The sequence below is a fragment of the Dermacentor silvarum genome, chromosome 1 (assembly GCF_013339745.2).
Source record: "Dermacentor silvarum isolate Dsil-2018 chromosome 1, BIME_Dsil_1.4, whole genome shotgun sequence".
NCBI classification, from domain to species: Eukaryota; Metazoa; Arthropoda; class Arachnida; order Ixodida; family Ixodidae; genus Dermacentor; species Dermacentor silvarum.
In genome coordinates this window covers 238,661,972-238,931,791 of record NC_051154.1, presented here as the reverse complement: position 1 = coordinate 238,931,791, position 269,820 = coordinate 238,661,972, and the positions used below count along the sequence as shown (strand labels likewise).

General features: G+C 45.3%; 4 protein-coding genes across 5 annotated transcripts in view; 2 read left to right on the top strand and 2 right to left on the bottom strand.

Annotated features, from left to right (window-relative positions):
- The window catches only part of LOC119438084 (histone-lysine N-methyltransferase SMYD3), a 58,625-nt gene extending 47,818 nt beyond the window's left edge, over nt 1–10,807 (bottom strand). Inside the window, exons 1-2 of the mRNA XM_037704762.2 lie at nt 10,606–10,807; nt 2,133–2,310 (exon numbers count right to left, since the gene is read on the bottom strand). Of these exons, the coding sequence (XP_037560690.1) occupies nt 2,133–2,310; nt 10,606–10,807 (380 nt within the window). The remainder of the gene's footprint in view (nt 1–2,132; nt 2,311–10,605) is intronic.
- Nucleotides 10,808–49,519: 38,712 nt separating this feature from the next.
- Nucleotides 49,520–165,240, top strand: LOC119436979 (guanine nucleotide-releasing factor 2). 2 transcript variants are annotated; one of them, XM_037704030.2, is made up of 21 exons: nt 49,520–49,741; nt 61,179–61,381; nt 64,082–64,254; nt 65,404–65,548; nt 68,635–68,735; nt 73,593–73,817; nt 95,563–95,815; nt 97,119–97,238; nt 100,362–100,520; nt 104,544–104,724; nt 113,849–114,078; nt 117,890–117,972; nt 122,236–122,341; nt 126,729–126,807; nt 136,100–136,277; nt 140,915–141,224; nt 144,594–144,688; nt 148,277–148,457; nt 148,562–148,659; nt 157,235–157,366; nt 157,920–165,240. In XM_037704030.2, exons 1-21 carry the CDS (start codon nt 49,717–49,719, stop codon nt 158,056–158,058), a joined length of 3,216 nt encoding a protein of 1,071 aa, XP_037559958.1. In that variant the 5' UTR covers nt 49,520–49,716; the 3' UTR covers nt 158,059–165,240. The 2 variants fall into 2 exon arrangements, with proteins under 2 accessions (XP_037559958.1, XP_037559959.1); XM_037704031.2 differs by lacking the exon at nt 73,593–73,817.
- Nucleotides 165,241–174,677: 9,437 nt separating this feature from the next.
- LOC119436980 (dolichyldiphosphatase 1-like) lies at nt 174,678–200,889 on the bottom strand. The gene is made up of 8 exons (XM_037704032.2): nt 200,737–200,889; nt 199,950–200,050; nt 194,625–194,709; nt 194,434–194,527; nt 194,243–194,341; nt 188,487–188,615; nt 184,424–184,513; nt 174,678–175,129 (listed from the first exon to the last, which is right to left on the bottom strand). Exons 1-8 carry the CDS (start codon nt 200,879–200,881, stop codon nt 175,090–175,092), a joined length of 783 nt encoding a protein of 260 aa, XP_037559960.1. The 5' UTR covers nt 200,882–200,889; the 3' UTR covers nt 174,678–175,089.
- A 256-nt stretch (nt 200,890–201,145) lies between these two features.
- Nucleotides 201,146–239,200, top strand: LOC119436978 (queuine tRNA-ribosyltransferase catalytic subunit 1-like). The gene is made up of 8 exons (XM_037704029.2): nt 201,146–201,381; nt 201,536–201,604; nt 201,717–201,934; nt 219,565–219,680; nt 219,788–219,926; nt 222,333–222,408; nt 235,936–236,130; nt 238,945–239,200. Exons 1-8 carry the CDS (start codon nt 201,157–201,159, stop codon nt 239,095–239,097), a joined length of 1,191 nt encoding a protein of 396 aa, XP_037559957.1. The 5' UTR covers nt 201,146–201,156; the 3' UTR covers nt 239,098–239,200.
- The last annotated feature ends 30,620 nt before the right edge of the window (nt 239,201–269,820 follow it).

The following is a 269,820-nucleotide window of genomic DNA, read 5'->3' as shown; positions in this document are numbered from 1 at the left end:
CGTGGGTCTGGGTGGGGGTAAGGTCCAGGGCTATCATCTTGGTAATGTCGTCGTGCGCTGGAGGCGACGTTGCGGAATGACAATTGCAGGCTGCGGAAGAGTTGGAGGAAGACGGGTGAGGCGAGAGGGAAGAAAGGTCGTACTCGTGCGACGGCGACAGTGTGGCGAGAGAGATCCCTTTGGGTAGTACCTGAGGGCAGAAACCGAAATTCAGGAGCGGAAGGTCAGTTTCGTTAGTCGATATGGTCACTACGGTGTGAGGAAACGACACGCCGTGCGAAAGTAAGGCACTAACACAGGGAGTGACTACATAGTCACCATCCGGTACACAGGGGTTTGGCACAGCAGTGATACAGGTCAGTGCCTGCGGAGATATATATATATATATATATATAAACTTTATTTGGTTGGAAAATATTTGAAGTATAGCGGTGGTCGGAGCCCCTCAGTCCAGGGCCCCACTGGCCTCTGCCGCCTGCCTGACCTGGCTAATTAAGGACTTTTGTCCTGCCAAGTCGGAACGGGCGAGCTGTGCCTCCCACTGCTCCATTGAGATATTATTAGTGGGCCTATGAGGGTGCTTACTACACTCCCAGGTCACATGTATTAGTGTAGGTATGCCACCGCACCAAGGGCATGTGGCCCTATAGCGGGTGGGATACATGGCATTTAGCAGTTTTAGATGGGGGAATACCCCGGTCTGTATTTTGCACCGATCGGCGGCCTCTTCCCCGCTAAGTTGTGGGTGAGGCGGCGGGTATTTTCTGCGGACTCCGCGCTGATGAGCAAGGATGTCTTTTGCATTTAAATTTATGGGATTTTGTGAGGGATAGTGTGAGGGGTTGGGGTTCGAAGAGGACGCCATCGCTCGGTTAGTAGACGCTCGAGCTAAAGCGTTAGCCTGTTCGTTCCCCTGTACCCCCGAATGTCCCGGGCACCAGAGTAGGCGATGGCGGTGGTTGAACGATTTGGGGATTATCGCGAGGCTAGCCGCAGTCACGTGCCCCTTAAGAAACATGCAACATGTCTCCCGGGAGTCAGTGACCACGACTGAGTCCCTTTCCGAACGCTCCGCGTGAGCGAGCGCGATCGCCACTGCTAACATTTCGGCTGAGGTGGGGGAGCCCGCCGTGGTCGACGCGGTAATTTGCTGCTGGCTGATCGCGTTCACGACTGCCAGGGCGTACCTCCTTTGGTAGCGCTGCCCGGTAGCCTCTGCATACGCAGCTGCGTCCGTGTAGTACGTATTGTACCTAGCGTTATTGGAGTACATCGATTGAATATGTTGTGCGCGTGCTTTGCGCCTTTCCTTGTTGTACTCGGGATGCATATTCTTGGGAATTGGAGCTACTGTAATTTTGGATCTCACCGAAGGAGGGAGAGGTACGGCCTCTTCGGTGAGATGAATCGGGTATGCTGGGATATTAAGTCCTACCAGTTTTTGTGAAGCTGAGGCGCTCCCTCTGTCGCATCAGAGTGGCCTGCCTCAGTTCGTCGAAAGTATTGTGTACTCCCAAAGCTAGCATGCGCTCCGTGGAGGTAGATTTAGGCAGGCCCAGAGCCGCCTTGAAAGCTGTTCGAATTATCGTGTTGGCCTGCCTCTCCTCTTCCCTGTTCAGGATTTGGTAGGGCAAGCCATATGTGATTCGACTAATCACTAAGGCCTGTACGAGCCTTAGGGTATCGATTTCTCGCATTCCCGCCTTTCTATACGTCACTCGACGTATCATTTGGGCTATGTTGTGGGTTGCGGATTTGATGGTTTTGAGCGTCTGTGCTGCTCTCCCGTCGCTCTGAAGCCACAAACCCAGGACTCGCATCGTAGGTACCTCTCGGACCTTTTGGCCCTCAACCACAATGTTAATCGACCCTCTGGATTTGTAGCCTTTCGCGTGTATCCGGATGACGGAGATAGACGAACAAAGTCGGTGCAACAGAGCTGGTTCGACACGGTGCCGGTAAGGTTGGTAACATCAACGAAATCAAGTTTGACTGCACCAGCCGAGCAGGCAATTATAGCCGAGTGGGCAGACAAAAAATCAAGGCCAACGATCACGTCGTGAGGGAAATGGTCAAGTACAAGGAACAATACAGATGTGTGACGACCGACGACGCTGACACGAGCGGCACACATTCCCAGCACAGCAGGAGTTCCCCCATCTGCGACTCGTACGACGCGGGACTCGGCAGGAGTGAGCACTTTCTTTAGCCGCTTCCGGATATCAGCATTCATGACCGAGCTGTGTGCGCCGGTATCGATCAGGGCAGTGACAGGTAGGGCATCAACTTCCACGGCGATTAGGTTCTGATCTGTCGGCAATGTAAGGAGAGGATTTGCAGTCCGAGAGTCCAATGCAGCGTCACCTCCGGGAGCTGCATCCGTCAGTTTTCCGGGGATGAGCGTACAGAAGGGTGCGGCGATGAAAAACGACGGGGCAGGGGCGAGCGGGACCGACGATCCTGCGGCGACGGCGAATGGCTCGAGCGTCTAGTGGACGCAGAAGGGCCGCGGTCACGGTATGTGGGGTCATTTGGCTGGCGCTGGTTGTCACTGTGGCGGTAGAAAAACGGGGAGCGTGAAAACGAGGGCTGACGATAACGGCAATAGCGAGAAATGTGCCCCACGTACGCCGCTACAGTGGAAGCACATGGGCTTGTCGTCAGGTGTTCGCCATTGGGCCGGATCTCGATAGCGTCGAAACGTCGGTGGAGGTCGATGAAGAGGGGCAGGGCTAACCGGAGGGCGTGTTATGGAGCACACGAGTTGAATTCCTGCGTTTGCCAGTTCTTCGCGGACAACTGCCTGGATGAGGGAGATCGTCGATTGAGTATCCTCAGAAGGGCGCGTGAAAGAAGATGGCGACGCAGCCTCGATTTCGCGCCGCACAATTCGGACAACGCTATCCGTAGTGGACGACTGAAGGGCCGAATGAGCGTCTTCGCACGACGACGTAGCGGCGGTGTTGGGAAGCCGCACGAACTGACCAGCGATGCGCCGGCTCTTTGCGTCTTCGAAACATCTGCACTCACGGATAATTTCGTCTACCGTCGAGCAGTCTTTAAAAACGAGTAAGCTAAACGCATAATCAGCGATGCCTTTCAGAATGTACATCACTTTGTCAGCCTCGGGCATACTGGAATCCACGCGGCGGCAAAGATCTAGGGCGTCAAGTATGTACGCAACGTACTACTCGGTAGCTGTCTGAGCACGACAGGATATATAGGTCTTTCGCAGCGGCGCACTTGCGACCAGCGAACTTGCCGAAGAGGTCGCTAAGTTTTTGCTTGCATACGTCCCAGTTAACTCTTCCTCATGTTCCCAGTTAGCTCTTCCTCATGTGTGTCATACCAAGTGCGTGCTGGTCCCTGGAGGTAGAAGAGAAGATTTGCGAGCATCACTGTCGGGTCCCATCGGTTGTGTGCAGCGACGCGTTCGTAAATGCCAAGTCATTCTTCGATGTCGACTTTCTCGGTGCCGTTACCAGAGAAGGTGCCGGGGTCGCGTGGATGCGTCAAGACGACTGACGGTTGCGGCGCCGCGGATGCTGACGGCCCGGGTGCACCGCGTGCTGACGCCGTGCTTGACTCAGCGGCCTGGTCGTCTGTCAGCATGGCAAAACGGCCGAGGAAAAGCCCGCTGCGGAGTTCCGTCTTGTGCAATACCCAGCGGCTCCACCAAAAATGAAACGCGCAAAGATATTGACCCTTTTCGCGGCGATCCCGTGGGCGCTGCCATGTTTGATCACGTGGTGACGCGTCCACTGCTTGCCTCAACTGCCTCCGTTGCCTTCGTGGTTACAATGGATGTGTTTGACGCCGGTGCGGCTTAGCAAACCTCTGTTTCGGAAGATATTGTAGACTGTGACTGGGTGGACGACATGAAGCTTAGGCCACAGCTTCAGAGAACATGCAAAAGCGCTTTCGCAGCTGATTAAGCTGCGTCCAAACGGCACGGGAAGCGTATATATATGGTGCTTAATTGTTCTAAAAGCAGGGCTAAATACGTATTCCAAGCTATCCAAACTTTCCGCTCATGAATTTAATCAGGATTAGTGTGTTTTGCTCATCGTCTTTTTTTTTTATTTGGCAAATATTTTGAAGCAGCGGCTTGTCCCGTTTCTGACTCAATATAGTTCCTCGGTGCGGTCAATATCTGATTATTTTCTGCCTAATCGCTCGCGGGTGTGCTTAGTTCCGTTATATTTGTTCTTGGTGCGCACAAGGCTTGAAACGTAGCTGTTCTGTGCATTGTAATACCTTGTAGCAAAGACGTATTATCGCTAGTAACTCGCTAACTCTTGTGGACCGTCACGAAACATTCAGCTTCGACCATTCGTGCGCTATGGGAGTAGTACCGTCATTTATTGTGCGTATATAGTGCGCATATATTCAAGTGTATTCCCATTCACTTATTCTTGACACTTTGGCGAAAGAATGGGCGTAAGTTTCCGTGTCAGTTGGGGTAGCTGTGTGTAGATACTGTGCGCGAAACCTACTATGACAGGAAGCGGCGCTACTCCCTTTATAATTGTTTAACGAGCGGTACTTCACTTTTGCCGACGTATGCCGGGGCTGAAGCCCTTCTTTTGAAGGTTAACGATACAACGCTGGCGGATGAGCAAATTTCTGTATCCTCGAGGAAAGCCGTACATCTCGAAGTGCCGGAAACACGTTCGGACCGTTGCAGCAGCGGTCCGCGATCTAGGCCACACATTCATTACATTCCTTAATATGCCAGTCACTATTTTTGCAGCCAACTGCTGCACACGTCTTCAATCCACATGATTCAATCCAGCATGATTGGAACACAATGCGTTAGCGAAAACTCAGTTGCATTTCCTGCAGCTGATCGCACAGAATCAAGGTAGAAGCGGCAATGGTTTCGCATTCGTGCTCGGTCGCTGAGGCAACGTATGGCGCGCCGCCGAAAGCGCTATCTCGTTTCTCTAGAACAAACTGCTTCGCGAAAAGGGTCAATACCCTGCCCATATGTACTTCAACCCGTAGTCACTGCGGAGTTTCTTATCTAATGTCCCCACGTATGGGGTGTCGACCATCGGCGAGCACGTGAGTCTTTTAAGGACGCTCTTAATGTCGTCAATGTCAACTAGGGGAGGGATGCATTCTGTGGTGCTCCTGCGAATTTTGTGTATCGCGGCGAAACTGCGCACCGCTCGAGTTTGTCGAAGCTGGGTGTGTATAGCTGTAACCATGAGGTGCGTTATTTTTCTCTTGCCGTACGGCGTCACCACTGCCAGCCTGGCTCGTCTTGTGGTCGAGTCCCAGGCAGCATCCGTACATACCGCGTTCTTGACGCGGTCCGCACGTGAGGCCAACGCCCTGGGCTCATCCATGTGGCCTTGTATGGGATCCTTGCATTGTAGCACGATAATATACCTTGCAATAGCTGCAGCAAAGAGTAACCTGGGAAGCCGAAAACAGTTTCTACACGCGTTCAAAAACAGTGACAAACCACGGGGAATTGTTTTTCTTCTGATATCGTCTAACAGCTCGTTCTCTTGCACGTGAACTCGAAATATCTGGGGCTATTCGAACAAGTTTCCTATTTACGATCCTCCAACGGTCATGTATTGTTTTCGAACCAGTGAGAGAGAGCAAGCGAGAGAGGAAATTGGCAGGGAGGTTAACCAGAAGTCAGTTTCCGGTTTGCTACCCTACACTGGGGTGGGGGATAAAGGGGTTGGAGAGAGTGCAAAGAGAGAGAGAGAGAGCGAAAAAAAACACACACAAAAAGACACAGGCATAGGTAACAAAGGAGGCGTCCCAATCACAGACGTTCACATAGGCCAGTGGACTTCAGGAACCGCAAGAGCGCTTGCACGGCCTTCTGATGCGATGTTGAGTCGCGTCGATGTTGCAGAATTCTTTCTTCCGATAACGGCTGGTCGTCCAACTGGTTCAGCACGACGGAGAGCGATTGTCTCTGCACACTGTATTGTGGGCACTGACAAAGAACATGGCGAATCGTTTCCGCGTCTCCACAATTGTCACATGCTGCACTGTCGGCCATCCCTATGCGGAACGCGTAGGCATTGGTGAACGTGACGCCCAACCATAGCCTACACATAAGGGTCGCATCTCTTCGGGGAAGTCTTGTTGGAAGTCGAAGGCTTAAGGTTGGATCAAAGGTGTATAATCGCGGGCGTGCATAAAATGTGGTTTATTCCAGTCTGATGAAGTGCATTGGCGTGAAAGTAGGCGGAACATCCTTGCAGCATCTGTCCTAGACAGCGGGATCGATAGGCGGTTGTCTTGTTCATAAGCTGAACGAGCAGCTTGATCGGCACGTTCATTGCCAATAATTCCACAGTGACTTGGCAGCCACTGAAAGATTATTTCATGTCCTTTCTCAGTCAGGTGGCGTATGGCCTCTGTGATTTCGAAAACCATTTGTTCCTGTGGACCGCGCCGTAAGGCTGACAGTAAACTCTGCAGTGCCGTCTTCGAGTCTCAGAAAACGGTCCATTTGTGTGCTGGTTCATCATTAATAAAATGTTCTGCGACTCGAAGCGCTGCCAGTTCTGCTGCCGTCGACGTTGTCAAGTGAGATGTTTTCATCTTGATAGTGGTGGCTTTTTCTGGAATAATGACAGCGGCGGTAGAGCTGTTCTGCAAGACGGAACCGTCGGTGTATATGTGGGTGTAATTCCGGCACTTTTCATATAACAGGAGTAAGGTAAGCTGTTTAAGAGCCGGTGATGACATATCTCCTTTTTTCCGGACGCCAGGTACTGTCAGGTTGATCGTTGGCTGAATGAGGCACCAAGGAGGAGTGGAAGGTCTCGCGGCAGGTGTGAAGCAAGATGGTATAGCCTCCCGATGTGCGGATACCATTCGGCAGAACGAGGCGTGTGGTCTCTCCGCAGGTAGAGAGGCTAGATGGTGGCAAGGAGTCCGTGCAAGGTGCCTTACGTGCATTCTTATTGCTTCAACTGCGATGTGGGTCGTTATGAGCTGGTGTCTGGCTGATTGCAATAGTTGCCGCCGTTGACGCACTTCGATGAAGACCTAGACAAATCCGGAGCGCCTGGGCCTGCACACTTTGTATAGTACGCAGGCTTGTTGTACTTGCGTTAGTCAATGCTGGAAAGCTGTATACCGCAAGAAGCCGAGAAAAAGTACTCTATATAGTCGAAGCATCGCGCTTGTCGACATTCCCCAGGTCTTTCCAGCGAAGAATTTCAAAAGGTGACAGATGCCTGTTAACCGTTTTTTCATGTACAATTATGGGGGCTCCATGAAACGTCTCTGTCATGTTATGACACCCAGGAATTTATATGACCGTACAAATGGTATCATCTGCCCATTGATTAATACACTGTAGTGCGTCATAGGCTTACGCGTAAATGCCACAAGTGCACATTTGTCAGATGAAATCTCCAGGCCTTGATTTTGGAGATAGTGTGCAGTCTGAGTGGCAGCTTTTTGAAGCCTGGCGCGCAGCTGTAGGCGTGTCACTCCGGACGCCCAAATGCATATGTCGTCCGCGTACATTGATAATTTAACTATGTTTGGAAGGTGATGAAGGAGACCAATCAGCATCAGATTAAACAACCTAGGGCTCAGTACGCCACCTTGGGGGGCGCCACAGTAGGTGTAATGCAAAGTGCGGCCGTCCTCGGTGCTCACAAAGAAAGATCGCATAGAGAGATAGCTATGAATCCATCGGAACATCCGACCACCGAGGCCTATCTCTTCGAGAGCGGCGAGGATGGATTCATGTGTAACGTTGTCATACGCCCCTTTGACGTCGAGGAACAAAGAAGCGCACAGACGTTTACACCCTTTTTGGTGCTGAACATAGGTAACCAGGTCGACGACATTATCAATCGACGAGCGGCCGCGTCGGAATCCTGCCAGGGCATCTGGGTAGACGTTGTGGTATTCCAAGTACCACTCTAGGCGTCCGAGGATCATCCGCTCCGTCACTTTTCCCACGCAGCTCGCCAATGCAATCGGGCGATACGATGAAAGCCCCAACGGAGACTTTCCAGCCTTCAGTAGCGGAACTATGCGACTAGTCTTTCAGCTTGTAGGAAGTGTGCCAGCTCGCCAGGATTCATTATAGATTTCAAGAAGAACACTCCTCGCCCGCTCTGTGCAGAGCTCTGCAAGAAATTCCGTCAGGTCCGGGTGACGACGTGTGTCTGCACAAAGCTAGCGCCGCCTTGAGTTCATGGATTGAAAATGGAAGATCCATGCGGGGGTCACGTGGTGGCGGGAAGCTGATGAAACGTGATAAGTTGTTGGAAGCTGTGCGTTGCCCGGATAATCTGGCACAGAAGTCTTCTGCGACATCAATATCTGGTCGTTGTTGGAAGAGGGCCAGAGCCTTGAATGGAGACCGTTGTACGGGTGGCGTCCTGAGCCCTCGCACCGTCCTCCAGAAGTGTGATAGGGGCTTGCGAGGGTCCAACGATTCACAGAAAGCAGTCCAGCGTTGTGACTCTAGCTTATTTAACCGGCGCTGGATCTTCTTTTGTAGGCGTCTAGCGGTCCGTAGATCGTCCATTGACTTCGTGCCTCGGTATCTACGGTAGGCACGTCGCCGTATAGCTCGAAGTCGCTCTAATTCTACGTCAAATTCAGTGAATTTCGAAGAGCGCATTATAGAGTACATGTAATATCTTGCACTGTGGTTTTTATTATGTCTTCTAAATTATGTAATAAATTACCTTGACATTGGTCTTCTATAACAGCCTGGAATTTGGGCCAGTCCACTCTTCGGATGGTATCACTTGATTTAGACGACGACAGTCCTCTGATCTTGACATATGTGGAGATATGGTCACTCCCGTGCGTTTCAATGTCCGTAAACCATCCTGTACGCCTGACGAGACTTCGTGATACGAAGGCCAAGTCAAGACAGCTGCTGTATGTGGAGCCGCGTAAAAAAGTAGGACTGCCGTCATTTAAAACCCAGAGCTCGCTGTCGGAGGCGAATGATACCAAGGCTCTGCCTTTCGCGTTGATTTTCGTACTTCCCCAGATTGTATGATGTGCGTTGAAGTCCGCGATGATAATCCATGGATCAGGAGATGTTGACAGGATATCTCGTAATCTTTTGGAGTCAAATATACTTGATGGTGATAGGTACGCACCGACAACAGTGACGGTAAGTCTTTTCTTCTTTACTGTTAAGCATACGCATTGGTTATCGTCATGAGGTGGCACAGGTTGAAGAATGTAAGTGGGTCATGGCGAATAAACACCATAACCTTGCTTTTTTCACCACGTTGATGACATAAATGATTCATAGTCGGATAGCCTGATTGAGTTCGATAAGTTCGGCTCACAGATGATGATGATGGGAAACCTGTTGGCGTACACGAACCGTCGGAAATCGGCGATGCGCGATCGGAGTCCCCGGGCATTCCACTGGAAGATTGCTGCTTTTCGGACCTCCTCTCGAAAAGACAGCTGCTGGTGAGCCATGATTTATTCAAGGGCTGCCAGCACCGGACTTAGTGTGACCAGTACTTGCAGTGCACTTTTGGCTGACGTTGTGTGCATGTTGTTCAGCAACACGCGAATGGCATTCATTAAGGATCGCAGTAGCGATACCACTTGCTGATCTGTATGTCGCACCTCATCCGATGGAGCAGCTTGCAGTACTGGATGAGGCACTTGCTGCTGTTTATCAATAGGCCGTATTGATAAACAGCAATAGGGAAGCGGGGGCCATTCATCTGTAGAGTGACGTCTCGTAGTTTTCTGTCGTCCCGTGTCAGCGTTTGCTGCGCTGGTAACTGCAGGTGACTTTGTTACTTGAAGAGGTAACGCATTTTTCGAAGCTGGCGAGGGCCTACGTGAGGACCGGCGGCGGCGGTGGCGTCTACGTCGCACTGTTTCAGCGGCCTCCTTGTGGGTGTAACTGTCCCTAACCATTTGTTTGAGCACAGAACATTCCTTCCTAATCTTGGGGCGGTCTTTGGAAGAAGCACTGTGAGCGCCTTGACAGTTAGGGCACTTCAAAACAGTCGCATTACAGTTTTGTTCTGAGTGTGGCTCGGCGCATCGGGGACATGTGGCTGAATTCGTGCAAACGCCCTTCACATGGCCGATCCTCTGGCAGTTATAACATTGCAGCGGTTTTGGAACAAATGGTCGAACCGGGTGGCGGAAGTGGCCAACCTTCAGGTAGGAAGGAAGGCAATCACCCTTGAACGTTAATTTCACACAACGTGTCTTACCAAGACGTCCAACGTGCACAATAACGTTGCTCTCACTTGCTGGTTTTATAAGCACTGGAAGGTCTGTGTCAGGGATCTCAATGTCAATGTCATAAATGACTCCTGCAATGATGGTACCATCCGCTGGGACAATGGATCGAACCCTTATGTTGCCCAGCTGCGTTATACGCTGCAGAGGGCTCAGCGCACTCGTGGTCATCACGTCGACGGCTAAGATGTTTTTCCGTGTGTTTTTCTCACATCCTTGATCTCGTTTGCTACAGTGTTCTCAAGAAACAAGGACAGCTAGTGCTTGCCTGTTGAGGACGCGCAGATTGTCTGTCGAGTTCTCTAGCACAAACAGGGACGGTATGAGGCCATCGTTGAGGTGCAGTTTTTACGGTGAACGAACTTGACACCGAAGAGGCATTGACGATCCTTCGCTTGGCTTTACGGTGCAAGACAGGTTCAAAGCCGTCTTGCGATGACTCGTTAGCAGATGCGGAGTACAGTTCAGTGTCCTCGCAGTCGCTAGATGTATTTCCGCGCTTCTTCGAAGCGATTCTCGTTGATGAACCGGAACCGGGCGGGGCCTTGGGAGGTTGCACAGCCATCACCGCGAGATGTGGGGCGGCAGGCCCCACAAAACCAGTGAAAAGTCCAGAAAAGCAGAGAGACGGGCCGGTTGTTTGGTTTGGTTTGGTTTGGTTTGGTTTGGTTTGGTTTGGTGCCTATAGAAATAGCACAACACACTACGGGGGATTGGCCATGAATCGGGCGGCAGTAGGAAGAAAAATGAAGGATACTTATATGGGATTTTCTTACTTAAGAATGAGATAATAAATGAATTCTAATCGTTAATATTAATTTTCATGCTATAGCATCTTAAAATTTGAAGCAAATATTTTTGTTTTGCGAAAAAAATTTGCATGGCAGTCTCCTTGTTTCCATTACAAAATTAAATATGGCATCACATACGTTCCTATTACAGTGTCCTAGTGCCGACGCCCCCAGAGATAGAATGATAGGTAGCGTAATGGGCAATCCAAGTTGGCGGAGGGGACCTGCTAGAAGTCGTTTTCTATGCATGGTGAACCTACGACACTCTATAAAGAAATGATCCATAGTTTCTGGTTCATTGCAATAAAAGCACTGAGGGGAAGGCGCCAAACCAGACCTATGGGAATAGAAATTAAGCCTTGGTATTCGGCAACGCATTCTAGTAAACGACACTTCAAATTTTCTTGTTGAACACCATCTGCTGTGCCAAGGAAACCTAAGGTGCTTAAAATCGGTGTTATTGAGTACACATGATTTGGCATGTTCTTCTTGGACAGAAATTTTTTTTTTAATCTCGCAGAAGTGACGTATGCCGAAGGTCTTAGGATCCTCAGTACCGGGCCGTTAAGAGATGCCGCTGCTAGTGCGTCTGCAGATTCGTTTAAAGTGAGCCCCACGTGCCCTGGCACCCTTACCAGATGGATAAGGCGTAAATGTTGGGGGATGGATGAATGAAATTCTCGGAGAATGATAGATGAATTGGGCACTGATAAAGCGGAGCAAACAGACAAGGAGTCGGTTAAGATTACGGCTGAAGTAATAGATGTGGGATGTTTTCGTAGAGCTAGGATAATCGCTAATAACTCCGCCTGAAATATTGGCGTAAAGTCTGGTAGTCGAAGGGAGAAAGATCAATTTAATGATGCCGAAAAAATACCCACTCCTGCCTTCTCTTCACTTACAGAAGCATATGTGGCTATTACTGCATTTATTTGGAGGTTCTCGAGGTAGTCATCTAACAAACTTTTTAGGTATCGAATAGGCAGGAGTTTAGCGTTATTAGGAAATATATAATCGAATTCAACGCTTACTGTCACAGTAGGGAAATTTTGAAAATCCACATCACGGATTGATATTTGTAATGGCTCTAATAGTTTCTGCACAAAAACTACCTGGAGACAATGCAGTCTGGACCATTGATTCTCAAAGAATGCGGTCGGTTCTCTAATAAACATATAGAAGGAGCGTCTCTGGGGAGAAGCATATATGTTCAGTAACGTTTGGACTGTCAGTATACGAAAACGAGTTTGAAGAGAAGGCAGGGCCGGTATTTTGTAGCGATGCCTTTAAATTAATAATGCCTTTTCGCGCTTATCGCGCTTTGTCAGTGGTCGGAGCGACGGTCCGCTCGTCTTATCAACGGGATCAGCCGGCCGTGAGCGGTGGATGATAAGACTTGAGTAGAATAAGTCATAATGCCTCGCTACAAAATCGCGGCCCAGGTGAGTTTCATGATAAAGAGTATTATTCGCTACATATTTTGGAAGGCCGAGACATAGACGTAGTGATTCGCGTTCTAAAAGAACCAGAGGGCGTAATTTATAAGTAGGACCTCCAGAAAATAACACGCATCCAAACTCTAGAATGGGGCGGACATACATACAACAAATCATCAGCAAGGTCTCCCTGCGCATTCCAAAACGATTGCTGCTGACTCTTCGTAATAAACCAACTGAGCGTGCTCCTTTAGATGCGATGTATTCTATGTGTGTCTTCCAATTAAGCTTTTCTGTGTAAATCATTCCCAGATATTTTAAAGATTGCACCTTCGGAATAATCTCCTGGCCATACGACAGTGTTATTCGGATAGGAAAAGTTAAGGGAAAAACAATTATTGCACTTTTGCTGACATTTAGCGACATTTGTATTCCTTTTAGCCAAATTTCAATCTGATTCAAATACAATTGCAAACTTTTATATAAGCTATGAATATCATTTGATACCGAGAAAAGTGCGATATCATCAGCGTATACGTATACCTGTACGTCATGATGTGTCGGGATGTGATTTAGTAAAATATTAAATAATACGGGGGAAAGTACTGCACCTTGAGGAACGCCCCTTGTCTGTTTGTAAATGTGAGAAGACACACCGTTTTGATAGCAATAAAATGTGCGTCCGCTTAGAAAATTTTGAACCCATGCAATTATATACTGTGGGAGACTCACACTTTCGAGTCTGTTGATTAAGGTACTGTGATCGACACTGTCATACGCCTTCGCAATGTCTAATGTGACTAAGGCCGCGTACTGGTTGTTGCGGCGAGCGAGTTGAATTCGACTCTCCAAGTCAACATGAGCACACCAAATTGAGCAGCCAGGCCTGAATCCTATTTGAGAATCACTTAATATTTGGTTCTCGCCTATCCACCTATCGATACAGAACTCTCTCGATTAACTTTACGAGATTTGAGGTCAGAGAAATAGGTCTAATGTTATCTATTGCATACCCATCACCCGGCTTTTTGAGTAGCGGAATTATTTTGGCAACCTTCCAATCTGGATGAATCCATGCATTTTTAATTGAAAAATTTATAAAATTAAGCAAATCCTGGGGAGATAATTCCAATAATAGTTTTATCATTGCTGTAGTTATGCCATCAGGACCTGGGGCTGAAGCTGGCAGCATCTTTACCACTCTCATTAATTCTTCTAATGTGACTGCTATGTAATCATTAGCTGTTTCAGGCGCCGGTATATGATAGGGGCGAAGTGATGTGAATCGACGCTCTAAGCCTTTTGAAGTCTCCTCCAGTGACTATATCAATTCAGTGGAAGTTAAGCTAACAGACTCTACATTTATCGGGGCTGAAACAATCTTTATAGACCGTAGAAACCTAAATAGGGCTTTTTTATTACTAGACTGCGATAGGTAACTGTAATGTTTAGTGTTATAATTTTCTTTCGCTTTGTCAACTGTTTGCCTGAATGTAGCTGAAACAAATTTATAGTCATTCCAATTACGTGGACATTGATTATACAGTAACTTTCTCCAGACTGCCTTTCTTCTTCTATATTCGCGTTCACAGTCCGGATTCCACCATGGTGAAGTGCCCCCTTTAGTTGACTGCATACTGAAGCTGGATTTTTTGTAACTGTCACTTATCACTTGACACAAATTAACTGCCTTAACTTCATCATTTAGGCCAACCTGTTTATTTAAAGCTGATCGCAGTGAATCTTGAAATTTATTATAGTTAACATAGGTGCGGACATGCTTTTCGACCAAATTAATTGGTCGCATGACTTCAAAAATTATTGGAAGATGGTCGCTATTTGTGGCCGAGGTGATAGCAGACCAGGAGAAAATTGCACAACCCGACAATTGAACAACCCGGCAGGTTGTGTTCCACAAAAGAAGCACTTCGTCGTCATTTTAGAACCAGTGCGTGTGAACCACTGGTTCGTTTCGAACCAGTGGGTGTGAATGAGGCCTGCGACCTGCGTATAATATTCGTGGAAACACACGTACCAACACGTACACACGTACTAACACGTATGTGCGTATAGTATAGATCCAAAACTTCGTCCATACGCACTGAATATTGATTAAGTTAAGAACTTAGCCTATGTACGAGTAGATCAGAAAGCCAACTAAGTATAACTACGTCGTGGGATGCACGCTCGCGCATGTTCGCTTCGGTGGGTTAAGAAAACTTATTTTTTTCTGATCGCAGAGTGCGAATTTTCTACTTGAAAGGTACTCAAAAGCTATCCGAAAAAATTATTCGCGTTTTAGAACATATCATCGCGTTTCGAGATAAGGCAACTTTTGTGACACTGCAGTAATATATATATATATATATATATATATATATATATATATATATATATATATATATATATATATTCGTGCAATCAAACATAAAAAAAGAAATAATTAAATTCCATAATTTAAACAACACAGCACCTGTGTCTTGCCGTTCCTATAGGTTTCCTTGCTGCGCTGTTTTTCTAGGAATGCTGCTCAATTAAACGCACAAAAATCGTTTAATTGAGTCCGAGGATTCTGCCCATAAAAATATTTCCACAGTTTATCAAATTCATCGGTCTGAGGCAGGGAGATTTAGGCACGCTTTTAATGTTTTTACAAGTCTTGGGGCCATGGGCCCGTATTCACACAAGAAGCACTTACGCTAAATTGTTCGTATAAGAGAAGCTGCCACCCAATCGCGATGCTGGGCATATTATTAGCGAAGTTGGCCGGCCATTGGCAAATATCACTTACGAACAAAAGGCCTTGTAAATTCTGTCCATTTTTCCCATCTTCCCTCCATATTACAATAATATTATCGACGCAGCGATTTCACAAAAAACCGGGTAATTTAGGTTACGCACAATTACGTGTCTAGTTGCTCGTCTACGGTCATGCTATTTGACATCGTGGATTCGCGTCCGACTAAACGGCGTCCGCCTTTCGAAGAAGATGGGGAAAAAAAAAACTTCCCCTTGGCCTGAGATATATAGTGGCATGTTAGGAGACCGTATATGCTAATTGGCATATATCTTGTGCCATCAGCTGCAGCGGCCCTCAAAACCATGAAAATCAGTGATTCAACCAACCAATCGCTTGACAAGGATGCGGCTGATCAAGTGCCTTGCGTGCGTACCGTATAGACCGACGTGTACACTTGCCTACATATGGCTCTTATTATACTGCGCGACCTAAGCATTGCAATTTTCTTTCTGCCCTTCAGAGTGGAGCCTATGTTCCCCCCCCCCCCCACCCCCCTTGCATTCCTGCATTCCGTAACTTTTTTTTTTTTTTTTTTTTTTTGGGGGGGGGGGGGGACGTGCGCGCGTGCATGCCGTGATAGGCAGCGTAATAGCGAAGAGGATTTTCCAAGAATCACTGCCGGTGCACGAATTCGTTTCGTTAGCGAAAAACGGCGTGTTTTCTGCAAACACGAGCCGTCCCATACCACGTACACGTCAATTTCCGGCCCCCTGCGTATCCGCTACACAATACTGATCGCTGGCTCAAATTAGCCAGTGATTGGAACCGTTCAAGTGCGAGAATTCCGGGAGTGCCGCAAATCTGCATTACCTATGATATACGCGTCACGGCACGCTCAGCCTAAATAGAGCCGAGAAAAACTTTGCATATGCAAGCGCTCTATAAACGTGGAGAGCGTTTTCGCTTATTCGACTCTAAGTCCAAGCAGTCGCGGATTGTTTTGCTGCCCGTTTCTCATCCTTTATATAAAACGTCAGGTTTAAATGCTGGTCTCAGTCAGCAGCACATGATGGTTTCTACTTCTAGTGCTGTGCTGTTTGATAAAAAGCTCATCAGCGAATCCCTTAAGCACTTGAAGCCTTCCCTATCCTGGGGCCCTGATGGCGTCCCCTCCGCAATTCTATAAGCTTACGGCAGTATATTTGCCCCAGTATTGACATCTATATTTAATATCTCTTTGAATACTTCCACTTTCCCACACACGTGTGAAACTGCTCGTGGTTTTGCTGTATTTAAGTATAGCTGTAAATCCGATGTCTCGAATTATCGCGCGATTTCTCTTTGTGCCACATCTATGATTTTCAGGCTTGCTCTTCACAACCTATTGTTTGTTTGTTTTCTGTGAAGAACTCATTGATTCCGAATCAGCATGGATTTCTTTAAAATCTTACCGGCCGCTCCACTATCATAAATCTCGCAAGTTTCACGACACAGCTGATCTCCGCGCCGGTACTTCAAAGGGGGCAAGTAGACACCATTTACTGTGACCACAGAAAAGCTTTTGATGTAATTAGCCACTCACTGCTTCTGATAAAGCTTGCACACTTTGGTGTTGAATCATCAATTCTAAATCTATTGCGGAGTTATCTTATTGATAGATCATAATATGTTAACGTCAATGGCCAAACGCCTTCTTTTTACGTGGCAACTAGCGGCGTCCCTCAAGAATCAGTATTATGACCCCTCCTTTCTTTCATTTTTATTAATGACGTTTATTCCGCTATTCGGAATTCTTCATTCCTTCTATATGCCGATGACATCAAGATTTTAAAGGAAATTCATACGTTTGATGACTGTCGCATCCTGCAGTCTTGCCTGTTTGCTTTCTATAAATGGTGCAAATATAATAACCTCACCTTGAATGCTGCTAAGACTAAAGCCATGACTTTCATACCATCACAGCTAGCATTTCTTTTTTTTTTTATTCGGTAGATTCTGTACCACTGTGCAAGATCTGTGAGATCAATGATCGCGGTGTACTTTCTGATACAGCGTTACACTTTTCAGCTCACACTAAACGCGTTGCAATGCGGTGTATGAGCTCTCTTGGCTCTGTTTGCAGATTACCGAGATAATTCAATTCTCCTACACCGTTCCACAAGTTGTACACAACAACCTGTCTTTCTCAACTCGAATATGCGTCGGTCGTCTGGAATGGCATTTCTAGATCCAACAGTGACATTATAGATCGGGTCCAGCAAAACGTTTCTAAGCATATATCATCACCACTTTGCTAACACGGACACCGGACCTTGTCCTAGCACTGTTGGATTATTGGCATTGCCCTTACTTCGCTGCTGACGTAATCGCGCTGACCTTCTGTTTCTTTTCAAACTCCTTCACGGTATCCTCACCTGCCCCGAAACACCTCAGTTGTATCATGTTTCGTATTCCGCGCAAGATCGCCAGAGAACAAAGGCATTTCAATGTTCCTGCCTGTCATCGCCAACACTCAACTTTCCACAGAACAGAGTCTATATAATGCTTATCTTCATGATCTCGATATTTTTCATAACTCGCTCTTATTGTTCTTTTCCGAGATTTGCGTTGTTGTGTCAATGTTTCACACATTGTTCAATTAACTGCCCTTCTCATCCTTTTTCTTTTGTATTCACCTAGCGCTTCATTGTATGTACAGGGGCGCTATAACGTAAAATGATTCCAAACTGTTTTGATTCCAATTTCTGCAATCAGCTTCCACGATTGGTCAAAACATTTTCGGGCCAGTCCCAACTTCGCCTGTCTGTCACGTGACGTTACGAAAACCGCGATAGCTCCACATTTGATATAACGTGTACACACTGATTATGCATGATTAACCACACAAAAGAAAAATAATCAAAATAATCATTCTTGATTCGACGCCTTTTCACCATTAGCCCTCTGCTATTGGTCCAATGTTTTCTGGCTACGCCCACTTAGCCTGTCTGTCACGCGACCTCAAAAAACCGCGAAAACTCACCACGTCAAAGTGACGTGTACGCGGAAAGAATGCATTAATATGCCGAACAAAACTGAAAATTTTTCTGACTAGCCACAGACTGCCCCGTTCCGAAAGGAATATAAGATGGCTGCCCGCCGATCGCTCAGGCCCTCGCTACTCGCACCTGCCGGTGAGCATGTATTTATTTGCGCATGATAACCTTTTTTTTTTTTTTTTTTTTTTTGCGTGGCAGTAAAAACGTTATCGAGCCCTTTCGTGTGTATACGACATCGCTCTGCCAACTCTTCCTTGCTGAGGATCCGTTTGAGCGGCATTCTTATCTTCCATTGCACGCCGCCGCGATTTTCGACCAGCCACCGCAAGCTAAGTAAGGCGAAGCGGACCAATCGGAGAAGCCGGCACCACCCTCTTCATGCGGTTATCTATTTTCACTGTGCTGGCTCGGCCTCATCGAAACCCTCTCCACTAGAGCGTGCTCTTCGCCTCTTGTCAGCCAATTAGATAAGAAGTATGTTTTATTGCACTAAAAAGATATACAAAAATGATTGTGACAGCATCTGGATCCATAGCCGATATGGCTAGTTAGGATCCATTACAAAAATGTTGTGTAAGTACAGAATCAATTAGCGAGTACAATGTTAACATGAAAATTACAGCATCAATGCGGCATGTATACAATATCAGCAGCAGTTTGCGAGTACAATATTAATATGGTGACTGGTAGCTCCCGGATAGAAAGAGCCTCTTGAGCGACGGCGCAATATTTGGCAGACATTTTATCAAGCTAGGTCATTCCAAATTTTTGCGCCAAAATAGGATATTGTTCGACGGCCGTAAAAATTGTGGTCTACCGGCAGATTAAGATTTTTTAGTTCCGCCTGTCGAGTGTTACACCTGGGTTTTACTAAAGCTGATGAATGATAGGGTATGTTCTAGTAAATTATTGTGTGTACTAATGTAGCACTTTTATATTGCCTAACGACATTAAATGGCATTATGTTGAGGTTTCTGAAAAGCTTTGTGGAAGGTGCGTTCTTGAGCGCTGATGCGATGGTTCGTACAACTCTTTTTTGCAGGATGCTAACCACCGAACAATACGAAGCATACGTGTAGCCCCATGATTCTATGCAGTGTGTTAGGTGAGAGTGAAATACGTTAAAATATAATATACGGAGTGTCTGTAAATTGAAATATTTTCGAGCCTTAAATAACGTGAAGCATCCAAAGCTTAATGTTTTGCAAAGATGATCAATATGAGTTGCCCAATGGAATGATGAGTCGAGAGTCACGCCAAGCTAAGTATGTGCGTTTAGCTTCTCAATAGCATTTCCTCCAATGTACAGCCTACATGTTTCAGGTACCACTTTTCGGTTAGAGGCGAAAACAACATACTTAGTTTTCTTTGTGTTTAGCAGTAATTTGTTTCGTTTAAACTATTGAGAGGTTACTTCTAATTCATTGTTAGCGAGTAATTCTGCTTCCTGAAGAGAGCGGTGTGCTATAAGTAGGGCAGTGTCATCTGCATACAGAGCTGCTTGCGTGTGGGTCAAGGAGAGAGGATAATAATTTATAAAGAGGGAAAACAAGATCGGCCCAAGTACTGAACCTTGTGGTACTCCCGTTTCAACTAGTTTACAGTCTGATTTGTTGCCAACTGAGTCCGCTGAGTCAAATAGCTGCGAAAAAATTTTGAAGCTATCCCTCTAAATCCATAGCGTTCGTACAACAAAATATTGTGGTTCACTGAATCAAATGCCTTTTTTATATCTAGGAAGATACCTATGATGATCTGGTTATTGTTTAAAGCACGGTTTACTGTTTCTGCCACAAAATTTACTGCAGTAGCCGTGCAGTATTCCTTTCTAAAGCCATGTTGATTCGGAGTTAGGATACTGTATTTTGTAATAAAGTCAATCATTCTTTTGGCTACCAGTTTCTCAAAAAGTGTGTTCACGCATGATAAAATTGTTATGGGACGGTAATTCGCTATGATGTCGGCACATTCTTCTTTGTGTAGTGGTGTCACCCTCCCTATCTTAAGCTGTTCGGGGTACACACCTGTAACGAATGATGGGATGAAAATTACTGCAAGAGGTTTGCATAAGGTTTCAATGTTGTCCTTCAGTATCTTAACTGGTATTCCATCATGACCCATGGCCTTGTTGGATGACATCTGACGTGCTACTGCAATGATTTCAGCTTCTGTAATTTCTCGAAAAACGAAAGTATTATTGTGAATAGTAGGGATCGGTGAGTCATATTCTTAGTTTGTAAAGGTTGCCAACTGTTTTCCTATGGTTACGAAATAATCATTGAATAGTTCTGCAAGTTCCCTTTCATTACAACCGATAACATTTAAGTCAGGTAAAAGAAGTTGTTGCAGTTCCGGTTTGGTGACTGTCTTTATTATACGCCAAATTTCCTTTGTATTACCATTAGCTTTCAAGATAAGGTTACTGTAATTTTCTTTTTTCCGTTTTCTCATCATCGATAACGATAGATTGCGTGTGCTTCTGTACAGTTCCTTATAATAGCCGTCATCTTTATTTTGCTTCAGATAAGAAAAACCGCTGAGCGTAGACAATGTTATTGGTTTTGAAAGTGAACAAAGGGGACCTCCTATAAACGAGGAGAGTGTTTGATTGGGTTTAGACAACGCTGCGGATCACCGCCCGATGCTTGGGTCGGTGGTTATGTAAATTTGACGTCAGGAGTTTGGAATCAAAACAGTTTGGAATCATTTTACGTTATAGCGCCCCAGTTTTCTTTTCAAACTTGTTCTTTTTACCCAGTCTTTTTTTTTTTACTTTTATTCCCCTGCAGTTTTTTTTATGTATGCGTGCACCAGCACTCAGACCTTAGGGTTGATCCTGGTCATGATAAATAAATTGATTGATGATTGATTGATTGATTGATTGATTGATTGATTGATTGATTGATTGATTGATTGATTGATTGATTGATTGATTGATTGATTGATTGATTGATACTTGCGGAAGGGGTAGTGGGCTAGTGGAAGGGGCATCTCTTTTTTTGACGTCTAACTGGTACGGTGAAGGCCCTTTGACATTGCCAAGCGTAGCTCAGTGAATTTAGGAGGGGCTCATTGAAACTAAACCAATGAAGTTATCAGCAATCTAAATGCAAAGCTTATCGTTACGAAATGACTGGTCAACTCACGCTTTTTTTATTACTTCTATTCTGATGTCTCCATTGAAGCCTCTGAACTAAGAAATGCCTTTTTAATCCACGAATCCATCGGGTAATGTTACAGTCACGGACGTATTTTGTCGAGAAGTTATAAAAAAGAAGAAAAGGAAGAAGAAAGAAAAACGAGTGAGAGTGGCCTTATCGCGAACATTACCAAGGCGTACGTGCATGAATTTATGTGAATTCCTAAGAACCTGACCATAGGCCTGTGGAGCAGGAGTCAAACGTATCAACAGTTATCGAACTCTCACGATGGTATTTCCTTCTCATGGAATCCGAGCTCATAAGGAAATCTCCAGACGAATAAAAATACCCGTTTTAGTGCATATGGCCGGCACTAGCGAGGTATTACCGACAGATTACCGACATCCTTCAAAAGTGTATAAGCGCACTTTACCAGCCCCCGTAAGTAGTAACCGATGGGGATGAAACTTAAAGTATAACTTTTTTTTTTCAATTACATATCCCCTGCTTGGGCAGATAAGATCGTCTTTCGGGCCTGGCCGCGACGTGCTGTTGCAGATGACGCTCGGCCGGCCGCGCTAAGCAGTTGAGGTTTGCAGTTCTCCGCAGTGCAGCCGCCGACGGGACGCGCCTTGCACGGCTGCATTGCAGAGGAGGCTGTCACCAGGCGGTCCAAAACAAGTTTCACCTTCTACCGCTTGCATCATCCCGTGTTTCTTGCGGCCGTATAAACTAACCATCTTAGAAAACACAAAATCAGTGTTGCATTTTTAAATTTACCAGTCTGTAATCAATGTTCCCATTTTAGCGCTTTTCTTGTCTGTTTAGCGACAAAGTGTTCTATTTAGCAATCGTCGATTTTTTCAGCGACTTGAATTAACATTTGGCGACATTTTAGCGACTTCGAAGTTGGAAAAGATGCATCAAAGGTGGCCTTCTATAACGCAGTTTATTTTTCAAAAGCCACTTGTAAGCAGCCGAAACTCGCTGTACGGCACTCTAGCTGTATACTCGTTGTATACAAAGGCGTACTTATCGGAGCGGCTGAGCTCGTTCACACGAATCTGAACAAATGGCTTCTGTTTGTCATGGCTTTCGGAACAATCAGTACTTCACGACGGCTTTAAGACCAAGGGCGGAAGCGTCGTATTTAAATTGTACGAAGCTCGGGTAATTGTCATCGCCATTTTAACAAGCGGCCAAGCGCATTCCGCAGAATTTAGTTCTGCTATCACGAATGTCGACAGCCAGAAAAATTGAGGGATAATGCATGTAGACTTAGTGCCTTTTTTGTGCTAGGAAAGCTAGCTTATTTGTGCTCTTTTGAATTGTTCTGTATTTATAACCTTACCTTACAATCTGAAGGTAAGCGCAGAGCTTAAGCTATCATCATCCGTTATGTATATATATATATATATATATATATATATATAATATTATATATATATATATATATATATATCATAAGGGCGAAATGTGACAGCGCATGAGTTTGCACTGCGCAGGCAAGAAACGATTACTAGCGCCGATAAATGTCTCTTTTTGTGTTTGCTTTTCGGTTTCAATGCTTGCTTTTTGGTTTCGTAGGTGACTATTTGGGCGCGACATGAATAGTATAGATATTGAATCTTGTGGATATCTTCTGTGAAGACGAATTTCTGATAAGACAAACCAATTTGCGTGGTCCCTTCGAGGTCGTCCTAACGGGAGACTACTTACAACGCTTCTTTCTCTTATACAAGGACAGTGTTACACCAGTCAGCGCTGCCGTTGACCAGCTTAGGCCACGTCGCCGTCACAGTCCGCGGCTATACATATGGCCTCTTCCTGAGAGATGACGTGATGGTGTGCAGTATAGCGTCGCATATGTCGCAGGAAACCTCACGGCCGTCATTTTGGAGTCCAGCACGCGGTGAAAAGCTGAGCTTCCGTTATGACCTCCTGCTTACGTCTGCTTATCTCTGGCCGCGCCGCGGAAGTTGCATGTGGGCGCGTCCGTGTCGTTTCACTGACGGTTTCAGACAACGTCGACTCTCCAGGTAGCGATGTTGTATTCATCTTTGCCCGTGGTACCATGCGACACGTGGGAGACTGCCCATCATGCGGCCTATTCATTCGTGTTCATTAAATACGAGCAGTGCTAATTAATTCTGATTTTCTCAGAGCCAATTGATATGAAGAATTATATATATATATATATATATATATATATATATATATATATATATATATATATATATATATATATATATATATATATATATATTACATTCCAACTGCACCTACACCTAATTTCCCCGATGCTTTCCTTGGCTTTATTGTTTGTTGGCTGTAAGTGGTTATGATTAACAAAATCGATTTTCTTACAGCCAATTGATATGAAGAATTATATATATATATATATATATATATATATATATATATATATAGTTGTAAAACATAAATACCCCAGAAAGTGGATGGGAAAACGGTTCCGCGGTAGCTCAATGGTGAGAGCATCGCACGCGTAATGCGAAGACGTGGGTTCGTTCCCCACTTGCGGACAGTTGTTTTTTCATCCATTTTCATTTTCATTAATTTATCATTTCTTTAATTCAATTATTAAGCACAAGTAATTTCCCCCTATGTTGTCCTTGGTGTTATTGTTTGTTGGCTCATTATGATATGCTTATTAAAAATCGGGCCCCTCAGTTCCCTTTCTTCTCGTTCACACACACACATATATATATATATATATATATATATATATAAGAAGGGGTACCGAGGGGCTCGATTTTGTTAATCATAATAACCACTTACAAACAATAAAGCCAAGGAAAGCATCGGGGAAATTAGGTGTAGGTGCAGTTGGAATGTAATATATATATATATATATTGTATATATATACATATATATATATATATATATATATATATATATATATATATATATATACAGGGTGTACGTTTCATCGAACTCGAAAAATTTTAAAGGTTGCCTGTGGCAGATAGCACAATTCTAGTTCATGAGCTGGTCTACTCGAAGAAGCGGACATTACTTGCACAAGAAATTGAAATGCATAATCTAGAATAATTAACAAAAATTCACTATTACGTTTCTAACTAATTACCTGATGGCCCATATTGCAATTTACAAACTGTAGCCCTGGAGTTCGCAAGGCGGATCCCCTTGGAACGAATTCTCGGGATCACACCAGTTTCGAGATATTAATTCCCGAACTTTGCGGATAAATGCACTGGCGTTCCAGTTAGTTTCTTAACAAAACGTCGCTTTAGGCATTCAAGCACAAAATTAACTGGAACGCCAATGCATTTCTCCGCAAAGTTCGGGAATTAATATCTCGAAACTGGTGTCATCCTGAAAATTAATTCCAAGTGAATCCGCCTTGCGAACTCCGCGGCTAGAATTTGTAAATTGCAATATGGGCCATCAGGTAATTAGTTAAAAACTTAATTAGTGATTTTTTGTTAATTGGTCGATTATGCATTTCAATTTCTTGTGCAAGTAATGTCGGCCGCTTCGAGTAGACCAGTTCATTAACTAGAATTGCGCTATCCAACCTTAAATAAATTTTAAAAGTGTTCACTGAAACACCCTATATATATATATATATATATATATATATATATATATATATATATATATATATTACATTCCAACTGCACCTACACCTAATTTCCCCGATGCTTTCCTTGGCTTTATTGTTTGTTGGCTGTAAGTGGTTATGATTAACAAAATCGATTTTCTTACAGCCAATTGATATGAAGAATTATATATATATATATATATATATATATATATATATATATATATATATAGTTGTAAAACATAAATACCCCAGAAAGTGGATGGGAAAACGGTTCCGCGGTAGCTCAATGGTGAGAGCATCGCACGCGTAATGCGAAGACGTGGGTTCGTTCCCCACTTGCGGACAGTTGTTTTTTCATCCATTTTCATTTTCATTAATTTATCATTTCTTTAATTCAATTATTAAGCACAAGTAATTTCCCCCTATGTTGTCCTTGGTGTTATTGTTTGTTGGCTCATTATGATATGCTTATTAAAAATCGGGCCCCTCAGTTCCCTTTCTTCTCGTTCACACACACACATATATATATATATATATATATATATATATATATATATATATATATATATATATATATATATATATATAAGAAGGGGTACCGAGGGGCTCGATTTTGTTAATCATAATAACCACTTACAAACAATAAAGCCAAGGAAAGCATCGGGGAAATTAGGTGTAGGTGCAGTTGGAATGTAATATATATATATATATTGTATATATATATACATATATATATATATATATATATATATATATATATATACAGGGTGTACGTTTCATCGAACTCGAAAAATTTTAAAGGTTGCCTGTGGCAGATAGCACAATTCTAGTTCATGAGCTGGTCTACTCGAAGAAGCGGACATTACTTGCACAAGAAATTGAAATGCATAATCGAATAATTAACAAAAATTCACTATTACGTTTCTAACTAATTACCTGATGGCCCATATTGCAATTTACAAACTGTAGCCCTGGAGTTCGCAAGGCGGATCCCCTTGGAACGAATTCTCGGGATCACACCAGTTTCGAGATATTAATTCCCGAACTTTGCGGATAAATGCACTGGCGTTCCAGTTAGTTTCTTAACAAAACGTCGCTTTAGGCATTCAAGCACAAAATTAACTGGAACGCCAATGCATTTCTCCGCAAAGTTCGGGAATTAATATCTCGAAACTGGTGTCATCCTGAAAATTAATTCCAAGTGAATCCGCCTTGCGAACTCCGCGGCTAGAATTTGTAAATTGCAATATGGGCCATCAGGTAATTAGTTAAAAACTTAATTAGTGATTTTTTGTTAATTGGTCGATTATGCATTTCAATTTCTTGTGCAAGTAATGTCGGCCGCTTCGAGTAGACCAGTTCATTAACTAGAATTGCGCTATCCAACCTTAAATAAATTTTAAAAGTGTTCACTGAAACACCCTATATATATATATATATATATATATATATATATATATATATATATATATATATATATATATATTATTGAAAAGGTAATGTTCTTTCCTTTCTTCTGCTTTCTTTTTAAGTTTTAGGGCCCGTATTCACAAACGTTCTATGCTAGAACTGTTCGTAAGAGCAGATGCTGCAGCCATTTGCGATGTCGCACATATTATTAGCGGTGGTGGCCGGCCAAAGGGAAACAGCACCGTATACGAAAGAAGCGCTTTGTTAGTTCGCCCCCTGGTACCTCAAGGTTGCAGCCAAGTTGATGGTCGTATATAGGCTATCACTTGAAAATACGATTCACCGCGCAGTTAAACAAACAGCGTTCCCATGTTTGCTGCCGGCATCGACGTTCGAAGTTCAGGCGACGTAAACGCGGCTTCCTTGTACAGCGCTGGAGTAACGAGTCATATCTCGCCCTTCCAGCGCTTACTGCATGCTGTCTTTTTAGCTTGTACGCTCTTCTCCTCCCAATCATGGCCCATTCGCACACTGGAACGTTTCACAAGACCGAGCACCGTCCATATAACCATTCATGTTTCATAGACGTCCTTAGAACATGATGTTTTAAACATTGCACAAATCCTATAGATATCTAGATAGTTCAAACAAGATTACAAATTATGTACCATTGATAATCTAAGCCACATCCAGACAACGTGGATGTAACGTTGTAAGGATATCATAGCTGGACATATGTGACCGCTAATAGATGTCCAGGGAAAACACAGGTATAAGGAGTGAGATGGAAATTCAAGACGATGAGCAAAACGAGAACAAGGTTAAAGCAGGAATCTCGTTCTCATTTTGCTCATCCTCTAATAGATGCTCACTCTAGGCATGCAGGGGTCTATAGAACATGTAGTGGACATTTTCCAGAGCTGGCAGGTGCCACAACAAATGTACCATAAAGGACAATTTGAATATAATGTTCGCAGCAGACGCTAATGCGGCAGAACGCCCACACAGAAAGATCAGATACATCGTGTGCGCACATTAGCACACACACATCCGAGACGAGGAAGCGCAGCGTACTCATTAATATTCTCCTGGGCCTGCCGCCTGGCACACTGAGCATATTAAATTAACGATGGTTTTAAAAGTAAATTGTATCAGAAAACAGAGTAGATGTATAGACATGAGATGGAGACGTGATAGTTTCGAACTATAATTTGAACAAATGAGAATACATAGTTCTGTCGTATAGTAACTGGGGGGGGGGGGGGGGGGGGAGGCTCACAGGGGAGAGGGGGGGAGGGGCGGGCAACTATTAATGTGTGGTCCGAAAAAAGTATTTTATAATTACATGGACACTCCAGGCGCATTTCTGCCGTCGGCGTTGCCATCGCCGTGATGTTCCGTGTAATGACCAAGGGCGATAACATCGTCGCCGCTCGCCGTATGCTGTATGTGCCAGTGAAAGCGTGCGAGGGTGAGCCTACGATGGCGTCTAAATCTCGCGCGCGCATGGGAGGAAATCGGGAAGGAACCGCGCCGTCTTCCGTCGCGCGAAATGCACCGGGGGGAGGGGAGGGAGGGGGAGTTCTACTCCGGCGGCTGCTTCGTACAGCGCTGCTGCCGCGCGCGCGGCCCTATCTTGAAAGCGATCTGCGATGAGTACAGGGTGCACCGCGAAGGCTCGCCGAGGGCTCACGTTGTTCGAGCGGCAGCACGAAGCTCAATTCACGCGCTGCTGCTGCCTCGCTTCCTCACTCCGGCGTTTTGACAGCGAGTTTCCGTGGTCAACGAGGGAGATGTGTTCATGTTTGTGCGCGCGTTACACCATGCTTGTTAATTTAGTTAGTACGCGAGTGTTTACAAGTTTATACGGCCGATAAAACTATACTATCCTTACTTCGTATAGCTGTCTACAAATGTGCTATCCAGACCCGCCGTGGTTGCTCAGTGGCTATGGTGTTGGGCTGCTAAGCACGAGGTCGCGGGATCGAATCGCGGCCACGGCGGCCGCATTTCGGTGGGGGCGAAATGCGCAAACACCCGTGTACTTAGATTTAGGCGCACGTTAAAGAACCTCAGGTGGTCCAAATTTCCGGAGTCCCCCACTACGGCGTGCCTCGTAATCAGATCGTGGTTTTGGCACGTAAAACCCCATAATTCAATTCAATTCAAATGTGCTATCCAGAGCTTAAAGTCAGCCCCCCCCCCCCTCCATTCCCTAAGGAGGGGCTCGGCCCCCCTCGGTAGGTATATATACTACAGCACTGCGGCACCGATTCGACAAGCGCCCTAAGTGATTTTATTACCAATAGTGTCTTGTGTGGGGCAATTCTAACTCTCCAACTTTTCGATTGATGATGTAATCGCGATTAATCGGTTAATGTGGCATGAGCAAAAACAGGAAAGCAGGTACTGTCGTACGGCTGCATACGTTTTCGCGGGGCACTGCACATGACGGTAAGATTCTTGGCACAGCATACTGTTTCATGAGCGACGTGAGCGTGAAGCATGACCGCTCGTGGAATAGCGAATATTCACCTTGGTTTCTTTAAGTTACCAGTTAATTTTAATTCGTTTAGTTATGCATCATGAGTGCTGTGTTATACCAAAGACGTATGCATTTTGTCCCCTTTTGTAGATAAGTAGGTGTGAAACCATAAAATATATATTGCCTGAGGTTGTCAGCGAAGCACTGGCAACTAATGTTCTGTGTTGCAGCTAGACTTATTTGCTTTGAGTTCACATACCTTTAACCCTTTACCTCCCGAGTTATCTGTGATAAATATTTTCCGAAAGTCCAATTCTTTCTAAGTGCTTGATTGAATCGGCAAATGAAATAAATGCCCGGAATACACTCAGAATAATGTATTTATATGCAGAACACCTATAAAAATCTGTTTAATTCTAAAGAAAGTTGACTTTCCTACACTGCTTGAAGTTGGCTTTTTCAGCGCCAGTAATGTAAACAAAAAGTAAACGTCACAAACACAACTTCTGTGGCCCGTGAGAGTTGTGACGAAACCGACTGTCACGTAGAATCACATTTAGCTATCTAGCAGGGCCCTATAGTACGGCACACATCAAACCCAATATCGCAAATAAGGAGTGCCATCCCGCTTCAACACATCGCTGATTATATATGAGCCCCCCCCCCCCCCTCCACTGACGACCTTAAAGGGCCCCTAAACCACCCAGAGGTCGAAATTTAGTTGTGGTGTTGCAGTTGTGCACGAGTCTACAACGAACACGTAGCCGCGAGAATTTTTCGAAATGGTGCCGTAATAGCGGAGTTACACGCGTTTGATGATCGAAAAACGGCCCTCGCTCGTTTCGCTCTTTCCTTCGCTACTCTCCTCATCGGCTGGTCTCCCCTCCTCGCCGAGTGCTTCTCGAAATGTCACGTGACATACGTCATCGCCAACGCGCTTCTCAAAACACTGCCTATTTCCGGTTAAGGCACGATGGCGAACCGGCCGCCAGTGCCGTAGAACGTCTTCCGCGCGAGAGGTGTCCAAAGTAGACGGCAGTTCGGCCGGCGCCCCGCCCACTGCACGATCAAGGGGCCAGTCGACGACCGTGAAGCTGCGCGCCTCCGCCACCGGCAACGAAAACATCGGCTGCAGCTCAGCTGCAGTGCACGGCTACCGCCGGGAGACGACGGGCTCGGCTGTGCTCGCATCGCAGCCGACGGCGCCGCTAATATCAGCGTATTTTTCTTCTTTGTGTACAATTATTGCGAAGAGCGATAGCAACGATAAGAAAATATTGCGGCTTGTGAGCGTCAGTATTTCATTTCGAAGCGCCGTCCGTTTTAGCTTTGAAGGGAACCAGAAAAGGCCTAGTGACGATATCGGCGCCGTCGAGCGATCAGCGGCGGTGAGGCTGCAGCACAAATGAGTGCCGGGTACGGAAGGAAATCTCGCCGTTCGCGAGCAAACACCGCTGTCGAACGGCGGCCCGCGAATGGCAAACGGCGTGCGACGAGTTACCGTGCCGGTGACGTGGACGCGTGGACTTAGCGCTTCTCAGCTACCCGCTGTTGCTGCGGTGCCAGCCCGTGTAGCGTACCGCTATAGAACCTGTGTTGCGCGCACGTCCGGAAAGGCCAACACTGTCGCACTCTGTTCGCGCAGCTAATCAGACCGCTAAGCACGACTGTGTTGGAACGCGAGCGATTTGGCACTTGCGTTGCGATTCGCAAGGGCGCACAAACGAGCAACACGACGAGGAAGAGCAGAAAGCGCGCGTACCTGCTAGCAGACTAACCGGAAGTCGCGGGTTCCTTGTTCGACAAATGGACATCGTTTCCGCAGTTGACATCACCTGATTCCCACTGCTGACATCGTGACGCCGCTGGGGATACGGGAAAGGCGAGGGGAGGAGGACGGCATTGTTTTTTTTTTCTTTCTTTTTTTTTTTTTTTTGTTTATGGCGCTCCCGCGGAGCGTAGCGCTGCAGCGTTTGGCATATCGTTGATCGTGACGGCATTCTGAACTCGATGCGCGTGTTTATACTTGAAATGTTCAAAAAATATCTGAGGTGGTTTAGAGGCCCTTTAAGCCCTGGTGCTATCGCGATCTATGCTTCGCCTTTCGGGCGAAACTGCGACGTTCTTGTCATGTTGTTACAACACCCATTATATACGTCATGTAAAGTACCTATATAAGAGAAGTACCGCCATCATTTGATCAACGCCGCTTCGCTCTCTCCTGTATCTCCGATTGGACGATGATATGCGCGCTTTGAATTCTTTATATATATATATATATATATATATATATATATATATATATATATATATATATATTGTAAAGGGGCGTACTGAACAGTTCAGATGGTAGCGTCTGTTCACAATCGAAAAGGCAGGTGACGCAGAGCAGGAACAGCTGGTTGCACGAACGGCTCCCACTCGTGCTAAGCACTGGCGATCCGGCTGGCCTACTGGTTGCACTGCAGGCATTGAACAGTCGATCTGGCTGGCCTTGTCCGTGTGCTCTTCTTCTTCATTACAATTACCCCCGGTGCAAAAGCGGAGCCATCCTGGCGACTTACGACGTGGAGACGAGCGGTTCATAAAATGGTTTCAGGCGGTGAACGTGGACAATATCCCGTCCACGGCGGCGCTTGTCGGATGTCGGTGTAAGCGGCTCTATGACATAATTGACCGGAGAGGTGCGTTCGACGATGCGGTATGGTCCATCATACTTCGAGAGAAGTTTTGTCGAAAGTCCAGGCGTGGTATAAGGCACGGACAACAAGACAAGTGTGCCGGGAGCGAAGTTCGGATTCGTAGCGTCGCCATCGCGGTTGTCTTTTTGTCGTTGTTGGTCGTCGGAGGTGAAATGACGGGCTAATTGACGGCATTCCTCGGTGTATCGGGCGACGGCTGATACGGGAGCACACTCTGACGCGTCTGGTGTATAAGGCAAAACCGTATCGATGGTATGGGAAGGATCGCGACCGTAGAGGAGGAAGTACGGGGAAAATCCCGTAGTACTTTGGGTAGCCGTATTGTATGCGTACGTGACAAATGGGAGGATGATGTCCCAGTTTGTATGCTCCGATGAAACGTACATGGCGAGCATATCACCAAGGGTTCGATTGAAGCGCTCCGTAAGCCCGTTAGTTTGAGGATGGTACGCCGTAGTGGTCCGGTGAACTATGCGGCATTGAGCAAGCAGAGCTTCAACCACCTGCGATAAAAACACGCGGCCTCTGTCGCTTAGCAATTCCCGAGGCGGGCCATGACGAAGAATGAAACGATGGAGCAGAAAGGATGCAACGTCACTGGCGGTTGCTGCAGGTAGAGCGGCGGTTTCGGCATAGCGTGTAAGGTGATCAACCGCTACAATAATCCATCGTTTGCCAGCAGGTGTGAGCGGTAGCGGCCCGTACAGGTCAATTCCCACACGGTCGAAGGCACGAGCAGGGCACGGAAGCGGCTGTAATAAACCGTGGGCCGGATGAGGCGGAGATTTGCGGCGTTGGCATTGCGGGCACGAGCGGACAAACTTTTGGACAAAAGTAAACATTCCTCGCCAGTAGTAATTAACGTTGCCGCAAGCGCTCATACGTCTTCAAAACGCCGGCGTGTGCACATTGTGGGTCATTATGGAAAGACGCGCACATGTCGGAACGCAAAGACCTGGGGATAACTAGGAGTCACTTGCGACCATCGGGCTGGTAGTTGCGTCGATACAAGAGGTTATCCCGGACAGCAAAATGGGCAGCCTGGCGACGCAGGGAGCGGGAGATGGGAGATGCTGGCGAGCCAGAAAGGAGATCCAAAAGAGAGGCCACCCAAGGATCCTTGCGCTGTTCTGATGCGAAGGTGTCGATGTCGACCGACGACACCGTCTCAGAGGTGGAGTGGGAGGCAGTGTCGGCTGGCAGCGGAGAGCGGGACAGAGCGTCAGCGTCAGTGTGCTTGCGGCCTGAGCGGTAGATGACGTGTATGTCGTATTCTTGAATGCGAAGAGCCCAGCGGGCAAGGCGTCCAGACGGGTCTTTTAAAGAGGATAACCAACAAAGGTCGAGATGGTCAGTAACCACATTGAATGGTCTGCCGTATAAATAAGGGCGAAACTTCCCGAGTGCCCAAACGATGGCCAGGCATTCTTTTTCTGTGACGCTGTAATTGCGTTCCGCTTTGGTCAGCGCACGACTGGCGTAAGCAACGACGTACTCGGAGTAGCCAGGCTTGCGCTGCGCAAGGACAGCACCAAGGCCAATACCACTGGCATCGGTGTGCACTTCAGTTGGGGCGGTGGGGTCGTAGTGTCGCAGTATAGGCGGAGACGTCAGGAGACGGCGTAAGGTCACGAACGCGGTGTCGCATGCAGGAGACCAGGAGGATAGGTCGTTGGCGCCACTTAAGAGTTGTGTCAGAGGTGATATAATCGAGGCAAAATTGCGAACAAAGCGTCGGAAGTGAGAACAGAGGCCGATGAAGGCGCGGAGTTCTTTGAGTGTCTTAGGTTTAGGAAACTCTGCCACAGCGCGAAGTTTTGATGGGTCGGGGCAAATGCCGTCTTGGGATACGACGTGACCTAGAATCATGAGCTTCCGCGCGGCGAACTGGCACTTTTTCAAGTTCAGTTGCAGGCCTGCGTTGGTCAAGGACATCAACACTTGCCTAAGGCGGAGAAGATGCGTGCTGAAATCAGGGGCGAACACAACGATGTCGTCGAGGTAGCATAAACACGTGCTCCATTTTAGGCCGCGCAATATATGGTCCATCATTCGCTCAAACGTAGCAGGCGCATTGCATAGGTCAAATGGCATCACATTAAATTCGTATAAACCATCTGGAGTAATGAATGCGGTTTTAGGGCGATCAACTGCTGACATCGGGACCTGCCAGTAGCCCGAGCGTAAATCCAACGAAGAGAAGAATTCAGCGCCTTGCAGGCTGTCCAGAGCGTCGTCAATGCGCGGTAGAGGGTACACGTCTTTTCGCGTTATCTTATTAAGACGGCGATAATCGGCGCAGAGCCGAATGGAACCGTCTTTTTTTGTGACGAGAACCACCGGTGATGCCCACGCGCTATGGGAAGGTCGAATGACGCCGCGCTGAAGCATGTCGTCGACGTGCTCACTGATGACCTGACGCTCCTTGGCGGAGACGCGGTACGGGCGCTGCCGCAAAGGCGCGTTGGAGCCAGTGTCGATGTGGTGGCTGACGGTTGACGTGCGGCCCAGAGTAGGCTGAGCGACATCAAAAGAAGAACGGAACTGGGCAAGCAGGTGAAGAAGCTGGAAGCGCTGCTCGGAAGTAAGGTCGTCGGCAATGAAAGGTGTGAATAAGTCAGGTGATGGCGGAGCAGAAGTGGAAAGTGCACAGAAGTCAGTGAGCTGTGCATGCGAAGCATCCGGCACGTCGGTAATAAACATGTCATCAAGAGGCTGAACATGGCCAAGTGCTTCGCCTCAAAGAGCCTTCAGGGCTGTAGGAAGGGGATTGCAGACAACGATGGAGCTGAAACCGGCTGAAATGTCAAGCGTGGCGAAAGGGAGGGGAACATCTTTGCGGGTTATGAAGAGTTCCGAAGGAGTGAAGAGGACAGCGCCTTCAGAGACAGCGCCACAAAAGACGGGAACAACGGCAGACGAGTACGGCGGTATGGCGATGTCTTCCCGAAGGACTAGCTTAGCGGGAAGAGAAGTAGCGTCGACGAGGGGCACGTCACACAGAGGCGATAATTCGACTTCAGCACGCGCACAGTTGATGACAGCGTTATTTCGTGAAAGAAAGTCCCACCCGAGTATCACGTCGTGAGAGCATGACTGCAGAACCACAAACTCCACAATATAGAGAACGCCCTGAATAATAACTCTAGCTGTGCATGCTGCTGAAGGCCGAACTGGCTGGGCGCTTGCTGTGCGAAGAGAAAGCCCAGAAAGTGGCGTCGTAACTTTTCGTAAAGCGCGAGAGAGGCGTTCGTTTAGGACAGACACGGCTGCTCCAGTATCAATTAGCGCAACGGTAGAGACGCCGTCAACAGTAAGGTCGACAACGTTCGCAGGCGACAATGGAGGACTTGTACAGATCGATGGCGACGCAGTTCCTGCCTCCTGAACTGCGGCGCTTAGTTTTCCTCTTGCGTGGGTGAAGGGCGCCGACGCATCGGGGACAACGAGCGGCGACGCGGGGAAGGTGAACGACGTGTAAGGACCGGGCGCTCGGCTGGTGGCCTGTTCGACTGCCGACTAAAAGAAGTGTCGTGGAAGGGTTGCACGTCGGCATAGGGAGGCGACTGCGCAAAGCCATCAGAGTGCAGCATGCGGTGGCGGCAGAGTCGTACAACATGGCCGGGAATACCGCAGGCATAACATATGGGCCTGTTGTCTTGCGTACGCCAAGGATTAGCAAAGGCAGGAGGAGGTCGATGAACGGGATGATGAACGGGTGGTAGCGGCCGTGGATGTAGCGCAACGAGTGGTTGACGAGGAGGCTGCGCGGCGACGGATGCGTAAGTAAGTGGCGCTGCGACAGGGGACTGCTGATGCTGCATTGGTAGAGCCTCAGCAACTTGCTCTTCAATAACCCGCCGGAGCGTCGGAGCGAGCTGTGTAGGAGGCTGTTGCGGCAGCGGCTGTTGTTGGGGTAGCTCAGCGAAGGGTAGTAGAGAAAGCTGTCGTGCAACTTCCTCCCGCACGAAAGCTTGGATTTGTGTGAGCAGGGGGGAGCGATCAGAGAATACAGCCATGGAAGAGAGGGTCTCGTCAGCCACTGAGGGGCGCCTGGTCAAATCGCGCTGCCTCCTCAACTCGTCGTAGCTTTGGCACAAGTTTATGAGCTCTGCTACGGTACGCGGACTCTTGGCGATCAACATTTGGAAGATGTCATCGGCGATGCCCTTCAAAATGTGTTTCAATTTGTCATTTTCGGGCATAGAAGCATCCACACGTTTGCATAGGTCGAGAACCTCTTCGATATAACAGGTGAATGTTTCACCGGGTTGTTGAGCTCGTTCTCGTAACCGCTGCTCGGCGCGCAACTTGTGGACGGCGGGGCGACCGAACACTTCAGCGAAACTGGTCTTGAACGCGGACCAGGACTGAAAATCGCCTTCGTGATTTTTAAACCACAGGTGAGCCACTCCCGCGAGGTAGAAGATGACGGCATTTAACTTGGCGGTATCGTCCCAACGATTGTGCAAGCTCACCCGTTCGTAGGTAGACAGCCAGTCATTGACGTCTTGCTCATCCGTACCGCTGAAAACCGCGGGATGGCGGAGCGGGAGAGCGCCAGAGCAGGCAATGGAGGGTGGCGGCGACGTCGGCTGGGGAGAGTCAGGCATGACGGAAGGCAGAGTCCGAGACCGGAGTTCCAGGGTGTAAATGTTCTTGAAAACCCAGCACCTTCCACCAATTGTAAAGGGGCGTACTGAACAGTTCAGATGGTAGCGTCTGTTCACAATCGAATAGGCAGGTGACGCAGAGCAGGAACAGCTGGTTGCACGAACGGCTCCCACTCGTGCTAAGCACTGGCGATCCGGCTGGCCTACTGGTTGCACTGCAGGCATTGAACAGTCGATCTGGCTGGCCTTGTCCGTGTGCTCTTCTTCTTCATTACAATATATATATATTTATCCGCCTCAGAGCGATGTTGAAAGTCCTCTGCGCAGCCGCAGTTGCCGGCGGCAGCGATGGCGCGCGCCCGGCCTGAAAGATTCAACGTGGACAACGTGGACTTTCTAGGGCCGCCACCGTCGACTTGCTTTCGCAAGCAAAAAATAAAGAAAAAATCACGCGCTTTAGGAGAGGAGATGTCGGGGGAAAGAGTAGATGGCGGTACTTTTCTTATATAGGGACTTTAACGTCATGTGGTCAGCAGCGCCACGCCATAGCCACGGACTAACGCATTTCGCAATAAGAATTCTAAGAACATTTTCTACGAGCCATTGCTGTCTAACCTGAGCCTATGATTCCGCCGTTTACTCCTGGGCCGCGATTTTGTAGCGAGGCATTATGACTTATTCTACTCTATCATCCACCGCTCACGGCCGGCTGATCCCGTTGATAACGCGAGCGGACCATCATCGCTCCGACCACTGACAAAGCGCGATAAGCGCGAAAAGGCATTATTACAGGAAATGCATCGTTACAAAATACCGGCCCTGCAAAATTTAAGTATCGAATTCAATGTGGGTGGCATTTCAGGCGCAATAAAGCTCGGGGAATTTAGCACTTTCAAAGATCTAGTCGCATAAGAATTTAACTACAAATATTTAATTACACCCCCCGGCCAACCGATACGGCATCTTAAATAAATCTTCAACGGACAGACAAAGAACTTGATTAAATAGGTCCTCAGAAGCCCTGCCCTAGGGCAGAGCTGCGGGCCGCTCCCACGTGGGGACGGGTAGGCCGAGCCTAACCGCCGCATCGTGGGCTCTCTCGACAGCCCAAGTTTGGCGTGAAAGTTCCGAGCTCTGGATGGCAGAGCTCCATTCTTCTTCCGTGATGCGATTGGGCCCCTGTAACGAGGGGCATTGCCAGAGCATGTGTTCTAGATTGCTAACGCTGCACAGTCGGGGCAAGTAGAGCTAAAAGCCTCTGGAGTGATCGAATGAAAAAGGGCCAGGTTGGGATAGGACTTAGTCTGAAGCATGCGTAAAGTGGACGACAGAGGTCTAGCCAGTTTTCTATGAGGTGGAGGATAAGTCCGCCTACCCAGGTGATAGTGCTTAGTGATTTCGTTGAAAGTAGTGAGAGTGTCCCGAAACTCGAGAACCTTGGCCTCTGAGCTCGCCCCTGTTCCCGCGCGGTGGGTTAGTGCGCGCGCTTGGGAGTGGGCGATGTCATTGAGATTGGGCAAGGAGTCAAGCTGGGGGCCGAGGTGCGCCGGAAACCACGTGATGGTGTGCGTAGAGATGATCTTGTTCTTGAGAATCTTGTGAGCCTCCTCAGCAATGGACCCTGAAGCGAAAGCCCTGACTGCCGATCTCGAATCAGTGAAGATTTGTGTATTGCTGCTGTAGGAGTGCCCTAGCAATTGCGACCTGCTCCGCTCTGGATGGAGTTCAGCACTTCAGGGAAGCTGCATTCACTATCTGTTCGTTGTGATCAACGATGGCAGTGGCGAAGTTAGACGACTGTCCATATTGGGCTGCGTCGACAAAACATGCCGAGTGGGGATCGTCTTGGATACTCTAAGGAGAGCGAGGGCTCTTGCCCTGCATCTGCCTACGTTGTGTTGAGGATGAACGTTACGGGGAAACGGTGCGACTCGTATATTATTCCTTTGATCTTCTGAGATTTGATATTTCCGTTCTTCCATGAGTATAGGGTTGATCCCAAGAACCGCCAGGATCTTCTTTCCAGCCGGGGTGCAGGATAGACGGGCCAGTTGGGCCGACTCCTGGGCCTCAATAAATCTTCAAGGAAATTTAAAATGTAGCCAACCGATATGACGCAGCGCGTACATCTCTACGACGTCAGTATGTAATACCCATAAAGAGTTTAATTCTAAAGTAGAATGAACGTCAGTAGCACATCGGCTACATGATATTTGCAAAATGCATGTCAGTAGGACGTTCTTTAGATGTTATGACGAGACGTGGGCGAATGTATCATACCTTGTTGATAGGATATCACCGTATGGGTGGTATACTGGGCGATCAATCGTGACAATAAATGAGACGAAAGCGAACGCGCCAGCGAACGAAATGGTATTAAATAATAATAATAATAATAATAATAATAATAATAATAATAATAATAATAATAATAATAATAATAATAATCATTATCAAATGTTCAAAGTAATATACGCAAGACAAAACCTACAGAAAGACAAATGTGGTCGACAAAACAATGTGACGTTTTGTTAAGAAAGTAATTAACTGGAGCGTCAATGCATTTCTCCGCAAAGTTTGGGAATTAATATCTCGAAACTGCTGTCATCCTGAGAATTCATTCCAAGTGGATCCGCCTTGCGAACTCCATGGCTAAAATTTGTAAATTGCAATATGGGTCCTTAGGTAATTAGTTAAAAACTTAATTAGTGAAATTTTGTTAATTTGTCAATTATGCATTTCAATTTTTTGTGCAAATAATGTGCACCTCTTTGAGTAGGCCAGCTCATGAACAAGAATTGTGCTATCTGCCACAGGCAACCTTTAAAGCATTTTGAAAGTATTAGCTGAAACACACTGTATATACTCGTGCTACCTTACAAGCGCTAGAAAACGTACTAGACTTTAGGGGATTGTTGAAGATGCTTGTGAGAACAGGGGCAAGTTTGAACAGGGACAAGAAAGGGAAGGTTTGGGGCGCTTTATACACTTCAAAACAAGGTATTGATTGACTGATAGCGTACACACCGCACCAGACTGAGAATGAAGGTTACTTGAGGTAGTAACATCTTTTGCACCAAATACAGAACAGAAATTTTCTGCAAAAGCATCAGCAGAGCCCGAGATAACATCGCCATGAATTTTCATCAACAAGACATACATTTCAGCACTCTTTTTAGAAGAGTGGGAGCGCACGTACGTAGCTCCCGAAATAATTTGAATTACGTGTCACGTACGCTGGCTTCAACACGTTCAATGTGGTCGTAGTGATCATTGTTATAATAATGACACGTATACATGCTTATCTTTCGCCGATGGCCGCTTTCCACCGGCTAACAAATGTTAAACGTTATCGCTCGGCGCAGGACGCGCCTGTATCGGAAGTTTCTAGAACGTTATCGATGCTTCTTTCCGTTGCCTGTTTTCACCGACGCTTATGTTATCTGATTGTATGACCGACACGAATTGTCTAGAACTTTCTGGAAGACACGCGGGCATCAGGGATTAATCTGGAACCTTGCATGACTCAGGTATAAAAGCCGACGCGTCTCGCCGCTGATCAGATTTTCGACGATCGCCGACTGTGTTCTCCGCTATCGTTGTGCTTTGAGTGTAGCTTGCTTTTGTGGGCACAGGTTCGCCCAATAAACAACCAGTTTCGTCATACACAGTTTTGCGACTGTTTTGTTTACCGTCACTACTACGTGACATCTGGTGGAGGTGCCAGTTCGTTCATGCACCGAACGCCCCCGCAAAGCCGCGACCCAAGCCCCAAACCGGAGGACGAGACCAACGTCGCCAAGGACCAGCGAGCTAGCCGTAGGCAGCAAGGACTTGTGCCGGAGTTCGGACTTCTTCCCGAAAAGACCACCGCAATCAAGGCCAAGTCAACGACCAGAATGGTAGCACCAGCGTCCCCCATCCTGCTGCAGCAACCTCGGGAGCCACCGACTTTTCGTGGATCATCGGCTGAAGACCCTGAAACCTGGCTGGAGACATACGAGAGGACCGCGACGTTCAACAAATGGAGCGACGACGACAAGCTGCGCCATGTTTATTTTTCATTGGATGATGCTGCTCGGACCTGGTTTGAGAACAGAGAGACCACCCTAGTGACGTGGGACCTATTTCGTGAGAACTTCGTGAGGACCTTCACGAATGTCGTGCGAAAAGAAAGGGCCGAAGTTTTATTAGAAACCAGAGTGCATTGCCCAACGAGAACATCGCGATCTTCACGGAGGAGATGACTCGCCTCTTCCGCCACGCCGACCCCGATATGTCTGAGGAAAAGAAAGTTCGGTTCTTGATGCGGGGTGTCAAAGAGCAAATATTCGCCGGATTGATGCGCAACCCACCCAAGAGTGTCGCCGAATTTCTTTCCGAGGCCACAACGATCGAGAAGACGCTTGAAATGCGCGCCAGGCAATACAACCGCCGTGCCCTGACCAACTACGCCGATGCTCAAGCACTAGGCGCCGACGACCTGCGCGAGACCATCCGAGCAGTCGTTCGCGAGGAGCTGTAGAAGCTCTTTCCCGGGTCGCAGCCTCAAGTGGCATCTATCGCCAACGTCGTCAAAGAAGAAGTTCAGCGCTCATTTGGAGATCCCGATGTGCAGCCGCAATCGCCACAACCCCAGCCGGAAGCGCTGACCTACGCCGCCGTTGCCCGTCGTCAAGGCCCCTCTTCACGCTCGCACCAGGGCGCCGTAACGCCGCAGTTCCGTCGTCCACCGCCGCCGCCGCCACCAGCATGCATGCCCGCCCGTCGCCCAGCGTAGCTACCCAAGAAAGACAGACATTTGGCGCGCCCCCGACCACCGCCCGCTCTGCTATCACTGCGGGGAAGCCGGCCATGTCTACCGCCGATGCCCATACCGCGAGATGGGCCTACGAGGGTTCGCCGTCAACGCCCCGCGTCCACAGCTTGGCGAGCGACCACGTGACATCGCCGACTACCACGCCGGAGCCCAGTGGCAACCACGACGACCCTCACGCTCGCCGTCACCGGGCCGCTACATCTCGGCGCATCGCCGTCAGTACACCGGTCCCACCCGGGGCAGATCTCCGAGCCCTTACCCGGGAAACTAAAGGCAGCAACCGATGGAGGTGCGGTTGCTGTACGACGCAATGCCGAAGATCCTCCGCCGCCGCCGCCGACGACGACGATTCGCGAATCATCACGACGAGACATCAGCATGCCGCCTAGCAACAGCCTTGACAGCACTTCGCCGCAGAAAGAAGACATTCCGACGCAACGTAGCAGCAGCAGAGCAAGCCGACGCAGCCGTGATCCGACGCCACGAATTAACCGCAACGCCAGACGCCGGTCTACCGATCTAGACGTGCTCATCGATGGCCATAACGTCACCGCTCTCGTCGACACTGGAGCCGACTATTCCGTCTTCAGTGGCGCGTTCGCCGCCAAGTTGAAGAAGGTGAAAACAGCCTGGCAAGGACCCGATATCCGGACAGCGGGAGGCCACCTAATAACGCCGACTGGAATCTGCACAGCGCGAGTCACGGTAAACAACCGCACTTACCCGGCGAGCTTCGTAATCCTGCAGCACTGCTCCAGGGATGTCATCCTAGGCATGGACTTTCTAAATCAACACGGTGCAGTCATCGACTTAAGGTCCAAGTCAATAACGCTTTCAACGCACAGCGCGATACCACCGGTTACAAGCATCAGTTACCATGCCTTGAATGTGCTTGAACAAATCACCGTTCCGCCTCGCTCCAGCGTAATGATTTCCGTCGGTACCGAAGTGCCTGCAGACATGGAGGGCGTCATCGAGGGCGATCATCACTTACTGCTCTACCGTGAAATTTGCGTCGCCAGAGGCATAGCTCAGCTACGTGCAGGGAAAGCAACGGTGATGCTCACGAACTTGAGCCCCGAATACAAGCACATTAACAAAGGCACCACGGTCGCCTACATCGACGAAATAGTACAAGCCAGCAGTGCTTTCGCCTTCACGGATTCCAGTGCACCCGCAACGACGACTATAATACCTGAACCAACTTTCGACGTCAATCAGAACCTTCCAAGGCATAAGAAAGAACAACTAAAAGCTCTGCTCCTGCAATACAAGGATTGCTTCTCGTCGTCGTCAAAAGTTCGACAAACCCCTGTCGCCAAGCACCGCATCATGACCGACGAAAATGTCCGCCCACTGCGTCAGAGCCTGTACCGAGTTTCGGCGCGCGAACGCGAGGCCATAAGGCAACAAGTCGACGAAATGCTACGCGACGACATCATCCAGCCGTCCAAGAGTCCATGGGCGTCCCCCGTGGTGTTAGTGAAGAAGAAGGATGGAACCCTACGTTTCTGCGTCGATTATCGTCGCCTCAACAAGATCACGAAGAAGGACGTATACCCCCTCCCACGGATTGACGACGCCTTGGATCGACTATACAACGCAAAGTATTTTTCGTCGATGGACCTCAAAACCGGCTACTGGCAAATCGAAGTCGACGAGAGGGACCGCGAGAAGACGGCCTTTATAGCACCAGACGGACTGTTCGAGTTCAAGGTCATGCCGTTTGGTCTTTGCTCGGCACCTGCGACTTTCCAACGCGTCATGGATACAGTACTGGCAGGCTTGAAGTGGCAGACTTGCCTCGTCTATTTGGACGACGTCGTTGTGTTTGCCTCAAGCTTCGAAGCACACCTGCGGCGCCTTGAAACAGTTCTTCAAGCAATCAAAACCTCCGGACTCACGTTAAAGCCAGAAAAGTGCCACTTCGCATATGAGGAGCTCTTGTTTTTGGGCCACGTCATCAACAAGTCTGGAGTGCGCCCCGACCCTCAGAAAACTGCGGCCATCTCCAACTTTCCTCTGCCCGCTGACAAGAAGGCAGTGCGTAGATTTTTTGGACTGTGCGCCTATTACAGGCGCTTCGTCAAGGATTTTTCACGGATCGCAGAGCCACTGACGTATCTCACGAAGGCTGACGTCGAGTTCAAGTGGGAGACGCCGCAACTCGAAGCATTTGAAGAACTGAAGCGACGCCTGCAATCGCCGCCAATACTTGCGCATTTCGACGAAAACGCCGATACCGAGGTCCACACCGACGCTAGCAGCGTAGGACTCGGCGCCGTGCTTGTGCAGAGGACTGATGGACTAGAAAGGGTTGTAAGTTACGCTAGCCGGTCGCTATCTAAGGCGGAAGCAAATTATTCCACAACAGAAAAGGAGTGCCTCGCCATCATCTGGGCTACATCAAAGTTTCGCCCCTGTATACCTCTATGGCAGGGCCTTTAAAGTTGTGAGCGACCACCACGCCTTGTGTTGGCTAGCTAACTTGAAGGATCCTTCAGGTCGCCTCGCACGATGGAGTCTGAGACTTCAAGAATTCGACATCACCGTCGTTTACAAGTGCGGGCGAAAGCACTCTGACGCCGACTGCTTGTCTCGCGCCCCCGTCAAACCGCCGCCACAGGACGACCAGGATGACGATACTTTCTTGGGACCAATCAGTGCCGACGAATTCGCCGAACAACAGCGAGCCGACCCGGAACTAAGGAGCCTTGTAGACTACCTGGAAGGCAAGACCGTCATTGTGCCGAAGGTGTTCAGGCGAGGATTGGCGTCGTTTTTCTTGCAAAACGACATTCTCCTAAAGAAGAACTTCTCGCCTCTCCGAGCCAACTACCTCCTCGTGGTACCCTCAGCATTGCGTCCAGAGGTTCTGCAAGCTCTCCATGACGACCCAACGGCTGGACATCTCGGTTTTTCACGCACTCTCGCGAGGATACAAGAAAAATACTACTGGCCTCGCCTCTCTGCCGACGTCGCCCATTACGTAAGGACATGCCGAGAGTGTCAGCGACGCAAAACACCGCCGACAAGGCCAGCCGGACTTCTACAGCCAATCGAGCCACCTCGCCGACCGTTCCAGCAGATCGGGATGGACTTACTGGGGCCTTTTCCGACGTCGACGTCCGGGAATAAATGGATCGTCGTCGCTACGGACTACCTCACCCGCTACGCCGAAACAAAAGCCTTGCCCAAAGGCAGTGCCGCCGAGGTAGCCCGATTCTTCGTTGAGAACATCCTCCTGCGTCACGGTGCCCCAGAAGTCCTCATCACCGACAGAGGCACGGCCTTTACGGCAGAACTAACTCAAGCCATCCTGCGGTACAGCCAGACAAGCCATCGCCGCACCACCGCCTACCACCCGCAGACGAATGGCCTCACCGAGCGCCTAAATAAGACCATCGCCGACATGCTGGCAATGTACGTACGTCGACGTCGAACACAAGACGTGGGATGCCATCCTTCCGTACGTGACCTTCGCATACAACACGGCTGTGCAAGAAAGGACGCACATGGCGCCGTTCAACCTGGTCTACGGAAGGAACCCGGCAACGACGCTTGACGCCATGCTACCAGACGTCGCTGACGAAGAAAATCTCGACGTTGCCACTTATTTGCAGCGTGCCGAAGAAGGTCGACAGCTCGCCCGCCTGCGCATCAAGAACCAGCAGAGGACCGACAGCCGACACTACAATCTACGACGACGCTACGTCGAGTACCAGCCCGGCGACCGTGTTTGGGTCTGGACTCCGATACGCCGACGAGGACTTAGCGAGAAACTGTTGCGTCGCTATTTCGGACCATATAAGATAATCCGACGTATTGGCGCACTGGACTATGAGGTCGTGCCAGACGGCATTTCGCAATCACAGCGGCGCCGGGCACGACCTGAAGTCATCCACGTGGTGCGTCTTAAGCCTTTCTACGCCCGCTGACGAGCTTATAGGTACTTTGTTACTTTGTTATTTTCTTTCTTTATTACGCGTCGTTTTGTTTTCAGCTTTCGCGTTTGTTTGTAGCATCGGGACGATGCTTTTTTAAGGGGAGGGTATTGACACGTATACATGTTTATCTTTCGCCGATGGCCGCTTTCCATCGGCTAACAAATGTTAAACGTTATCGCTCGGCGCAGGACGCGCCTGTATCGGAAGTTTCTAGAACGTTATCGATGCTTCTTTCCGTTGCCTGTTTTCACCGACGCTTATGTTATCTGATTGTATGACCGACGCGAATTGTCTAGAACTTTCTGGAAGACACGCGGGCATCGGGGATTAATCTGGAACCTTGCATGACTCAGGTATAAAAGCCGACGCGTCTCGCCGCTGATCAGATTTTCGACGATCGCCGACTGTGTTCGCCGCTATCGTTGTGCTTTGAGTGTAGCTTGCTTTTGTGGGCACAGGTTCGCCCAATAAACAACCAGTTTCGTCATACACAGTTTTGCGACTGTTTTATTTACCGTCACTACTACGTGACAATAAAATTAACAAGCATGGTGTCACGCGCGCCCAAGAAAACATGAGCACATCTCACTCGATGACCGCGTAAATTCGCTGTCAAAAGTGCTGGCGCGAGGAAGCGCGGCCGCAGCAGTGAGCGAATTGGCCTTCGTGCGGCCTCTCGCTTCAACAGGAACTTTTCGGCGAGAACACAGCGTACACTAATGCTATCGGCACTCGTCGCACTATGTCCCCATCGCAGATCTTTTTCAAGATAGGGCCCGTGCGGCCGCGTGCGGTCGCGCTACACGCAGCCGCCGCCGGAGTAGAACGCCCCTCCCCCCCAGTCCCCGGTGCCTTGTGCGCGATGGAACACGGCGCGCTTCTTCCCGCCTTCCCCCCTTGCGCGCGCGAGATTGAGCCACAATCCTCGGTGCGCCGTCGCATGTTTCCACTCGCACCCACCGCATACGGCGCGCGGCCACGATATTATCGCACTTGGACTTTATACGGAACATCACGGCGACGCCGACACCGACGGCGGAAATGCACCTAGAATGTCCATCTAACTGCTATCGCAATAATAAAATTTGCAAAGACAACGACAGCGCCTAAATTCAAGTTTACACTGATCTAGGCCTGTTTGCCCCGCTTTTCTGTGTTCGCGGCCTTTCAGTATTATTGCCGTTTTTAGTTCTTTGAAAAATCAATGAGGGAACTTCGATTGTTTGAGCGTTATTGGAGGTGCGAATATGCGCATGCCATCTTCAATGATTTCAAATTAACATGTTCATCAACATCAACTGTCCCATCTACGAACGACCATGCAGTCAGCGTTCTCAAGATAATGGTCCAAGCCGACGTCGTCTCCAAGGGAAAAGTCAAAGTTGTGCTTCGTACTGCGTTTCTGTGCTGCCAGAGTTAAAGAAACAATTAAAGGAGGGTGGAACTTGCCTCGTGCAACCTGATGAACGTTGCTACGCATGACGGAAACAGTATCAAGATTCGTAAGACAAAGATCTAGAACGTTGCCACAGCGGTTCTCAGTGACGCTTAGATAATAATAATAATAATAATAATAATAATAATAATAATAATAATAATAATAATAATAATAATAATAATAATAATAATAATAATAAACCAAATTCAAGGCCATTCCGCCCTGCGAAGGTGGATGACCAGCGGAGCTGTAAACGTCGTGGTAAGAAAACTTGGGGTAAATACTTTATTGCATCACTCATTGTCACTTGGTAACGGAGTAACAATGGCTTTGTGGTCGCTAAGATATACACTGCATGATCGGCATACTCGCAACTGCAGACAAATTCTTTGATAATGTCAAATCAATGCGCGTATGCCGCTGGGTGGTCGGTTGGGCCGGATCGGTGTTGCATCGCAAGCGAAATGTCTCCAACACGCAACGCATAAACCACCCCCTTTTCGGACAGGACTAACTATAACCCACTCAAAGTGAGTAGCCATTGTTGCGAAGTCGAGGGGTTCATGCGGCCACGAAGGTTCCATGGATGGTGACGTGCCAGGTACCGGGAGAAGGAGAGGTCCAGAGAGATCAGAAAATGGTTTTATATACAAATGTACATGGTATTTTACAAGAAGGGCTCCATATGATATTGGAGCCGTCTACATGTTAACGTATTTGCATGTCCCAGCGTTTACATCTCGGAGCGTCCCCACAACACTCAAGCCCCGCTTTTTTATCGCTTTCGTCTCCCTCTTTCACTCGACGAGGGAATGCACTTTAGTTCTTCTTAGCCAATGACAATGTTCGACCAGTTCGCAATATCCCGCCCATGATGTGTCCCCGTTCCGCAGGGCTCCGCCTCCAACGTTGCCTGAATGCCCCGGCACACCAGGCAATGGGTGGCACCTTGGGAACCAAACGTCGACGTGGTTTCCACGGGAAGGCTCGACGCTGGCCCCTTGCAAGAATTAGTCACCTCTCCGTGACGGTCAGTTTGACAGGGTCCGGAGACTGGCCTTCGCGGAAGCCACCCGTTTCCAGGGAGGGCGGCGGCTGTTGTCTCGAAAGGGGGCTCCTGGTTCGCGCGTCACCGTCGGCGACGGGCCCTGTCGCAGTTCGGACGGGCGCTGGTGCTTCACAGAAACACACCAAGAGCGATGTTGCCGTTTTAGCGACGCACGAGGCCGATGACCCATTGCAGCCTGGGGACTAATTGCTCGTCCATCAGTCCCAGGTGACGGTGACACTTCCCGGCCGCGAGAAACGACAAGCGTGAACAGCACTCCACAGCTGCACGTCTGTCGGTGAGGCCTCCTTTGTCCCGAACGACCGCCAGGCACAACACCATGAACCCTTCGACATCGCATTTCGACATGAAAGAGACTTTTGTGTCTCTTCGCCGCATTCTCCGATTCGCGACACGCGTCGTCCCATCTGGCCTGCCGCTTACGGTCGGCCACTCGGGCACGATCTTCGGTGGTACACTGTTCGCTGCACTTTGATGAGTGCTTGTAACCTCTGAGCCATTGCTTACACGTGTATGATCCATTGATGATCACAGTTTTCTACGTGCTGTTCTGTATGTTGTACGCGTGACTCCAAAGAATGTAAGCACTGTTCGCTTCACCTTGCTGAGTGTTAATTGTAGCCTCTGTCTCACGGGACTATGAGCCATTGCATTTTTGCTTGCTTACGGAAATATTAGTGCTTACGTGGGTATGAGCCATTGATGATGATAGTTTTTGTGTGCGGACACAAAACTTCTATGGTACCCTAGCCATTTACAGCTTCGCTGTAAACTTCTTATAGTTTTCGTTGGCTATCGTGATTGGCCAGCGCACGCATGAACCAGTCAATTGCAACCATTATTACGCGTCCGACGGTGGAACAGCACGATCATTCATCATCATTGGCTCTCATACTGCGTTACAGCTGGTTCATTCAACGCGACAAACGATAAGCACAAAGAAAAAAATCGTTGAGTTATCTGGTCCCGGTTATATTAGTTCGGCTCCAGGGATGATATTCACCGAGCAGTTTGTACGCTAGAGCGGTTCGTAAGTACAGGCGCTGACCAATTGTGGCAGAGAACACTAGCGATCAAAGCCGGTCGGCCCAGATCTTTTCCTTAGGAAGGAAAAGATCTGGGAAGTTGATTTGTGAATTCGGCCTCGGGCTCTCGCTATATACAACGCTTTGAAGCAAATTTACAAGCGAATCAGAAGTCGAATAAAAAAAAATGAAAAAAGCTTTTTGTCCGTAGGTGACCTTGACCATTGGCCGGCCGCCTTCGCTAGTAATATGTCCAGCATCAGGATTGGCTGGAATTTGCTCTTACGAACAATTCTAGCGTAAGAGCTTTTTGTGAATACGGCCGGGTCCAGTTCTATGATTGCCGCACTCATTCACGGAGCTGCACATGTAACGGCTCATCATTTCCGCTCGATTTAACAATCGCTGCTTAATTGTACCAGCGCGTAGAACAGACTTCAGCTATTGCTCTTTGAACTTATTTACTGCAACAAGTTACTCCCTCGACTCCCTTTAAGTCTGTGAAAAAATCCTGCAATTTAGTGCCAACGCTTGCAACTGTATGCAACGGCGAGACAACACGTCGCGGCATCACGGCACGGATAGACGGACGGATAGAGCAAACTCTTAATTCAAGCTCTTACCTGTTGTCACAGTAAGCTATTGCCTGTGGTGTCGTATCATACACAAAATAAATAAATTAATATTGACGTATACTAAGAAAATAAGGCATATCAAAAATTCGAGAACACCTGAAAGGAATGACACTTGAAATAAACCTTTTTGAATTGCGCGCGAAATGCCTTTCTGGGCATTGCTTCCTGCACATGAGATCATCTCGCTCGTTTCGACGCTGATGAATTTTAAAAGAGAGAGATATACCAAATAATTCTAAATTTATCGCCTACTGATCCACCTCTCGTATCGGTTTGCTGAGAAAGAAAGAGAAAATGAACTTTCGGCGGCTCACGCGCCAGCAGCTCCCTCGCGTTAGCCGCCGCTCGCTTATTGAGCTTCGCAACAATGATATCGTTCGCCGTGGGAGCAGGAGCGGCAGGAGGCGCTGCTGCTGGTGTGAGCTGAAGAAGCGCTGAAGCCTCGAGTGTTGGAGCGGTGAGGGTCGATGGTCGAAGGCGGAAAGCATGCTTATATATTTTAGCACGATGGAAATTTTTGTTAGAATAGGTTTCATCAAAACTCTCAAGAGACTTCCATCATGTTAAAATGCCGGCGAGGATTGGACTGGTGAACCATGTCAAAGAAGCCAGACAAGCATGGTAAGTACCTCTGCTCGCGATATTCATGTGAAAGTGAAAATAAGAAAAAAAAAAAAAAAAGGTAGTTTATACTTTCCTTACTTTCAATTGCCGCGGTGCTGCTTAGTTGCATCTTCAAATTGTCCACGCGCGCACAGGTGGTATCATTGCCCTAGGCGAAAGCTCGCGTGAACTCGGCATAAGAAGACTCGATCGGATGCCTGTTACACCTTGTGTTTACATATTCGATCGCACTGCGCGTTTCGCGATCATTTGCTGTGCGTGTTCTTTATTCGTTTTTTTGTCGTACTTTCACGTGTTAGTCCCGTTGGATCGCTTATGGACCGTCTCAGCGGCTCCGCCCGTCAGTCGTGCAACTGGAGATGAGCGTTCCTGAGCGGATCTAACCCACGCAAAATTCACGTTCTACAGGAAGGTGAATCACAGCGAGAATGTTACAGATGCGTCTCTGCTATTCATCTTGATGCTGCCGACGGACGCCAGCGTCCGGTTTCCACTACACGAGTAGCAGAATAAACGGTCTCAGCAATATCGTTTGCGGACATGCCCTCATTTTTCCACATCTCGGTGCTTTCGAGCTCAGTGACTGGTGAAAGCGGAAACTCTACCAAGCTCTTGACACGAATTACTCATATTCGTGACAAGAACTTGCCGATATTGTCAACGCCTATCGAAGTCATTTCTGTTCTTATTTTGTGCATGTTTTAACTGTACACACGCGAAACACCACAGCGCACTTGCGACCTGATTAAATTAATTAAGCTGCCGAGTCAGCGGCGTACCGACCACTTGTTTCTCGGCGATTCTTTTCCTTTTATGTTTCGCTTAGACGCGAAGCATTATATTGGACTCGTAGAAACGTCAGAAACATGAGCGGAATAGTTGTTTCATATTCTCGCGGTTCAGTCTCAGGAATGTGATTATTCATGTGCGGAGACTTTCACCCGAGAGTGCGAGTGCCCTCTTGCATAAAAGAAAAATAGTTTTTAAATTGAACATAATTTAGTGTTTCCTTTTTGTACGTGTTGCGAATGATATTACAATGGAGGACATTGTTGGATGTCTAGAAATTTGGCACATGAATTCTTTCTTGGTAATGAAACTGTAAAGCCCACTTAAAATGGTTCGATTTTCACTGTGTCTGCAGGTTCTTGGCAGCGACTGCTACTGTGAACTTATCCCAAATGTTCATTTGTTGCGGTAAACCTGATTATTCTCATTTTTAAGTTTGCTTTCCATTTGCCAGTATTAGGCATGCTGCAAGTTTCGAAAAAACTAGAAAGTATTGTGCTGCTGCTGAGGTGCTGCCAGCACTTGTATGCATTTACAGCAGTTTTGGTGGAGTATGTTACAATAGCTATCTCTGTTAAGGTGAGTGTACCACGACAGCCATCTTGCGAGTAGTTCAGATTCCATCACCAGGCGATGCCACTCGCTCATGGCAGAAAAAAATGCTCTTACAGGCGTGGTGACGGGGGAACTGCTTTGGTTGAGAAAAGGGTCTCCCCCACCCACCCCTTAGGTTTTGTGGGCGAGGAGTGCACCATCGTAGTTTTGTTGCTGCGCATAGTGTTGACAGGAATGCAACGTACTGAACAATGGTACAACCAGTTCCTTCTCACTGGGAAGCGCACTGCTTGTCGCTTGTGTTGATTATTGTCTATTTTGTAGTAAAAGTAGCATGAGGGAATAGCATACAAAGAAAAGTACTTTAGTCCATCCTCCCCGAGTGCATCCACAACAATCAGAAATGCCCAAAGCAGACCACTTTGTTCGTCTCCTCCTATTCCCACCTTTTAGGTCACATTCATGACTGTCGCGACGCACCTGGCGCGAGCAACGGACCAGCAATCGATATTATTTGTGGTTGTGACAACAAAAATGACAATGTTCTGCTGACTGGATCGTAACCCCCTTAGTGACAGTTAACCGCTGAACATCAGCCAGCAGGGGGATAGGGTAAACAGCTGTGGATAGCCTAGGAGAGAGTAGAAAGAACAACAAAGAGAAAAGAAAAGGGGCTATTCACAGTGTTTTTAATATTTATAAATGTTATGGAAAGCTCTGCATTGGCAGCACTGTCTGCCCCGAGAGACATAGGTACAGCTGGGTATCAAGCAGTGACTGCTCCAGAAAGTTGTACAGGCTTTAATGAGGGTATCAAGCAGTGACTGCTCCAAAAAGTTGTACAGGCTTTAATGAGTTGCGCAGACACAGTAGACGGTTCAGCGCTATCAGCAGGCGGCACGTTCTTGTGGTATAATAGCAGTAACTCATACTCTCACGTCGCATGACCAGATCTGTCTTGTTCCCTGAGACGTACAGTCTCATTGTCTATGCAGGCCATGGAAAAAAGCTCGCATGTGCATTTCACCCAGTGTCTACGAGCCATGTTGTTCTAGTATATGATGAGGAGGAAGAGGAATAAACTTTTATTGTGGAACCAGCACTTTATGATAACCGGACCTAAGCCTCCCATGAGGGGACGTTGAGGGCTTGCCTCGCCGCCACCTCACGGGCGTGCTGGGTTGCCCAGATTTCGTCGAGGGTGGAGCTCCGCAGAGCCTTACGCAACCTCGACGAGAGGGTTGTGATGTTAATTTGTGTGTACTGTGCTGGGCACTCCCACAGCATATGCGGAAGCGTAGCCTGGTGAGTGCCACAGCACCGGCAGTTGGGGGTACTGTAAACTTTAGGGAATATAAGGTGGAGGCGGGCGGGTGAAGGGTACGTATTTGTTTGTAGCAGACGCAGGGTGGTAGCCTGCGCCCGGCTGAACTTGGGGTGAGGTGGGGGGAAGGTTCGGCGACTAAGGTAATATGCCTTAACGAGATCGTTAAGTACATGATGAAAATACCAAAGTATTAGGTCAAAAAGCACTACAGTTACTGTAGACGCCCCCCCCTTCCCTAGGGAAGCATATACAGTAAGTCTAAAAGCACACCCATTGTAGTACTCCCTGTGCAAGCGGCGAAGTTGCACGTCAGCCTTGAACAGCCTGCCCGGAAGCTCAGAATAGTAAAAATAAAATCTGCTAGAACTGAATAATATCTGGGAGAATCTGTACGATAAATAAAAGGCTATAAAGATTATTATTATCAATGTACCTACCGTACATGTGTATAACGGGGTCATCATTTTTAAGTGTGACTGAATTTTTAAAAATGGCCTGTTGCAGATAACATAATTCTAGTCCTTGAGCTGGATTATTCAGAGAGGTGGACATTACTTACAAGAGAAATCCAAACACATATTCAACTAATTAACAAAAAATCACTAATTAACTGCTTAATAAATTACTTTATTATGGCACATATTGCCATTTACGAATTGTAGCTGCTCAGTTTGCAAGGTGTATTTAATTGTCATAAATTTCCAGAATGACACCAGTTTAGAGATATGCGCCATCAAACTCACCATTAAAATGCACTGTTCTGCTTACTTCTTTAACGAAACACTCTTTTATGCATTGAAGCACAAAAGTAACTGGAATGCCCATGTATTTCATACCACTCTTTGGGAAATAATATCTCGAAACTGGTGTCATCATTAAAATTAATTTCAAGTGGGTACATCTTGCAAGCTCACCAGCTACAATTCTTAAATTGCAATATTTGTTTTGAAATACTGTCAATCCCTCACTGGGATTATTACAGAGGTGGGAGTGAATGCATAAATAAAATGCACAGAAATATGATGCTTACTATCTGCCGTAAAAAAAGGAATTAAGAAGTTAATCAGTGAATTTTCATTAATAAGTAGAATATGCGTTTCAATTTCTCGTACTAGTAATGTCCGCCTCTTCAAATAATCCAGCTCAAGGATAAGAACTATGCTATTTTCCACAGGCGATTATTAAAAATTCTGTAAAACTTAGAAATGATCACCTTATAGAAAGCCGTTGCAAGTATGTGCGCGCACATGCAAGAAAGTGTGATGAGGGCTATCACTTTTGGCAGATAGCGCACATATTCCAGCAAAAAAAAAAAAGTCAGTTTAATGTTATCTCAAAATGAATCGCAGGCTGTATGTGATCTCCGCTCCAGCAGCAGATTAGTGCATTCTTGAAGATGTACTGTGACGCTGTCAATGCAGCTGTTTTGTATTCGCACAGGATCAATTGGGCAGTGCAAGGGAAGTTGCCTCATAGTACAAGCAGGACCCTCCCCCCCCCCCCCCCCTTTTGTATCTGAAAGATGGCACATATAAAAGACTGAGTACGAGGGTCGATCCAGAAAGAAGGTTGCCATCAATGTTACAAATAGACAACATTGTTTATTCTCATAGCAATGTACATCCGGCCACAAAAGTTTACGGACCACGGGATCTCAGGAAACGTTCAATTCCCGAGCAGCCTGTAGCAGTAGCTAGTAAAACTGTATACGACAATGTCGTTAGCAGATTATAGTTGAGACCTGAAATGCAAACATCAGGCTGCGGAGGTATTCAGCTTTTTCTCAGATTTCATGGTCCATAATATTTTGTGGCCGGGTGTATATCGTTGGAAAGAAGGCACTTTGCTCTATTTTTGACATAATCTCCATCTTTTTCTACGCATTTTTGTAGACGGTGCTCCTATTTCAGAATCCCAATGTCGTAGAACTCTGCCGCCAACCTGTTGAGGAAGCGTTTCACCTCTTCTTTGGCTTCATCGTCGCTTCGGAAGCGTTGGCCACTCAAGTGTTCCTTTAACTTGGGGAACAAGTGATAATCGCTAGGTGCGAGTTCCGGAGTGTACGGTGGGTGGGGCATGACAGTCCACTCAAAGTTTGTCAAAAGGTCCTGGGTTTGATGGGAGACGTGAGGTCAGGCGTTGTCGTGAAGCAGCGTTACACCGGCTGTCAATCATCCTCGCCGGCGATTCTGGATAGCTCGCCTGAGTTTTCTTAGTGTTGCACAATAACTGTCTTGATTGTTGTCCCAGGTTCTATGAAATTGATAAGCAGTATCCCCTTACGATCCCAAAACACACTAGCCATGACTTTGCCAGCAGAAGGAGTTTGTTTGAACATCTTTGCGACTGGTGACCCTGAGTGACGCCATTGTTTGGACTTTTGTTTCATTTCGGGAAGTGAGATGAAACACTCACGTTTCGTCTCCCGTAACAATGGAGTCCAACAATCCTTCCATATCTTGCAAGGCCGTAGAGGTTTGGGCTAGTCGGTGCATACTTGAATGGGAAAACGGCGCGAAAAAACACGACAAGAAGACAAGAAGGGGGACACACACCAGCATTGACTGACGACTGAATTCTTTATTCAGAAAGGAACACATATATACCGAAAAAGAAAAAAGAAAGAAAAGAAGGGTATATCACTGCACATGAACAAAAAATAGACACTGATTAGATTTGGATTTCACGCGAATTATGACGGTTCCGGAGATATGTTAGTTCTGCCTCAGACAAGGCCACAGATGGAGTGCTGACGCAAGACGCACCATTCCTTGCAATGGCAGCAGCCTCAAAGATTTCTCGGGCACACGCGTCATGGTAGCGTCTGCGGATCATGCACTGCGAAAAGTCAAGTCCCGGATTACGGCACAGATCTCAAACACTGTAGTGCAAGGCCAAGTTGCTGCCAGTACCGGAGCGAAGACTGTAGGCATGCTCTCTTACGCGATCGTTTAGGCAACGGCCAGTCTGTCCAATGTAGGAGCGACCACAGGGGAGAGGCGCCTCGTACACCACGCCTGCTTTGCACTGCACGAATGGTGTGGCATGGTTCTTTATACACGCAGGTTGTCTGGGTTTCTCCTGGTTGACCTGGCGGCAAAGTCGACCTAGCTTGTTAGGCACGGACAAAACTACACGGAACACCTGCCTGCTGCGCGATTCTCTTTATGCTGTGGGAGACGCCATGAATGTAGGGTATGAGGGCATACCTGCTTCTGCCGCCGTCTGGCTGCTTCACGGGCGACAGTTTTGCACACTTTTCAAAGAAGTTTTTTCGCGACGCCGGTGAGGAGTGGACCCGGGTATCCTGCACTGAGCAGCCTCTCCGCTTGGGAGCAGAAGCTGGTGTGCACCTGGTGATAGCAGGAGCGGAGAGCGTTTCCCAGCGCGGCTGAGGCAACACCTCTCTTGATGAGCTTGCTGTCGGCCGAGCTGAACGGGAGAAGGCCCATCTTTGAGCGAGGAGCATACTCCCAACAAACGTAATCCTGCTTGCACGTTAGCTTGAGGTCTAGGAAACGAAGGCTGTCATTCTCGGGATACTCCTTAGTCAGTGTGAAGACATTGAGGACTTCACAGAACTTGGCGTAAACTTCCTGGAATTGAGTAGGGGCGTCGTGATGGCCTTGTTCAAGAACAATTAGAAAATCGTCCACATAACGAAAAACCTTCTGAACAGACACCTGCAGAGATGATAGCGATGCGTTCAAATGCCGGTCAAAATTAGCCAGGACCAGATCACTTAGTAAGGGTGCAATACAGGAGCCTATGCAAACTCCCTTTTTCTGAATGTGCGGTTCGTCCATGAAGTTGATCACCGTCGAACGTAAGTATAGTTTCAGGGCTTCGAGGAAGTCAGTTGAAGAAATGGCACATTCGTTTTGAAATCTCAGGACACCATACGTGTCGATGGCGTCTTCAACGACCTGGCAGATCATGTCCTGGGGCAATGAAAAATATAGGTCCTTGACGTCGATCGAGAAGAAATTCAGAGAACCAGCGTGCTGCTTAGCCAAGTAATCAGAGACGGTCAATGAGTGCCTTATCAGAAAAGGATCATCAACAGGAAGTACACCTAGGTGCTTCTGCAGAAAGTTTCCCAGCAACCGCTGCCAGGTGCCTCGCTCGAAGAGGATAGCGCGAAAAGGGCAACCTTCCTTGTGAGTTTTTGCAGAAAAAAAGATGTTCAACGTGAGGCGTTCGCTTTTCTTCAAAGAAGCTGCGAGCTTAGTCAACCCCACCCTGCTGCACAACGCTACACCTTCCTTCTTGAGCACATCCGGTTTCTTTCCCTTGAATCGACAAAAGTTCTCTGTTACGGCTTCTTGGGATTTTCTTTGGTAGTCAGCGGCATTGAACACGGCGAAGCCACCTTCCTTGTCGGACAGAAGTAGTCGCAATCCAGCAGACTTTATAAACTGAACAACAGGAGCTACACGCCTGCTTGCCACAGTGTTGGTTGTCGGCAAAACGAGACGCAGTCGGAAATGCACCGTTCACGATCCTCATCTTTAGCCCAAGCAGCGACAGATCTCACCATGGACAATGTTTCCGGGCCATCAAGTTTTGTGGGAAGGCAAAACTTGGGTCCAAGGCGTGGGTGTCGAAAACATTCGGGGGAAGTGTTGAGTCCGAGAACAGGTGTACACGCTGCCCGGAAGGGCAGCTACGAACCTTTTTTGGGAGTCCTGCGAGAACCTTTTGCCATAGGAACTCGGAGACTTGCGCCGCAACCCGAAGCTCGAGGTGGAGTCTGCTGCTTCCTTCATCACAGGAACCACCAGAAGCACAACACACCCGGAGGCACTCACGAAAGTAACGGATTTGCCTCCAAGCTGCGGACCGCAGGACGCGACACAAGCGCAAACTGTGTCCCAAGGACGGTAGCAACGGGCCGACGATGATGGCAAGGCCAGGTGGGGTGAACTGATTCCTGATGGTGTAGGTGAGCACTCGGGCACGGCAAGTGGCGGATACTAGTTGAGTGACACAAAAAGGAGGATTGGAAAGGTTAAAGGGTTGAAAAGAGCCCGATGTAGAAGAAATAAATTGCAAGACCGTAGAGGCTTGGGCTAGTCGGTGCATACTCGAAAGGGAAAACAGCGCGAAAAAACACGACAAGAAGACAAGAAGGTGGACACACACCAGCGCTGACTGACAACTGAATTCTTTATTCAGAAAGGAACACATATATACCAAAAAAGAAAAAAGAAAAGAAGGGTATATCACTGCGCATGGGCAAAAAATAGACACTGATTAGATTTGGATTTCCCGCGAATTATGACGGTTCCGGAGATATGTTAGTTCTGCCTCAGACAAGGCCACAGACGGAGTGCTGACGCAAGACGCACCATTCCTTGCAATGGCAGCAGCCTCAAAGATTTCTCGGGCACACACGTCATGGTAGCGTCTGCGGATCATGCACTGCGAAAAGTCAAGTCTCGGATTACGGCACAGATCACAAACACTGTAGTGCAAGGCCAAGTTGCTGCCAGTACCGGAGCGAAGACTGTAGGCATGCTCTCTTAAGCGATCGTTTAGGCAACGGCCAGTCTGTCCAATGTAGGAGCGACCACAGGGGAGAGGCACCTCATACACCACGCCTGCTTTGCATTGGATGAATGGTGTGGCATGGTTCTTTATACACGCAGGTTGTCTGGGTTTCTCCTGGTTGACCTGGCGGCAAAGTCGACCTAGCTTGTTAGGCGTGGACAAAACTACACGAACACCTGCCCGCTTTATGCTTTATGCATATCCTGATTTGTGCAATGTTAGTGTTGCGTGAAGCTCACCGTGCTTGTATCACTCACATTGCGCAGGTTTGATGCCTTGTCTGCGGGACGTAAACTGCAATTTTTTGTCTTACGTTTGTATACAACAAACCACATTTACCATGTGCTTAGTTCCTTGTACCACTGTTGTCATTGTTATGGTTGCTCAAATACTATTGATAAACTGGTCAATGGTGCTCGGTTACATGCTGCTCACTAGAGTGCACTTTCATCTCCTGCCAATGATACATGGGTCTATGTATCTTAAGTGAGGACTTAAGGGAGGAAATAATGTTTGGTGCTTGATTCAGTATACAAAGGCCACCTTTAACTTTTTATTATTATATATTTTTTTTCATATATGTAGTATTCTACTAAGTTGTTAGATTTTTTATAAACCCTTTTTGAAGAAGTGCTGCAGGGCCTATTCAATATTTGCACTGGCCAGTATACTTAAGTCAACCTCTCTTACCTAGTCCTGAGTTACAATTGATTTCAGTTTTGCTGCGAATATGCACAGTAAGCCATGTATGCAATTCACAGTAAAATTACTGTGTTACCGCCATTACCTTTGCACTTGTTGGTTGTGGCAAATGTCAGGCCACCATCAGAACATATATGTTGTCATGACAAAATGTTGGCCTGACTTGTCTCCCGTGTTTTGTGAACGTAAATTGCTCCTGAGTGTGTTCGTTTGTCTAGACGTGTTCATTTTCTTGTGCAGGTTGCTTTAATTCCTAAGCTTCTGTTACGTATTCTTTGTCTTTGCCACACCAGTGCAATGGCTTCATTACATGGACAGCTAGAATTGACAACTACAGTTGTGTGGTGTTACTTCTGCCTACCATCTCTGTAGAACAGCCTTTCCTGCTCTTTTGGTTTAGTATAACCTGTCAGACATGGTCATTGTCCATGTGAAATGGCATTGTTCACCTAGGCCACCATCTAACATGCACTTGAAGGAGGAGTACTGACACGAAAATTTTGTGCAACTTATTTTGCTTTTTTAGGTAGCTGTCGACTCTAAATTACAGTACAAAGCCTAACTTCCTTGAGAGTGCCACAAATAATTGATTTATGGCACCTTTTATGCGACCTGCTCAAAATGTGTGTCATGCGCAGCATGTTTTTGGTTGGAAGAGGGAGACTCGTCACGTCACCGAAAGCAGAGGTGGCGATCACGTGTATTATGAAAAACTTAAGAGACCACCGGGTCAGTCTGTTGTCTACGTTCAAGACCATACAGTGACTGTGTCACTGAAAGGTGCCAAGTTGGCTTTTCCTGTTGTGCACATATCTTGTAAACACAGGGGGAAGGGAGGCATGCTCTCCCCTCTTGTCATGTCAAGCGCTGAATGGTCTCTGCTTTTAGCAGCCTTACCGAAAAGTGTGTGTGATCAGTGGGGTCTGGTACCATGAGACTGTCGCAATAGGTTTCGCTGATGTCACAAGTCTCTTTTTTTCATGTCCGAAGCCACACTGCTCTAGTGCGCATTTTTAATCTGGTTTTATTAAAAGATAACATAATTAATTATTTGTTGTGCTCTCGGGGTATAGAAGCTCCATAATGTAATTACTGGCTTGATGGCTATCTAATATGGCAATAAAAATGAGACGAACATTTTCTGTCAATACCCCTTTAACTCTTTCCTACCATGGGGAAAATGATTGCTTCTTCTAGGTTATAGTAGATTTTTTTTTTTGAAGGGGCTATTACACTCCAAATTTTATGTGATACACGAAAAGGAAGCAGAATAAATGTGCTTTTCAGGCATAGAAGCTTTATTAACAAGGTCTATGTGGTAATACAAAATTTTAATTTCCAGAAAACAAGACTAAACAAGACAAGACTAACTAAAAATTTAAGAAACCTTGTTAAGTGTTATGCTTGTACCTAAGAAAGAAAAAAAATATGTTGAGAAGATTGTGAAATATCCAAAATGTTTCACCATCCAATAGCCACTATCTCTGAAGCAATCAAAATTTTATCTTTTAACAGTATTCCTGCTATAAAAAGTTAACTGGAAGCTCTATAGTTATGGGGGTCATGTGGCAAAGCAGTTCCTTGATGTAAAAAACAGGGAAACTTTGCAAGCCCTAAAATAAATTGTTTTTTGCAGGGTTTCGCTCATGTTGCATTTATAGAAATTCCCATGTATATCCATTTTAGCTGGATAGTGCTGAATGGCTTGGGATGGTGAAGGAGCCCAAACTTGTAGTGCATCCATCGTCATCGCTTTCTGAATTAAATTCAGACTAAAAGGCAGTATCCTGCATGGGCTGTCAAAAAAGTCAACTGAAGACAAAGCAGGTTTGCAATGTTTTGGAGCCCGCGCAATGCTTGCAGAGGTGGCCATTTTTGCATTCAAGCTCAGTCATCTTCCAAGCCGATTTGAAAATTGCCACCGTGCCACAGTTTCATAGAAAATGAAACTGTCGTTCTTCTACTATAAGTTTAATGGCACAGTGTGCTCAAAAGTGCCGCAGAAAGCCTCAAAAACGGCACTCAAAACCATTGTTAGCAGGCTAACGGTGCCCAATGGGCGTGGTTGGGTAAGAGTTAATGTGTGCACTTTACTGTGCTTGTGTACGAGGGCCTTTGCCTGTAATTCACATGACTGAAGTTGTTGGGAGGCACTTTCTGTTGTGTGTATTAATTGTGACAACAGTTTTGTCAATTGTGACAAAATCCCACATGTTACAAAGTTTAAGTAGGCCACGAATCCAGTCCCAATTTGCTACTTGTTGAGGGCTTTTTATCACTGCAACTGCACTGAGTAGGTCCCAAGATTGCTGTGTATTTGACTCATACAGCTTAGCATATTTGGACTGGATTCCCGACCTGTCAACACTGTAACAGCAATTGCTGCGGCATTGTGCAATGTTTAGTTTGGTGTCCTTCCTGCTGGTGACATTTGTGCAGATGTGTGTGGCTTTGTTGTCTTGCTGTGGAGGCTCAAAGATTAAGCTGTGGGCTGGCTTTTGTGTGCAGAAGTGGGCCGTGCCAAAGGGAGCCGGCTGGCACGCCGGGCACGCTCCTTCAAGGAAGACATTCTGGGAAAAATACACCAGATGAGAACGCCCAGTCGGGCTGCCTCTCCACAGCAGCCACACAAGGCCAGGCCTCGGGCCCGGGACAACGAGCTGGACGCACCCACTACCAACCCAGCAAGTCCAGCCGGCAGCCCAAGCAAGGTAAGCCGTTATATAAAATACACTGGACTTGTTTTCTTCTACTGACGTTACAATACTGGATCTTCTTGTACATCCTAGTCAAGAGACTCGAGCATTTGCCAGTTTGAGTATATTTACTATACTTCTTTTCATACATAGCAGGCAATGCTATGAAGGCTAAAGAGATTTCACTTATTGTTTTCATCCGCAACCAAAAAATAGCGCGTTATATATGAAAGAAAGATGTAGGTATGTGTCATGTAATTAAATCTAAAATTAAGTCCCATACTTTTATGTTGTAAAATATAATGTATTTAGTACATGAAAGGCATCAAAGATATGAAACTATTTACCACTAAACGAGCAGTGTGGCACAATTCTGTGGCCAGCGGCCACAGCGCATCACTTGCTCTCGCAACCAAAACATAGTTCACCACATACTGAAAGCAGAAAGGTGCACGCATAATACGACATTTGACATAAACTTGCGTCCACAAGTTGTAAAATACAAAGTAGTTATTTCGTCGAAAGCGTCGCAGATCAAAAACAACTGCAATGCAAAGTGTTTAGAGTGAGACCTCTATGACTGCACTATTTGTATAGCTTCTACTGTGTTGCTTGCTTAGTGTAAAATGGAATATAAGAAGGCACAGTGAAGTCATGGGGATATCACACAACACTTTCTGTACATGTAGTACAAGTAGGTCCTAGGGTATAGCTAAACTCCCTGGTAGCACTGTGCGTCTGTTTAGTGGCAGTCCATTTGAAATATATGCTGTAACAGCCAAATCCACACTTGCTCATTTTTTCTTTCATATATGTTTGCTGTTACATAGAAGAAACACGTCTAAAGCAATTGCTGGTCATGCCTGCCTAGTCATCCAGCCTATGCTTTGCAATATGAGAAAGGATTCTATTTCATGCCATTCGTTGATGAGCCAGTGAACCTTCCACTCAATCTTAAGGCTTTCTTCTTTGTTGAAGCAAAGGTTTCATGTGACTCCACTTATAGTAAAGCTTCCAATACAATCTAACCTCAATATAATGAAGTCATGCTTGCAACACAAAACTTCATTAGCTTGCAAGTTTTGTTGAGATTTCTGTTTAAACAGTAAAAATCTGCAGTTTAATGGTGGAAAGCATCTTATCATTAAGCATTTATGAACAGTATCCCGCAAGGAACTTGAGCAACAATGAAGGGATAAAAATCACTCACATATGCTGTATAGATTCTGTGAAGAGTAATGTCTGGTGTGAGCTTCACCTAATGGTAATAGCCACCATCAAATGGTGCCATGCATACACGTGTGTCATCGTAATCATGGCCTGCCAACATGAGGGTGCAATTTTCTTTGTTACTACGCTGTAGGGATTCATGAGGCCAAGATCTGTGCAACATCGTTTACTATATTCATTTTTGATAACGATGAGTACAATAACAAGGTGAGATGACACCAAGACAATGGGTGTTCCTTTCGTCATTTCTAGGGCGCCCACGTTTTTTTTTTTTTTCTTCTGGCTGGCCTGTCTCCGGAAACTCATATTGTTTTTAGCTTCTCAATTGTAACTAGCTGCTCTATTCAGCCTGTTCCTTTTTTTTTTTTATATAAAACCCCTTTAAAAGTGATGAGGCCACCCGGTCTGCCAATATAGGAGCCCGAACAGTTCCGATCCTCTTATCTAGAACTGACGCTGCAAGAAAACTTCACTTTATGGCTAAAGCAATGATGCACAAATATTGCCCCATCCTCCCGAAATGTCATCTTCATACACTTGATTCATCCCTAAAGTACAAGTGCCATCAAAAGTCTTTCCCGCTCTGAGGCGACATTGTTGCACCACCTCTGGCTTGGGTGGCGTTTACAAAGGCCTACTCGTTCGGCATTGAAAGAGGGATACACCCATGTGTGACTCTTATGGAACAACAGAAACTATTGAACACATTTTGTGTCTCTGTCTCCGGTACGATGTGAAGCCTCTCTAGGCAGCATTGAACCGGCTGGACTGTAGACAATTTTCAGAAAGTAAGATTCATGGACCATGGCCGTGCGCGATGGTGGCACAGGAAGCCATGAAACATTATTGCAGTATCTAAATTTGACAGGTTTTGGTCACTGTTTATAGACTCGGTGCGCACCTTCAAATGTGCATAGAACTGTGCACTTTCTCCTCTCTCTTTTCATCCCTATGTCCCCTTTCTCTGGTGTAGGGTAGCCAACCGGACATGTGTCGGGTTAACCTCCCTGCCTTTCCTCTCTTCTTTGTCTCTCTGTTAAAAATGGATAAGCAATGCTTAATTTTGTGGCCTTCACAGGAAACCTTAATCACAAATAAGTGCGAACTTTACAGCTGTTTGTAGTAACATCACATCAGCATGCTGCTTGCTTGTTTCTATGTTGTTAGTCATATTTGTTAAAAGTCCATGACAAATTGTGACACAAAGCATGCACAGAAGACCAGATAAAAGTGGTTCTTGAAATGTGTGTGGCTAACAAGTAACACCATTGATTATCAACAGACAGTCTCATAAATGTCAAAGACCACACACTAGGGTGTTGTTGCTAATAATATCTGTGTGGTCTTTGCATTAAGAACTCCTGTAATATAAATGCCTGCAATGCTTTCTGGAACTTCTAAGTAAAGTAATATTCAGTTTAAAAATACTTTGCATTAAGTGTCACCCAATTTTAGGCATCAGCAAGCAATATTTTACTTTGACAGGGTGATTCACAAGTGAACAATGACATGAAGCAGATCTCCAACGCCTTGCGATATTTTCAAGACTCAGTTGAAAAAGACACCTTGGGCCACCTGCCTGGCTCTGCAAGCATTGTGCTGGAATATGTGTTGCACCTTATCTCGCTTCTCAAGAAAGACCTCATCAATGACCAGAGGTGAGTTCTGCAGAATTCAGCGAAGTGTCTGTTTACGTGCAAGTTAAATTGAACCTCTCTTTTCGATGCTGAACTTGAGTTTGCGGGATTAATCCCGGCCACAGCGGCCGCATTTCGATTGAGACGGGAGTGCAAAAATGCTTGTGTACTTATAAATTTAGGTGGAGGGTAAAGAACCCCAAGTGGTCAAAATTTGGAGTCCCCCACTATGGTGTGCCTCATAATCAGATTGCAATATTGGCATGAAAAATCCCAGAATTTAATTTTAATTTTAACCCCTCTGTGTCAGTTTTGAAGTACTGCAAATGAATTCATTTATGCAAGGGCTTATGCATTGTTCTTACAAATTGCCTGCATTCCACAAAAATTGGTCCTACAAACAATTCAAACTTGTCCTAATACACCCCCAGTTCTTGAAATTTGTAGAATTTAGTACCTAGGAGTTATTCCAATTTAACACTTTTAAGTGCTGGTTGAAAATGGGGGTAAATTCAAGTAATGCTAATACTAGAAAACTTATTGTCCTGTGCAAACATGCATGACATGTATGCACCAAATTAGTAACTTCTGTTTGGGGGAAAAAAATGCCATTAGTGTCTTCGTATCACAACCATAAATTAAATACCTTTTGATACTCTTATCCAGCACCATATGCGGAGTAATGTTATGGTAATTGTGGCAAATAGAAAGAATGAACTTCCCGCCTTGCTGCTATTCAAAATGAGTGAAGGGACATGCAGACAAGTCATGCAGTTTCTGTGAAAATTTTTCTGGACATATAAAGCTCATTCTTGGCACTTACAGGGTTAAAGATAAGCTGAGAATGTAAAATGATGAACTCACAAATAAAAAGCAAAGTAAAAATTCACTTTTATTGAGTGTATATAAGCAAGCTTGTAGAATAAATGCTTTTCTACTAATGTCAGAAATTTAAAACTGTCCTGTTGAATTGGGACATCTTTTAGTTCCCTTCCATGAATACTAACATTCATTCATTGCATAACCAAAATGATTGGTGATTGGCTAGTTGTAGAAAAACAAACATTCTGAATGTGTGTGCTTTATCAGCGAGTTATTCTCATGGTTATTGCTTTGTCTAAACCTCACAATGTATCTGTTCCTCACTGTTTTGATATTGGCTTGTTTTAGTTCGGTGCTCATGTCTACAACCAATCAAGTCTACCAGAGCTTATCAAGGTTCATTGAATGGGCAGACGATGTAATGCTGAACAGAGAGCGGGCAACCATGGAAGGTGTTAACCAGGTTGTCCAATCTCTTCAAGATTCTCTTAAGGTCAGTCTTTGTTCCTCTCTTTTTATTGCGATGACAATTTATATGGACACTTCAACCGGATTTCTGCCGTCGGCGTCGCCGTTGCCGTGAGGTTCCGTATAAAGTCCAAGGGCGATAAAATCCTCACCGTATACGTGAGCGAAAGGGCGCGGGGCACGCGTGCTATCACGGAGAGCGAACGCACGGCGGAGAGCAAACGCGACCGTCGCACGAAAGGCCGTGGGAGTATGGGAGGGAGGGAAGCAGGGCGACACTGTGCTCCGGCACCAAAGGCGTATCTTGCAACCGGGCATAAGGGGAACTTGCCACTCAATCTCCCACGCGAAAGCAAGAAAGCGGGAAGGCAGCGCGGGAGGGAGGGGGGGGGGGGGGGCGCTGCTTCTACTCTGCCAACAACTTCGCTCGTACTTTGCCCGCGGCTGTGGCAGTCGCCCGCACCGTCTGTTATCTCCACACGACTCTGACCTTTGTATGCGCTGTGCATTTGCCGCTCAGTTTCCATTGAAGCGATAGACTGCACGAACCTTCGCCCGCTGCGGTGGCTGCGCTTGCTGCCAGCGTTTTGACAGTCGTCTGCGATCATTCAATGTGATCTATACATGTTTGCTTGTGCGCGCAGACACCACGCTTGTTAATTCAGTTAGTAAGCGAATGTGTCTAAGTTTATGCAGCCAATAAAACTACTATCCCTACTCCGAATAGCTCTCTACTAATTTGCTATCGCAATTGATGATGCGCCTTTCGGGCGAAACTGTGACACTTTTTTTGTCACATTCATCCTTAATATTTTATACTTTGTGCTTTTATATTCCGGTGAGGACTGCAAAATTCAGCTATGTGGTAGCTTACCCAGTTGTTTTTAATCGAGTATTCAAGATCAATGTTTAAGAAACTGCCTACAATGCTAGAAGTGTACCTATACTCGCGGACAACTTTCTGTGGCAAGGAACGGAAAGCTGCAAAGGCTAAGTGCACACAAGTGAGAGCTCTTCTGAAAAAAGTCCCGCACTTTCATCTGCATTAATTTAAGCTGGGGAAAAGAAAACAGAGACCTTATTTGCAACAGCAAAATAAGACAGAACACACTATTGAGTGTTTAGTGGCTTTTCCTTTCCACGTCTGAGCCAACACTGTTGCACGTGGAAGCTGCGTCGATTCAGTGTGTTCTGAAATACGAAAAGCGCTGCCAAATGCTGCTGGGCTACTTAATGCAGTTACACATGTGCAGAAGTTCCGCCCTTGTAGCTTTGAGTAAAGTACGCTAGGATGCCAGAGATATGCCAGAAGTGTGTATATTATTTCTTATGATAATGATTTAATATTGATGTAACTTTAATTGAATTGATAATATCTTGTGTTTTGTTTGAATTTAGCAGGTCTTCATACCATTGATTGTGAAAAGAGGCAAACCTTGAAAATCTGAGTGCATGCTCCAGAACTTATTTGAAAACATAATTAAAATAATTTTAGATGCAAATTGTTTACTGCACTATTATGTTTAACCGTTTGAGGGTAAAGACGTAAATATATGGCGTCGTGAACAAGTCCTAAATGGTTGATGCTGAATATTTACGATGCCGTTTGTATGTTTGAAAAACACCAATTTTTCAACTCTCTGTTGCCCAGCAAGTGCTGCCACCCTGTGTGGATACAAGGCATTTCTTTTTTAAAATCTTTTTTTGCTTCGTAGCCTCTTGGTTTTAATGTCATGGCTTGTTTACGCCAGTGCGTTGGTGACCTCTTGCACAACTGCGCATGTGCAGGCGCATGACGGCTAGTGTTCGTTTCATCGTGCAGGCTGTTTCTGTTTGCCGCACTCACAAAAACTAATGTCTATCTGGTTTCTAATCTCTCAAAGGGTCACCGTTAGACGCCCGCTCGTTTATTGCTCACAGAGATGCGATCGCATCTGTTCACAGGCCGGTACTGGTATTAAAAACAATGCCGCCGTATACATATGATGCTGTCATGCCTGCGGTTCTTTTCTTGATACTCGTGAGAACTGATTGCCCCTCGTTACTGATTACTGCAAGTTTCTGACTCGTTTCATTTTTCTGATGGGCGCATAACCATAGAGTTTTCTTCTGTGCGCTTACATACACGCTCTGATTATGCTATGGGCGTGCATGCCAGTTGCTCTTCTGCGAGTGGAGCGGCAATTCCTTTGATGCGGACTACTGCCCAAGTGCCCGAATCGAAGTACATCTATTTCAGTGTATCTACTCTTTTATTTCTTATTATGCGTATTTATGCAAGCCCATAAATATTCATGAATAAACAATGCATGTTTACCTACGGAAAATATTTTTTGTCACATTAAGGTCACCCTAAAAAAATGCGGTAAAGTTTTTTTGAAATAGGTCACTCTGAAGATTTTAAATCTGCAATTAAAAAAAAAATGGATCATAAGGGGCCGCATTTGGTGAAACAGATTGACCCTCAAAGGGTTAAGATGTCATGTTGACCACTCTGTAAAAATGAATGTACAGAATTACAGCAAACAGAGTGCTGCCCTTGATAATAGATTGACAGTTTGATTGCGATAAGATACAGTGTGATCTGACAATGTACATAATTATTATTATTTTTTTTTTTATGTTGCCACCTGCTTTATCATAAGGTAAGGCATCACATCACATACATATTTGTTTGCAGTCAGTCACACAGTCATATTTTTATTGTGCTTGTCATCAGTCTGATTATTTTTGTTGTGTCTTGACATTTTCTCAATAACTGTGAGTTTTGATGTTTCGCACACCTGACATTAACAAACAGGTACTTCCTGGTCAGGAAACAGGCTTCTTAATGGATGATAGCTACTTGGGCTAATCTGTTCTGCTGCTGCTGATCTTGCTCACTTTAAGAGTGGCTAATGTTATTAAATTTGCCCTGTCACTCTGCATGTGCTCCTAATTGCATGTAGCATGCATGATAGCTCGAAAAGAAACCATCATAGTAATAAACTTGGTAATTGTAACATATCATGGGAAAATGGAAAATGAATATGTTTATGTACTATGCCCGTTTTCAAGACACTTGACTGTGTCTGTTAAGCAACGAGTGTATTAATGGCTTTTCCTTTGTAGGCCTTGATTGAAGTCAGCCAAAAGCAGTCCCAAAACAAGGACAAAAACAAGCACATGGGTACCACTACTCCCAATGGCATCTACAGTTCTAAAGGAGACAGGTATGTTTTATTTCTTCCCTGCATAGAATTCATGTGTTACTAAGGGGCTTTATAGATCGATTTGAATGATATGATTTTACTTTGTGTGTTTTTCTAGGCAATTTTTCACTTCTTGGCTAAGCCACAAGGTAGTTATTGAATGTTGACTTCAATGACTCTATAGGTGTGTTCACACAAACGATTGACCTAAGTCGTGTGACTAGTGCAATTGTCAACTAAGCAAACTCCAGCCATTATCAATGTTCACACCGAAAAGTGTGACTTGTGAATCACTGTTCCAAAGTACTATCTCATTCGTAATGAAAATTTGGGAGATATGTGCCATTTGTGCATCTACTACACTAAAGTAAAACATTAAATTTGTGTATACGGATGAAGCAGTCTTTGAAAACTGTGTTGTCATTAATTTCTAAATAATAGGTTGATTAGTAGAAAAGGAAATGAAGGTCAAAGTTCCGGTTTCCGAATGCCGTGTCGAATCCCCAACGTCAGTACATCACGGTGACGTCACGGATTTCAAAGTATTTTTTCGTATTTAAGCCGCATTGGCTCAACAAATGTTCTTGAAACTCACCATGTTCATTCTTTGGCTCCTTTTGAACACAGTGTAGTCTACCTTTACCGCTAAAGAAATTAACTAGGCCCTACAAGATGCTGTCAAAATTCATGACGTCACAGTGAGCTGGTGTGGGAATTTCAAGGAGGTGTTGCCACTCGTCTTTTGTTATTCCACTTTTTCTGGCTTACGAAGCATCTTATCGTGCTAAGAGTAGTGTTTTTGATTAGAAAGGTAATCTACTGATATAGAAGAAATAACTTTTCTCTTTAGTGTCCCTTTAAGGGGGGACGCGGCTTTCGCATCGCGAAAAATGGCAAAAAAATCGATTTTTTGAAAATCACATTTTCAGTTTCTGTAACTCTTTTTCTATCTGATTCCGAAATATCATCACTGAAAACCAAGTAGAAGTGCTCTAAAAAAATTGTTGTATCAGCCAAGGTGCCGCAAAATTGCGCGGAAATCGCGAAAAAACGGCGTTTTTCAAGCCACGATATCTTCGGAACGGCGCAGCCAAGCGCCGCCATCTTGGTCTCGTTGGAAAGCGCATTTCTCCGTCTTCAAATCTGCCGCTTCAGCTATCTCCTCCATACAGAAACAAGCACACAAAAAGCAAATGATTGAAGGTCGTGCCGGAGCCACCGATTGGCCGCGCCCGCCACGTGACTCCAGCGCGGTTCGCCATTGGTCCGGTGTTCGCTCCGTGATGGCGTCGTCTGCTCCGCTTGTTGCGGTGTCCTCGCGAGCTCCGGACAGTTTCCGTAATTTCGACGAGTGTTAAAGCGGGCGCTACGTGGACATAGCAGTAGTGTGGCCGATCCCGCTTTTTGTGGACGTCTCAGACCCGCGGCTAAGCATTCCGAGCATCGGTGACGCGGACTTCGCGATCGAGCTTCGGGCACGAAATGCTCGGACACGCGGCTAAGCCTCTCGCGCGTAGGCGTCTCCGACTCGGCGATAAAGCACATCGCGCGCCTACTTCTCGGATCCTTGCCTAAGCATTTCGTGCGTTGGCGCCTCCGACTGCGCGACTAAGCAAATCGAGCGTCGACTCCTCGAGCCCGCGGCTACGCATTTCGCGCGTCGGCACATCACTCAACAAGTGTGGACTCCTCGGACCCGCGGTTACGCACTTCGCGCGTCGGCACCGCGAGCGTCGACTCCTCGAGGCCGCGGCTAGGCATTTCGCGCGTCGGCACCTCGGACTGTGCGACTAAGCTAATCGAGGATCGACTCCTCGAGCCCGCGGCTAGGCATTTCGCGCGTCTTCACATCGCTCATCGAGTGGCGACTCGGACCCGCGACTAGGCACTTCGCGCGTCGGCACCTCGAGCGTCGACTCCTCGAGCCCGTGGCTAGGCATTTCGCGTGTCGGCACATCGCTCATGGAGTGTCGACACCTCGAGGGTCTATTCCTCGGACCCGCGGCTAGGCATTTCGCGCGTCGGCACCTCGGACTGCGCAATTGAGCTTACCGAGCGTTTGGACCCGCGACCAGGCATTTCGCACATCGGCACCTCGGATCGACCCGCGACTTAGCACATCGCGCGCCGACTCTGTTATCGTAATGTCACGATATCTAGTAATAATACCTATCATACCACCCCTTCATAGAGAGAACCTCATCATGAGCTCTGTTCACTAGGCCACTTGGGCTGGCACAGACACCTGGCTGTAGAAGTGAGGCATGATACAAAAGTACAGGCTGGAAAGCACCTAGCAGCTGCATTGCTGCCTATCTATCAGTGGCTCTCCTAATCTCCATAGCCATTTTCAATGGAAGATGATTCAGGAGGCTGCTGAGAGCCTTCATTCAGTAACATGGTCGATTCTACCAAAAGAAAACAATGCCTCACTGACTGCACAAGAGGCTGCTATCAATGAGGCAGTCTGCAGATACAACGCTAGAACTACTGTATATTTATGCCCAAATAGTTCTGCACCTCACTTGGTTTGAAACCCAGGCACCATGCTCTTTGTAGAGCAGCAGTAAAGAATGCCATACAAACATGAAAAAGGCAGAACGAAGGCTCAGCAGACCAGAGGCCACATGTCCAAGAAGCCCCACGTCACAAAACACATCAAAGATTACAACTTTGGTGCGTTTTAGAGAACTGAAGAGAAGGTGCAACTTTGAGAGCCGTTTTCTCAAAACTGTTTTTTCGCCTTTCTGCTCAGTTTCTGGAGCTGATTACTTCGTTACCGTTTAGCCTATTTTGATTCTGTTTTTTTTGTCACGTTCCTTGGACTACAGTGCAGGTCGAGACAGTCTCGCATTTTTATCTTGACATTTTATAAATTTATGGTGTGGCTATTCGTTCACCCTGAAAGTGTGCTTGGTGCGAAGGTAACTTGAAAAATGACTATCTAAAAAATTTGTGTTGCGAAAAAAAAAAAGTAAGACTGTCACGACCTTCAGCACGCATTGAGCTATGCAGTCAATACTCAACGAGCCTTCCATCATGTTTTTTAAGCTCCCCAGGCCCTCCAGAAAGTTCAAGAGAGAAAAATTCTGCTCAATAAAATGTTCTCAAGGTATCACTCTGAAACTTTTATGGAAGTATCAGGGAGACATTCTAAACATTTGTGCCAATTTTCATCAAAATCCATGAAGAAATCAGGAAGTTGGTTTTCAAAGCCACGTCCCCCCTTAACACAGAGTGAGTTTGAGTTTCCATGATTAATCACCAAAATAACAAACGTGAGGACATCAACTTGTGTACTTGTTGGTTGGTTGCTTGTGCACCAACATCCTAGCATGTTTTCAAGGAACAGCAGGAGCAGTGCACCACCAGCATCATTGCTACCAGCACACCGCACTGGGACAGCAAGAGCTGGAAGTGTTGGCCAAGGTTTATGCCATTGGGGGGGCTTGAATGCATGCCTGATGTTCTCATTGGGTGTGCATATCCGATACATGTTTAAATATCTAAAAATGAAACCACACAGTTGGTCTCTGTTTGCATGTTATTCAAAACAGACAAAAAGTTCAAGTAGACAGTAATTTCTACCATACAGATTGACTAGCCACATACACAAGTTGGTGTCTCTTATCTCACAAGTGCTTTACCTTTTACTGGTCTTCACTTCAGGTAATGTCTGGCTCTCATCAGGTATTTTGATGATTATAACTGTCTTGAAAGTACTGGTGTGTTGTCAACTTTGACAGCATAATCCCTGCCTTAGAAAAAGCGGCTGCGGTAGTGCACTTCTGTTCATGGGAAGCTGCACATAAAATAAGCACCCGCTTATTCTGACATGCTGGCCTGGTGTGTTGCTAATTGGGTCAGCAGCTTTGCGACTACAGTTGCAGAGCTTAAAAAATCAAGCAGCAAGTGACTTAGCGAAAACAGTTGCTTTTGGTCAAAGTGAACATCTTCAACTAAGGCAGTCGCATGATCTCGGTTACTTGCCACCTTATGGCTACAGGGCATCATGTTAACAGTGACAAACTAGCTTTGTTAGTTGTGCTTTCCTATTTGGAAATATTACTGAGAACTTTCGGTGTTCACATTTGAGCCTTGCATCTTTGAAGCCTTGCATAATAATTCACATGAGAGTCGACATTGGCTGTTTGGAAAAGCACTTATAGTAATTGCTTTCTAAAATGGCTATAAGTTAATTCATTGATGCAGAACGAAGGGATCTATAATATTTGCATTATGTGCTATTGGTTGTTGCTTGTGTACCAACATCCTAGCATGTTTTCAAGGAACAGCAGGAGCAGTGCACCACCAGCATCATTGCTACCAGCACACCGCACTGGGACAGCAAGAGCTGGAAGTGTTGGCCAAGGTTTATGCCATTGGGGGCTTGAATGCATGCCTGATGTTCTCATTGGGTGTGCATATCCGATACATGTTTAAATATCTAAAAATGAAACCACATTTGCTACAGGTCACTTGGAGCTTTTGTACAAATGTCTCAAAATATACATTTACACCATGAAACATCACTATTTTTTTAATACATTTTTAAAATTGATATATCGGACTGGGGCCACTGAGCCAGTGCATGGAACAGATTCACCGTTTATAGTTTGCAAGCTTTGTAGTAAGTTATCTAAACAGAAAAATTAGCTACAGTCATTAGCTCTAGTTGAAAATTACCTGCGTATTATTTACAAAAGCAGTGCATTCACTTTTTTTCTTCGCCTTTTGTTAGTTGGACAAAGGTTAAAAACAGGTAGAGACGAGTGTGATCAAAGCTGCGCTTGTGCTCTGCCCAAGGGTATTGTGGGAGGGTGAGTACTAAGGATTCACTCAACAACATGAGTGCGTGTGCCATGTGCTGGTTGACAGCAACAGCCATCGCAACTCTCTGCCGGAGCTGCCCCTGACCCCTCGTGAGCGGCAGATCCTGGAGTCTACACGAATTCCAGACAACGGGGCCACAGTGGTGGCTACAGCGGTGCCCCCCAAGGGCCCTCTCTGCCATTCGGCCTCCTCCGACAGCATTCTCAGCTCGGCCCTGCGGCCAGACTTTCCACCTCCCAAGCCGCCCCTCCCGCACTTAACACCACCCAGGTAGGCGGGCCCGCATGCCTGGCTTGCCTTCTTGCGCCTCTGTTCTTTTGCTTGGGATCAAGCAATAGGCTTTTTGTTCTTTTTCTGCCTGGCTCATGTGCACTGACTTTGCTGATTATGGTATGTAGTATCTTTTATGTAAATCTATCTATCTAGTTGAAAGAAGAACAAAAAGACATTTTTAGTTTTTGGGAAGTAAACTTGCCAACATGTTTCTGTGGTAATGAAGGTAAAGCTATGGTGGCAAAGCACATGCTTGACAAGGCTCCTGAATATAGTCCCACAGTCTCATTCGGGTTTGTTTAATCTGAAGAGCTGAACACATAAACATCTTATACTGAGCACTCATATTAATACATAAAATATACCTCTCAGTGTCACGTTTGAGTGCTATTTTTTCACTTTACTTTTCCATGTTTTGGCAAACAGGAAGCCGTCGCATATAGTAAGCTATGCTGATTCAGTATAACAGAAAATGCTGTCATGGTTTGCTGGTCTACATGGCGCAGTAACACATGTACAGAAGCTTCGCCCCTGTAGCTTTCCGTTCATTGCCACAGAAAGTTGTCTGCGAGTATAAAAGGTCCTTCTGCAGTGTATTGACCGGGGAGATGGAGAGTTGTAGAGAGGCAGCCATCAGCTCATCTGTTCCTGAACCTCTGAATGTGTATGTCTGCATAGATTGCTCTTGGTTGAGGTGGCAAACAAATGGAGATTTGGTTATTTTAATGTTGGTTTGCGTTGATAAGTACTATCGTGCTCAGTATGTGCTACAACGCTCGAGTGTGTGGCCAAGCGCTTTCCCAGGCTGAATAGTGGTGCCGAAAGGCACCATGTTCCTGACTTAAAAGGGAGAGGGTTCCACTGTTCTTGTTTCAAACATGGCCCCTTAATGCCTGCTTTTGCTCTCTCTCTTTGTCTTTGTCTCAAGAAAATAATCAGAACAGACTGGTTGCCACGTTTTGTGCAATCTGCGTATCATTTATGCTTCTGGAAATGAAAACTGCCGTCACTTCCAAATTTAATGCTTGATTTATCGCCCTTTGGTGCGTCATCACACAGGTTTTTGCATTACCGCTTGATGCCTGCATTTTCCCTTTCTGTCTTTCTGCGTGCAATCACAATACAAGTGATCAGGACAGGTGGCCACCGTCTGTCCTGATATTTTCATAAGGCCAAGATTTGACACGGTAAAACGCTGGGAGAGGGCGAGAGCGGGGAGCAATTTTCGAAGCAACAGCATAACCCTCTCCTTTTAAGTCGCCAACACAGCTCCACTATCCAACTTGGGGGAGCACTTGGCCATGCACTCGCGCGTCGTAGCTCAGTGATTCACGATAATACATAAGTGAAGAAAATATTTTTTTGTTAATTTGGGGATTCTTTGTCCTTCACTTTGTTACCTGCAGCCTAGTGGTAAAGGCAAATCCTCTGGAAAGGAAGCCTGAGGCCATCAGTGTCAAGATATCCATCCCCAAACTTTCAGCAAACTATAGTGTCGTTTGAAGGATAATTTTCCCGCAATGCTTTTCTTGTGAAATGCAAGTCAGAATGACATTGGAACACTTGGGTATATCATAGTGCATTTCGTTGATGATTTGCTTGAGGCTGACATTTTTACATGAATCCTACTGAGTAAACATACTGTGGCCAGTGACCAGCTTCAGTTCAACATTTGCAGCATGTGCCCTGTAGTAATAATGTAAAATTAGCAAATATATTAGATAATTAGCGGTTTGTAACACAATTATTTTGGTCTACCAGAGTAACTAATGTTGCCACAAAAATAACCACTTTATATCTGCTACACTGTATTTAATAATAGAATTATTTAGTCTTTGCAGAGCACCTGGTATTTTTAATGGTATCTTGACTTTTTCCTTGACATTAGAGAATAGGCTGAAATTATTGAAGGGAGGCTTAGTAAGAGCCAAGTGCGAGAAAATTGGCTTACATATTGGCAGAATACTTATTCCTTGTCTTTTAACAGGCAACTACAGTGTAAAGGTTCCAAAAGGCAATTTGGCTTCTGGATCTCAATCAGCATGTTAAAAAGCATCAGGAAGTCAATCAATTTGTAGCATTGACATCTGATCTTATTTTTTCAGTTTTCTGTTGTTATATTTATCTTTGAAACATTTTATGATCAAGTAGCCATACTAATATTCAACATCAAATGTGCACTAAAGCCAGAGCATGTAATTCACATTTATGTGTGTAATCATGGTGTTTGGTAATTGTGCATGAATGCTCGTATCCAGCCTTCTTCTACAGTCTGCATCTTCTTGCAGTGACCTTAGTGCGCTGTATGCATGCCTGGCAGAATGTGGTTCTGTTTAAATAACCTGAAGGTGTATTGTCATTTAATCACTTTTGAGGATATGTTTACTTTGCGTGGCATCCTGTAAGCGCACTCAAGAATTGAAAATACGATGCATGAGAGGGTGTGCCACTTAATGTATAAAGTCCACATCCACTTATTGTGTAACAGCCAGAGTGATAGCCCCAAAAATGGTCAATGAATAATATAGCTGCTGTATTTGCTATTTTGTGTGTGAATGTCGGAAGCATGGCTTGGCTTTATCAGCTGTATGGAATGAGAGAATTGAACTTCAAGAGCTTTTTCATCTGCTTTGTTTTGTGCCTCTAAGTAGAGCCTGCTTGCTTCTTCACTAACTGTGTTCCCTACTAAAACTTCCTCAGGCTTGTTGGGCCTATTGTGGTTATAATAATGTAGTCATTGAAACTGAATATAGTGTTTAAACAATGCTGGCAATCTTAACCAGTTTAAAGAATACAGAAGTTTGAGACTGTCATAAAGGCTGTAGGCTACATGCATGTACTTATGAGGCATTAAAGGAAAACATGAATTCGAGCCAACAATACTGATAGAGTTTTAACAGGTCACTTTTACTGAGAACAGAGTTTTCATAGGCGAGAAAATTTGTAACATAACAAAGGATTGGCACCACCACTGTGAAAGTAAAGTATGGCTCCCATTATGTATACCCCCTTCAGGCACTGCATTTACGATTGCACGCACCAAGGTTGTACACACCAAGGTGATACCTCAGAACTGCAAGCCTTAATGATGGTAACCACGTTTAAAACCTGTTGCATGCATCCAAGACCTGTCTGATTGGCCTTATGCTGCGAAAATTTAATATGCTTGATGTGTGTTCAAAAAACATACTTGGAAGCTGTGTTGTACATGTTCCTCTAAAACAGGAACGAAAGCTCATTTCTCGTTCCTTCCCAATCTTGGAACGAGTTCCCGTTACAAGTTCCTTTAATGCGAAAGGAACGCAAACTCACATCGAACTACGTATATTATACGAATTTGAACATTGCCAGCGGCAGATTACCTGGAGATAAAAAGAATCCAAAGAAACGCTCCTAGACGATTTTTTTCAGGGAGCATCGGACATACTCCAGACATGTCTAACTGCAACTTTGGTGCTTGTCTATTACAAGTGCAACGCATATGGCACTTTACATTTCGGTCTTCAAATGCGCAGTCAGGATACTGTGCTTCAGATCTGCAAATAGAAAGTTACTCACATGCACCAGTATCCTCCCGAGACCCGAACACAACAACGGAACATAATCGCTCTTCGAGGTGGTTTTTATTGTCTCCTGTTATGTCTTGAACTTGAAAAACAATTTTTAAAATTTGAATACCACAGATAGATGTCAAAAGCTCCATCTCCATGTGCGTGAAAAAAAGAAAATGACTATCTCCATCATCTCCTCATGTTAGCTGTGGTAAAAACTGCATTTCATTCTTTAAACGCTGAGATGAAGATGGAACTACGTGTAATACATTGTCATGTTGCTGCCACGCCCGGTATTTTCACGCAATCTCGGTGACTTCGAAACAAGCCTCGAGGTTGCTTTCGGCCGTCTGCGACGACACAGAGGTCTAGATCAATTTGTTGTCAAATTTCTCGAAAGCGGAAGACAAGAATATCAGTAAACCACTTCTTTACAGTTACACATGCACCGTACTCCATAACCAGAGTGAATATTTTGCGTAACCACTTCCAAGTGAATTTCGAAAAAAAGTTGAAGGCAGTGTGCAATGTATAGTACAATGGGTCTTGGGAGGATATAGTTCAATTTCTTGCACAAGAAACCCCATCTAAAGGAACAATACATAGGCATTTAATGAATGCTAATTCAATATCGCAGTACGAGGGGGGAAAACATGTCCAGGATACATATTTCCAATGTAGTAAAGGCCCTTGCTTGAATTCAACAAGAGTTATATCTCGATGTTGGCGTCCGACAGGCCAGCATGGAGGAAAGAAACTATACGAGGGAGCGTCACGTGACAATCTTGAAGCCTAGTCGTATGTAACGGCAGAACTCACGAAAGAAAATGCATCATAGTCATGTGACAGGCAAGCGGTAGTTCTTCGCGCCTCACGGCGGTCGCCCATCTGCCCTGCATGATGTGCTCCCTACGTGCTTGGATCTGTTCAATGCCGTGGAACATTTTCAGAAGGAATGCTGTTACCTCTGCCATTCCTTCATAAACGTAACGAGCTACCGTTACAGTTCCACCAACCCTTAAAGGAATGGTGGCGTTCCTCCGTTCCTCCCAAAAGGAACTAGTTCCGGGAACGCTGTTCCGTACGACACTGCTTGGAAGTTAAACATCTGTGTGCCTGGTGGCTGCGCCTGTACTACATCATGTTTATTCTTTCGTTGTTTTCAACAGTTACGTATAAATTTGAGTAAATTTGTCAGCTGACTTAGTGTTCTTCAAGTACACTGCACTAAAATGATTTTGTTCTTATGCATGAAATATTTTTTGGAGCTCAGGTGTGGAATGCACATCTGTGGACTCTATGAAACTCCTTAAAATGTGGGAGAATGGAGCAGGTCATTCAATTGTGACATTCCATGCAACTAAGTCATATTCAGGCATAAAACCAGTGCTGAGAGCTTTCTAAAAGGGTAATATAGCAGTATGGATGGACTCGTTTCTCGCCTTTAGTGTTTCTTGTGTCTGGTATCTTACAACATCATGACTAAAGGGATAGCTTGGGCATTACATCTGCTTAAAGGAGCAAGAGCCAATTTTCTTGATCGCAGTGCAGTGGAAATGGCGTCGGTGGTGGCAGACATCAGTGGTGGCAGACATCAGTAAGGTTGTGGTAATCACTGATGAACAAATTTTTTTCATTCATCCTCTTAAGGCCCAACTATACGGGGCTAATCGTACCTGCTTGGCTACGCGTCATACGTTTCCGAGGCCGCACATGCTTGTCCTTGTCTAGAGAGGGGAGATGCGCAAGCCACGCATGCGTTACACTCCTTCATTTTGAGCGTCATTTTGAGCATACGCGATGGAAGTGGCAGCCTGTGCATCAATGTCTTGTAGCCGGCATGCGAACTTCCGGCGCAGGTTTGGAAACAGGTTGTTATGGTTTCGGAATCGTACCAAGATGCTGGGAGTTGCCGCTGGATTTGTGTCGCACAAACGCGATGGAGGCCATCGATAATGAAACACTGTTCGCCTGGGTTGAGGCTCGGCGTGCACTTTGGCAGGCGAAACACAAGCACCAGCAAAATAAGCATGTGACGAGGTGCTTGTGGATCGAGGTGGCAATAGTTGTGATGCCGAACACTGCTGTAACAGGCAAGTGCTCAAAATTTTATACAGGTGTCATACGCGGGGCACTTTCAATCACAATCGAGTCTGATCGAGATCAGATTTCTCGATCACAATTGCCTCTTTTGTGCAAATTAGGAGTAAACTTACCTCAAACCCAGATGTTTTCCTTGAAGGTGATCTAGCAGCACTGTGCTACGTGCAATGAAGCGTTCACTTGTGTACATATCGTGTGACTGCTTGCCCTTCTCTTTGTCACACGCGTACGGACACAGAGACACATACGCTCCCGCTTAGTGAGACACGTGTCCTGTGCTCCGTGTGGTTGGGCCTTTAGGCTGCATTTTGAAATTGTAGAATTGAGGCTGGTCAGTTCTTGAGGCTAATATATGTACTTAGTAGGAACCCTGAGGCCAACACCTCCTCCCCAAACTTGCAGAAAAATGCATTGGTGTTCTGCTCATTATATTTCACGAAGCCATGCACACTGTGGGGCAAAACCGCAGGGAATACTCGTGTATTTTAGGGGATGAGCATCTTGAAAGTACTGCTAATCTTGGGATTCCTAGTAATTGGACACGCCCTGAGCATTGACTGGCTTCAGCTCCACAATTGTGCTAGCTGCCCTGAATAAATAAGCAGTTGATTTTAAATCTTATATAATTTAGTTAATTCATTTTTATCACCTATCTACTGATGACTGGTGCTACTTGCAACGTGTTGCCATTAATCATTATTCCCAGCACTGCACTGTTTTGAAATATTTTGGCTTTTTCTTTTTGAGGCAGGGGGTGTATGTTGCTTTTAATGCTTGTGGGAGTCTTGTATCTCATAGGAGTACTGATCATTGCGGGTTTGAGCTTAGCAAGCCACCGGGCCGTGTCAGCCGTCGCCTTTCGTAGTCTAGTACACCACTGCGCGTGGCGCGCTCAGGCCGCAAAAGCGGGTGCACCGAGCACTATGCTAGCAAGAAAACACAGTATTGCCCTAAGTTATCGGAAACCATTTATTTGTCTCCGGCGACACCCAACACTGCACAAACGCCCTGTCCCGGGCCAGGGCAGGAATCAGAGGGCTCCCACGCCAAGGCCGAAAAGTACAGATGGGGGCGCCGCTAGCATGTCGCTGTGAGAAGAAGACTCCCTGCAACACGCCGTTAGAAAAAGTCCCCACAGCTATGCTGATTGCTCTCGCGATAACCAATGGACCCACTCGCGAGAACTTGGGCAATCTCCACCAGCTCGGGCCTCCGATAAGTGCGGCTTGGCAGAATAGGACCATGCATGAGCACTAGGCACCACTCTTCGGCTTGGCGTTAAGAAAAGGAGCAACACCAAGTACGCGCTTCGCCGTAGGTGCAAAAACACCATAGGTGAGCTCAAGTCCGAAACCCTAACAAAGGGGTCGGTGGGCGAGAGGAAAATGTGTACAAACCAAGGGCTGTCCCAAGGAGGTCTCCCTCGCACTCGCTCTGCCTACTGCGACAGCGGCGGCCGGCAGTGTGAGCGCCACCGCCACAAACCGGTCCGTGGACAAGGCCACTCCGATAATCGTCGCGTGTGGAGAGGGAAAGGCATAGGGACGACAGAACAGGTTGTTGCATACGGACCCTTTCCCGGAATCGCTCAAGTTTCCCCACCACCTCAAAAGGCCGTCGCATTCCAATTATGGTGCACCGAAGTGCATCAACCACGCTACCGGACCCGTCAGACAAGTTGGCGACACGCCCCCTCACGCGCCTCACATCAAGCTGTTGCCTCTCATCCTGCTTGACTCTTCCTGAAAGTGCAACGGGAGATGGGCACGGTTCCAGGTAGGAGGCCTTGGTCGAGAGCAAAGTGGTTTTGCAGCACTGGAGGGCCGTTCCGAGAACATCCCGTCTCCTTCAGCTGAGTGCTTTCAGGCGAGGAGGCAACGCCGGAGGCAAATCAACCATCGGCAATGGAGCTCTCGGGAGCGTCTCCATTGGCGAATATGACGGCACTTGCACGGGCCAATACCAGGGAAGGAAAATGATGGGACCCCAAGGGACCTCAATGGACTTCAAGGAATTCCGAGAGAGCGAAGGGGTTAAAAGAGCGACAAATCGAGGAGAGGGAGATTCCTCTTCTTGCCACGGGCCGCAGCGTCCGATTTGCTGCCGGCCGTCGATCACTGTATGACTGTTCAGTACTTTGTATATTAGAACTGTAAATAATGTAAATAAACCTCCATTTCCCAAAGTCCGTCCTCGACGTCCCCCGACTCCCGCACTCAACGGCAAGATCTAATAAGGTGAACGCTTGCAGAAAGGCACCGGGGCACACCGCAATCGCTACATGCTTAAAGTGCTTGCACAGCGTAGCTTGCGAGCAGAAGTTGAGCACTTAACTCCGGCATCAAAGAAATCAAATGTGGTTATTGCTGTAACTTGGACAATTAATGCTATTTCTGGTCTTGTCTTTGCAGTTCTATTGGAAAGGCACCAGCTTCTGACATGCCTGTAGCACGATGGAGGTTAAGGGTGTTGCATTTCCCTTAGTTTGAAAAAGGTAGCTTCTAGAGATACCTAATGTTTGTCTCACAGAATTGTTTTGTTTGCTATGACTGCAAACTCATTGCAATGGTATGCTTAATTATGTTGCGAGCAGTACAGTTGCTCTGAGATACCATGCATTCTTTCCAGCCGTTTTGGTCCTTTCCTGCAGAACAAGCCACTCCCTTTATAATAAAGGGGGTTGATGGCAAGATGTGATTGAAACAAACTTGTGCACTTGCATTTTTGTGATAGCATTACTCTTGTTAATTTGTTTCAGTGCTTGAGAAATTTGTTCACTGACAGCCTTGCTTGTGCACTTTTGTTTGGTGTGGCCTAATGGGATAGTAGCATGTGAGGGCTACACACCATGCTTGATGGCGCATTGTGCTGAAAAAGTTTCCTTTATCAATTATTATATGTGTTGTCCTTTGTTAGCTGCTTTAATACAGCATGACAGCATGACTGTGTGTGTGTGTGTGTGTGTGTGTGTGTGTGTGTGTGTGTGTGTGTGTGTGTGTGTGTGTGTGTGTGTGTGTGTGTGTGTGTGTGTGTGTGTGTGTGTGTGTGTGTGTGTGTGTGTGTGTGTGTGTGGGTGGTGGGTGGGTGGGTGGGTGGGTGGGTGGGTGTGTGAGGGAACTGAGGGGCCCGATTTTTATTAATCATATCATAAGAAGCCAACAGACATAGACACCTAGGACAACATAGGGGAAATTACTTGTACTTACCAATACAATTAAAGAAATGATAGATTAATTAAAATGAAAGTGGATGAGAAAACAACTTGCCGCAGGTGGGGAACGATCCCACATATTTGCATTACGCGTGCAATGCTCTTACCAATTGAGCTACCGCGGCGCAGTTATTTTTTCATCCTCTTTTATTTCAATTAATCTATCATTTCTTTAATTGTATTAGTAAGTACAAGTAACTTCTCCTATGTTGTCCATGGTGTCTATGTTTGTTGTCTTCTTATAATATGATGAATAAAAATTGGGCCCCTCGGTACCCTTTCTTCTCGTTCATTACATAATGAGGGTCTCGAATCCGGCTACATTGATGCCTTCAGGTAGCATGTGTCGGCTTATTGACCACTTGCCTTCACCCAAAAAGATCATGTACTCGTGACGCCTGCGGCAGAAAGGATGCTCCACATCCGTCGCCAAGGTTTGTGAGTGGTGGCACTGGCTAACACTTCCAGGGTTAGTTCTAGTGGTAAAACATAAGTACCCCAGAAAGGGGGTGAGAAAACGGCGCCGTGGTAGCTCAATTGGTAAGAGCATCGCACATGTAATGCGAAGACGGATCGTTCCCCACCTGCGGCAAGTTGTTTTTTCATCCACTTTCATTTCAATTAATCTATAATTTCTTTAATTGTTTATGATATATATATATATATATATATATATTGAGAAGAGGTTTATTAGCGGTGTCCTTCAAGGATGCTATGAGTTCCAAGAATGGCGAGGCAGCGTGGAGCACCTTCTCCAAAGACGCCAGTGACCAACAGGGCGAACAGAGATGGCCGAGCATTGGCAATGCCCCTGGACAGAGGCGCGTCTTCTTCTTCTTCACAATCGCCCCCGCAGAAAAAGAGCCATCCTGGCGACCTAAGAGGTTGTTGGCAGAGGGTCATGGTAGGGCTTGAAACGCGCCACGTGGACGAGGTCACGTCCACGCTGGTGCATGTCGTCAGATGGAGAAAGTGGCTCGATGAGAAAATTCAACGGGGACATTTGCTCCAAGATGCGGTAAGGCCCTTCGTACTTTGGAATGAGTTTTGAGGAAAGGCCTGGAGTTTGGCAAGGAACAGCCAGCCATACAAGAGACCCTGGGGCATACGTGGGACTGGGCAGCGAGTCGGCCCGGCCTTCCTTCTGGCGCTGTTCTTGTGACGTAAAGGTGCGCGCAAGCTGGCGGCATTCTTCGGCTTGTCGGGCAGCTTCGTACACAGGTGGGCACTCGGAAGCGTCAGGACAGTACGGAAGGATAGTGTCGGTGGTATGCAATGGCTCCCGTCCATATAGGAGGAAGAAAGGTGAAAATCCCGTAGTAGCTTGTATCGCAGTATTGTGTGCGAACGTTACAAAAGGAAGTAAGCGGTCCCAGTTCCCATGATCAGATGCCACGGAGATCGCGAGCATATTACCGAGGGTGCGGTTAAACCGTTCCGTGAGTCCGTTAGTTTGCGGATGGTAAGCCGTGCTCGTTCGATGAATATGTGGCAATCAAAAAGCAGAGCTTCGACGACCTCGGAGAGGAAGGCGCGACCTCTATCACTGAGGAGTTATCGAGGTGCGCCATGTCGAAGGATGAAGCAATGCAGGACGAAAGAGGCTATATCCCGCACTGTAGCATTCGGTAGAGCCGCAGTTTCGGCGTAGCGTTTCAAATGGTCCACAGCAACTATGATCCACCGATTGCCTCCGGTGTCATAGGAAGCGGGCCGTAGAGGTCAATGCCTACGCGATCGAAGGGTTTCGCAGGGCACGGAAGCGGCTGCAAGGCGCCAGATGCACGTAAAGGTGGTAATTTGCAACGTTGACAGTCAGGGCAGCACTGAACAAACTTTCGTACAAAAGTGTACATTCCCCGCCAGTACTAGCGATGGCTTGTACGTTCATAAGTCTTAAATACTCCGGCGTGGCCACATTGCGGATCGTCATGAAAAGAGGCACAGATTTGGGATCTTAAGCTGCGGGGAATGACTAGTAGCCATCTACGGCCTTCGGGAGCGTAGTTGCGTCAGTGGAGCAGCTGATCACGAATGGCGAAATGAACAGCTTGGCGTCGGAGGGATCGGGATACAGGGGTGGGCACTGAAAGATAGGCGAAAAGAGAAGCGATCCACGGGTCACGGCGTTGTTCGGTGCCAATCGAGTCAAGGTCAAGAGATGACAAGGGGTGAGCGCAAGTGTTTCCCCAGGCCGAGTCTGGAGGTAGAGGTGCACGGGACAGGGCGTCTGCGTCAGTGTGCTTGCGTCCACAGCGGTAGACGCGAATATCTTACTCCTGGATTCGGAGTGCCCAGTGTGCTAAGTGGCCAGATGGATCTTTCAACGTGGCGAGCCAGCAAAGCACGTGGTTATCCGTTACTAGATCAAATGGGTGGCCGTATAAGTATGGGCGGAACTTGCCAAGCGCCCATACTAGAGCCAAGCACTCTTTTTCAGTTACGCTGTAATTGGCCTCTGCTTTTGTCAATGTACGACTCGCATAGGCGACCACGTATTTGGAGTAGCCGGCCTTGCGTGTTGCGCAAGGACGGCGCCAAGACCAACCCCGCTGGCTTCTGTATGTACCTCAGTTGTAGCTGTCGGGTCGAAATGGCGAAGAATAGGTGGAGAGGTAAGAATATGACGCAGTGTAGCAAACGCGGCGTCGCATGCAGGGGACCAGGAGGAGAGGTCCGTGCCACCGCATAGGAGCTGGGTCAAGGGTGACATGATTGATGCGAAATTGCGGACAAAGCGCCAGAAATATGAGAACAGGCCCACAAAACTGCATAGTTCTTTGACGTTAGTAGGCTTCGGGAACTGAGCGACTGCACGAAGTTTCACAGGGTCCGGTAGAACGCTGTGCTTAGACACTGCGTGGCCTAAGATGGTCAGCTCCCGCGTGGTGTTGCGGCACTTCTTGAGGTTCAGTTGCAGGCCACGTCAAAACATGTCTAAGGCGAAGTAGGTGGGTCGGAAAGTCGGCCGAGAAAACCACGACATTGTCGAGGTAACAAAGACACATAGACCACTTGAGGCAACGCAGCGTGTTGTCCATGAGTCGTGCAAATGTTGCAGGCGCCGTTGCAAAGTCCAAAGGGCATCATTTTGAACTCGTATAGGCCGTCAGGTGTAATAAATGCTGTTTTCTGGTGATCGGCTTCAGCCATTGGAACCTGCCAGTAGCCAGAACACAAGTCTAGGGACGAAAAGAATTCTGCGCCCTGAAGGCTGTCAAGGGCGTCGTCTATGCACGGCAAAGGATAGACGTCCTTGCGCGTGACCTTATTTAATCGACGGTAGTCAACGCAAAAGCGAATAGACCCGTCCTTCTTGCGAACGAGAATGACAGGAGATGCCCAGGGACTGTGGGACGGTTGGATACCGCCACAGCATAGCATATCGTCAACGTGGTCGTTGATGACGCGACACTCGTCGGCGGAGACGCGGTACGGTCGTTGACGCAACAGCTGGTGTAAGCCGGTATCAATGAGTGCTGCACTTCCGACGTTCAGCCCAATTGTGGCTCAGAAACATCGAAGGAATTTCAGAAGTGGTGTAGAAGCTGTAGGAAGCTCGGAGTGTTTGGCAGGGGTTAGTGTAGTGGCGATGGAACTGGAAAACATATCACTCGACGACTCTTCAAGCGTTGAAAGGGTGAGGAGTTCGTTCGAGTCAAGATGGAAAGATTCCTCTGGCACAGTAACAAAGAACGAAGAGTCAAGGTGTTCCACGCGGCCGAGACATTCGTCGACAAGCAACATAACCGACGCAGCAAGTGGATTGTACTCAAAAATATTGCCGATGCCGGCGGCAATGTAAAGTGTTGTAAAAGGGGAACGGCTTTGCGACTCATAAAGATGTCAGATGGTGTAAAGGAGACCTTAGCATCGGTGACGGCATCGCAGACGACTGGGACATGGGCAAAAGAGCCAGGCGGAATGTCGGTGTCCTCACGCATGACCAGTTTAGGCGGCTGATCAAGAGCGTCGTGGTATGGTGCGTCACACAGCGGTGAAAATTCAACTTCAGCTCGTGCGCAGTCGATGACGGCATTATGACGGGACAAGAAGTCCCACCCAAGGATGACGTCATGTGAGCAGGCAGGAAGAACAATAAACTCGACAATGTAGAAAATGTATTGTAAAAGCACATGGGCAGTACAGGCTGCGAGAGGTGTCACGTGCTGCGCGCTTGCCGTGTGAAGCGACAGTCCAGACAGCGGCGTGGTCACCTTGCGCAACGGCAGAGTTTGGCGGCTAAAACAGAAACGGCGGCGCCGGTGTCCACATGCGCAAAAGTAGAAATACATTCGACAGATATTGCGACCATGTTAGCAGGAGAAGAGCGAGGACTTGGGCAGTGCGAAGATGGCGCAGTTCTTGCCTCGCAAACTGTGGCACTTAGTTTTCCTGGTCGGAGGATGTGGGTCTGCGACGCATTGGGGAGAGCGATCGTCGATGAGATGAGGGGGGCGGCGTGACGGAAATTCAGGGAGGTCAGAAGAAACGTACCACTGGGAGGGACCCGGGGCTGATTGGCGCATGGGCTGACTGCTATACTGGAACGGCTGGGCAGCGTCGTCGGGAGTTGGAAGGCGACGGCGGCAATAGCGAGCGACGTGTCCTGGCGTGCAGCAGGCGTAACAGATGGGACGATTGTCAGGTGTCCGCCATGGATTGCTGACTCTCGGCCCGGCCCAAGAAGCAGTAGGGGCGGCGGGTGGTGCAGACTGTTGCAGGATCGAGAAAGGCAGCTGGGGAGGCCTATGCACTACCTGCGCATAGGTAGGAGGCACGGCAACAGGCTGCACTGCCTGCGCATACGTAAGAGGCGCGGCGACAGGCTGCGCTGCCTGCACATACATAAGTGGCGCGGCGACAGGCTACACTGTCTGCGTATAGGGAAGAGGCACGGCCACAGGTGGCTGGTGGTGAGCAACGGGAACAGCTTCAGTGATTTCTTCAGCAATGACAGTGCGGACTGTTGAAGGCAGATGACAGGACGGCTCCTGAGTGAAGGGGACCAAGGAAAGTTGACGGGCAACCTCCTCGCGCATGAAGTCTTGAATCTGCCGAAGCAGTGGAGAGTGGTCGGAAACAGCAACCACACTCGCTAGCGAGTTGGCGGTCGACAGAGGCTGCCGAGGCAGGGTGCGTTGCTTCTTCAACTCTTCGTAGCTCTGGCATAATGTGACTACTTCAGAAACGGTGCGCGGATTCCTGGCCAAAAGCATCTGGAATGCGCTGTCATCGATGCCTTTGAGGATGTGCTGAACTTTATCCGCTTCGGGCATAGCGGAATTGACACGTTTATAAAGGTCAACGACTTCTTCAATGTAGCTAGTGAAATTTTCACCAGTCTGCTGTGCACGGGCTCGCAAGCGCTGTTCAGCGCGTAGTTTGCGGACAGCAGGTCGACCAAACACTTAAGTGAAAGATGTCTCAGTGTTATCATACCAAATTCACTTGCCTTAAGCATACCTGCCAACTCTTCCGAATTTTCCGTAAAATGTACGAATTTGGACCCGTCTTACGATTTTACGAATGTCGGCTCAATTTTTACGGAAAAGTGGTTATATTCATGTAATTATTTTTATAAATTCCCAATAAAGTCACACCGTTGCTGGTGGGCGGGGGCGCCACTTACATAGGGGCGCATAGAGATGGGGATGTGTGCCGGAACCTTTATTGTCAGCAGAGTAAGGAGATTTTTCGCTCTGTGATTTTGCCTTTGTCATCGGGTCGTTCGACGACCTGACGACGGCCGGACGTCACTGGTTGTCGTTACTCTCAACATAGACCCACCTGTACGTAACTGGTGCCCCCAGAGACGACGGCGATTCCAGGTCGATGCAGCAGGCACAGTTTCTGTATTAGAGGCTGTGGCTTTTTGTCTCGCCTGTCATCTTCGCTAGGCTTTTTTCGCGAGTATGACCTGTTGTGTGGGCCTCACTTTTATTTTGTGCGACGTGCTGCTGCATCGGGCACATTGCGACTCCAGCACTCCAGTGTTTCGTAGCCGTAGCGGCTGCGAAGTGTGATGGCGTGCTTGAAGCCTCGTCAGTACTAGACTCTATCAGTACTTCCAAGTGTGTTTGAAGGCGTACTCCTCGGCAGAATTCACATGCCCCCCCCCCAGTCGCGAGTTTACGAAGTTGAAGGTCTTGAGGTTGGCAGGTATGCCTTAAGGGGGGACGCGGCTTTCATATTGTGAAAAATGACCAAAAAATAAATTTTTTGAAAAGCACACATTTTGTTTCTAGAACTCTTTTTTTATCTGATTCCAAAATATGAACACTGAAAACCACGTAGAAGTGCTCAAAAACATTTTTGTAGCAGCCAACGTGGCGAAAAAAATTCCGCGGAAATTGCATAAAAAAAGGCGTTTTCAAGCCACGAAATCTCCGCAATGGCGCAACCGAGCGCCGCCATTTTGCCCGTGTTGGAAAGCACATTTCTCCATCTTTAAATTTGCTGCATCAGCCATATCCTCTCCTCCATTCAGAAGCAAGCGTACAAAAAGCAAATGATTCAAGGCTGTTCCAACGCCTCCGATTGGCCAAGTGGAGCTTCGCCATTGGTCTCGTTGGCGGTGCGCGTCTTCTGCTGCCGCGCCTCTCTGCTCACGGTGTTCGTCTGTATGTGCGGTGTATAGTTTGAGAAGCTTACATCTGATATTGCCCGTGACTCGCGTGTCTAACAATCGCCTCGCATTGTTCGTGAGCACGTACGGAGCGTAGTTTCGGCAGCAGACTCCACAAGTGACACGTGCCTCCTCGCATCTCAGCTCGCCAGGATCGCCAGTACTTGCGGAATGTAGCTGACTTGTGTTGTGATATGCGCCTCTGGACATATCGGCTTGCTGTAAGTGCGTGAGGAACATACTTTCGGAAGCTGGATACGTTACTCTGGGCATATTGGCTCGACGCATTGATCAGTGCTTGCGGTGCGTAGTTTCAGAAGTTTACTGGTGACCATGGATCAGCGACCGCTGATGTACAAGATGGCTCATGCTTACGGCACTCGTAAGCGAAAATCGCCGACGGTGAAAAAGACTGCTTTAAGGGCACGTGGCAGTACTGTGCAGCATAGCACAGAAGTAACAGACGCACAGCCGAGGACTCCACATGTGGACAGAGTGTGTACGTGTGCTGATGATGCCGTTCAGAAGCCGCCGCTGAGCACTTCACAAGCGGGCGGAATGCCTACTTCTGTCGATGATGTTGAAGAGTCGCTCTCTGGCACTTCTTACGCGGGCGAAACATCTCGTGTGAGCAGCAGTGGCACCGTTGAGCTTGTCATGCTGCGTTCCACATCGTCGGATGCATCCAGCGATTGCGCCTCGGATGTGTCCGATTCTCGTCTCAGCACTTCGTACGATGTTGCTATGCCATCTACAAGTACGGGCAGCACCATTCAGACGCACCTGGTGCCACGTTTTGTATCGGCCGAAGCATCCTGGGAGGTCGCCGCGAAAGTGCAAGCAAAACTAAGTTTGGTGTCGGCGACCGCACGGAAAATGGAACTGACAGGTTCCATTCCTGACAGGTTAAGATGAGGTGCTTGCCGGTACGGACAAGCGGAGGAGTTTCTCATCGTTCAAATGACTGCCCTGAACGCGCTATTTGGCAAGTCTAAGTGCCAGCATTGTTCCCTACCTGGACTTTCAGTTCAGCTGGGAACAAGACATGGATTAGCAGCGCAAATGATACTGACGTGTGCATTTCACGGCGATGTCGCGAAGGAGTGGTCATCGCCGCGAAAGGAAGGTTGCAAAATTTTTGATGTGAATATGAGAGCTGTACAGGCTATAAAATGTATTGGCAAAGGGGCAACAGCTTTGACCGATTTCTGGTCAATAATGAATGTCTCCCATAGAGGGTTGCATCATAAAACATTTCAGAAACATCTGAAGGTTGAGTTCAGACCTGCCAGTGAGACAGCTGCTGCCAATATTTTTCTGATGCTGTGATGGCAGTGCGCAATGTTTACAGGGAGATGGACCATACCTTTAATAACAACATAACAGTGGTTTATGATGGGGCATGGTTAACACGTGGCCATACATCCCACATAGGTGTCGGCACTGTAATAGAATTTTTCACGGGACTGCTGCTCGACTATGTGGTCCTATCAAACCGATGCCATGGTTGCACGCTTGGCCCCAAAGACGGGGATGAAGGCTATGATGATTGGAAAGCATCACACGTCTTCCAAAAAAACACGGACAGTAGCGCTCTGTCAGGACAACACTTATGGATTTATTCCATTTACAAAGGAGGACTGCATTAATAATGTCAAGAAAAGGATGGGGACGGCTCTGCGTGCTCTGATCACAAAAGGCAAGGGCAACTTGGAGGGAAAGGTGGCCTCACTCAAGATTCAATAAAGAAACTGACACATTACTATGGCATGGCTCTGCATGACAACGACAATGTCGAAGACATGCAAAAAGCCGTGATGGCAAAATGTTATCGTATAACATCTACCAATGGATCTACCAATGAAGACCTTCATCATGACCTTTGCTAGCAGGGGCCCCAAAGTTGGTGCCAACATCAGGCTGTAGAAGCAGAGAAGCCTCCACCTCCTCACAAGTACCGGCTTGGAAAGCATGTTGCCAATGCATTGCTGCCCGTGTACCAACACCATTCTGACCTGCAGCTCCTCAGCCGTTGCCTAGGGGAAAAAAACCAAAAAGCCTTCATTCGGTCATATGGTCACTGCTGCCAAAAGATAAAAACACATCATTGGTTGTGACACAGACAGCTGTCCATGAGGCAGTATGCAAATACAATGCTGGGGCCCGCCGTACCTACGCTGAGTATTGTGCACCACTTGGACTGCAACCGGGACAACATGCCCTTCGCAGAGCAGCGGAAAAGGATGTCTTGCGGGAAAAAAAAGTCAAGCAAGGCACATCGAACTAAAGGCAGGGCATTCAAGAAGCCGTGCACTGAAAAGGACACAAAAGACTACAACCCTGATGCCTTTTGATAATGTAAAATCTAAGGTACAACTTTAAGAGCCTTTTTCTCAAAATTACTTCTCTTGCTTTCTGCTTTGCTAGTACCACTGATTTCTTCATGACCACTAGGTCTATTTCGGTTCTGTTTTTTTCCCTGTATTCCTGGATGTACTGTCCAGGGCATGACACTCTTGCTTTTGCAGTTTGACTTTACTACAATTAACGATTTGGCTATTTGCTCACAGCCTAAATGCCTGTGGTACAGTCACCTCTTAAAAAATTGGACCTAAAAATATCATTGCAAATAAAAAAATCTAAGAATGTCACGACCTCAACCATTCATCTTGGAATGCACAGTGCTTTGCACAAGTGTTCTATCATATTTTTTAAGTGATTCAGGCTTGTAACAAGGCCAGAAGGAGAAAAGTATTGTGCATAAGAAAGTTCTAAAGATATGTTTATGAAATGTATACAGTAGTATCACAGAAACGTTGCTGATAAGTCTGCCAATTTTCATAAAAATCCACGAAGAAATAAAGTTATCGAACGTCACATCCCCCCTTAAGAATAAAAAAAGATAATTCGTAAAAATTGAAAAGCCAGGTGTACATATTATACAGTATAGACCACTTATAACGTAACCGCTTATAGTGCAGGACCGGATATAGTGCGGTCTTTTCAGACTCCAGTTAATTTTCCCATAGCACTCCATGTATACATGTATCGCTTATAGTGCAGTTGCGGGAAACGAAATACCGGTTATAGTGCGGCCGCCTGGGAGTACGGAAGTCAGCGGAGACGGCGAACGCTCCCCTCAAACGGGCGCCCCAAGAAGTGCTCGAGGAAGAAAGAGTGACGAAGTGGAGGAGAAGGGCATGTGGTGCGAACGAACAGCCAGTGAGGCTTAAACCATAATATTGAGTGCGAGTCGTGAATTATCACAGCGCGCATAGCGAGCGAGGGCCACGAAACTGCCAACGCCGGCCAACGCTTGCTTCACGATAATGGCAGTAAACGAAACTTCGGGGAGTGGGCGGCGCCGGCACGGCACGGCGAAGGGCGCACGCGGAGACCGTGGAATGTGAGGGAGGAGGGCGGCAGGGAAGCGGATTTCGCCTCGGCAACTCCGCCGCTTCGGTGGCTCCCCTCGCCCTCCCTCGTAACTCCTTCACTTTCGACTGTCACCGTGTGCGCTTGCCGCCGTGCAGGCGCCGCCGCTCTAGCCGGCCCGGCGCCAGCTCCCTGAATTTTCGTTTTCTGCCGTTATCGGGAAGCGGGCATTTGCCGGCATGGGCAGTTTCGTTGGCCGGCCTAGGACAGTGCCGCTGCTTCCCTCTGCGCCGTAGCCGCAGCGTGTAAGGTCAACACGTGACTAGAAAGTAGAGGAAGCATAAAGGAGAAAGAAGGGTTCACTGCCATTTTTACGCGTGGCTACGGTAGTGTGGCTGAGACGTCGGCACGTACACGAATGTTCCAGCGCAACGCAGAATCGGCAACCTTGCCATTTGAGAGAGGGTGAAATTTCTGCCGCGTTTTTTTTTATTTATTTTTTATTTTATTTTTTTTTGTTCGCGCGCGACATTGAGGGGTCTCTCCTAAGCTTTTACTCTATAGGCCGTTTCACATGCTGCGACTGGAGCGAAAAAAATTGGTGCAATCGCACGCGTCGCAATGCGATTTTTGGCGGTGCTGAAGCAATGCCGGTCGGAGGCTCCGCCGTGTGAATTATTTCGAATTAACGAGATTCGACTGTAAATTGAATGCAAACGTTCTGGCCACATTCCTCGACTGTCGCATACGCGGGGCGGCTCGGTGCACATGTTTTGCATATGTGCGGGCCTTGAAAATTGTTGCTTTGGTTATAGTGCGGTACCGCTTATAGTGCGGATATTCGCGGCTCCGGCGACTTACGTTATAAGCGGTCTACACTGTAATTGATTTATAAGTTAGAAAATATGCTAGAGTTTGCAGAGCAATGTATACGGTGCTTTTGGATTACCTGGAAAAGTTTCATAATGTGGGGATCAACAACCACCCAGAATGTGTCATGATGTTTTGGTGGAAATAAGAATGACTTATGGTGGTAGAATCGAACATGCTGTTTACGGTTTAAGTAGGAATTATTATTTTAAATTGGCACAGAAAGTTGCGAAAAACGGTATGTCACATCGATTTGTGGTGAAACTGTAGTAGTAGTGCTGGATTCGTATCACATAACCACAGTATGTAAGTCAGCTGTTATTAAGTGCACTGTATGGATTGTTTAAAATTCTATTATTTATATTTTATAGGTGTTTGCACTTTATTCTATGCATATTACGATCTAAGGAAAGATGCTTACAAGCGGAGTTGCCTACGCGACAACAAGGGGAATGACAAAACCTTGTCGTCCCCCTTGCATATTACACTGTCGTCCCCCGTGCATATTACACTGTTTCTCACACTAGTTCGTGTGGATGTAACCGAAGTTCTAATCGCACATTTTATAAAATTATTCGCTCGAGCTTGCTCAGGTTTTCAAAAGACGACATGCTTCCGAGTGGCAACACACTGAACTGCGCATCACGTGTAAAAGTACACCCCACTGTAGTAAAAGCATTGTTTTGCATTTGAAAACTTGACTTGGGTAAAAAGAAACCATGAAAGCATGTAGTTATTATTGCAGAAATAATTCAACAGTTCGGGAAGCCTAAGTGGCATGAACATCAGCTTGATAAATAAATGATTATTTCTTACGGCTGGGGCCGACCTTGTTGTCTCCTTCCCACCAATGCTGGTGTATAATCGCTATCACACTCACCTCTCACTGTTTCCAGCATAGGAATCTATAACCATGACCGCGTCTTCATATAGAAAAATTCTGATAAAACGTTCTTGGTGTTCTTTGCATTATCACTTTGGTATTGGACACTGTAACTGGTAAACTTTCCGTTGCATTTAAAAAAAAATGGGTACCATAAATATTGGTTGTTAGTACCTTTAAGTTACTGCTATCCTAAATGGTTCTTGTAGAAGTGAACTGTGTAAAAGAAAAGAAATTGGGGGTTTTAAAAGAGTCATGTGTGTTGTTCATACTCATTGTTTACAATACTGTTTGGCCAAAACACATTGAACTAGGCAGGAAAACGGTTCTCAGCATTCTGGCTTAGAGTTTGGTCCAATAACCTGCTTTATGTGGTACTTTGTGTGATATTTTCTAGTTCACATTGAGCTTTAAAAAAGCCGGAGAGGTCCTTATGATAATGTTTGGCAAGCATATTGAAGCATATCGAAGAAACTGGCATTAAGTGTTACAGTTGCTCTTGGCTCAAAGTTATTGAAGCTGTGGCTTTTGACAGGTCCAAGACCTCCACATTCATAGTGGCAATGTATATGGCCCAGGCTTGACTTACAGAAAGAATAGAAGCAAGCTTCATTTTGTCCAGAAAATAAGACTCAATTTGTTGTCACCGGGGATTTGATTGCAAAGTGCAACACATAAACCATCATGCCATCATTGTTTTTGTTTTCCTCATCGTGCCCTTGTTGTCAGACCAGCTATTGCTTTTTTGAGTGGCACTTTAGGCTTTCTTCCGAGTGTCCTTCTACAATATTTCTTGTGCAATAAATCATTTATAACTTCTACGAACTGAATAATTAAGCTTAACGCTTGCTTGGTGCCATTGCAAAAGAACAGTCAACCAGGCTAAACTGGTATGATCATTTTGCTCCAAGTAAATTTGTTGCATGAGAAGTGAAGGATGTAGTCCTCTTCTTTGCAGCCGACCTGTTGTGTTATTTAAGGCTAAGTCAGGCTCCACTGCATGTTTTAACTCGGGCGTAATTGCAGTTAGCAGTCATACTAAATGCTCCTAGGACATAAAAGATTTGACTAAGTGTAAGAGGAACGAGCACTGATTAGCTAGAGGTGCTGTGCAAATGCAGAAGCCAGCTTGGTGGTTCCAGCTTGGATGCAGTGGCCCCTCCCCTGCCGCCAAAAAAGAAGTCCGGGGCACTCAGCTCCAACTCTAACCTCCTGGAGCCTCTGTCAGCAGTGCTGCGTTCGCCACTGTTCGGGGACTGGCAAGGCAGCAGCACCCTTAGCGGTGCCAGCAGCTTCGAGTCCTGCCTGCATCATTCAGCTGACGATCTCCTGGGCATATCTTCACCAGCCGCCTGGACTGCCACCACCCACAAGGTCTCTCTCTTGACTGTTATTGGTTGATGAATAAAGGAACCTGCATCTGAAATTCAAACTCCGTTTCTGGAACAGCCCCAAAAATCCAATTGGCAAAACAACCTCACCACAACAAATATATTGGCGAAGGCTCTGTGAAAATTTTGCATCTTAATTTTTCTGTCAACAAGATCGCTTGTCTTCTATTGTTGGATACAATATATGGACGGATACTTTCCTTGTGTAGCTTGACACACTTGTTACACTTGGATACTGCCCTGTATAGCTGGGCACTGGAAATACTGAAACTGGAGAGCTGTAACAATTATCTGCCAACAAAAGAGGCTGTGCCTATTTCCTTGCCATCATTCATGAGGTGTAAAATGCTATTCAGGGCATCTCTGCCAAGCCACATGCAACTCGGAAATCATGGATCTGTCAAGTGATCGCAGTACCATATGCCTAGATAAAATGCTTTAGGGCAGACTGCATTTACAAAGTTACAATCGCACGTTTAAAAACGTTATTCATGAAGTTTTATGGACCAAACTATAATTCATTTGGCTTTAAATGCCCCCTGGTCCTTGTGATATGTGTGTGTGTGTGTGTGTGTTTGTTTCATGGGCATTCTGTGCACTGTTAAATGTTCCTGCAAGATCAAGCCACCAACTAGCCTGCCCGCCTTGTATTTTTGGTTCAGTTTATATGATTTAATATGAGACCAACCTATAAGTGCTGTGTCCTGCTTGATGCAGTATGTGTCCCTAGGTCAACAAGCACCATCCTCTTCATTTTCATTAGTTGGAACAAAGAATATATTAGCTAAATTTATATCTGCAGAACTACGCTGCATAGTAAAATGGCGCTATAATAATGCCGGTGTGGGATGCTAGGGTATTTTTTGCTGGGAGCTTTTGACAACAATACAGACGAAGTTGACATTGATTTGCACTCTAAGTGAAAATGACGACTGCATCATCTTTCGTATGTATACTTTGCTGAGTAAAACTAGTTCCTTTGGAGGGGCAAGTCTGTTGAGGTTTTGTCATTGCCTTCGTCAAGAGCAGAACAGCTTGTGTGTATTGGGCCTGATTCCTTTATGTAAATGGTTGGCTTGAGACTGTAATAGTATACAGTCAAACCTCGATATAACGAAGTTGTACTTACAGCGAAAAACTTAGTTATATCGAGAATTTCGTTATATCAATGTTTTCTTAATTCAATAGAACTAAGATGGGGAATTAAAAATTGTTTGTTACATCGTGCATTTCGTTAAATCGAGGTTCGTTATATTGAGGTTTGACTGTATGTTCTTGTTTTTCAGACAAGCTATCAAAGCTTCAGCTACAACACATGTACCGCTACCGTCAGCGGCCGAAGCGACAGTGTCGACCAGCTGCTTAGTCACTCATCATCATCAACACATATATCAGCCATGAAGCAGGTACACATAAGTATTTATGGTTTGCTAGCGACTTTATGTGTATACACTTAAGCCTAATATCTGATAAATTTGAAGTTCATGTTCTTACCATGGGGGTAACAAAAATACAAATATAATAAATATTTAAAATTTTCCTACTACAGTATAGACCACTTATAACGTAACCGCTTATAGTGCAGGACCGGATATAATACAGTCTTTTCAGACTCCTGTTAATTTTCCCATAGCACTCTATGTATACGCGTATCACTTATAGTGCAGTTGCGGGACACGAAATACCGGTTACAGTGCGGCTGCCTCGAAGTTCGGCAGTCAACCTAGATGGCAAACGCTCCCCTCAAGCCACAAATACCGTATTTACTTGAATCTAATGCGCACCTTTTTTTTTCAGATAAAACAGGTAAAAAAAATTGCGTGCACGTTAGAATCGAGTACAACCCTAAATCTGCGTTACCATATAACCCTGCAGTACACGTGCTTAGGCAATAGTCTACCGTCTGTCTTCACGTTTCCTGCGTCTGCTCTATCAGCATGAAGTACCGAGTTCATCATGATGCCACATTTAAAAGGAAAGTGATCATATGTACGGAGACGGACGGAAATCGGGCCGCATCATGGGCGTTCGGAGAATCCGAAACTTGCATTCGGGACTGGCGCAAACAGAAGGAGAGGATTTTTGCCAGCAAAGCAATGCGGAACGGTTTCAGTGGACCGAAGCAGGACGTAATTTGCGACGATCCACTTCGGCGATACGATCGTCTAGGTCCTATCTTGAAAGCAATCTGCAACGGAGAGAGTCCACCGCGCGCCGTGTTTTCGCCGCTTATAGGTCGCGTTGAAGCGAGAGGCATGATAGCACGAAGGTCAATTCGCTCGCCGCACTTTGTCACTCGAGCGTTTTGACAGTTCGTTTCTGTGGTCAACGAGCGAGATGTGTTCATGTTTGCTTGTGCTCGCGTGACACCATGCTTGTTAATTTATTTAGTAAATGAATATGGAACCTAGAGCACGGTGACAGCGACAGCAGAAGTGCACCTGGAGTGACCATTATCGCAATAAAATAGTTGTTTTGGTTATATTACGTGCTCCAGCAGCCGCCAAATCGTTGGGCCATTTTCAGTGATTCCAAAGCAGCCCTACAAACTCTACAGTTTTCCCTACGACAAGCATTACACGAGCAGCTAGTGTACGAAATTAGGCATGCTCATCATCACGCGCTCGAAGAAGGACATGACATTGTATTTCAATGGTTGCCAAGCCATTGCGGAATTGTCGGCAACGACAGCGCAGATGAAGTAGCACGCTCGGCTCATCAAAAACATCAGCTGGTTCCTATACCACTCTCAAGAACGGATGCTGCGCGGCAACTTTAATCGATTGCTCGCCACATCACACTTTGACGATGGAATTCACCGGGTTTCACCAACTCACGTTTGCACTCTCTTGACCCTAACTTGCGACTTCGCCTACCATCTAGGCTCTCCCATCGTGAAACAACTTTACTGTGTCGCATGTGGTTGGGTGTCGCATTTACCAACGCGTATTCATTCCTAATAGGGATGACCAACAGTGCGGCGTGCAATTTGTGCGGGTGCGACGAGACTCTTGAGCACCTTCTGTGTCACTGTCCATCTTTTGACACTCAACGACTTATTCTTTAAGCTAAACTCAACCTGTTAGATAACAGAATGCTTTCGGAAGAAAAGATTCTTGGGCCATGGCCTATGCATTCTTGCATGCAAAAGGCCACAAAACGCCTTCTGCAGTTCGTGGAGAGTACTGGATTGTACGAACGCTTGTGACAGCGGAGATTCTTCTGTGACTGTCTCTGCGAATGACTGACTCTATCTTTTTTTTCTTTTCTCTCCTTATCTATTCTTCCCCTTTCCCCCTCCCCAAGTGTAGGGTAGCCAACCGGGCACGCCCTTGGTTAACCTCCCTACCTCTCCCTCTTCGTTTCTCTCTCTCTCTTGTTTTGGTTATAGTGCGGTACTGCTTAAAGTGCGGATATTTGCGACTCCAGCGACTTACGTTATAAGCGGTCTACACTTAAAACTTCTTGGAACAGCAGTGTAATGTCCTCGCCCCCTTTATTTTTTCCAGCTTTCCTGTATATATGGCACACACCACTAGCACAAATTATAATGTTGAGAGAGAAACAAAGACAAGACACTTCTTTCTTTTGATTGCTTCAAAGTTCCATTGCTGTGATATGGCATTATCCCCATGCATGCTGTACTTAGAGAACGTAATGTTCAAACCTGAATAATTCTCTCTCACACCCACCCACCTACACACATACACACACAACTGCAAATGCAAAGAGGCACCCTAGATTTATTATTATTATTATTATTATTATTATATTATTATTATTATATTATTATTATTATTATTATTATTATTATTATTATTATTTGCAGTCCACCTTGTCAGTGTGCACTATTAACACCACCATATCACAACTGTAGAACTATTGGAAATCCTGTGGACTTGCAAATTGTTCAGACTTGCCTGAAACCAGGTTACTTTTCTCTAAACAAGTTTGTGAGGATGCACACTAATTCTCAGACTTAGCCTTTGTAGAATGAGGTAATGCGAACCCTTCTCTGCATTTTAGATATGTATGCCGAGTTGTCTAGTATAGTTGTTGCAAGAGGAGCCACTGTTATTGTTTAAAACTGTCTTCTTTTTAATGCATGCTACACTTTATAGTATTTATGGCTCATGAGACATTTAGTAACCATGCAAATTTTTTTTGCGTAATGCTTTTAGCATATCATTTACATCTGTGCACCAAAGCCCTAGAAGCCTTGGTGGTTCATTTTAAGCACCATTTTCCCAATCCTTATGAAATAGCTTCACACATATACACAATACAGTCACATGTTATTTTTAGAGTGGAGAAAGAAATTGAAGTAATTTAAATAGCTGTTGCCAAGTGTCTAGTGTGTTGCAGCTGTGCTTGGCTACTTGAGCCTTTTATTAAAGAGAGTGAGCAGCTCTTTAATGAGTATATTTTTTCCCGTGCTTCTTTTTTGGTATTATATTGTTCGATGTTGTGCACACGCTGTATATTATAGTTAGTTTTTTAATCTTGCTGTTCGTGTTGTTTGTGTGCAGGTGGACAAAACATTTGCTTCTGTCAGCCACCAATCATTTGAGCTGACGGGGTCTGCTTTTGGAACTAGTGTGGATGAAATCAAACCAGCCCTTCCCATCAAGCAACGTTCTGCCAGAACAAGGACACCATCTCAGTATGACAACGTTTCAGATGCTGAGGTGTGGCAGTTATCTCTCATTACACTTGCTTTTTTCTGTGTTGGTGCATGTATGTGCTGTGATGTAAGCCACAGTGGCTGCTGGTGGTAGCAAAACATTCTTTCTTGTTGCCACTGACAATAGCTAAGGAAACAAAAAGGCTTGTTTCAGAAATTTCACTTTCAGCTTTATCAAAGGTAGCAAATGAAAAAGAAACAACTTGTTTTGCACTACTTGCAGTAAAAAATTGCCAATATTTTATGGCCATCCTTCAAGATCATGCTATGATGATAATGCACCGTAGCAACACTCCTGCCTACTTTTCCATCAACCATATCACCCAGCTGCTCACTTGTGTGCATATGGAGTGTGTCTTATGTCATTCTCATACTGGAATGTCTGATGGCACAGCAGTGCTGTGTTTTGCTTGAAAGCTGTTTGCATTTGCTTCCCGACAATGTTTGTATGTTCAAGTGTATGCTCAAGTGGTCTGTTCCAACCTTTGTGTGCACAGGTGTGAGGACTTCGTTAAATCAAAACTGTCAAGCAAAATAAGATCACTGGAAAACATTGTGTGGTCTTCAGTGGAGCTATTCACTTTTTAAAAATAATTTGCTTATTTCAACAAAAATTTGAATTTAGTTAAAAAGATGTTTCCTATACCAAGGTTTTACTGTTTCACTGTTTCACTTCTCATGTTGATTGTTTCCGTGTGTTACGTATGTTCCCTTCCTTTGTTCAACTTTATGCCGAATGATTTCTTCCATGAACTTTGTCCATGAACTTCCATGAAATATGTCTCGTAGTTTGATTAAGCTTCTTTCCTGTGTATCCTTATTAAACCTCAATATTGAACTATAGCTCATACCACTTATAACATAACCACTTTAGTGCAGGACCAGATATAATGCAGTCTTTCTCGACTCCCATTTACCTGAAGCAAGGTGTGAGACCGGGCTAGTTGGCATTCCATTACGATGTGCACAGCACGGCTGACAGACAAAGGGGAAAAAGGAAGGACGAGGACAAGCACTGACTTATAAGTGAACTTTATAACCAAGATACACATACATACCCCCGTACACGTGATCACAACCATGTGTGTGTGTTTTTTGTAAATAAAGTTCAATTGGAAACCAGTGCTTGTTTTCGTCATTCCTTTTTCGTCTTTGTCTGTCAGCCGCACTTGAGCACATCGTCCGGTTTAACTTCCCATAGAACTCGGTGCATAGAGTCGAACCCGGATATATTGAACCCACATGTACCGAATTATTATGTATAACGAACAGTAAAATCCTCTTGAAAATTTTTGTATAAAATTCTTATTTTACATATCGAAATACTTATGTATCATACTTATTTGGGATCCCCTTCAGATTCAATATACAGTTAAACCTGGATATAACGAAATTGACAAATTGCCGAAAAACATCGTTATAAAGAGGATTTCGTTATATGCAGGTTCGGCACGAAAATTCAAAAAAGAAACGCTTACCGTATTTACTCGATTCTAACGCACCCTCGATTGTAACACGCACCCGTTTTCCTTGCGTTTCTTTGTCGAAGCACTCATCCTTGGAATGTCACACCAGGTACTGGATGCGTGGACGCGTGTCGTTTTGCACAAGCGCGAGGCGTCGGAAACAAAAAGCGAGTGGCGCGATGGCCTCGTAGCATCGTATAGTGGCACCTAGTGTCAGGTTAGTGAACTGAAGCGCAGAGACTTGCGCAGTAACCAAAGAGTGGCGCTGCCAGCGCGTTGAAAAAAAAAAACATTTTTTTTTCTTCGGCAACATCAACGGCAACATCAACTGGAAAAGGAGAGTGCCGGCTTGGCGGGCTAGGCCAGCTGCAGCAAGCGGTGGGATCAGGTTTGAATGAAGGGAGGGGGAAAGGTTACGCCCGTGGTGGCAAGATCGCCGGGTCGAGGGATGCAGGCCCGCCTCGCGCACATGTGCGCTTGCCCTTGCCTCGCAGTCGCCATGAATTCGAGCGCGCCCAGCGCGACGCCGCCGCTTCGCATTCCGTTGCGGCGGAAAAGGTGCTTCCGGTTGCTGCTTGTGCAAAAATGACAAAATTTGGAGTGAAATCTCTTGGTTGTCGGTGGGGAAAATGCGTTATTTCGAGGGGGTCTCCCGCTGCCACTTTTTTACGTAGAGGTCTCAAATACATGTGCTTCTATGGAGTAACGGCGGGGAATAGAAAAACTTCGTTATAAGCAGGTTTAACTGTATCCGGATTCGACTGTACGCATACCGCTTATAGTGCAGCCGCGTGATATGAAATACCGTTTATAATGCGGTTGCTGGAAAATCCCGCAGACAAGCAAGACAGCAAGCATGCTTCGAGAACAAGGTGTGCCAACCAATTGTAGAGTTACAAGTGATGCAGAGGAGGAGGTGGAGACGCATAATGATCAAATGAACAAGGAACGCAGGAAAGAAAAAATGCAGCAGCACCGTGCTAGCTCAATGGGCGTGCAGGGTTGCTCAGGCAACGAAGAAGTGTTTTCCTCCGGCCGTGCACGCAGTCCGCACTAATCATATGCACATGGTCTCTGGCTTTTCGGTTTGTGTCTGGAAAGTAGATATAGTCATCGACTGATTTTCTGAAAAATTTATGATTTATCGGACAATTCAGAAAAACAATTTTCAACGGTAAAATCATTTTCTTGTCTTTTACGACTCCAGCACTGCGGAAAAATCTGTCGAGACCGCATGTGCATTCCTTGACTCCCTGAAGCTGTCAGTTTTAAACTGTGTTCCACTGATTTATCAGTTCTGAATGTTACACACGCGAGTTTTCGCTCTTCCTACCAGTATACATGACCATACAAAATTTTGCAATACGTGTTCGCAGTAGTTGCTGGCTGATCGTCCGCGAACCCCGCGTCACGTGCGCTGCCATCAGTGCAGTCTGTGTGCGTGGTGTCAGATCAACGTGTATTCATCTACGGGTGTGAACATGTATCAGTGGCGAGCTTCCCATGACAGCATGCCACCCGACACCCCCGCTTAGCCAGCGCTGTCTCGTCAGCGGCCAAAGCTTTAGTTTGGTTCAGTTTGGTTCAGAGTCAGCGAAATGCTTTGCAGTGGCTGTATGGGTACTTGGAAAATGAACAGACGACCTCGTCAATGAAAGTGATCGCACATCTCGGTCCTATGCTTCGATTCCTGACACATGCAGCTGCTTGGTCTATACATTTTGCACGTGCACAGGCTATGGAAAATGTTGTGGTTATAGTGCGGAACCACTTATAGTGCAGAAATTTGCGACTCCAGCGACTTACATTATAAGTGGTCTACATTGTATTGAACTTGAATGAACCATATAAAATGAATTAGTTGGTCTAGTTTAAGTGCCTTAAATGTTCCATGGGTAAGCTTGCAACACACTTATGCGACTCGAAAGACGTGGTGAATTTGTAAAATGAATTGTTGTTCCTTTTTTTTTTTTCTCTTGTGCCATCTGCCTTAAAATAGCTAGGACGTGCATTAACATTTTGTGTGGGTGAGGTTTGTAAAAGAAGATAAGATCATCAAAAGGGGGTAACTCAACATAAATTTGTGAACAGGCATGGGCACAAGCACAACATAAGAGGGGTTTGAAGGTGTGATTCAGTGTCAAGTCATGTGCCTGGATGAACATGCAAATTGTGCTGCGACCTCACATGAAAGGAACAACTTTTCTTTCTCAGAAACCCATATCGGTTTCTTTTGTAGCTTCATGCTACATTCGGTTGGATGACAGTTTTCCCTTTCATTCAACTCTGAACCTTAGTGACATCTGAAGGAGAGGCCGCGTGGCACCTACTCCAGCATTACTTTCAAATTGCTGGAAATCAAGGGAAGCGTATTATGCAAGAAAGTAGAGTTTATATATGACAGCACTAGACCCTACAGAGTGCTACATTAAGCATCTGAACCTAGCTACATGCATGCATGGTGTAAAGGATATAATAGGGTTGCCAATGTATAAATTCATCAGCACCCAACATTAAAAGGCTTGGTTTCATTAAGAGGCTGTAAACATTTGTGTTTTCAGGATGTGGTAGACGGTGAAAGATGGAAAAGCGAACACTGGCACACCACAGATATGATGGGCTGCAAGGTGATTGGCCATGAGCCATCATGTCCACAGCATGGCCAGCTGACAAATGCCTCTTCGACAAAAGCTGCAGCTGAGGATGGCCGACCACCGCCCCTTCCTCCAAAGAAAAAAATGAGTAAGCACTTGATTGATTGATTGGTTTATTGATTCATTTTAATGTCTCAGAGCAACAGCTAAGCAACAAGAATGGGCTGCAGTGCAGGACAGACAGGGACAAAAGAATGGAAAAACACCTCATGGGTATTGTCCATTTCATTGTTGTGTCCATGTCTCACATGTTGCAGCCAAAAATAATGCTCAATCAACTAGCCTACCAACTTGTGCTAAGACAAGCGGATTAATTTTGACCACTCAGATTTCTTTAATGTATACCTAAATAAAAGTACTACATCAGTGTTCTTGAATTCTGCCACCCTTTGGAATGCGACTGTAAGGGCGAGAATCGATACCATGACTATGTGCTTAGCAAACAAGTACATCCAAGTAAACATTTCTAAGAGAGTTGCATAGTTCCACACTGGAGCACAGATTGATTTCGCAGAGTATTTCACAGGTCCATGTCTTAACACCTTTGCAGAGGCATGTATATAAAGTAGAACCTTGCTGATACGTTCCCGCTTAATACGTTTTCCCGGCTGGTACGTTCGCAATCGCGAAAAATAAACGTAACCGCATAGAGGAATGTGTTAATGCGTTCCGGTTAATACGTTCCCGGAAAATACGATTATTCGGCAGCAACGTTCAGCACTGCGGCAAAGTGCGGTCGTGTGATACGTTCTGCAGCGAAAAATTACCATTCAGGTGTGCAAAAAGACCACTCTCATGTGCTTGTGAAGCGCTAAGCGGCAGACAGCGGCCGCGCGGCTTCTCTGCAGTGCTCAATTCTCCCCCCCCCTCCCGCGACTTCTCTGCATTCCTCGTTCGCCCGAAGTGACGAGGCGCGGCAGCAGCGGCGAGCGAATTGACCTTCGCGATACCTCGCTTCAACGCGAAGTACTTAGCGGCGAACGCCGCGCGCGCGCGACGCTACGACTCGCCGAGATCGTAGCGGAGGTGGTGGCGAGAACGATCGAAGGCTTGCGCACACCGGCTACCTTCGCCGAAGCCCTTGCTGGTCTGGAATCCTTACTAAGCTTCTTTCGCATGAAAGACAATGAAAATGCGGACAAGGGCCTGAAGTGCGCGCAAAAGGAATTGTTCCTGTCCAATGGTGTGACGCACCAGCAGAAAATACAGTCGAATCTCGATAATTCGAACTTGAAGGGGCCCGAAAATTTGTTCGAATTAAAAGGACTTATTTTTGATGTATTTGTGCACCATAGCGCTACGTACGAGCGGTGCGAGTCGTGAAATATCGCGGCGCGCAAGCACATAGCGAGCGAGGGCCACGAAACTGCCCGCGCCGGCCAATGCTCGCATCCCGATAGCGCCTCTTCCTCTTCACAACCGCAATCGCTCTCTCTCTCTCGCATCCCGATAAGGGCAGCAAACGAAACTTCAGGGAGCGAGCCGCGCCGGCATGGCGACGCGCGCGCGGAGACCGTCGAAGGTGAGGAAGGAGGGCGGTAGGGAAGCGCATTTGGCCTCGGCAACCCCGTCGCTTCGGCGCACGGTGGCTTCGGTGACTCCCCTCGCCCTCCCTCTCAACTCCCTCGTAGCTCCCTCACCTTCGACTGTCTCCGTGCGCCCGACGGCCCAGCGCCAGCTTAGCCCGCTCCCCTAAGTTTCGTTTTCTGCCGTTGAAGCGAGCATTGGCCGGCGTGGGCAGTTTCATTGGCCGGACTCCGCATTGCTTTCCTCTGCGCCACAGCCGCTGCATTGGCTGAGACGTCGGCGCGTACACGCGTGTTCCGGTGCGACGTTGAACGGCGACCTTACCATTTGAGAGAGGAAATTTTCGCCGCGGTAATTTTTCTTTCTTTTTTATTTCTCCGCGCGACGTTGAGGGGTCTCTCCTAAGCTTTTGCTTTATGGCGGTGTTGAAGCATTGCCAGTCGGAGGCGCCGCCACGTGATTTGGCATGCTGCTGAGAGCATTGTCGGTGCTCGGTTATGTTCGAATTAACCATCGCAAATGCTTTCGCGTTCGAATTACCGATCGTTCTCGCCCATTGGAATACACATAACTTTGACGGGACCCCAGCGTCAGTTCGAATTAACGAGATTCGACTGTAACTATGTTTTGCAAGAAATAAATGTTTTCTGCCCTTAACCCTCAATATGGGCTTGTCAGCTTCAATTTTTACTGGATTCGGATCGTACGTTTTCCCGGATCGTACGTTTATTTTTCGCGTATTTTTTTTAAACGTATGAACGAGGTTCTACTGTACTTGCCAACTCTCCTGATTTGTCCAGGAGACTCCCGAATTCCGACCAATCTTCTCAATTGTACGGATTGTAAAAACTGCCCAAACTCCATCATGGAAAAACAAAAATGCAGCACAGCTGCATCATAATTGCCATTATGCACTAGGTAGCTAGCCGAAGTCAGATTTAGAACCAAGCCAATTCTGTGTAGACAACGTAAACCTAACTCAGTCGCTTCAGGTCAACACATGCATTGAGGAGTGCGCATGAGGCAAAGGTCTAAAATGTGTTGCACTATGGCTGTCTTTTTTTTTATCAGCTTCGCTGCTATACGCTAGTGTTATGTGGTGAAGCATATTCAGGGTCAAAAGGGGCCACTGTTACAGGACAAGTATGTGTTCCTTGATTATGCACTGATCACTGTACGAGTGTCGTGACAGTTTAATAACTGTACTGGTAGCCATTCAGAGCTGTTTCTGACGTTGCTGTGGTGCAGAAAGAAACGAGCAAGAAATTTATTTTCTTTTTTTGCTCCAGCCCTTTCCCCTCGGCAAATCTCCCAAATTTTAAGATCCAGAAAATGAAATTAAATTCTGCGGTTTTACACCAAAATCACAATATGATTATGAGGCACGCCATAGTGGGAGTCTCCTGATTAATTTGAACCACCTGGAGTTCTATTTACATGCACCCAATGCACGATACAGGGGTGTGTTTGCATTTTGCCCTAATCGAAACAGCCGCAGCAGCCGGGATTTGATCCCGCATCTTCGGGCTTAGCAGTGCAATGCCAAAGCCTGTATGCCATGACGGCGGCTTTTAGGTGCCCAGGTTGGCAGGTAGGCACGTGGCTGGCGGATTTGGCGGGCGTCGGAGGGTCAGGGCGTACGGCGTAAACCAAGGAAGACAGCTCGTCTTTGATGATGTCTCGTAGCCCAGTGGACGTAGAGTAAGCTGGAGGAACAGCAGAGCACGACAGGCCTTGTGCTTGAAGCTCTTTGCGGATCAGAGCCCGAATCAACGTGCGCAAATCGGCATCCGAAGAAGGTCGCGTGTCACAGACGTCTGGCTGTAACCGGATGGCTTGTAGTGTATCCAGATGCTGGTAGGTCGCGATATACGGTGGTGGGGTTTTTAACTGCCAGTGCGTTAAACGCAACGGTGTCCAATGCCTTTTAAAATGTGTCGAACGCGATCGGTCTCGCTCATTGCCGCGTCGACACGGCAATGGTTGTTGCATGCGCGCATCGAGCTGCCGCTTTGAAACTTCAGAACGGATGGATGGCGTTCCAAAATCTTCCGGACTTGGTGCTGGAAGGTCGTCCAATCGGGCAAGGCGCTCTCATGGTTAAAGAACCACGTCTTCGCGACATGGGACAGGTAGAAGGCGACGTGGCAAAGTATTTGAGTGTCGTCCCAGTGGTTGTACCCACTCACTCGGTCATAGTTCTCCAGCCAGTCCTCGACATCATTGCGCGGGAGACCAGAGAATATAGGGGGGTCACACTGCGGGGCAGTAACGGTCCATGCGGAGGCGGCTGGTTGGGGGGCAGCGGAGCTGATGCTGGAAGCTCCGGGTTGCGGTACTTCGGTCATGGCAGCGGACAGGTGGAGCAAACGGTGACCCGAACGAAGCTCCAGTGGAACTCGACGTCGTAGAGGTCTGGAGGATCGAAAGCAATCTCCACCACTTTGTAAGGCAGCAGCACAGCTGTTGTCTCGTCGCCTTTATTCGGCTGAGCCACGCGCTGAACGAAGACGGACGCGCACAGTGATGATGGTTATGTACAGGTGAAGAAGATGAAGGATGAATATTTTGCTCACAGTATACAGTATAGACCACTTATAACGTAGCCGCTTATAATAGTACGGTCTCTTCAGACTCCCGGTAATTTTCCCATAGCACTCCATGTATACGCATACCGCTTACAGTGCAGCCACGTGAGACGAAGTACCAGTTATAGCGGCTTCCGTGGGAAAATCTCGCCGACAAGGGCGGCAGCGAGCACACTTCTCAAGATGCGTGCTGCCAGCCGGCTTATGCATTATTCAATGCAATCAAACTCTCGTTAATTCGGACTTATTTGGCCGCACATCGGTTAATCCGGACTACTTTCGGAGCTCGGTGAGCGACGAGCACCGTAAATGTGCGACGCGAAAGAGCAAGAATGGCGCTAGCATCCAACTGAAACGAAGCGGCGGAGTCCGCATCGCCACAGCTATCAGTTGAAATCGTACGTGAATGACAGCAACGCCGGAACGCTTTGAGCCTATTTGTGTCTTTAAAGCCAGAATTCTTGCGTTTACAGCCGCATATAACACCGCGTTGGCCGCGGGCTTTCGTAACTGCGTAGTCGTCATCCACGATTGCGTCGATAGCGGCCGAGGTTTTGTCAGCAGCGGTTGCGGTGAACAGTAGTTTCGTTTTTACTTGGTACGCGCATCAGCCGCGTGCCTAGAAAACTGCGTAGTCGCCATCGATGATCGCATAGATAGCGACCGCGGTTTCAACTGCAGTTGTTGCCGCAAATGGTAGTTAATTTGTCCAGACTCGGTGCGTGCGTCGGGCGCGTGCCTTCAGCACCGCAAAGTCGCCGTTCGTAATCGTGCCGATAGTGGTCATGGTTTTTTCTGCAGTGGTTGCGGCAAACAGTTGTTTCGTGTTGACTAGGTGCAAAGCTGTCGAGCTTGAAGAGCACCGGCTACATCGCGATTATGTTTTCACCAGCTCACTGGCGAAAATGTAATCGCGATGTGCGCGCGATAGTACAAAGTGCGTCTACGTGCTTGTCTACATGTTTTGCATACGTGCAGTGCTTGAAAATCGTTGTTTTGGTTATAGTGCGGTATCGCTTATAGTGCAGATATTCGCGACTCCGGCGACTTACGTTATAAGCTGTCTACACTGTATAACGTATCCGGCATGAATTGTTGCATCCAAGTCTGTTCCTCAATTTTACAGAGGCATTCATAAATGATAGTACCTTTTATTAAATTTTAAAATATCTTTGGTATGAAGGTATCTCCTCTTTATTTGTTTCTTGTCAGTTAAGTTACTCTTGTCAGTTAAGTTACAGCACAAAATAGGCAGAGAACAAACTTCTGAAGCATTCTTTTTTTTTTTCTTTCTTTTTTTTAGTATGCTTGAAGCCACACATCTGTCAAAGATGGTGGTGCTGTGCCAAATTACACGTCACTGTGCTGCACTTTCTTTTTCTTTTACTTGGTGTGCAGTACACATTGCACACTTGCACAGGTGCTCTTCCCTGCCACTCTATAGGTGTGTTTTGCCTTTGTGCGTGTGGTATTGCTGCCAGCTTTCACTAGTCTGACTAAAGCAATGTAGCATTTGTGGAAACTAGAACTCACTGCAACTGTGCTACATAGCTGCAGCACTTGAATGCAATTGCGTTTACGTCCTCCACGCACAAGTAGGTTAAGCTGAGGAACACAATCACAGGGAGTGATATTAAAGGGTTCTAAAGAGTGGTTTAACCATTTGCCCAGTTGGTAAACTGGGCAAATGGTTAAAACGCAGAGAAAGAGCAAGTGATGGAAATAAAAATAATGATCTCAAAAGGCGAGCAGTTCTTCCTTATGTGTATAGTCTGGCACATGGCCTCAAAAATGTGGCGAACCGATATGGGGTTAGAGTTGTGTTTCCTTGTCCGAAGAAATTATCCAGTGTGTGCCAGGGTGTGCGATCAAACATACAAATGTCAGGTTATGTTGCGCACAGTTAGTGCAAGATAAAGCATAGGTTCAAATTTGTGCTGTGTCACGACAATATTGTATACAAAATTCCCCTGTCATGCGGATCTTGTTACATTGGCCAAACAGGCCGGTGTATAAACAGAAGGTTGCAGGAACATTCTTTGAGAATAAAGAACGCAGGTTTGTCACATTTGGCAACCCATTGCGCAGCTTGTGGTTGCACGGCCACATTTGATTGCACACGCTCACTCTGGAGAAATAAAGATGAAAAAGCCCGCCTCATTTCAGAGGCCTACCTGATCAGTAAATGTGGTGACAGGTGTGTCAGCAAGGCATCCCTTGCACTACACAGCAAAGGAAAAATCTTTCTGGATGTATGTAACCATTAAATCCCACTATCTTGTGTATACATCGGTCTTCTGTCATGTTTCGCGCTTTGGTTGAGGGTAATGGCTGGGGTGTGGGTGTGCATATGCATGATCTTTCCTATTTATGTGGTGTTTGTAAGAAATAAACTTTCAGTCGTAAGACAGCGCTCATGTTACGTCTTTCTTCTTTGTACCTATTGGTCCGTTCGCGCTGTAAGTAAAGATGCAGTTGTACCGACTCGCCCAGCTTGCTACCATACTTCGGTTTTAACATTGACAATTGGGGTGTCAAACGCTGACAAAGTGCAGCAATACTGTTTTGCTTGAATTGCTTTTTGGCCACCTGAGTGCATTTTTTTTTCTTTCACATTGCTGCACAGCTATAATGAGGCCACAGCTGACCTTTTGTTCTTGGTTCCTACAGTTCGTGATGTGACCCTAGTTGGTCGTGAAAACGGAAGTAATTCGGGTAGCAGGCAGTGTGTTATCATGTAGCAGGGATCTGAGGAAGCTAAAGGGGAGGACAAGCAACTTTCTGTGAAAAATTAATTGGGTGTTCCCTGCTGCATGTACAGGTGTGATACCTAGGGGAAGTGTTGATTACAAATTGACATTGTAATTGGTCATTAAGTGGGCTTATTTGCCATATCAGAAACTGTTTAGGGCCCCTTTAAGATTCATTTGTGCTTATTTGATGCAATAATTTAAATACTCATTTTTTGCTAGTGCAAGTCTGCTGATGGGAATATAGATTGCATTAATTGAAATTATGGGAAAGGTTGATCCAGCATGTTGTCATAAGGTAGATTATGGTTGTTCCTTTTTAGTTAACTTTATTTATCTTTGTACAATACTGTGAGCCCTTACGAGCTTTTACAAGGTGGGAAGTATATGAGCACGACAGAAAACACAACTCATAGAGAATACAGTCCTAAATTTGGTGGTTCAAAGGATGTCAAAAAGTCAGCATCAGTGAAAACTTCCTCAGTGAGACCATTTCGTTCAGCTTTTGTTCGTACAAGAAATTATTACAGTCAAACTTCGATATAATGAAGTTGTACTTGCAGCAAAAAAACTTTACTATATTGAGAATTTCGTTATATCAAGGTTTTGTTAATTCAATAGAACTAAGATGGGGAAATAAAAATAGTTCGTTACATTGCGAATTTCGTTAAATCAAGGTTCGTCATATTGAGGTTTGACTGTATTTTAACTATCTATTCTAGTTAGGGCATTAATATATGGCTGTGATTTTGATGAGAGGAGAAATTTTTCTGTGTGGGTGCAGAGACTAAATTCTAATTAGATCTACACTTTGTTAATTAAGGAACTTTGATTAAGCTGTTTTTCACTGCAGACTAGAGGGTTGTATGTGTGCCCTTGCAATAAGCAGGTCTATTATGGATTGCATTCATGAATAGGTAGAGTTAATTAATGTTGCTGCTAATTTCTGAAGACTTTCAAGTTAGTTGATTTGATATTGTTAGTAGTGGACCCCAAATTAAAATGGTGTGTTTTATGGCTTGATCGTTTTGTAAGCTTGAGCGTCATAAGTGCTTCCTCACCCTCTTCAAGCTTGAGTGATGCTAGCTAGCCAAGCCAAGATAACATTGCAGAGTGCATAAGTCATCACACAGCTCTGGTAACACCTACTGTAATAAATACCATAAGTACCTTGTTCACAATTGGCGATTACTACGCGTCATGAGGAGTGTGGTAGGTACATGCATTGAAGTGGCCATAGAACCCATGAAATGCAGTGCGGAAACACTGTATTCAAATTTTTGGAAGCATTTTGACAAAGCATAAAATTGTCTTTAACATACCTTTAGATTCTCCCGAGAACTTGGAGGGCCCTTCTAATACTACAGTAACTGACATAGGGTCCCTCCACTTTTATTGAAGTACTGCGTCTAGGGAAGGTTTTGTGCATACCTGACAATTTCGTTAGAACAAGCATTTGTAGTAGTATATAATTATGAAAACGGAAAATGTCAACCGCGCATGATTGTTTTGGCTTTGTATGATAATAACCGCGCATGAGGGCTGTCCAGTAAATGTCTGGAGCTGTTAAGCTTCTAGTAATCTTTGAAAGACAAGTTGGTTACTATTCCTTGCACCATTTCTTGGCATAAATGCTTTCTAACATATTCTCCCCATCTGTCTATGTGCCTTCTTCTTGCAGCATTTATTTCTGTAGGTTGTTTTCTGAACCAGTAGGGAGCCTTTTGAGGCGTCATCTTAATGGAATCATCACCCTCACATTTATACCAGTAATGCTGGCTTATGTGCTTGTCAACGGTTCTCCCACTGGTTGGCAATGAACTTTGAAGGCTTTGAATCTTTCTCCATGGGGAATCTTGTGATCATATGCTATTTACTCTCTAGGGGTACCTGGCCCAATGGCACTTTTAGTAACACACCATGTGAAAACAGCTGACTCCAGCATCTAGAAACACGCCAGTATAACAGACACGTATAGTATATCACTTTGGAATGGTTATATGTTTATTATTAAGCTTAGTGACTTTCTTGTTCAGGTTTTTAGAACAATCTCGAGATATTTACTGGCTAGCCCTCATTATTTTTAATCTTCTTTTTGTCATATATAGCTTCCTGTCTCAAGTCGTTGTTCAGATGACCTATTTGATTTTACTGCATATTAATGCTCCATAGGATTTGCATTAGATGCGCATTTTTTTTTTTTTTTTGCCTCTCTCATAATTTTTTTCTGGCAGGCATGTGACGGGCACTCAGGTGGCACCTTGCCTAATGTGCCTGTTGCCTATATCTTCAATCAGAGGGCAGGGCAGTGTACATATGTGCTTTCCTTGTGATACTTGTGGTGCAGTCCAGGAGTACATCCAGACATTTGGCAGCTACTCGCAGCCTGCAGAGCAGCAGGATTTTTTCAACAGTGGTCGTCTGTACACGTACCAAGCTGCACACTACAAGCAAGAGCAGATGTCTTTTGCTAGCCTGGGAAGCGATGAGTTCCTTAGCAGCTCTCTGCTAGATGCAACTTTGGCAGCACCCTTTGAACTGAGTTCTCCACCTGCTCTGCCGCCCAAGAAGAACAGGGTAAGCATGGTCTGAACACAGTGCCATCCTTGGCTGCCTTGTCTTTGCTTAATATGGAAGGCATACTTCACATGCAGTGCTGACAGAATTTTTGTGTAAACAGTCCTCAAAGTTGCACCACTGCTTCGCACCATGTGCTCAGCTCCATGATTTGCCTCCAATCTGGCAGGCCCAGCCCTCAAAAGGTTACACAGCGACTAAAGCGTAGAGCGAGCACTGAAGCTTGCAAAGAAGCAGTAGTAGTGCATATAACGTTAGTGTAACACCACTGTTTAGCTTGGGGGTGGGAGGGGGTCAGCTCCATGATTTGCCTCCAATCTGGCAGGCCCAGCCCTCAAAAGGTTACACAGCGACTAAAGCATAGAGCGTGCACCAAAGCTTGCAAAGAAGCAGTAGTAGTGCATATAACGTTAGTGTAACACCACTGTTTAGCTTGAGGGGGGGGTGTCCTCTCCCCCCCCCCGTGCTTTTTGAAATGCTGCTCCCAGCATCGCATATCAGTTCGTACATGGGGTCAGTGTTGTGGAAATGGCCACCTGCTTGATATATTTAATACATTCTTTAAGGGACCAAGGAAAAAGAGCATATGACTTGGAAAAACTTAATATCCGATAATGCTTGCGACGGCACTACAGATGAGGCAAAACGCCACTCTCAGACAAAAACTTATTTGAAGTTGAATGTATGCGAACTATAGAAAACACACTATATACAAAGCCTGCTACCGCTGCACGCAAGTTAGATCAACTATTGAGAAGGGGAAGGAGGGAGGGGGGGGGGGGTCATTGCCGTGAGTTGCACTAAATGAAGCTTGTGAATTCCATCTACCATTTGGGTGTAATGTAACCGCCTCGTTTTGGGCACCGCAGCCCTTTCTCACTTTACACAACACCGTGTATACCGTAGTAACTGCACAAGGTATCAAAGGGCACAGCAGTATCCACAAGCTTACTTGCATGAGTATGGGAGTGACCAATTGTGCCTTCGTTCACTTCTTTTTGACGTCATGAGCTATGTTGAGATCGGCAATGATGTTCAACAAGCTCAGCAGTTCCAAGTTATTGAGGCTATTATCCAACAACACATAGCACTCACAATAAGTAACACGGGCTCCTATTCATGCCATAGTAACCTCAAGCTTCCTGAACCTCTTTGGCAGACTTGTTGGCAGCTGTATTGTCAATGTTGTCAATGTATTGCACATCATCGGCATTTCTGTCAGCATCGCATCCTGCAAGTGCTCGTCCTTGCCCATTGTATGCAACGACCGGGAGGGGAAATATAACAAACTGGAATGAACTGAAAGGTAACCCACGTGACCCTAGGGGAACTAAACAAGACTGGTGTTTCAGAGTATAGGCGTAACATACATACTGTATGAGGAGTCGAGAAGATGTAACCGCAACATACGTACTATAAGAGGTTCTACTGTGTTAGGCCTTTTGGGTTTTGAATTTCTTTCTTGCAAACCTGGCTGTCTATGCAGGTTTCGTTGTGGCGTATATTTCTGGTAATGTTTTAGACAGTTGCTATAGCAAAACATGTTTGTTTACTTTGTGTTTTAGTCCCGTGCTGTCATGTCTGGGACAAAGTTCCTTTTTAAAAGAAATAACAGTCAGCTGCATGTATTTTAGCAGGACTTATATGGCTAAATTAACGACTTTACATTCAGTTAAATTAATTAATATGTGGAGTCCCTTATGGGCATTCATTTTGTGTGTGTGTGTGTGTGTGTGTGTGTGTGTCTTGGGCAGTAATTGCATGAAACATGTCTTCTAACTTACAATGAATAATCATGCCATGTGGCAACCCATGTGAAAAAAATCTTTTTCCAGTTGCAGCATGGTCCTTAAGTAAGTAAAACGAGTTATTTTCAGATTGTGATTCATGGTGTCCTGCTCCTTCATATGTAGTTCAGCTGAAGAGGCAGAATTTCACCATCTGGGGACAGACAATTGTTGCTAATCTGTTAAGCCTTAAAAAAAATGCCTAATGGTACTGACACTCCCTTTAAGAAAATTGTAGTCGCCAATATTCACAAAATGATTTTGAGGTCTCAGTGCTTCACGTAAATTGCTGAGAATTGCAGTCAAGCTTTTTTAAACACTAAGTTAACAGCACAGTAGTTTTTCAACAGAAGTTAAATTATAGCTGGGATTCTGTGTTTTTGATTTAAACAAAAATACAAAAAAAGTTTGCCAAATTTTGTTCTCGGAATTCAACTTTAACTGAAAAGGGTCAGTGAAAGCAAATTTACCAGAAAGCCAGGACATTGATCCCCATGTAGCTGCCATGCTGCATATGCTCCAATACGAAAAGCCTGCAAGGTTAATGGGACGTGTCCACCTGCCACCCAAGCAGTATTTGCTATTTTCTTATTTACATTCATTTTTCCTGTGGCTGTGACTAAACCGAGAAGTAGGGAAGGGGAGGGGGGGGGGGGTGTATGCAGGGAGGTCAGGAGAGCCCGAGCTCACATTCTTGCAGTCTTCATGCTCCGGCAACTAAAGTGTTGAACTGGGCAAATAGAGTAACAATGCATGAGGCAGGACAAACGGAATGAAGAGATCAAGCACTGTCCCTTCATTACGTTTATTCTGTCCCACACACTGTTACTCTATCCAACAACAACATGTCCTATCATCCAGCCCAAATTTGCACTTTTTTTTGCAAAACTGGCCAAGTTCACTGAGGGTAATGCAAGATGATATCTACTTAATCATTAATCATTTTTCTTGTATTATTTGTCAGAGCTCTGTACGTGCATAATGTTATAAAGTTTCATTCTATTTGTCTTCAAATGTCAAATGCACTCGGCACTAATTCTTGCATATTCATGTCATGGCGTGACATTGTGCCCTTGCTAGACTGCTTCTGGAAAACCTAATTGTTCTGTATATTGGATGCAATTACAGTGTTGAAGTGCAAGGTCTTGAGTTCAGCACGTTTCAGCATGAACGAAATTAGTAAAGCAGGTATTCACCCGAAAAAGAAATTGTAAGCTTGATGCGATAAATTATCAACCAAAAAAGGCAGGTGAAACTTCATCTAGGAAAATATATTCACCGAAAAAAAAAAAAAAAACTGGACTTTTAGGTGGAAATAAAAACCGGAAAATGTACACGTAAGTTCGGAAAAATACAAACTGAAAACACTGAACCCTCGTTATGGCAGCCTACTGGACCAGAACGGCCACAGTATTGCTAGTATTAGATATACAGTGTGAAGTTATCAAGTACATTCGCCAAAGGGGGGGGGGGGGCTTTATAAATTTACTTTTCTTTTAACATATAAGCAGAAAACTTATCTAGTTGTGTAATGAAAGCTCCATGTATTTATTTATTTATTCATACTGTCAGCCTTCTCAGATTCATACATATATTTCAATAGCTGTGGCACTCTTTTAATGAATCACTTTTCGAAAAAAGTGAGCTTTGAACAAATTCTTATAGTTTTTCACCCCCTGAATACGAAAATGATAGTTCCGCCACCTTCGCACGCTGCGCTCAGCGTGCGAAGGGGGCAGAGCTTCAACGAAAATTTAAAGCGCGATTGCAGTGCTGCTACGCACATAATCGAGAAAATAACTGCAGGAGTTGAGTTATACTGTGTCAGTCTTCCAAACCCCCGTAAATCTTTGAATTATAAAACATCTTCAGCTTCCCGTTAACTTGAGATACTTAAGAACCCCGCTTATGGGTCACCAGCAAACATCTGAATTTCCAGTAGCATGCTGTACTCTGTCTCATTTGCTAACCTGGATACTACTGTTGAACAAAGTTACAACTTTGGTTTGTTTTGGTGCTTACAGAGTAGTTCCTTGGGTGTCCAAGATAGTCTCATGTTGCCTACGCGCCAGTCCTACGCGTCTCTTGGTTCAGGGACCTGCTTAGAGTAAGTGCATTTAAATCCTCACATGCATGCATGATTCCAAGGTGGGCGATCGGCAATATGCATTATCAGTTTTTAGAGAGCAAAAGTGCCTTGGGTATACAACATGATCAGTATTACTGACCACTGGTGTCCACGAGTGCGATATATGACCTTAATTTATCAATGTTGTCAGTTTCACCTGTAACTGTTAGGACGTACTGAGCTAATGTGATAGCGATATTTTGTCTCTTAGGAATGCTCACAATGTCCGACGCATAGTGTACTAACCATGGATGGTAGCTTCAGAGTGATTATTTATACTTGACCCTATTGTCATCTTGAATATAACTTAAGGTGATATAGGATGTGTATGCTGCAAGCATCATTCTCCCATGGTTTGCAATATTGTAGATATATAAAAAAAAAATTTAGCAACACACCTAAACTATAGGAACAACCCTGAACTGGGCTAGTTAACCAAGCGCTTGTTTTTATATTTCAGTGCAGTTAACATGAAATATTTTGCATAAGAGCCTTCTGTCCTCCCCTTTCATGCCATTCTATTCTTAGAAAGAAACAAGTCGTGTTGTAGTACTAAGGGTGGCCCATGATGAACCGAACCCAAAGCAAGTGAAAAACACACGAACTGTAAGGCGATATTATACATGTAGATTAAAGACAAAAGCCTACTTGCGTGGGTTCCTTCGTCTCTACAGATCTTTACAGGTACTGCTGGAAATGTTTACATCTATGGTCATCGATCGTCATTATTATCACCTTACAGTTCATGTGTTCTTCACTTGCTTTGGGTTCGGTTTATCTTGGGCCACACTGGGGTCTTCCACTTGAAATTAACATTTCCGTGTCACTCATTTCGTTGTCACTCAAGAATTGTATCTTCTTTTCTTCCACTCTATTGTCGTGCTTTGCACATAGTATTTTGGCAGCCACTGACGTACCAGCATAACTATAAGTCCTTGGTGCTGCAGACGACCCGTTAATGCAGGGATGGTCAGTACTTCTGGTGCATTGTTAATTCGATGGCGCTGTGTACTAGTGTTCATGGCCTGCCTTGTTACATTTTGTTTTTACCCACGTTATTTAACTTAGTGGCCTTTGTGCTCACAGAAACTGTTGTGGCTTGGAAAAAAATAATTTTGGCTGTAATGTGACACGTAGTGGTGATGCCGTTGCTAAAGCTTCCTAAGAACCAGTGCCAGTCTGACGTAAGAATGGCTTTTTTAACCATGGTTGTGTTTACAGGTACCGTATTTTCCGGTCTATAACTCGCACCTTTGTATAAGACGCACCCCCCTCAAAACGGCAGTTTTTACGAGAAAAAAACATATATGTCGCACCAGTGTATAAGACACACCTGTTCGTTCGGTAAGCAATTTAAAAAAAATTACCGTAACGTTTCACTTCGTAAATATTTCCACTCCAGGCGCATTTCTGCCGTCGTGGTTGCCGCGATGTTCCATAAAAAATCCAAGGGCGATAACATCGTCCTCGCGTGCCTAATGCTGTATGTGCAAGTGAAAGCTTCCGACGGTGAGCCGAATGGCGCACAAGGGAAGAAAGCCGGAAGGCAGCGCGGGAGGGGGCTTGTACTCCGGTCGCAATAGCGTAGTTTGCGCAGCGACAGCGATCTGCAGATACGAAGAATTCGGGGTCAGCCGACTTGCGGTCGGCCTGCCGCCGCTTGCGTTGCGGCTCCGTCCTTCTCGCACGGTGCTCGGGAACCTGATCACGAGAAGAACGTACCCGGCACCTCGATAGCGGGCACAGAACCCGCAGCAATTAAGTCAACCAGCGCGCTTCGCGTCGCCATAACATCGAATCCGATTTTGACGGCAGTTTTTCTGGGGGGGGGGGGGAATGTACATAAGTCTTTCTATAAGACACACCGACGAAAATTTCAGGAAAAAAAACGCGTCTTATACACCGGAAAGTTTGGTATAAAAAAAAATTTTAACTTATTTTCCCCTTAAGATCACACTTGCCTTTCAAGCATGTGTGAGGACGTATAATTAGCTTTGCTGTTGTGGTTGTTGCTGGTAAGGTGCCTTATGCAGTTGTCGGCGGTCCTCGCTGCTGTAGTCACTCCTGCCTTCTCCTTTAAGCTGTATACAAGGTTGCCGGTATTGTAATCTGCAAGGACAAAGTTTGTTAGCCTTGTTCAGACCTGACGTAACATAACTTAACCTAACCATAAAAGACAGAGATGAGAAAGCTACACAATTACTGCCATGTTGTGCCACAGTGCTTTGTGTTTATTACCCTTTTTAGGGAAGCACATATTTTTCCTAAATTCTTTTAAAATATTCTGTTTTATGCGTAAATGGAGGTGTCCAGGGATAGTTTCCAATAAATTTTACTTCAATACAACAATTGGTTTGTTTACAAAAGTAGGACGTAATTGCTTAAATGTTAGTAAACAGTACTTAGAGAAAGGGGGGCATGTTTGCCCACTTGATCCTCCTGAATCCTAATGGAAAGTTATTTGTGACCATTTTCCTCACGAAATGGTCTCAAGCACATTGCACATTGTGGCACAGGACACGCCACACCCAAAAAATTCATCTGAATTGTAAGGCGACTCATTGCTTTTGGCACTTAAATTGCTTAAAGCTGGGTTGTCAGATAGGCTAAAGCTCTAGTGCTTCTTACATAAAGAATACCCTTTTTGGCATTAGTATGCAGGAAAGCAGTATCTAAAATGTAGTAAGCCCTCATTAACTCGAACTCTGATATCTCGAAATATTGGTTAAGTCGAAATTTTCTTCCGGCCACGGTGTCAACACAAGGTCAACCTATGTGTTTTTCACGCCTTATCTTGAAAAGTTATTGCGCCCGACCTCGGATATCTCGAAATCTCGGCTTCTAAAATACCAGGGAAAAGGTAGCGAGGCAGCGTCAGCAGATTTGCTTGCACTCACTTTTCACCCTGCGGCGGCTCGCTAGCCAAGCCAGATGCTGCACTGGGCCGCTTTCCCCCCTTTGTTTATCTCTCTCAGCTGCTCACTGCCACTTTTTTGTGGTCTGACGCAACAGCAGGAAGCTGGGAGTCCTTTTTTTCTTTTTTTTTTCCCCTGTCATTTAGGACAATGTCAGAGGCACGTCAATGTGGTCACAGTGAATTAATCGGGGCCTTGAGCAAGATGATTGGCACTTTTGAGCAGATGCGATCAGCCTACGCGCTGTGCCCAAGAGAAGCCAGCATGGTGAGCTATAGCGTTTCAGCGAGATCGTGACTTGATGAGGACGCTTGTGAGATGGTAAGGCGTATATGCCGCGACATTTGTGGGCGTCTGCTAAAGGCGTGACAATTGCGCTCTTCCACAGTTCAGTTTCAGTGTTTGAAGTGAAATTGTCTGGAATTCATTATGGTGCAGAAAATAGCAGCATCAGCTATTTGGATGTCGGGAACTGGTTATGCTCGGATGACCGGCTTCAAATATTGCATTAGGATCAGTTGTCTTGACTCTGTGCCAAGCATGCTGTCTTGGCACAGTGTCGGTAACGCTGTTGCCTGTAGACGCCAATGGGTCTGTCACCGATGCACGCGAAAGTGACCGAGAATATTACTGGTGGCATTTTAGAAAGGTTCCATGTGGTGTGTGCATGGCCAGCGGGCTTCGATTTTCACGATTTTCCTTATCTCAAAACGCTGCTTCTCTCGAAATTCTTACCAGTTTTTACAGCTTTGAGTGGGGATTTACTGTACATCACTATCCAGAATTCTAAGGAAGAGAAACATTTAGTTTAAATTCAGTTATGTACAAATTTTTATTCCTGTCTTTTTTATGCAACTTTTTATGCGTTTTAACATACTTTATGAATCATTTGTCACATAGCACACAAAAACAGTGCTCATGGTTTGTCGAAGTGTTGGAAAAAGTAGTAACTTACTGTGAATCTAAAAAAAGTTCTGTGCACAATCAAACATTGGCAAATCTTTGAAGCATACAGACAGTGAGAACAATTTTATGACTCTTGTACACCTTTTGCCATCTACTGCTCATGTGCAGAATGATTATCAGATGAAAACCCACTCTGACGTCAGGATATGTGCATCCCATTGCCACTGAGAAGTGTTTTTGCATGCATAAAAAAGTGCGACATGTACGTCCCACAGTCCTATACGTGGTTTGAATATGTGGGCGTTCTAAATGCACAAACTATTAGCAGTTTTTCAGGAAGCTACTGTATTGTACAAGTCATGAAGTGATAAAGCAAAACAATTATACTGCCTGTGTCTCATCTGGACATTGTCTTTGCCAGCACCCCTCAGCCTTTAAAAGCTATTGAAGATGCCCTGCCCGATGAGAATGGAGAGAGCTTGATTGATCTGCAAGATGTCAGCGATCACTTGATCTTTGGTGATAACGTGAGCCTCTTTCTTTTTTCTTATATCTTTTCATTGTGTTGCAAATATAGTGTGTAGCTGTGATCTGCAAGTATGGCCATTCTGAGTTAATATACAGAACCAGCTCCTGGTAGCATTGCCTCATGACATTACAATGCATTTAAATGTGAAAAGAATGCAGTTTATGAATATACTAAAAGTGCAAAACATATGAAGATAGGTGAAGCATAGAAACAACTGTCTTTTGTTAACCTGTTCTTCATTAGTACAGTCGAACCCACTTATAACAATATTCAAGTGCCACGAAAATTCCATTGTTATAACCGGGTTGCATGATAAAAAAATTAATAGGGGGATGGCAGAGCTGTTGTGAGAAAACTATAATGGTGGGGAGGCCAGTGCCGCTCCCAAACATATTCCTCCATCTGGCTGCTGATTGTGTTGATTCGTTTAACTGTCTAACTCAGCTTCCTGCGCACTTTGATCGCTTGTAACAAGTCACGGCTGTCGGTGTTCAAGAATGGCACTGCTATTGTAAAACCTTGTTCATTCGGATTTCACGGGACCAAAAATTGTCCCAATTAACCGAATGTCAAATTATCGATGGTATCAAGAAAACAATAAACAAATGCTTTCTACATCAACACACTTTTATTTACTGAATGATTAAGCAGAATCCTGTACCTATATTGCACAAAAGCTGTGCGGAAGCTGCAATTCTTGTCACCTCGTGACTGATTAGCGCTCGCAGCGGCGAAGGCCTCGCGACTTCTTTCGCAGCGCGGCCACGGCGCACATCTATATCTGAGACACGCTTTTCACTACCGCGCGCATATCCTGATAATTTTTTTGCCTGTGTCGCCAGGTCGTCGCCCATTGCGATGTAGACGGTGCTCCTCATCCTCGATAGCTTTGCACTGAGTAAAACGAAATTATTGTTTGCCGCAACCGCAGCCGCTGTTGACGCGATCATAGACGGCGACCTTGCGGTTCTGCAGGCGCGCGGCCGACGCACGCACCGAGTCAAAACAAAACTACCGTTTGCTGCAACTGCGGATGAAACCGCAGTAGCTATCGACGCGATCGTGGATGGTGACTACTCAGAAGGCACGCGGCCGACGCGCCTACAGAGTCAAAACGAAACTACTGTTTGGCACAACAGTTACGGACGAAATCTCAGCTGCTATCGACGCGATCATGGATGGTGACTACGCAGTCATGAAGGCACGCGGCCAACGCGGTGCTATGCGCGGCGGTAAATGCAAGAATAAAGGCTTTACAGGCACAAATAGGCACGAAGTGTTCCGGCGTTGCTGTGATTCCAATACGATTTTCACTGATGACTATAGCGATGCGAACTCCGTCGCTTCGTTTCGTTGAATGGCAACGCCGTTTTGGCTATGTTGCATCTCACATTTGCGGCGCTCCGCCAGCCTAGCGCTATCAGCGCAGTTGGCGCAGTCCATTCGTGTTTCGGAGGGGTGCAAGAGCAACGGGAGAGAGGCGCATGAGGCTGGCGATGCAGAGAAAAATGGACAACAGCGCGCGGCGGCGTGCTGCAACGGCTCGAATTTCTTTTTTTCTCTTCAAGGAGTTCGCATTCTATTCCCTTTCGGCATGGACACTCAGTAGCCAAACTTCATCGTTATAACCGATAATGCGGCATGGGCCATATTAGTAAGCGGGTTATTTCACCATAGAAAACATACAAAAGTTGACGATGCAGCAGCTTCTCATTGTTATAACCGATATATTGTTAAAACCGGTATCATTATAAGTTCGTTCGACTGTACCCAATGGGCATTTGAACTCCTCTGGACGTCCACTGGACTACTGCTTCTGGATATTTTGGTCATCTGTAGGACGTCCGCAGATTGCCGAAGGATGTACGGCGGACATCCGCAGTACTACAAGGCGCATACAAATTGGCAGTCCTACGGGTGTCCCGCTGATGTCTGCAACGGATATACGGATGTTCCATGGATGCAGAAAGTAGTTTTCATTGCTTAATGTCCATCAGACATCCGTACGACAAACCTTGAACCATTAAGGGGTGCCTGCCAGTTGAGCCAATTTATAATCGGCTCAATTGCACAGTTCGTGTAAAAATTAGCCCTCTGTAGAATCTGTGCTGCAAAGGTGATGCAGTATTGATTAGTACCAATGAAAATACAACTTGCACACCCATGAAACACAGATTCCAAAAGCAAGCTGTGTTTACACAAAAAAGGACAGACACGCTTTCACACAAATTATTCATTTATTCATCTTTTGCAGCACTAGCCAAAAATTTCCAGCCCCCAAGTGCTGTAAGTGAAATAAGATCAGAGAATATAAGAGTATCTACTTACAGTATAGACCACTTATAACGTAACTGCTTATACTGCAGGACCGGATATAATACGGTCTTTTTAGACTCCCGTTAATTTTCCCACTGCACTTTATGTATACGCATATCAGTTATAGTGCAGTTGCGGGACACGAAATACCAGTTACAGTGTGGCTGCCTGGAAATTCGGCAGTCAACCTAGACGGAAAACGCTCCCCTCAAGCCACAAATACCGTATTTACTCGAATCTAACGCGCACTTTTTTTCCCATAAAACAGGTCCAAAAATTGCGTGCGCGTTAGAATCAAGTACGACCCTAAATCTGCGTTACCATATAGCATGTCGGCATTTCAAAATGGCCGCCTTGCACGTGCGTCGAGCCTAGCTACTCTCGAGCCTAGCTACCATAGCTTCCACCATGTGTTGCAGTATACGTGCTTAGGCAATCGTCTACCGTATGTCCTTACGTTCTCTGGGTCTGCTCTATCAGCACGAAGTACCGAGTTCATCATGATGCCACATTTAAAAGGAAAGTGATCATGTGTGCGGCGACGGACGAAAATCGGGCCGCATCACAGGCATTCGGAGAATCCGAAACTTGCGTTCGGGACTGGCGCAATCAGAAGGCGAGGATTTTCACCAGCAAAGCAATGCGGAACGGTTTCAGTGGATTGAAGCAAGACGTAATCTGCGACGACCACTTCGGCGATACGATCGCCTTGGCCCTATCTTGAAAGCAATCTGCGATGGTGAAAGTCCACCGCGCGCCGTGTTTTCACCGCTTATAGGTTGCGTCGAAGCGAGAGGCATGATAGCACGAAGGTCAATTCGCTCGCCGCGCGTCGTCACTCAAGCGTTTTGACAGTTCGTTTCCGCGGTCAACGAGCGAGATGTGTTCATGTTTGCTTGTGCGCATGTGACACCAGGCTTGTTAATTTATTTAGTAAGCGAATACGGAACCTAGAGCACAGTGACAGCGACAGCAGAAATGCGCCTGGAGTGACCATTATCACAATAAAGTAGTTGTTTTGGTTATAGTGCGGTACCGCTTATAGTGCAGACATTTGCGACTAAAACGACTTACGTTATAAGCGGTCTACACTGTATATTCTCTGATCACTGAGCATTATAAGCACCGAAAAGTTTCTGTGGTGCTGCAAGCAAAAATGAGACGGACACAAAAGCTTGAGAAGCTGACGCTCATGCTGTGCATTAGAACCTGTCCATAAAGCTGCCTCCGTTGGTACCTGAATGCTCTCCACCAGAACAAGAAAAAAACGGCGGGTAGAATTCGAATTTGTTTTAGTGTATGCTGCGGGTTAACATTTGGCGACTGGTTGATATTTCGCTGAGAAACGTTGATGTCTAATAAACAAAGCTAGATGTGGTTCACACAGTTCTGCGTTGGCATTTCCAAACGCAGAAATGCTCAACAAGGGCACCTTCATGACTAAAAATCCGAATGAAGTTCGGCTCGGTCCGTTGGCAAAATGTCCAGCACGAATGACCTAAAGACGACCGCAGGAGAACAAGAAGTGGATGTTAAAATTGGTCCGATAATGATATCCACTGGATGTCCCCTGGACGACTGCGCTTGGACTTGGACGTCAGGATCTTATCTGGACGTCCGAGGGATTTTCAATGCCCATTGGGATATACCCATAATGTATTACCAAAAAGCCAGAGTCCTAATGCTTTCATTGCAGTTTAGCAAACTTATTGGGTTTTCCTTCCGAGCTCACTGGTGCTACCGCTTCACATAGTGCTCTGTCAGCGCTATTTTGCGGGAGTGTAGCACTTTCACCGTGTAGCTCTCAACCCACTTGGAACATTTACACGCAGCAGAGCATGACCAACGACAAGATCACTGGTGCAGCACGCTCTATACAAACATGTGGATGATACATCTTCATCTGTTTTAAAGAGACATGCTTTAGATTGAAATTTTCTCTATGACCTAAATCATGCCTCTAGCGCTCCCTGTTAAGTACGTATTTGTGTATTTTTAAGTTTGACAAAGTTTTCACTCTTGTCATGCTTTTTTGTACTTCTCTTTAATTGTTTTATTAATACCAACAGCCAAATGATGTACGAGGACTCAAGGGAGGGCCAGCTGATGCTCTCATAATTCATGCTACTGCAGTACCGGAAAACAGTGGCAAGTGTTTCTTTTTATTTTCTTATACTTCATCTGACTGGTGGGTGACATTCTATTGACTACTTGTAGTTTAAATTTTGCTATACTTGCTAACCAGCAAATAAAAAGCAGTTCTCAGTATGTTGGCTTTCATTAATTGTTTTGTAATAATTTTCTCACTTTTAAAGATTTTGGATATTTGGCTGATCCGTATGGGTTAACAAGTTTCGATTTGAATATTTCTGAACTGCTTTGACCACGGTGTCCCCGTGCACTTGTAGATCAATCATTACAACAGTTCTTGGAGAGAGCCTGGCCTGCCAACATTGCTTCCCTCAAGATAGCTCGAAGCTGAGTATAAGTACCATAAAAAGTTAAGAACATAGACTTTTTTTTTTCTTCACCTGCTGGTGCAACCAACTCCTCTTTTTAAAGGTAACGTCATGAGTGAAAGTTATCCTAAGAAAAATTTGATTTATGCTTGAGAACTGTGTCTTTTAAGTGTAGGAACACTTGTGTCTTTCAACACTTAGGTTTTGTGTATAAAAAATGTGTCAGAAGCAAAAGTGCAATACATAGCCAACAGGTTATAGCCAACAGGTTGCTGTATCGTTCATCAGCACCTTGCTGCGCACTGAACACCTTAGAGTGGTTGGTGCGGTACAGTATGTCTCTGACTAAGTCATGCTGTTTGCTACGCCCAACTTTAGTAAGTTGAAATAACCCAGTGGAAATGTACTGGTAAAGTTTGCCTTAAAGGGACTGACAACCAATTTTAATAGTATCTGCTTTTTTGTGTGCAACAGGAAAGCTTGCCGGTCAGAGTCTCCAATCATACAGTGGTAACACGGACCGATCAAAATGATAACGCGATGAAAACAGAGGGAACGGCAAAAAAAGTAGTGCGTATTTCGTAAAGTGCAAAAGCATGTGTGAAGATCAGGCCAATTAGCCGCCGATAGGCACGCAGATCGTGTTGGATACGTGGTGACGAACTTAACGCCGCTTTGAACAGCCATCAGTCTAACCCGCATGCATGATCTAGTGAGGCCGATCACTGATGAGCCACCTGTATGAACATATTAGTGGTAAGCATTACACGACGGCTTGCAGCTTGTTACCACATCGGCCAGCGGCAATATTTGTCACTGCCACACTGTCTAGGCCATGAGGCCTAATCTGTGCTGCTTCATCGGGTGTCGGCAACTAAAGTTGCAGTTTGGTGCTGAATTAACGCAGATCTATTCACAGCAGCCGCGCGACACCAGGAAAGCCGACAAACCACCTCACAAACGAAATCAAGTACACGGGATGGCAACAAAGTTGTCCATGGCCGCCATCTTTGTGACACACGTACCGTACGTCAGCCTCTCGTTCCCGACACCATTCGTAGATGCACATAGGCGTCTTTTTGTAGCTTAGAGCAACTATTCACAGGACTAGCTTTGTATTTACACGGCGGGCACAAAAGTGTCATGACCCAGTTGCATGTATTTGCGCGGATAGTGAATGAACAAAAGTGGGGAAGGGAGGGCAGCAAGTGTCGTGCACACTTGCTGTGACCCTCTAGATTTCAGAATCTTTAGCAGCTGGTAAATCAGGCTGAACCCAAGATTGAAACAGCACAAACGGTGCCTGCTCTTTACCGTTGGTGCCGGCTATGCGCAGAGCGGTGGTAATCGAGTCTCTTGATGCACGGTCCTTTCGTCTGTCGTACATATTGGCCTTACGATAACCCACCTACCATAAAGTTGGGATAGCCTTTCTGTATTTTGGAGAAAAACTGGAAAGCAAAACTTTCTATGCAAAAATTAAAAGATTGCTGTGAAACACAGGTCCACTAGAACCTCATTGGTATTCAGTACTACAGAACATCACCAATTCATTAGTTTCAGAAGAAAAAAAAAGCATGATTCTAATCAACAGAAATTCCGTTGATAAAAAAAAAATTTACAGACCTTCATTTACTAGAAACTGAGCTGAAATCGGTGCTCGTCTACTATTTTGGTGTTCCCTTTAATAAGAGTAGACTGTACTGTATATCTTGGTTTCTGTGTGCCTAAGTTACTGATAGCTTGCTACATTCTTGTTATGCAATGCTAGAAAACTTCCAAGCATGTGCAGTACCGTATTCTGCTGCCCCAAAACTTGTAAGCAATAAGTTTTGTGAGAAATTTTTGTGGTATTCAATATTCGATTCAGTATTCGGCTTTTTTTTTTTTCTTGATTCAATATTCAATTCGAAATCTACTATTCGGCATTCACACACGCTTAGTGATAGGTGAGCACGTTAGAAATTATACGACCCCATTGGTGGGAAGCAGACGACAAGCGCGATCCTAGCTGTAAACAGGTAATATTTTGTTTATCAAACCGGTGTTCCTGTGGTTCACGTTTCTGAAGGAATGAATTCTACAAAAATAGCTACATGCTTTCGTGGTTTCCTGTCGAACTGCTTTGGTCGTGTACAAGTCAAGGCTTTTTTTTAGCCGAACTAAGTGGTAGAATATGCCAGTAATGCTATTATTTAGGTCTACTTCATTTAACCAAGATTCTTTGCACCTATTTACGGTGCGCTGCATCTAGGACCTGGACCCCTTGGGGTGCAATGCAAAGTGCCGCCGTGCACCCTTGAACCTTGCAGCAAGTGGGTGCAGTCCGGTGCACCATAACCTGTGCACCATAACCTGTGCGCGCATACAAAAGCACTCCATGTGTACTGCCATGCAATGAGGGACGTGTCGGCTCTGCCACTTCACTTGTTGCCGCGAAGGCAGCGCCGCTCGTTAGCGTGAACTTTTTTTTTACTTTATAATACGCATATAATAAAGTGCAAACACCTAATAATATAAGAACTGCAATTTTAAACAATACCATATTTACTCGAATCTAGGCCTACTCCGATTCTAAGCCGACCACCCAAAAGTTCGAAGCCAGAATAAAACAAAAAAACTTACCTCGAATGTAGGCCGAACGAAAAAGCGAGGTTAGCATTCACAAAATGAAACAGCATTTATTAAATATGAACATGCCGAGCTCATTCTACGTCACCATCGCTGCTAGCCTTGTCGCTATCTTCCTTATTGCTGATATCTTCAAACAGCGCACTATATTCAGTACCATCAAGTGCATTAGAGATGCTGCACTTTTTGAAGGAGCGCACGATCACTGTTCCTGGGTAAATTCCATCCTCATTGCGGCGCACTCAAAACGCATCTCCCGTGGCCCCCTCCAATGACGGACGTTTCTATTATCGCTGCCGAAGTGCCGCCCAGGTTGAACGTTTGACGATGCCTCTACGGCTAGCACAGCTACCGTATTTACTCGATTCTAACGCGCACCCGTTTTCCGTGACGACAAAAAAAAAAAAGTCCTCTACAGTACCGCGCACCTCATGCTTTCAAACAGAAATACAACTTTCTGTCATTTGGAAAAACAGATTTCCTCCCAATGCACTGAAGTTGTGATAAAGAAAAAAAGGCGCAGTTTCGCTGCGATAGCAAATTAGTAGACCGCTATACGAAGTAAGGATAGCAGTTATATCGGCCGTATAAACTTGCAAACATTCGCTTACTAAATAAATTAACAAGCACAGTGTCACGCGCGCACAAGCAAACATGAACACATCTCGCTCATTGACCGTGGCAACGAACTGTCAAAACGCTGGAGTGGCGAAGCGCGGCGAGCGAATTGGCCTTCTTGCTAGCATGCCTCTCGCTTACCTATAAGCCGCAAAAACATGGCGCGCGGCAAACTTTCCCCGTCGCAGATTGCTTTCAAGATAGGGTGAAGGCGATCGTATCGCCGAAGTGGATTGTCGCAGATTACGTCCTGCTTTGGTCCACTGAAACCATTCCGCATTGCTTTGCTGGCGAAAATCCTCTCCTGTTTGCGCCAGTCCCGCACGCAAGTTTTGGATTCTCCTAATGCTGGTGATGCGGTCCAATCTCCGCACACACGATCACTTTCCTTTTAAATGTGGCATCATGGTGAACTCGGTACTTCATGCTGGTAGAGCAGATGCAGAGAACGCGAAGACAGACGGTAGACTATTGCCTAAGCACGTGTACTGCAGCACACGGAGGAAGCTACGGTAGCTAGGCTAGAGAGTAGCTAGGCTCGACGTGCGTGCGAGGCGGCCATTTTGAAATGCTGACGGCTATGTGGTAACGCAGATTTAGAGTCGTGGTAAAAGTGCGCCTTAGATTCGAGTAAATACGGTATTCGCTAGAAAGCGCACTATAGTGGCATAGCTTGTTTGGTGCAATTACGATAATGCCATGCCGCACCGATGCTACACCATACTACACTGAAACCATACCAATACTACCGATACGACACAGGTCAAAATGGCGACGTCCCTCGTGTACTTCAGTTGGCTACTAGCGCAGCTAGTAGCGGCTGCGATACTGACTTTTCTAGACGGCGCTAACTTATGGTTATTGATCAGTTTCAGTTAAAAACTAGCATATTTTTTAAAATCATCGAAGCTAAGCCGACCCGTTTCGTGTATGATTATTTGAAAAAAAATTATCGGCCTAGATTCGGATAAATACGGTAAGTATGCGGTACTTGATAAAGGCTGTTTCACATGCTGCAACTGGAGCGAAAAAAATCGGTGCCGTCGCACACGTCGCAATGCGATTTTTTTAGGGCTCAATTCACATGATTGTGATTTCAACAATGCACTGATGTGGTGCCCAGGGTTGCTTGCTGCTAGGTTTTGTTGCACACGCCGCATAGTTCTTTTAATGTAATGAAAATGAGATGTGCGCGTTGTACGATAATTCACCTCTCTTTATTAGGACCAAATAATACGAGTGTTTTGTAATTTAAAAACGTTTCGAAGTGCGCAACGGCGGTTCCTATGCATGACGTACGTAAACAGCTGTTCGCAGCTCGTTGTTCAGCGCTGTGTGTTGTCTCATGTGCCTTGTATGTGTCGCTCTGCCTGAATAGGATAAAACGTCCGCAATATATTCAAGGTTTATTGGTTTCTGCATAGGAAAAAAAATTCTCCACCAGAGAAGATACAACTTAACGTGCATGGAGTATTCGAAAACAAATTGACTCTGTTTATTCAAGCCACAGAGTTAAATATGCTGTTGTAAAAAATTCATTACGATAGCCTGCACGCTTGGCATGTAAAATTTAATAAGCAAGTGAGGCAAGATTACCTTTCAAGATGCATCGGGAAGTTTACGCGTGTGAAAAACCGACAGGAAAAGAATGCATCTAAACGGTCGCGCGTTCAGTGCAACTTTGAAACTTCGGGTACTTAGCTGCCTTGTCATTTGTCCTTGCAGAGCTTGCAATTACAGTGAAAGCTCGATGATACGAATCTCACGGGGTCACGAAAAATATTCGTATTAGCCGAAATTCGTATCATCGAAACACAATTAAAACTACAGTCGAATCTCGATAATTCGAACTCGAAAGGGCCCGAAAATTTGTTTGAATTAAACGGACGTATTTTTGAAGTATTCGTGCACCATAGCACGATGCACGAACTGTGCGAGTCGTGAAATATCGCGGCGCGCAAGCGCATAGCAAGCGCGGGCCATGAAACTGCCCACGCCGGCTAATGGTCGCTTCCCGATAACGGCAGAAAACGAAGCTTCAGGGAGCGGGCGGCGCCGGCACACGGGTGCGCGCGGAGACCGTCGAAGGTGAGGGAGGAGGGCGGCATGGAAGCGGATTTGGCCGCGTCAACTCCGCCGCTTCGGTGGCTCCCCTCGCCCTCCCTCTCAACTCCCTCGTAGCTCTCTCACCTTCGACTCCGTGCGCGCCCGCCGCCAGTGCTGGCGCCAGCTTATTTTAGCCGCTCCTTGAAGTTTCGTTTTCTGCCGTTATCGGGAAGCGAGCGTTTGTGGGCGTGAGCAGTTTCGTTGGCCCGACTGCGCCTCCGCCGCTGCTTCCCTCTGCGCTGCTGCCGCAGCGTGCAAGGTCAACATGTGACTAGAAAATAGAGGAGAAGGGTTCACTGCCATTTTATCCGCGTCGCTGAGACGTCGGCACTAGTGTGTGCTAGAATACGGTTGTCTAGAACACTCTAGTCGGCGCGTACACACTTGTTCCGGCGCGATGCAGATACGGCGACCTTGCAATTTGAGAGAGAAGGAAATTTCCGCCGCGGGTTCTTTTTTTTTTCCCCCGTTCCTTCACGCGCGGCATTGAGGGGTCTCTCCTGAGCTTTTGCTCTATGGCGGTGTCGGAGCAATGCCGGTCGGAGGCGCCGCCGCGTGATTTGGCGCGCTGCTAAGAGCATTGTCGGTGCGCGGTATGTTCGAAATAAGCTTGTTCGAATTAACAAGATTCGACTGTAGCTAAATTAAAAAGTCAGAGGTGAACTCACTCAGGCACATGTACGTAAAAAGCATTTATTTCTTGAAGAAAAAGTCTCTAATGTCCTTCTATCTCGGTAGACAATCCTATCTCGGTAGACATAGCTCGCTGCGACTAGGTAAAATGGCGCAAACACAAGGAACGCGGCCCAAAGCAGCAGCAGCCACTCTGTCCTATGGGCAGCCGCCGAAAAGGATGAAAAGTACAAAAGCGCCACCGCTTCAAACTCTTCGCGCCCAGTCGCGGAGTCCACGCTGTCCGGCGCCGCGTCCGCGCCTCCGCACCAAAACGGGAGAAAGCGCGTGACTGCGCGCTGTTCTCTTTCGCGGCCGTCAGTGGGGCGGCGTTTATTCGTATCAACCGACGCAGGCCGAAAATCGATTCGTAACAACCGTTCTCTAGCACGTTGTAAAGTAATGGGGCTCGGCCGGGACCACAGAAAAATTTGTATCATCCGGAAATTCGTATTAGCCGTGATCGTATCATCGAGCTTTTACTGTATTTAAACTGCTCCGTACGCGCGACTTTTGTATGCTACTCAACAAATTAAAATTGTGACAACCCCACAAGGCCATGTCATCTCATGGGGATCGAACACCTCGTAGTATTGGAAACTCGCATAGGGGTGTCTACAGCATACGAAGCAAAAGTGAATGAAAATGCACTTCGTTTGCTACGTAGCGCGTCAACGAATGCATAGAAATGGGAGAATTGAATCTGCAGCACAAGTTTTTTATTTTCCCTTTGCATCGTACCGGATTCCGCAATCCACCTCCGCACACATCGCACTTGTTGAGCGAGACATCATTTTCCAAAACAAACCACGAAATAGCTGTCGGCACAATTTCAACGGAAAATCGCAGCCATCGCTGCGACATTGCGATCTTGCGACCAACCAGTTGGTCGCAGCCGAAAATCGCAGAGTTGGCATTGCAACTGCGATTTTCGTCGCATGCGACGGAAATCGCACTTCCAATGTGATGAAAATCGCATCATGTGAAACGGCCTTAACAGTCGACTTACGTACAGCAATCTCATATTTACTAAGTCCGAAGTACCATAGTTTCACTGCCAGTTCGTGCCACTCCTGACTTTCTGTGCCAATTTAAAATTATAATTCCTTATTCCTTATAATTCCGCTAACAGCATGCTCAATTCTATCACTATAAATCATGGTCTTTTCATTTCCGCCAATATCTTTTAACACGTTCTGGGCAGTTGTCAGTCCCTTTAACACAAAGCTACTTTGCTACTTTTTTTTTTTGTGCAACTGTTGTGATAAATGCACTCCTACATCATAGTGACAGTAACAGTTTGCCTTCAACTTTGCTTATTGTAATTTAATGTGAAGGCATTGTAATGCAAAGACTAAGTATACACTGAAACGGTAAACAAAACTGTGTGTGCAAGAACTACAGGTAAATTTTGCTACTCTTTTAGCATATTCCAGCTTCCTTACAGCTGCTTTTGGGCAACCGTCTAGCTACAGTTAAACATCGATATAATGAAATATTTAACTTCTTGCAACTTCTTGTCCATAAAACACCACGTATTTTGAGCCTCAGTATAACGAAACTTCACTGCTGCCGCAAAAGAATGCCGAGGCAATTAATGGAAACTGCCGCAGACACAGATGGTGAAATGGTCGAATTACACGCGGCTACTGAAGTCGAACAGCGTGGCAGCAAGGGGACCCTCTCACCATCATATTCCGTATAAAATTCAAGTGGGGTAACATCTTATCGTGCACCGCATGCTGCACGCCGTATGCTGTACGGAAAAGCGTGTGTGGGTGAGCCGAGAAGGATGGCGACTTCCGTCTTCTCGCGCAAGCAAGGGGCTCGAGTGCATGGTAAAATGATCAAGTTCATGCTGGGGGGAGGGAGGGGTGGGGGCGCTGTCGGGCTGCCGGGCTGCACAGCCATGTGCAGCCCGGCAGTGGCTGCACATGGCTGTCAGCACAGCTGAGCGCATACGCAGCCCGCGCGCCTCATCTTGGAGGTAAATGCAGCGATTGCAGAGGCTGGGTGAGCGGAGATGGCCCTGGCTTTGTGTACACTGTGTATCCGCATGTTTAGTGCTGGAAGTTGCGTAATCTCAAGTTTCAGAGACGCATTGAAGGGAAAAGCAGACGAAGCTTTTCTTCGTCCGCCTCCTTTGCCTGCACTTTTCACGATAGCGCTGTCCTACTATGGGTGGCATTACCAGCCGCGCAGACGGAGTGGACGCGAAAGCATCACAGGCTTTGTGTTGTACCACCAATGTGAAGACATTGGCAATACAGCATTAAACCACATGTTTGGTCACTGAATTTTAAATTAAATAAAATGGATTTGTTTTTTTCTTTTTTTTTTCTGATTGCCTGACTTTCCGGAAAATTTTGCGCCCCTTTCTTTGGCAAGAAGAATTCATTGGTGACTCTACTTATTTGCATAAAAAGTTGAATTTCAATATAAAGAATTTTCGATATAACAAAGTGCCAATTTTACCAAGTTTGTTTTATTGAGGTTAGAACTCACGGTCAATGTTTCTTGCCATTTGCATGCAAACGGACATGTCCAAATGAATTCACTGTTGGGCAGGGTTTTTCTTTTCTCTAGCTTGTAGCTAGGGTACAGACAGGTATGTGCATTGCATGCACATAGGCTTCATTAAACTACAACTGCAGAACAAAATTATTTGTGAATTGCGAGAAAAGATGCATGGTGTTCTATAGAACTAACATGGAAGATTTTAAAAGATCGTTATATTGCAGATGTCGCTAAATAGAAGTTCGGCTCTTGATATGCAGGTTGTTGCAACTAATGTTAGCTGCACTGTTAAAAAACAATGCAACTCAAATAATGCGTTGTTGGCAGTCACCTTGTACAACTCAAGGTACTTTTTATATTCTAGCTGATTACTTAACTGCCTAAAATTAATTAACTGTCTGTATTTATTTGTTTGTTTATTTATTCGCTCCTCCCAGAAAAAGAGTACTTCTATCAGGAGGCCTTCCTAACAACGTACAAGACATTTGTGAGTCCTATGGATCTAGTGAACAAGCTCATCTACCGCTACAACAAGTTCATCCAGTTCTCAGACACGCGGCAAAAATACGCTCGGTGGGCCTTCTCACTCCTGGTTCGTGTTGTGGACGACCTTGGGTGGGTACCTATGGCAACATAGTAGCTGATGTGAGTGTTTTGAATAATGAGCGTTTTGCAGCTGAAGGGAGGAACTCTGCTGTGGTGATGGGAAAACAGTGCCCCACATCTTTTCATAGGGGTGCTGTGCAGGAAGATCACTTTCTTTGGTGTTCAGTGCATCCAAGGAGACATAATAAGCTTGACCAGATCTCTGACGAATGGTGGCCATAATGGTTGGGACAGGTGGTCATATGAAAATAACACGACATGGCGTTCAACCTTCTTGCTCCAAACGAACAGTTTTAGTTTTTATTCTTAAATTTTATGTGCATATTTAACTTATCCAAAGGTAATCAACAATATTATAGGCACACTGATCTGATTTTCTTGGAGATAGCATGTTTGTGCATTGCCTAGTGTTAGGCTTTTTCTCTGTGTGAGGCCAACTTGCAACTAGTGTGAAGAGATTCACACAGGTGCTCTTTACCCTCGTAAATAAACACTTCATAAGATTGTGCTGTTGGCCAGGAGAAAGTGGCAGAAACTTATTTATTGGCATTCCAAGGGTTAGCTTTCATACACAGTTTTTCCCCTCCTTTTTGTTGTACATTCGGAAAATGTTTCAAGATGCTAGAAGTAATATGGTCATTATAACAACTAAGGATGAGAAAAGCATTCATAGAAAATTTTGTTATTTTCTACAACTTGGTAGCTTGTTACAGAAAGTAAAAGCACAGGATATACCAGTGAAGTTATTGTATCCAACCCTCTTGCACAAAACAGACCATTTTAGTTGGTATGCTTAAGTTTTATATGCGTACTTAACTTATCCAAGACTAATAAACTATATTTTAGACTCACTGATCTCATTTTCTTGGAGATAGCGAAAGGTTTGTGCAGTGTGCTAAAACCTGTGAACCAGCAACAGTAATTTCAAAGTTTAGCTCCGTAAATTACAAACACAATAAGCTTCTTCTAACCAGATGTACAGTAAAACCTTGTTCATACATCTTGGGGGAAAAACGCGAGAAAAAAAACGTACTAACCGGGAAAACATACGATCCGAAGTTACTAGAAAATATGGCCGACTCAAGTGTAGTTGATATCGATGTAACGCGAATTGTCGCAGCACAAGATGCCAACGAGCGCCGAGCCGGTGAGGCCCAAGCAGCCCGAGATGTGCATTGATGCTTTTGCGGCTTCCGCCTTATGTTTCCGCTCTTTGAATTCGGCCTGGGTCAGCAGCTTATTCGGCTGGGGTATTTTGGCGGAAAGTTTTGATGTGTCCACTCACAGAGAATTGTTGAGATTCCACCGCCGCCACATGCTGTTTTGTTATTGCATAGCCATAGTGTTTTGAGTAGGCGACAAGAAGCCAAAATTAGGTCAAGCTGGTGGGAGAGGCCAGAATAGGATGCCGTGAGAGCGAAACATGATGCTCACCTCACGCCGCCTGTAGCAGGGAAATGTGGAACGGCGGCGCATTTGGCTTATCACCTATTAAAAGCGTGCAGCTCTGAATGTGTCGAGCGACAATCTGCGAGGAGATTTGCTGGTACCAGGAGAGGAAATTGAGTTCGTGCCGGCATTTCCACGACATGAGTGAGCAAGTACTGCGGAGGAGCTGCCGTGGCGGGCACCTACTGCTCTCGATCGCACGTACCTCGCACCTTTTCTTGTTCGCACGGGATCTAGTGGCCGGAAAACATATCACACGATCGCTGTTTGATTATGTGCTGAACGTTGGTGCGGAAAGATCGCGTTTTCTGGGGACGTATTAACTGGTGAAAAGGAAGAGAGAGAGAGAGAAAGAAGGGGAAGAAAGACAAGGAGGTTAGCCAGTGTAAATACCGGCTTGCTACCCTGTACTGGGGAAAGGGGTAAAGGGAATAAAAGGTGATAGAAAAAAAAAAAAGGTAACTGTATTTGGTCAATTTTTGTGTTTACGATCAAGAAAATTGGCCTCGGGAAAGCATACAAAAAGGGATCGTATCAACGAGGCTCTACTGTAATGGTACCATCAGGCCTAAGCATACAAGCATGTGCGTGTGGCTCACCTTGTAAGCAGCATCATGGCCACTTGGTCCCAGTTTGTGCAACCAACTAACATGCGGCACCTATTGGCAGCAAACTGAATTGCTCCTTTAACTAGTTTCTACATTGCAACTCTATAAATTACATCCACTGTCAACAACTGCCGTATTCTGGCCCCTAGTGCCGTGTTGGACCTAGTGGCCTGTGCTCCACAGCACTGGTGTCTACATAGTAGAACTTGTTGTTGGGCTAGGTGGTAACTTGTTATAGGTAAGTAATTAAGCACAATTTCACACTCCCGCATTCACGTACACACCCACACGCGCATACACTCAAGAACACCCCCCACACAACGCTACAAAGCCATGTGTTCACACATTCTTGTTAAGTTTTACAGTGAAAGCACACTGTTACGTTGCTGTAGTTGCATACTTCTTCTGCACACTGTAGAGTATGGTATCTCTATCACTTGTATTCACGTGTCGAAATTAGCATTTTTTTGTTAAGTTCTTTTTTTTTCCTTCTCGTGTTATAATTTATAGAAGTTGGAAACCAGGTGGAAGGCACATACCTTGTATATTTCATATGTCTTTTTTACGCTCTGTATTTTCAGTAAGAAATGGAATTTATACTTTTCATTCACGCTTTTCTAGGTGCTCCTTTGAAATTTGACATAAGAATTCTCAAGAAATTTCTGAGCAATTATTTCTGCTTCCATTCAAAACACCTACGATTAAGCTGCAATTTTATGTATCTCAGTAATGTTCCAGCGGATAAGTTTTGAAGTAAAACTATAAAACATTGAGAGCACCGAAAATGAGCACATTTCTGGTGGTAAGGAAAGAGTTAAAGAAATTGCAAAACATGTCAAATTAATGCTTTTAGCAGGTTCTGTCTTCATAAGGTACAAGCTAGTTTTTTCGAACAGGTGGTTTGTTTGCTAAATGCAACTTTACCTAAATTAGTTATTTACTCTATTGCTGAAGCCATTCTTAAGCCATGCGAACCACTATATCATTATCGTGAATTCTTTGCAAAAAACAGTTACTCTGACAACTAGTGACATAATAGAGCCAGCAAAAATTAGTCAAGCTTGATCAAAATGTGTTACTGCTCCATATGTTGAGCTGTCTCAAAAGGAGCTGAAGTACTTTAAGGTCCACTTTAGAAAAACATTAAGTCAAGCTGTAGTATTAATTATATTACATTTTTGCACTAGCATAACCGTCACTTTTACCATGAGAGGAGTCTTGTTAAGCCAAAAAGGATGCATGAACTAAAGACGGGTGGCAATGCTGCCCTGAAGTTTCTGCACCAGCTCACCATTACGTCATGGATATTGACAGCATCTATTGGGGTCTTTTTTGCTGGTAATGAAGGACTACATTGTACTTAAATGGACCTAAGGACTCAAACTAGCATGATTCAAGAACTCTTCCTGTGCCAAAATGGTGCAGATTTAAGAAAATATTTCTAAATGTACAATTTAATATTTAGTGCATTTAGTGAACAGTTTAGCTACAAATTCTGTTATTTAATTAATTTTTATTGTTCTTGTTTTTCTTTTTTTGAGATCGAACTGATTCTTTCTTTAAAGACTATTGTTTTTGTCTGTACTTATGTATGTTCTAAAAATACATAGTTTTACTATTCATGAGTTGTGTCTATACTTTTCTGCTTGTACATTAAATTTTTTTTTTAAGTTCTGAATATTGCACACATGCTTTTATGTTTAATTTTTTTTTGACATATGTACATGGAAATACTATGTAATATGTTATTCCACCTGTGTACATTTCACTTCACTGTTATGTAATTTGGTTAGTTCCTGCGTCCCATGTCATATGCCATGTAACATGGGGCCCCCAAGCTACTGACTAGATTTTTGTCTGGGGTACCTCCCAAATCTCGGAGGAATAAAGTCTGATTCTGAGTTTACAACACGAAGTTTAAAAAAAGGAAGTTTGACCTTAATTTTTTTCACTGATAATCATCCCTTTACTGCCAAATGAATGTAAGTATAGTTTTTAAAGAAGACTTTATTTGTATAAACTGGCTTAGTGCTGGTTTTTAGTGTCCCTTAAAGAGTTCTGTTTGTAGAAATGCAGTGGCATGAGTAAATAAGTGTGGCATTTCGTGATGCTAATATATTACACTAATGTGTAGATATGTTAGAGTCAGAACAAGAAACACAGCTGTTTTCTTGCTAGTTTATGCTTGATGTAATGTACATTGCTACAGTACAGCTGCTCTCAGAATATTTCGGAGCACAGAAAATGAGAATAAGGTAAATTTTCTCGCGACTTCACCACAGAGTGTGAAATGCATGTCAGGAATGTGATAATTGTACGGAGAAGTATCAACTCTACCTTTCAGTTAAAGGACCTGTGCCTAGGCTGCGATGAAATTTAGATTTTACTTGGATCCCGTGTTCCAAAAACTTTTGAGGGAGGGTGTACATGCGAAGGCACTGCCTTTTCACATTATGCGTTATTGAGCACCAAGCTCACCATATGTCACATTGGTTAAGGCATGAAGTATTCACAGCCATCGAGCTTAGTGATTCTCTCTCCGTCTTCCGCTTAGCATGTTCTTTGCATGCCTTTTGTTGTGGTGTGTAGGCTGAGTGATGCGGGCCCGGACATGGTGCGCTGTCTGACAGCATTCTCGCACCAACTCGTGGGCCGGGGAGACCTGAGCCTGGCAAGGGCTCTGCGGGCCAAGGTGGTAGAGAAGTGGGAAGCGCACGCACAACTGCACGCTGGAGGCCCCTGGGGCACAACAGGGGCTGGGGGAGCCCCTCCTGGTTGCGGCGGTAGCCTTGCCAACTTGCGTGTCACCACCCAGCCGGCCACCTTGCTCCAGTTCAAATCAGAGCTCCTAGCCGAGCAGATGACCCTGCTTGATGCTCACCTCTTCCAGCGCATTGACGTGAGTATGCACACCTCAATAATTCAACACTGGCAGCGCAAAATGAAGTGCTTGCAGAACTTGTCTTGGGAGAAAGTTTATGGTTTTTGTCATCATTCAAAGGGGCCATGCGATGCAAATTGAGCGTGTTGTTGTTAATAATTTCTTGCACAAAATGAAATTTGATGATGGCATTCAGCTTCCATGGCACTGCTGTGATTAAAGCGTTGAAATATTTTATCTTTGCCTGACGCTTATATTTATAGCAGCACCTGGTAGTGATAATTGGCAGCAGATACAGGGTGGCGTGGTAAACAAAGTTGTAAATAAAGCAGTGGGTCTATGTTTCACAGCTTTTCCATGTGGCAAACATTTGTTGTCCTTTTGGTTGCCATATCAAAAAGATTGCTGATGATGTGAAAGGCATTACTTACAACTTCCACCTCAAGCCTGCATTCATTTAGTTCAGCTGGATGCTCCATTGTTCCCCTACCCCTGCACCCTCATACTTCTGTGGAACTCATCTCAGCCCTGGCTTGCAAACTGTTTTTTCTGTCACAATCTTCATTGTGTTATTTTTGACTCTTGTGGTTGTGGTCATGCAGAAATAAGGTTGCCAATAGTATATGATTTTTTGAGACAGTCTTGGATTTTATCAGTAAGTCTCAAGTCCCTGTTGGAACAGTCATTTGTCCTAGTTTAAGGCCTCATGCTGGTAGCCTTCAGCTTTTCTTGCTGTCATCTCCAACAGTGGATACTTACTTCATTGACACTGAAGTGCCTTCCCAATGCGCGGTTGCCGTTCTCCAAAGCGGAGCAGCAGAGCAGCAAGACCCTCTCGTTGTCTTGTTCCGTATAAAGAGTCCCAAGTGCTATAAAATCCTATCGCGCCCCACATGCCGTATGCTGTGGGTACGAGGGAAAGCGTGCAAGGGTAGTCCGAGAAGGATGATGGCTGGATGCGCGTCGCCTTCCCACACAAGCAAGGGGGAGAGAGGGTAGTGGGGAGCAGGTGAGCACACGTCTGCTTCCCTGGTTGTTGGCGTGGGTCAGCGCTTACGCGGCCCAGGCTGTTGCCCGTGTGCCTTATTTTTGAGGTAATCTGCCACGAGTGCAAAGACTGGGCTAGCCGAAATGCCCATGGCTTCATTTTTACTGTATTCCCGCGCCTTTAGTGCTGGAGGATGTGTAATCTAAAATTTCTGAGATGTGTTGAAGTAAGGGGCAGGCAAAACATTCGCTCCCCTCTGCCTGCACTTTTCATGATAATAGTGTCGACCAACTCGGGGCGAGACTGTCACGAGAGCTTTCTCGTATTTGCCCGAGTGTCATGCGCATGCGTGGAGTGGCAAGAGAGACATCTGGAGACTTTTGCTGGAGGCTTTTGCGAGATCTGGGGACATTTTGCTAAGGACTCTTGCTTCTAATGTGTGTTTGCCGAGGTACTATGGGGGATGGCCCGCTTTGCTCCTGTGTAAGCGCTGCTTAAACTTCCGTCCAAACTTAATCATAACAGCTGATGCAGAGTTCGTAATGGTGACATGGCAGTAGTTTGTCTTCAGTGGTTGGGCCGTGTCACTGTGGCGCACGTAGCATAAGGTTTACCGCTTCGCAGTTTATCTTCAGCTCTCTGCCAGTGCCATGGTCATCAGCGATAGTACGTGCCACATGGGCACACTCTGTGTATGCACGCCACCCAGCCATAAATCAGAACTAAAGTAAAACCTGCCAACAAATATCACCCCCCCCCCCCCTCCCCATGCTTCCACTGGGTCAACTGGGTCATTCCCCTTGGCTGGAGCCCTCCATGTCAGGCCTGCTAGTGAAGCATAGGGAAGGAACAACTACTGCAGAAGTCGAAGGGAAAATTATATAATAATGCAAATAAAAACAAAGGAAAAAAAAAGACTATCAATTCCACGATTCGAACCAAGGACCTCTCATTCATGAGCCCAACGCTTTGACGCAGCGCCACGAAACCTGATTGGATACTGAGCTTATTTCAGAATATTTATCTGTTGTAGCTTAGTGCAGCTCAGCTAGGAACAAATGGAGCAGTGCGCCTCCTCCTCTATGGTACTGTAGTAGCTAGGGAAAGGCAGATTCCAAGAAGGGAAAGTCCCCAGATGTCTCTCTCGCAACTCATGGATGCTCAGGCAAATACAAGAAAGATCTCCAGACACCATCAGCTGCGGCAGGGGCAGAGTGGATGCGAAAATGTTGCAAGCTTCGCTTTGTATTGCCAATGTGAAAATATCTTCAACACGGCATCAGCCGTATCTTTGGTCGCTGACTATTAAATTGAACAAAATTTAATTATTTTTCTCATTGAACATGCACAGCCTGAGCCAAGGTCGCTGGCCAGGCAGGCTGTGCATGTTGACAGCCGACGTTGACAGTCCGAGCTCACTGGTGATATTTATGCACTTTTTCTTCGGGTTGCGGTTGACGACCTCAAGTACATTCAGCTTTTCCTTGAGGGACCAAGACTTGTTCTTCCTTGGTGCCATCGTCGCAGCTGTCGAACGAACCAATGCAAGTGTTGCAATAAAGGAAGGAGCTGTCTTCGCCATTTCTGACTTTCATTCCTGCAGCGATCCACCTTCTAACTGGTCCCGCCACTCAGGGAGATATCGGAGGGAACGTAGCACGTTTGGGTTATCACCAATTAAAAGTATGCACTACGTTTCCAACGGGGCTGCGCCACACGCGCTGTCAAACAAATGAATGGAAATGCTTATCATGACAGGGTTGGCAGTGATAGCTCTGAATGTGGTGTGCAACGACCTGCGAGAGATTTCTTGGAGATTTGCTGATAGCAGAATAAGAAACAGAATGTGCGCTGGCGTTCTCACGGGACACAAGCAGGCGAGCACTGTGGGTAAGCTGCTGTGGCAGGCGACTACTGTTCTCGATCACAAGCACCTCACGCCTTTCGTTGTTTACATGGGATCTAACGGCCGGAAAACATATAGTACGATTGCAGTTTGCTGATGTACTGAATGTTGGTGCCGAAAGATTGTGTTTTCTGAGAACGTATCCACGGGTAAAAAAAAATCTTAACTGTATTGGGTCATTGTTTGTGTTCTCAATCACGAAAATTGGCGCTGGGAAATCGAATCAAACAGGATCATATTAACCAGGTTCTACTGTAACTATGGTACTTTGTTGTCTTCAATTTCCTCTTAGTTTTATGTTATGCTGCCATACCTTAATGCTGCAGCCAAGCTGTGGGTGCAAAATCATTAATGAGTGTGTGTGTCCTTAGCTGTTCTGCAGCTCACACATGTGAGAAAACAGTTCACTTGACCAATCCAACACTCACAGTGATAAGTTGTCCAAGTGTGAACTAAACAGCGCACACCAAATAACCTTTTCATTATTATTTAGATCTCCGAGATTCTAATTTGGGCGAAAGAGCAAAATGAAGATTCAAGTCCAAACCTGACGAAGTTCACCGAGCACTTCAACAAAATGTCCTACTGGTAAGAGGTGCATTTCAGAGCTCTGTGGTATACACATAAGTGTAATTACGACGTGTGTGTCATTATGTAACTGTAACTGTGCCTTTGATGGCCCAGGCAGCTTCATTACCAAGGAATTTTGTGTAAATCACAAATTATGTGACCGACCCAAAGTAGGATGAAACAACTTTTGGCTCATTTATCCAAGGCACTTTTAAGGCTGTAAACAGTGCATCATGTAAGTGCACTACATGTATGCCTCTGCATACGAGTGACGCTGTCTGCCTCTGCGAACGAGTGACACAACCTGGCCTGACTACTAGACTGGCTGCCCTGTGCCCACAGCCATAAGGTAAAATTACGAAGTGTTTGTGCAGCTCTCGGGGACGTTTTTACACTTGGCAGGAACTTCATGCACTGACATTTACATGCCTTCCATCTAGTGGTTGGTACCAGGTAAAAGAAGTGATAGAAGCGGTTATGAAAACTTTCATTGAAGTTGGAATAGACCTAATGACGTCAAGTTCCTTATGACGACAATGTGCAGTTTTTAAATTCTTGAGACTTAGCGTGCATGTGCTGGAAGCACCATTTCCTAACTGAAGTAATTATTGAGTTATCAGGTTATGCATACCAACCTCATGAAAAATGTGGTTACCATATCTTGTTCATCTGAGCTACACTGACAATCCTAGTGGGCATCCACATTTTTTTTTATATAAGTGCTGTTTTTGGGAAGGTAATTCTGCGAACTTTGTAAAGCTCGTAAGAGCCTCAAAAATGGAATGGGCTGAAAAGTAGCCTGCAACCATTGATAATCCACATAGGAAGACCACAATATTGTTCCGAATCCACAAGGTATCTCGGTGGCTAAAAACGACAACGTCCAGGTATGGAACTTATTTGGTCTTCAGCATAGCACAAACTGCAAGAAATTTTCACTGCTGTTAAAGAAAACTCCAAAAAATCGAAGCACATGACTAGAAATGTGATTGCATGTGTGTCATGCATTTACATTGCTGTGCACAAAATTCTCTTCTGCAGCCAAATCTGTGCTGGATAGATCAGGGGGCGCATGAACATAAACTCTACAAACATCAGTATATTATCTGGGAGTGACCACCTGCTTGCATGTAGCTACACATTGGGCTTGCTTATGCAAGCAGCAGTTTTGCAGCATGCTGGTACTACCACATCTACTTGCATAATGAACACACTTTTTTTTCCCGAAAAATATGCGCAAAGTTGGGGGGTGCGTTCATTATGTGGGGTAAAATTTTGAGCAATTTTTTTTTCTGTGGCCACCTCTAAAAAAGTCGCAGTTTCGCCCGAAAGGCAAGCCATAGATTGCGATAGCAAATTCGTAGACAGCTACACAAACTAAGGATAATAGTTTTATCGGCCATATAAACTTGCAAACATTTGCTAACTATGTAAATTAACAAGCATGGTGTCAGCGCGCACAGGCAAACATAAACACATCACACTCGATGACCGCAGACACTCACTGTCAAAACTTTGGCGTGAGGAAGCGTGGCACCAACAGCAAGCGAAGTGACCTTCATGCTGTGTATCGCTTCAACGCAAACTGAACGGCGAGAACGGAACACGCACAAAGGTATAAGCAGCCGTCTCACCTAGACTCAGCCCCCAACGCAGATCGCTTTCAAATTAAGGTGCGCGCGGCCGTGCAATGCGCAGTTACTGTGCCGCCCCCCTCCCTCACCTTCCCCCGGCCCCATGCACGAAACGGAATATGGCGTGTTTCCTCCCCGCTTTCCTCTCTCGAACACGGGAGATTGCGGCGCAATCGTCGGTGCTGACGGCAAAGATGCGTCTGGAGTGTCCATATAATTGCTGTCGCAATAAAAGTAGGAGACACACTGTACGATACGGCGTCCGTTACAGTCGTACCTGCCAGACGCCATATCGGACGCCGAATCATACCGTGTCTCTCCTACTTCACGGCAGCAAGTTCAGGGTGCGTTCATTATGCGAGGAAAAGAAAAAAGCACACTTCTTGATTGGAAAAGTGGCGGGTGCATTCATTATGAGTAAATACGGTATATGTAAGCACGAGAACCTATTAGTGTGGCAATTAATTGAATCGTCCTCCTTAAAAAAAAAAAAGAAAAGAGATATCGTAAGCCAGTCAATGCAGTCATCTTTTTGCACTCATTTAAACATTGTAGTTATGCTTTTGGAGCTGTTATCTTTGTTGGATTCAAATTATATCTGTATTGTTGATTTACAATATTACAGCTGTTTTAGTTAAGGCAGTACACATGCATAGTACAGTGACCTGTTGCCTATAAAAGTGCTGCTTAAGTAATTGTCTTTTTTAGCTTGTGGCTCTGTTGCTCTTGACATTTTTCGTTTATAAAGTGTATATGTGTTGTGATAACGATGGACTTTTCTTAGGGAATCAAATGTCATACTTCATTTTTTCATTATTATGTGAAGATATCCATTGTAGACATAATGGATTAAAGCAATAAGTTGTTATGGGCCTGTCTAACTGTGCCTTTTTATAGTAGATGAGCCTTAATGCAAATGGCATGCAAGACCTACGGTGAAAACAGTTTTAGAATCAGCTTGCATTTTTTTTAGTATGTGACGAGACATGTTGGATTAGTAGGTTCTTTTAATATGGTAGCTGCTTGCACATTAACTAGGGAGCCACTACGTATACAGGCTGTCATAAATTATGTTTACAGAAGTGGATCACAGATGTGGTCTGCAGGGTGATACTTAGCTTTTTTACTTCCTTCAGTTCACTCACTTAAGCTGGTCCCTGTGGATCGTTTTGGTGTTCAGTGTTCTTTGTCCATGCATTGTGCACTGCATGCTATCATAAAAGTTAACAAACAATTTACTATTTGCCCTCCTAAAAAACCAAGTGCACTTAATTGCCAACAGTTTGCAGTAGAGCTTGTTGATTTGTCAGCTACATAACCTACATGCCCAATAACCTAGTCATTTGGAAGTGTGGCTGAAGCTTATGGCTTTTTAGTGCTGGTTAACCTGCATTATTGGTTCACTGTTCTTTAGACATATTGGCATGTTCATGTACCACTATCGATGCTGTCATTTTCATGAACATTCTGCAGCTTTCTATATCAGTTGGACAAACTGCACCCTGTCCTCCACAGAAACGTACACCTGCTCCACTTTAATCACAGAACATTACCAGATTCTAAGCCATAATTATAAACAAGGGATTGCTCAGGGAACATGTGCAGTTTGAATAACTTCAATCAGTTTTGGCTACATGTGCATTATTTTCAGCACAACCCTCATATTTTTATATTACGCCTATAAAATCACGCCATAGAAGTAAGGCAAGGATGCCTAAAAGGACTTATATGAGTTTGCTATGTTCCTCACCGTTTTTTTTTTTTTTTTTAAGTACTCTTATGTCAGTTGTTGGCAGAATGCTGTCCCATTGCCATGTCGCTGTTCCAAGTACACCAGTTCCAAATTCCTGTGCTAATCAACTAGCTGTGTTCAAGGCATGCATCACACACCTTTTAGTATTGCTGCACCACCTGCTTTGCTGCATATTTTCTCTTTATTTTTTTTCATTCCCCCTTGTTCTCTTCTTTCCAGGGCACGTTCTTGCATCTTGAAGCAGTGTGACGCGAAAGATCGCGAACGAGTGGTGGTGAAATTTATCAAAATTATGAAGCACCTTCGCAAGATCAACAATTTTAATTCTTACCTGGCCATCCTGTCAGCACTGGATTCTGCCCCGATTCGCCGTCTCGAGTGGCAGAAGAACATCACTGAGGTAAGCATAGCATTTGACACTGCCACTTTGTGCTGTCCTGCTGTTTTTCCTCTCCCTTTATGTCAAGATGTCACTTTATGCACATCTTTTGTGTTTTTCTCTAGGGCCTCAAGGAGTACTGCGCCTTGATAGATAGCTCATCGTCTTTTCGTGCATACAGGCAAGCTCTGGCAGAGACAACACCACCATGTATTCCTTACATGTAAGTACATAGAAACAGCTAGTGTTTTATAAAATAACATAAGCTACAAAGAACATTTGCTATTTAGTTAATGAAGTCTGATTCTAGCATTTCTAAGCACCATTTGTTTAATTCGTGCTTCATTTGCCTGCTAGCACATTTGGCCCTGCTGTTCATCTTTCTGTAGCTTATGCATGTGTGCATGCTTTCATTTCGGCATCCTTGCATTTTGCAGTGTTGATAAGTTCTTGCTAATTCAATAACAGCTCACAGGCTCACGCATGAGCTGTTATTTTGTCTCATTTTGCACAGCACACAATTTCTTGCTCTGTGCAAGAGAACATCTGAAGTCAGTGCCACACGAGCACTGAGGCAGACCTGGTAGAAAATGGCAGACAGTTTCTTCCTCTGCGTGCGCGACTGCACGACGTTGTAGCAAGCTGACGAAATGGAATTATGTCCGTCTTGCTACGGCGCTGAGTGAAACAAAGACTTGCAGACATTCAGTTTATAGATTTTATTATTTCTCTAAACCTTAAACAGTCTAGTGAAGCAACAGATCAAACAAATACCTGCTGTAGTCTTGAATAATTCTCAAAGTCACGTTTCACGGTGAGTGTCATTTCAGCAATGCGAATTACGTAGGCGCACTTGTGCATCTGACCTCAACTCACTGGCTGGGAGCACGGCTCCTTTGAGAAGAAGGGAGCGCGGCGTTTGGTTTAAAATTTCAGCTGTTTTCACGGCGCGCAGCAGTGTAATATTTTGCAGGCATGATCGTCAGCGCACATTGTATACACTGCGCTTGTCTGTTCAAAATGGCCAAATCTGGTGAGGGGCCCTTTAACACTCTTTTAGTAGGCTGTGCTCATCAGTGGTGTGTCTCTAGACCAGTTACTGCAGGCCCGCTTGAACTTTCTCAAGAGAGAGATAAATAAGATGCGAAAGGCAGGGAGGTTAACCGCAAGGTAGATATCCTGTTTGCTACCCTACACTGGGGAAGGGGTAAAAGGAGACAGAAAGATAAAGAAAAAATGCACACATGGTTCTGTAAACCACAATGTAAGGAACACTGGTATGTTGAGTTGAGCTGAATTTACCCACATTTAATTTTGCAGGTCCGGTGTTAATTTTTCTATATATACATCAAAGCCCCGTTGACTAGCACTCGCATATCGGAATATTGGATAAGTTTAAATTTTTGCAGTACTGAGTTGCCGACTGCATTTATTACTCTTTATCTTGAAAGATTTTCCAGCCAAACTGCAGATACCTCAAAATCTTGACTGAGAGTTGAAAGGAAGTGCCACCGAGAAGTTACACAAGCTCTGCATAAGGCTCCTGCACCTGCCACAAAGCACACACTTTCACTGAATGTCCAACCAAAACCCAGCAAGGTGGTGACTGACACGTTTCTTTGGGCTAGTTGGTGCGACGTTGTAAGTATGTACAACATGAGCAGGCGGAGACAGAGCAAGGAATGAGACAAAACAGTGCATTGTCCTGCCTTGTTCCTTGCTCCTGCCTTTGTCTGCTCACACTGTACGTACCTGCAGAGTAGCAACTTCCTAATAATGGCATCAAGCAAGCCTGTAGCATGTCACATAAGACATGCAGGCGGATAGGAGAGGATGTGTGTCCAGGCAGTCCCTGCAAAATAGCAAGGTATGATCATTTGCCTCACTTTGTGCACCGCACGTCATTGACCATCGACTGCTGTCCACTGGTTCGCTTTGCACCATGTGCTATACACATGATGCCAATTGATCATTGATTGTGTGGTGCCCACAACTTCAGAGGTGCCATGAGGATGGCAGCACCCAAGCAATGCAGGTCACTGATGCTAGAGAGAAAGGTTGCCTTAATCAAGGGAATAGGAGAAAGGAGGCACAATTAAAAGTGTCCCCAAAGAATTCAGCATATCTGTGTCATCACTTTCTAAAGTGGTGAAAAACAAGCAGGAGGTCCCAGATGAATTTCAGCGGTACTTCTTTAGCCAGCAAAAGCGGGCTCAAGTCTCAAAGTTCCCGGGTGTCGAAGCAACGCTTGTGGCGTGACTCTGGAATGTCAGAACAGCCAGTCTTACAGTGACTGCGTCAGTGATGATAGAGAAGGCAGATGTATGGCCTTGCAAGTGGTCTACACTCACTTCAGTTGCAGCAACTGCTGATTTCACTGATTCAAAAGAAATAACGTGGGCTCCCAGCTCATACATGACAAAAATGGCAGTGTTGATGCACCAGGTATGGACAGCTGGTGCAATTAGCAGCTCATCGAGCTGCAAAATAGGATTGTCGAAAAAGACATCTTTAACCACCATGAAACTTTTATAAGATGTTACCCAGCCACATGTACACCCCGAACGGACACGCATATACTATGATGAATATTTCCATTATTGGTGAAACGCTCAAACTCGGGTGCTTCCAAAATGCATGACTGCTGAAAGATGTTGTCAAGCCAACAAGGCAGCATGGATGGCAGCGACACCTTCTAAAGAGTACGCCCATGCTCCTGGTGGCTATGTGGCAAAGCAAAATCGAAAGTATTTGTTTAATGTGGACAGTTGGGCATGGGTAACAACAAAATTGGTATTTAAGGTGGAGGCACTTGGAGCGGAGTTTCTGCAGCCAACAAAAAATGTCTCTGTTGCAGCCAACAAACCACGAGGTTATTGAAGTAACTCGTAAGCTCTACAGAAAGAGCCTGCTCCAGTGCATTCTACTGCTGTGTGAGAACGGCAAACATTGTGAAGTTGACTAGCTGTCTGCTCACTGATGCCTGGCAACAAATCATCCGTTGTCTCTTTCTTGTGAACTGTTTCGTGCGCATGTGATTTTCTTGTGCCATGAGTTAACCAGAGCCAAATGCACAAGAATACTTGAGTGGCTGTGAGGAACTGTAGTGATGAAATAGCTGTGCCAATTGAGCCAAGAGCGGTCTTTTGTGCCATCTTGCTTGAAAGCAGCATTTTAGTCGAAAATTGCACTGGGCTTGCACCAAATGAAGCATGAGAACAAAAGCCTCATTCTGCTGATGCTGCTTCATTAGTAAAACTGAAACCAAAACCTAAAGCACACTGTCGTCATCATCATGGAAGTCACAGAGCAACCATAGCCAAGGATATAGCTGATACTGTCAGTCCGTCATTTTTTGTTTTCACATTTTCTTGCATTTCTCTCCGATGAATGTTTCAGTGTAGTGCCTCTGTGCTGTATTGTTTGTGCCGTACGTGCTGCACTTCAGTACTCCCCATACCAGCGTGGCATTGAGGTCACTCAAGGAGCATGTCGCATGAAAGAAAAGCCTCAAATTAGGTCCAGTATCACATTTTTTTAATGTGATTAGCATTCTTTGGGAACTTCACCCAGTTTACAGTATGTCTGTCCATATCTAACCTCTTTCACACCAACTTGAGTCACTGGATATTCCATAGTCTAATAGGTAGAGCAGTCAGGCTGCTGTGCTGAGAGAACTGGGTTTGAAACCAACTGTCGGACATTTTTTTAATGTGGTTAGCATTATTTAGGAGCTTCGCCCAGTGTGCTTAAACCTTTTCCTAATAGCCTTGCAAGACCTTGAAGCAAAAGATTTCCACCAATACACTTCATTTTTCGTTTGAAACCAACTGTCGGACATTTTTTTATGTGATTAGCATTATTTAGGAGCTTCGCCCAGTGTGCTTAAACCTTTTCCTAATAGCCTTGCAAGACCTTGAAGCAAAAGATTTCCACCAATACACTTCATTTTTCTTAATACACTTGAACCTCATAATAACAAAGTTGAAGAGGGAGCTAAAAATTACTTTGTTATATCGATTATTGCCTTTTATTTCAGTATATGCCCAATAGTATGCACAACTTAAACATGCAAAGAACACTATGGCCTGTGGCCTGCCGAACCGCTATGCGGCCGCTTATGTGATTAAATTTTTATAAAACAAAAGCAAAAGAATCTCCGGCAAAAGAACACGACAGCAGCCTCCTTCTTTTCCAATGTGATGGCCTTTCGCTTCCTCGTTCTACTTGGCTCGCTCATATTGTCGTGAAACCAGCGAAACAGCTACACATTCGCAGGTAACCACTAGCACGCTGTGATGCGAAGAAAGCCCATCGTGTTCGAGCAGTACGTAGCACACAACATGGTGCGCCGACTACACACGCAGCTGGCGCGGTATTCTTGGGCGACCTCCTGCGACTTTCAGAAACAGTTTCACTTTTGCGAGATTTGCAAAGCCATTGAAGTATACGGCCGACAGCGCACTCTTGACACTGTGCGAATATAGCGAGCTTGGCCCAGCGCCAGAAACATTTTCTACCATATACACGGATGCATTCGGCATGCAAAAGAATATTGCACCGATGCAATCTCAGAGGTCACACCTGAGCAGCGCACGCCACAGTGAAAGAGTGAAGTGGAGGCCGCAGAGTAAAATATGTAGGAGCGCCAACTCTCCTATCTTTCAATGCATTTGGCATGGCCAACTAACGTCCTAGCGATAACAGATGCTCTCTGCCTCCGCTTACCTTCTTTCTTCTTCCTGGCGTTCCAAGGTACTCTCCTCCCTTTCTCTCTTCCCTAGATGTTGGTACCAAATATTCGCACCGTGCAGCGGTCAAGTCAAGAAACGAACGTGTCGAGAGCCCTTTCAGCCATATAGTTTCTTACAGTTACTAGAGGGAGGTTAGGCGCTGCGATCGTTCAGCCACCATGGGAATGATGGTTAGTTCATGGATTTGTCTGAACTTCGTGCTTGGGTCTTCAGACGTTCTTGTGGCTTCGTTTATTACGCTTTATTTGGGCCTAAATTGCACTAAATTTTAAAACGTTTTATACTTTTTTAATGCAGAAGGTACTAAGACTATGCAAGCATGCATAATCGTTGCTCATTGAAATGGTTCTGCTTGTCCATGCATCCCTGGCGTAATGGTCTCAATGTTGGGCTTCTGTGCTAGAGTACCTGTGTTCGAATCCTGCCGTCGGACAGCTTTAGTAATGTTTATTAGATCATTTGTAATGTAGTACTTTCTTAAAAATCATCTCTTTGAAAAGTCATGAAGCCATAGCAAGAAGGACGAAATTTAGGCAAATCTATGTACTACTCATCATTCCCATGCTGGCTGAACTGCCCTGCTTGCAACTCCCGTAGACACTAGTGCGACAGTTCCTTCAAGTAATTGTATGAAACTCTATGCTTTCAGCTATCAAAATCTTAAGTGGCCGGATGGCATGCTTTCAATGTTGTCGCTGCTTGAAGAGGTATATCATTATGGCAGGTTTTTAATTGTGACTGCAGAGTAAAGATACGATGAGTCTGATTTCCAAGTGTGAAAAAGTATATTGTGTCACTGAAGTTACCTATCGCTGTTATACTAGAAGAGATAAACGCAATATCAGCGCGCTGTTTGAGCATAGCAGCAGCAGAATATTGGCTTGTGATGGTGTTTGCGGTCACTAAGCTAGTATAATCAAACCACAATATAAGGAACCTCGATTTAACGAAATTTGCGATGTAACAAAGGTTTCAATTTAACAAAGTTTTCTGTCATTGCACTTGGAGCCTGTATGGCTGGTAAACCTAGTAAAAACTATAAAATGTCGGCCCAAGGAACGTTATTAAATGTTTCAGTAGCAAAAATGCCGTCAAAGCACACGTGCCGGGATGCAGTAGGCAGGACACAGCGCTGCGCCATTTGTCACGTAACAACTTGCAGAGGCCACGGGGCACGTGGCAGCTCGGAGCGCTCTGAGAAACTTGACTCCTTCAGCGCAAGGGGGGTGGGAAGGGACGAGCGCGCGATAACGTGATCAAGCATGCGCTAGAGGGGGGCGGGGGGCCAAGGGACTCGCACCCAGGAGGAGAGGGCGGATAGGCGCGCATCCCCTGCTTCCCTCTGCCCTTTCCCCCTAACACACACGCCTCCTCTCCTCTACCCTTGCTGTAGCTACGCATGGCTGTCCATATGCAGGCCACGCGCCGTATCTTGCAGATAATCTTAAGCAAGTGCAAAGGCCTAGCTGAAATAGTTGGTGCCTTCATGCCCATTTTGTTCCTGCACTGTGCGAAGCGTGCTTGGTCGTCGAGTGATCTTTGCCTGAGTGCGCGTGACACCGATAAACCCACGAAGCTTACTTTGTGTAGTTGTCTCTTTGCTATCACCATGCATGCTCTGCCTTTCTGGCAAAATGGCAACATTTTTTTTTCTTGGGATGAATATCTGTATCTTTTTTCACCTTTGTTTTTAATGGAGGGTGCCATCTGATGACGGCTGTGGGCACTAAGCATGGTCAGCCATGACGTCCAATATTTACGGCACCGTGCGACGCAACGCACTGCTCTCGGATGCCACGAGCCGCGCCGATGCATTGCTATAGTATAGTGTACTAGATTCATTATAGTACGCTGTAGCATTGCAATGTAGTACATTATAGCATTGCTCTCGGCGCGATCTGCACCGCATGCACTGGCACTCATAACCACGTTATTATGGCCCGACCTTCTTGCAATTAGGGATGTTCTGAAAATTTGTGGAATGATTTTTACTACTGAAACTTTAAGACCTCAAATTAATGAAACTCGCAATTTAATGAAGTTTTTCGCTGCAAGTACAGCTTCGTTATGTCGAGGTTCGGCTGTATAAGTAGAAAACAATATGAAATGCCTTGTGCATGTGTGCCAGCCTGCTACTTAATTGACAACCGTAACTTTTGAATAATATTGCATTTGTTTTAAGCAGAGTTTCAGCATAAAATAGAAGTCTGCTGATGGTCCTGAGAGCCTGTGGCATGCCTTTAACAATTTTATGGCACTGCTGCCACCAGTCCACAAATTAATTAGTGTAGTGTGTGGTAAACACACCTGAAAGCTTTAATTGTATCTGGGGATGTTAGCCTTGTGGCATGCCAGCTGAAGCATGTCACAACACAGTCCACAACATGCTATAAATTGAAGTTTATAAACACACAAGATACAAAACACACTCAAATAAGCAAAGCTATACATCAGATTTTCTCTCAGAGATGTACTGAATGCACACAGATGTAACACAGTTTACAGCTTTTCACTTTAGTTTTTTACTAACGAATGCAACTTTACTAAAAGCATACCAGCATACAAAATCAGATTGTTGAAGAACCCCTACCGAGGGGGGTGGGTAACAGAAGTAAATTTTTATGCCTTTAAATTTAACTACATGTCCAGCGAACTTCAGAAGGGGACAGCGTTACTAGCGTGAGCACATACAGCGCCATGCTGGCAACTGTGGAAATGTGCACATATCTCTACAACAGACGAACTAGTTAACAAACAGAAAGCCGACTATGCCTCGCTACACGCCACACCGCGCTTGCACCTCTGCAGGGGACACAGCTCTGAGTGCTAGTACTAATGGAGTTACTGTATATGGCGCCAAAAGGGACCTTTGGCAGCATATACAGTAACTCTAGCTACTAACAAGTTTCCACGCCATCTATGATTCTTGCCACAAAGCAGCTGGCTCGCCGGGACACAAGTCTGAATGCCAGGCGAGCCAGCGCTCCTGTTTATCTTACTCCGTGATGGAGGCACGGGTTTTTCTCACGCCACCAGCACACTGCTTGCAAGCAGCACCATCAATATGTGGTACCTAACTTTGTCAGCAACGCGCCGCAGTGAGAGAGAGAAGTGCAATAATGAGCCACTTATGGTACGTGGCCACCGTGCGCACGTGGCTAGTATGGTGGTGAGAAAGACCAGCGTTGCTCGATGGCATATTCGACACGGGAATTTTTAACTGACATGCCAAATGGCAGCCGAACCCGCTGGAAAGCGATATGCACTACGTGCACAACGGTCCGCATTTTTTTGGTTTCGTAGACAAATCGAATTCACTATATATCCATTGTAAGGACAATTTTACTTCGAAACGAGGTTTTAAATACATGGATCTCTATGGGGATTTCAAGGGGAATTGCATTTACTTTGTTATATCCTGTTTTATTATAACAAGGTTCGAGTTATTAGCCACATTGTGCGTGCATGCAATTTATTTGCCCTGAATGGAAGTGTGCAAAAATAAAGTATTTGAAATATCGATGGTTGATACAACAAAGTTACCACGAACACAGGTGAATGATTTTCATCACCTTTGGGATGTTCGTGGTTCAACAATTTAATTCTTGCACATTTAAATGTTTGAAAGAGTGCTTCATGCTTAAAAAACGCATTCTACATTTTCAATTTTGTTATAAATAAAGCATGACCAACCAACTTATTTTTAGCTTGTTATATCAGATAATTCGTTATATCCGTGTTTGTTATTATATCGAGGCTGGACTGTAGCACTTACTGGTATCACAACACGGTGCTACAAATATATTGAAGGCATGCATTAGAACATTGTTAGGTCTGTACACCAGTACAACTATCCACTGTCTTTATAATTGGGACTGTTCCAGTTTTAACTAGACGCCTCTTTCCCTGTTTTATTTCTTTTTAAAGCTTATAGACATCAGAAGTACTTTGGTTCAGTAAATTGTGACAGTTTTTTATGGTGCTGGATTACATATTTTGATTTATTCAAGGGCACACTGTTAAATGCTTAACTTTCTCTTTCAGTGGCCTGATACTGCAAGACTTGACTTTCGTGCATGTGGGGAACACCGATTATATCACAGACTCCATTGTGAACTTCACTAAATGCTGGCAGCAGTTTCACATTCTTGAGCCAATGAGATGCTTCAAGAAAAAGCAAGTATTTTTTCTTATCATCTTGTGATATTTTGAATATTTTTGACTGTGCATTGTTGCCTATATGTGTAAAATGTCAAACTGAGGTGCACTTAAGCCCATGCAGGATCTTGGGCAGCTGTTAGCACAGTCAACTGCATGGTAATAATTTTCCTTTGTCAACAAAAATAGAGTCCAAATAGGCATTTTCAATAAGTATCCACATGCAGTAGACATGCGCTTTTTGCCTTTGCCATGTTAAAGCTGAACAATAAGTTCCAAGCTTTGTAATCCCAGCACCGCATTTAAAAAATTATTATTTCAATTCTAATTTCTCTTTTCCTCCATCTTCTTGAGTGGCTAACCCTGGCAAAAAGGGCATGCAAGCAGTGTGCACGAGCTGATGTCCTAATGTGAGCAGAATGGATCGAGAAAAGAATTGTGACAGTATGAGAATGTTTGAAGCCTCTAAGATGTAGCTAAGGCTGGAAATAGAACATTATGCATGCTTATTGTCTATGCTGATGTGCAGGAGTGCCACCATGCCTGACTCTTGTGGTGCTCTACCTTGCAGGCCATTTTCATTTAAGCGCAATGAGCAAATCATCGACTTTTTCAACAATTTTGAAGACTACCTCTCAGAGGATGCGATGTGGGAGATCTCTGAGAACATCAAGCCACGTGCAGGCCAAAAGAAGAAAGACTACAGCTGAAGCACTTATTATTTACACTTTGCATTTATCATGTGCATCCCTTCATGGTGCCTGCTTGCTTAGTTCATTTACCAGACCAGCCCTTTCAGAGCACTGAGTGCTGTTTTAAGACCAGACTTATTCAGTTTATGTTTACTCATGTTCATTTCATTAGTGCTCTTTTTTATGCTTTTATGATGATAGTTTTGAAGATTTTTCTATAATCTATGTAGTGTGCGGCTGTGACAGCTGTGGACCATATAGAGTGTTTTCTTTATTAAGTCATTATAAAGCGAGGCAATCACTGGTGCTTTTGCAGCCACCACAAGTTAGTAGTGCGATGTCAACCTTCAGAGTGCAATTATTTTATTAGATTTCCTTGTTGTTGTATAGGTGTGTTAGTATTGCCAATAATTTATTCTTGTCATTTAGCTGTGTAAAATTTATCTTAAGGGCTCGCTTGCCCTTCCAGATGTGAAAAGTATGCAAGCCTCAAAGTGTTTTTTTTTACTTTTGATTTATATAGTACTCTATATTTATTGACCTGTAACCATGCAAGACGTTTTCTTTTTTCCTGTACTTTACCAGACCTGGGACTACCGTTTATACAACGTTGCCAAAAAATGTGAGCCCTTCTAAGCAAAGCCTTTTGTCAAAGCAGTTTCATGTATGGGGCAGACCCAGCAGACTCAAACTTGTTGCCATTGAATTGTATGCATGGCACCCTAGTTAACTCTTTCCCTACCATGGGGAAAATAGGTGTTTTTTGTATGTTAGGGCAGATGTTTTTTCTGACGGAACTACTGCACTCAATATTTAATGTAATACATAAACAGAAAGCAAAATGAATGCACTTTTCACGCATAAAAGTTTTATTAACTAGATGTATGTCATAAAAAAAGATAAAAATTGTTAAAATCAAGATTGTGCGATAATATTGAACAAGGTCTGTATAGACACGCTTGTATCTACTAAGAAAAAAATGTTAGGAAAATTACGAGATAAGCAAAATGTATTAATTAAATTAAATTAATTAAATTATGGGGTTTTACGTGCCAAAACCAGTTCTGATTATGAGGCACGCCGTAGTGGGGGACTCCGGAAATTTGGACCACCTAAGCAAAATGTATTGCCGTCTATTAGGCACTATCTCTGAAAAAATCTAAATTTTTAATTGAACAGGTGTTCCGCTACAAAAATTTAACTGCAAGCACTACAGTTGGGCGTACTGGGCTGCAGCCACCGATATTCCGGGCTGGTTTGCGTCGTTGTCGCTTTCAGACTGAAAGTCCAACGAAAGCTCTGCGTCCTCTGACTCGCTGCTATTCAGTGTATCGATAAGATCAGCCGCAGAGGCAGCGGAATCGCGATATTTGCGATCTCCCGAAGCGCGCGCGCCGTATCCGGAGCCGGCCATTTTTTCGTTCTCCTTTGACGATCGCAAAACTTCTGAATACGTTTAAAAATCACTGCCTCGTGGAAAAAATCGAACTGCTTAGAAAACTAAAATATAGTTCTCCTCCTTCACATCCGATAGCGCAGTATGTCCGTGAGTGGTGCGGAAGGTCTCCAAAGCGGCGTTTCAAACCATCGATAGAGGGCTAACCATGCCCAATTGGCGCGGTACGGAAAGAGTTAAGGGGGCCCACAACGATGGTGAGTTGACACATTCTGTGGATAAAGCATGGAGCTGTGATGAACATATTGCACAAGCTTTGTAGTTGTAGGCAGCACATAAAGATAGCGCCCCCTCTTCATGTAGAGCCATTTTTGACTCTGCTCTCCGGCGGCCAGCTAATGTCGGGTTGTAATGGCCCATAGACACCAGCCATTGGGTGACTGTTTCTTACCATGACTTACCCGTGTGCATAATATGCACAACCTTGCTGGTCTGTTAGGGATTAGTACTAGGAAACGGAGAAGTGGTGGTTTTTAACGCGTCTCATCACCGCTCTTTTGTTGCTCTTAGGAAGCTTTGTCCGAGGCCCTCCTTGTAAGGTTACCATAAGCACACCACAGAAAAAAAGGAAAAGAAAGATGCGATGGGCAGGAAAAGGTTTTCATGGCTTCTTTAAAGCTTCACCTGCCATTTTCAAGTAAAGACATTAGTGTTGAAGAAGAGGGAAATATGTATGCATGAAGCACCATGTGCACCAGACCACATGGTGTTTTCAGAGCACTGAAGTAGTGCAAAAGTTCAATTTTCATGCAGCTTCACCACATAGCATGGAACTTAAGTGTGCTATGTGGTGAACATGTGGCAGTAGCGCACCCAGGATCTCTGCCAGGGGGGGGTTGACAGTTTGCCAATACCATCTAAACAGACACTAATTTCAATTTCTGCACGGGAAATTGTCAAAAAATGCGCTTTTTGCGAGTGTGCAGACGATTGCGCATCTTGCATCTTAGTTGTAGTACTCAAATGCGCAAGGAAAGACAAGGTGTTAAACAAAAGGGGTGGTTAAGTCGGCCTCAGGGGGGGGGTTACAACCCCTAAACACCCCCCCCCCCCCCCTGTCGGTGCGCCACTGACATGTGGGGAAGTTATGCACCGGTCCATTGAATTCTGGGAACATTGTGTTAGCTGCTACGAAATTTCACATTTTCATGGGCTCCCATTGTACAACAATTTTTGTAATTGGGGATACATTTACAGGGTTCGTACAGAACATTTGACTCAAAATTCAAGCACATTTCAAGGATGCCGAAGGCATAATTCAAGGAGGGTGGAACAAGCCTGATTCATACAAATACACTTAAATATAGAGAAATGTCCTTCTTAGCTGCAATTTATTCCAGCTAAGCAGCTGCTGAGTTTGACACATGCTTCAGGCTCTTCAGGTCGCTTTTCTAAGATAACTTTCCCATTGTCACTTCATTTCTCCGAATTCTTTTCCCTGTCACTCCCTAACCCTTTACCCCAGCTATGAAGTAGCAAGCCAGAGTTCTCATGCCGACCTCTCCACCTCTCATTAAACTTCGCTGTGTCTCCCATCGTATTGACGTCAGTTGCATTCTGACATGGTGGTTAGTAGTGTAAGACTTCAGCCAAAGATACGTGTCGTGTTAAAGTCAAATGGCTGAAACTTAATTTCCGCCTGGCATTTTTAGAGCCTAGGGCTTGAAAATGGAGCCATGATGGCTGTAGTGTGAACCAACTAGCAAAACAACAATATTGTGGCACGGCTTGCATGGTCACTTGATCTGGCTTTGTCTAGCTCCACGATGGCAACAATAATTTAAACAAGCCTGTTGTTAGTGGCTGTAGACGCACCACATTTCAATCATTTAAGTGACACTATCTCAAAAGAAAATATCTAGAATTATTTCCCAATAGACAGTGTCTATAGCATAGCCCCTATGCAGAGTTTGTTACTTTGAATGTTCAAGGGTTGCCCCCAACCACAGCATTCAAGTAATTCAAGGAATACATTTATTTTAAATAAGTTTAAGGGCTCTTCAATCTCTTTACAAATTCAAGGGGTTTCAAGTATTTCAAGGAGGGGTACAAACCCTGATTTGTCATGGTTCTGAAGAATGTCTTTTTTTCTTTTTCTTTTCCCTTGACATAGCAGGTTTGAGTCTGCTGGGTTCCCTTGCTCATGCATCACAACCTCTTGTTGCAGTGCACAAATGGAACCAAAACTGAACAGGATACGGTGCTGTTATCTAACTGTACTGACACACAATGTAATGAAAATGAGAAGTTATATAGTGTGACCATGTGCAGCTGTAAGAATTGTACACTTAACTGTGAGTGTAGAATGCCTTTTGCATCCTTGTACACTAATGCACATAGGCCTTGTAACCATGTTCAGTTTACTTTTGTTTCCATTTACACGTTCATTAAAGGGCCCCTCACCAGACCCCATTGCAAATTGGGTTATACACTGGAAGTTGTACAGCGCCATCTAGGGAGCATTCTTAATGGTATAATTTTTTAAGCCAGTTCAATATTGGAGAAGATGGAAGAAATTGAACTGTCCTGTTACCACGCTGCCAGGAGGCGAGCGCCACTGTCAACAGCGAGTTTTTCCCCCTTTGCCTCAACCGGAGCCGAGGGACCGCATCGTGTTCACATGATGATCCCCATCTCCTCTGCTGCGCAGTACATTTTCAGTGGCGGCATCGCGCATTCATCATTATATGACCAACCCAAATTGCATGCCATTGTCGGTTATGTTGCAAGCAGTGTGTCTTGTGTAGAGGAGATGTGCATGTAACCTTGACTCTGGCTTGAAGCGCTGCTCCCTTGAGATGAGTGCACAGCCTTCTGTTTGAAGTTCGACTATTTTTTCCACATCACAGCCGTTTCATACTTTGCAAGCACGATTGCCACCGCGTGGTGAACCCATCGCGCTTATTTGTTTGCAGTACCCAAACCTGGTGAGGGGCTCTTTAAAATTAGCATGCTTTTCCCTTTCTGATAACTGCTCTCACATCTCGTATGAGCTGCATCTTGTGTGAGTTTGCATGCAACAAAGCAATGCTGCTGATGTGACTACAAGAAGGCTGGGAGGGCGGGGATATTTCCATGCTTGGCACTTTTAGGTGGTCGCTCAGACAGCGGGGCTTTAGATCTCGGGAGCCAGGCAGTTGACTGAATCTTTCATGACCAAGGAAGACAAGGCGGTATGGTGCAATGTCAGTCGGCAATTGTTCAGCCAAAAACATGCACTGGTAGCTATGTAATGTCAGCTACGCTTTATTACTTAATTTTTTAGCTGCACTCAGGGAAGTGCGACATTTTGTCTGCTTTAATCAGCTGTTACATATGTAGAAATGCTCCAATTTGAGTTATGCTAAAAGATGCAATGTGCAGGTTTTAGCTATTATAAGTTTATTGAAATTTTAGCAAACAGCTTGTTCATTTGCATTTTGTAAATGATTTAATGATTTAGTGCTGTGTGGTAATGAGCTTTGAGCAAAGATTACTTAAATTCATAGGATGTGCTAGAACCGGGTCTCATTTCAGTCTTGAGAGTGCTACAGTGTGTATTCTTAATTCTGCCATTTATGTTGTGTGTGCTGTAACAGTGAAAATGCCAGGCCAGTGTCTACAGTGCCGTTTTCTCTGCATGTTTTGCCCCCTTTGTTCCAAATTAACCTAAACATTACCTTTATGGTAGCTGATTTTAATTGGCAGCCATGCATGATTCCCCCCCCCCCCCCCCCCAAGATAAAAGATAACCAAGGCCCGGTTTTTATAGTTCCACTTGCTTATTAAAGCAAAGATGTCATAGTGTTGTTTTGGAGCATTAAATTATTCCTGCCCCTTAGCAACAAAGTATGGTTGAACCTCGTTATACCAAACATGAATATGGTATCAAACTATTGCTAATGTCAGAACTAATACTTTGATATTGGTCTTGAGATTTTATTAAGTACATGTATTTTAATTTTTGTATACCAAATCTGCTGGGGCATATTATGGATACAATGGATTCTTCAGTAGAACAGGCGGGCACTGAACACATGCAGCAGTGCTTCGGTGAAGCACATGGCCAGCAGCTGTCATACAGCCGGCATATGTGACTCTCCCTGTGTGATTCCAATGCTGGCAAGCATCATTGTGTGCATAGCAAGGTGTATCAATATGGCAACGCGAAGGCTCAGAAATGGCCTCCATGGTCTCCGAGATCACACTGCCTGATCACGGAGCCCATGGCTCAGTAGCCACGCTCGCTGGTCCTTCATGCATCTAGGTGCAGCAAGTCATCTTATCGTCTGGAATACAAGGTTCCAGTGTGTGTGTATATATAACAGGTGTGACGATGTAAACTTTAAAGCTGAGAAGCACTGCTCCTGTTTCAGCTGCATGAGAAGAATTTGGAATTGAGAGGCTGGATATTCAAGTCAAGTAGCTACCATATGAAACCATAGGCACTAAAGCCAAGGAAAGCATAGAGAAAATAAACTTCTTTTGCTTAATTTAACTAGCCATTAATTAAATTTGTGTTAGTACCTTAATAGTGTTAATAAATGAAAAGGAAATGAAAGTGAAAGACAACTTGACACCAGTGGAAGCCAAACTCATAGCTTGAGCTAGACACAACCACATATGTAATGTGTAAGCAGAGAAGTGGAGTGGGTACATGTCATGCAGAGGCTGTGTGTATGGCTCCAGGTAGTGGCAAGTTGTCTTTCCTTCCACTTTTGTTGACTTTTCACTTGTTAATATTTATGGAAATCATGACAAACTGTGCTCTTTTTGTATTCAGTGGCTGTTCGTTTCTAATTCTGTGGTTATCTACTCAGTTTAATGAGGTACCCTGCTCTAAACAGTTTTAAAAAAGTGAAGCAGTCTATTTGGTGCTTCACAACATGCCGGGTATGACAATACCTCATGTTGACAGTGGGAATGTTTAGTACAAGGCGAGGTGCAAAGTGCAAGGCCACGCACTCCTCAGTACCAGTCCCTCTGCTTTAACATGGATGCAGAAGCAGTCATGGTACACCCACTTGCAGTGGCTTGCTTGCTTACAGTCAGTGTAAGCAAGCAAGCTCATTCACAATCAGCTCATTGTCATCAAAAGTGTTTACCAACCAGAAGTACTGAGGCACAACATTGAGCGCAACAGCCTGATGGCACATTGTGTCACATCACCTGCAACCATTTTCTTGCATGTGGTTTGACAGACAAACGACGAAAGGGTGACAGAAATCCCTGTCGCATCACCCGGTTGCATTGCTCACCTTCTCGCACACCAAGTGCTTTCCATTTTCGTGGTAATTGCCGACTGAATCGAGCCAATCTCAATTCAACTTATAAGATAAATTTGTATATCATATTTTGGCTACAGCAAACTTCACACAATTATATTTGTTGTACTCTTTGTTATAACGAGGTTCGACTGAGTGCAGGCCAGCCATTTCTTAATACAGTGAATTGTGGCTGTGGTTGAGCTGATATAAGATACAGTGGCTTCTTTAACTATGAACATTGCAATTGTGAAATGGTGGTTCATGCAGCAAGACTTCCACATATTGTTGAGCCCACTTATAGATTTCCTCCACTCTTCAACATCACAAAGATTGGTGTCTGCCATTGCCTCTCATTACAAATGCGTCACCACTGGTTATGGCAGGTGCATGAGCTTTTTCTAGTCTAATCATTCTAAGCTTCTTATCACAAAAAGAAAAAAAAAACTGTTCAAGTCACAAAATAAAAAAAAAAAAAAGCTGCCTAAGCTGCAGGGTTATTGCAGTGACTTCAGCAAGAACTTTTTCTGCCGTGGCTTTTTCTGCCTGTGCACTAGCAACATCATAGCACCCATGCTTACAAAAATAAAGGACACATATAACAAACCTTATCATGACGCAGAACATTCTAGCATTCTCAGTATGTTGACCGCTTCAAAGGAAGTGACAAAACTTTATTTTGGTGAAGCACATCGGTTATAAATTTGTTTTTACAAAATATAGTCGAATCTCGTTAATTCGAACACACTTAATTCGAACTGCCAGTTTATTCTAACTGATGCTGTGGTCCCGCCAAATTTATGTGTATTCCGATGGGCGAAAACGCTCGGTAATTCGAATGCGAAAGCACTTGCGACGGTTAATTCGAACATACCGCGCACCGACAATGCTCTCAGTAGCGCGCCAAATTACGCGGCGGCACCTCCGACCGTCATTGCTCCGACACCACCATAGAACAAAAGCTTAGGAGAGACCCCTCAATGCAGCGGCGGAGCGCTGAGCCGTGCTCCCTCAAGGGCTGCAGAAGATAGCGCCAACCTTTCCTTTCTCATAACGAACCACTTTGTAGGCCCAGTCCGGTCAAGGAAACTGCCCGCGCTGGCAAACGCTTGCTTCCCGATAACGGCAGAAAACGAAACTTAAGGGAGCGGGCTAGGCTGGCACCGGGTCGGCTGGAGCGGCGGCGGCGGCATGGCGGCGGGCTCACACGGAGACAGTCGAAGGTGAGGGAGCTACGAGGGAGTTGAGAGGGCGAGGGGAGCCACTGAAGCGGCGGAGTTGCCGGGGCCAAATCCGCTTCCCTGCCGCCCTCCTCCCTCACCTTCGACGGTCTCCGAGCGCGCGCGCCCGTCGCCATGCCGGCGCCGCCCGCTCCCTGAAGTTTCATGTTCTACCGTTATCGGGAAGCGAGTGTTGGACGGCGTGGCCAGTTTCGTGGTCCATGCTTGCTATGCGCTTGCGCGCCGCGATATTTCATGACTCGCACCGTTCGTGCATCGTGCTACGGTGCTCGAATACTTCAAAAATACGACCTTCCTTTATTTCTAACTTCTTATAATTCAAATAAATTTTCGGGCCCCTTCGAGTTCGAATTATCGTGATTCAACTGTATATTGGCATTGGAAGTGTGTAGATTGGCAGGAGGAGGGGCAAGGAGGTGTCCACGATCACAAGACTTTAACAGCAATTATTCCAAAGATCTAAGCGATAATGGCACCCCTCCTCTCCCCAAATTCTCATGCTACTGAAAGCAGACCTGAAAATCGTAATCTCAGTTTCAGATTGTTTACAGCAGACAGTGTTTATCCAATAGGGCTTTGCCGCAGACCAGGTGGTGTGTTGCAAATGCTCTCTTTGACCAGTCCGTGACATGGTTGATTGTAGTTGATGCACTCACAAGTACTGTCACCACCCAAAATTGTTAATATTGGTAAACCATACTTCTCATTCAATATAACACTTTAAACCATAATTGAGCTTCACTTTTCACTTACAATGGTGATCTTCATTACACTTTTGAGAGTAAAAACATGAATGACATGACATAGAATTTGTTATGAGGGCACTGCACATCTAGGAGCTGGAGGTATTCCACAGTCAACACAAATTTCAACTAAAAACCAGAATCATCGCGGTTAAGATTATGGAAAAAGAAAAGGCAGAACCTGGAACTGCTATACACACTTCACTATGCCACAGTATGGGTGCATCCATATGAGCCTTCTGTTTGGAAAGGCTAGCTGTGACATGGCCGTATGGCCACTAACAGAGCAGCTAGTTTCAGAAGCACTAAGAAATGAATGAAGACTAGGTTGAAAATGTTAACCATATGACGTACAGAACATGTAGGTGCCCATTAATAATTTTGAGGTTGACTACACGGCCAGATACTTCTTACACTACTAATATTAACATATTTGTGAGTACATGTCTGAATTTTCCATCAAGTGATTTGAGCTGAAGTGACACTTGCTGTGCAGGAAATGTTAGTTTATCTTCAGAAGGCCATTGTCTAAAATTTGTTGTGCCATGTGCACTGTGTTTGCATTGTGACACATACACTGTAAACTGCAGTGCATTTTTTCTGCTTCAACAGTGTTTCCTATGTTGCTCACACAGGATTGTTCCCGATCGGCTTGGCTGACCACACTTGTGTGTCTCCTCAGCTTATTAGCTTATTTATTAATACACCACTCACAACAAGCTGCAAAGTTCCGCTCAGAAATTATCATACGTAGACTGTACTACAGATATGCAGCTCTCAGCATTGCTGCATGCAAAGTACTTTTGGACGCCACTGTCACAGCCAATCTATGAAACTACACAATTAACATCTCATGACTCATTGACCTTTAGAATGAGATTGAGCAAGGTTTTAAAGCTAAAGCAACAAACTTTAGATAATACCACTCACTTAGTACATTGCTTTATCACAAAAAGAGTAAAGGGCATAATCTTATGCTGGCATAGTTCACAGTCCACAATGACTACTCGCAGCCAGTTTCACCAATTCTCAGGCATGTAAAACTCCTCAAAACTTGCAAGTATATGTGGTCAATATTGGGAAATGAGTTAGCCTGCCCAACTGATGCTGTGGATGAGCCTTGCAAGGATTACAAGGATCTCTCCACTCTTTAAATGTTGTTTTCACGTGTGGCAAGTGTCTCAAGTGAAAGGCATTTCTTTTTCTATTGTTGAGGTAATTATAGTGCATTTATCTGCATAATTGTATAGAAGTGCATGAAAAAGTTGCAGAAAGCAATGCAAGAATGGTCCTTGAGCCACTTGCCCAGTTCTGCTGTAGGCGATAAAATCTTATGTATCGCAGTGTATATGCCACGATCAAAGTTCTTTTTGTGAGTGTTTGTGATCCAGCATTGTTGGATGAGCTTATTCATTTGTACTTATGCGATGCTGTGCGTGAAAAAATGGGCTCATGCACGGGCAGCCTCGATGCAGCAAAGGACAGTGGCCTTTACACATGACAAGCCATCAGTGTGTCTACAACTAGTGACTTTACACATTTTTCTACCAACCTGCCATATCCGTAACATGCCCTACTGCAGCTGTCAGCCAGTGCCACACGCTGCACTTGGCAAGCCAAAATACTAGCCTTGAATTTTAGCTCCACGTAAAGCCTCAGATGTATGGATGCTCACATGATGGAACTGGTGGCACCATCTGCACCAACTGTTAGCAGCAAAGCATCTATACAATTTATGTTATGTTGTGTACAGTGTGGCTGCACACAACCATTGGCACACATTGCACGCATTCTGTGTGCATTGCCGGGCCTGATCAAGTGCGCATCGGCAATGACGGGAGAGGGAAAGCAAGGAACTAGGTACCATCAGCATGCAAACAGCAGCGGATGCTTGTTATAAGTAATTACATGGAAGTGTGATGTGTAATCAGTCTGTAGCCAGTTTCTAAGCATGCAGTAGTCCCAAGTGTACGTTTTGGAGTCTTAACTAAGCCACTGTTACAAATGCAGCTGAACCTGGAAACAGAGCAATGCATTGAGTAGTTTCTGAATTGTATGCATTTGAATTTATGCTGATAGTACATCAGCAGGGAATTTCACCAGAGAACCTGTCCCAGTGTGTCATGCACTAACGCACTGGCTTGTAGATGAACAAAATCGGAGGAGAATTTATGGGTGAATTGGGCATCGCAGTACAATGTGATGCACGAGGCATGTGATTAGACTGGGCATGTGCATTCTCTCTTCAGTCATTAGCCCACATTTGTTCTGCCCGGGAAATATTGCCATTGCTTGCGTACAGACTGACATTCATGGCGCCTTCATTAATTTTAAGCATGTAATAAGTGGGTTCAACTGTACCACAGTATTTATGTCGGCAAAATCCATAAAATTGGCATCTCTTGTTACACATAAATACTTGCTATTGCCATTTTGTGGCCATTACCCTCTGCATGTCTTTTAATTGTGTAAAATCTGTCCTTAATTGATAAATACAATGTGTGCTTTGTTGATTGGTGTCGCTCTTGCACTTTCATTCCTTTACATACTGAAATTGTGCAGGGCCCACAGGAAGCTGCAATGCACTGGCATTTCAAAGCATGGAGGGTTCAGGAAGGATGATGTAATCTTGCAAGTTCAGACTTCATGAAAAATCTAGTGGCGCAGTTGGCCTAATATGGAGAGGTATTCATTGGAATGTGCGTATAATGCGTTTTATATATATATATATATATATATTATAAACATTATTTTAAGCTCCACCTTTCATATTGCACTGGCACTGTTCAAGGCTGGATCTAATGTATCAGCTCAGCCTCAATTTTATGGGCACAAAATGTCTTCCTGCTTTTTCCCCCTCTTCATTTGTGGTGTGATGTGCAGTCTTAAATTAGGTGTGCAAAGGCTTGTTGTGAATTCATCACAGGATCTGCAACAGTGAACAGCAAACTGTAACTAATCGCTAGGTTTGTCTGTAAGGAATTAATCTACCAGGGTTGTGTGTAAGGAATTAATGAAACCATTTGTTTAGTAGCTATTTAGTATAAAACCAGGAAAAAGAAGCAAGCCCTGTTGCCTAAAAGCTGACACATGTTCATTCACACTTTATTGTAAAATATGACTGGTGTTCAACCTGGTGTAAAAAAAAAAACGGAAGTCAACATCATGAGCTGGTGCTTTTATTTTCCATGGTATACAGCAGCACCCTATAGTGTAAAATCTTGTTTCTGGGAGAATGCAAGCATACATGATTTCCAGCATTGCAGTCATTTTCACAAAGTCTCAAAGGTGCCTGACAAACTGCACAGCTTGCCATGTGCATTGCTGCTGAAGCATACAGCGGGCCATTCAATATGCTTTGCAGCTCTCTGCTGAATAATTATCTTCAGTGCTGTACAGTAATCATGAGTGAACTACATACAAGGCATATGTCATGAATACCATGCATGGTGCATTAACATCATCTTTTCTTTTATCTTGCTTGTGCTATGCACATGTTCTGGCAAACTTTGTACATATTACAAAGGCCAATGTGAAAAGAATTTCTTCTTTTGACAAATGTTGTGCACAATGCAATGTAAATATATTGCAAGAACTTAAAATTTATAGGGGCACTTCAGCTATCTTTCTGTGAAGTATATCCCTAAATCATAGCTTTATTCTTCCAGGTGTTCTGGAAGTGGTAGTTGTGATAAAGAAAAACACTTATATGGCACTAACATTCACAAGCAGCAGAACACTTTTAAAAATAGTAACTACTATATATAAATATATATACATATGTATATGTACTGCTCGCCAGTATGTGTATGTGATATAAAACTAACATGCCCAAGAATGAAATGTCAGTGAAGTTTATTGTTGATGTCATCCAGTGCATGTCTTTTGCATGTTTATTTTGGTGAAGAGAGAAGGGGAAAGTTTTTGCTTTTGTGTGAGAGCGTGTGTGTAGCCCCATTGTTGCTGGCACTCGCATGTCTTTAGTAGGTGCTTATAGGAAGAGCTGAATAGCAAGCCCTAATGTAACTGTTTACTGCCGTACTGATGTGGGTTTGCAGCCATTTTCAATATTGTTCTTTAAGTCACAACAGTGAATGTACAATTTGTTTTCCAAATACATCATTAAAGGTGTACCTTGCGTTTTTCATCAGCATCTGCCATGTGTATGTTCCTACTATGTGCATGTATGAAAGAGTAGTTAAAAAGTAAACTATGTCAAGGCATCATGCTGCTTCAGTCTACATTAAACTGCAACACTTCAGCAACTGACACAAAATGCACATTTACCTATTTACTTTTTGTCGTTTTTGGTGTGCTTGTTCAGCAATTTCGCACAAAGAGAAATCAAACATGTCTAGGCACATTACTAACTGAAACATTAAATATTGCAACATAGTTTTCCATGCAAGGCTGTTCACAGCACGTAGTACACTTGCAAGTTTAGGTGCAGAATTTTGCAACATTTAAAAAGAATTGCAAACTGGTACACATTATGCTTGAGAGCTTTATAAAGTATATTGTGCCCTGAAAAATGTGTGTTGTAAACATTGAGGTTATATTAGGAAATGTTTTTTTTTTTAATTTCTTAGGAATTCTTGCATTATCCTTACTGTATTATTACAGTATTCTGTAAGCCATGCGCATTGCATCTGATTTTTGGTTTTCGTACCCAAGAGAGGCAAATCTTTTGCCTGGGCCATATTGAAAAGGAGCTTAAAAGCTGTCATTCATAAGATACTGGACAACAGCACTGTGGAGTAATTAGTTTTGCATTTGTATGCAAAACATTTGTATGTTTGCATTTCAGGAAATTTTCAGATTTTCCTCGCTATTCTTTTGACAACTGGGTACTTATTGAAGCTTTGCCTTTTGCAAAGTTCTGGAAAGCTGGCAAAATGAATTATATCCAGGCAAGTGCATCAATAATGCTGAAAGCAACTTTAATCACATGAAATATTTACATAAGCACAGGCATACAGTTTACAGATATGCACACCTATTTGAATACAGGGCTACATGCTTGTATCTGTTACAGTATGCATTACAGCTTGTTGTAATAAATACAAGCATACTTAAAGTTCCTGTCATTGATGGAAGCATGCTTCTTTTCATTTATTGACCCCCAGATATTAGCAGTGAATTAATAAATACAAGCATACTTAACAAAGTTTCTGTCATTGATAGAAGCATGCTTCTTTTCATTTATTGACCCCTGGACATTAGCACTGTTAATGCAAGAGAGCTTGTCATTGGACGGCATGGAAGTCTTCAGAATGATGGGGTCAATGATGCTAGCTACTGCATAGTTCTCACAGCCCATAGAACGTCCGAGTTGGCTCATGTCATTACTGTGGAGAAACAGTAGCTCGAACATGTGCTTGTAGTACTTTAGAAACAGATGGGGCATCTTAAGCTTTTTTTCTTTAACCTGAAAACGCAGAATCATAAGTGCCCACAAGCCTTCACATCTGCACCCCCCCCCCCCCTAACCTTTAGGTTATGCTGTACATTATTATTAACTAGCACAGTAACAAGTACTCCATGAAAACTACTATGGCCTGTGTGAATATTGCACCCTTGGAAAATTTATGCCCTGACATTCTCTAGCCTAACCATCCAAATGCTGTCACATCCAGTTTGAACCAGAAAAAGAATGTGCTTACTTTTAATGGCAAAGGTTTCAATTTCGTATGACAAACATGTTCAGACAAGATGCTCTTTTTACATTTGTTACTATCCATGCCTAATCATCTTTGCACTTTTCATTTTGAGTACTACTGGTACATTGGCATGTACTAGAGTCTATGCTGATTCGGTTTGGGAGAATGAAAATTTTTACTATAAAATATTTTAATGTATTTTTAAGATCTAAATCAACGGCCTTTCCGCCAAAATCTAACGTAGTATAAAAACCTAACGTGGTGTTAACTGCCATGAGAAACGTAATAAAAAGATTGGACACGGTTTCTCAGGAACAGAAAGCATTGGTATGATACATGTTTGTCAAATGAGCAAAAGTTTGTTCACTGCCATGTTCATCATTATGACCAATAATTGGAAAAGTGTGTAATCTCATTCTGAAACAATGTACAAAAGCAGACTGTAAGAGATGGATGCAACAAATTACGAAAATGGTCCAGGAAATATTGGACAACTATGACATCTGCCTGCCATGGATCTACACATGGCTCACAACTCTAACGAATCGAGGTTGTGTTGAAATGCTGTACAGTGGATACAGGACAATGTTCAGTAACACACTTGTTTCTAACAGTACACAGTCAATGCCTAATAGACATTTTGCTTCTCTGTGCAGTCCTCTCTCAGTTGTGTACTCAGCAAGTTCTACAAACATCAAAAATTCAAATCCAACTTCCTACAATGCTGAAGTTTGTGCAGAAGTGCATCATATTTGCTTCAGTCAAGTAGATATTCAGAATTGCTTGAGAATTAGTGACTCAGGTATACCAAATGGAGATAAAAGGCTCAACAACAAAGGCAGCAGGTTAAAAGGCAGTGTTTGCATGCCACAGGCGGGGCTATTGTTTAAAATTTCAATAAAGAAAATGTGCTTGTCCAGATTTGCATATTGTTACTGGTAACTCTTACATTATGCACACAGGTTAACCCTTTAAGTGCCAGTTACAATTCAGAAAAAATAATAATTAGAAAATGCCATTTTCGAATACTGTGTGAACCAATATTATTTGTTTTTGCAGATTAAAAACAAATGACTTGTGGCTATTAACTTTCACATTAAAATAATAAATATTGCTCATCTGCTTGAGTGTTGGGAGAATTGCGGTGTCGGCCATTTCCATGAATTCTATTCACTCTTGACAAGCACTCTGCTGCATAGGTGTTGGACAGCAGCATGCCTTCAGCAATATCTTGAGCCGTCTTAACATGCTTTAGAGGCTTGATGAATACTCTTTTGCTGAGAAAGCCTGTCGAGATCTATTACCACTGATGGCTACAGACAGAGCCATTCCAAATGTAGCGTTCCTGCATTCGAATTTGATGATCGTAGTAACTCCAGTTTTCTTGATATGCAGTGTTGGGCATGAGGAGGAGGGAGGATGATATTACAACATAGTGAAAAATTGCAAAGGCTCAGTGGAGTGGGAAAAATATTTTTTCTCCCCGGCAGCTCTTTTAGAGGTCTGTCTGTCACTTTTCAAGTATCATTGGCTCAAAGAGGCAGTGGTCATATTTCATGCAGAATGGTTTCACATTCAACTTCCACTTTCTTTCATTCTTTGTGCACCCATCTTTCACTGCCTGTTATGGCACTGTCAGCCACAAGCACTAAATATGACTGGCAAATGGCTGTTGCTGTAAAATGAGAACTGTGCATCAGTGCTACCTTTGTACCACATTTAAAAGCTCCACGTGGCACTTAAAGGGTTAAGTACAATTTCTCTGAATGCTCTAGATGTCCTGAAGCCATTGTAAACATTGAAGGTTATAAAAGTAAAGTGGCACTTAAAACATACACAGCACAGACATGTGACAAATGCTCTTTGAATGTCAGTATCTTAAGTTAACACAGGGTAGCACAGCACAATGTCGGACTGTCCGACAGACCTTCTGTGACATGCACCAGTGTGTTCTTTACCTTCTTTTTTTCATTCTCCTGAACAAGAATGAACAAAATATTCATGTTTGCTTGCAATTGCAAGTTCCCCATAAATTCCTTGGGTGTTAAGACACCACTTACTCAATGGTTGGTTCATTTAAAATAAGCCCCTCACTTCCCAAAATTGATTTTACAACAAACATTCAGGCCAATTTAAAACAGAAAATAATGCATACTGTTAGCCCAGTTTTCTATTAGACCAATACTACTGAGCCAAGCTTTTAAGCATATCAGTAAAGGAAGCATCCCTTAAGACTTTGAGGGTATAGAAAGATGGTTGTCAAGACAAAACAAAGTGATGCACACACACAGAGGTGATGGATGAAAAGGCTTGGCTTTATTCCTTTGCCACAACCAGTCGCAAAATATGTGGAGATCATTGTTGGACCAATGGTTCTGAAGATATATAAGGTTAATGACAGGGCAGAACCATATATGCAAAAGTTGAGGGAGCAGACAATGTCTATCGTGCCTGCACTCTTGCACGCACACTGGCACATTTGATACAAAGTGGACATGTAACTGCCACCCATCCACCCATTTATTATAATTCCTTCACAAGCATGACACCTGAAATGTGGAGTGATGTGCTCGCCTCTGTTGACAGACGTCTTCATTGCACTTTTCGCATCCGCCCCAGTCCCCCCAGAAAAAGACTTAGTCGTGTTGTCATCCCTTCATTCCGATGACATGTGTAGGAATGCCTGCGCAGGCGAGTGTCCCAATGTCACTGAGACTTCATGGATACAAGCTTCCGTTGCCTTGTCCTGAAGAAAAGACAGCACCATAATCAGCATCAAGTGTCACCACGTCAGGGATAAAGTGGTGGGCAGGGATAAATGGCAAACATACTACGAAAGACTTCGCCTTTCAGAACATCCAGAAAAAGCTCCAAGTATGAATACAGCAGCATTGGTGCAGATCAACGCCAGAAAATGATTGGTCATGGTGCTCCATTGCGTGCATCACCTTTTACCAGGTTATGTACTCCGTATGATGCCAGCACCCACCTCACACTGGGACATTTGTGCAAGCACTCCTTGCAACAATAAAATAGGCCAACTCTGGAGATCAGACTCTTCTATTGGTGTCCCAACTACAGTGTAAGCTGCTGCTTCCACAGCACACATGACAGATGTACACACCACTGTTATCCGGACTTTCATACAAGCACACTTGCTGCTTATAAAGATACCCACACACACTGATTTAGTCCACTGTCCTGAGGCCAACGAAACATAGCAGGGAAACAAAAATGTATACATTATAAGCATCAAATGAGATGTGACCAGCAGTGCACAAGGCCTAGAAGCCACTGGCTGTCTGTCAACCACCATTGCAGACAAATTAATGTTGCAAGCATGTGCACCCTACTGTGATACCCCTTGTCATACCTTGCTCAATGCTTGCTTTGGCATCCTGCCACGTGAGTGGCAGGATGACACTATTCACAGTTGTGCAGCAGGAATCGCTGCAGCTGCAATATTACGCTACACAAGTAGCAACAGTAGCAGGGCGCCAAAGCAAGCACAAAACAAAATAAAAGCAGAAAGGCTGCCACATGTGTATTCTTCAACCCTTCATCTGCATGTGATGACTAGCAGAGAGCATGAACTGTACCCTGGGCCATGTGGCTGTTCACAGTGATGTGACACTAGTCAAATACTAGCAGTAGGCACTTTCAAATCCAGTGCCCATTATATTCTGGAAGCCCCTTTAATGCAAAAAGCCGGTATATATTACACTAGCAAACCTGTACACTAAAGGTGCACCGTAATAATAAAAGTAGTTCAAATCATTCAAGACATCAAATCTATAAACTGCAAGCTACTCAAAGTAACTTGAAAAATTATTTTGCACATAAGAGAGCTGGACGGAATAAACAGCATTTAAAATTGGCTTGGGCTCAGTGAAAAATAGGCCTGGGCTGAAAGCTCCAGCAATAAGATTTATGATATATATATATATATATATATATATATATATATATATTTGCTTTCTACAGCCATGGACTACAGCACTCATTGCCAAAAATGGATCTTACATTTTGATGTGAATATAGTTGTGCACATTCAATAATCTAGTCTTGTTCTGATCATTCAAAAAAAAAAAAAGTTGCAGTTGTAAAAGCATGATGCATGCAACACTACATTTACACTATTTACATTTAAGATTAAGAGTGAAAGACGGGCCTTTGGAAATTTCATGTCACAAAAATAAAAGTGCACGTGCTTCTTTTATTATGCAAGCTCAATTTATAAACCCTTCATAACAAGTAAAGTATTAAGAGGCAGCACCACCGGCTACCATGCTATTTCTTGCCTTGTGCATGTACCTGAATTACAATGCACAGTGATGTACTATAGTGCAAACTGCTCAAAACATATGTAAGCATATCATGCATCACAAGATGGCAGGGTAGTGACAAACACCCTCTCTGACCACATGCAATCACTCGAAACAGGATGCAAACGTGAATCACAATGTCTATGACTAGTTGTAGCATTGGTGATGCTCAGTAATAAGTGAGCCATTGCTGTTGAGAATTGTCTACATTTACGGTCACTCGCACAAGTGACTTCACACAGCCATTTTACATGGGCCACTTAACAGGATGCTATACTAAGAGGCAGGAGAAAATGTCCAGAGGGGCAAATCTGTACAATTTGATTACAAATTTCAGAAGCTCATGCACAATGCTTAAATTTGGCCCTTTATGTTCACAATACCTATCCCACCAAATTAATATTAGCCTTCATGCATAACCATCAAAACCGTTTCAATGTTTCTTAATTATAAGGAGCTGAAATGCATCCTTTGAGCCTTCAATGAAAAGCATTGTCACAAGAGAACTCTCACTGGTAGCACCAATAAATTGAAAAAGTGATGCTGAGAATCAACTTAAACCAGTGAACAAGAGTGGAGATGTGGCTTGTTGATATGTCTTGACTAAAAGTGGTTGAGCGCAAGGAAACACGAGGACATAAGAAGGCACAATGGATGCACAGGTACTACTAACAACAATGATCTTTAATTCCTTTGCCAAGCCGAACAAAACTACCTTCAGTGAATCCCCAGGTAACCTATGCACGCACGCACACCGCATGCAAGCGAGGGAATTAGTGGGGCCGGCAGATGTTATCTGCTCGGGGATATTATTTGACAGCTCATTTCAGGGGCAGCACGGCATGTAAAATTAAGCAATTACTGCTGCTAAAATGTCCGTCGCTTCTGTTTCTTAACATTATTGATTGAAATCTGGGAAAATTAAAAAAACAAATATGGGACTAGTATATCGCAATTTTTGTGCATCATGCCCGTAGAAGAGCACATAAACTAATGGAGCGTGCCCAATGCGTCATCTGTCGTGCGGCGACGAAAATTACATTTCCTCCTCCCCAAGCCACGACACTATCATGCCGCCCAAACCCCCCTCCTAAAATAATTCTTTCTCCGCGCACCAAGGCTAGAAAGTTGAGCAACCCCTGGATAATCTTCTTTCTGGGGTTTTACGTGCCAAAACCAGTTTCGATTATGAGGCACGCCGTAGTGGAGGGCTCCGGATTAATTTTGACCACCTGGGGTTCTTTAACGTGCGCTACAACGCAAGCACATGGACGTTTTTGCATTTCGGCTCCATCGAAATGTGGCCGCAGCGGCCGGGATTCGATCCCGCGATCTCGTGCTTGGCAGCGCAATGCCTTAGTGCCACCGCAGCGGGTCCCCTGGATAATGCAATTATATCAGCAAAAATGCGAATAGACAACACAATTTCAGCAGGAAGGTCGTTCATAAAAATTAAGAATAACAAAGGGCCAACGACACTTCCCAGGGGAACGCTAAACGTCACTTCGGAGAGAGGGGAAGAAATGTTATCAGTGGTGCAACAGCCAAAATAGGATTTGGAGCAATTTTTGGAGCACGAAAATCTTGCTTTTGGAGCAGGAAAATCCAAATTTAGAGCAGCTTACGGAAAAAAAGAACTCCATTTTGGAGCACTAGATCCTTAATTTGGAGCAGTTTCACAAAGAACGCTTACTCATAAAATGCCATAAAATTTACCCCGCATAATAAACGCACACCCCAACTTTGCATTGGATTTCTGGGAAAAAAAGTGCGTTCATTACGCGAGTATATACGGTAGTAGGTGAGGGCAGGGGCGCGATCGTTGTTCGGAGCATGCATTCAGTTTCGCCGTGCACGGTTGACCTAGGCCGCGCCTGGCGAAATTGAATGCGCGCTCCGAACAACGACCTCGATCGCGCCCTAGCAGTGCACTGCACGCTACTTTTTCCGCCAAACATGTGGAAAGTACACATACATTTCTTCGCGAGTGGTTCCCTTTCGTTTTTTTTTTTTTTTTTTTCTGACGATGTGTCGTGACGTTTCGGCGGTAGTCGAAACATGCAGCGACTGTTTGACAATCTTTTGGCGTTTCGGAGGTGCACAGCGAAGATCGGCGCCGTTTCACTGCAACGCGGTGCCTGTTGCCGCGTAGAACCGAACCCTTGCTAGTTTTGTGCATTGCGTTGCCTACAAAGCTCACGCCATCAGTGCCACCCCGGGTTGCTTGCTGTACCGTACAAACTAGTTTCCCGTGGAGTATTCGTACCCGCTCCGCTCGTGACTGCATCCACGGCAAGAATCTTGTTGAGTCAACGCAGCAATGGCGAACTGCTTTCGTTACTGCAAGCAACGCACACTCCGTGTCTCCGCGAGACTTTACTGCATATACAACACGCCGCACTATAACCAGCAGCAAAAATATTCTTCGACGCCTGGGCATGCGTTTGAGTCTCGTCTGTGCTACTAGATTGGACTGGATTGGATGGTGATGTGCAAGTTGCAGGTTGCCAACGCGGTCTTTGTTTCCCGCTAAAACTAGCATAACCGGGAAATTTCGCGGCTGGTCGCGCGTTTTGGTGCAGCTCAGCACAAAAATACGAAATTGTATCAAAATGGCGCAATTGCTGTTACACCCCTGCGTTATTAATGACAGTGAACTGCTTACAAAAACACAGGAAGTTTCTAATGCAAGAAACAGTAAGAGAATCTATGTGAAAAGACTTCAGCTATTAATCTGCAAAAAGCTACGTGATCGAATGCCTTGGAGAAATCAATGAATATGCAATCTGTTAGAAGGTTTTCAACTTTTCATCCATCAAAGGTCTACTTTCTTTGCTTGCAGGTTTTTGTACTTGAGCCTAAACATTCAGAATTAGGTTACACAAGTCACCCTTTTGAGAAACTTACCATGTAGACAATACAATCGTTGATATCTAAGCAAGATAAGCAGACAGATGAGAAATATTTAAAGCTAAACAATTATGCGAGCAACATAAAATTTACTTTTACTGGAAAGTTGCAGTTCCGCCCAAAAGGCAAAGCATCGGTTGCGTGAGGATACTAAGTAAGGATAGTAGTTTTATCGGCTGTATAAACTCGTAGTAAACATTCGCTTACAAACTAAATTAGCAAGCATGGTGTCACGCACACACAGGCAAACAGAAACACATCTCACTCGATGAGCGCGGACATTCGCTGTCAAAACACCGCCATGAGTGAGGAAGAGTGGCAGCAGCAGCAAGCGAATTGACTTTCATGCTGCCTCTTGCTTCAATGCGAACTAAACGGCGAGAACACATTGCACCCAAAGCTATGAGCCCCCGGCACACCTAGACTCTGTACTGATCGCAGATCGCTTTCAAGATAAGGCCCGCGTGGCTGACTCTACTTATCACAGATCGCTTTCAACCATGTCGTGTGCAGCCGCCGCTGGAGTAGAACCCCCCCATGCCTTGTGCACGGTGGAAAACAGCGTGCTTCCTCCACGGCTTCCTTCCTTTTACGTGCGAGATCAAGTTACCATCCTTGACACACCCTAGCATGCTTTCACTCGCATCTACAGCATACGGTGCGCGGCCACAGTGTTGTTGCACTTGGACTTCATACGGAACATCACGGCAACACCGACAGCGGAAATGCACCTGGAGTGCCCATATAATCGCTATCGCAATAAAAGAAAACTGGAAATTTCACTTTCACCTAAAAAGCTAACTCTTATTTACCAAAAAGAGGTAAGAAGTTCTTATTCACTGTCAAAAAAACTTTGGATTAGGCCAGGGTAAATGCTATTTGAATTCTATGCAATTGATGGTCACCCATCACATCACAAAGTCAGCCCAGATTTCACAGAGGGCAAGAGTAACCTAGAGCACTAAATAAAGCAGTTGAAAAGGAACATGTTTTCTTTTACAAACAATTCACAACACACTTCAAGAAAAAAAAACTGCGCAAAAGAGACGAGGACGAAAAGAAGACAGGTACAACAGACAGGCGCTAATGCTATTTGTACCTGTCCTGTCTTCTACCGCTGTCTGTACCTGTCTTCTTTTCGTCCTCGTCTCTTTTGCGCTGTTTTTTTCTTGAAGTATGTTACACCAACTTGCTCACATCAAGCTCCTTCTAATTCACAACACACCAAGCTGCAAATGAGAATGGTTTTGGGGCAAGAATTTCCTACAAAGATATCAACCAACAAGAGAAACCACTGATTTCAACAATAAAATTGACAAGTTCTTGGCTATTGAAGATGGCCTCTATACAGTTATCTCCTACACAAAACATGTATTTACAAGAAAGTCATCTCATGCACCATCGAGAAGTGGGCAAGAAACGTGGCATTAATCTTGGCAAACACCGTTATGGCCATACTGGATGAAGCAGGGGTGGGGAGCCCAAGCAGGGGTGGGGAAGCACCTTAAAGTGTAGGTGATGGTGATAAGGCAGCAGGCACAGATTTAGAATCATAGCCATGACAGAAGTTCTGGCAAGATACTGGTGGGCTGCTTATATCAGTCTTCTGCAATTCACAGATATTCCCAATACAGTATAGACCACTTGCAGTGTAGACTGCTTATAACGCAAGTCGCAAGAGTTGCGAATATCCGCACTGTACGCCGTACCGCACTATAACTAAAGCAACAATTTTCAAGGCCCGCACATATGCAAAACATGTGCACCGAGCCGCCACGCATATGCGACAGTCGAGGAATGCGGATAGAACGTTTGCATTCAATTTACAGTCGAATCTCGTTAATTCGAACCAAATCACGCGGCGGTGCCTCTGACCGGCATTGCTCCGGCACCGCCACGGGCATCTTGCGCTGGAGTTTGAGGTATAGTAACGGCGCCTGGTGGCTGCGAAAAACGTCATCTGGGTAGTACCAGCTTGGATAGTATTGAGCCCTGGCTGTGGCGAAGCACGTTTCTAGCCCGCGTTTTGCGTCGATTCGCACTTTTTTCTACCCTGTTTCGAGTGCGAAAAGGCTCATCACTTCTCACAGACCATGGCGACCAGGCTGCGAGCTGGCCGCAGCCTATAGTTTTACGAAAACTGACTCTTGGTGTGCCGTGGAACGTAATGTCAAGAAGACATCGGCGACGCCGATCCGGAGAGACCTAGCTCAGCCTCGAAAAAGCGTCACCATCGTTACTGCTGCGTCGTGGGCTGCCATGAACAAGGCCTGAATCCCAACATCAGATTCTACCATTTTCCTTCAAGGCCTCACGCTGCGGAGCGTCGGGCACGCTGGATAACTGCAGTTAGTCGCGCTGGGTAAACGAAATGGAAGACCGACATAGCAGCAGGCATGGCTGCAGGTGATTCACGATTTGAGACCCGGCCACAGCGACAATTAACAATTCGACCGGTGCGAAGTGGTGAAGTGACCAGGTGTGTGCAAATGACCACAAATGGTCGGGCTGATTCGGTGGCAATTCACTACCCCACTACGAGCAGCACAGGTTAGAGAGTTGAATGTGCTCATCCTTGATCTCAAGCCAGCACATTGAGGCAGCACAGCAAGGTAGTATTGATTACAGCACATCGATGTTCGAGCGCTGTCATTAAAAGCTACATCAAGCGAGCAGTGCACGAGCGCGTGCTACAGCGCGATTCGCACATACGTACATACGTTACTGCGAGCTTATATGCATTCCATCAGTTATTTATCAATTGCTAGACAAATGGCCGCTACTACAGCGCAGGCATAACTACTTGTCTAGCGGCATGCAGTCAACAAAGATTGCAGGAGACCCGCCGTTTCGCGGCATGTCGAAAGACCGCTGCCGTCGCGGCGCGTACGATCGTGCGCTCGAGCAGTTCGTACACCGCGGCATCCCTGAAGTTTCGTTTACTGCCGTTTTCGGGAAGCGCGTGTTTGCCGGCGTGGGCAGTGGTCTATACTGTATAACGTAACCGCTTATAGTGCAGGACCGGATATAGTGCGGTCTTTTCAGACTCCTGTTAATTTTCCCATAGCACTCCATGTATACACATATCACTTATAGTGCAGTTGCGGAAAAGGAAATACCGGTTACAGTGCGGCTGCCTGGGAGCACGGAAGTGAGCAGAGACGGCGAACGCTCCCCTCAAACGGGCGCCCCAAGGAGTGCTCGAGGAAGAAAGAGAGACGAAGTGGAGGAGAAAGGCACGTGGTGCGAACGAACAGCCAGTGAGGCTGAAACCATAATCTTGAGTGCGAGTCGTGAAATATCACGGCGCGCATAGCGAGCAAGGGCCACGAAACTGCCAAAGCCGGCCAACACTCGCTTCACGATAACGGCAGTAAACGAAACTTTAGGGAGCGGCGGCGCCGGCACGGCACGGCGAAGGGCACAGGTGGAGACCGTGGAATGTGAGGGAGGAGGGCGGCAGGGAAGCGGATTTCGCCTCCGCAACTCCACCGCATCGGTGGCTCCCCTCCCCCCTCCTTCGTAGCTCCCTCACTTTCGACTGTCACCGTGCGCGCCTGCCGCCGCTCCAGCCGGCCCGGCACCAGCTCCCCGAAGTTTCGTTTTCTGCCGTCATCGGGAAGCGGGCGTTTGCCGGCGTGGGCATTTTCGTTGGCTGGCCTGGGACAGCGCCGCTGCTTCCCTCTGCGCCGTAACCGCAGTGTGTAAGGTCAACACGTGACTAGAAAGTAGAGAAAGCCTAAAGGAGAAAGAAGGGTTCACTGCCATTTGCTACGCATGGCTACGGTAGCGTGGCTGAGACGTCGGCACGTACACGCATCTTCCGGCGCAACGCAGAATCGGCGACCTTGCCATTTTAGAGAGAGTAAAATTTCCGGCGCGTTTTTTTTTTTTTTTTTTTTTCGCGTGAGACATTGAGGGGTCTCTCTTAAGCTTTTACTATATTGCGGTGCCGGAGCAATGCCAGTCGGAGGCGCCGCCGCGTGAATTATTTCAAATTAACGAGATTCGACTGCGAATTGAATGCAAACGTTCTAGCCGCATTCCTCGACTGTCGCATACGCAAGGTGGCTCAGTGCACATGTTTTGCATATGTGCGGGCCTTGAAAATTGTTGCTTTGGTTATAGTGCGGATATTCGCGACTCCGGCGACTTACGTTATAAGCGGTCTACACTGTATTTCATGTTACAATTTCATTGTTCTGAGGTGCCACTAAGAAAAAGGAAAGGTAACATTACACTCATTGTTGTAAAATACATACATATTCAGTGTCTTGAAACTTGGCATTACCGAAATATTATTTTACACTAAAACAATAAGCGTGTGGTTGGGACAGATTATTAATCAGGAAAATTCATCAATGTGAGGTTAACAGTAACGAGATGCCACTGTAGTAGTAAGCGGTATCATGCTTAACAATGCATTATTTCTTCAAGTTAAGTCCTATGAAAATGCTTCAATATTGGCCCTAAATATATCCAATAGGCATGTGGTTGGGACAGATTATTAATCAGGAAAGTTCATCAATGTGAGGTTGACAGTAACGAGATGCCACTGTAGCAGTAAGCGGTATCATGCTTAACAATGCATTATTTCTTCAAGGTCCTATGAGAATGCTTCAATATTGGCCTTACCTATCTCAGAATAGTACTGTTTATATATACTGTTTTATCACTCAAGGTTCCCCCTCCCCCATATTCTTTTGCAACAGCAATGCTGCACCCTCACACATCGAAGTCTTCTCACTCTAGTAGCAACATGCAGCAACACTACACTTAGAGCAGAATAATCAAAAAGAACATACCTCGACTCTGCTCTGTAGGAGGTGTATTCGAACCACATCACATTAGGAATCAGAGTGGTGTCTCTCAGCATCAGCAATTCACTGAGGTGCCTAGCATGTCAAGATAACACAGTTTATGCATCATCACAGCACTTCGATAGTTTACCAAATATAGCCATAGAAAGAAAAAAAAAAGCCACCAGTATTATTTTTCAGCCACAACATGAGCAGATGCATTACAGTTGGTCCCAATGCGTTTTTCAAATACAATAAGAGAGCAATAAAAGGACAGGATCAACATCTCAGCACCATAATAGCAGGAAATTATTACTTTTGCCTTGACTAGTCGCCTCTCATATAAAAACCTTGACCTCAAGCACATACAGGTTTAGTGCACTTTTATTGTATTCTTGTCTTTGGTCAAATGCCTATAAACTACAGTAAGCATAATACTGCTGCTAAGTTGTGAGAACATACTTTGGACAGTCACTGCAATAAGGCATTTCACTTTGTATGGAAACTACTTGCACCATTCCATTGTTCAGCTCAAACATTTTTTTCAAAGTGATAATTACAATTCTAAAATGACGTTAAATTACTACTGTCATCAACTATTTTAAGATAGGTGCACAAGCAACGAAATGAGTATCTTTTCTGAAATGATACAAATGTGCAAAGTACGTTATTTTCCAAGTGCAACAAGTACAGTGGAATCTCGATGATACGAATCTCACGGGATCACAAAGAATATTCGTATTAGCCGAAATTCGTATTATTGAAACACAATTAAAACTAGTTAAATTAAGGGGCGTGGGGATCAGATCGCGAAAATCGCGAGAAAAATCGATTTTTGAAAACCACGCGTTTGGGTATCTGCAACGCCTAATCTACGCTGTATCAAAATGGTTTGGCTGAAAACGCACTGAAAGTGCCCGTAAAAGTTTAATTCGTCAGTGCGCAGGGCGAGAAAACAGCTTTAAATCGCGCAAAATCCTCGCTGTTCACGGAGTCATATCTCGTATTTCCCGTCACCGAGCGCCGCCATCTTGGTATCGTTCGAAAGCTCAAAGTTTCGCCATTCCGCTTCTCAATTCGTCCGTAGTCGCCAACTTGTAACAAACGCACAAACACCAAAGGTAGTCACACGGGCCCTCTGATAAAAGCGGGCCTCCGATTGGCTGCCGTGCTGAAAGGCGTCTCTCCTTTGGTTGCTGCTGTGGCAGGGGCAAGATGGCAACCGCAGTTGTCTGCTTCATAAACCACGCCGGCGTCTTTACTTGACACACAGAATTCGGATTACTGAGAACTTCCAGGTTAGTGATGGATCGTCGCTCGTTGGCGAATAAAGAAAAATACGGCAATTAGCGGGAGAAGCGGAGGCGCACCCGACTGAACGAGCGCAACCTTGCACCGTGTGACTCCAGCAGCGAAACCCACAATCGCCCTGTGCCATCGGCACCGATAACGCAGCCGACGGAGGACGCGCCAACAGAGGCTCCCGCCTCGGCGTATGGTCGCGCGAATCAGCTGAGATTGTATCTCGGCGTACGGTCGCGCGAATCAGCTGAGATTGTATCTCGGTAGACATAGCTCGCTGCGACTAGGCAAAATGACGCAAAAAAGAACGCGGCCCGAAGCACGGCAGCGAGTGCCCGATGGCACGCGGAAAAGGAGGAAAAGCACAAAAGCAACAAAAGCGCCACCGCTTCGAACTCTTCGCGCCCATTCGCGGCCTCCGCGCTGTCCGGCATCGCGTCCGCGCCTCCGTACCAAAAGAGAAAGGGAGAAAGCGCGTGACTGCGCGCTGTTCTCTTTCGCGGCCGTCGGTGGGGCGGCATTTATTCGTATCAACCGATGCGGGTCGAAAATCGATTCGTAACAACCGTTTTCTAGCACGTTGCAAAGTAATAGGGCTCGGCCGGGACCGCAGAAAAATTCGTATCATCCGGAAATTCGCATTAGCCGTGATCGTATCATCGAGGTTCCACTGTACATGCAAAGTGCATCGCGAAGTTCAAGTAAGGTGAAGTCCACTGACAGGTGCATTAAATCTAGTGATCGCTGAGCAGTAATAATATAATGCTAAGAAATAGGATGCTGTGCCTTCTGCACTAGAACAATGAGCCTGCCCATGTTTTGACAATAAATCAGGCCAAACCATGTGGCCACATAGACCACACCATCTTCATAATGTATACAAATGAGCAAAAAGGCACATACTATTGCAAAAACAAAAAACTTTCTTAAAGGGCCCCTCACCAGGTCTGGCCATATTGAGCTGACAAGCGCAGTGTATACGATGTGCGCTAACGATCGTGTCTGCTAAGTATTACATTGCTACATTACAGCAATTACATTGCTGAGCACGGGGCCTTTCTCGCGGGTGCCGCGCTCCAATCCGGAGGGTTGACTATACGCCAAGTGCACCTACGTACATGTCTGTGCTGTGACGTCGCTCATAGCCGTCACTTGATTTCAAGAATTATTCAAGGCAACATCTGTTATTTGTGTAATCTGTTGCTTCAATAGACGATTATAGTTTAGAGAAATAATAAGGCACACAAACCAAATGTCTGCGCGTTCTTGTTTTACTTCGCACCGCAGCAAGAGAGATGTAATTCCGTTTCATCTGCTTTGTTCCCATGTCATGCAGTCGCGCACACAGGCAACGAAACTATGTCATTTTCTACCATGTTCTGGCGTGCAATCATGCTCTGTGATCTGCTTTTCTCTGCCTCAGTGTTCATGCAGCACTGACTTATACCGCTAGTCAGGTATTCTCGTGCACCGCTAGCAAAATTGTGCATTGCGCAAAACGATACAAACATAACAGCTCACGTGCGACACCATCAGCGGAAGTACACACCGCGCAGCAGAAAAGCGAGGGGGAAAAAAATGTCGCAGTTTCACCCGAAAGGTGAAGCATCAATTACGATAACAAATTAGTAGAGAGCTATTCGGAGTAGGGATAGTAGTTTTATCGGCTGCATAAACTTGGACAGATTCGCTTACTAACTGAATTAACAAGCGTGGTGTCAGCGTGCACAAGCAAACATGAATAGATCACACTTAATGACCGCAGACGACTGTCAAAACGCTGGCAGCAAGCGCAGCCACCGCAGTGGGCGAAGGTTCGTGCGGTCTATCGCTTCAAGGGAAACTGAGCGGCGAATGCACAGCGCATACAAAGGTCAGAGCCGTGTGGAGATAACAGACGGTGCGGGCAACCGCCACAGCCGCAGGCAAAGTACGAACGCAGTTGTTGGCACAGTAGAAGCTGCGCGCACCCCCCCCCCTCCCTACCTCCCGCGCTGCCTTCCCGCTTTCTTGCTTTCGCATAGGAGATTGAGTGGCAAGTTTCCCTTGCGCCCGGTTGCAAGGTACGCCTTTGGTGCCGGAGCACAGCGTCGCCCCGCTTCCCTCCCTCCCATACCCCCATGGCCTTTCGCGTGACGGTAGCATTTGCTTTCCTCTGTGCGTTCGGTCTCAGTGATAGCGCGCATCCCCCGCGCGTTTTCGCTCGCGCATACGTCGTGCGGCGACGATTTTATCGCCCTTGGACTTTATACGGAACCTCACGGCGACGGCAGAAATCTGGTTGAAGTGTCCATATAATTGCTATCGCAATAAAAAAAAAAGGCGAGGCCCATGACATATGCATCACGCAATTCTCGAGCTGCAGTATGGGAGAACGCAGGGAAGGAATTTTGCTTGCGGAGGCTAGACAGGGCAAGTGGAGAGAATGTCTATGTTGGCGGTGAAGCTCGCCTCCTGAAATCATGGGTTTGCGGCACTGAAATATTTCTATTTCGGCTATTAATGAACCAATTCTAAAACTTCTTGCGGTAGAACACTCCCTAGAGGGCATGTAACAACTTCCAGCATATAACCAAAATTTTCTAGGTGGCTTGGTGAGGGGCCCTTTAAAAACAAAGCTGTCTTGATACACTGATTATGCAGTAAGGAGCAAAAAAAAAGAAAAGCAGAACTAGGTTACACCTTACACAAAACAAATGCAAAAATGCACACTAACACACATTTTCAACCAATGGGCCAAACACACACACATATGTAAGGTGCTCACCAGGAAACAATTCGAGGGTAGAGCGGTGTGAGTATGAACTGGGTTATGCAGAACCAGAGGCAGGCGAGCACAGAGCCTATCAAAGCTCCCCAGCACACCTGTGCCCATGTGTGGTATTCCAGGTACACTCTGTGGGCAAAATAAGACCAGCGTCAAGCCATCATCACATAAAGCAGAGATCTCAGCCTCACAAGCCAATATGGTGAGCAGCACGAGTCAAAAGTCAGTCACAATGCAATGCAGTTTGTTGACACTTTTGGCTACTGGTCCAACATCTTTTATTTTACAGAACTCTTACACAACTTCTTTCATTAAATTGTCACTGAAACAATTTGTCATATCCTAAGAGAATGGTTCAGACATGGTTAATACTTACACAAAGTGTTCTCACAGAAATCTTATCACAGTGCACAATATTAAAAAGGTGCCTGTGGTTAAATATTACCCTTCTCTCAAGCCACAGCCCTTCCCCTCCGCTCGTACTCCACGTGGTTGTGGATGCAAGAATTGTGTCATCCAATGACACCAGTTTGAATGAGTCAGTTTGAATGAGTCTGTTGCATCTCTTACAGCCACTCCATTCTGATATGTCCCCTTTCTTACAACAGTGACTGCAGCCTCAACATGAAAATTATGCGCAGCAGGTCACAGCTTATCCAGTATGCACTCACTATGTTGCACTTCCTGCGCAAATGGTTGCACAGAGGGATGAGCATTGGTTTACCAGGATCCTCAAGGCGGAGATAAAAATTGTACAGTGTGGCAGGTGAATGTGCATCTCATGAACTTCGTGCCCGATGATGACATCCCTGCAGCTAGCCTTTCCTAAAGAACCAAAATATGAGAATACCCTCTGCGCCTCACGGGCAGCCATCATCACTACATTATTCTTAACCTTTGTTGCAGTCTTCCTAACCCTCATCTCCTTATTACCCAGCAGGATTTCTACAGAGCACAGCTGTTCTAAAAAAATACCTGACCTCTCCTGTTCTTCCTGCACACACAGAAGTACATGAACAAATGCATGCATCTACACACACAAGCTGCAGAGCAATCCTCACCCGGAACTGCTTTATTGCTCTGAAAAATATTTTGTTTTTCAGGCAAACAAAAACCATGTATAAATTTACTAATAAATAAAATATTTGTGCACTGTTATGTCAGACGTATTTTGAATAACGTCATGCCAGCAGCAAATGAGATCACTCAAGATGGTGACATCATAAACCCACTCTACTTAGAATCAGCAGTCGCAAAAAAAGAAATACTTGTGCAGAGGGTGTTGCTACAACCAGCAGGGATGTGAAATATTTAAAGTTTCATTATAAATTAAAAGGCCCATGCACAGTGCTTCAAAATTGCTTTTCATTAGACAGAGACCTCCCCAGCCAGATCAATATGTAAATGCTCGATTCAACATCCACATCCTTTCAGAGTACTGAGCATGTACATTCGCACGCAAAATGAGAAAAGCCTACCCCCCCCCCTTTTTTTTTTTCACTCCTTTAAATACGAGTGTGCAGCAATTCAGACAATTTTCATTATTTGTTTCTTAAGTTGTCCTGTTCCTAAATATTGCACTAAACAAATGATCTGACCAGGTTTACAAGTTCTGAAAAAAACGGAGCTCAAAATGACAGGCAGCAGCCAGCCTTTTGCACACAAGTGTGCATCGCGCCAATACCATACAGGTCATATAATAGGTGTCCATGAGCAACCAAATATTACTTATGCAGCCTGCAGCAGCTCCACTAACTGACCACAAAATCTGTTTCCTTTGCCCTAGAAAGCCGGCCATAGAATTCAGAGAAGCAACAACATAAAAGGTTCACTTCTGCTGTTCAAATTATGGGCGCGATCTTGTACGCGTTCCAAAATGGAACGGAGGCGTTCCGTTCCATCGAGCCGCACACGATTGGTCAATTTCAACCGCGACGTTCAAATTGACCAATCGTGTGCGGCTCGATGGAACGGAACGCCTCCGTTCCATTTTGGAACGCGTACAAGATCGCGCCCTTGGTCTCATGCTATTAATAAACAGAGCTGGCAAAACAGTAAAATCTTTTAATACACAACTCGTATAATGAGATGGGAAGATCGCCTGGCAGTTTTTGAGAGGCAAAAATGTGTGTGGTGACACTGCTACGACATCATCAAGAAAGCAAAGCACTGCTCAAACATAGCCGCAGGCAAATGCACCATCAGGAGAGAGTGCATTTGAGCTACTATCATATCAAATATACCTCAGAGGAACAGTACATGGGCGGTGTGTGACAATCCCCCAAAGCATCTTACGGATACAATGGTTTGAGCGTACTTAAGAATATATGCATCCTCCTAACTACAGTGCACCTGACTGATCAATTTGTTTGATTGGAATGGCTGACAGCGCCGAGTGTAATGCCTGCGGTGTTGATGAGACTATAGAACACCTACTATGCTACTGCCCATCTTTTCAAAACGAAAGACATGACCTCTGCAACGTTCTCAACAGGCTAGATAGAAGACCGTTCACCTTGAGCAAGATCTTGGGACCATGGCCTCGAATATCACAGCTGCAAAAGGTCACAAAAGCGCTGCTGCGATTTTTGAAAACTACAGAACTGAGTGACCGTCTATGATCTGGACTGATTGATCATCAGTGATAAAACAGAGATCTGTTGCTACGTCGGCGATATCAACAGCGGACTTTCTATTCTTCTCTTAAAATCCCTCTCCCCTTTTCCCTTCCTCCAGTGCAGGGTAGCCAACCGGGCTCAGTCCTGGTTAACTTCCCTACCTTTCATTAAATCATTTTCTCTCTCTCTCTGATCAATAGTTTATGGCCAGCCAGCGATGAGTGATAGTAACAATGTAATATTGATCCATGAATTAGCCACACATCTTCAGCCTTGAGTGAAAAATTGCAAAAACATCCTTTTTAGACTTTAAACCATATATAAGTTGCATACCGAATCTTAGCACATGTTAGCAACCATTAGCAAAGCCATGGACTCAGCAGAACAAGCCATAGCTATATTATTATACAGTTAAACCTCGATATAACGAAGTCGGTAAAATTGGCACTTAACTTCATTAAAACAAAATTTTGTTAATTGAAATTTTACTTTTTGTGCAAATAAGTACAGTCGCCAAAGGATTTTTCTTACCCCCCATTGAAGGGGCCGTAAAATTTTCCGTACTATCGGGCAATCAGAAAATGAACTTCAATGAGAAAAGAAAATTAATTTTGCTGAATTTGAGAATCAGCGACCAAAGATATGGTTTTGTGCGGTGTCCACGATATCTTCACATGGGTGGTCCAAAGCGAAGCCTCCTCCCTCCCCCACTTCTCGGTCGCGCAGGACGACAGCGCACGTCAAGCAGCCATCATTTTCAGCTTACCCTCACATGCTTTCCTTCGCAACCCCAGCTTACAGTGACTGCACTTGAACTTTACACGGAGCATGACGATGTAAGGGTAATGTTTCTATGCTGCTGCTTGTCCGCACAGCAGCTGGCCACTCTCTGTCACGCGGTGTGCTATTTGAGAGGTGCGTTCGCAAGCAGCAGCATGTAGTTCACTCATTTCCCGATCTGCGTCCATAGCTGTTTCCATTTACGTATTGCTATGATATTCCTTCGTGGCGGCAGTGAAATTTCGTTACATTCAAATTGTGTATAAACACATTTCGTTATATTGATGTTCAACATACACGGTGTTCTATGAACAAGAAGTTATAAAAAGTTAAATACAGTGAAATCTGAATATAACGAACTTCAGGGGACTGCGATAAATCGTTTGTTATTCTGAAATGTTGTTATAGTGAAAGCGCCAAAATTGACCATTCTGCCCATTAACACATCAGTTGACAAGTTGTCACCATTTGAGCTATCCATGAAAACGTCACTGTTGGCTCTTGGGCCGCGCTGTTGCTATTTTCCATAGATTCCGCCGCCACGCACCACCGAAGCACAGTATAAGAGTGACGCACGCAAAACAGAGACCGAGAAAACTACTGGCAAAAAGGAACCTCCATGTCACCTTCAAAGTGTAATCTTTCTTGTTGTATGTTTGTTTTTCACATTCCTTGCTGTGGACCTCGCAACTGTCTTACTCAAGACGGACATCTGAACTATTCCAAAGAAAAAAAGCGCATGTAAACGACAACGTCCGGAAAGTGCAAAGTGCAACTGTGTGGCATCCCCGCGAGCACAGAGGCTACATTTTGCCGCACACATAGCTAGTACGGCCACAGAAAGAAGCGCGAAAGAAAGAGGCGTGCGCCGAAAGAAGGATGAGACGCGCCTCCGTTGCTAGGCAACACTTGTCTGGGCAGAGCATGTGCTCGTTTCTTGTTTTTTACATTCCTTGCCATGAACACCGCAACTGTGTCACTCGAGGGGGACACTATTCCAAAGCGCAAGCACACGTAAAAGACCACATCCGGAAAGTGCAAAGTGTGACTGTGAGGCATTCCCGCCGGTATGGAAATTACATTTCTCTTCGCGCATAGCTAGTACGGCTGCAGAAAGAAGGGTGAAAGAAGGAAGAGATGCACCCCCGTTGCTAGGTGACACTTGTCTGGGCAGAGCATGCGCTCGCAAAACCTGATGTGTCGTCGCCTCCGCCATGCCCCCGAAAAAAAAAAATCTTTTTTTTTTTAATGCGCGCTGTCTCAGGCTTTCCGAACCTATGCACCATGGTGTCCGCATTCTGCACCGTGTCATCTGCTAGCCTACTGCTTCGGCTGCCGTGAAGGATACACGCAAATCTAAGAACCTCCACAGTTTTTAATATTAGTTCGTAGTACCGAGGCGTTGTTTGACATGACATGGAAACTGAATAACGATCGCTATTCTGAAAAATTCGGTATTCTGAAGTTCGTAGTACTGAAATATTTCGGCAGTGAAACTATAAGAAGTCACCAGGGAATTTCCGAAAAGTTTGTTAATGTGCTGTTCTTAGTAACGAGGTTTTACTGTATATTGAGAATTTAATTATATTGAAATTCTTTATATCTATGTTCAACTGTATAGCAGTGAGTGTTGTGCGTGTTGGTGCTAACCATTGCAGCCTTAATGAGTCCATACGATAGTTTCATACTGTGAAGACGGACAGGTTAGCTTTTGTAAAGTCTTCGCTTAAAAAAAAAAACTTTTGCACCTTTATTTGTGCAATATGTAGCTGCACCCAAACTTTTTGCACACAATCATTTTAAAAGGAGCAGCTGCTACAGAGATATATATATGGTAAATTTTGTCTTTGGTCTTGGTGCTGGTCAAGCAAGTGCAGTACACTGACGATAAGTGATTGAAATTTGAAACGAACCACAGGACCATACATTTCTGAGTGAGTCTCAGGGAAGTAACCTTGTACGCTATATAGGCATGTGATTACTCATGTGATCTAACATGTGATTAATCATAAAACCATTGCTGAATGTCTCAATGCTGACCTGGGACACTATCAATGCTCTTACATGAAGAATGTTTAGACTCCGTAACCATTCACATACCTACAGCTCTGCTTAATAGAGATGTTTTGGTAAAATGAGACAGATTAAGTCAATTCATGTGTAAAAAAAAAGTGTCTAGACATGTTATGTTTCCGGAAAACCTTATTCCTTTTGATTTATCCTAAATAGATCTACAAAATTTTTAACCTTGTGCAGTAAAATGTCCTGCATAAGTACCATAATAGTACACAAAATAGGAGCATTGTGTTTGCATTGCCCTTAGAGAGATGTACTTCATTTAAAAACTGTTAGCCATACCTGCTGTATGAAACAGTTCCTGCCAGCAGGAACCAGCAGATTATCACAGTACACTTCCAAAGGTTCTCCCAAGGACAACTGCTATTGCCATGGTGCAACCTACAAGGATGACATACTTTCAGAGCAACATACAGCAGAAAAAAATACAGGCAATCAATTTTCACCACACACGAGTAGAAAGGCAGACTCACCGAACAATAACAAAGAAAGCCAGATATGTTGCCACAAACCACATGAGCTGAGAATGACTGGATGGCATGCCGAACTCGGTGAAGTTATCACGAGCTGAACATATAAGAAGCAAAACATTAGTGACACTAATTACAGAACTAGCATATTTTTATGTCCTTTAGATAAAGCATTTTCCAGGAGAAAAAGTTACCTTTGTATGGCCTGGCTTCCTTAATTACATGCTTAAGTACAAAGTTTATGGCCTCACTGAGTAGAGTGCCGCACAGGAATGTGATCTGAAACAAAAATTCTCATGAGTCTCTTTCAAACAGCCATTATAATATTTGTATGCTGCATCAAGAGCCATTAACTAACGATGTACATAAGTACAACTGCCACTGGTATCAATAAATGTTTGGAATACATGGCAAGAAAACTGTCAATATAACTTTTTTTTTTATAGAACACACCTCTCATGTTTCTCAGTGCAGAAAATGCTTCATGACAGCTCATCTTTGATCATGCTTTTGCAATTACATTGTGCAGTAAATACATTTGTTAATATTAAATGCCTATATTAGTTGATATTTTCTCTCCCTGCTTTTGAACTACGTAGCACTGTGTGTCTTAAATGTAGATGCTGTTGAGATACATTCTTAAAATATTATGCAGAATCTCTTGCATGACTGACGATGTCCAATATTGTGCAAAGCAGCACAGAGGCTATGTGGGCTGGAACTTTCTCTTGAGTATCGTTCATGAATAAATATTATTACTACAATAATAATAATAATTACTATTATACGGCATGCTTAATTTCTTGTATGTGTTAAGTATGGTATGTCACGCTTTTTAAGGTATGCAAGGTGTTCAACCAGTTTTGTTTATTTCAGTTTTTGTTATGGTTTCTTCATCATCATCATCAGCCACTGTCCACTACACAAAGCAGGCCTCTGTAACAATCTCAAATTTGCTCTACCTTGCATTAGCCAACTCCATTCACTACTAAAGCTGCATATTTCCCAATCTCATCACACACTCTACTGTCCTCGATTCCATTTCTCTTCCGTTGTGTTGGCCTCATTCTGTTACTTTCTAATTGGCTCTGTGTATTACATGACCTGCTCAAGTCTACTTCCTCCTTAATCTCAGCTATGCCCATTTGCTCTGACCATAACACCATCTTCTTGCCTCTTAAAATTTCTGTTCCGTCACTCCATTGCAGAGTCCTTAACTTCTCAAGTTTCTCTGTTACCTCCAAGTTTCCACCCCACTAGTTAGCACTGGTAGAATGCAATGATAGCATACTTTTCAAGCATATCACTAAGCTGTTAGTCATGCCTTAGAAGCACTTGCCATATGTTCTTTAACCAATTTTTATTCTTCTGAAAATTTCCTTTTTATGAACCAGGTCCCCGCAGCTACTTGGCCTAGATAAATGTACAGTCAACAGCAAAAGTTTACAGACTATGCGAGCGCGTGCCCAACAGCCTCCGCTCTATTCGTGGTGCGTCAGCTACTGTTGAGAGCAGCGCTAGGCCGGAAAACCGTCCTCTTGTTGCTTGCTGACGTGTCAGTTTTCTTGCTCAGCACAGGGCTTTTTGTATTTTTCATGCAACACGCAATTCAGCAGGTGCTCCTATCTCAATGGCAGTATCACTGGAACTGGCATCAGCCATACGCCACTGGACTGACATCAGTGCTGGCCCTGACGCTTTACTTGAGACAAAGGAAGTAGAAAAGCGTCTTGCAGCACAAGAAAATTGACTCACCACCAAACAACAAGAAAACACACTTCCAGCCAAGCACTGCTTTCGACAACAGCCTGTCACAGCCGTAGATGGTGTGGAGAGGCAGTTTGGCATACGTAGTCCGTAAACTTTTGCTATTTATTATCTCTTGCACAAGAGGCTGATGCCCAATCATGAACTCATGTTCACTTGCCAGTCTAATAAACAACCATTTAGTCTTTTGAATTACAGGGCTAATCCTCAAACCAACCCTTACAATTGGCTGGTTAAATTCTTAAATTATTTGTTGTAACTCATCTCCAGCATTGCCGAGCAGGATAATCTAATCTGAAAACCTTAGGAGCCCGAGATATTCCCCACTAATCCTCACACCTAATTCTTCCCAATCTAACATTTTGGATAGTTCTTCTATGTATACAGCGAGTAGCAAGAGACACTGTGTCTCCTTCAGTGACAACCTTCTTAATCAGTAATTTTTTTTTTTTTTGCTTATGAAGAATTATGATATCTGCAGAAGCTCTAGAGATATTCCAACAATCACTTACACTTTATCTATTCTTAGGCTACATAATTCTTTCAAGACAGCTGGTATATCAACGGAATTGAACACCCTTCTGTAATCTATGAAAGCCATGTATAGAGGGTGTTCATGTTTTGCCTAGTTGTCAATTCCCTGATTGATTTACATGGATGTGAATATTCCTTTCTAAAGCCAGCCTGCTTTGTGGACTCATTGAAGTCACGAATTGCCCTGACCCTATTCAAAATTAGCTTCTTGAATATCTTGTACAATACAGAAAGCAAGCTAATGGGCCTGTAAATCTTCAAACTCTTCAACATATTGTTTCTTATTGAATAATAGCATCAGTAACTTCTTTGTAACATTAGTAATAACTAGGTAACTCTGGTACGTTTGATGTACCAGAGTACATAACGCCTCGTGACATCAAACGTACCATAACTCTGGTATGTTTGATGTCACGAGGCGTTGCGTATAAAGAGTTATAGGCTTTTCGTGAGTTTAAAGACAACAATTCAAGCTGTGAAGGAGGTTGCCATGTGCCAACACACATATCAAGCAAGACATTAAAAAAAATAGATTCTAGGGTTTTATGTGCCAAAACCGTGATCTGATAATGAGGCACACCATAGCATTTGTTCCTTTCTGTGGTTTTATGTGCCAAAACCAGTTCTGATTATGAGGCACGCCGTAGTGGAGGGCTCTGGATTAATTTTGACCACCTGGGGTTCTTTAACGTGCACTACAACGCAAGCACGAGGGGAGTTTTGCATTTCGCCTCCATACACCCATAGCATACCTTCCAACCTGTGAACTTTCAAATTCGTAAAATCATGCAAACTAGACACCGGAGGGGGGATGGATAGAGAGAGAAGTATAATCTTACTTTTGAAGCTTTCCTCAAGCACACGACTTTTGAGGGATACAGATGCATTTTATTAACGATGATTTACCATTAGAGGCAGCACACAAGCAGCTGCAATCTTGGCTCAGCAAATATTGACAAGTAGCACATCGTTTTTAGATCACAGTGACTTTTTCAGCGACTTGGAGCGTGGCCTCGTGTGTCTGCTATGTACAAAGCCACAAAGCCGCTGCTGCAATTTGTGGGGAGCACACGCTGCCACCTTCTCCCGCGGGCGCTCGCCCGTCGCTTGCGCACGGAGCATACGCGGCGGTAGCCGGGCGGACATCTCGTGCGCGCACAGCGCGCGCTGCGGGAGCCGGGCGGACACGGGAGAAATGCACTTTGCCCTCTCCCGGTTCTCGCTCGCCTCTCGCGACGCGCGGGAAGAGGGAAAGTATCCGGCGGGCGAGGAGGACACTCCCCTCGCGGAAAGGTAAAAAAGGATAAAAGAGCGTGACCGAGAGACCCCCGGGGGCCTCTGACCTCGCTTGACCTACCTGCCCATACGGATTTACTCGCTGAAACCCGTGAGTGACCTCGTTTGCGTGACAACTACACGCGACGAGGCAAGCCTATTTTATTACTTATTATACAGAGCGGACTTCCCTCTGCAAGTGTGTTTTATTGCCCACAGCAATAAACGTTGTTGAGTTGGCTCGCTTGTTGCCTTATTCGCCCGAACCCTACGTAGCTGCAATTATACACACTACGGGTTGGGGAACACCCCCACAAATTCTTGAAATGACCGCTTGATTGTGTGTGTAGTTGTTGCCTCAAAACATGGCTCGTACCCACAGGGGGGATTGGCCACACTACCAACACAAAGTGTGAATACCTCTCTTCCTTCTCATCTTTCAATCCCTTTTCCCCAGCGCAGGTTAGCCTACTGAGCTCAGCCTAATTAGCATTCCATCCTTTCCCTTATGACTTCTCTCTTTGCTGTTACCAATATCGACTGTTTCGGAAACATATCTGTAACAACTTGCTCGGTGCAAGCATTCTTTCAAAATCATAAGAGTTTCAAAGGAAGGTTCCAAGAAAAACAAGCATACTTTATTCACGAAATGAAGTTATTTTTCGTAAAACGTGGCACAAAATTCGTAAAACGAGTCCAAATTCGTATACTTTATAAAAAATTCGAAAGAGTTGGCAGTTATAGCATAGTGAGGGACTCTGGATTAATTTTGACCACCAGGGTTTTTTTAATGTGCACCAAATGCATAGTGCACAAATGCATGGTGCACTAGCGACATTGCATTTCTCCCATCAAAATGGATCCCGCGACCTCATGCTTAGCAGCGCAACACCATAGCCATTAAGCCACCACGGCAGCTATCAAGCAAGACATTGTCTAGTGTGTTGGCAATGGCGCCCAAAAGCTGTTTGAGTTCTCAGATGGCTCACTCAATGTAGGCTCAAGGGAGCCATGTATCATCAAAACACATTGGTTGGCTAGAATAGTTTCGCACAGCTTGGAGATGGCAAGCACAGGTATGAGTACAATACTACAATAGTAATCGCCAGTCTTCTAGGCTTGCTTTCTGGAAACTGTGGTGATGCACCAGTCAGAAAACCATTGCTTTGTATAAATCTGCCGATTGGTTGAGAAGAAAAATTATGAAAGACCTGCTACTTCATCAGTAAGTGATTTGTGTTTCTTATCTGTATCGACAGGAACATGCAGTAGCTTTGTACCTGGTTTTGCATTGGGTCCTCTCGCTGTTGTGTGCGCCTGGTTTGCAAGTACTTATTCTATGGCCTTGCAGCCACCTGACCCTTGACAGAGTAAACCTGACCTGCATCAACATAAATAGCAGCACCTATCAAAGCAATGGCTTTCACCTCACACCACGTCCAACCTGAGTGGCTCACAGTAACCAACAAATGATGATATAGGCTAATTCTTCCTGTCATCTCACAATAAATTACAAACACTGAACAACAAATAACCCATCTTGTGAAGACCAGTCGTCAATTCTGAGACCTTGTACGCCTTAATGAGTATTCTTTCGATACTGCTAGTCAAGCAGATGGAAATAAAACTGCATCTGAATCAGAGCCTGTGAACCAGCCGACATATTCACTTATATTAATACTCAACTAACACGTCGTAGATATGCATCCATCCATCAAACACCAGGACACACAGTTATATGGGTGTCACACGGCGCACTTTCGGTCGCGATCGAATTTCTCGGTCGCGATTGGTTCCTTTGTACAAGCAGCAGGAGGGAGGCAATAGCAGTCGAGAAGTTCGACCTGGATCAGGCTCGATCGTAATCGAAAGTGGCCGTGTGACACCGATATTACATTTGTCAGCATGAAAGCAATACAGCTCTACAAATACATCCAACTTACCGTGTGCAAATCTCTTCTAAAAATGACTAGCGTTCCAAATGACACCAAGATCACCAATGGTGACAGGGAAATATAGGCTAAGGTCTTCCCCAGCCAGTCACCTGGAAAATGGAAACACCGGTTACGCCTCATACATGACTTTCCATAAAGTGCTGCAGTGATGCAGCTTCATCCACTCTTCTCGAAACAGAAAGCACCAAAATCTAGAGCGTTTGTGTTAGCTGAAGAGCTGAGACGTTATACATTGGAAAGTTGGAGAAACAAGTACATACATGACATCAGTACGAGAAATATGAACACAGTATGACAATGTATGACAATGTAAACATAATCGTAGCTTATGTTTACATTATCGCACGCACCTCACACACGATCTTTCATTTATTACACAACCGCTTTCTAAGGCACTTACAATCTTGCAAACCAAGATAACAGCTGTGGAGCTCAGCTCTACTCACTTTCGTGTGCCCACATAAGACACGAACCACGCCAACGTGGAAAAGTGGTCCACGCCACTGCTCAGACATTGACATTGACACAGCGAACAAATATTTAGGAGCAGATATTTTTCCTCAAATAAACTGAATGACTATAAAAACGCCGAAAAACCTTTCAAATAAACAATCAACGGCGCAGTAAACCTTTCCTTTACAAACGTCACGGATGTGATCTGTGTGATCACTCGTCGATTAATAGCCACAGGAGCTATCGATAACACAACGTTCGACTAGATTTTTTGTAGCAGACTGAAAACTAAGCGCTCAGAAAAATTCTCCACGTTAGTTACCTGCAGGGTATTCGACGTGGGTTAAGGACAGCGGCACCCATGATCGAATTTCGTTGTCAAAATCGCCAGGTACCGGACCGTTGCCTGGTCGACCAGCGGCCATGTTGTGTTGGCGATTTTCCCGCAGAGGCAGTGTTATAAACATAAATGCCACTCCATACGACGTTCACACCGGTCCACACGTCCCTTCGAAAGAAAATAAAGAAAAGAAACATTCTGCTTGTGCAAACGTAAACTACAAAAAATAAGTTATTATTGCACTAAAAACTTTATAATATAATGCAGAATTATAAGTTCGCGCTAGTGAAACAATCGCAACAACTATTTGAACGTGATTTTAACTTGCCATTAACAGGCTCCTGATCGGCTCTGACACAGGCAAGCCAAGCCAAGCCTTGTCGGCTGCAATTTATTTACAATATGGCGACGCCCATAAAACATGCGCTTAAGTTTGAAATCGTCGCCGAATGCTCAGTCACTAAAGCTAGGGCTTCCGTTTTAACTCTTCCACATGCAGTTATTGAAACACCTGTGTTTATGCCGGTGGGCACACAAGGGACCCTCAAGGGTCTTGTGCCTGAACAAATTGAGGAGCAGAAATGCAACATGATTCTTGCGAACACTTACCATCTCGGCATGCGTCCCGTGAGTTGCCGTCAATGTAGCAAATTGACAAGTGTTACGTTTAAATGTGTGCAAGAAATACATTGCACTGCGTTGAATTATCCCGACATTTATTAGTTGTCGTAAGCGCCAAGCGTTGATTATGTGTCGTTTAAGCATGTTTTCAATTCTGCAGGGGACAGAAATTTTGCAAAAAGCAGGCGGCCTTCACAAGTTCATGAATTGGAAAAATGGTTTGTTGACTGTAAGTTCCATGTTCTGCTTAATATTTGTCAATACTCATTTGTGATTGAGCACCCATAAACATTGTTTTGCGGCCTCGGCGTACCACTCACCAGCCCGTTTTCACATTTTAGGATAGCGGCGGTTTTCAAATGGTCTCTCTTGTCGAACTGAGCGAAGTTACGGAAGAAGGCGTAAGGTTTGTGTCCCCGTACGACCAGCGTGAGATCATGCTCAGCCCTGAAAAATCGACCGAAATACAGAACACAATTCACGCCGACATTATGATGCAGCTGGACGACGTCGTCAGCAGTACGATCTCTGGACCGCGGGTTGAAGAAGCCATGCACAGGTGTCTGTCACATTTACTTCACACAGTTGCCGCAATATTGCATGATTGAATGTCATAGATGTAGCTTCATAGTTGTAAGTTCAGCTACAGTAGTAATAAATATATGTAATCCTAAATTATAATTTAAATTTGTATAAACATTATAACTTGTATGTAAGAAGAGAAATTGTAAATTTCACACCCGAGATTCTGTGCCAATAAGTTTACATCCCCGTGTCATTGTGACAAAAACTAGGTTTTCTTGCAATGTTTTTGTCGGCATGTGTAAAAAGTTAACACGTTCACTGCAACGTGGCTCACGGGCAAGTGATGGCAGTCACTGCCTCTGCGCAGCTGGGCAGGGCTTTCCTGCAGTGTGTAAGCGACATATTTGCTAGAAATGAACGGAGAGAAAAAATTCTTGTTGGCTTCTTCTGCGATATGGAGCCTACATGCAATGCTGTTTTAGGGTGGTGAAAGCCTTTGTAAGGGTACTTGCTGCCGCCAGCTAAATTGGTGGGTTAAATGTGGGGAACAAAATGGTGAAAGACCAGCCGACAGTCCACGTTTCCCGCAACCCTTGGTGAGGGTTGCGGGAAACGTGAAACTATTTAACTTCTTTTAATAAACTTTGGCTTCAGCAGCCAGAGACATATAGCGTGTCTGAGTGCAGTACACGGCACGTCTAAGTTTTAGTTAAACAGGTTAGTAAGCACAGTCTTTATTACAGCACACTTCGAAAACCACCCTTACAAGTGGATGGCAACGACAATGCTTAATACAGTTCACATTCTTGGCGTGAGACAATACTACCACGAGCACGCCATTGTGCCTTATAAGCCTCATAATCAGAACTGGTTTTGGCGCGTAAAACCCCAGAAAGAAGAAGAACTTGTTGCTTTATATGTGTCGTACGACATGCAATACAAAAATAAGTTTGATGTGCTAAAATGAAAGGGAGAGGTGACTAGTATATTAAAGATGTGTGCAGGTTTCGTGTGCGCATTAGTGCAAAACTAAATTAAAGAAATTTAGTAGATCGCGTGCCAACATGGGTACATCATCAGAGCATGACAAAAAAAAGCAGGAATGGGCTGCGACTTCTAGCGAGACTGGGGACCAAAATGGCTATACCCACCAAATTTGGTGGTAAATAGCGGTCACAATTTTAGTGTTGTCACCACCCTAAAACAGCATTGTATGTAGGCTCCCTATTATGTGATGCATCGTAGCACCATCTCTCTGCACCTTTAAGTTTGAAAGGAGCATCATGGCCTCCGAGATTTGCGTGCGCTGGCAGCTTTTGCTCTGGCCGTTTCTAAACCCCCTTCATACACGTGGCCGGCTCCTTCTCCGCACCGTGGCGCTCGCATCCCAGGGCCTTTCATGCTTCGAGGAGGCTTTTGCGCGCTCCAGTACTGTTGCTGCAGCTTGGATGAGGCAACAAAAACACGATTTTGCGATATATGATCTGTTACTGATTAGGAAATGATGGCTGAAGGTGCACGAGGGCAAAGCGCGTGCTGGTTATTCTCAATTGCGGTAATTTTTTTTGGGGGGGGGGGGGGGGCACACATATACTCCCTGTACATTCATGTGGGTATGTAGAAGGAGTAAATCGGTGCAAGGGTCTGTCATGAGACGGGTTGAAAGTATGAACAGTCACCAACTAGCCCCTTTCATTGCTCTATTGAACTGCGTATCTAGTGTTGACTTTGATAACGAATAACGAATGAACAAACCTGACTCACAGGAATAAGTGTGCCAGTTAAAAGGCAAATATTCAAGGTGAAGTGTCACTCAAAGTGCAAACACACAATGAATGATTCAGCTGAGGTGCAGCAAGCTTTAAGCTTCATTGTGGATTAAAGAAAATCTGTTTCGTGCATTTGCGTGCCATTGCCTGCTGCATGCCGCAGTTTCAAGGCTGGATGAAGTGAAAAATTGCGCGTGGGGGAGTGATCCTCCGACTTGTAGCAAGTGCGGCAATATTATGACAGTTGTCCATGTTCTTATTCAATGCCCTGCAATAGAAGCAGAGAGGAAAAGGTATTTCCCTTCTGCATATCGTGAAAACATACCTGTTCACCCGGCATGTTTTCTTAGCAATGAACCGCTTTTTTAACCTGAAAACAGTTCTTAAGTGAAACTGACTCCCTGAAAATCATTTGGCAAGGTAATTTTTAGCATGTGATTAATAGCCCTTGTATTCAAGGGCTTTCTTCAAGCGCTAGTGTCACTGTTATATTTGTTACATCATGCGTTTTTAACAAAACCCAATTGCCATAGCCCACATCACTAACTATTCAATTTTCAGTGTCATTATTTTAGTACCTATATGTTTTACCCCGTTTTACAGTGACAGTTTTCAGGTCCTTTTACAGCCATGTCACATCTCCCATGAAGAATTCATTGTCTACGTCATTAACAGCTCATCGATAACATTACCATTTGTCATGGCACTCTTTGGCCATACCTGGCCCTTGCGCCATAAAACATCACACATCGAAGCATGAAGTGATCAATTATGGAATTATTTATTCGTTTATCAGTATATTATAGTTGCCACCTAAGCAGGCATTATCATAATTATTAACAGTATGATTAAAATGTTAATTATACCCAACACCAAAATCTGCGTGTTTGCTTACAGCATGTTTATTCTATTTATTCTGAGAAAATATATTTATTTATGAATAGCTTACAGGCCTTCAGGCAGGCTTTGGGTAAGGTGAAAACTATGGTTATATCAACGTAAAACAAGCATTATGCAAGAAGGCAAAAAAAGCATCACTTTAACAAAAGCTTTATTCGCACAACGGAACAGCGTGCAAAATCAATACTGTCAATACAAAAAGCACAGTTGATATTAAAACTAAGAACAGGAAAAAAAACTCATAGTAAGATACTAGTAAATATTACACGAAGATCATTGCAATACAGAGTGGGCGTACACCGTGGCAATGGCCATATAAATTGCTGAATCACCACAATGAAAAGTGCAATAAAATAAAGAAAAAAGAAACAAAGCAAGAAAGTAAGAAAAGGCAACAATTAAACTCTGCCATCTACGCTAAGGTACAAGTTCAGAGACGACGAATGGTGTGTGACAGTAGCGCACCCAGGATCTCTGCCAGTGGGGGGGGGGGGGGGGGGGAGCAAGCACTTTGCATAATATGCAATTTCCTTGCTTTAGCACGAGGAATCCAACAGCAAATACAATGCATAATAATTTTAATAATGACACTATGGGTGATGACGATGTTTATTTATTCAGCGTTTTACTCAAAGTAATTTAAGAGGGAATGCATGAATACAAGACAATGATAGAGTGTCTGTTAATCAGGAAAACTTGATCTCAAACCACCTCCTGAATTGTAATGCCAATGTGAACAGATCGGTGAAAGTACACGTTGGATTGGTGAGGCTGGACACGTGGGGGGGTTAACTCAGCCTCAGTAAAGGGTTACAACACCCAAACCCCTCCCCCCCGTCGGTGCGCCACTGGTGTGTGAACCCACACATGATTTGTTTAGAAAAGTGAATTATTAAACATAAGTGCTACGAAATCAATGCATAATAATATAGAAAAGTTCAGAAAAAAATTAAGGCCTTCGGCAACTAGATGGTTGAGATGTCAAAATGTTCGAGGCAGAACTGAAAAATTGCTTGGTATATATCTTGTGAAAATCTTCCTCAACACATGAAAAGAGAGGCAATGCGCACAGTGAGATTGCGCACAGTCTGCTTTCTGTGGGCGCGTTCACGTGCACCGGAGCCCTCAGCTATCAGCACCATCTAGGGGCAGCCAGCTGCATCTTATTACATTTCTTTGCTGTGGACTGCGCCAAATGGGATGGCCAGAGCAAAACTTGCGAGTAAACGCAATCTTGGAGGCCATGAGAGCACTGGTTCCTGGTGACTCATGGGTCGGTCACAATGCAGCAAAGGAATATGACAAGTGACCCACCATTGGGTCATCACACACAGAAATTGGAACTTCAAGAAGTGCTGCCGCAGTGAACGTGTACATGTTGAGAACAAAAATGTATATGCAAGCCTTCCCTTGTGAAGGCAGCAAAACAGCATGTAATCTTTATGTCCCACTCGGGACATCAGCAAAAGCTTTGCCATTGGGTTTGAAGAAAGAACGAAAAAAAAGAAGTTGCTGCACACTTACACATCCGAGTTACATCACTCTGAAATGTCCTTTCAAGAAAAAAGTGTGCAACGCAGCCCCAAAGGACTAACTAGCCCCAGCATAAGCCAGACATACTGGAATAGCATGCGCAATACACAGGCTATGAGAAAGGACAAGGAATGCATTGCGCACGCACTTTCAGGATAAGCAAACAGCAGCTTGCCCAGATTTCATAATTTTACATGTAAGTTGAGAAGCCACGTCAGCGACTTCATTGTGAAGAATTGATAAGGAGTATCCTGGCAATGAGAGGCAACATAAAATTACTTGTACACTTCTTTTGTGGGCAACATCATTAATTGAAAACACACTTGAGACCGCTGCAAACCCCGCACACGAATGCCCATGACGTTTTTTCACATTTTGGGGGCTTGCTTCTTTTCTTTTTTTTAGCCCCAAAAAAGACCATGTGTAGAATGTCGGATAATTTATGGAAACAGTTGTGTCAAGCATTTATGACCATATGCTTTAGCCTATAGCCTCTTCAAATTGTTGCGCCTAGGGTTGGGATTCATCTCAGCGCTGCCATCCGTTGTTGCGGGTCGGGTTGTTGAGACTCGGGTAGCGTTTAGGCCAGTGATCCTTCAGCCAAAGGGATGAGTACGTCCGGGAGTAAGAGCGAGAGAAAAAAAAGGGTTTATTTTACACTATTTACAGTGGCTCCAAATATGAAAGCCCACTCCATGGGGGAGCACTTTGAAAGTCTCAGCTCATTACATGTCTGAGCACATATCAGGACAGGTCAGGACACACCACTGCACGCAAGGTGTCTCCTTATAAAACATCGGTCTTCCCTAGTTTACCCGACTAGGGAATCAGATGACCTTGATGCGGCCAATCAGATGGGCTGTCTTGTTCGCTGAACTCCGCCTCTAATGTTGCACCTTCGAAGCAAGGACGAGGCAATCCGGAAACAGGGGGTTGACACTCCTTCCACGAAAGTCGGTGACCTGTTTCTTGCCCTCCGACGGTCATCTTGCCAGGGTCGGGAGAATGGCCTTTGCACTAAACCCCGCGTCTAACGAAGGGTGGCGGTTGTGGTCGGTCGCTTCTAGGTGAGCTTCTTTGTCCGAACGTCACTGCCACTGTCGAGCCGTGTCGCCAAGTAGGCGGCCGCTGATGAAGGGGGTGGAATCGGGGGAAACAATCAAAGAATGCGCCCGGCTGATTCGGGACGCAACAAAATACAACTTTTCCCAAAAAACAAGCATGTATGTGACTGATTTTAAGTGGGTAAATGAGCACACTAAAACAAGTATTCTGGGTCGCTTAAAATAGTGAACAACTTGCTTTTGATTTCATCCACCTGCTAATACTTTTTTTTTTAAGCGTGGTTATGTGCAGGGCCTAAAGTCTCCCTTTTTTTCAGACGAGATGTACGATATCATGTGTGCACGAAAGCTTGCTTGCGTTATTTCCAAATAGTCTATTGTTTCTCCTCCCCTTCTCCCGCATTAAGGCTCATAGGGCGGCAGCCAGTATAGCGCTAGCGCGCGCTCACTCACGTACGCTCATATATATTGCACATCTTATATATATTGTGGGAAAACGCCTCGGTCCCGCGGTCCACTGCCACAGCTCCAGTCCCGGCCGGCCGCGCCCAAGGGCGCCCAGCCACAGCTCGCGCATTTTTATTTTATGTCACATCATAAGAAACCCACAAACAAGGACAGCATAGGGGAAATTATCTGCAGTTCTTAATTGTATTAAAGAAAAAATAAATAAACGGAAATGAAAGTGAATGAGAAGACAACTGGCCGCAGGTGGAATACGAACCCACATCTTCGCATTAAGCGTGCGATGCTCTTACCGATTGAGCTACCATGGTGCCGTTTTCCCATCCAATTTCTTGGCTACTTATGCTTGTCTACTAGAACTAACCCAGGGAATGTTAGCCTGTGCATATACGAATATATATATATATATATATATATATATATGGATCAAAAAAAGAGAAACACATACGAAAAACATATAACAGGACTTTACTGATGTTTCGGCCGGGGTCCAGCCTTCATCAAGAGTGCGATTGCAAGCACAGAGCTCAATTTATACATTTTCTCCGTAAGAGTGAAAAAAATACAATAAAAAATACAAAGTAAAAAAAAGGAATACAACAAACACGTGAATGGAAACTTGCGCATACACAGTGTGGCATTATTAAAAAAGTCATAGGCTACGTGGGTAGCCTATGACCACAGGCGTGCACAGGTTTAGTGTCGTCATGAATGTCAACACGTACAATGACTCATGTCAAAGTCATCAAATACGACGGGTATATACAGTGTGGCTATAAAGGGGTACAAAGTTGCGCTTGCATGAAGTAGCGTTATTGAAAACATATTCACAAAAAGCATGCGGGCATCACTAAAGAGGTATAGTGGTGTCATGAATGTCAACATGTCTAATGACTCGTGTCAAGGTCATAAAAAATGAGGGGCATATACAGTGGTGCTATAAAGGGGTACAAAGTTGTGCGTACATACAGTGGCATTATGAAAACATATTAACAAAAAGCATGCGACTGGTCGCTGCTGCCAGGAGAGTATTTGACCACAAAGACGGTCAATACACCCTCACTTGACCGTAGGACTCCTACACTGTGACCTCCACTACCTCTGAGTTGAACAAACTATGACCTATTGCATTCTTTGCACACGTGGTATTCTTTGTGTTTGCAGGCAGGCGTTCCTTATACAAAGTCTATGAGTGTGTGAAAAATTAAATATAATATAAATGAAAGATTATATGACAAGGTTAAGTAATAAACGTCAAGATAATTTCGAATGAATGCTGCAGAAATATGCATATCACTTCATAAACATGTCATATAATATGTGTTATATAACCGTTACAAAATGCATTATATATATATATATATATATATATATATATATATATATAGTTCAAAGAACAGGAGAACGTAGTAAAAAAGAAGAAAAAATACAATATCACAACTTTACTGACGTTTGGGCCGCACAATCAAATGTCATAATAGAAATAGAAAAGTAGGAAAGAATGACAACTAGAAATGCAGGTGCACACCTTTTGACATCAAAGAAACCGAAAGTGATAGGGTTAAAGGTATATGTGAAATAATAAGGGACCACGAAACTTGCAAGGTGTTAGCACACTAAATGGGTGAAAAGGAAAGTTTACCAGCACTTTCATTGATTCCACAAGTAACCGCTTTAAATTTATGAATTAGATAGGATTCTCGAAGCTCTCTTTCGTGGTGAGAATGAAAACCAGATTGCAGGATTGTTGCGGTGATTTTATGAAATAAGTGGCCCGGAATGCACACGTGTTTTGATAGTGGAAGATGAGGGAGAATAGCAGCGTGGCACTTATGGTTGTTAAAGTGATACCAGAATGGTGTTTCAGCTTGTCCAATGTACTGTTTTTGCAAACAGAACATTCGAGTAAATAGATACAGTTGTTAGTGTCACACGTAAAATTACCTTTAATTTTCATGTGGAAATCGGAGGCATTGCTTTTTGCAGTACATGATGTCATGTGTGCACAAACCTTGCACTGTGTTTTCTTGCAAGGTTGGCAACCCGCAGCCTCAGGAATCCTCGTTTTAGATGACGTTAAGATGTCATGCAGATTACTAGACTGTCTGAAGACTACCCGTGGGGGTTCTAAAAAGATATTTTTAAGGTGATCACTCTGTGCTAGTATATCGAAATGTTTTTTAAGGATTGACGAGACATTTGGAACCGATGCTGAGTGGGTTAGAACGAGGGTACTTTGTGTCTGAATGGACGATTGCTTTTTTGCGTAGAACAAATCTTTTCGATTCAGCGCATCGGCCCTTTTAACGGCATCATCCGCAATATGACGTGGGTATTCCTGCTGGATTAAAGCTTCACGAAGTTGTTCAGAGTTTTCATAAAAGTCCGACTGTTCCGAGCAAAGCTTTTCCGCCTGACTATATGGTATACTGGTTTTCCGTTTTACGTGAGAACTTTTAAAGTGAAGATAACAATGCCTGTCCATTAGTTTTCTGTAAAGTTTAGTGGTTAGTTTGTTGTTAAATAGGGAAACTGTAACATCCAGAAAGTTAATCGTAGAACAAGAGTATTCATGCGAAAAAGAAATGGATAGGTGAGCGGTATTGAAATCGGCTATAAACGGTAACAGTTCATTTTCACCATGAGGCCAGATCAGAAAAATGTCATCTATAAACCGCTTATATTAAAGAGGTTTTAGTTTGCGCTTGCCAAGAAAGTCATTCTCCAGAACAGACATATAAATGCTAGCATAATTAGGTCTAATGCGAGTGCCCATTGATGTGCCGCTTATTTGAAGGTAGTGCGAACCGTCAAATTCTAAATTATTGAGCTGTAAAATTAATTTCAATAGTGTAGACAGTGTGTCACTACCAATTGCTTTTTGATCATCAAAATATATATATACACGTGAACGCTCTCGAGTGAGGCTAGCTTAGCAGGGGTGTTTGAGGAATTATCAGGCATTGCCTGGGATATTATTGGCCTTAGTGAGGTGGGGGGGGGGGGGGGTTAGAAGACCTGGTGAGGCTTATACAGTGCTGACCAACGGACACGCGCACGTCCTCTCCTACAGAGATCTTCCAAATAAGAGAGAATACGGGGTAGGATTTCTAATCCATAGGGACATAGCAGGCAACATTGATGAATTCTACAGCATTAATGAGAGGGTAGCAGTCTTTGTAATAAAGCTGAATAGGAGGTATAGAATAAAGGTAGTACAGGCCTACGCCCCAACCTCCAGTCACGATGATGAAGAAATACAACAGTTTTATGAAGATGTTGAACTAGCGATGAGAAAGGTGCAAACTCAGTATACTGTCATCTACTCAGTATATCCCCACTTCAATGCAAAAGTGGGGAGAAAGCAGGTTGGTGAGCAAGCAATTGGCAACTACGGCATTGATTGTAGAAACACTAGAGGCGAGATGTTAAAGAAACAGGCCAACCTAGACGTAGTAAGGGTAAAAGCAGACCAATTCAGGCTAGTGCTCGCAAACAAATATGCAGCTTTACAACAGGATGATGGAAGGAAACATAGAGGTAATGAATGAAATCGTAACTAGGCTGATCTCGGAAGCAGCAATTGAAGTGGGAGGTAAGGCACCAAAGCAACCAGTAGGTAAGCTCTCCCAAGTAACAAAGGACCTAATAAAGAAACGACAAAGCATGAAAGTGTCAAACTCAAGAGACCAGATAGAATTTGTTGAACTGTCTAAACTGATCAACAAGAAGAAAGTAAGAGATATTCGAAATTATAACGTAGGAAAGATTGAGGAAGCTGTCAATTATGGATGCAGCATGAAATCAGTGAGAAAAAAACTTGGCGTAGGAAAAGGCAAGATGTATGCACTGAAAGATAAGCAGGGTAATATCATCAGCAATTTTGATGACATAGTAAAAGCAGCTGAAGAATTCTATACTGACCTGTACAGTACCCAGAGCAGCCAAGCTACTTTCATTCAAAGTAGAGAGGAACAGAATATAAAGGCTCCTTCGATAAATAGTGAAGTTAGAAGGGCTTTGCAAGATATGCCCCTGGGAAAAGCTGCTGGAGAAGGTGGAATAACAGTCGATTTAATAAAAGACGGAGGTGATATCACGCTTAAATCCTTGTGGCCCTTTATACACAATGCCTCACAACTTTAAGTGTACCAGAGAACTGGAAGAATGCCAACATTATACTAATCCATAAGAAGGGAGACGTTAGAGAACTGAAAAATTAAAGGCCCATTAGCTTGCTTTCAGTACTGTATAAAATATTCACCAAGATAATTTCCAATACAATCAGGGCAACACTTGACTTCAATCAACCAAGCGAACAGGCTGGCTTCAGGAAGGGATATTCTACAATGGATCACATCCATGTCATAAATCAGGTAATTGAGAAATCTGCGGAGTACAATAAACCTCTCTATATGGCTTTCATAGATTATGAAAAGGCATTTGATTTAGTACAGATACCAGCAGTCATGGAGGCATTGCGTAATCAAGGAGTTCAGGAGGCATACGTGTATATCTTGGCAAATATCTACAAAGATTCCACAGCTACATTGATTCTGCAGAAGAAAAGTAGAAAGTTACATATCAAGAAAGGGCTCAGGCAAGGAGACACAATCTCTCCAATGCTATTCACTGCATGCTTAGGAGAAGTATTCAAGCTCTTTGACTGGGAAGGCTTAGGAGTGAGGATCAACGGCGAATATCTCAGCAACCTTCGGTTTGCAGATGACGTTTTCCTATTCAGCAACAATGGGGACGAATTACAGCAAATTATTGAGGGCCTTAACCGAGAAAGTGTAAGAGTGGGGTTGAAAATTAATGTGCAGAAAGCAAAGGTAATGTTTAATAGCCTGGCAAGGAAACAAGAATTCAGGATCACCAGTCAGCCTCTAGAGTCTGTAAAGGAGTACTTTTATCTAGGTCAATTACCCACAGGGGACCCTGATCATGAGAAGGAAATTTCCAGAAGAATAAAATTGGGTTGGAGTGCATACGGCAGGCATCGCCAAATCCTGACTGGGAGCTTACCACTGTCATTGAGAAGAAAAGTGTACAATCATTGCATTCTACCGGTGCTAACAGATGGGGCAGAAACTTGGAGGTTAACAGAGAAGCTCGAGAACGAGTTAAAGACCGCACAAAGAGTGATGGAACGAAACATGTTAGGCCTAACGTTAGGAGACAAGAAGAGAGTGGTGGGGATCAGAGAGCAAACGGGAATAGCTGATATTCTAATTGACATTAAGAGAAAAAAAATGGAGCTGGGCAGACCATGTAATGCGTAGGATGGATAACCAGTGGACCATTAGAGTTACAGAATGGATACCAAGAGAAGGGAAGCGCACTTGAGAACGGCAGAAAACTAGGTGGGGTGTTGAAGTTCGGAAATTTGCATGTGCAAGTTTGAATCGGCTAGCACAAGACAGGTGTAATTGTAGATTGCAGGGAGAGGCCTTGGTCCTGCAGTGGACATAAATATAGGCTGATGATGATGATGGTGATGATATTTTACATATATACAGTCGAACCCGGATATATCAAACCCACTTATAACGAATTATTGTGTATATGGAACAGTTGTAAAATCCCCTTGAAAATTTATATATCAAATTTTTATTTTATATGTCGAATTACCGATATATCGAGCTTTTTTGTGATCTCCTTCAGATTTGATATATCCGGGTTCGGCTGTATAGAGAGAGAGAATAAAATGAGCACTGCGCGCATGACCATGCACACCTCTCCAGCGTACAATAAAGATAACTCATTTATTCTTGTGCCGTTTGCTTTATTCGACAACATAATACAATGTCTCATTCAAGCGAGTGCGTTCCAGGTTTGATAGTGTCTCGTATCTTGTGTTCGGCGATTCTCTGCAGGGCGCCGTTGATATCCGATACGAGCTCAAAGACTGTTTTTCTTTTGTCCTCGAAGTACCGTCTCGCACACTTTACAAGCTCCTCCACCACCTCTGCCACCTTATAAATAGACAAGAGAAAAAAAGACAATCTAAACTGTAGTTGATGTCTACCTAATGCGAAGCATTCGTAATTTGTAAAGAACGGTTGTATGATTAATGTAACTGCTGTGTAGCGAACGGTTACGTAGAGGTTATATGCTGCAGTTTATATTTATAATACCTAAGACAGAATATTTTTCTAATGACAAGATATAATTAAGGGGGGGACATGGGTTATTGAGATGATTTCTCTATTTCTTGAGATAACTTTGTTATTTCTTGATCATATCTGATAAAACTGCATATGCGCATTCAGTTTATTGTGTTGATTTGAAATATCCAATTATATTTTGCATACACATAGTAGTTGCCAGTATTTACCGGCAACTACTATGTGTATAACCTTCTATTGTTTGCTGAAACAATTAAAATTGACCTGCTAAAGCGAAAGTTGTAACGAACATACAGTTGGATACTACCGTGCATAAGGATAGCAATGCTGCAAACATATTCTAAATTGAACATTAATTCCTCATTTTACAGCCTATTGAAGTTATGTGTTCATAGTATCAATAATAAGAGCAACTGTAGATGTAAATAAAAACTTTTGATGTGGATGTAAATAAAAACATTTGGATTTGAAAATTAAAAATCTGCTCTTAGCATTGCCTTCCCAACACATTTAGCTTTGTGCTGCAAAAAAAAAATAATGGCTCTAAATAATAATAATTCGTTCCAAGTGGATACGCCTTGCAAGCTCAACGGCTATAATTCGTAAATTGAAAGATGTGCCGTAAAATAATTAATTAAAAAGTTAAGTAGCGTAATTATTGTAATTATTCAATTAGGCTTTTTATTTTCTCATGGAAGTAATGGCCGCCTCATTGAGGTTTTAGATCAAGCATTATAATTGTGCAATCTGCCACAGGAAATTTTAAAAATTTGGTGTAGCTAAAATGAAACACCCTGTATATATGAACGAGAAGAAAGAGAACCAAGGGGGCCAATTTTTAATAATCATATCATAAGAAGCCAACAAACAAAGACACCAAGGACAACATAGGGGAAATTACTTGTACTTACTAATTGAATTAAAGAAAATGATAGAGGATGAAAAGACGAACTGGCCGCAGGTGGGATACGAACCCACGTCTTCGCATTACGCATGCGATACTCTCTCTTTTTGTTTTTTCATCCTCTTCGATTTCCATTAATCTATCATTTTCTTCAATTCAATTAGTAAGTACAAGTAATTTCCCCTATGTTGTCCTTGGTGTCTTTGTTTGTTGGCTTCTTATGATATTGCCACGAGCATAACAGTTGGCTGTGTAGTGGGTTTGCCGCTGCTGCGGAAGCTGAAGTCGACGACGAAGACGCACTTTCAGTGAAGGTGTCGGACGGAAACTGTGTGCTTTCATTAGATTAAACCCAATAGTTTTTGCCATGTGTACAGTAATGTGACTATAAATATATATACATATATATATATATATATCAACCGACTAATAGCGCTAAATCATTAATCGAAAATTTGGAGAGTTAGAATTGCCCCGCGCAAGGCACTACTTGTAATAAATCACGTCTCACTTCCAGCGCTTGTCGAATGGGTGCCACATGCTACAGTTAACCTGCTGAGGGGAGGCCGGGCCCCCCTGAGCCCCCCCCCCCTCCCCTGACTTTAAGCACTGGTTAGCGTAAAAACCAGACTATAGGTCGAACCGGAATATAGGTCGACCCCTACCTAACTAATCTAAAAATGAAAAAAAATCTTTTTCAACGGCAAAAGTATCGAAAGACACCCTTACCTTTAAAAAAATGCAACTCAGCCGGTTGCACAATGGTGACAGTATTTAGACGAGGGTTGACTTTTTGCAATGGTTTTTTGAAAAAAAGTTCGACCTATATTCCGGTTTTTACGGTATGTGAAACAGCCAGCATTAAATGTTTCCAGCAGGGTGTCAAAGCAAAAACCGTACCAAACCATAATTATAGCTGGAATAGAACCCGAACTGACATTCTAAGAACGCACCTAAACCCGAACCAAACCTGAACTGAAAAAAATAATAATTGTTATTGGTTTGGCACAAAATTGTTCAAGCATATAGGGTGCTCAATGGATAAGCGATTCTTTGAAATATTTACTTCAGTCGGCACCACCCATTAGCAGATTGTTACGACACGAGTTGCGATGTGTGCGAGAATGGGGAGAGACCTATGTTGAATTCCAATGGCAGAGCCGGAGCAGCCGACGGACTCCGTGAGCGAGCACTCGACTCTGGCGTAGAGCAACGCCTCCAAATCCGCGAGTGGAACACAACCTGTGCCGCCGGAGCAAGGCGGAAGTGGAAGTTCTATCCTTCGGGCGCCAAGTTATCCAGGATACCTTGCGTTTTGTCATTCTCTTCCGCTGTTTGCTCCCAGCACCGCCGCACCGGTCACTTGTCTTTTCAGCACCATTCACCCGCTGCTTAAAACTTCAAAATGGATATCTTGCCAATTAAGCGTGCAACAGCTTTTGTTTGCTATGGTGAGCACACAGGATGCGGACAAACATGGTAGGTGTCTTCGCAACTTGAAGGACGTCCTCGATGAAGCTCACTACTTCGGGCCTTTTCGCAGGAATGCGGAACATCCTATCGAATTCCCGCTCATAAGCGGCAGTTTCAGCGTTGCTGGCACCATTCGAGAAATCGCTCGTGTCGGAACTTGAGCTTTCCGACTCGGAGCTGTCGCTATCGAGTAGCAGAAGCAATGACGCACACTCTGCCAAACTAGCCGAGCCGCTCATGTCGTCCCCCATTACCATCGTGAGTTGCGACCGGCTGCGCCCCCCAGCAGACAAACGTCGTAAAGGAAATGCGTCACACAGAGTTCTGGTCCACTCCGCCGATTTTGGCGGAGCATCTTTTTCTGCTCCACGGAGTCACTCCCGCTCTGAATCCACTCCGACTCTCTCATTGGAACATTTTACTCCCGCCCTCACTCGTCATTGGAACAAACTTGTCCGAAACGAGCAGAAAAACTTGCTCCAACTCCGCCATTGGAATTCAACACTAGACAGAGACATCTGCACTTCTGACCTCGGTCATGCCAGTTCTGTCCCACACCCGAAACTTTGTTTCTGTAGAATCACTGCTTTGGTAGAAGCTGCCAATTTGGCTAATATAGGTTCGCTCACTACTCTTGCTAGATAAAACTCACATACCAGGATATATGGAGAGCAACAATGATGGTGACTTTGAGAAGGGGAAATATGAAAACCAACGAGCTCATCACTACAGCTTCTTGTAACTATAACACTGGGGTCGCTAATATGAATGCCGCCACCATCTCGACGCTCGGCAACTACGGCGCTTAATATGTGCTTCTTGTTGCGCGTCATGGTTTAACGAACATTTGGCCCTTTCCAGCATGTTACTATGCTCTTCGATTCTTCAAATCTTTCCCTGTGCACAATGTACGTGATTTGGACTTTTTGTCTACACTTAGCACAAGACTGCGCCATGCATAGGTTGGCAAACTCACTTAGACTCAGATCAACCTGTGAGCCCAAACCTGAGTGAGTCTGGCTGAGTTGAGATGTCAACTTCTTGTGAGTCTGAGCGAGCCCAATTGCGCAGAATTTTGGTGAGTCTAAGTCCGAGTGAGCCCTAAGGAAAAAATGTTATTAGTGAGTGACTCTGAGTGAGTTCCGTTTGTTTTGCCGACCTGTGGCACCACATGCGGTAAGACTCGCAATATTTAGCACGAACTGTCCTTGTTCATCGTTCAGAAACATGAATGTCCTCACCTGCTTTTATTTAAAGAAAGAACAGAAAACTGAGTGACATGTCACTTGCTTGCTTCTTTCATTGCTATGGACTAGAAGTTTGAAGTTGTAATTTATGTAATACAATGTGAATGTGGGCACTTTCTGCGAATAAGAAAAGCGTACAAAAAGTGCACAAAGAAGAAAAAAAGGGATCCAGCACAGACCCGCAGGGCCAGTGTTTGCATTGTCGGCATCTCAGTGCCCCAATCTACACTGCATCCTCAAGGCCAATTCTTATAGTTTCATTTGAAAGCTATAAGGAGCATTAACAGTTCTTGCAGTCTACAGAGAAAAACATTGATGCAAATGGAGACTCGTCTGAATAATTATGGTTTAGTAGGACCACAGTTGTGCAAATGATCGAGTTCCTGAGCAAACAAACGGAGGAGGTCACTTGCGCACAATAGTTACCCGCCATCTAGTAAACATGTCTCGTCTCAGGCAGCCTATGAATTTACTGTGTTGATACATAGAAATTATTTGACCCATCTCTACATGTTTAGATTCCTTCAATACAATGTGTGGTGCTGTAGTATTGCCTTTAGCTCATTCAACGAGCACTGCACTACTAAACACATCTGGTTCTTGTATCAGATGTGATCGTATTGTATCATATCTTGTGCACATGTATCAAATAATCTAAATGAGCCTTTTATTGCCGACAGGACCTCGCAAAACTTTTCATTTCACTCCTTTTTTAATAGAAATTGTGAGATGATATTCAAGTCGATATTTGATGGTCATTTTTCTGGAATACTTGTATTCGATTAGAAACTTCCTACTGCAGCTATGGGCCAGGGAGCCCATTCCTCCTACCTCCTGACAAAACCTGTGAATGCACCATGTGGACAAGTCAGTAGCACCGTGTCGCGTGTTGCCATCATAGTACAAGTTCAAGTTTACTCTGCCGAATCAATTCTAGCGCAGTTATGAAATTTTATTTCTATGAACCAGAACTGAACCAGAACAAGATCAGAGCATGTCGAACCCAAACCGAACAGGTATTTTTTTCGGTTCAACAGCCTGGTTTCCAGGAAATGTAAAAATTATTTCTAGCAAACTTCTATAACAAAAAAAAACAAAAAAACTAGGTGTATGATTGAATACTGTACAGAATTTATGCCATTTTGTTAGATAAGTTAAATAAGTGTAACGCATTTTGTGCCTTCAAAGGCACAAGAGCTGTCATGTTTTTTTTTTGTGTTTTTTTATCCAACATGTGATCAAGTTGGAAAGGCAATAAGCAGGCATTCATCCTTTCACTGCATTTGATATCCAACTCACTTTCAGTATCCTTTTACTTGTTTTCAATGGCCCTTAACATGCTTTCAAGAACCTTGTGATTTTCCTTTATACCACCATTGACTGTCAATTAGAGCATTTGATCTAAAACCGGTTGTCTGCTGACCCCCAAGGACCAATAAGAATGTTTAATGGGATCCTGCATGTTTTATGAGCATCGCCTATTGGAAGAGAAGCTGTCACTCTCCTATTTGAACCTGACCAAATCAAGAACAAGAAACGCACTGGATTTTGAACAAGATTTGCAATCTTTGCTATTTTTCACTTAAAACTTACACCAGAACCCTGCCTAATGTTGCCCACAGGCAACAAACCTATTGTCGAAAAAGTTTCCACAAAATATTTGTTCTTTTAATTCAATATCTTTACTCTCAGTATAGTTGCACATTTCGGTGAAAAATAAACATTTCGTTCAGGTATTTTTATGTCTTGTTCTTAAGAGTCAAAGGGAAGGGAAATCATATGATATGCACATTGAATGTTCTTAAATTGTATGATTGCTTTAAGAATTTTTTTATTTATGCTGTGTATCGCAGGACATGCAGGGGGCTTTCAGCAATGTAATGAAGTAGTAAAATGTGCAAGGCATTCGTTTTTTAATAAATTTGCGCAAAATGGATAGCAGTGCAGGAGCATATACGTAGTTGAGTACTACTCAACCAATCACAACGCATCTAATGGTCTCTGCTCATAAAGAGAACATTGATATTCAGAAAAAGAATATAGGCTCTATAACATATTTACTCAACCTATTATGACGGTGTAGGAACTTAACTATGATTAATGTACTATAATTTCATATTTGCAATGACATGGAAATGGAAGGTTATATCTCTATCACCCCCACCTTTTTTTTTCCAGGACTATCAGATGGCTTGATCGGTGTATGGTTGCCCACAAGAATTCAGCTACACAAAACATTTTTCCAATTGTTCAGGGTGGTCTGGATGCTGCTTTGCGGAAGCAATGTGCTTTGGGTGAGGACTGGTCCAGAATATGTTTCAGCTCCTCGTGTGGTGATGGTGCAGTGGCACTTTTATATTCACACATCTGTGCACATGAATGTCCCACTTCTCTCCTCTAGAACTGCTGAAACGAGATGTTGCTGGCTATGCTATCGGGGGCCTTAGTGGAGGCGAGAGCAAGGATGAATTTTGGCCAATGGTGGACATTAGCACAGACTTGCTTCCTAAGAACAAACCACGGTATCTTATGGGTGTTGGGTAAGGTTATTGCTTGTTTCTTGAAGTGATTTGTACAAGTGATACTTTTCAGTCTACCTAGTAGTCACACTAGTTAAACAACATTTATACCCTTGCTGTACAGTAAATACCAACTAATTTTATGCTGTTCCTGCACACTTCCCTCAACAGTTCAAGGCACTATCTGTGGAATTTTTCACTATTTTATGTGCATTGCAATGGCCATGATTTTGGAGTAGGCAAATGTATAGTGGATACTCGTCAAACGTAACAATGTCCTCCCTGTGGAGGACGTTATTTTGCAGCCATGTAGAGTGCATCTGCATGCCTTTCATCTTGTGCATCATTATTCCATAATGTCAGCTGGATATCACATTAGATAATCACACCAGGCTCTACAAGACCAGACAAAGGAAACAATATGGCTCACTCATGGGCTTGTTGACAATACAGTAAAATCTCATAAACGGAACCTCAAGGGACTGGAGAAATACGTTCTGATTGACAAGAGTTCCGTTTACTGAGTCTTGCCTGCCTTTTCGCTCCTCGAAGAGGCAGGATGTGTGTCGAGTGAGCTCCTGAACAACGCATTGCAATTGAGTGAGCGCGTTTTAAATCATGGATCCAGGACCTCAAAGAGATGCGACATAATTGTAACACATTTATCTAGCATTTACTGCTAAAGCTCCACTGAATTTTTGTTTTTATGAGCAGATACTGAAGGGGTCACTCCAGGTACCAGTTGTGCACATTTGAGTCCCTCATTTCCCCTTATTTTTCTTGCCAGTTATAGTAAATGGTAACAGCTCAATCAGTTTAGCTAGAACCTCTCTAGATTAACAATATTTGCATTGGAGCGTCCCTGTTATGTACAGCTGAAACACACACTGAACATACTGACAGCAGATGTGTTGAACATATTATAAATGTTGTAAAAATAGTAACACCTTGGAGGTTTATGTGCCTTTACTAAGTAGCAATGTCATTGCAGTAGTCACCCTATAATTTGTGGGGTAGAAAAGCTCACGGCAACAGAGGAAACACATACTGGAGTGCACACTTGCAAAGAGGGCATTTATAGCTCTTTGGAATAATAATGCTTGCTGGTTCTAATGGTAATAATAAGCTAGTAATAATGCTAGCTAGCTTTAGAATAATAATAAGGAAGGGTTCATCATATCTGAGTATTCATGATGTCAGGGGGCACTAGCTTAGCAGCGTTTGGGTCATCTGTTGTCGTAGTGGCGTATCTACAACACCGGCTACTGTCACTGCATGTGTTTCATGTGGGAAAGACTAACATTACAGGATGCAAGAATCGGGTGTTTCCAAAAGATTTACTGTCCTACCTCTACGTAACAATGTTGTACTTTCTGTGGACCAATTTCTTAATGTATGAATTTCATGAAGCTGAGGTTTCTCTGCTTCAGCAGTGAAAATTACATATCACCTTCATAGAACAGTTCCTGTGGATAGCATCTTGACAGTAAGCATTTATGAACAGAATCCCACAAGAAGCATAACCAATAATAACAGGGTCAAAAGCACTGGCACATGCTGTGTAGATTGCATCGAGAGCAAAGCTTCCACGCCTACTGCTAGCAACTGCCCCTATCTGGCACCACATGTACACATGTGTAGTCTGGCTGCTGTTTTGTTTGTTTTTAATGGTGTACTAATTCTAGAGGCCAAGATCACTCTAACATTGTTTGCATTATGCATTTATAATGCCGGCATCATTTGCGCATGAAATGATGCATGCAAATAATCAATATTCACTGTGTAGCTGTATTTTTTCTTACGCTTGTTATAAAGGCCCCAGGTATACATGCATGCGGTGTGTGTGGACAACAACAGAGCAAAATTACTTTGCCAAACTGTGGGGAAAAATACATGGTGTTTGATGAAAGTAAAGTTGGAAAATAAAAAAAAAAGTTTGTTATACTATGGACTTCGCTAAATTGAGGTTAATTATATCGAGGCTTAACTTAATTAAGTTTAACCCACTTAGATAACATAGTTTGCATAGCACACAGAACATTGATTCTTGCATGGTTGATAATAAAAAACTTTTTCAAGACATTCTAGAAACATGTCAAATTTGCATGTGTTCACATTGTTTTAGGTTTATTAAGTCGGGTGCACTAACCATTTTTTAATCGAACTCTATTAATCAGAGGTTGTGTAAGGAAACTATTTCCAATGCCACATTCATAGCTTAATTATTGATATGGTGTTCACACTTTCCTGTCTTGGACACTGATGCGGTCACAGAAGATAGGCTTAGTGCAGCACCATGTTAACCTTGTTGTGCAGCCTTTATTCACAAAGAACAATTGTTACCTTGCAGAAAGGAAATTATCAAGAGTGTCTACCTAATCTACAATTTAAAAGTATTTTTTTCTCCCTCTCTCTTTTTTTTTCCAGCTTTGCTGTTGACCTCATTGTCTGCAGTGCCTTAGGATGTGACATGTTTGACTGTGTGTTTCCAACAAGGACAGCGGTATGTAGTCTGTGACAATCACTATTTCTGTAGCAGATTTTGCTTTATGCACAGTATAGGTAGAATGCAAATATATGCCACCTGTTGCTGTTGTTGTTACATGCGTTTTTGACAATGCAGTTCCACCCCTTCACTTCCAGAGATTAACATTACTTGCATGACAAATCACAGTATTCAGTTCGACAATCAACCAAGTACTAATAAATTTTTCATTAATTAAGTCAGACCACATGTTGTATACATGGAATTGAAATAGAGCAGTGCAGATATCATGTCGTTTAGCAGAAATCCTGAGACTAGTATTTGTTTAGAGATCTCCATCCTCAAATGTACGCCAAAATGGATTGATATTCTGCATGTCATTTTATCGAAGAGCACATTTTAGGAATAAATATGTCGAAAGTGGCACTAGTCGGAGGAATTCTAATAAATGGACCAGCCTTAAGCACTGACTGGATTTAATTCTATAATTGTGATGTGTACCTAAAGTAAATAATTAATCCCGCGGGGGCGTCTGTGTCAGCAGGCCTTTGGTGTGTTGCGACACCACGTACCCGAGCACAAAGGGGTTTGGACCTTCCTGCGTGTAGCTGTGCGCAGCTTAGCCGTGTCTGGGGAATGGGGGATTTTAGGGGTTGAGCCAATGCAGGGTGTTTGGACCTTTAAGGCCCCCCGGCGGAGGCAACACACCTGTTTGGCCTCTGCTTCACATAGACAGCACCTCCAGACTGACCCACCTGGGGGAAATTGGCAGTCGCCTTTTCCTGTCCTCCTTTCCAATCTTCTAGATTCTCTCTCGCCTTTTCATCTTTCCTGTCTTCTTTCTACTTCTTCCCACTTACGAATTTCCAGGCGGCAAGGGTTAACTGTGTGTAACATATTCAGTCTTGGATATATGCATTAGGTTATGGTGGCTGTGTACCAGTGGCACACCGACGGGGGAGAGGGGGGGTTGGGTGTTGTAACCCCCCCCCCCCCCCCAACACATCCAGCCCCACCAGTCCAATGTGTACCTTCACCGCTCTGTTCAAATTGTCCATTACAATTCAGGAGGTGGCTTGAGGTCGAATTTGCCTGTTATAATTATTAGGCATTTTATTTGCTGTTGGATTCCTCTGGCTAAAGCAAGGAAATTGCATATTATGCAAAGTGGTTGCTTCCCCCCCCTCCACAAAAATTTACCCCCCCCCCCCTGGCAGAGATCCTGCGTGCGCCACTGCTGGTGCTGGCAGGCTTTATGGTATACAGAGTCTTGCCGCGTCTCCTTGTTCGGCTCTGTGGTGGGCGGCTCGCACAGCTGCCAAAATATGAATATTTTATGGCTTCAACTCATTCCCAAAGCTGCCTCCTCACTCTATTTTGAAAAGAGGGCGCACCAATGAATCTCTGATTATTTTTGGCAAGAGCAAAGAAATTTTTCAACGTTTCTATGTGATCCACACTGAAACCCTTCAGAAGACTGTAAGAATGCTATCTCCTTTTGTTGTCGCGACACTTTGGGCCCCAGATACAAAATCACGAAAATGGACAGTGGCGACCTTCTCCTTGAAATTTGTGACAAAGTACAACATGAGAAGCTGACAAATCTCGTTTCATTTGGTGGCACCCCAATTTCAGTAACCCCACATCGTTCCCTCAGCAGCACACGAGGTGTAGTTTCAGAACAGGATCTGCTAAAATTGACTGAGACAAAGCTCTTAGAGGGCTGGAAAGAGCATCATGTCACGAATGTGCAGCGAATTAAGATCTGACGAACGACAAAGAAATTCCGACAAAACACCTGATTCTCACCTTTTGCACCAGCACACTCCCCAAACACATCGAAACAGGCTACATCAAAATCAATGTCAGACCATACATACCAAATCCAGGCTTGATTCTCACCTTTGGCACTAGCACACTCCCCGAACACATCGAAACCGGCTACATCAAAATCAATGTCAGACCATACATACCAAATCTACAATGCTGTTTTAAGTGCCAAAGATTCAGTCACGGCTCTCAGAGCTGCCGAGGCTGTACCACCTGTGCAAAGTGTGCATCACATGTCCACCCCACGGACAACTGCAACGACCCACTCCATTCTGCAAACTGTGACGGTGAACCCCCTGCTTATTCTTGCTCCTGTCCTTCATGGAAGAAGGAAAAAGAAATCATCACCCTCAAAGTCAAAGAAAACATGTCATTCAAAGAAGCGCGCAAATGCCTCTCTATTGTACAGGGACCTACATTCTCCAAAGGGGCATGCAAGGGGCAGTGCCACAACGGTTCTCAGCAGTGATATAATCTCGACCGGGTGAAGTGGGTCGTCACCGCAAGAATCAGGAGACGACGATGAAGGCGGGCATCGTGATGATAAAAAATAAAAAAGATTGTATTCACTTCATTGGTACATGGTTTTGACTCTATCCGAGTCTCGAGCGGTTCCGCCTAACATGGGGGGCCAGGACGGCCTTAAATAACCCCTCATGGTCTTGTGGTAGCCGATGTCTCCTTCGGCGAACTTGTGGAAGTGTCAGTCCTCTGTCGGGTTGTCAAGTTGACGACCTCTTCCCCCTTGGGTCCTCTCCTTTGGTTGCTCGCCTTTGCGTCTGCTCAGTTCGTAGAGGTGTGACGCTTTCTCGGGGATGAAATGGATTATCTCGTCACGGGAAAAGCGCTCGGGCCTGTCTCCCACACTTGAGAGGTACAGTTTCCAGGAAGACGAGAGCGCGCGGCGATGTTTCCCGCACTTGACGGATCCGAGTTTTCCAAGAAGATGATAACTGCCTCCCGTCATGGGAAAGCACGCGGCGAGGTTCCCCACACAGTTGAGCTGTCGAATTCCTTGCCGATCATAACAGCGGCTGTTTGGACCACGCAGAGGACCAGCGGTAGCACCACTCGCCCCCACTGCAGGATCAGCTAGTGCTGTTCCGCCACCAAGCAATAAGAGCCAGGAGCCCTTCAGGCCTGCGGGCTGTAGGACTTCTGGGGCCTCTGCTCGCGCAGAGAAACCCGAAACATCAGCGAGCATACACCGCAAGTGGGCATCCAGCGCCTTGGCGGAGGCGATAGATACATTGCCAAGTGCATCGGTGTCCGAGGCAACGAAGGGTCGGTGCAGCTCTCAGGGGCTCGCCAAAAATGGCAAACCCCACATCACAGGGCTCGGAAAGGGCCCTGTGGCCTAACAGTTTTTCTCTTAAACACAGAGCAGAAATTATTAATACGGATACACAAATATTACATTGGAACGTCAGAGGTCTTCTCCACAACCTCAATGATGTCAAAGAACTATTACATCAATTTAATCTAAAGCTGGTGTGTCTACAAGGGACACATCTGAAACCCTCAAACCCAAACTTCCTTCGTCAATACGCCATCTTTTGAAAAGACCGCGATGAAGCCGTCTCGTCCGGCGGTGTAGCAATAGTAGCAGACAAGTCTGTAGCTTGTCAACAAGTCACCCTCCAGACTCACCTTGAAGCAGTGTCAGTTCGGGCAATTCTTTTCGGCAAGTTGGTAACTGTATGTTCCATCTATACAGTGTAGACCGCTTATAACGTAAGTCACCGGAGTCACGAATATCCGCACTATAAGCGGTACCACACTATAACCAAAACAATTATTTTATTGCAATAGCAATTACATGGACACTCCAGGCGCATTTCTGCTGTCACCCCGCGCGCCGTATGCTGTATGTGCAAGTGAAAGCGTCTGAGGGTAAGCCGGCAATCCCAGCTGGATCGCCGGCTCAAAGTGGGAAGGAAGCACGCCGTCTTCCGTCACGCACATGACTCTGGTGGGAGGGTAGGGACGGGAGGGGCGCGTTCTACTCCGGGTGGCCCGGGCAGCTGTGCGCGTCCACTGGGACCGCTGTATCTTGAAAGTCATGTGTGATGGGGGCACAGTCTGCCGTGTTCTGTGTTTTCACGGCTTAGTTCACGTTGATGCGAGACGCAGCACGAAGGTCAATTCGCTCACTGCTGCAGTCTCGCTTCCTCTCTATTGACCCTTTTCGCGGCGATCCCGTGGGCGCTGCCATATTTGATCACGTGGTGACGCGTCCATTGCTTGCCTCCACTGACTCCGTTGCCTCCTTGTTTACAATGGAAGTGTACGACGCCGGCGCGGCTTAGAAAACCTCTGTTTTCGGAGCTATCGTATGGCGAATTCCATTGGGAGAACAGGAGCAGGGCGCCGCGCAGTGCGGAGTCGGTTGACAGCGCAGTGAGAGCAGGGACACTCTACCCGCCACTGGAATACGGCGTGCATTCGGAGAGCAGGTGGGAGGGGGACGTGTGAGGAGAAATGTACCATGTGACTAAAGCAGTCCCACCATTCTCGGCAGGAGAGCGGCAAAACACACGTGATCGTCTTGCAATCTGTCGGGCGTAACTGTCACCGTTCGCGGCCACGTACTACATACTTTTGTGCAGCGCCGACGCATCCCACAACGTTTCCGCCTGCGAAGATCATCTGAAACTTCAACTTGAATCTGAAGTTGAGCTCCAGCAGCTTTCGCTGCTGTCACCGTCGAGCGTCTCAAGCACTTTAGCAAGGCGAAGACGCTTTGTTGCCGCTGTCCCCCGCGCATCCAACGAGAAGCAAGGCGGACTAGAAATGCCAGGATCTGTCGCTAAATCGCTGCGAAGCTCGCTCGTATCACCGACGTCAAAAACAGCGGTGCCAAAACACCAGCTACGCTTGGCTGCCGCCATTGCCACCGCGCGCGCCGGCTGAAGCAAAATAAAAAGAAATGAGGAGGATATGACGGTTTAAGTCACGTGACTTCCTCCGTACTCCGCTTTTCACGCGAGAGCAGTCCGGACTGCTCCCGGCTGCTCTCGGCGCAGCGAAACTGCTCTTGTTCTACCACTGGATGACGGCTCTCCCACTCCTGTTCGACCACTGAAACACGTCGCCTCTGGAACGAGCACTTTCAGCGTGCTTTTGAGTGCTCCTGTTCTCCCAATGGAATTCGGTGACTAGGTGGACGACACGAAGCTTTTATCACAGCCTCGGAGAACATGCAAAAGCACTTTCGGAGCCGATTATGCTATGTCCAAACTGCGCAAGCAGCGTATGTGGTGCTTGTTCTAAAAGCGGGGCTAAAAATGTATTCCAAGCTTTCCGATGATGAATTCAGTCAGGATTAGTGTGTTTTGCTCTTTGTTCGTTATTCGGCAAACATTTTGAAGCAGTGGCTTGTCAGTTTCGGACTCAGTGAAGTTCCTCGGTGCGGCCACTATCTGATTATTTTCTGCCTAATCGCTCGCGGGTGTGCTCAGTTCTGAACTTCCAATGGATTTGTTCTTGGCTTGAAACGTAGCTGTTTTGTAAATTGTAATACCTTGTAGCAAATATATATTACGGCTAGTAAGTTGCTTACTCTTGTGGACCGTCACGAAACAGTCAGCTTCGACCATTCATGTTTTGTACATTGTAATACCTTGTAGCATATATATATATATATATATATATATATTACGGCTAGTAAGTCGCTTACACTTGTGGACCGTCACGAAACATTCAGCTTCGAGTCCGTCATTTATTGTGCGTATAGAGTGCGTATATATTCAAGTGTGCGCCCATTCACTTATTCTTGATACGTCGGCGATAGAGTGGGCGTAAGTTTTCCTGCCATTTGGGGCAGATGTGTATAAATAATGTGCGCGAAACTTACTATGACAGGAAGCGGCGCTACTCCCACTGTCATTGTTTAACGAGTGGTACTCACCCTTGCCGACGTTCTGGGGATGAAGCCCTTTCTTTGAAGGTTAGCGATACAAGGCTGGCGGATGAGCATATTTCTGTATCCTTGAGGAAAGCCGTACATAACGAATTCATTAAGTGGCGTACATCACGATCGAAGTGCCGGTAACACGTTCGGACAGTTGCAGCAGCGGGCCGTGAACTTGGCCACACAGATTCATTCTATTGCTTAACATGCCAGTCACTATTTTTGCAGCCAACTACTGCACACGCCTTCAATCCACATGATTCAGTCTAGCATGATTGCAGCACAGTGTGTTAGCGAAAACTCAGTTGCATTTCCGACAGCTGATCGCACAGAAGCAAGGTAGGAGCGGCAATGGTTTCGTATTCGTGCGCGGCCGCTGAGGAGAGGTATGGCGCGCCGCCGTCTGCGCCATCTCGTTTCTCTAAAACAAACTGCTCCGCGAAAAGGGTCAATAGTGGTTTGACAGCAAGTTTCGCGGTCATCGAGTGAGATGTGTTCATGTTTGCTTGTGCGCACGTGACACCATGCTTGTTAATGCACAGAGAGCCGCGGCAACGGATGCGCTTTCGCGCGCTCCCGCCATCGCGTCATTCTGCCCGCTCCGCGCGAGGAGTGCTGGGAAGCGTGGCCGGCACGCCAGGCGAGAAATAGGAACGGAGCTATTCACGCGCCAGCAACGTTGGAACGCACCTGAAGGTGCCAGACACGCCACTTGTGTCATGTCGTTGGAGTATAGACGCTGGTTGTTCGCCACCGTGATGTCGAGAAGCTCGATGCGCGCGTTACATCGGAGTATATCTGCAGCTTGAGGGGAGCGTTCACCGTCTCGGTTCACTGCCCAACTTCCAGGCAGCCACACTGTAACCGGTATTTCGTCTCTCGCAAGTGCACTATAAGCGATACGCGTATACATAGAGTGCTATGGGAAAATTAACGGGAGTCTGAAAAGACCGTATTATATCCGGTCCTACACTATAAGCGGTTACATTATAAGTGGTCTATACTTTATATACCCCCAAATCATCATCTCGAGAAAACAGACTTCTACAACCTTATTGATGAGCTTCCTGAGCCCTACATACTCGTGGGAGATCTTAATGCCCACAACACGATGTGGGGAGACGATGCGACGCGAGAGGCCGATTCATAAAAAACTTTAGTAAAACTCTGGTGCATGCCTCTTCAATAAGAAGGAGCCAATGTATCATAACGTTCACCACAATTCATATTCATTAATAAACTTGTCGATTGGGTCTGCTTCCCTATTTCCCAACTTAGAATGGAATGTGATCAAAAATCCATTTAGAAGTGACCCCTTTCCATTAACTCTAAGCTTAGTAAAACATCTTAAGATGACTCCCCTTTGTGTTCCTAGATGGAAACTAGCCTCGGTTGATTGGAAACTTTTTAAGGAATCGAGTTTTTTATCCCGAAACTTTATCAGCGAATTTAGTATAGATGACGCAGTAGCCTATTTTACCGCTTTTCTAGTTGATTTGCAACCTATTCGAGAAGATGGTAAATCGTCGTATGATACATTTCCTCGAATCTAACAAAATCCTTGACCGTTATCAGTGTGGTTTCAGGGAAGATCGTTCTACAATCGACCATCTTGTACGCATGGAGTCAAACATCCGTGATGCTTTCATTCATAAACAGTACGACACAATATGGCACTATAGGATATTGCAAGATTTGTTCGTTGGTTAGTTAATTCGGGTTTAATGGCACAAAGGCGACTAAGGCCATGCTACCCCAGTCACAAGACAATAGAAAACGCAATGTTAAAAAGCAGCTAGACCTGCGTTACATTATAGTTGGTGTAAATAACCAGTTTTGTCTAAAAAGTTGAACAAGTTAGTAAATGGCACTAGCAGGTCAACTGCCAATATTAGGGCAGGGTGTAAGGGAACCTCCTCCCTCCCTACCGCGCTACCTTCCCGTTTTCCTCCCTTGTGTGCGATTCGGCTGACCATCACACGCTTTCACTCGCGCATACAGCATACGGCGCGTGGGGACGATGTTATCACCCTTGTTATACGAAACATCATGGCAGCCTTGATGGCAGAAATGCGCCTAGAGTGTTTGTATCATTGCTATCGCAATTACAGTGGAATCTCGATTATACGATCACGGCTAATACGAATTTCCGGGTAATACGAATTTTTCTGTGGTCCCGGCGGAGCCCCATTATTTTGCAACGTGCTAGAGAACGGTTGTTACGAATCGATTTTCGACCTGCGTCGGTTGATACGAATAAACGCCGCCCCACCGACGGCCGTGGAAGAGAACAGCACATAGTCACATGCTTTCTTCCCTTTCTCTCTTGGTACGGAGGCGCCGGACAGCGCGGAGCCCGCGACTGGGCGCGAAGAGTTTCAAGCGGTGGCGCTTTTGTTGCTTTTCCTTTTGTGCTTTTCCCCACGCAGGCGTGGGGAAGCGCGGCTGCCGCAGCGAGCGAAGGTTTGTGAGGTCTGTCGCTTCAACGGAAACTGAGCGGCGTAAGCACAGCACTTACAAAGGTCAGAGCAGTGTGGAGATCGCTTTCAAGATACGGTGCGCGCGACAACACCGACAGGCGGCACAGGCGCAAAGTACAAGAGCGCATTCGTTGGCAGAGTAGAAGCCGCCGCCCCCCCCCCCCCCCCTCTCTCCCTTCCGCGCTACCTTCCCGCTTTGCTCCTTTCGCGTGGGAGATTGCGTCGCCAGTTACCTTTGTGCCCGGTTGCAAGATACACATTTGGTGCCGCAGCACAGCGTCGTCCCCCCCTTCCCTCCCATACCCCCCCGGCTTTTCGCACGACGGAAGTCGCGTTTGCTCTCAGCTGTGCATTCGCTCTTCGTGAAGGTGCGCGTCCCCCGCGCGCTTTCACTCGCACATAGGGCGCGCGGCGACGATTTTATCGCCCTTGGACTCATGCTCCACGTCTCCGCATCGCCCTCGTTGAGCTCCTCTCCCATCGGTGGGCGCACCTCGTTGAGAAGCGTGCTCGCTACCGCCCTTGTCGGCGAGATTTTCCCGCGGAAGCCGGATTATAACCGGCACTTCGTCTCACGCGGCTGCACTCTAAGCGGTATGCGTATACATGGAGTTCTATTGGAGGGTAAACGGGAGTCGGAAAAGGCCGCGTTGTAGCCAGTTCTGCACTATAAATGGTTAAGTTATAAGTGGTCTATACTGTAAATGCTCTTCACGTGCGTGTGCCTGAGTGAGTTCACCTCTGACACTTTAGTTTAGCTAGTTTTAATTGTGTTTCGATGATACGAATTTCGGCTAATACGAATATTTTTCGTGACCCCGTGAGATTCGTATCATCGAGATTCCACTGTATGTAGGAAATATATGGCACCCATACGCTTCCGCATTACCCGCGTTCACGGAGTGAAACGTCACTAATTTTTTTTTTAATCGCTTACCGAACGAATAGGTGCGTCTTATACACTGGTGCGACTTTATATATGTTTTTTTTTTTCTGAAAAACTGCCGTTTTTAGGGGGGTGCGTCTTATACAAAGGTGCGCCTTATAGACTGGAAAATACGGTATATGTAAATTATACCAATTGTGTAAAAGCATCCGTCTCTTGTGTTTCGATGAGTGGACATGTCATAGATGTCGGAGATGGGTATACGCGGTGACGTTATAGAAAGCTACTTGTCTAATCGTATATTCCGTGTCAGAATTGGTTATCCTCTCCCCAGGCCGTTTCTCCAAAAAACCAAGATGCCGCAGAGTGGCGTACTAAGCTGGATTCCCTTTATTGTAAAAATGAATTCATTACGCTCATCAATTCTACATACAATATTTTATTCCGTATGCATTGACGATGTGTAAATTGGTTTCAAATCGTGTAATCGCTCAATTTACGAGCGACAGGTTCAGCTTGGCCTGAACAGGGTGTCGAAATGGGCTAATAAAAATGAGTTCAAGTTAGATCCGCAGAAAAGCTCCTGGGTCTTTTTACAAGGAGAAGAGACTTGGTCCCAGATACTAATACGTATTGAACTCGATGGACAACGCATACCTCTGCATACAGAGCACAAATGTTTGGGTGTCATACTTGACACCAAACTATCATTTATACCCCACATCAAATGTGTTAATAATAAATGTCTAAAAACAATTAATATTCTGAAAGTTCTTTCACACACAACATGGGTTAGTGATAGGAAGTGCCTGATAAACCTGTACAAGAGCTTCATACAATGCCGTCTGGATTATGGCGCTGTGGTCTATCACTAAGCCACACCGAGTACGCTAAAGATACTGGACGCTGTTCATCATTTAGGGATCCGCCTGGCCACAGCCGCCTTCAAACAAGTCCTGTACCAAGTCTCTATGGGGAATCGAATGAGGAGTCACTTGAACTTCAAAGAACATGTTCTAGTTTTACGTATTTCCTGAAAGTGCATTTGAACCCTGAACATCCTTGCTACGCAACTGTAAATGACATGACTTGTGCTTTGCTGTTTAGTAATCACCCCACCTTCCGAGAACCCTTCTCGCAGCATGTTATGGTGTCTCGCTTCTAGAACACCGTCTGAAAACCCCAGCAAGGACGTAGAATGTGACACGTCATTTGTAGAAGTCTCGAAGCACACTTCACATGAACACATTCAAATGCACTTTCTAGAACTGCAAGCGAAGTACTCATGCATGGAATTTTACACGGATGCATCGAAGTCACATGCGGGCGTGTCCTGCGCCGCAGTTGGATCTTCATTTTTGGAATCAGACGTCCTACACCCACTAACCAGCATCTTCAAGGCTGAGGCCTATGCGTTATTGTCGGCTGTAAAGCACATTATGCTAATAAATCTAGAGAAGGCAATTACATTTAGACTGAATAAGTGTATTGAAGGCTTTAATGTCTCTACAAAAGCACAGAAATCCTGTAATAATTGAACTTTATTTGCCTTTGTGCACTAGCTATGTAGTTGAATAACGTATTGTGGTATGGTGGGTTCCTGGCCACAGAGGCATTCAGGGTAATATTCCTGCCAATGAACTAGCTACAGCCACAGATTCCCGTAGCTGTCGTGGCTATAGATTTGAAACCTTTCCTGCGGAGAAAACTAAGAAGTTATTGGCAACACCTCTGGAATGCTGAAACGTCTAATAAGCTGCATCTAATTAAACCAAAGTTAGGCATTTGGCCATCAACAACAAAATCAAGGAAAGCCGATCTCCTCTTAGCCCGGCTGAGAATAGGACACACGTACGGCACACCCAACCACTTGTTGACTGGCGATGAACCTTCCATCTGTGGTAAATGTAGTGAGAGGTTGAACATCATCCACGTCTTACTGGAGTGCCAAGAAACAAACGCTGAAAGGAAAAAACACTTCCCTCTAGCTTGCAGACAACCTTTCCCTCTACATCCAGCAATGTTTTTTGGTAAGGAACCAATGTTCAACACGAAAGCAGTATTATATTTTTTCAATAAAGTTCACTTGCTACACATTATCAGCCCCAAGAATTCGTAGTGCGACCTCAATTAAGAAGCTGCTGTTGCAATGGCAGCATTTGGTGCAACGCACGCTTCCAGGCCCTTACTCTCGAAGGGCCCTGATGAGGTAGTAGTGCTTCTGATAGTCACATATTTTAGAATATCACCTCTTCGTAGCATATCTTTTATTTTCGTCTAATATATCAGTGTACGCCCCATACATCACTGTCATAATTTTATTTAAACGTATATTTTACGCATCGTATAGCAAACGCTTTTAGGCCACGTTACAGCCGCATTACATATACCACTTGACATTGACCACTACATCGAATACATCATACCATTGTCTGGCGCTCTTTGGCCTTCCATGGCCCTTGTGCCATAAAACGCCACCAATCATCATCATCATCAATAAATAATTAAATATGAAATAAGGGAAATTTTGTTAATTAGGTAATTTCCCATTATGATTTGTTGTGCAAGTAAGGTAGACTTCAAGCAGTCCAGTTGAAAATGGGCTGTTTTGGTATGTGACAGGCAGTTTTCTTTTTTTCTTCCTTGTCTTTTTTTCTGTGTTGGAGATGTAAAGTGGGTAGTATCTCCAATTATTTCAACGTGTAGATAATTTGGCATATACAGAAGCAGAAGTTGTACTTGAAACAACAGCATCCCACCATGATGGCTCAGTGGCAGTGGCATTGCGCTCCTAAGCACAAGGTTGCGGGTTTGATTCCCAGCCCCGGCAGCCGCATTCCGGTGAAGGTGTAGTGCAAAAATGACCGTGTCCTCATGTTTTGCTGCTAGAGTCTTACTACAGGACTACATTGTTTCTTACCCTATTTTGAACAAATAAATAGAAGTCTAGCGTTCACTGCAGGAGATGGTTTACAGGGTGACATTTAATGGCAGTTTTGAGTACGAAGCGTTATCTGTACCGCTCTCTCCTGCACACACCTGTGAGCTTTCATGCATTATGCACATAACATACAAAATGGCACCTGGTGTGCTTTATCATGAAATTGTCAGGTTGTGAAGCTTTTTGGACTGCTGAAACGTAAAAGCTTTGACTTAAGGAGTACTGACATGAAAATTGTGTGTCCCTCTTTTTTGCCTTTTGTAGGTAGCTGTAGACTCCACAATTGCGGTACAAAGCCTCAATTCCTCGAGAGCACCACAAATAATTGCAGTACCTTTCATACGACCCGTGCAAAACATGCATTAAGCGCATCGTGGCTTCAGAAAAAGGAGACTCATCGCATCATCAAAAGTGAAACTAGTGTTCATGTGGTGTCACAAACAACCCATTTTAGTAGTTGAAAGCCATGCAATGACCGTGTTGGATATAAACAGTTTGAAAGGCGAAATTGGCCCTTCCAATTGTTCATGTCTCTTGGATACACAGGGGGATGCACTCTCCCATCTTGTTCCAGCGAGTGCTGAATGAACTCAGCTTTGGGCAGCACGGCCATAGTGTGTGTGTGTGCATAAGTGGGATCTGTTACCATGAGTACGGCGGAAGCCTTCTTGACACACACAACTACTCTTGGGCCTGAAGGATACTACCACAACAGGTTTCGATGACGCAATGAGTCTCCTTTTTCACATCCAAAGCTACACTCCACTTGCACTTGTTTCGAACTGGTCGCATTAAAAGGTAACGCAAATTGTTGCACTCTTGGGGAATTCCATAAATTCCATATGTGACAGAGTATAATTACTGGGTCGACAGTTATCCAGCAAAGGAATAAAATTGAGAAGAAAGTTTTGTTTAATGCCACTAGTACAACTACATAATATCAAAGTCCAACTATTTACGAATGCTTTTTGTGTTTATTTGTCATAGTCTAACCTCAAGAAATCACCTTTTCTTTGCTTAAGTTATATGGCATAAATGTTTTTCTTGGCGAAAATGCATTCTTTTCAGGTCAATTTGGTGTTTTTTTTTCCAAATCACGTTAAGCCACATGTGAAATGGAAACCGGATGTCAGGTCTCCCGATGGGCACCTATTCTCCTTTCCTCCTTTCCCGATAATATCAAACCTTATGAAATTATACAACACCAGTTTGAATCTTACCTGCTAAAGAAACTTTTTGGGAGTCTCCTTGTCCTGTTTCGAGCTTTTCACACAAAATCTTATTAATTATAACAATTCAAGCACGTGCTTGAGACCTTTTATGCTTCACACTGAGCTAATCTTGATTAAGCAAGTGGAGGGGGAAGCATGACCAGTACAGGCACAAGCATGTGCAGCATGTTCAAAAAGATTGACTGTTATGGTAAAACTTGCAAACTACAATGCACATTAAAGATCGAAGCTCTTTTCATGCAATCTCTAACTTCTGTTTTCAGAGATTTGGCTGTGCTCTGGTAATGGGGGGCCAAATAAACCTGAAGAATACTGAATTTAGCCATGACTTTCGCCCTATTGAAAGTGACTGTCCATGCTCTACATGCCAGCAGTACACACGGGCTTACCTGCATCGCATTGTCAAGCAAGAGACAGTTGCCTGTCATCTGGTGTCCATCCATAATGTCAACTATCAGGTAGGTTGCATTTTATCTTTCCTCTGCAGTTGCTTTGTATTTTATAATACAGAAAAATAACACATTTCTGTTGCCTGAAAGCTGTAGTGCAAGAGTGGTGCAAGTTGGGATTGGCCACTGGCCACTCATGGAGCTTTCCCAGTGCTTTTGCAATTTACTCATAGCTGTCCTATGGGGCAGTCTAAGCAACCTAAAAGGGCACTAAAGAGAAAAATTGAGTTGAGCTGTCTTAGTAAATTACCCTTCTACAATACAAAAATAAAGCCACCCTTACCATGAGCAGCCGCTTGGCAAGCTAGAAAAGATTCAAAAAGGAAAGACATGGCGACGCCACACGGAACTTCCCACACCACGTTGCTGCGACGTCATGAATTTTGACGACGTCTCCTCAGGCCAGGTTAAAATTTTATTATTTAAAAATGGAATGCATAGTGTTTTAAAAGAGCCAAAGATTGAATGTAGGAAGTTTTAAAAACTTTTACTGAGCTACAATGACAAAAGTTTGAAAAAATAGTTTGACATTTGTGACATCATGATGACATGCTAGCCCTGATGTTCCGATGTTGCGTGTTGTAGACTTGCCAAGTGTTTCGGCTTACATAAATGAGAAACCATTATTTCAACAAAGAGGTGCCACTTTGGTATGAACAGAAATGAGTTGTTTTTGCCTAGCATAGCTTAGTGTGGAATTGAGGTCAGTATTCATATTTCAGCTGCTATCATCAGACAAGTACTATTGGTAGTCGGGACCTCTGTACAATTAGGTCTGAGGTTTATAATCATTCACGAATTTGCTTTCATGATGTTTCTGGAGTAGGCGCAGGAAGCTGCAAATTTCCTAGCTAAAGTTCATTTTCCTTTTCTCATTTCATTCAATTCTAAGCACGTACAGTCGAACACCTCTACAGCAAATGCCTCTACTACGAAATGACCTGTATAACAAAGGATTGACAATGTCTTGGCCAAATTCTCATGTTTTATATGTATTGTGTACGCCTCTACAATGAAGACTACAATGAATTTGCCTGTGCAATGAAGAAATTTAGGCATCCCCTACGACTGATTTGTTACTTTCAAACGAATGCTATGTGCCATTTCCTCCACTGCCCTCCGCTGATGCCACTAAGCTGCGCTGTGCGCTAGCACTAACGGCAGCCCTAGTGATGCACTTGATGAGTGTGACGATTTCAGCGTTACAATCCTGCTGCACTGCTCCAGTAACCGCTCAGGCCTATATGCTGCTTATTGTAACACAGCAATGGGGTCAAGTACGGCCCACGAATACATCGCAGTTGATGAAGACGTGATGATGTAATTGGAACTGACAACAGAAAACATCTTCAAATCCATCTAGGGTGAACAGGGCGCAAATGCCAATGAAGGCAACAGTGATGTATATGAAGCAAGATGTTTCACTACAAGGGAGGGGCGATAGTGGCATTCTCGACAATGTACCTCGGGGCAATAGGACCAAGCTACAGTTGCAAATTTCGCGATATGAGGTTAGCAGCGTATGTTACTGAGTCTCTGTTGAATTTATCCTAAATAAAGGTTTTCGTTTGTTGAGCGTACTTAGCCTACTCTAGTGTGAGTGCTGTGGTGTGCGATCTTTACAATGAAATGACCTGGATAACAAAGGATTTTGGAGGTCCCAAGCACTTCATTATAAAGGCGTTTGACTGTATTGAGAAAATCTCTTATTGGCTTTTACCTTAAAACAAAGGGTCTGTCTTATGCAGAATGTCCCAGCTAATTAAAAAAAAAAGTGATGCTTTCTGTGCAGATGAAACCAACTGTATGTTATTAGCAGCCTTCTGAAAAAGAAGTCTTGAATATTTTTTGTTCTCATTAATTAAATAATTACAACTGATTAACTTTTTAATCATTAACTTTACATTCATAGTATCACCACAAGATTTGTAGAGTACATTTCAAAACATCACTTGCAGTTGCTTACGGCATGCTGCCTTTTGTGTATCTCTATTTTCAGCATTTATGCATTATTTGGCTTCACCTGAAAAGGCAATTTAATAGCATGTGCCATGGTCCCTGATTACTTACCTTTTGCTGATTGCTTCTCACTGTCACAAACCGTCTGTTGGACCTGGTTCAGCAGGAACTTAGTGAACACACCAAAATGAAAAGCCCCGGCAAATAGGTGTGACAGATGTGCTACGCATGCAACTTGCTTAGTTCATTGACAGCATGTTTGAGAGCAGTACCTCTGTGGCACACAAGTGGCAGGCCACATCAGCTTTCCAAAATTTCTCGGGCTTCTTTTTAAATTTGCAAAAAAATAGCTACATATAAGGTGTCCTTTAGAAACCGTGTACTAATATTAAGGTTATAAAGTTAGCTAGATTGAAAAGTTAGTTTATTATTCAATATTAATTGGCTTGATTATTAAGAACATAAGAAACGTTGGAGGCTTTTCCAGGAGGTTGCTAATAGCATACAGTTGGTTTCGTCTGCATAGAAGGCTTCACCTATCTTTTTAACTTCTCCATGTTCGCTGGGAGTGTCTCATTGTCTCTGTTTTGGTGATGGAGTATAATATACAAAGTATCCTCTAACTTGGACGCTGTCTAAACGAACATAATATAGAAATAATAGAGTATATATGGACGGCCAGTAGATCTTTTCTGCGAGAGACTGCCATGAGACTTGCATAATTAACTTGCTCTGAAATGTTTCATGATGTGCATTTTCTTTTCTGTAATGGATTAATGGTTCCGAACTGTTAAGTTTGGTGCTTTCGGTCTACACAGTTTTTCTGAGAAAACTGAGCAAGTTGACTTTTTTTTCCCTGTCTAGATGAGGCTTATGAAGAGCATTCGAGACAACATCAAGGCTGGAACATTTGTTGACTTTGTGAAGACATTCATGAAGACCTATTATCCAAAAGGTGACTACCCCAGTTGGGTAACTGATGCCCTTTCAGCAGTAAATGTGCATTTGAACTCCTGATAAGCTTATAAGTCTTACCAGCAGCCCTTGCACATTATGGGTCCAATGGAGGTGTTGACAGAGCTGTTTTGTATAGGGATGGATTAAAACACTTTTAAATTAAGGCAGTCTTTCCTCTCTCTCTTTTTATTTTTATTTATTTCTTTTTTTTTTCTTTTTTTTTTTTACAACAATCTTCTTTGATCTTGCTTGCTTAGTTGCACTGCATTATTTTTTGAAGCAGCCACTGGTGGATCAGTGAACTCAAAGTTCTTTTGAAATATGTTTACCCTGAATAAAATCATATAGAAATTTCCGCGCAAAAGGACAGACAACACAAACAAGCCCAGCTTTGTCTTTTATCTTAATAAATTTAGTGTATTCATGTTTTGCACAACTTGCACACTTGAGGATCACTTGACAATGCAGATATATTTATTGTAAGCAATAATGTCAGGCAGTTTTATGATAAGTACTTTTGTGTGCACCTTTGTGGTGTCACATGTAGCTTATATAATAAAGTGACATTGAGCATCATGAACGAGAAGAAAGGGAACCAAGAGGCCCGATTATTATTAATCATGTCATGATAAGCCAACAAACAATTACACCAAGGACAACATAGGTGAAATTACTTGTACTTACTAATTGAATTAAAAATGATAAATTAATGGAAATGAAAATGGATGAAAAAACAACTGTCCACAGGTGGGGAACAATCTGCCGCCTGCAGAAAGGATGTTCCACATCCACCGCCATGGTTTGTGATTGGTGGCGCTGGCTAACATTCCCAGGGTTAGTTCTAGTTATAAAACATAAATACCCCAGAAAGTGGATGGGAAAACGGTTCCGCGGTAGCTCAATGTTAAGAGCATCGCACACGTAATGCGAAGACGTGGGATTGTTCCCCACCTGCCGACAGTTGTTTTTTCATCCATTTTCATTTCCATTAATTTATCATTTCTTTAATTCAATTAGTAAGTACAAGTAATTTCCCCTATGTTGTCCTTGGTGTCATTGTTTGTTGGCTTCTCATGATTGAGCATCATAAGTGATTCTTCGTGTTGAAATGCCTTCAGGATAAGTCTGAATGGCAGACTATAATTAGACAAAGATTTCATTTTTTTATTTATTTATTTATTTATTTATTTATTTATTTATTTATTTATTTATACTGTCGATCCCATCAGGGATCATAACAGAAGGACATGTACCTAGTTGTCTTACAATGTTACATTAACGATTAGCACAATATTTAGTTTACATATAATACATTGACAATTAGCAAAGACAAAGAATATGGTTGTCAGAAATAATAAAGCAATACATTGTATTAAAAAAAAGAACGAGAGTAATCAAAAAGGTAGACAATTGACAAAGGTGAACGAAATCGTAGCATTAATTTAACAAAGTTCGGGATATAGCAAGAAGAACGTAAACTTTATTTTCAAATCAATCAGATTCGAGTCCGGCGTCTTTTTAGTGGGTCTGGTCACCTGCCGCGGACACGGTTCAGAGACCTTGTCTCTGTCTCGTAGCGGCTTCCTTGGCTCGCTGGACGGCCCAGAGTTGTGCTGTCAGGTTCGAGCTGAGCAGTGCGGTCTTCCAGCGCGAGCGGAGGCTGGCGGTGGAAGAGACAGAGGGGTCGGCACTGCCCGAGTTATTTGTTAAATCCTGACATTCCTATAACATGTGATTAAGCGTGGCAACCTCGCCACACGACGTGCATCTGTTTGTAGTGTACATGTCTGGATACATGGCGTGCATGAGTCTGGAGTTTCTGTAAGAATCCATTTGTAATTGTCGGTAATGTACTGCTTGGCGTCCTGTCTAACCTAGCGTGAGGGAATGGGTATACGCGTCTCTGTAACTGGTAGTGTGTCGTGATGTCGTGGAACCTGGTCATACGATCCTCCCACGCCCAGATGTTTGCAGTACCCCGCAGGGGCTCTTCCTCCGATGATGCTCGGTGAGTGAAGCCTCGAGCAATGTGGCGAGCCGCTTCGTTGGGGGTGCTCAGTCCAGTGTGTGCCGGGATCCATAGCAAGTGCCTTCGGTTATTAAAGTCGGCCTCTCCCTGGTGTATGGGATGTCGCTGGAGTGATACGCCTCTTGCGAGATGCGTCCATTTGCAAATTTGCGAATTGCCGTTTGCGCAAATTCTTTTTTTTTCTCTCCTGGATGCTTTCATAGAAGCTCATGCTCTTGTTTATTTACATATATTTAGTCAACCAACACATGGTCCTGGAGCCTTTTCTAGCTTTTCCATGAAATACAGGCTCTGGCACTGCGTGTACATCCTGTTCTTTGCAGCACACCTTCCACTTTCGAGGTGCATTCTTCCCTTTCCTCGTATCAGGAAAAAGGGCCATTCTTTGCAAAATAAAACATTTATTCAGTCAGTCAATTTAATGAAGGAATATAACACCAAACTTTCTATTTAATGAAGACTATGGTGAGCTGTGAGCTCACCAACAGCAGTGGCATGAGCTTAGGAGAACATTTTTATGCGTAAAAGTGAATCAAATGGAATATCGAAAACACCCAAGTACAGCTTAAAGGCTAAAAGCTTGTATGACTACACTAGTCTTTGAAGTGTGTTGACATGAACAGCCAGCAGTACTAAATGTGTAACACAATGTCTTCACGCAGTCTCTGCCACTCTAGCAGTCGCTCGTGGAAGCACAGAGTTGGTGAGGATACGTCATGCCCAAAGCGAGGGTGCAAGTGTCCTAGTAGGATTGAACTGAAGCTAGTGAGATGATGGAGTCGTTGTAGAAAGGTGGCGGTCTGGCCCACTGGGAAGTCACTTGTGCTCACTGGCAGGCATGAGGGTGCATTTGTCCAGGGGCTGTATTCACATCCATATGGACATGGTTGTATCCACACTGTCGGTTAGCCTCTGTCGTCTTCCTTTTGCAATGGTGTAGCACATTACAGCAGTTGTTGCTGTCCTCACAAATTGTGGTGCACTCTGGTAGGGACTGCCTATCAGGCACATGGCAGATGCAAAATTCATATAGGACTGTGCTAAACAAAAAAAAAAAACTAAAGTTAAATGAAAACAGAAAAGAAGGTAAAATCTGCAGTTGAAAGTCAGGCTGACACCAAAAAAATTTTTCCCTCATGGCAAAGAAATAGACAAAAAAAAAAAGTTATGCAGATCTACTACACATGTTGGGATCTATGTGAAGTGAAGTCTTAATGAAGTGGCTAATTAAATGCTGCACTATTAAATGTGATGCATACAGTTGTAATTATTTTCATTGTATACAATGTATAATGTTGTGCAATGTTTATAATTATGCACTACACCATTCACAAGCTGTGCTGAAATGCAAGCTCAAAATCAGGCGGATCCACAGTGTGAGACATCAATGTGGTGATGTCACAAGGACTAGGGTGATGTATGATGCTTGTGAAGGGAAGATTGGGGATGATAAGTGTATATACAGATAAGTATAACTCATGTTTAACTTGGTATTGGTATTTATTTCGCACAAAAATGTACAGAGATTGTACAAATTGTGACGACGAAGGCGGGGAAAAAGCTGCATGAACAACTGCTTGACTGGTCCCACCTTCCCTTTCACCCAGCAGCAACAGCACAGTTTGGTACACAATTTGGTGAAACAACCAGGCTAGCAGGCAAAGGAAAATCTAAGTTCCAGGCTAGATACAATGCAATAAGTCATGATCACTATATAAATTCAACGATAATTAAATACAACTAAGTTAAACACATGAATTAGTGCATAAAGTATAGAGTTTGGTTTTAGGAAGGAGACGTAATGAGTCGTCAGTTAGTAGTTCTTAAGTGTGCGGGGTAGAGAGTCAACCATTTTTTGGAAACCGTAGTTTGTGCGTACACATGGTATGTGCTAGTATTCACTGTCTTGTGTTGCCAATTCATATATTTTCCCTCAGATTAGCAATGTTGCGCAGGTTGTTATACCATTTGTGAAGTTCAGTTTTAAAAGTAGAAGTGGATAGTCGTATAACACATTTAATTTTATTACCTTGTATTTTGAAAAAAGAAGCTGTAGCATGGGGGGGGGGGGGGGGGGGGGGATTGCAGTAGCCCAAGTTATCAAATGCCCGTAAACCATTTTTCTGCAAAGTAAGTTTGCTTAGAACTTTTTGTGTACAGTTGCCCCAAACTGAATGACAATATTGTAGGTGAGAGTCAAAAAGTGAGGGTTGTACATAAGGAGTTTTTGTTTATTGGAAGGAGTTGTTGACATTTTAAAACACCAGGTTCGAAAGTTTTACAAGCTACTTCATGCAGTCACACAGCACATGTTCATGAAAAATCATACCTAGTGATTTAGCAATTGGGGAAAGTTCAATCAATGTGGTTGTCACAAAGCTTTAAATGCTTAGAAGGCTTCCATGCAGTTTATTTTTACTGAACTACAACTGCTTTTGTTTTTCAGCAGTTGGTATCTAGTCAATTTGCATTAAACCATGAATGGAGCTTTTTTAATTATATGTTTGTTGTGTCTATAACTTCATCAATATCAGAACCAGTAAAAAATAAAGAAATATAATGGTGTCATCTGCACAGATTACAGAAAACATCATGGATTCATCAATTCTTATGATGTCGTTCACATAAACATTAGATAACGATGGGCGGGGTAGTGGTGAGGCTGCATACGCCATCACCGCCCTTTACTTGTGTTGGTGAGTAAAACGGCGCCAAACAGACGGCGTTATGCTTTTTTGTGCAAAACCAAATGTGTGGCCATGGAGAAAACAAGCCAAGACAGAGCATTGGATTCGCCGCTGCAGCTGCTTTTGGTCAAGTGGCATGGACCATTCGGGCATTCCGCGGCATCACCATAGATATAGTGCCTAGAATATTCTAGGCGCTATACTATGGACGTGGAATTCTCTGCTACTTGCAGTTTGTGTGAGTTTCGCGAGCCAGCAAACTCAGCGCAGCACTACGCGATAACAGAACTACTTAAGAGGAAGCTTTAGCTCGGGCCCAACTCCAATGCCGCCTATTACATGTAAAACTCAGAAACGCTTTTCTAAGATAACCACTGGGCCAATTTTAATGGAATTTGTTGCATTTGAGAGAGAAAGAATTCTAGTGACTGTTGGAAGTGGAATTTCTATTTAAGGCCTGAATTTCTTAAATTTTCAGAAATTGGTAAGTTTTAAAAAAAATAGAAGCACAATGTTTACAAATTCGTAGCTCTGCACCAACAACAGATATTGCACTTCTGTAAACTACATCCATTAGAGCATCTGAAGCGGAGAAATTTTATATATCATTTTATATTTTACATGGATTTGTAACATTGTCAACAAGGGTTTTGCAAAAGTCTTACTCACATATTAGTGGTCTATTCAAGAGCCATACATCAATTTTGTAGGCTTTAGAAGTACTAGTTTATGCAATTTACAGAATTGTGATATCGTTTTTCATTGCTGAGTTAGAGATATAAACTTGATAGTTTCGTTTTTGAAAATTTGCAATCTTCAACAATATTTATTAAAAGTTGATGGCGTAAATACAAAATTCGCTACCTACAGTCACTAGATTTTAAGTTTTTCTTTTAAATGGAACAAACTTCATCAAATGTGGTGCAGTGGTTGCCGAAAAAATTATTTCTCTTTTTCCATGTATTTCTATAGTAGCCCCCGAGCTAAAGCTTTCTCACGAGGCCACATATCAAATTTTGGTTATACGCTGGAAGTCGGTTCGTGCCCTCTAAGGAGTGTTCTATTGCAAGAATTTTTCAAATTAGTTCATTAATAGCAGAGAGAAAAATATTTGAAGTGCTGCGAACCCATGATTTTCAGGAGGCGGGCGTCACCGCCAACATAGACAATCTCTCCACTTGCCCTGTAGCCTCCGCAAGCGAAATTTCTTCCCTGCGTTCTCCTATACCGGAGCCGCAGGATCACGTTACGAATGCGTCACGGGCGCCGCCTTTTGTTTTGTTTTATTGCGATAGCAATTATATCGACACTTCAACCGGATTTCTGCCGTCGGCGTCGCCGTAGCCGTCGCCGTGAGGTTCCGTATAGATAAAAGACAGTTTTAGTTTAGCGTGGTTACCGGAATAGCGGGCGTACCGGAATAGCGGGATCGAAGTGCGCATGCGCAGAACGCTAACCGACCCGTACCGTTTACCGTGCGCACGCTATTTCTCAGAGTTAACGTTACCGTGTTAGCGTGGTGTACGTAGTGTACGTAAAACATGGCGGCGGTCCCGGTCGCCCGCTTCGAACTGAATTTGGCGTTGTTTTTGTAGAATGCACTTCGTTCGTAGCAAATGACTGCGTAAACGGCTTTTGCTTAGTCTCATGCCGCTTCGCCGAGAGAGTGTTATGGCTAATATTGAGGAATTTTCGAGATCGCTTCTCGTTTCGAACGCGCCTAAGCCTAACGAGAGATATTTTTTCTGAGATGCGAGCGCCATCTGTCGCTAAAGTCGGGAGATAGGCGCGACGATGGCATATGGCCTCTGAGATCGGAGGATTGCGGAGGCTATGGTAGACAGCTTGTACTGCTTGTCTGTTTCGTTGCAGATCGACGGACATGTGAAGTAAAAATACAACGCGCTCCTGGCTTCCATTGCGCTGCCTATCGCACATTCCGGACGCACACACACATAGAATTAGGTGCCCTGTGTATGCGAAATTCAAAGCGTAATGGAATAACGTCCCGCACGTAAACTACGCTATCACGCTATACTAAAACTCTCTTTCTGCAAAGTTCGTTTGCGGAACGGTAACGCTATTTCCCGTAACCCCGCTATTACGCTAACGCTAAACTAAAACTGTCTAAAATCTTCACCGCGCGCCGTATGCCCAAGCGGAAGCGTGCGGGGACGCGCGCTATCACGGAGAGCGAATGCACTCAATCTCCCACGCGCAAGCAACGAAGCGGGAAGCCAGCGCCGGAGGGAGCGGGGAGGGGGGGGGGGGGGGGGGGGGCACTTTTACTCTGCCAACAACCGCGCTCGGCGCTCGACCGCACCGTCTCTTATCTCTCCCACGCGCAAGCAAGGCAGCAGGAAGCCAGCGCCGCAGGGAGAGGGGGGGGGGGGGGGCGCACTTCTACGCTGCCAACACCCGCGCTCGTCCGCACCGTCTCTTATCTCCACACGGCTCTGACCTTTCTGCGCCGTGCAGCCGCTCAGTTTCCGCATAGAATAAAGAACCAAGTTTCCGTTGAAGCGATAGACCGCACGTACCTTCGCCCGCTGCGGCGTATGCTTGCTGCCAGCGTTTTGACAGTCGTTGTCTGCAGTCATTCAGTGTGATCTATTCGTGTTTGTTTGTGCGCGCTCACACCACGCTTGTTCATTCAGTTAGTAATAGTCGGGCCACATTTTCCAACACACGCTACACATGTAATGCTGCCCGGATCGGCAGTGCAGCGCTACAGGTGTGTTCCTTCGCACGCGCGCTGCCCACGGGAAGCGCTTCTCATCAACACCACCGTTTCACACGCGCCTTCTCTTGGTCATCGAGTCTCTCTTCATGTCGGTCTACTTACGCCGCAGCACACCTGCTTACTTAATGAGCTCATGTTTACTACAATTCATATTGCTACCAAAGCCGCTCACCTTACTTCGTATGACATTGCTGTGTTGCTATCGCATTCATTGCTTCGCCCTTAGGGCGAAACTGTGACATTTTTTTTACTCGCACGTATTAGTTGAGTGGCGTACTTCCGGTGACGGTCTCGCACGCGAGCTGTTGCGTTTGTCTCGTTTCGCGTAGCGAACGATTTTCTGCGCTCTGCATGAGAACACCTGATTAGCAGTATAAGTCTGTGCCACAATCACGATCACTGAGACAGGCGCGAGAGGATGAAAGAGCGTGATCGCGGCGCAAGAACCGAAAATGGCATAGTTTCGTTCTCCGCGCGCGCGACTGCATGGCGTGGGAACAAGCAGACAAAAGGGAAGTACGTTTCTCTTGCTACGGTACGAAGTAAAACAAAAGCACGCAGACATTCGGTTTGTATGTTCTATTCTCTAACCATTAGTTCGTCTATTGAAGCAACAGATTAAACAACTGATGTTGCCTTGAATAATTCTCGAAGTCACGTGTCACTATGAGCGACCCAACGTTACTAGACTAGCTTCAGTTGTAAAACTCTCAACCCGTGCGCTTACCGCCGCTGTCGCCACTCTTTGGGCAGCCGCCAGATGGCGGCGCCATTTCATCGCGCTCCAGTGCAGACGCCTCGCCGCAGCCTTGAGCTCGTGCGGACGGGCAGCTTGCGCGTGTTTCACGCTCGCTGGCGTTCTCCCTATAGTCCGAATTAGTGATACCATGCGAAAGCGGTATCCACCAAGAGCAATAAGCAGTGATTCCACTCCTGCGCCAAAGTGCGCCAAATGGGATTTACTGCGCCATCCTGATACAATCGACGAAAATTGCGCCTAACTGCGCCAAACAGTCTCGGATTTGACGGCGTCTATCGCCGACAATTCCACCACGGGGAAATTAAAACGTGCAACGTGACGATAGAGCGAGCCTTAGTTGCAACCAACCTCCTTGGTTGCAACCTTAGTTGCGAACAGGAGACGAAACAGCACTAGCGCATGCGTCCCGATTAAGCCACAGCGCCACGTACGGCGCCGATGTGGCGTCTGCCTTGCAAGGCGGCTCGACGACAAAGTGCGGTTTCTGCTGAAGCTCGTGGCTTCAAGGTCAATTGGCGATTCATCGGCGGACGTTATCTACTCCGGAAACCTCGCTGATACGTTTTTCACAGGACCGTTAAAAAACGCGTAAGAGCCGGGAAATGCAAGAGCTGAGAAACAGGAAAAATTGAGAAATGAGAGTAGTGTTCAACTGCACACAATATTATTTTAATTCTTACGTGTGAAAAAAAAGTCGTAGTTTCGCCCGAAAGCCGAAGCATCGATTGCGATTGCAAATTAGTACACAGCTGTACAAAGTAAGGATAGTAGTTTTATCGTCCGTATAAACTTGTAAACATTCGCTTATTAACAAGCATGGTGTCAGCGCGCACAGGCAAACACGAACACATCACTCTCGATGAGCGCGGACACGCGCTGTCAAACGCTGGCGTGAGGAAGCGCTTCTTCTTCTTTCTGGGGTTTTACGTGCCAAAACCAGTTCTGATTATGAGGCACGCCGTAGTGGAGGGCTCCGGATTAATTTTGACCACCTGGGGTTCTTTAACGTGCACTACAACGCAAGCACACGGGCGTTTTTTTGCATTTCGCCTCCATCGAAATGCGGCCGCTGCGGCCGGGATTCCATCCCGCGATCTCGTGCTCAGCAGCGCAACGCCTTAGCTGACTGAGCCACCCCGGCGGGTGAGGAAGCGCTGCAGCAGCAGCGAGCGAAGTGACCTTCGTGCTGCTGTCTATCGCTTCAACGCAAACTGAGCGCCGAGAACACACAATACGCACAAGGTTAGGAGCCGCCGACGCACCTACACTGCCTAGACGCGACGCAGATCGCTTTCAAGATACGGCCCGCGCGACCGCCGCGCAGTACGCAGTTGATGCCAGAGTACAACGCCGCCCGCTATCCCTCCCTCGCCGGTGCCTCGAGCGCGACGGAAGGCACGCCTCCTCTTTCTAGAATCTCCCTCCGCGTCCTCCCCGCTTTTCTTGCGCGCGAGATTTGGCCGTGGTCGTCGGCTCCCCTCACACGCTTTCACTCGCACATACGGCGCGCGGCGATGGCGTTATCGCCCTTGGACTTTATATGGAACATCTATGCGCCATTACCAATTTAGGGCCCCAAAGCGTCATTGACACCATCTTTAGATAGCAAATACGGATCTCAAAGGCCATGCTTTTGCTGGCGTAAACCGAAAATACGTCATAGGTGTCGCCCCCGGCACTTTGGGCAGTGAAACCCATCGTCAAGCCACCAAGCCAAGTGACATGAAAAGTCAAAATGGCCGCTCGGGCTGGTGCGGGGTGGCAGTTCTCAACGCATGATCAGGGAACGGTCCCACAGTTGCGACGCAACAGCGGGGTTACCAATGCATTGGGTCCTATGGGAGCTATGCCAGGACCGGCCTAAAACGACGTAACAGGCGGGAAAACGCAGCACCCGGGAACGTAACAGCGGGGTTCTACTGTAGCTTGTTTGAAGCGCAGCATGACATGTGATTATAATAACTGCATGCCGCCAATGTGTCCATCATTTCTGTTTCTGGATATACGGAATGACATCTGGGAAAACTAGCAATATATGAAACAATATTAACTTGTGCGCGTGTGTCGCACGCACAGAAAAGCATTTTTTTTCTCCGCGAGATCTGGAATGGATGGAAATGTTTACCCAGCTTCTCTAAGAGCGTACGAATTATTAAGGTCTTTGAATGTAAATTGCAACTCGCTTTTTCGAAATACTTCAGGATGTGAAAAAAATGAGCTGCTCCCAAATGCCAAATTGCCTGCTCCAAAGTGCTCCAAAATGAAATTTCTGGTGCTCCGAAAATTGCTCCAGATCAGAAGTCTGCAGTAGCATCACTGAATAAGCTATATCGCGCTAGTTGGTTCATACTGAAAGAAGGGTACACTGCACGTTAGGAAGAAACGCATACGACGAAGCGCAGAAGCTGCGTTTTTAGGTGTCGTGTGTTTCTTCCTGCCGCCTAAACCTTTCACGTAGTTTACTTTTCCCATACAGCAGCTTGGCACGTTTTCTCGCTACTTTTACTTGCTTAACACTTTGGTCTGGGGTAGTACGCCAGCTAGCGAGACCAAATTTGTTATCCACAAAAATAACAGCACAACTTTCTTGTAAACCAATGAATGCTTTATTAAAGAAAACGAAGTAAAAAACAACTGTATGCCTCTATATATAGCTTAGACTTACACTGTCAGGAGGAACATAACCTAGGCAAATGATTAGGGCCTACGTGGAAACCAACTCCACCTACAGCAGCTTGGCACGTTTCCTCGCTGCCTTTACTTCATGACTGGGTACCAGCCGCTGCTCCAGGAACCTTGCCTAAGAATGCATTTTTATGCAAGGTTCCTGCAAGGTATACGTGTACGCATGCGCGTGACCAAATAAAAATTAGCTTAGCTTGCACAAGTGGCGCAAGGCTAAAGAAATGGCGAAGCTGATCGGCACCTACAGCTGGCCCTGGCCTTACGGGTTATGCTTTTCTGGAATTTATGGATTATTGATCGATTACCTATTGATTGGCTATCGCAAGGTATTGGCCACGTATTTGGGCTAGGCTAATCACTACCAAGTCATCCCCAGCATTTTCCGGAATTTCTTTATTATTGATCGATTATCGATTAGCTATTAATGCTATTAACAAAGAAGCTCGAGAACAAGTTAAGGACCGCACAAAGAGCGATGGAACGAAAAATCTTAGGAGTAACGTTAAGAGACAAGAAGAGAGCGGTGTGGATCAGAGAACAAACGGGGGTAGACGATATTCTAGTTGACATTAAGCGGAAGAAATGGAGCTGGGCAGGCCATGTAATGCGTAGGATGGATAACCGGTGGACCATTAGGGTTACAGAATGGATACCAAGAGAAGGGAAGCGCAGTCGAGGACGGCAGAAAGTCAGGTGGGATGATGAGGTTAGGAAATTCGCAGGCGCAAGTTGGAAAACGCTAGCGCAAGACAGGGGTAATTGGAGATCGCAGGGAGAGGCCTTCGTCCTGCAATGGACATAAATATAGGCTGATGATGATGATGATGATTAATGGGCTATCGCAATTGGTATTGGCCACGTATTTGGGCTAGGCTAAGCACTACCAAGTCATCCTCAGCATTTCCCGGAATTTATTGATTATTGATCGATTAGCTATTGATTGCCTATCGCAAGGGATTGGCCACGTATTTGGGCTAAGCTAATCACTACCAAGTCACCCGCCGGGGTTGCTCAGTGGCTATAGTGTTGGGCTGCTGAGCACGATCGAGGTCGCGGGATCGAATCCCGGCCACGGCGGCCGCATTTCGATGGGGGCGAAATGCGAAAACACCCGTGTACTTAGATTTAGGTGCACGTTAAAGAACCCCGAGGTGGTCCAAATTTCCGGAGTCCCCCACTACGGCGTGCCTCATGATCAGATAGTGGTTTTGGCATGTAAAACCCCATAATTTCATTTTATTGCGATAGCAATTATATGGACACTCCAAAGCAGATTTCTGCCGTCGCCGTCGCCGTGAGGTTCCGTATGACGTCAGTGGAGATGAAATCGTCGCCGCGCGCCGCCGAACGCTGTATGTGCGAGTGAAAGGGCGCGAGGAACGCGCGCTTTCACGGGGAGTGAACGCACGGCGGAGAACAAACGCGCGTTCTGTGCCGTGCTCCCTTAAGGGCTGAAGAAGTAGGCGTCTCTTTCCTCCTTTACAATCACCATATATGTAGAGCAAACGCGCCTTCTTCTGACGCACGAAAGGCCGTGGGGAGGAGGGGGAGGGAAGGGAGGCGACGTTTACCTGCGGCACCAAGTGCCTATTTATATCAGATGCTCCGGCAACAGTCACCAACGCCGCACGCATTTTGTGCGAACGCGGGCAAAACGCCGACGGCGTCGACAACAGTTCTGCGTGTTGCCGGTGCTGCTGCATGTCCAAGTTTATACAGCTGATAAAGCTACTATCATTACTCCGTATAGCTCTCTACAAATTTGCTATCGCAATTGATGCTTCGCCTTTCAGGTGAAACTGTTTTACTACCAAGTCATCCCTAGCATTTCCCAGAATTTCTTGATTATTGATCGATTATCGATTAGCTGTTGATAGGCTATCGCAAGGTGATGCGAGGCGCAGCTGTGCGCAGTGACGTCATCGCTAGGCGAGTTTTTGCGAACACTACGCGGGGAAGCGAAAAGCTTCAACAGCTCCGCTGTTAAAAATTTAATGATGCGTGCACTCATTTCCTGAAAGCGCAAGGGGCACCCAACACGACTCAGCGTATTCTCTCACAGCTCTTCTTAGATGGCCCAGAACAGGTCACCAAACATCTCTCTTCGTTAGCGCTTCCTCCCCCCCCCCCCCCCCCCCCCCCTGTTGGTTCGACCGATACGAGGGAAGGTTCGGGAACACTTTCGGCACCGCACCCTCGGCAAGTGTCCACTTGTCTCGTGGCACCTCAACCGTCTGGCCATTGATAATATGCACAAACACTTTAAGATGTCCTGCTCATGAAAGTGTAAACCACACACCATGGATTTCGCAGAGTTCCCGGTCGGCACGAGGAATCGCTCTGTTCAACGCCAAGCGAAGTGTCGCATTGCTGGGAGCACACAAGTGGCGCACCGAACTGTCGACATCGATCGATAGCCGCTTGTTGCAGTCAGGAACGCAGCACGTAGGCATCGTCTGCTAATATCCTTAACAAACGCGGCGAAGGCTACAGTTTCGCGGATGTCCGGATGACATGCTTCCTGAAATCCGCCGTCAACAACCAACCACAGAATACACCAACGCTGCTCCATAGAATAAAGAACCAACTGGCTGCTCCGCGTGTTTCGTCCGGCCAGTTCGCGTAGCCGGCTAGTGGGGAAGTTGGGTGCGACGGCAGCGCCATAAAGGCGCGGGCGGGTGGCGGTTCCGCACAACGCCGCCGAGACAACTGAAGCTAGTCTAGTAACGTTAGAGCGACCTTGCAGCACCATTCAAAAAATCCCATTGCGACGCGTGCGACCGGACCGATTTTTTTCGCTCCAGTCGCAGCATGTGAAACGGCCTTACGAGGCAACCTAAACACCGTAACCTAAACTTCGCCCGCGTAGGGTGCCTCGATGCCAGCGCCGCCGTTCAGGGTGGTGCCAACCTTTGACCGCCCCCGCGCCGCCGCTTTCTCGCTGCGACGCCATATTGTGTCACAGCGAGCCGTTGCGATTGCTTGGTGCCGGTGCTGAGTTCGAGGCACAGTGCGCGCGGATGCTTCGCGGACGCTTCTACTTGCTAGACAGTGTTCAGCCGCATGACTGACAAGCTATCAAGTTCATCGTGTCGACATGACGGGCTGTTGTGTTCCCAAGTGCGCCGGATCGACGCGTAAAGGACTGCGTTGTTTTCGCTTCCCCCGGGACCCAGAGCGACGGAAGGCCCAAGTAAAGCGCGATCACTGGAAGGCAACGGATAACTCCTGCATTTGCGAGGTAAGTGTCAAGAATGTTTAGACTACCGCACCGTGTTTTTCATTTAAATAAGAAAGTATTCTCTGATCCTCGCTCACGTACCTACGTTCGCTCACGAACTAAGTAAGCACTGCACCGATGCTGTCTGAGTAGCGTATGATTTGCGAGCGCGCGTCGCATAGGCTTTTTTCGTTTTGATGGGCGCAGTCTGTACCCTTATTTTAAGGACTGACGAAGATGCTTAGCCACGGAATAGTCTTACATTAGCTACGAATCGTCACGTAAGCCACGTATTTTCCTTTTTCACGGGAAGCACACATCGTGTGTGTCTCTTGTTTCTTTTTTTTTTTTTCTTTTTTCGGTACTGGTTTTTTGGGACTAAAGAACGCAGTGCTTCGTCTGGGGAGAGCGGCTGTTTTGTACGTGGTAAGCGAAACATTGTGATTTTCTCTGATTTCTCAGGAGATATCTTGCGGACCTCAGGGTGTTACGTTACATAGGTGATTTTTAAGACTTGTACATATTTGTAGCGTGGTGATCGTAAGCCGATGGTCATTCGTTCTCATTCCCGATCGTAGTGAGTACTGTGACGGTCTTTAAATGCCTGTGCAAGGTATGCCCAGGTGTAGTAGAGTTAAGGGGCATCATGGGACCAAAATGTTTCGGCGCTTTCTGGCATGGTGTCTGTTGTAGCCAGTGCATTTCTTCGAAACGTGCGAAGCGAGGTAATACAGCATTACTTCTGCGTTAATTTATTTTTAAACACTGCAATTGGTTCTTTTTATTTACAAGGCAATTTTTCCTATCAGTTTAAAGGTCAATAATTACTTTTGTTGTTTTATTTGTACTTAGAAACACTTTGAAGAGGACCAGTACGAGGAAAATCGACAGGATGGGCGCCGTCTGTTAAAGTCAACAGCCCTGCCCACGCTGTTTCAATTTCGACGTGAGTAATAATTGTACTGTGGCATATTATATCCGCAATCTTTAGTGGACGCAATACAACAAATGTTTTTTTTTTTTCATGTAAGCTCGGCCTAAGCGAAGAAGACCTCCTGCGAGGCGGCCTGCCGCATGTGTACTTGCTGGTACGGAAAACAGCCCTTCCTCAAGTATTGCTCAAGAAGTTGACCTTGACGACACCGCAGAAGTCAGTCGAGATAGTTCCGAATTTTTTCTTTATCTCGTCTTTCAACATAACCTTCAGGCGCCACACAGTACATATATTTTTTCATGTTTCATGATTGACTGTACTAGACATTACTAAGTAAATGTATTTTGTGCATCGTTTGGTTTCTTATGTGTACTACGCAAGATTGACACAGACAAGTTACGTTACATTTTTCTCTACAGCACTAACTAAACCTTATTTTCACATCGCAGTTATTTTTACACCAGCTTAATCCTGTCAGCACACAGTTTTGTGGGCAAAAAAGCAAAAATTGCGCGTAGATATCGTGAAATAATTGCAACGAACGCGAAGAGCACGCGCAACGCAAGGGGAAACTAACCGCCGTGCGCGAGTGGCTGGCTACGGTAAAGGAGGCGTGACGTGTAAACCAAAATACAACAGCGAAAAAGAAAAACTTCCACACACACAGGGGGTCGCAAACCTTATATACCAAGCATCGAAGCGCAAAAAAAAAATAGTGCGTATTTTAAACATACACACGGCATATTAAATGTGATTGAATTAGGCAACTTGGGGCATGTTCTCGGCGCCATACATTTACGTCTTCGACCTTCGACGAGTTAACGGCTATTGGTTATAAAGATATGCAGATGGGACACCGATAAAAAAATCCTCATCAAGGCAAAGCACTTGGAAGCGCGCCGCGAGTAACACTTTATGAACGCAAGCGTAGCTGAGTCTCAGCTCGTGTGACACAATATGGCGGCGCCAGCGGGGTTGTCTCCACCCTGGACGGCGGCGCTGGGCATCGAGGCACCCTACGCCCGCGTGGCACAAGCGCCGAATGCTCCCCTGGCGGAAGGATGAGAGTGTCGAAGGTCGTCGCTGGACCAGCGCGCGCCCGTAAAGTTGGTTCTTTATTCTATGCCCGTGTTCTCTACGGCGCGAGCGATTGTGCGCGTTCTTTTCGCGACGCGAGCGCGACCTCATCAACCAGGAAAGGTGGCACGTAATACTGCTGTGCTGTTGATTGCCACAACAGCCTCGAAAGGTCGAAAGTCGCCCCCCCCCCCCCCCCCTCACTTACCCAACCTTTGTTCTCGCCGCTGCGCGCTGACATAATTCATGAAACCGGGGCTACTATCACAATTTCATTCCTGGGCGCTTCCGTTTGGGTTGGTAATTTACAGCGTATCATGTCTGCATATGGAAAAAACTGTCACGGTGTTTGTCAAGGCTTTGACACACTGTGAAGTTTTGGGCGAGAATGTGGCGGCCGCATTCTGAAGCAACAAATGCGCAACAAATGAAGCAACAAATGCGGCAGCCGCATTTTAGATGATGGCGAAAACGCTCGAGACCCGTTTACTTAGATTTAGGTGCACGTTAAAGACCACAGGTGGGCGAAATATCCGGTATACATTTCCGCCGCTTCCCTTCAGGTGCCGGTTAGGCCGCGCTCGCGCCGTGCGGACTGAACTCTTAAACTCCTGAATTCCCCTGAACGATACTCGCTGTAATGCGTCTGCATTTCCGGAAGAAGTTCCTTCTTCGAGATTTGCCCCGGCCCCCGAGCCACGCCGAGATAGTCTTTTAGTCTGCGCGAGAAACGTCTCTTGTTTGCGATTGCGCCCCTACGGAAGGCTGGTAATTACTGTTGTGTTGTTGAATCCCAAACCAGCAATTACGGAAGGCTGGTAGTTGCTGTTTTGTTGTGGAATCCCAAACCAGCAATGCACACACGAAGGGGTTGATGACAGCAGTGAAATTCCACCGACTCGCAACAGAATGCACGAAACAGACAGCCGACAAGCATGAATTACTGCTGTGCGCAGTACAGCGTAAGTAAACTCTTGTTGCAGGCGCTGACAGTTCTCGTCGGAGTTCACGCGTCCTGAGAAATTGATTATGTGCACTATGCACTGAACAAGACCGGAGTTCATTCCTGCATCACTAGTACACCAATCAGTCGAGATTCTGTGAGGTACAAGGCCGCTTCCTGTTTGCACCGGCGTAAGTGAAGCAGAAATGAGTTGCACGCACTACTTTAAATGCGTACACATGCCATATCTATGCTGTGCAGTGAAATATTCTGTACAATTCTGAATCTGTTGACGTAAAGGCAAATGACGGCTGCACGCTCGCACACAGCGGAGGACACAGTGGCCTATGCCCTTGCCGCAGGAAATGCAACACTCTCCTTTCAGGGAGCAGGGCGACGAAAGCTTCGAGAAAAAATACGCGTTTTTGCGCGTATTTAAGTTTGCTAGCGCAAAGACGCAGCGAGCAAGCTATTGCTATGGTAGTAGGTGTCGCCTGGTCACACGTGCATTTTCACGCATGTAGCCGTCCTTGACTTCGCCCCCACGAGGACGACGCCATCTACGCTTAACGGAAATTAACAATTAATGATGTCTTCTCCGATCGCACGAGTATTCTGAATGATGCGTTTTCGAAGACTGGTCCATTCAGTGGCGCGATGAGAGACCGTTGCTCCAAACGCCGACTGTACCTGTCGTACTTACTGTATTTACTGAGCTTACTTTACTTTTTACTTAATTTCTTCACAAGCACATGCACACGCGAGGGGGGGGGGGGGGGGGGGGGTCCCATGTCTTTGATCTACATGTATAGGGTCTGCTTAAACTACCGGACGTATATTAGCGATCACGTGACGTAAAGGAACGCAGAAGCTTGCCCCCCCCCCCCCCCCCCGAAAAAAATTTCTGGCTACGCCCCTGCCGGCGGCGGTGGGAATCGAACCCGCAGCCGAGGCGGGCGCTCTACCAACTGCAACTTAAATTGCTAGTTGTGCAGGCAGCAAAAGGGTCCGCGCGCTGCTTGTCTTTTGTGTGGTGGCAATCTGTATTTAATTCAAGCTGCGGTCATCGTGTGCGTCGGTAAGCGGCAGATCGGAAAGCAGCTGCCCGAGACATGCGCGTTATGTTTGTTTCTTGGCCATGCTTTCTAGGTTCACAATATCCAAGCATGCTTTAAAGTAATTGCCACCTTGCACATTCTTCCTGCTTCACTCTTCCTGCCAAGAATCTTCGTTTCGTGTAGTAGCCGGCCATCGGTGTGAACTTACTTTAGCTGAGGCGGGATATTCGCCCGACGAGAAAGTAGATTTGCTTTGATGAGGCATATATGTATCGCTAATTCCTGCGCTCGTGCTGCTGGTCCCAAGATAATCGCCGGTTACCGTGATCTGGGTTCATTTCGCGGAGCAGTTTGTACGAGCGATTTCTCATCAGCAGTGAAAGATACCTTGCTCACTAATGCAATGAGTTGCCATGACTCTAACATCTGCATTGAATAAGGCGTGATATACATTAAATATTTATACAACATATGATATGCATTATGCGCATATGTAGTACTTATATCGTTAATTAATTTTATTGGCTTATTGGTGCCTAATACATGTGTTATTTCTGTGCTGACAGTGCGAATGCCACTCCCTGGGAGCCAAAATGAAAGCAGCCGTGTGTGCGCGCCCAGCGACCAACGAAACCAACCGCAATCATCACCGTCACTGCACATCTCTGCAAGCATGCATGACCGCTTTGTGACTGCACCGTAGAGAAATAAAAGTGACTAAATTATTGAACTCGGTGTGTACCTCTAACTCGACATCGTATATAATCTTGTTGGACACCTCCGACACGCTCTTGGATTTCACTGTCACATCACCGCCCACAATTTGTTCAACGCCATACACGTGTGGAAGCAGACGCTCCCCTTTCTTGGGGTTGCCGCCACGAAAAAAGCTGTCGACAACCTTCTTCAAACCGCATTGCAGTCTTTGCATCGCTGTTCAGCAAGCACGCGATCTGCCGCCGTTGAAAACGGAGCTCCGTGAGCACGAGCAGCGAAGGAAAGCGCGGGAGAAACAATGAAAACAAAGCGGTGACTGCACCACTTCGCGACCGCGCTGCTTGACGTTGCCACATTGGCGGTTTAGCGGCGTAGCGCCTTCTGGCGATCGTTTTCTCGTCTTATTACGCGATAGACGTCGACTCTCCGGCTGGGAGCGCGGCTCCCGCGAGGGGAAGGACAAACGGCGTTTGGTTTGAAATGTAAGGGATGGCATACACGATTGTTAACGCGCATTGTGTGCACTGCGCTTGTCAGCTCAAAATGGCCAAACCTGGTGAGGTTTCGGGAACACTTTTTGGTGAGGTTTCTGGTGAGGTTTTTTGGTGAGGTGAGTGAGGTTTTTGGTGAGGTTTTTTTGGTGAGGAACACTTTTTTGGTGAGGTTTCGGGAACACGTTTCAGGGTCCCTTTAAAGGGTCCCTGAAACGGTTCGGACAAATTTCGTAGACGCGTAGGGTGCAGCTACAGTAAAACATTCGCGTCACAATTTAAGTGAAGCGTCTCATATTAAGAGAGCTACGGACGATTACAAGTTATACCTCCTCCCTAGCCATGCATTTCCTCCTCAACTCGCTCGCCGAGTGATCGGGATCGGGATTCATTTTCCAGGGCAGCTGGGCCTTCGGACTGTGGCGCCGCCACACGGGAGAACGTAAACCACGGTGGCGCCTCGGATCTGTTCGGTGGCAATCATATGGTTCGCATGAATGCTACTCCGGAAGCGTGCTTGTGTGGCGTAGTGGTTACGACGCTCGCTTCGAGACCAGGCGTACTCGAAGCCCGCCTTCGCCATAGTTTTTTTTTCTTGATACCACGCTTTTCTTTTTTTCCTTTCTGTTTGCCAGCGCGGTCGGTTGAACCCCGGTGCCGTGGCGGAAACCACGGTGCCGGGCGTCGACGCGAAGCGGCGGTCGTTAGGGTGTTGCGGAGCGCAGCGTAGCAACACCCCAAATAAAAAAATACTGCTCCAGTCAGGTAGATTGCTCCCTCCCTGACAGTGAGATTATATTTGGATCATCAAAACAGTGATGCGTTTATTTAGAAATAGCATCGATGCTGCAGTGCGAGAAGCAAGTCTGCCGCACAGAAAACGAACATGGAGCCAGGAACCGGGCTGTACTGCTAGCCGAAAGTGATAAGTCGGCAATGCGAGCGCACGAAAGTGTTGTCGGAGGAGCGTCGGCGTCTCTGGCTCGCTCGCATAAACAGGAAAGATGTAAATAACCTGGATTACGTCCGTGTGTGCGATCGCCATTTCCAATATGTTGCTGTAGGTTCAACTCGCTACAAGTTGCTTTGCGCACTTTTTTGACACTGAAAAATACCTGCACACTTCAGTGACCCCTTCGGCAGAGTCTTTTATCAACGGTGTGTGAAATGCACGTGAATGATATGTGTCTCAGCATTGCTTCTATTTCCAGTAGGTAATGCTAACGACTCATGAAAAAAAAAACTTATAATAATTTACAACATTTATTCGAGATGGAAACATCGCAACGTGCATGCAGAGGCCATAAATATATATAATTAACTTAATAACCGAAGTGAGGCCAAGCCGGATTCACTCGAAATCAGAATCAATAGCAGTCATGTGCAGCAGAGCTTCTACTAGGACTCAGAAGAAAAAAAAAAGATGCTGCAGTTTTGCCAGAAAGGCGAAGCAGCATTAATGATAGCGAACCATAATTACACGAAAAAAATTCTTCCCGTATAAATCCGTGTAATTGCCGCACCCCCAACTTGAAAGCAAATATATATATATATATATATATATATTTTTTTTTTCTTTTTGAAATACAACTGAGAAGCAATCGCGTTCAGCGGGATTCCGATCGCGCTCCACTGCGAATTTTCCCGCGCAGCCTACTTTCGCGCGTCGCAACTATAAAAAAAGTCGGTTATAACTATGAAGACAGGAGAGGCGCCCCGCCCTGACCACTGAAGCGCAGCAGCCGATTTCCACCGCGACTAAAGTCCGAGTCCCGCTGACGCGACTCGGCCCAGCTCGAAGCGCGGGCTGCCATGTCCTCCATCGGAGGGGGTCACCGGCCGTCCGGCTCATGACGTCAGTCTAGAGCGTACGCCCATTGGTGGATGCTCGTGTGCATCCGCCTTTGAGGGCAAATGCCGCTGCCTTTGAAGTTGTACACGACTATAGATGGCGACAGGAGGCGATCGCGGAGGTTTACGGCGGATTTCATACTCGTAGCTTGGAAAAATTAGATAAAATTGCCCGGTTCTCCTTGTAAGGCTCGTCAAAATTGCGGCAAAAAAGTGCGGCCCTCACACGAGTCTGTACGTTGGTTATATCGCCTATATTAATTGTAGTAACATTTGCTCACTAATTAAAATAACAAACATCGTGCAATGCACGGACCGTGTAAACCTGTAAATATCCCGCTGGATGACCACGAGCACTCGCTATCACAACGCTGGCATTATGATGAACGCCGGCAGCGGGGGCAAACGGTTCGTACAGCCATGCGATTCACCGCGACTCCGAAAATTAGATTCATCACCATCTGCATATTTTTATGTCCACTACAGGACGGCTTCTGTCAGCGATCTCCAATTACCCGTCTCTTAACTTCGGCTATGCGATACTTGGGGCGCGGAAAAACATCCTAAGAAGGAAGACAGCGCGCATGAAGTTAGCAGCCATCCCTGCTCTCCCTTGATCATTGCACCCCCCCCCCCCCCCAATGATTACCAACAATTGGATAGGGCACGCGGGCCGCGTAAGCGTCAACGGCACACAGTGATTTGCAGCTGCGGCAGGGCTAGATGAGAAGACGCGTGCTCTCCTCCCCATGCGCGCATTTGATCACGTGACCTCCAGCTAATCCGAATATTGAGCGCGTGGGAAGATAATGTCCATCAAGTGTTACGGCTCAGCGTTACGGGATTTTTCTCACACCCGTAGTGTATGGGTCGCTCACTCATATGACTTTTGGACTTTATACGGAATATCACGGCGACGATGACAGGGAAAATTTGCCTGGAGTGTCGATACAATTGCTGTCGCAATAACAGGGATGCTATGCAGGACGCGCCGAGTATGGCGAAACTCGGGATCTTCACGAGCTCTGGCGACGCCCCAAGATGAAAGAACAAATGGTAACAAGACAAAGCTTGTCCGTCGGCACGCCTCCAGTTTCATTGGTTTATCTAGATTCACTCTTGGTGGCTATGAGCCCTTGGGCGTTGCCATATGGGCGGTCGACAAACTGGGGCTCACGCGATCATACGGTCGGTGCATGGTCGTGCTTCTTTCACTTGTTTGTCGTTCCACCGAGTGCATTACAGGCACAAGCAAGTTATAAAATAAATGCATTTAGTACAATAATATTAGCCACATTATTGTAGGTTATAAGCATTTTAAGTTTTACAAGATGTACACTGCATGTGTATTAGACTAATTTGTAGTTATACGTTTCGCGTTATACCACGAGGGGACGCTCGTCCTCCTCTTTTTTTCAATAGGGCGTAGTGACTGGGACGCACGTCGACAGGTCCTGATGGCATCCCAATTATATTGATAAAGACATTGGGCCCAAAATCTAAGAAAGCATTAAGAGAGGCAGTGAGCAAAATGATAATGGACGGTAAAGCCCCCGACGGGTGGAGACTGAGCAGGATGAGCATGATATATAAGGGAAAGGGGGACAAAGCCGACATAAACAACTACCGTCCCATAACAGTGACGTCAGTGGTTTACAGGGTGGTGATGCAGATTATAAAGGACAGACTGCAGGCATGGGTGGAGAGCGAGGAGGTGCTGGGGGAACTACAAAATGGGTTCCGGAAACAAAGAAGGTTAGAAGATAATCTGTTCTCATTGACACAGTGTATTGAAATAGCAGAAAAGGAACACAGGCCCCTATGGCTTGCATTTCTGGATATCAAGGGAGCCTATGACAGTGTAATCCAAAAGGATTTTTGGGAAATACTGGGTACTCTAGATGTGGAAGATGAAGTAAGAAATCTTTTACAAGATATCTATAAAAGTAACAATTAAGGTGCTTATAAAATGGGAAAACAAGGTATCTGGGCCTATAGAGATACAGCAGGGGCTTAGGCAGGGGTGCCCTCTGTCACCTCTGTTGTTCATGCTGTATTTACAAGGATTAGAGAAAAAATTAGAGAGGAGCGGACTTGGCTTCAACCTTTCCTATTTCAAGCAAGGAGAATGGATTAAACAGTCATTACCAGGACTGATGTATGCGGATGACATTGTACTTAAGGCTGACAGCAAGGAAGACTTGCAGAGATTAATGGACATCTGTGGTAAAGAGGGACATAGCTTAGCTTTGAAGTTTAGTAAAGAAAAATCGGCAGTCATGACTTTTAATGATAATCAGGGCAGCGAGCATAGGATACAGGAGGTTACGCTGGAGGTGGTGGATAAGTACAAATATCTTGGAGTGTGGATAAACAATGGGGCTGAGTACCTAACGGCACATGAAAAATATGCAACGACCAGGGGCGTAGCCAGAAATTTTTTTCGGGGGGGGGGGGGGGTTCATCGGCCCGACCGGGGGGGGGGGGGGGGGGGGGCAAGCGTCTGCTTTCCACTACGTGACGTGATCGATAATAAGTATCGGTAGTTTAAGCACACTCTATGCATGTATATCAAAGACATGGGAACCCCCCCCCCCCCTCGCGTGTGTGTGTGGCACTGTGTGCTTGTGACGAAATTAAGTAAAAAGTAATGTAAGCTCAGCAAAATATAGTAAGTACGACAGGTACAGTGGGCGTTTGGAGCAAACGTCTCTCATCGCGCCACTGAATGGACCAGTCTTCGAAAACGCATCATTGAGACGACCCGCCCGATCGGAGAAGACATCATTAATTGTTAATCCCCGTTAAGCGTAGATGGTGTCGTCCTCGTCGGGGCGAAGTGCGCTTCACAGGTCAAGGACGGCTATACATGTGAAAATGCACGTGTTACCAGGCTATACCTACTCCCATAGCAATTGCTTGTTCGCTGCGTCTTTGCGCTAGAAAACTTAAATACGCGCAAAAATGCGTAAGGTTTTTTTTTTTTCTTTTTTTTTTTTTCGAAGCTTTCGTCGCCCTGCTCCCTCATACGAGAGGGTTGCATTTCCTGCGGCAAGTGCATGGGCCGCTGTGTCTTCCGCTGTGTGCGAGCGTGCAGCCGTCATTTGCCTTTACGTCAACAGATTCAGAATTGTACAGGATATTTCACCGCACACCATAGATATGGCATATGTACGCATTTGAAGTAGTGCGTGCAACTCATTTCTGCTTCACTTACGCCGGTGCAAACAGGAAGCGGCCCTGTACCTCACAGAATCTCGACTGATTGGTGTACTAGTGATGCAGGAATGAACTCCGGTCTTGTTCAGTGCATGTCCACATAATGAATTTCTCTGGACGCGGGAACTCCGACGAGAACTGTCAGCGCCTGCAACAAGAGTTTACTTACGCTGTACTGCGCACAGCAGTAACTCATGCTTGTCGGCTGTCTGTTTCGTGCATTCTGTTGCGAGTCGGTGGAATTTCACTGCTGGCATCAACCCTTTCGTGTGTACATTGCTGGTTTGGGATTCCACAACACAACAGCAACTACCAGCCTTTCGTAATTGCTGGTTTGGGATTCAGCAACACAACAGTAACTACCAGCCTTCCGTAGGGGCGCAATCGCAAACGAGAGACGTTTTGCGCTGCAGACTATGGCTACGTTCACATTTGGGAAGCGGCAAGCGGGTGGAGAGGCCAAAGCGGCCGGAAAATCTTTTCCGCGCATCTCCAAGTTCACATTTGTTTTGCTACCACCGCGGCCGCGCTGCCGCTTTCGTCCACATCCATCTAGTCTGCGTACGTTTGTCGGCGTGGTGGCGCTCATTATCGCATTATTTCGAGCGGTATGTTCATTCACTGACCCACCCGTCATCAAAAGTGATCATCTTGCGCAATTTCGCGTGTCATCTGCGACCTTCGGTAAGTTCCTCGTTGGCGTTCTGTAATTCTCCTCACATGGGCGCGGTAGCGCTGTATCACAGGTTGCTGCCTATAGGCGTGATTATATTTCTTTAATAGCTTTTATTTACAAGTTGTAATAACATTTCATCATTTCGTATTATTTTCGGCGCCTCCAGGACACGAAAGCGGCAACGGGAACACCAAAGCTAAAACCCGGGCTGGCCCTTGTGTTGGGGCTCGCCGAAGCCTGCGCGTCCTACGTGAGACCTACGCTCCCAATCTATCGTCGCGACGAGAAAAGCACCCTGCGACTTCTGCAACATACCGTGCACGTGCAAGCAGAATTATGGAGCGCCAACGAGGAATCTGCCTAACTATTGTCTTCCATGGAAGTGGAAGAAGAAATGGCTTTTATACTTCTACCTACTTGTTTTCTAGAAATCGACAATGAATAAACGGAAGACAAGAAAACCTCGGAAACGGCAGTGGTGGCTTCGCCTGGCTTTGCAAAAGTGCAAGAAGTTGGGTCACGCCAAGGCTTCGTTGCCGCACCTCCTGTCGCGTGACGTTGAATACTATCGCGAGTATTGCTGACAGTACGTTTGAGTGCCACTCTTGTCGTAGAGGAAGGGGTGGTTCTTGATCGCGTCGATCAGCATTACAGCCTACACTTTTGGTGCCATGTTCAATGTTACGACAGGAAGTTTACATGCTAGTGTAGCTTCCGGTCGAGCAGAACGACTTTCCGCCGCGTTTCCGCTTCTCCATGGCGAAAAAATCGGTCCGAGACCAATTTGGCTTGCCGCCTAGGCGGGCGGATTTTTGCAAGATTTTGCCGCTTCCGACAGCTTCGAGACCAAGTTCCTACGCGAACGCGGCCTAACCGGCACCTGAAGGGAAGTGGCGGAAATGTATACCGGAAATTTCGACCACCTGGGGACTTTAACGTGCACCTAAATCTAAGTAAACGGGCCTCGAGCATTTTCGCCTTCATCTAAAATGCGGCTGCCGCATTTGTTGCTTCATTTGTTGCGCATTTGTTGCGCATTTGTTGTTTCAGAATGCGGACGCCACATTCGCGCCCAAAACCTCACAGAGTGTCAAGGCCTTGACAAACACCGTGACAGTTTTTTTCCATATGCAGACATGATTCGCTGTAAATTACCAACCCAAACGGAAGCGCCCAGGAATGAAAGTGTGAAAGTAGCACCGGTTTCTTGAAATATGTCAGCGCGAAGCGACGAGAAAAAAGGGTGGGTTAGTGGGGGGGGGGGGGTGCAAAAAATTTCGGGGGGGGGGGGGGTTTGAACCCCCCCAACCCCCCCCCTTGGCTACGCCACTGGTAACGACTAAACGTAGCAGAAATGCAGCTGTGATGAAAAATAGGGCACTGTGGAATTACAATAGGTACGAAGTGGTGAGAGGGATTTGGAAAGGGGTGATGGTCCCTAGTTTGACTTGCGGCAATGCGGTCCTGTGCATGAGATCAGAGGTTCGAGCAAGGTTGGAAGTTAAGCAGCGAGGGGTAGGTAGACTGGCTCTGGGAGCACACGGAAATACACCAAATCAGGGGGTACAGGGTGACATGGGATGGACGTCATTCGAGGGCAGGGAAGCCAGCAGCAAGATAGAATTTGAGGAGCGATTGAGAGAAATGGCAGAAAAGCGGTGGGCAAGGAGAGTTTTCAGTTATTTGTACATGAGGAATGTTGATTCAAAATGGAGGAAGCTGACCAGAAAACTGTCAATCAAATATTTGGACTGCAGGAGGGGTGCAAACCAGGAAACAGCGGTTAAGAAAAAGGTTAAGGAAACAGAGAGGGGTCTGTGGAAAGCAGGGATGCAGACGAAATCAGCACTGGGCACATACCGAACTTTCAAGCAAGAAAATGCCAAAGAAAATATTTACGATAATTCTAGGGGAAGCTCTTTGTTGTTGGAAGCCAGGACGGGAGTATTGCGGACTAAGATGTACCGAGTCGAGTACCAAGGTATAGACACGTTGTGCTGTGCGTGTGGAGAAGAGGAAACAGCTGAACACCTCATACTTTTCTGTAAGGGGCTTAACCCTACAGTGCAAGGCAACGGGGCTGATTTTTTCAAAGCATTGGGGTTTAGGCACAGTGAAGGCAAAATAGACTTTAAGCGGGTAGAGATAACCAAACAGAGGTTATCTGATTGGTGGATAAAATTAAGGCAGGGGTGAAATTTCACCCACCACAAAGTACAAATTATGTTAATAGTCATGGCTAGGTGGCGTATGTCGCCACCCGGTTTAAAGGGTTCAGCCTCATCCATCCATCCACCCATCCATTTTCTCTGGATTCAATTGGCGCGGCTCGCTACGTACTTGCGCTAGCATTTCCGAGCACCGATTGTTCCGAGCACCGATGTTCCGAGAACAGATTCATAGAGAAAGGAATTCAACAAGAGGGGACACTCGGCAAAAACTGGCAACAGGAAACACGTCACCATACGTCACGCGGTGCAACCGACGAGCGCAACCGCGCTCGTCGGTTGCACCGGAAGGCAGCCCGGCGTCCATTCTGAGCCTTCCAATATAATGTGACCACTTCGCCTGCGCAGGTTGGTTGGTCCGGGTTGAACCCCAGGTGCTCGCAGGTGCCCCAGTACTCGGATGACGACGTCGGACCTGGCCTGAGGCTGGGGCGCGGTGGACGAGCAGCGCTTGAAACAGGAGAAAGCCGAAGCGATCGCACGAACTTTTCCTCCGCAGCCTAGTCGCACCACTCTGTGCTAAAGCATAATTTGTCCGCCACGGTCTCCGAGGGGGTTGAGCATTATTATTGCCTCACATGACAGAAGTGGCTTTAATTGAATTATAGGGATGTACGTAATTCAATTAATTATTATAATTGCTTGTATACATTGTATACTGTAATGAAGAGAAAGATGCACCTTGGACTACCTCGATCTCCAAGCCCCCAAGCCATGCCGTCCACGCTGCCTTGGACATGGATCCTCGCCGTCCTGAGTGCCTCCTGCGGCCAGGGAGCGCCGTCCATGCTTCCCATGCCCTGGATCACTGCCCCATGACATCATCGACATCTCAGCCAGCAAGGGATGACGTTCACGCTCCCCTGGCTATGCTTCCCGCTACAGTGAGTACCGCGGCCGCCACCAGCCCTGGCTCAACGGATGCCGTTCACGCTCCCTTGGCCACTGGTCCGGCTGGCTCGAGTACTGCGGCCGCTGCCACCGCCTCAGTGTGCGCGGATTCCGCCCCTGGCTCAACGGGCGGCTCAGCCGACAGCTTGACGGACGTCATGCGAGCCATCTCGCTGCTGTCGCAGCAGCTAGACTACATCGTTTCGGCCACCTCGGGTTTCCCGCTAGCAGCCTTACCATCACCGGCTGACTCAGAACTACCGGAGTTCCACGAATTTCAGAATGACCTCATTCTGTGGGTACAAGCAGCCAACGCGCTCGGGGCACGCCTTGCCTGGCCAGACAATACGATGTGGCTGGTTGCAGCGGGGCGACTTTGAGGTGGCGCCAAGGCGTGAGACAACTACGAAGGCCACAAATACCGGTCCTGGGCAGATTGGAGTGCTGCTTTGATGGCTGCTTTTCGCCCTCTCGCGTGTGCCGGCGACGAGCCCGACCAGCACGGCGCAGCGACCGGAGCTCGTGAGATACACCGCTCTGACGCGTCAGTCGTGTCCAGTAACGCCTCGACAGAAAGGCCCGCAGGCTGCCCTGACGCAGAAGCCGGCTCACTGGGTGTCGTCATCGGTTCCACCCCAGACGGTGGGAAGCGCATGGCGACCACCGCTCCTGCGTCGACTAACCTCCGGGCGGCGCATCATAAACCGACACCACCGGCTTCGCCACAAGCTCTGAACACGCAGAAAGTCACCGCTGCTACTTTCACGTGGCAGTCTACGCCAGCTGAGCTGCTGCGACGAAAACCCTACGGAGCTAGGAATCCGCAGCATCTTGCCACTTCCCGGCCGGGAAGGTTTTGGCAGGGCGCGCCTCGCCACCTGCCCCGCTGTAGACCCAGAATGCCGGCCATTTTTACCACCACGGGTATCGGACTATGCGTCGACTTCCGACACCGTATCATCACTTCCAGAGACCGAGACCACTTTCGATCGGTCCACAGCAGTCAGTGAAACGGCTCCCAAACATATCAACGCCGGAGCGCATGGAGGCGCCGGCGCTACCACTCCAGGCACCCGACCTGTCCACGGATCGTAGCAGGGACATATATGCTTCCTGACTTGTCGGAGACACATCGTTGCATGTCCCCGCAGTCATTAGCCGAATTCGCGGCCGTTCACAGCGCACTGAGGGAGGCCTGGCTGAAGGTCATCATCATCAAAGACCTGCCCGCACGCGAGAGACGCGCAAAAGGCCCGTCGCGCAATGCTCGCGATTTTTCGTCAAGCGCGGCTGATTCGAGCGCAACGACGAGCCTCGATAATTTTGCGGCAACGTTGCGAAGAAGCACGCGATGGCTGAGCAGAGCGGCTGCTCATTGTACACGATCTCCTGCCCTACGAACCCAATTGCGACGGGATAATCGTCGACGAGACATGTGACCCGATCGCCACACTCAGTGCCGACCCCCATGCAGAGATGCTGTTTGCGCACAGGACGGCTTTCCCTGGTTTTCCATCACCAGCGTGCCCTCACAACAACAACTTGAGCTATCTTCGGCAGCGTCCGAGTGTAATGAAGAGAAAGATGCACCTATAGGCTCGCGAGCTCGAACTGCGGGCGCGGACAGAGAGAAGAGGCAGAAGTAAAACAGGCACTCTGGCGGACGGCTGGCTGTCTGCTTCTCACATCACAATACATACTCGTACATTCGCACTCTGCACCACGTTTCGCTGCGTAGCGACGACGCTCCTGTTCCGCGCGACGCTTCTTCCGGGACGGGATGTCCTCGACGCTGAGTGCACGCTTTGGAGCCATTTTGCGGGCGCTTGTTTACGTGCTCCTTCTGCATACGTTACCATCACGCTGTTGAGACGCCAGCTCCAAGCGCTCTCTTCAGGCTATGGACGATTGTAATAGGGAGTTTTAGTATAGCGGAAAACGCTTACATTAGCGTTAGCGTGCGACGCAACGCTAACGCAAAGAAAGGCTGCACTGCGCGGTACAAGGTAGTGTTTTAGAATAGCGGAACTGAGCAAAACGCTAACGCAAATGCACTTGGGCGCCATCTCGAGGCGGATACAGCAAACATGAGCAAACCCTCTCGTTAAGCGCGAGGTGATCCAAGATGGCCGGCACAGAGATAATCAGGATCGCCGACTGCTCAGCCGTACGTGTCGCACGCAGTACGCCGAGCTTATTGTCATCGGCTGCGGAACAAGGTAGCGATGCGGCCACCGTTTTGCAAAGAAGGTGTCTTTAGCAGACATGATGTATCACCTTCAAACCTGTAAAGAAAGAACAAGGAGCCCGTGCCTAATAGAAGACAAGGAATTTCTGAACGCCGGCTATCTCACTTGTCGCGTCCGTCAAGGCATGCAGCGCTGAAGCTTTTACTATTGAAGGGCTGTTTGTACAGACGTTGCACCATCAATTAAGCAAGCCTCACAGGAATTCGAGTTTATTTTTGACGCAGACAGTTGTATCAATATGCATTAGCTTTTTGTTGTATTTTTCAGTCGCGCTGTCCGCACGCCTCGCGCGCCCCGCGTAAATACGTAAATAGCATTCTTGAAT

Excerpts from the sequence above, each read along its gene's own strand:
- LOC119436978 (XM_037704029.2), top strand. The coding sequence starts at position 201,157 with ATGGCGACGCCCATAAAACATGCGCTTAAGTTTGAAATCGTCGCCGAA. Across the intron at positions 222,409-235,935 it reads TGTTTCCAACAAGGACAGCG|AGATTTGGCTGTGCTCTGGT; the intron begins GTATGTAGTCTG and ends TTCTGTTTTCAG. Across the intron at positions 236,131-238,944 it reads TCCATAATGTCAACTATCAG|ATGAGGCTTATGAAGAGCAT; the intron begins GTAGGTTGCATT and ends TTCCCTGTCTAG.
- LOC119436980 (XM_037704032.2), bottom strand. The coding sequence starts at position 200,881 with ATGTTTATAACACTGCCTCTGCGGGAAAATCGCCAACACAACATGGCC. Across the intron at positions 194,528-194,624 it reads GGAAGCCAGGCCATACAAAG|CTCGTGATAACTTCACCGAG; the intron begins GTAACTTTTTCT and ends TTATATGTTCAG. Across the intron at positions 188,616-194,242 it reads GGAACTGTTTCATACAGCAG|AGTGTACCTGGAATACCACA; the intron begins GTATGGCTAACA and ends TTTTGCCCACAG.
- LOC119436979 (XM_037704030.2), top strand. The coding sequence starts at position 49,717 with ATGTCAAAGAAGCCAGACAAGCATG. Across the intron at positions 73,818-95,562 it reads CCGCACTTAACACCACCCAG|AAGCCAGCTTGGTGGTTCCA; the intron begins GTAGGCGGGCCC and ends GTGCAAATGCAG. Across the intron at positions 95,816-97,118 it reads GGACTGCCACCACCCACAAG|ACAAGCTATCAAAGCTTCAG; the intron begins GTCTCTCTCTTG and ends CTTGTTTTTCAG.